At 45.2% G+C, this 218,478-nt stretch overlaps 1 protein-coding gene, 1 non-coding gene and 1 pseudogene across 5 annotated transcripts, besides 10 other annotated features; 1 reads left to right on the top strand and 2 right to left on the bottom strand.

The window, feature by feature from the left end:
* Positions 3,057 to 3,351: a silencer, noted in NCBI's record as "tiled region #1041; K562 Repressive non-DNase unmatched - State 23:Low". NCBI's record gives its function as "represses a minimal TATA promoter and a strong SV40 promoter by Sharpr-MPRA in K562 cells {active_cell/tissue: K562}" and the evidence as "EXISTENCE:reporter gene assay evidence [ECO:0000049][PMID:27701403]".
* SMOC1 (SPARC related modular calcium binding 1) lies at positions 3,497 to 156,447 on the bottom strand. 4 transcript variants are annotated; one of them, NM_001425244.1, is made up of 12 exons: positions 156,086 to 156,447; positions 83,560 to 83,725; positions 82,331 to 82,443; positions 60,049 to 60,148; positions 57,898 to 57,945; positions 43,390 to 43,479; positions 41,383 to 41,463; positions 24,917 to 25,109; positions 24,296 to 24,378; positions 22,372 to 22,477; positions 12,416 to 12,660; positions 3,497 to 5,621 (listed from the first exon to the last, which is right to left on the bottom strand). In NM_001425244.1, exons 1-12 carry the CDS (start codon positions 156,182 to 156,184, stop codon positions 5,605 to 5,607), a joined length of 1,341 nt encoding a protein of 446 aa, NP_001412173.1. In that variant the 5' UTR covers positions 156,185 to 156,447; the 3' UTR covers positions 3,497 to 5,604. The 4 variants fall into 4 exon arrangements, with proteins under 4 accessions (NP_001412173.1, NP_001412174.1, NP_001030024.1 ...); NM_001425245.1 differs by having other exon boundaries at positions 3,497 to 5,618; NM_001034852.3 differs by having other exon boundaries at positions 43,390 to 43,446.
* Positions 14,757 to 15,051: an enhancer, noted in NCBI's record as "tiled region #14883; HepG2 Activating non-DNase unmatched - State 15:Elon, and K562 Activating non-DNase unmatched - State 24:Quies". NCBI's record gives its function as "activates a minimal TATA promoter and a strong SV40 promoter by Sharpr-MPRA in HepG2 cells, with weaker activity in K562 cells {active_cell/tissue: HepG2 | K562}" and the evidence as "EXISTENCE:reporter gene assay evidence [ECO:0000049][PMID:27701403]".
* Positions 24,051 to 25,250: an enhancer, noted in NCBI's record as "MED14-independent group 3 enhancer chr14:70477330-70478529 (GRCh37/hg19 assembly coordinates)". NCBI's record gives its function as "activates an origin of replication core promoter dependent on BRD2, BRD4, P300/CBP and CDK7 cofactors, and independent of MED14, by STARR-seq in HCT116 cells {active_cell/tissue: HCT116}" and the evidence as "EXISTENCE:reporter gene assay evidence [ECO:0000049][PMID:35650434]".
* Positions 26,618 to 26,697: an enhancer, noted in NCBI's record as "active region_8650". NCBI's record gives its function as "activates an Ori minimal core promoter by ATAC-STARR-seq in GM12878 lymphoblastoid cells {active_cell/tissue: GM12878}" and the evidence as "EXISTENCE:reporter gene assay evidence [ECO:0000049][PMID:35858748]".
* Positions 48,002 to 48,503: an enhancer, noted in NCBI's record as "NANOG-H3K4me1 hESC enhancer chr14:70454077-70454578 (GRCh37/hg19 assembly coordinates)". NCBI's record gives its function as "activates a minimal SCP1, AML or CMV promoter by ChIP-STARR-seq in naive H9 embryonic stem cells {active_cell/tissue: H9 hESC(naive)}" and the evidence as "EXISTENCE:reporter gene assay evidence [ECO:0000049][PMID:30033119]".
* Positions 56,294 to 56,793: an enhancer, noted in NCBI's record as "H3K27ac hESC enhancer chr14:70445787-70446286 (GRCh37/hg19 assembly coordinates)". NCBI's record gives its function as "activates a minimal SCP1, AML or CMV promoter by ChIP-STARR-seq in primed H9 embryonic stem cells {active_cell/tissue: H9 hESC(primed)}" and the evidence as "EXISTENCE:reporter gene assay evidence [ECO:0000049][PMID:30033119]".
* Positions 57,667 to 57,730, bottom strand: SNORD169 (small nucleolar RNA, C/D box 169). The gene has a single exon (NR_145786.1). It is a non-coding gene; the product is annotated as a small nucleolar RNA, C/D box 169 (small nucleolar RNA).
* Positions 82,282 to 82,783: an enhancer, noted in NCBI's record as "H3K4me1 hESC enhancer chr14:70419797-70420298 (GRCh37/hg19 assembly coordinates)". NCBI's record gives its function as "activates a minimal SCP1, AML or CMV promoter by ChIP-STARR-seq in primed H9 embryonic stem cells {active_cell/tissue: H9 hESC(primed)}" and the evidence as "EXISTENCE:reporter gene assay evidence [ECO:0000049][PMID:30033119]".
* On the top strand, positions 149,701 to 150,581 carry RPL7AP6 (ribosomal protein L7a pseudogene 6; annotated as a pseudogene).
* Positions 156,260 to 156,349: a silencer, noted in NCBI's record as "silent region_5883". NCBI's record gives its function as "represses an Ori minimal core promoter by ATAC-STARR-seq in GM12878 lymphoblastoid cells {active_cell/tissue: GM12878}" and the evidence as "EXISTENCE:reporter gene assay evidence [ECO:0000049][PMID:35858748]".
* Positions 192,277 to 192,849: an enhancer, noted in NCBI's record as "H3K4me1 hESC enhancer chr14:70309731-70310303 (GRCh37/hg19 assembly coordinates)". NCBI's record gives its function as "activates a minimal SCP1, AML or CMV promoter by ChIP-STARR-seq in primed H9 embryonic stem cells {active_cell/tissue: H9 hESC(primed)}" and the evidence as "EXISTENCE:reporter gene assay evidence [ECO:0000049][PMID:30033119]".
* Positions 192,850 to 193,424: an enhancer, noted in NCBI's record as "H3K4me1 hESC enhancer chr14:70309156-70309730 (GRCh37/hg19 assembly coordinates)". NCBI's record gives its function as "activates a minimal SCP1, AML or CMV promoter by ChIP-STARR-seq in primed H9 embryonic stem cells {active_cell/tissue: H9 hESC(primed)}" and the evidence as "EXISTENCE:reporter gene assay evidence [ECO:0000049][PMID:30033119]".

Genomic DNA, 218,478 nt, shown 5'->3' with positions numbered 1-218,478 from the left:
ATAAAAGTTAGTCCCCCAGGCAGAGCACGCAGCAGGTGAAGAAGGGGGAAGAATGGCTCCAGATGGGGTAGGCAGGAGATTTCTGCACACCATATAGAGTTGTTGCAATTATTTCATGAGATAACAGGCTTAGCAAAATGTCTGACATACAGTGAGAACTCCTGGGCAAAAACACCAAGGAGGCCCAGAGAGGTGAAGCCAATGGCTCAAGGTCACACAGCTAGTTCATAGCAAAACCAGGCTGAAGACTCCTGTAGTAGGTTCTCTGTCCACTGGCCCTGACTTTCCTGCCAGACCATGTGATTTTGCTGCTGATATTAATCTGTTCCTCCATTTTTAGCTTTCCTCCAGAAGTTACAACTCCATCATACAGCCCGCATCATAATGCTTTTTGCAATGGCATGTGCATCCCATCACTCTATCTCTACCTCATTTCACTGCCTTGTCAGGTATATTTCACTATACCTTTCCCTAAACAACTCATTTTTTAGAATCTGATACAGTGAACTACTCAACATCTCAGTAGACACACTTCTTTCCATCATTTAATGGAATTTTCCATCTATATATGCTGTATGCCTCTTTAAATGTATAGCAAAGTAATTGCTATTAAGAATGCTAAATTAGGAGTTGACAGAAGTGAATTCTAATTCTGGCTGTGTCACAAGCTAAAAGTATTTGACCTGGAGATGGCCACTCCGCCTATCTATTGAGATTTTAGATTTTTCACGTATAACCATTAGAATAGGTGATTTTTCAGGCTCCTCCCAGTGCCAACGCTCACTGATGATACAAATAAGGAGGAAGAGGAGGATGACTGACAGATACTGAGCTCCAGTTTTGTACCAGGCACTGTGCTGAGTACATTACTCTTGTTATCTCACTGCTGTGTCGCAGCAGTGAGAAAAACACCTTTCTGTTTTGAGCCAGAGAGGTTGGGAAGGGTGTACTTACTGAAGCTTATCCTGGTCTCTCCTGACTGAGTCTTATGAGCAGTTGAGCAACGTGTCCATCACTGTGTGGAGAGACCACATCCAAGTATGCAGTGCATGTGACCATCAAGTGTGTGAATTCTCAGGGTTGCCCTGGACTTGTAGACAGGCCTGGTCTGGGGTACTACATACAGGACCACCGACCAGTAGCTAGAGTTAGCGCTCTGGCTAGGAGGATACAGGCAAGACAGCTTTCACAGAGTGCATCCTGACAGAGGAAAAAGGGGCAGTGCAGAGCAGGAGAGGGAGCAGGGGCTGCTTGGGTGAGGTGTTGGTTGGGGGTGGCGTAGAGGAATAGAAGGAATTGGCCAGAGTGCCCCACCAAGACTTGACGAGAAATGACAAGAGAGACTTGTGCCCCATACATAGCACAGACACTTGCAGGAGTAGGCAGGCATGGAACCAAGGTCATGGCCCTTTTCCTTATCAACTCATGAAAGGCACACAAAGGGGAATGTTGATCCAGGCCCTAGGGTTGAGAGCTTGATTCGGCAGTGCTGCATGAAAAGATCAAGCTTCACCTATTTCCACCTGTGTAGTAGAAAAAGGCCTAACACCACAGACCAGAAGGTCATGGTGCCTGGGAAGGTCTTCAGCCTCCTTGGTGGGCACAACTGTGGCCTTGCAGGTCTTTCAGGAACTTGGGAGTAAATAGCCAGATGAACAGCCTGGTGATCCAGGGCTTTTTGGTTTTGGTTTGGTTTTTTAGTTTTTGGTTTTTGTTTTGTTTTGTTGTTGTTGTTTTGCTTTTTTTTATTTGTTGGTGTTTTGTTGTTGTTGTTAATCTACAAGTGGGTTGGTGCTGCCAGCTTCCCATCCCACTTGGATCCTTTTGGGGACCAGGAGTAAGGATGGGCCTGGGGCCCCTTCTTTGTTGGCATCACAGCAGCCCTGAAAAGATGCCTGGCCCCAGCAGGAATTACTTCTCAGCATCCTGACTAAAAATGTCCCCAGTCTTCCCTGCCCCACAGAGGCTGAGCATAGCTCAGGAATCTCCAGGTGGAGGAAGAAATGGGATAGATCTATCTTGCACTTTTCCTTGACTCTTGGTCCTACTGTCCTTGGTGAATGCAGGGGAAGGCAGAAGAGGCCTGCAGCTTGCCCTGCAGTCAAGCGTAAGCTCAGACCTGCCCCTTCCACGCCAGGCTGGGTATCTCTGCTGGAGCCAAGGTCAACCCCAAACCTCCCAGTGAGGGACAAGTCCCTCCCTGAAGGGACAAGTGCCTGCCTTATTTCTCTTCCCCAAACCCCCAAGGCCTGTACAGGCCTCAGCAAAGTGGTGGCTTTTAATAAGACCCTTAACTGCTCTGGGGAAAAAATGCACTCACTGCTGGATGGAACTCCCACCAGGACCCAAGCTGGACAGGAAGGAGACAGTTGCAGTTCTAACCCTTCAAGGAAGGCAGCTGAGGAGTAGGCAGAGCTCCAGGCCTGGAGTCAGAAAATCTAAGTATGATTCCTGCTCTGCCTTTCCAGCTGGGTGACCCCAGCAAGACACTGAACTCTTGAGTCTGAGTCCACACTTGAGAAATAGGAACAATGACGCCTGTGTCACTGGGTTGTGGTACTACATACATACGACAGGGCCTGTATACATAGCACGCAGTGTCTGGCACTCGGTAAGTGTGCCGTGAACCACCTGTCCTCTCTTCTGAGCTGCAAGGAAGGACAAGCCCTGGACAAGGAGTGGCCTGCGTGATCAAATTCCGGGGCTTAGACCCTGTCGCAAGAAAGCCTAGCTGGAGCAAAGGCTGGAGGAGAGGTTTACAAGGGGAATTATCTTCTGTTCACCTGCAAAGACAAGGGGGCAGAGTGTGGCACAAGGAATCTGGAGAAGGTTCCCAAGGGGATGGCTGAGGCGGTCATTTCCAGGGACAGCTGTGTGTGCACACAGGGAAAAAGGCAAAGAGGCCGGTCACGCTGGAGAAAACCTAGAATCTCCACCCCTGCTGCCAATCCTCGTCTGGGAGTTCTCCAGCTCTGCAAACCAGACCTGCAGCCTCAGCCAGAATAGATACCCCACAAAACTGGGGTACAGGCTGAAAAACTCCACTGGGGGTCTGCTCCCCACCTATGGCTACATTTCAGCCTGGCGTCTTGTCATCTGGATGATGGCAATGTACCCACTTTCAACAGCCTGAAGCCATGGAATAGGCTCTTCCCCAAGCCCTGCCCCCAAAGCTCTGCCAGCAACATTCCCTACATTCCAGTGAGAGGAAGGGAATGGCAGTCAGGGAGGGGCATCCCGTGGGGCAGACATGTGGGTGGAGGTAAGAGGAAGAATTACAGAGAGTGCACAAACACCTTTAGCAAGGGAGTCCCCTCTCTAGGTGCAGTACCACACTGGCCACTTCCGGGTCCCCTGCTAGGTTCATCATTGGCAGCACCTCAGATGTCCTTGGATGGAAGTGGAGAGCACCCAGGCCAGGGAAACGAACTAAGCTTTCTAGGAAATAAAGCCTTTTCATTAAAGGAAGCCACCCAAAGAAAGAGGCAACAGCCGCCAAGATTTACCCATTTTTTATTTTTTATAAAACAAGCTACAAATAGTTTCCCTCTCTCCTTCACAAAGGAAAACCACACAACACCACCTACACACACGATCCTGTGGGAGACAAGATGCCTGGGGAGATCTCGAAGATCCAAACATCTACAGGCAGGCGCCGTCTCCATGTGTGCATGCTTCCTCCAGGCCTGAAAGTGGGGCCAGTGTCTCGTGCAAGGCCCACTCAGCTCCGGCACGTTGAGTTCTCTCATTGGGGCTAATGGGAGAAGGCTTCCTTCCCACCTTTCCACGTTGGGGCAGGGCCACCAGTCATTCCTGAGATAACCTCTAGGACTTTCTCCAGGACAGCAGGGACCTCCTTTAGCCCAAGACCCCATCAGATCCTGTCCCGAGAAGGTTGTGCTCCTCCCACAGGGACAGTGCTTGTGGTGCCAACGCCTTCCAGACCCGGAACGGGTGGAGGTACTTTTAGGGATGTCGGGTTGGAATACAAGATGAGGCCAGATTTGCAAGGGTGATCTGAGGAGGGGACCAGTCCAGGGCTACCCAACCTCCCTCACTGCCACCACAGCTGCTTATGGGAAGGGGCGCTAAGGGCCACTTGCTGCTCTGCCTGAAGGCCACTTGAATAGGCACAGCACCTGGGCAGAGGGAGCTGCGCCTCAGACCAGAAGGCTGGGCAGCCCACCCTAGAATCCGCGGAAGATGCCTGTGATGCCTGTGGAAAGCTGGGCCGGGATTTCCCTGTAGCTGGGTTATCACCCCTGCCCTTCTAGGGGAGGCAGAATAGGAAACCCAAGATCAGTTTTACTTCTGGAATTAGCTTAAAGCCTGGAAGCCCATAAGAAAACTTGAGGGAACAGGAAGAACCTCAGTATTGGGTTTTTAAAAAACCAACAAAACAACTTTAGTGTTACCAACAAGGTGACTGACACCTCCCCCAACCCACCCACCCAGGCCTGTGATAGCCACTAGGACAACAGCAGGAGATGGAGGAGTGGAGAGGTCACACCCAATCTGCCCCTGGCACTGAGACAGCTGCGTCTCTGGGAGCCTCACTGGTAGGTTTGCAGGGAGGTGAAGAGTTTCCCTGTTGGCACCGCACCCCTCAGTGCAGGCTTTCTGTCCTGTCCCCTCCCCTGCTTAGATATTAAATATCTACTTTTTTAAAGGCCCTTCTGTGTGTCTTTTTCTTCTTTGCCTCCCCTCTCATGCGTTATACAGAGTAGATGCTAAGCATGGATGAAAACGTTTCGAGTGACGTAATGCAAATCCTTTGTGGATAATTTGCTCCGAGGGTCACTAAGATACTGGTGCACCCACCAATGCTGGGCCCTTTGGGGGTCCGGAGAGCAGGAATGCACGGACCCTCTGAGAGCCGGTACCTGTGTGGGCTATTCATGGGATCTGGACTCCCTTCCTCTCCCAGGGCAGTTTCCATCTCTCCTTAGCCCAACCTCCCTGGACAAGGCCGAGAGCCAAGTGACTTATCAATTTTGACAACTAATGGCATGGGGCAATATAGTCCTCCCACCAGAAAAGAACTCGTGGAGTCCGCAGTACAATTGCAGGACTCCCGTCTTTATACACAAGGGTCAGTCTCCAAACAGAAGTTTAGTAGGCCCAGGATAGAGTCCTGGATTTTAGAAAGCTGGACTATGTGTCCAGAGTGCCCACCACCCACAGCAGGCAGAGGGAGAGAAATAAACAAACAGCAATGCCAATGCCTGTACAAAAGAACTATACAATTTACATATATATTTATATACAGCATATAAATCTCTTTCTTCTCAGCCCCAACAACACCCTCCCCCACCCCCCCAAAACCCTCTAAAAGTTGTCAGTAGCAGATCCAAAAACTTACAATAAGAGAGAGAATAAAGTCTTTCTTCCCTTTCCTTTTCCCACTGTGGTATTAGATATTGGTGTTTTAAAATGAAACCAAAAACAAAACACGCAAGTAAGAGTTATTAAAAGTGCAAACATGGTGGGCACCACTTATGTTACACGGGATGTGGCAGGGCCATGGGCAACGCTGAAGGTTAGGTGTCTGGTGATCCATCCTGCCTCCCTGGACTCTCCACCTGCCCTTGGGTTTTCTGCTCCTTAGACGAGGCGTCCTACTGAGAGAAGGAAGGAGAATGCAAAAAAAAAAAAAAAAAGGTCGGGGGCAGATATAAGCAAGAAGTTAGAGTTGGGCTTGTGAGAAATCCAGCTATGTCCATCAATTTCCCCACAAGTGCAGCCTTTTCCACCTGCTGTCCTCTATGAGGCTAGGTGGGGCACAGGTTGCCTGGACTTGCAGATGAGCATGTTTTACCAGCCTGTCCTTTGCCACTATGAGGCACCACCACTGCAACTGAAATAAGTCTGGCATTGGAGAGAACGAGGCTTGGCCTAGGGAAGTGTGGGTTGCAGGGTGTGCACTCTGTTCAGATCACACTACTCTCACATGCCAGCTTTTCAACCTGGGGCTGGGGTGGAAACGACAGGGGTTTGTTTACAGGTGGGGATGGCAGAATCCCATTGGCACTGACCCAATAGTTCTCTCGTGTCCTCAGCAAACAACCTGAAAATGGGAGCTTAAGTCACCTGGCCAATCCCTTCACCCCTGAGGAGCCCAGAAAGGGGCAACTTACTGAATGGGTTTGTGCCTGCTCATTTTGCCTGGGGGAAACTGCCAAGGCTACCACCTGCAACAAACCAGGAACATGTGACATTGAGTGGCCTTGACCAGAGAACTGGCACCTTCTTCCGTATGCTGGGTCTCTGTCCTCTCTGACCCTCAGAATAAAGAGCAGACTTGGGAAAGAGCAAAAAGTTGTTTGGCCCTACTTTTTGCTCTGTGAGTGTCTATGGCTCAGGTGAACTTATTACTGGCCAACGCCTTCACACAAAGTCCCTTTTCCATAAGGCCTGGCTCCTGCTGGGCACCTCTTTGCAATCCCTCAGCTATCCACTAAGAAGGGCTCTGGTGCTGATGTACCTGGACAGAACTGTCCCAGGTCTTGGTTCCCCGAGTCACAGAATGTCAGAGGTAGAAGGAATCCAGCAGCAGCTCAGAGCAGAGGGGCGACTTACACAAAGTCCCAGCCTCATTCTGCTGACACCCACATCTCCCCACAGGGTGCTGAGCCATTGTGGAAACTGCCACGCCTGCTCCAGCAGGTCCTGGCCTCTTGAAGAGGAGCGAGGAGCTGGGGGCAAGCACATCAAGAGCTGCCCCCCGCCACCACTCCGAGATGCTTAGGGCCACGTGACTCTGTGCATGCCCCTGAACCTCTCTGGGTCAGTCTACAGCCTGGGAGCTAGAACCACAGCTGTACGGCTTCTGCTCTGCCTCCCTCTCAGAATTGCCTTGAGGATCCACTGAATTCATGGAGGAGGAGAAAGGGCTTTGAGGAGTGTACAGCGCTGCAGAACCCAAGCCCACCCGCTGGTCATGTGAGCCACAGCTCCATGTCCCCTGGGTTATGCCAATATTCCTTACAACTGAAGAAAGGAGAGCGGACATGGGGTGGAGTGGGCGTGGGGTGGATATCGGTTTATCCAATTTTACAGAGGAGGACATGAACTCTAAAAGAAGGTGACAGCCCCAAGGCAGGCAGGTGGGAAGCGGCAGAGTCAGGCTGCTGACTTCAAATCCCACCTTTCCTCCACTCCCTCCAGCAGCTGCTTCTCTCCTTGCTGAGTAGAAAGGTCAGCACATCTAAAAAGGAGGTGCACAGCAGTCCTGCCCACCAGGCTGAGATGTGTGAAGCAAAATGGACAGCTAGCCGTAACCAGCTCTTTTTCATGGAGGCTTATGTGCTAATCCTGTTACCTAAGTCCTATCAGTTAATCCTCAGAGCGACTTTATTTGAGAGTGATAAAATTATCTCCATCTTAGGATGATGAAACTGAAGCTTGGAGATATCAAGTAACCCACCCAGGATGGCACAGCTTCCATGCGGCAAAGCAAATTCCGACCTAGCTAGCTGCCTCCAGAATCATGCTCTGAGCCATCAGGGAGGATGGAAGAGAAGAAGGCTGAGCCCCAGGCAGTTGGCATCCTCAGACAAGGCAAAAGAAGAGCGGATAGTTCTGAGAAAAGGAGGCACTAGACCCCACCCCGCCTGCCTCACAGGACAGTGACAATGATCCCAGTGAAGGTGCTTTATAAATTGGGAAAGTGAAGAAAGAGGCATGTTATGCAGAGAATTCAGCTCTCCAGGGAGGAGTCTGGTTGGTAAAATATCTGTGATCCAGTGGAATTTCCAAAAATTCAGTCCCTTGGACCCAAAACTCTACTGGTCCCCAAGCTCGGCATCCTTCCCCCAGCCAGCTTCTGTCCCCACCTAGCATGCAAGCCCCTCGCAGCCCACCAGGGGGCACCGCACGACACGGGATGGATGACCGACGCATAGGCTCTGCTCCCGGAGCCCCTGCACACCATTGACCACAGGGGCTTTTTTCTGCCGCCCTGCAGAGCAGAGGGATGGAGGGGGCAGTTCTGAAACTCATACCTTCTTTCCCGGACATGTTCCTCTACCGCTACCAATTTCTTTTGTGCCTTCGCTATGTACCAGGTACCGTGCTAAGTTCTTCACACACATTATCTGATTACATCCTCACCAAATCGTTGAGGTAGGTACTATAATCTCCACTTTGCAAATGGGGAAACGGAGGCTTAGAGAGTTTAGGTAACTTGCCAAGGATTAAAGATCCGGTAATTGTCAGAGCTGGGATTAAAATCAAGCCAGGCCCATCTGACTTCAGGGCCTCTGCACTTACTCCAGCCCCTACTTGTGCCTGATCATGGTATACCCACACTGCTCCTGGGCCTCTCAATAGTGGTCCGTCATCCCATAGGCACTGCCTGCCTGGAAACTGTGGGCTTCCCCACTCAGGTTGCTGGTGGCACCCTCACCCCCTGCAACACCTCTACTCCTGCCCACGCTGCCCCCAGGCTGGTCTGCTCCCCCTCTTCCCCAGACTCCCCCACTGGCCACTCCCTTGGCTTCACCAGGCAACCAAGACTGGCCTGCTCACACAAGGCGACATCTTCAAACACACTGGGGTCCTTCTCCTGGAGGGGACAGCAGTCTGGCCCAGGAATCCTGAGGCTGGGCCAAGCGCCAGCAGTGGTGGTACCTCACATGTACCCTTGAGCAAATCGCTACTCCTCTCTGGGCTAGCCTTGACTCCTAGACTGCAAAATGGACTAGAGGACCCACAGAGCCTTCTAGCTCTGGGCTGCTTGGGTCCAGAGCAGTGTGTCCTGTGGTGTGTGTTGAAATGGAGAGTGGGGACACAGGAATCCTTTCTGCCTCTGCATAGGCTTTAAGTCTACTCAGCCTCCACTTCACCCCACCCCATTGATTAATCCTACATACCCTCTTCCTCTTATCTCAATGTTCTACTCTCCCTCACTCCATCACACTCATACACACACATATGCAGACACATGCACAGACATACACAGACATATGCACAATGCATGCACACATGTGTATAGACATGCACACATAGCCATACTTAAAGACATAAGTGTAGACCATGTACAAACAGACACAGACATGAACACAGACAGGTGCACACTCAGGCCTACCCACAGAGACATGCACAAACAGACATGTGTATATACATTCAGAGACATGTCACAGACACGGGCTTTCTGGCCAGACTTTCCATAGTCCTACCTTTGAGGTGAGAGGTTCAAGAGGGTGTATTGGGCCAAGAAGAATGACAGTTGCACTCCAAAGCACCCTAGGGGCCTCTGTGGGCAAAGCTATGAGGATAACTGAAACTAACACTTGTCTGCAGCTGAGCCTGGATTGAGGAGGAACATCCAGATGACCAGGGATCCCTAAATCTACATTCTACTTCAGTTTTCTCTGGATGCTTCTGTCAGGTCCTGTATGTCAGCTGGGACTGGCAGACACCTGGTGCCTGGAAAGGCTTCAGAGGAAGGCTAGGAGGAGTCCCTGAGCTCGGTGGATCTGAGCTCACCACACTCAGCCATTGCTTGGCTTCCGTGTGCTGTGCAGACCAGAACTACTAGCACGGGAAGGGGGCCGAAGGCAGGGGCAGTACAGAGCATCATCGCTTAGCCCAGGAGTGCCCCTGGTATGCCTGGGGTCTACATTGACACTGGATGGTCTCTTCCCGACATTGGCCATCTGACTGTGCTCTGCGAAAGGACCACAAATTCCAAGCGTGTCAGAGCATAATGTCACCGGAAGGGGCAACCCCCCCATCCATTCATTCCTTCACTTATTCATTCATCTAACAAGGACTTAATGAATTACCAGGTGCCATGTACGGTGCTAGAGGTTAGGAATTGAGAGAGAGAATCCTTTTGGCTTCAAGGGGTAATCGGAAGAGTAAACTGCAACACAGTGTAAGTTCATCTTACAAAGAAGAATAGTAGTATTGAACTTCTATTGAGTTATTTCAATTTCTCAGGAACTTTGGGAATGCTTTAACTCACTGTCCCATTTAATCAGCACAACAGTCCTATGAGATAGACTCTAGCATTTTTCCCATTAAGCAGGTGAAGAAACTGAAATGCAGAATGGTTCAGTAATTTGTACTGAATTGAAATCCAAAATGCTTCAAAATCCAAAACCTTTTAAGTGCTGACATGATGCTCAAAGGAAATGCTCACTGGAGCATATCGGATTTCAGATTTTGTGGATTTGGGATGCTCAACCAGTAAGTGTAATGCAAATATTACAAAATCTGAAAAAGTTCCAAACACTTCTGGTCCCAAGCATTTCAGATAAGGGACACTCAAGCCGCATGTAGTGAAAGAGCGAGGCCGGGACAGAGGCAGGGTTTGAACCATTGACTCATTGCTGAGTCCTGGAGACTCAGAGTACTATGGGAACAGAGAAGCATCCGCGTCAGACAGGCATGCCCAGAGTAATGAAGTCAGTCACACACCAGTAAGCCCCAGAACCAAGGCCAGAAACCAGCCATGGCGGGGCGGGCGGTGGGAAGTGGATCCCAAGCCCAGGTTCCTATGGGAACCCATCCATTTCCCATGCTATTCTTTGGGTTTACTCTGACAACTGAGGAACAAGGAAAAGGCCTTTTTATCTTCTTCTGCTAAACTCTCTCCTTAGGAAATCTCAGCTTTTCCAAAGCTTCCATTTCAAATAAGTCGGCATCACCCAAATCTGCATCTTCAGACCCTTCACCTGCATTACAGAGCCACTCATCCTTCATGTGCATCCAACTCAACGTGTCCAAACCATACTTGGGCACCCTCTACATCCCTCTATACTTAACCTGCTCTTCCTTCCATGTTGCCCATCTCAGTGAGCAGCCATGCCTCCAGCTGAACAAACCTACCTTTGTCCCATACCTAACTTGATCTCCAATCACCCACTTCTCTCCATTCCCCTTACCCTGCTGTGTTTTCATAACTTGGCCCTCCATCACTCTAGCCTGGACTGTGCCATGCCTCCTATTGGATGACCCTGCCTTGCTCATTTCCAATCCATGTCCCACCCTGAAACCAGAATACTTTTTAAAGAAAAACTGATACTATCAATTCTCTGAACGCCTTCAACAGCTTTCCACTACCCTTATAAAGTCTAAAGTCTTTCACCTGAATTTAAAAACTCTCCAACTTCACCTTGCCTCTTGTCACCACCCCTGCTCTTCCTACCACTGTTAAAATATTCATTTCAGTCACACAAACATCCTTCAGCTCATTGAAAACTGTTTCCTTGCCTCCAGAGCTTCACTCCTCATTTGCCTTGGCTTAGAACACTCTTCCCTCTCCTGACCTCTCTGCTTGGCCATCTCCTACTCATGTTTCCAGTAATGGGTTAGACCATGGGTTGGCAAATTTATCTGCAAGAGACTAAATAGTAAATATTTTAGGCTTTGTGGGCCATATACGGTCCCTCTTATATATTCTTCTTTCAAAAAAAACTTACAGCTCTTTACAAATGCAAAAATCATTCTTAGTTCACAGGCTGTACAAAAACAGGCCACAGACTAGATTGAGCATTCAGGCCATTGTTTGCTGAGCCCTGGTTTAGGCATCGCTTCCTTCAAAAGTTTTTCAAGGCTGTCTGTCCCTTAGAGTCTTGGGTGCCCCTATATATGTTGCTACAATGCTCTGCACTTGCCCTGCTGTGACAGAGCTTACTAGGTGTTCACCAGAATTCATGCTGCTCTCTTCTTGGGTTCCCTTCCCCTAGTGACTGAGTTCCAGCCAATGAATTATGACCAGGAATGTGTGTCATTTCCAGGGCTGGCCCATAAAACCCAGCCTTCCTAGTGACCGAGCTCTGGTCAGTGAAATACCAGCAGGAATGAGTGTCATTTCCAGGACTGGCCCATGAAACTCCCTCACATGCACTGCTTCATGTCTACTCCATCTGGTTGACTGAGGATGGAGATGACCCCCAGAGTAACCTTGGAAGCCACATGATGAAGATGGCAGAGTCACTCTCAGCCTGGATCCCAGAGTGACTGCATAGAGCAATCCCTGCCCCTACTCCTACCCCTACACACACACACACACACACACACACATACACACACTCACACACACACACACCCTACAACCTGCGACCATGCTGAACTATTATATGGGAAAGAAAAATTTTCCACTGTGTCAAGCCATGATGTATGGGTCTACTTGTGACTGTAGCCTGGCCCACCCTAGCACACTCTCACAGCATGTATCACAGCTCATGTGAGTGCTTATTTAAGCTCTGTCTTCTGTGCAAGGATAGGGACCTTATCAGTCAATTCCACCACTGTCTCAAACATCTAGCATGAAGCATAGCACACTTCCAGCAAATAATTGATGAATAGATGAGTATCTGGAATCTCATTTATCAGAGAGCCCTTGGTCCCATGCCTGGGTGGGGGCAAGTATTGAAAGGCCAGGAGCACAGGGGAGAGCACTCACCTTCTTTGCTAACACCCAGGCAGCCCTTCAGCTCAGGCAGTGAAATGACCTTGTCTTTGTTCAGGTCACAGTAGTCGGTGAAACGCCGGGCACATTTCTTGGGCTTGGCTTTCTTCTTCACGTAGCGCTTGAAGGGCTTCATCTCCCGCTTGTTAATGTCGTTGCTGCTATTGCTGTCCAGCTGGCTGAAATACCAGTGCACTACCCGCTCCTCCAGGGTGTGGCTGGGGTCTGGCTCTGAGAACCTGGGCCATGGACAAACACCCCCACCGCAGAGAACACCAATCAGGATCTTGCAGGAACCATCAGCCCTGGTATGACTGCCCCCAGAAAGTCAGGTAGAAACGGCTCCTCCAAGCCAAAGTCCACCCACAGCGGCTCAGCCTGTGGCAACGTTAAGCCATCCTCTCCGACTCAAATCCTAAGATTGGACCATTCTTTTCTCAGGACTCCCCAGGTGGGTAATCCTTATTACACAAACATGACTCACCCTCTACCAAAGCCAGAAATGTTCTTGTACATGATGGGTGCTCAAGACAAATTGGCTTGATCTAATTTGCTGAATAAACCAGAGCTGGAATCCAAATTGTCCCTCCCCTGGCCTAGCACTCACTGCGGACAAGCTGCTCATTACACGTAAACATGTGCCCTGTGGTGGACTGACTGTGGGGAAGGTGCTCTGAGCATCCACTGTACGCCCAGTGCCAGTCTGGGCCCTGGAGGGTGCACCCCTGGCCTCAAGTGGCTCACTGTCTCTATGAGACAGAGCCAAAAAGGTGAAAATAGTCATGACAACTGAATGTGGGGTGTGAGGTTCCCACGGTCCATCACTGCTGGACATCCAGTGCAGTGGGAATTGAGAGAAGAAAGCAACTGGGTCAGACACCAACAGAAGTTCCAAAACTGGAAAAGCCGGGACCTACTGGGGATGAGTCTCTCCAGCCTGAGGTTTTAGTCAGGGGATCTGGGGTGGACCCAGGAAACCATGTATTCACCAGCACTGCCAGGTGATTCTGCTGAGAAATGCTGGACTAGAGTCACCAAGAACACTTCCTGGCATCCAGAGGCAGAGTCACAAGCACATCTAACACAGCCCCTCATCAAGTTACAAGGCCAACATCTACGTCTACATGTGTAACTGTATGTAATGGCCTACTCATCTATGTTATTTACTTAACTGTCTCCTATTTTCTCCCAAAACGGAGTCAGGGTGATAACTACTATTTACAATTTTTAAAGCCAATAATGGGTCTATTACAGAGGGGCTGCCTGGGTTCACTAACGAGGAGAATGGAACCCCATGAGCCCCATGGCTCCTGTTCCCAGGGCTTGGCACTGAGTGACTGTGATCTAGGCCCTTGTGCAACTTCCCCTGGGGAAGGAGAAAAAGATTGATGTTGGGAGTCCCACACATTCACATCCTCAGTGTGCAGGGCGCTGGGACAGAGCACATGACTACCAGAGGTCAGAAGTGGGGCAGAGGGCTCACTGTTCCAGAGGGATCCTAGATCAGGGTCGAAGGCCTGTCTGCACATTCTGAAGCTGTTCCTGGTGGGGAAACTATTCAAGGCACTTGTCATGCCACCCTGACTTCTCTGGGGTTTGCTGAGTTTTCCAGAAGGGAGATAATCTCTGACCCCTCCCCTGTGAACAAGCCAGCAAACTCCCTCCTCTTCCACCCCACCAAGTAACGTCCAAGTTCAGGGAAAAAGAAGTTCCATTATGCGGGGGGAAAAAAAGCCAGTCATCCATCCCTGTTAGATGCCTATTCCTAATTAGCTGAATTTCAGTCTTGAGCAGGTAATCCGGGCATCCTGGACTGATTCCAGGAGGATGCAATTAGTGGATCTGCCAAGGGGACCTCATCGTGACAGGTTTAACTCAAAGAGTACCTGGCGGAAGGTGTGAGGGAGCCGTGGAGAGCTGCCAGCTGCCTCTAACTTTTAGGAAATCTGCTTAGTCTGTCATGGAAACCAGGCTCAGGAGGTCTTTGAAACAGGCATGAAGTTATTCACTGAAGAACTCAGATTTTGTCTCTGCCAGCATACACAGTATTCTGGTGTTTTCCATCTTTCCCTATTTTACCTGCAATATTCACTGTTAAGACGGCCCCTGCAGTGCATACCAGCTGCAAAGGCAGAAAATTTTGTTGGAATTCTATTGGTGCAGGTAGGGGAGTGACCTGCCTGTCCCTGCCTTTCCCCAAACAGCAGGGAGGACACAGGCTGTGGAGCAGAGACAGAAGGCCCCCAAGGAAGGAACTCAGTTCTCTCAAGCAATGAGGGAGGCAGTCAGGGACCTTCCTGCTCAGCCCCTCCTGCCAGGGAGCCATGAGAGTTCCAAGGCAAAGGCAGCTCTTCCTTTAACCTTTAGGCTCAGTATAGCGTAATGTCTACCTAGAGGCTGGAATAATAAAGCCTCAGTCACTGAGACGGGAAGGGATGAGGTCATCCCACCCAGAGGCCCTGCCAGGGGAGGCGCACTCCCTCCAACACGTGTTTCTGGGGCTCCCGCCTGTCCAGCTTTCAGCCACTCCATTGATAGAGCTCTGCCACCCTCCTTTGGGCTATTTTGCAGCAAGAAGCAGTTCTTCTTCTGACTTTACAACCTCCAAGAGTTTCCTTCCATGCCTGAGAGTGACCATCATCTGACTCCTGCCCCTTTCCCTGCCTTTCTTCTGATTTTCCCTTCCTGACATCTCCTTGCCAGAAGAACAACATTTTGACTCTCTTCACTCCCATCAAGGCCTCCCAGTGCAGGGCAGCCACGACTTCTGATTGCTGCCCCCCACCCTGCCTGGCTCCCAGCTGAGCCACTGGGCTGAGATGTGCAGCATTCACTTCCTCAGGAGAGATCCTCTGAGCCCCTCCAGGTAGTGCCTCTGGGCTCCCTCTAACACTGGCATGACTCACAGCCTGCCCTGTGAGGCCCGAGGGTCCTGTTGCCTTCCTTCCTCCTTCCCAGCTAGCATGATATTCTCTGCTTCTGAACTCCTTCGGCTGCCAAAACAACCCTCAAATCCCTAAATAAGAGAGCCCTACCTCTACCTGTAAGCTGGGTAGCCCTAGGGTCATCTTTGGAATCCAACACTTTGGCCAGGCCAAACTCCAAGTACATTAATAGCAGAAAATTTCAGCTTTGAGTCCATGAGGGATTGTGAACCCTCTGAGAGCCTACACAAAGATGTGAGCTCTCTCTCTAGAGAAATGGACATACACAGAGAAGTCTGCAGATTTCAGATTAATGGACTCCCTAAATCCATTCAAAGTCCATGGACTCAGGTTAAAAAAAAAAAAGACAAAAACAAAACAAAACAAAACCCTTGATCTAGAGGAATGGAGGCTCTAGCCATGGCCCAAGAAGAATATTTAAGCATGATGCTTAAAGAAGAAGATGGAGTCAGACAAAAGACAGTAGCTGGAAGGGTTTGGGGATAGTTTCCCTACTTCCAACAAAACTATTGAAGGCAATGGATTTAAAAACTCTGTAAATCAAGTTTCTGGCCTGGCAACAGCCTTAAGTCACAGATGAAGTTGACAGCAGGTACCCACTATGCTTTGTACAAGCTCTTGGCTAAGACTTAGATCCAGCAGGAGTCCTAGCATAGCAGTAAGTCTGTGCAAAAGAAGACCCAAGAGGCCTCTGTTAACTGAACAAAATCTGAGATTTTTCCTGGGGGAGTGCTGGATAGGCATGGAGCAGGGAGGCCTCCCCCAGAGCTTCAGGAATCTCTCAAGCAGTCTTTGCTGGAGACTTTCCATCACAGTTAGACCCCCTCAACCACAAAGCCATAGCCCAAGAAAGCCCAAAGCCTTGCCCCTTCCCCTCCCAGCTCCAGGATTACACTGGCCTCAGGCTCCCAACCTGTCTCACACAAGCACACATATATTCCACTGGAGGTCAGGACTGCCGAATTCAAAGCTGGTCATCAGGCAAAGGCTGGGGACCTAAGTTAGAGGGAGCAAGAGCTCCTTAGGATCAGTGTAACAGCACTCGCTTGTCCACACTGCAGACTTCTCCATGGGTAAAGTACTACTTCTACTAAAAGGGCTCACTGGGTAGGTACAATATCCAAGTTTCCTTGGATATGGTATGAAAAGACACACCCAAATGATACCAGATTCCAGATTTTAGAAGACTATGGTTCAGACAACATAAGCCAAATAACGTTGGTGTCTGCCCTACCTCTGGGCTGTTTTTGTGACTGTCCTGTTGACTTCTGCCTCCAGGGATGAGGAAACCCACTAGAGCCAAGTTCCTCCCCAAACTGGCCCCAAGGAGCCTTCTCCCAGTTTCAGAGGTGGCATAGGCTACACTTCTCCCACAGCACTTTCAGTTTTGCTTCTGCAGCCTCAGCCCCACCAGGCCTTGGCTGCAATGCACAGCTGGAGAGCCAGCTCCGTTTACCACAAGGAAACCTGCTTTGGCCAAGATCTCGGGCCCAGTTCTGCTGTCCTAAGCAGTTTTAGAGAAGGTAAGGCGGGACGGCCTGGAGGCACTAGCCAAGCCAAGCAGACCAACTGAGCCCCGTCTGGAGTTGGGTCCAGGCCCCGCCAGCTGTGCGGGTGCGGCTGGGAAATGCCAAGTCAGCCACATTCCAGCCTCTTCCTTGCAAAGCCATCAACAGGCAACCACACTGGGCAGGAAGGAGGAAGCCACAGTACAGTCTCCCCTCAGGGGACCACGTGAAGGGCCAAGAGGCTCACACAGCCCTTCCCACCTCCCCTCAAAGTTGACTTTCCCTGGGGGAGGGTGAAGCCAGGAGAGGGTTCCCCTGCTCTAGAAGACTCTGCCGGCTGAGATCTCAGAAATCTTCCTTTGGGACTGATAAATGCTAATGGGTGCTGTGGGAAGGCTGTTCTAAGGGGGAACACTGCCTCCTGGAGCCCTGGCCAGAGGGGCCAAAGGGATAACTCACTCACACAGAAAACATTCACCAAGAGGGACTATCATCCATTGATATTTGCAATGCACACCCTCCCACGCACCTGCCATAGAGTTTTCACAGACACCCCATTCTACTCTGCCTATTTTTAGATCTTTGTAGCACTGTTTTTTGCTAATAAATCAGGCCAGAAAAGGGAGTAGATGCCTCCCACTCTTCTACTCCCTGCATGTAGCAAGTCTTGAAATCCTATTGATTTCTTTACAAAAGCTTCAGCAAATCATCCCTTTCCCACGGTCCATGCCCTCATCACCCTTCATGCTGACACTTGCTATCGTCTTCCTGCCTGCCTTGCTCCCCTCCAATCCTGCTTCCATAGTGCCATCAGGATGACTCTGCAAAAATGCCCACCTAACCCTGCAGCTCCCTTCTGCCCTGCATCTTGACTCCCAGGGCCTGGCACCAGCTGGGCTCTGCTCAACTCTGCAGCCTCATCTCCTACCTGTCCCCAGCCTGACTCCCAAACATAAACCATACTACTTCTTACAATTCCTTCCACACTTCCTACCCTGTTCACACCTCACTACCCACATGGTCCCCTCTGCTGGAAGGCCCTTACCCCTGGTCCATCTAGGTCAGGCATTTTCCCACTCATAAGGGAAGATGGGGCTCCACTGTTGCTCCCATGGAAGGCCTTCCCTCACATGCTCTGGCTCCCCAGGGTCCCTGCAACACTTTCTCAGCCTCTATTATCCTACCGACTTTATACTGCAGTCATATGGTTGTTCTGTATCTCCCTTCCAGACCAGAAATGATCCCCTTTTCTTCAGATGCCCCAGAACCTAGCATGGAGCTCATACCAGGGGCGGGTTGAAACGTGAGAGCTGATGCAAAGCCAACATCTCCATGCCTGACAGGAAGTAGACTGGGAGGAAGGCACCTTTTTTCTGCACTGTCCAAACATCTTCTATCCCTTTTTCCCACTGTCCCCAAGTGAGACTGTTTCCCTGGCCCCAGCTGATGTCCAGCTTTAACTACTAGAGTCTGAGAGGATAAAGGAGGGATCAGATGCGGCTTCCTTAACCTCATGCCTGTAGCCCCAACTCTGCCTGAATTCCACAGCCAAGGCCAAAACTCAGAATGCCTGGATTTCCTAATTGTCTTCGTCAGTCCTGTTCCAGACATGCTACCTGACCTCCAGCTGCCTCATACCTCTGCTCCTCCATCAAACAAGAGGGACAACTGGCCAGGGTCTGTCTGCATGGCGCTCCAAGTCCCTGGGTCCTGGCCAGGGTACCCTCGGGCCCTGGTTACAAAATAGCACCACAGTAAACTTGACAGCTGGCTCCAGCCTTATACTTGGTCTTGTGGTGGTTGGTTGACCCTCTGATGTGTGCCAGAAAGAGGTCTTATCGAGACAGGGATCCATCCATCTATCCCCCGTCCCTCTAGCTATTTATTCATTTATCATATTTTACTGGGCACCTACTATGTTCCAGACACTAGTCTAAGCTCTGGGAATACAGGAGGGAAGAAGACAGAAAATGTTTCTTCTCTCATAGAACTTAAATTCTCCTTGGGTTTAGGGAGACAGATAATATATCAACAAGCCAGCAAAATATCAGACCGTGATATATGCTAGGCTGAGTTAAAAAGGGGTGCTGAGGTACAGGGTGAACAGGCAGCTCCTACAGATTGAGTGGTACTTGAGAAGGTGACATTTAAATAGATAAGCAGGGGCCAGTCATTGGAAGATGGGGAACTGAATTCTAGGAGCAACTGACATAGAGGTCCTGGAACAGGCAAGAGCTTGACTTGTTTGAGGAACCAGAACTGAGGAGAACCAGTACCTGGAACATAATGGTGGGAAGGAAAGGAATATGTGAGGAGAGGTGGGGCCGGCAAAGTTGTCCTGAAGGGCCAGCCCAGGTCAGAGTTAGGGCTTATGCTGAATACAGTGGGAAGATCTGGAACAGCCTTAAACCCTGTTACTACACTGGTAATCCTGACAGCTACCTTCCTGGATAGCAGTTTCTCTCTTTCTTCTCCCTTTCCCCACCCACTTCCTTGATTTCTAAACTATTTCTTGAAGCATCTTGTCTGTCTTTTGATTAAAGTCCATCCTCTAGGTAACATAACTACCAAAGGCAGTTCAAGTCTTCATTCCCATCAAAACCAAGTATGGTCAAGCTAATATGAGCTTAAAATGAAAAACATGTTTTGAAAACAATTTTTTTGAAAAACCTCTTCCAACTCTAAATGACGCTTAAAATAGAATGGAAAAAAGATCCTCTTCCCTAAGGACACACTGATATTAAAAAGTTATAAATTTCTCAGCTTTCATTGCCTGTAAAAATCCCTTCTGTCTGTCATTTGAGGATAAGGCACAAATCCTACCTTCCCCTGGCAGCAGGGCCCATCTGCGTCCCCCACCTGCGGCAGAGCCCACGCAGTGCTCTTGGGAAAGCAACCAAGAGGAGCTTGAAGTCCTGCCTCCTTAGGACTCAGGCAGAAGTGCAGGTGGGACCCCTGAGCTGGGGGGCAGTGCCAGGAGCCTGCAGGAAGGTGTAAGTGGGAAGACCCCAGACCAGAAACTTTTAAGCCCACGGACCTCCTTTTTTTTCCTTTTTCCCTTTTTCTCTCTCTTCTAAACATAAATATAAACATAAAACATAAATCTTTCATGCCTGTTTTTGCATGAAACAACAGGTATTTTTTTCATATTCTAAACACAAGTAACATCAAGGCCAACAATACTGCCTTTTCAAAATTCACCTTCTCCCCTCTTCTTGGAGATCTGGATGTGCTGTCCTCTCTATCTCGGAGACTGAGCAGCTGAGTGCCACAGGCCGCCTCCAGCAGCTCCCGTCTGTGGGCCTGTTGAACCCTGTCTTCATCTTTCTCAGACTTAGTGCTGTGCTCCTCCTGGAGGAGGCCTGGCCCCCACCCACAGGGGCGGCAGAAACAGAGCCACAGCCAGAAACCAGCCTCAGAGCTCACGGGACCATGGGGGGCTCCGGGCAAGCACCCCAACAAGCAGTTTCCAAGACGGGCAACCACTGCACTCACTTTTTTCTTTTTTCTTCTTTCGTTTTTTTTTTGTTGTTGTTGTTAATTTTATTGTGGTAAGAACATTAAACAGGAGATCTAGCCTGTTAACAAACATCTAAGTGTATAGCACCGTGCTGTTAACTATAAGGACAATGTTGGACAGCAGATCTCTGGGACTCATTCATCTTGCTTTGCTGAAACTTGACACCCATTGGTTAGCAACTCCCCAAACCCCTGGCAACCACCATTCTGCTCTCTGCTTCTACATGTCTAACTGTTTCAGGTACCTCATGTACGTGGAATCATGCAGCATTTGTGCTTGTGACTGGCTCATTTCACATAGCATAATGCCCCCAATATAACAGGATTTCTCTCTCTTTTAAGACTGAATATTACTCCACTGTATACAAATACCGCATGTTCTTTATCTAGTCATCCATTGATGGGCATTGAGGTTGTTTCCATATCTTGGCTATTGTGTGCACTCACTTTGATTTGATATAAAATTGGGTTTTCAAAATGGCTGCCTTCTTCTGCCTCAGGATGCAGAAACGTCGACAGCTCCACTTGGAGCCCTAAACTCCTACCCTAAACACATACCACATGGTCCTGCCAATCACCACTGAGGGAGCTATGCTGGGGTCCTTCCAAGGCCTAGGCTTGTTCTCTTTGTGGCATTCCTTGCCTTATGGATAACAGCTCTGCCTCTGGGCAGATGCCGGGGGACTAACGCTCCCTCCTCAGTGAGCCATATAAGTTCAGAGCAGGCTGCCCATCCCTGCCAAGCCTAGAGTACCTCCCCTCCTGCTGTAAGGAGCCTAGACACTACCACACTTGTCTCCAACAGTCTCTGCTGTGCTTCCCCTTCTGGCTTCATGAGCATGAGCAGAAGTCTTACTCAGCATGTCTCACAGGACTTTCGGGATCTGAGTCCTGCCCACCTCTTCCATCTCACGATTACCACTCTTACCTCCTCTGCTTCCTCCTCCTCCGCCTATCCACCCCAGCCCAAGCTAACTGAACCACAGACATGCACTTTCTTGGAGCCACAGTATCCTTTCCTTCTCTCTGGAATGGCTTTCTCTTTTCTTTATCTACCTATCTTTTCTTTGATAGGTAGATAAGTCCTACCCATTCTTTAAAACTCAGCTCAGATATCACCTTCTCCAGGAAGCCTGCTCTGACTCCTCCAGACTGAGTGAGACAACCATTCTCCATTCTTCCACCTCTGTCCTAGCACTCACCACAGATTTTGTAAGTATCTATCTATGGTCTAGTATCCCCGCTAAGCTGCATCCTTTGAAGGTGGGACATGCCTCTATCCCCAGATACCTCATCCTTAGCCCAGTGTTTGCTGTGTTTTCCATGTTCAAAAGGTGGTAAGCGGATGGATGAATGCGTGCATGCATCTCCAACCGACTGGCCTAATGGGCCCAAACTCATGAGTGCCAGCAATGCTGGTTACTGGGGAGCATGTGCATTTCAGCCTCACATCAGGACTGCCTCAGCTACCACCTCAATTCCTGACCTGAGCTGTATTTGGCTATATGAGTGTCCAGTTCCATTGCCAAGAGCTCCTTGGAATTCTCAGGATGCCAAAAAGGCATTTGGTTCCTGCCTTCTAGGAGAGAAGAAAATTGCAAAGTGCTTTGTGCTCCCTCTCTGCCTCCCTGTTCCCATGATATAACCATCACCCTTCCTGCCATTCAGAACTCTCACTCCAACCCATCACCTTCTGAGATTAAACAGCTGGAAGTCCCAGACAGCCCTGGACTTTCCTATAAATCAGGTAACTAAAAGCTAGGGACAAGCAGCTCCCAAAGAATAGGGAAGGTAGAGGGGCAGGAAGATTTTTGACAGAAGGCGGGTCAAAGCTATGGGTACATGGTTTCAGGAAAAAGATCAACTTCCAGCCCTTGCCCTCCTCAAACCCTGCCCACTCTCTCACCCTCCCTCAGCATTTGAAAAGTCAGGGGCCCCACATTTTTCTCCTGGGCCTGATTCCTGCTCACAATCTCACCTCCCACCTCCAGTGGGCGCTGCTGAGTTAATGGCCTGAACCATGTCAGTGGTGAGAGCATCCAGTAGGCTGGTGATAAACTCCATTTTCTTCCCTTCTGGACAGCCTAAAAGATAAAATGAGATTTGAAGGTAGATGCCAGATAATAATCAAGTCAACAGCTTTCTCAACTACCATCCTTTCCTAAACTTCTCAAAGCCCTTCTTGTCCAGCCAAATCCACTTTAGTGATTTGTTTACTGATCAGATGAGTCTCATAAACTTCCATAGTTCCTTTACCCATACCCCACAAAGGACCATCAGACCAAATAATGCTTTCAATTTTCTTCCATTCCACACATTTTTGCTAGACATCAACTCAGGCACCATGTTAAACGCTAGAGATACAGAGTTAACAATACAGAAGGTCCTTATCCTTGTAAAGTTCACATCTACAGGGGAACTCAAGCTAATAGCCAAGCAGTCGTCCTAAAGTGAGAAAAATACTGTGCTAGGGGTAAGAACTAGGGGCTGTGGGAGCACAAAGGAGGGAGAGAACCCCCAGTGGTCAAAGTTGACTTAAGTACACCTACCACCAGATCCATCCAAGAGCCTCCTCCTTTTTTCACTTCCCTCCTCAACCATCTTACATTATAACTACAGCATCTCTCTTGTAAATACTCCCAAGTCCTTGTTCCTTTTTTCCTCCTTGTATTATTCCAGGAAAACACAGTAAAGCACAGAAGAACCTTCTATAGATGTGCCTTTTCCATGTCTACACCACGTAGCTGGGGAAAACACCACCACACAACTGGATAAATGGGTGTCCTATAAAGTCACGATCACCAGCACCAAATGGGCCCTCTACACTACTCCCAGTGCTCCTCTCCAAAGCAACTCCACATAGAAATTAGCAACTAGCTCATTCTCTTCTGTCCCCAAATCCTCCAGGTCTCAGGTTCAACACTTGCTTCTCAGAGAAGCTGTGGAATCTAAAGCAGGTTCTCCCTGCCATTCTCACAGCATGTTCCGCTTTTCCCTCAGAGTACCCACCACAACTATCTATAAATGCCTGTATTCATTTATTCATATCCAATCTGTCTCCTCCACTCTGTAAGTCTCATGTCAACTTTGACCACTAGATTATACCCAGTGCCTGGCACATAGTAGAATCTCAATTCACATTTGTTGAGGGGTTAGCTAAAAGGGGTACCCTGGCCACCATGACTCCATTCTTGTGATGGGGTGATTTCTACAAACCTCGTGTGGAAAATCCCTGACTCTTAGAACTCTCTGCTTTCAGTTCTCACTTGGAGTCCTGATAGGTCATGGGAAGGTGGCCCATTTCCCACCAGCACTAATCTGACTTTGTGCTGTGTAAAGACAATAAGATTCCAAGCCACCAATATTTAGTAATGTTACTGTAACTTGCAGGCAGAGATTGCTATAAATAAGGGGAAACCCGCACATCAGCCATTTGGAGGTACCAGGGCCCTGCCTATGTGTCTTGTGTCACACTCCATGGTCGTCCTGTGTCACCAGGGGTCATCTGCCTCTTCAGAGCAAGCAACAGACACTGTCCACATCGCTCAGGACAGCCCCTCCCTATAAGCTATCTTATCCTCACAGCTCTGGAAAAAATAACTCACAGTGCTCAAAACATTGTCCTCATGGACCTCAGATGGACAACGCATTGTGGAACTGCAGACGGGATTTTAACCCGATGACTGCATTATAAAGACGAAGAGGCACAAGGAAGAGAAGCAATGTGCACAAGAGCAGAGCTAATTAGGGATAAATCCCAGACCAGGATGTAGATCCCACGGCTCCTGGCTCCATCTTACACATGGGGAAACAGACAAAGAGGAGACAGCTTCTTCTGCATAATGAGAGGGTGGAGGAACAGAAGGAGGTGATGGCGCCGGCAGGGCAGCATCGTCTCCCACCTGGTAGCTCCCTGTCCTTGAAGGGGTCATCCGCCTCTGTAGTCTTGGCCCTGGCGTCGCTCTCACAACTGGGCATCACGTAGCTGGGAAAAGAGAGATATGGGGGGGGTTGGGAGGGGCTGGCAACTGAGCCTACTTCAGTCACTACTGCCCAGCAATGATCTATGTTGTCACCAAGCCTAAAGCACTGAGGGTGGGCAGAACGATATCTCTTGCGCTGCCCGGCAGCTACAAGGCAATCTTAGCATCAATGTTCCCACTGAGACATGTTCAGGCATGTCATTTCAACCACTCAAGCATAATAACAATGATACTTGAGCTGCACGCAGTATCTTTTTTGATCCATGGAAGCTAGTGGCTTAGAAAGGGCAATAATCTCATCAGGAAACTGACGTTCAGAGAGGTTAAGTACTGTTCCAAGGTCTTAAGTTAGAAAGAGACAGGCCTGTGACCAGAATCCAGGTCCCAGGGTCTTTCTACCTGAAACTCTTCTACTCATTGAAAACATGGCTCTCCCAGGCACTCATCTCCCACCAGACCAGGGCAGGAACACTGGGAGATGCCAGCATGGATAACAGCCAGCAGGTGCGTTTTTCCCAGGACCCAGTCTGGGGGGCTTACCGTGTGGAGGTCCCAGGCAGCGGGCGCCCTGTGTCCACCAGCACACACCAGCAGTAGCCAGTGGACTGGTGGCATTGCACTGGCTTATAGAGTCCCCCAGGGGCACATTCAGGGATGACAATACCCTCACGGGGATTCTGCTGGGCCTCTTCCAGGGCACTCTGCCTCTCCTGGTCACACGAATAGACTTTCTCTGCAAGAGAAGACACAGCCTGTGGTGACTATCACTCCTGTGATTTAACACTCCTGTCTTCTGTGCCCAGCATCCAAAGTAAGTAGCAAGGACCAGGCCTGGACCCAGGAACTGATGAGCTGCCCCATTGATGAATTACCACAGAGAGCTGTCTCCCATGCCAGCGCATGCTGAGGGGCCTGGAGGTTCAGAACCTCCCTGTGGCCATCTCTGCTGCCAGCATTCATTAGCATTCCCACCAAATAGGTTCAACTGCAGCAACAAGCCAGCCAGGGACTCCAGGGATGCCCCTTCTCAGAGTGGCAGCTTGTCCCAAGGGTGGAATATCTCAATGTTTTCAGAGTGGCTCCTGCTGATGTTCTGTCTGTGGACTGCAGGAGAGGTGGGTGCAGGAGCCTGGCTATGCTGCAGGCTGATGCAGGAATGCTTGTGCATGTAGACCCTTCCACGCCCAGACACAGCATGATGGAGCCGTGGCCATCAGCCTCATGTGGAGTGATGCTCGGCACCCAGGAGGAGCAGAAACAAGGTCCAGCCTTGGCTTCTCCCCACCCTCCAAGGCTGCTGGACAAAGTAGGCCGAGTGAATTTCAGTGAATTACACAATGCTGCTTCCATCCAATTGGAGAGAAAACAGGCCCAGCCGGATGGTGTCTGCACTCAGCAGCCTCAGTAACACATGAGCATGTCTGAACAGCCCAACCTGGTTTCCCCCGAGCCAGTCCCCGGCTGAGACAGAGCGTGGTGCCCTGTGTCCAGCATGGCCAGCTCCAGGGCATCTCACATCTGCACAGCCACTTACCTGAAAATTCTTCCCAATCAACCACTTAGCCTGCCTGGCTTTGCTCTTTGTCTTTTTTTTTCTGGTTTTGTTTTTGTTCTAATTATTAAAAATAAATAGTGTTGGGTTTCTTATTATAAAGAAGTTTTAAAAAAGAAAGTGGAAAAACCTATAATCCTGCCAAAGTTAAACACTGTACCTTCCCTAGATTTTATGTACATACATACATGGAAATACACGTGCACACATCTACTTTTTTGATAACAAAAGAATCACATCATAAACCTGTACTATTACTTTATTTTTCATTTACTTGTTTATTTACCTACTATATTTTTTTCATACCACTATTCTACAACTCTTCTCTTGAAGAAATTGACAGGAATGTAGTCTTGGGCACCCACTGAATGTTTACAGATTGTTACAAAAATACCCTTCTTAAGAGCAAGGAACTTGGTATCAGCAACCTGGAGAACCATGTTGTGCACTGAACAACAGCACTCAACTCCACTTTAAAGAAGCCAACTTCCTTGAAATAATGGCTCTGTTAATGACACACATATAGGTAAAGCACGCATGTTTAAACAAACCATAGGAGTACACAGAGACACAAAGTAGCTCAATGCAGTTTTACAGATAAGTCAGATGATAGAAAAACAATGCTATGTCTCACTGCTAGGAAAATGCTCGAAAACAATAGCCTGGTGATTCTCATTGCAGGGTAAAAATATTTCCTTAGGGGCATAAAAATATCTGAGGGCCAGGAGGCAGGCACATATAGCATATTCACTATTAAAATAGAAAATGTTGTTTTGAATTTGGGAAGTGAAAAAAAACTACTGTTTTCATAATGCAAATATAGAAAAGCTAAACAGAGTCTCCTTGGCTAGAGGAAGAGGAGTTTAAAACAGCTGACAGACATCAGACTTGGGTTTTGCCTCCAACTGTGACTACCACCAGAACAGCATCTAGAGACAGGAAAGAGACAGAAACTGAGCAGGGAGAGGGGCCTTGGGAAACCTGCTTTAAAGATCCAGCATTTTGACTTCAGCCCCTGGCTGGGAAGGTGCCATGGCAACTTCAAGGGGATTATGCAAGAATTTTTCAATAGCTCCCCCAACCCCAATTTGGTAGCCTTATTTTCCTACCTCGTATTTCATGCCATGAAAGAGGCAATAGAGGAGCAAAACCAAAGGAAAACAGCTTTTTACTGACACCACGTTCATGTAACAACCTCTGACAGAGGATTTAAATTAAGACTCTCCAGGCCAACCTTCTAAAGCCATAAATCAGACCGAAAGCAAGAGGCAAAGAGAGAAGGGGGGCGCTTCCCCAGGGGCAGAGCAAATAATGAACCTGACTTCACACCACTGGGGGTCCCGAGACCCTCAGAAATGTGGACAGAAGCCATCTAAGAAGAGGCACAGACTCGTGGCTTGGGCCCTGTTGATGGATTTCTGGAAGTCCTTGAAGGCTGTTCTGAGCTGTTTATAGTCAGTGTCTATGAAGTTCCATGGAGAATAAAATCATTAAAATGCCAGGCTCAGTGGCTCATGCCTATAATCCCAGCATTTGGAAAGGCTGAGGCAGGCAGATTGCTTACCCCAGGAGTTTGAGACCAGCCTGGGTAACATAGCAAGACTATGTCTTTACAAAAATAAATAAATAAATACAAAAAGTAGCCAGTGTGATAGCACATGCCTGTAGTCCCAGTTACCCAGGAGGCTGAGGTGAGAGGGCCACCTGAGTCCAGGAGGTTGAGGCTGCAGTGAGCCATGATCACGCCACTGCACTACAGCCTGGCCCACAGAGTAAGAACCTGTCTCAATAAAATAAAATAAAATAAAATAAAATAATAAAAATGATAAAGCTCACTAATTTGGAAAAATGGGGGATAGCAAAAGAATTTTTTAAAAGCCTGACTGCAAGGTTTATTACTTTTTTATTTTATTATTTTTATTATTGATTTACTACTTCATTACAGTATCTGCAAGTCCAGGTGCCTCTAAGAAAGAGACAGGAGTGATTTATCATAATAGCACTAACCCTCTGTGAAGAGTACACAGAGAGTTTGTCTTACAGCAAAGAGAAAATCTCCCTTAAAATCATCTTTACAACTAATAACAAGAAAAACAAACATTCATTGAGTGATATGTGCCAGGCAATAGACTAAGGGCTTTACCTAATGAATCCCTTTGCCCATGTGAGGTAGGCACTATTATTACGCCCATTTTGTAGACAAGGAAGCTGAACGTTGGAGAGATTAATGGATTTTCCCAAGTTCACTCAGCCAGGAGAGAGAAAGGCTGGGGATCCTGACAGTCAGGCTTGACTTGCTAACCTCTAGACAGTGTTGCCTCTAACCATTTGCTCTAGGAGACAAATAAATTTATTTTTACAGTGAGCTCTTCTATGTCAGTGTCTTTGCAGACTATCCCAAATCTGCTGCATTCAAAATCAAATGTGCTGGACACAGCACAGCTCCTTCTGACCAATGATGTCTTCTCGACCTAAGCACGCTACAAATCTTGTACCTGGATATTTTTCTCTCTTTGCCTCAGAAGCGGAAAACTTAAAACCAAATTTAACTCATCCACCATTGCAGAACTCTAAAATGAATAACAATAGCTAACATCTATTTGAGTATTTACCATGGGCCAGACTTGGAATTAGGTGCACTATGTGTATTAACTCACTTCAAACTCATTACAAGCCTTTAAGGGCAGTGTTGTTATCCTCATTGAACAGAAAAGGATGCAGAAACACAGACTGGTTGAGAAATTGGATGATCATAGAACTAGGAAGTGGCAGAGCTGACATTTCAGCACTGGCTGGGTGCTTCACCTCTGCAAGATCATCTTCTTGCCACAGGCTAATCTGATTTTTATCCTAACCTATATTTTTCTTTTACTCACTATAGGTCATCTCATTACAAAACAGTCCCCAATGAACTGTGCCTCCCCGTGATCATGGCCTTGTGTGGACCCCTCCACGTGGACTCTGGTTTGCTTTGGCCAATAGAATGTTAGAGGCAATGCTGATGTTTTGTGTCAGGCCGAGGCCTCAAGAGGACTTGCAGCTCTCGCTTTCACTTTTGTGGAAGCTGCCCTAAGATCATCACAAGGAAGCTGGTCTCGCCTACTGGAGAACAAGAGGCCACAGTGAGGAAAGGGGAGCAGCTCAGGTCACAGCGAGTACCAACTGCAGATGTGAGAGGGAGGTCACCTTGTACATTCCAGCCCAGCTGATCCTCCCCTACCTGGATGAGTCCAGGATTAAATTCAGGCAAAACAAGTATCCGGCCAACCCACAGACACATTAGAAAGAATTAATTATTTTTATGGTAAGCCAGTACATTTCGGAGCAGTCTGTTACACAGCAGCAGATAACTGAAACATCTAGACCTCCTTAACTATTCATCAATTTACCCTGTACGTATTTTTGTAGCCCTGTAAGCCCTTCAGTCAACCAATCAATTATTCTTGAAGGGCTTCTCTAGAGGTTATGGGTCATGCATATGCTAATCAGTAAGTACCACAGGGCATAAGCTTATTCCATATCTGAGGACCCAAATTTGTAACTCATCCACCATTGCAGAACTCTAAAATGAATAACAATAGCTAACATTTATTTGAGTATTTACCATGTGCCAGACTTGGTACTGGGCAGTTTGCTTGTATTAACTCACTTCAAACTCAAACAAGCCTCTAAAATAGTGTTCTTCTTATCCTCACTGAATAGAAGAAGGTGCAGAAACACAGACTGGCAGAGTCATTGGATCAAGATCACAGAACTAGGAAGTGGCGGACCCAAAAAGCCAGACCACCCATGGGGCCACTATCATCCTCTTTCCTTCTCAGTTACCTAAATCCCAAATGGGTCTTAAAATTCACATCTATCAGTTTTCTTAGGTACCAAGAAGTCCCCTTCCAGAATGCAAGACAGGGGGCCTATTTTGTGGGTCTCTTCATGATCATGGGTTCAGAGAGGGAGCTCCCCAGAAGTGAACACACACTATTCTAAAATAATCTGTGCTCAGGAACACTCAGGGAAAGATGACAAGATTAGAAGGTCTGGCCAGGTATCTATGAGAATGGGCCAGGACCATCTGTAAACACCTGGAAGCCATAAACGGAAGGGGAGAGGGAACAATCAGGGCTGTCCAGGGGGGCATGGAAATGCATGGCCACACATACACACTCACACGCCCGCCCCTATAATCCTGTCCCTCAGATGGTGCAGAGAAGAAGTGAGAGTCAGGTCATTCCGCACTTGGCAATGAGTGGTTAAAGTTTCACTGACAAACCTCTGACTGCCTAAGAGAAGAAACACAATAGAAAAAACATCCAAGCAAACTGTCCAGTACCTAGTCTGGCACATGGTAAATACTCAGATAGAAGTGAAACCATGTCCACCCCTTGTCACCAGAAGGCACACAACCCTGTCCACCACTAATTGCACATAGCAAAGAAGGACCAAAGTCCAGCAGGAGTGGGCAGGGCAGGAGACAGGAGAGGAAAAAAGAGGTTGGACCAGACAAACATGAACCCTGTCTCCAGGCCCAGGGCACGGGTTCTTTCACATCCCACCAAGAGAGGATAAGCCTGGAGCACAGCTCTGTCGGCTAGGACTAGCCCAGGCCTCTGTGCCTCTCAATTACTCATGGTGATTAGGAACAAAGGAAAGCATGGATAACCTAAATCCTCAGCTAATCCCCAGACTTGATTTTAGCCCAGAGTTTAGTCTTTTATCCCAGAAACCTTTTCTTCTTCATCATCTTTTTCCTTTCTCTTCTTTTTTTGTTTAAAGCAAAAATGGCCAAAAAACATAAACATTACAAGATTTGAGTTTCAGATCTTTGGGCTGGCCTTTCTTTCTAGACACTGCCTTCCAGAGGAGGAACTGCTGAAGAAAGGAGCAGACAGAAAAGCTGAGATCCTGGGTAACCCAACACCAAAGCACCTTCTGCACATGCAGTCAGCAGTTATTGGTAGACCAGCTATGCTGTAAGCTTTTTGGAGAAAGAACATGGGAACCTCATGGTGATGGAGGAAGTGGAGGTCAAAGGGGGAGACGGGTGGAGAGAGCAGACAGTAGACAGAGAAGGTCTGTGTCACTCAGGGTTCTGCAGAGAAAGAGAACCAACAGAAGACAGAGACAGGCGTATATGTATGTGTGTATGTATCTTTATATCTATTTGTTTTGGAAGGGCTAGCACAGGGACAAGTGCTAGATATCTACAGATTATAGATACACACACATATACATAAAGAGAGAGAGAGAGAGTGATATTTTAAGGAATTGGCTATGTAATTATAGGGGCTGGCAAATCTAAAATATGTTGGGCAGGCCAATAGGCTAGAAATTCAGGTAAGAGTGATGGGGCAGTCTTGAGTCCAATATCAATAGGTCAGGTCAGCAGACTGGAAACTCAAGAAGGATTTCCATGTTACAGTCTGGAGAGGGAATTCCTTCTTTTTGGGGAAACCTCAGTCTTTGCTCTTAAGCCCTTCCACTGATTGGATGGGACCCACCCACATTATGAAGGGCAACCTGTTTTATCTGAAGTCAATTGACTGTAAATGTTGACCACATCCACAAAATACCTTCACACCAATATCTAGATGAGTGTTTGGCCAAACAACTGGGCAGGATGGCCTAGCCAAATTGACCTATAATATGAAGCATCGTAAAGTCCATCTGAAAAATAAGTGCAAGAAAAAAGGCTAATCTTACAGAGAACCATACGCGGAAGAACTGAAGAAGAGCCACAAGCCATGAAAACATGGACTGGGAAGATGCCTTGATGAATGATGCAGTCTTCCTGGAGAAAGAATCAGAAGCTCTCCCAGTGGAGGCTCGTTTGGTAACCAAGGTGCCTACTCTGGCCATCCAGACAGGGAGTTCCTTACACTACAGAAAAAGTAAGCTGACATGGTCCTGAGAGAGGAGGACCTAAAGCAGGATCCTGAGTAGAAAATGAGATTAGGGCCCAGGAAGAGGACACAAAAAAGGACTGGGACCTTGTAGACCCAGGTTATCACCCAGGATATTACTGGTTGTATATGTACTGGGTGCTGGCATCATGTCAGGTGCTGGAGAGGCCAGAAAAATCCTCTAAGATGTAGCAAGCAGAAAGAATAAACCATGAGATCTTTGCCTACCCTCATTCTAGGCCATCCTCCATCCCTGAAGCTTTCCCTGAGGCCCTGCCTGGAACAAGGCTAGAAGCAGTGGAGGATCTGCCCTCGTGGGCCCCTTGTCCTCGGTACCCTGACTTCACTGGATGCAAGTTCCTGGAAACTAGGGCTCTGCACATCCTTCCTGAGCCTTCACCACACCCGTCTCTGGTGGCCATAGGAGAGCCATGGAATCTCTGGTGTAAAAGATTCATAAAGGGTACTTGGTCCAAGAACCCTTCTATTGCTTGAGTCCCCATTATGTCACCCCTCTCACAGAATTCTAGTCTGACACTTCAGAGATGGGGCTGCCCACTGTTGAATAAACCGTAGGGATGAGACCACAGAGGCTGCAAAAAGAATATCTATCCCTTTGACACATCCTGGGAAATGCTACACTCAACCCTCAGACCATCAAGCACTGGATTTTCTTGGGGGAAAAATCAATTAAAATGTTACCCAGACTGAAAAATGAGAGGCACTTACTTGGGTTTCATTGCAAAAGGAGTTGTCCCACTGAGCCAAGAATATTAAAGAAAAAATTAGCATTGTATCACCTACAGTGACCCTGAAACCCCATCAAATACTTCACACCCACCTAGTCTCTTATCAAAAATGAATGAAATGCTGAAAGATAACCCAAAATATCAAACTGTGTGTTGAAAACAACCTTTCTAAATTACAACATGAAATTCCAGAGGCATAAGAAACCACATGGCTCCAGCCTCAGGATTCTCTAGGTCAGCGTGCGAGCATGTGAGAGTGTGGTGTCGGGAGTGTTCCAGAACTGTAGGGTGGCTGAGAATTTGGCAGAGGAAGGCACTGCAGGAGTAAAAGAGAGAAAGATAGGACCAGGTTGTAAGGAACTGACTTTGCTGTTTCAGAAGGATTAGCACAGGGACTAGATGTGGTGCCCCAGGGAAGGGTTGCTGCACTCCATGATTTATGGGACATCACTGAGCAGGCCCTTGCTGTTTATTTAGCCACAGGGGGTTTTAGCACCTATGGTTTCAAGCCAACTATGTGAACAGGTTATTTTTCTTACTTGTGGACTTTGCACTTTTTCACAGGAGGGGCTAAGTGGCCCCCAGAGGATCATTTTTCCAAGCACCATTTGCTGGGCCGACTCTGCCCTGCTACCATGGCTTTCCATCACGCACACCACTCAGTGCCACTTGGCCATCGCCAATTCCCAATTCCCAATTTCTCAACATCTATGTGACTCAGAGTTATGCAGGGGCTCTGGGAGCCCCTGATGAGGGGGAGAGCCCACAGAACCATTGCTCAGGGCTCCTTTCCAAATAGAGGGTAGACAACTGGCCCAGAAAAGGAAAGGCTCTACCAGGGCAAGGAAAAAGCAAACATCGCTGGCAAACAGAACAAAGTCAGCCACCGAAATTGTGCTCAGGTTTGTATCAGGTAGAGGGAGGGTATGGGGAGAATAGAAACAGAATTTGCACGAATTAAAGTCACACTTCTGTTGGCATGGGTTTTTCCATCCCCTTTAAGCTAAAAAGCCCTTTCCCCCACAGAATAGGCAGCAAAAGAAAGCAAAAATCTAACATCATCCCTCAATTGTAACCTACAAAGGGACCCGGGAGGACCCCCTGGAGGGAGCACCTTTCTAATTAACTCACTGGCCAAGAGAAGAACTGTCTCCAGCTCCAGCCCAGATGGAGATGTGAGGATGGTCTAAAAGCTCAACTGCCAGAGAGAACTCAGGGCGGTCAGAGGGAACTAGAGGTAGGGGATGAGGGAATACTAGGGCTTCCTTGGCAAGGCTAAAAGCAGTAGTAAGTGCCTATCACTCCTCCTGCATACTCCTATCGAAGGGTCTGGCATGTTAGGAGGTTCTGAAGTCAGCAACAGTTGGAATAGAGGCAATATAGGCAGTCAAGAGCATGGGCTTTGTGGTCAATGATTCAGGCTCTACCCCTTGTTTTCTCTGTGACCTTGGCCAGTTCAGGTTCCTTACGTGTAAAAGTAAGGTAACTCTTGCACATGCCTCACAGGGTCATTGTGAAGATTAAATGCAATCGTGTGTGAAAAACATTAAACCTGGTGGCACAGTAAGTTGCTAAATGGTAGCTACTATTCCTATTAGCTTGTCTAAGGTAGCATTGTGGAGCAAACATGGTCTTCCTGCCCTATCCCTGTGAATGACCCGTCTCCTCAACAGGACTCCAGTAGCTGACCAAGGGCAGGGGAATGGAGCAGTATGCTCCAGAGGCAGGCAATAAAGGGGTATTAGGTCTGTAGGTAAACTAAAAAAAATATGCACATATAGCTAAGAGTCTATCTGCTTTTTATAATCACTATGCCAGCAATTCAAAACAATGTCAGTGATAAAATACTCCTCCCCACTGGTATGGACCACACCATCACCCCCCATCCCTTTGGTGCACCACTGCCCAGTGGTCAGCTCCTGCCTTAAATGTTCCTTGTATTTCATCCTTTGACCCCTCAGTGGCAAACAGAGGCCTTAGCACATGATAGTTCTTGATGGATCTATGACCTTGGACAAGGCCCTTAGCAAGTCTGGGCTCCTGTTTTCTCATTTAAAACTAAGCGGCAATGCTAGATGACTCTCAGGCCCTTCTCACTCTAACGGCCCACAGTCTTACAATTAAACAAAATCAGGTGCACTTCCCAGTGACTCAGGGGCCAGATCCAAACTTAGCTTCCCAAGTCCCAGTGGAACAGAGCACCAGGAAGGGGCTGGGTTAAGGGGAAGGCTGCTCGGTGCTCTCAGGTTCTCCCTCGTACCTCATACCTCTTTCCACAGCCCTGCTATGTGGCCTGTGAGCCACACCTAACCTGCTATGTCTCGGAGATCCCATCTTCAGCACAAAAGTAACACCGTCCACCCCATATCCCTGACGTTGGCCGAGGCCACCTCCTCACAGGGATGTTTACAGTTGGCACTGTAAGTAGGGCATGCTGCTGGGATGAAGTGTCATGGGTGAGGAGGTGTAAGGGAAAATTACAAACCAACCAGCCTGTCTAAATAGTTTCTCTCTGTGTAACCCAAAATGGTCATGCATGGCTCACCATGGTCTGAAGTGGTGACCGCTTCCTTCCCACGCAGAGACTGAGTTCCTACAGGGCAGGGAAGAACAAGATCGAAATTCTACAGAGGATATTTCTTCCAGGATGGATTGTCCCAATATAGCATGGAGGCATTTTTCTTTTTAACTTTTCCCCCAAGGCATCACTGACTCGCACCCGCTCAAATTTTAGAAAAGTTCCCATCTCTATTGACTCATGGCATTAAGTGAGCAGATATGACCCTTCCACCAAAAAGAATATGAAATACTTCACAGTATCTTTGCAATGACAAGTACTGAGAAATAGCAAGCTGCCTTTTTTCTAGTTTTTCTCAGTAACTTCATTGGCTTTAACCTGACAGTCTCTGTACTTTCATTGGCCTTAAACTGACAGTCTCCGTACTTTTAAGAGCAAGTTCTAGCAAATAAAAATTTAGACAGAAAGGGAGGAGAAGGCACAGACAAAGGTGGAAGATGGAAAAGCTATTTAAATTTATCAAAATAAAGTATCACAACTTCACTCTTTACTCCCCAAAACATGAGTGTTGCCTGTGTGAGTGTGTTTATGAGATGTAGACCCCGTCTACTTCCAAAGCCACTTTACAAATAAACACAGAACAAGGATGCTCAGATCTAAGCAGAGACTGTAGTTGACTTCCAGAAAATTGGAATGAGCCAATGACAATACCTGGGCAAGATCTTCAATTTCAGTGTCTTAGCAGCAGAGGCCAAAAGGAAAATACCAGGGCACGTAGTTTTGCTATCTAACATTAAAAAGCAGACACACTCACCTCCAGAAACAGAAACAGAACCCTTGCTGGTGCAGCACGTCATCCCAGTGCTGTGTCCTGCAGCACATCCCTCCACCCTCCCACACCTTTGTGTTCCAAGCAGACAACATGGGGCAAAGGAGCAAGGCGACCAGGAAAGCTAATTTTAAAACAAGGTAAAAATGGACTGTGCGGCTAGGCTTCATGGGGCCTCCAAGTGTGTTTATTGCTTCTCTCCGCAAAGGGAAATTTTAAGAAAGAAAAAGGCCTTTGTTGCCATGGAGAAAGCCATAGGGATGACCACCCATCCCCCATCCCCAGCTCAATTCTACTGGCCATGATTGACCAAGGCACCTGCATCAGAGAGATGGGCAGACATCCAGAAGGCCAGTTATGGAAATAAATATCCAGGGTGTATTTTTATATAGATATTTTAAATGCACACAAGCCCAGACCCATCCTCGGCTGCTAACGTTAGTGGATTACTCATTCTTCCTCCCAATCACGTCATGTGCGAGATTCCAGGTGGCCATGGGGTATTTGCTTACGACGGCTACCGCTGGTTTCCCTGCGAGCTGTTTATTTTTCCAGGCCTCAAGTCATTACATCAGCCGGTGGTTTCTAGGCGGGCCAAGAGTGCTGGCTTGGGGGGTGGGGAATCCAGCCAGGAGGTGCAGTTGCCTCAGTGACCCCAAGTCCCAGTCATAGCAGCTATCCCAGCAGGAACTTCCTGGGTGAGGAAGAAGCAATCCAAGACGTGGCCAAATGGCCTGAAGCAGGCCTAGAAGAGCAGCACTCTGATACTGTGAACAGCTTACCTGTGACAGGTAAGGTGACATGAGAAAACACAGTCACAGTCATGCACGAGGAGGCCAGGGTGTCACTTTCATGGTAAAACTTAAAAGAAATGCATTTCCACCTTATGTCTGTGCTGATGGCTGTATCTCCAGGGAGCAGAGTCACCATGAGCTGCTCCATTCAATGATGTAGAGAAGGGAGCGCTGTGGGTCTAAGAGGCAAGGGAGGAAAGGCATGGCCCTTTCAGATTTAACTCACAGGGCCAGGGTCTAGGGCCTCCTTGAGGCCCTTGATCAGATCATGGAAGAAGTTAACTGGAAAAAAACAGGGACAAAGGAAAGAAAGAGATGACAAAACAAAGAGGGAAGTCACACCTCTCTACTCCACTTGAGGCCACAGAGTCAAGCCCCCAGGGCAGAAGGAAATGAGTGGTGGGCCTTGGGAGCATTACTTTGCTGCACAGAGAAGTGCATGAAGATATTTCCTGAGAGATTATACTTGCCCAGAAGAGAAAGGGTGGAAGTTCGTCATATAGAAACAAAGATGTAAATCAGAGCCATAGGAAAGTGCCTGCACATAGTCAAATTAGAAACATGAGAAGATGAGGTGAAGAATTAGATGAAACCTAATTCTTGTCACTTATTTCATATCTTTATCTTCTGTAACATATAGATGGTTAAAAAATATTTTAAACACTAGGTATATTAAGAAATGCCTTGGTAGCCAACCCCTGATTTAAAAAAAAAAAAAACTTAGCAAGAGTTCATATTTCCTTATAAAAGCAGAACAGAGGCTCCATCCAACACTCATCTATGGGAAGATGCTGTTCTCAAGTTCTAGCGTATTAGCTGGCCAGGTACATTGTCTTCCTGAATGCAAAAGGAATTCCTGGTGCACTGGAGATGCAATGGAGGAGAGGTTCAATGGAGGCGAGAACTGAAGAGAAGAGCAAAGAAGCAAATCTGTCAATGCTGAACCTGCCAATTACTCAAAAGGCGACACTGACTATAGTGAACACATGACAAAGCCTTAAAAACAAGGGCCAAAACTTCCAGGAGCAGAGAGGGAGACTAGGAGAGTCTGTAGGCATATGTGTCATGTTATTGCAAAACTTCAGCTGCCCAGTGGAACCTTTCCAACATCAACAATCCCCAGGCCAGAAAACAAACCTGGCGTCACAGGGTCTGAGTGTGAAAAAAGGATGTGTGGGGTGTAAAAGAAACTGGGATAGCCTTTTTGCCTCTGAGAGACAGCTGAGAAGAAGAGCTCTCACCCCGATGGGCTTCACGGAGTCCCATGGCAACCTCCCCGGGGATGCAGGCTGAAGCACACCTGAACCCAGGATCATCCATCAAACTCTAATGAAAAACTGTCTCAGGTGTTTGGCCAAAAGGCTCCAGTCCCTACCAGAGCCAAATATCCAGACATAAGTTATCATTAAGGTATATCTGACTTCTCATTAAACCAAATATGATAACATGTGACAAGTGGCTAGCAAAAGACATAAAGATATTCCACCAAGAGTCACCAGTGTTTTGTTGGGTTTAAAAAATCATTTATGGTATACCTACTATGTGCCAGGCATTACACAGATGCTCTTGAGTCCTCACAAAGAAATCCTGCAAGGCACTAAAACTTTGTTTTACATATAAGGAAATCAAGACTCAGGGAAGTTAATTAACTTTCCCAAGCTCACCAAACCTCTCAGTAGGAAGCTAGCATTGGAAACCAGGTTATAGGTTTGTCTGACACCAAAGCCCATGCTTTTGCCATTACATGGTTTATCTCCGCTACATGCAAAAGACTCCCTATCCACTACCTAAGAAAGCCAAACATCAAGATGCTTTTTTGGCAACCCGTTTGTGGGAGCATGCACCAGAACCGGACATTAAAGCTTGGAAAAGGTATGTGTGAGATGGTGAAGAGCCTTGTGAGCTGCCTCAGAGCTCCTGTGCTGATGCAGGCTTACCTGGGCATGTCAGGGAGCATCCTCCTGCCTGGACTATGAGAGGGGCCAGAAAACTTAAGTAAGACATCCCCATACACACACTCCCATCCAAATGCTTCTATTTCAATCATATATGCCAGAAGCCAGAAAGCTTTTCTGTAAAGGGTCAGATAATAAATATTTTAGGCTTTGCAGGCCATACAGGGTCTGTCACAACTATTCCACTCTACTATTTAGATGAAAATGGTCACAGACACTACACAAATATATGGCTGTGGCTGTGATCCAACCCAACTTTATTTTCAAAAGAAGGCAAGAGACCATTTGACAACCCCTGTTACAGGCCTTTGTGGCACCATATATTTTATACATAATTATATCAAAGAGATTGATAGGCATTCAGTCAATATTACCAGTTGATCAAGATGGAAAAAGTCTCAGTTGAGTAGGAGATTCCTAAGTTATCAATCTCTAACAGTTAGCCCTGGTCTCAGTTTCTCCCAGAGAACTGTTAGGTCTCTCCCAACTATCCTGTCATATACACGAACCTTACAGATATAACTGGGGTCAGCCAGAGAAAAATAAACGTGGCCAGGCCACCCCAACAAAAGGAAAGTGGATGGACCTGCCCAGAATCCATTTCTCAACATGACCCTATTCTCATCTAATTGGAGAGTAGGAATGAAAGCAGAAGAACTTCAGCGGAAGCAAAGATTATCAACTGACTTTGACCTCACCACTTTACTACATGCAGAGAATACAGCCCAAGAAGACAGGCATTCTATTCCCAAGGATAACTAGTTTTCTCCAGCCCAACCACTCCCTAGCTATGACTCAGGACAAGTTACTTCCTCTGTCTCAGCCTCTGACTCTTCATCTGCAAGATGGAGACAAGAACAATAGCTATCTCATAGGGTTATGGGGAAGCTCAAGTGAGATGACACAAATGTAAAGTTCCACAGGACCTGATAACAAAGTAGCTATTATGACAGTGCTATTCTAATTTTGATGATGATGATGATGATCTTTTCTCCTCCATCGTTCCCCAAAGCAATCAAATGCATGGGTAAGTGAAAAAGAAATTCAAGGAAACAATTGTTAAGGGCCAAGTGAGTGTTTCAGCCAAAAAAGTGCTGTATGTTATAATTCAGAGCTCACCTTCGTATCTTCCACTTGGTCACAGAATGAGAATTAACTCATGGGGGTCTTGCAGACCTTCCAGGGCCTCAGGGACTAGGAGACCAGTTGCAAATGTTACTTCCGGCACCAGGTACTACAGGCACCAAAACCACTTCTATTTGATTTATATTTGCCTAACAGGGAAAGGGGAATAGAGGGGGTCCTAAGAAGAAGCCTAATAGATGCCTTTGCTTAAGGTGACAATCATAAATTCTTTCTGATTGAAGAATTTTCAAAATAAGCACCATCATTACTATTCCCGTTATTCATACCAATAATAATGATAATAATAAATATATGTACTTACAATTTATCAGTTAGCCAGGCATCAGTTGAGTGCCATATAGACATTATCTTAGTTAACTTTTAACCATAGTCCTTTGAGGGAGAGATTGTGATTCCCATTTTGTGAATGAGAATTGAGGCTCAAAGGAATTATGTGACTTGACTGGGGTCACTAAGTGTTGGAGCTACAATGTGAACCCAGGTTTCACTAATTCCAAAGCCTGTGCTTTAACCACTGCACTATTCTGTCAAAGACTGACCCAAGGGGGTTCACAGTCTCCTTTCACTCCACCATCCCATATCTCCAACTTTTATCAGTGAACAGACACATGAAAAGGCAATGACCAGCCCAAGTCACAGAGGAACTCAACTGATGGCGTGTGAATTCACCTCCTGGTCTATATAATTCCTTGCATTCTAATGCCACATCGCCACCATTAGGACAGAGCTGGTGAACAGGTCAACTTAAAGGGGACCAATGACAGGACACTCATTAATTGATTGTCATGTAAAATTCTGCCTGCTGGTTCAAAGTCATATATCTTTTGTTCATAGTCTTGCCACCTATAAGGAAAAGAAGATAGGGCTAAATTCAACAACCAGGCATAAATTATGCAGAGTGGTATTTCGCATAATGAAGTCTTCGGTTGAAAAGATGATCCTCCTTGATAGAGATACAGATTTCGCTTGTGAACACATTTTCCTGTTGATGAACATTCAGTCTTTATTGATAGTAAATAGACTTTACTGACTCTGGTCTTTATTGTTATTAAATAGAGTCTACAAAAAAATCCTACAAATATGATCACCCCTCAAAAATTATCACTTTCTACAGAGGGTTCAGCCAGTGCTCAAACTTGACCACTCACAAGACCCCCTACCAAAAGATCAGACCAGAGAAGACATGACTGTAAGCACCTATTTAGAGCCTTCAAAACACACAGAATCGACTCCCTCCAGGCTTGAAGTCCAACTTCTTTATGTCCAGTCATTCTTTCAAATTCTTCTGCATGGCATATGGAAAGTTAACCAAAATATTATAATATACAGTCAAAGAAATTTGTTAAGAGGATCAACGACCTAAGAAAGATGATCTCTGAGATGATAATTGAAGAAAATTAAAGTTGGAAGGGATTAACTTATCCAATCTCTTTATTTTATAGCTATAGAAATTGACAACCAGACAGATTAAATGATTTTTCCAAACCCACACAATAAGTAGTCACAGAACCACGGGGCAAGGAAGGATGGACTGGGTACATATATAATCCAAGGAAGGTTATTTACCTGAATTTCTTATGTTGGTGTTGTTCAGTTTGGAGTCCTTGATCACCAAGTGTTTAATCCATAGAGTTGGGGCTGTGATTTCTAGGGGTGAGGAAAAGGAGAGAGAAAAAGTCTGGGCAAAGAGACTATGTGAGTGGAAGTGTAACCTCAGACTTCTTAATAGTCATTTTTCAAAGTCTGAGGCATTGAGGCTTCAGCTCTCTCCCACATCCACTCCTCCCAGTTCCCCTCCCTTCCTCACAACGGAAGCTTCTCTCCCCAACAGCTCATAAGAGCCGATCAGGGCATCCTGTGCTGGGAAGCAGAGTGGTCAGAATGCAGAGGCACTGAGCACTCCATCCAGGAATAAAAATATTATCCCAGGAGGTAAGGAACATGGGCCAAGCCAAGTCCCTCTCAGCTGCTTCCCTGGGAGAAGATTTAAAGGGGATAAATCAACAAACGAACGCCAAACAAACCACAGAGACCATTCTAGGGGAAACGGCTGAGCCGAGATTGCTCCAGGTGGGAAAGAAAGGAGTGCGTCTCATGTGTGCTTCAATCCCCTTTCTAATGGCTTCTCATGCGCAGAGGCTGAATTCCTCCATCAAGAGAGTGCCAGGGTGCCTCCAGCCTCTCCAGGATTTGGTCACCCAGTGGACAGATGGGAATCCTAAGTGACCTGAGCATACTGTGGAGTGACCTTCAATGAGGGTATTGGGGAGGTCTCCCAAGATGAGACAGTCTCCATCCCTCACCTGACCCCCCAGGGTCCCAGACTTGTCAATGATCCAGGACCTTTGTGGATCACAGAGACATCTACATCTAAACTTTTAGACATGAACATACAAAACTTCCCATAAGTGAGCTGATTGCAAAGGATATTGCACATTTCAATCCTCCTCAGAGCTAAGCTTGTGCTAGGGACATCCATAGCCACAGTGTTAACCCGTGGCATGATTTCTTTTTATTCTTCTGTCACTCTGCCCAGTCTCATGATCCAGGGCTGGATACGCTTAGCTAGGAGCTGCTCAAAGTTTGCTACATATTGCACTAAAATCCCAACCTTATTGTCATACTTTAGAGACTTCACTCTGCCAAACTTCCAGTTCCTCATCAAGGGAATATGGAGTACTCAGTACAGTAAACTTTAGAGTACAGGCCCTGAGCACCTCCAACTTGAACCTCCTGCACCCCGCACTCCTATCCTCTCTCTATGCCTCCAGAGACTTCCAGCCTCTCTTTTGCCACCAGCCACAATTTCTCTTGACCTAGAATTTCTCCTCTCCAAAATGTCCTGCCTCAACTCTCAACGTCCCTACAACCTACACAAACCAGTCCCACTGGCCAATCTCCTTCCTGCAACTTTCCTCACTGTATCCCATCCCTACCTCATTCCCCTCTTGTCCATGCCAGCACCCTGCCTGGAACACTCAGACTCCTCCCCACCACTTTCAAGATCCAGCTCAAGTCCTGGCTCTTCACAAAAGCTTTTCCCAGACCATGGTGATCTCTTTCTTCCATAAATGTCTATGACAATAAGAACGGAGACCCCGTAATTTAAAGCACTCTAAGAGTTGCAGCTGTCTTGAGAGCAAAGGTTTACATCTCCAAACCTCCTTTTCATCCCCCAGAGGGGCTCACACAGTGCCAGGCACAGAGTGGACACTTGCAAGTGCCAATTAATTTACTGAAGGGACACTGCCGGCCTGACTATCTTTCTCAGCTGTGATTCCTGGGTCTTGGCAGCTCCAAGGGTCTGTCCAGGCTGTGTTATTGTTGGACACCAGGAGACAGGCAGGAAGCCTGAGAGAACAGAGGGCCCTTCCAGAAGTGGAGAGTGTACCAATTCCTGGGAGGATCTGCATTTTTTAAAAAGGTTAAAACAACCCAGCTTACACTGGGAAAAATTGAAATTAAAAAAGAAAATAATAATAATAAAACTTAAACAAACATCCAACGTTAAGACTTTTCCCAAACCTGAAAATGAGTGGGAGAATGAACATCAGAAGTAATGCAAGATCTTACCATCTCCATCGAACACCGGCTGGGTCTCCATCGTGGGTGTCGGCTTAGACCCGTCATCTGAATTGAGGGTTAAAAAGAATCGAAAGGAGACTACCATTATTGAGGTAAATACTATCTACTCTCCAGCACTGTTGAATGGTTGGGGTTTGTACAAGGCCCGGCCAAGTCCCAGTGAAGAGAACAAAGAAAAAGAAACAAAAGAAGAAAAGGGCAAGAAGGAAAAGAGAACCATAGAGAGACAAAACAACAAAACAAATCCAGGTGTGTGTTCACCATCCCAAGGCATGGACGAAAGGAGTTAAAGCTTCGTGGCTTTGGGGGACCGTTTCTCACAAATCTGAGGATACCAGTATGACTCTGCTGGCCCTTGTTCCCGCAGGAAAACTGGGAGGCAGTATCTCCCCCTCAGCCCTGAGTTATGGCCAGGCATGTTAGCATAAGGTTGGCAATCCTTATGGCATCAAATTATGGTGTCCCCAGCTCCTTTCCTGCCCTAAAGCTACCAGCTCAGTGGCCCTGATTAAAGAGCTCAAGGAAAACAAGAGACCTGTGTGCCATTCCCTTCCAATCTCCTCACTGTTTCTCCACTTTCACCTAAAACAGATAAGAAGGCAGGAAGAACCATTCTCTCTCCAGCACACGGAACTGAAGAGAATCAGGAATCATTAGAATGCTTCTAACTGTGAAATAGCAAACACCCCAATTCCCAATAAGAGGGAGGGCAAGCAAAATGGGAGAGGACATGGGACTTTGCAGAAATCACCCTAGACTTGCTTTGAAATTTCTAACATAGATGATTGGAGCAGGGAGCTCCCAGTAACAAAGTCCTAATGCTTATCATTCTAATAGTGTTGGCAGTCCTCTCTGCACAGCAAGAACCTCTGCAGGTCAGGAGTTAGTGCAGACTTTATTTACCTTCCAGGACTCTGAGTTCTTTCATCAGGGCCCCAAAAACCTTAGCTTATAGCAGTATTTCTCAACCTTTTTTCCATTATCACTCATCTAAGGAGCATTTTTAGGTAATTTTTTCCTAATCATCTCCCTAATAAAATTTTAATAATGCAAAGAAACAGTATATATATTTGTGCTTCATATGTAAAATGAGTGTTTTTCATCCCCTAAGAAATAATTTTACCCCCTTAGAGAAGGCTTGGAGAGGGTATCTTTGTCCCTCTTAAGGTTATATAGTTTAAGAGATTTCTCTCCACGGGGGGAGGGAAGGAGAGCACTGTTGTCTCAGGCGGTTTGATGATTACACCATCCCTCTCTTCTCAAGACCCCTTAGAGGTCTTTTAGGATGGAACACTATATTCTCTGAGCATTAACTATTTATGCAGATTGCAAGTTCTCAGATAGTCTCTGTGACGCCAGTCAGATCATCAATAATAACAACCCTCTACCATTTGGAGCTCTCAGTACCTTTGGCCGACTTTCGTGCATCTTATTGGGGGAGGGAGAGAGAATACAGAGTCCTGATCTCCTTTTTGCATCAACATCTCACCCTTGGGAGCTTAAGATTCAAGAGCTATGGAGACTCTAACCCTTGTTAGAGGCTGAGGCCAGCAGCTGAGCTGACAGTCGGGTGACACCTGACCCTGATATTATTCTCATGTACTGACACCAAGACCCAACTCTTGCAGAAGCCAAAGTGATCCTGAATTATCTGACAATCATCCCAAGAAATGAGATGTAGCAGGAAGAGAAGAGTATCTATGCTGGATATACTATTTGCCTCAAACTGGAGTCCAAAACAGGCATCTTTTGATGCCAAACTGTGTGAGTTTGATCTGGAAGTCTTTGAGGGAGAATAAACACAGAACAGAGCCACACAATGTCATTTTTTTAATAGCATCACTTCCCCTGACTCTATTAACACCTCTTTCCATTGAATTCAATGAGCCACTGAATTGAGTCTTTTGGCAGCTGCAATGCACATTTGGTTGTGCCTGCCAGATACAGAGTTCACAGTCTAAATAGTCCAGCACAGTGTGCTCAGCCCTTCCACACAGGGTGGCTTCATTTTAGGAGTCTTACAGGCTAACAAAGGGAAAGTGAAAAATCAAACATTCCAGGAGGGATGATAATGAGAACTCAAGTGCATATGGCTTATGTAATATTTTAATATTCAATGTAGGTATGAAAATCCTCCCATATTACAAGAACTGTATCTCTTCTCTGGAGCAAGACAACTGAAAACATTCTGTTTATTTCTCCCATCATCCAGATGAAAATCTTGGACTGCCCATCGGGCCCAGCCATCAGCAAAGAAGGTCTGCACTCAAGGAGGGCAAAAAGGTTTTTTGGGGAAGCTTTGCCCTTTTGCAGGTCAAGGACCTCCACAGATTTCCCAGATGTAGTCAGAGAAGCCCATGAGGCATAAAGCCACTTGCAGGGAAGGAATCTTCCTGCAGGGTAGGGTCACTGAGGGTGAAGAGATACAGCTGCTCTGCCACGGGGAGGTCCTAAATGGAAATCTTTATGAAGTGAGAAAAGACAAGATGCCCTGCTGCCAGGAATCACCTGTGACATCCAGCATGCTCAAAGGCTGGGAAGCCAAGCCAAAGCGAACAGCACCCTCTAACCATCATCTCCGGGCACCTGGGCTCCTGGCTTCTGACCCAGCAAATAAGAGCACCTCTTCTACCAAACACAAGTCCAAGGCCTAGGTCCAAGGTCTACATCAGTTCTGCTTCCAGGCAAGCCCTGGAGCAACACCAGGCCCCACACTGGGCACTGGGGAGAGAACAAGGTTTCTATATGTGCTCCTGCCTCCCAGTCTTAAGGGGAGTCACACTCCAAATCCCCCTTCACATGTAATAAGTTTACTCTGGATAAGTTGAGCCCCTCCTTTTACTTCTCTGGATAGCAATATCCTCTTCTAAAATTGAAGGATACCTGCCTACAAAATCTCGGGACACTTTTTTGTGTAGGTGTAAAACACTTTAAAGGCCCACTAAAGGGCATCTATAATTCCATGAGTGCAAACCATCTTATTCAACTGCTTACTTTTAAAATTGGGTTTACAAAATTAAAATCCTATCAAAGTTTTTAAATTGAAAATAAGGTAAACCTTACAACTCAATAACAAGCAACCTTATTTAAATATGGACAACATATTTTGACAGACATTTCACCAAAGAAGAGATACAGATGGCTAATAAATACATGAAAAGATATCCAACATTGTTAATCATTAGGAAGGTACAAATTAAAACCACAACAAGATACTTCTAAACAGCCACTAGAATGGCTAAAATAAAAAGATAGACAATATTAAGTGTTGGTAAGGATGTGGAGGAAATGGAACCCTTGTTCATTGCTGGTGAGAATGTACAACTGGGCATCCACTTTGGAAAGGAGTTTGACAGTCTCTTTAAAAAGCTAAACATCAACTTTTAACCCCAAAATTCCACTCCTAGAATCCATCTAGGAGAATAAAAACATGCCCACACAAAGACATGTATAGAAATATTCACTGCAGCATTATTCATTAAAGCTTCAAACTGAAAACAATCCAAATGTCTGTCCACTGGTGAATAAATTGTGATATATCCATATGATAGCATACTATTCAGCAATTAAAAGGAATGAATTACTAATACATGTGACAATGTAGATGAAGAATCTCAAAGACATTATGCTAAGTATAAAAATCCAGATGTAAATACCACATGTTGTATGATTCCATCTATATGAAATGTCTAGTAAGGCTACATCTATAGACACAGAAAACAGATCTGGGGGTGCCTAGAGCTACAGGTAGGAGTAGAAAATACCTGTGAATGGGTTCAAGGTTGCTTTTTGGGGTGATGGAGATGTTCTCTGGTGACAATTGTACAACACTATGAATTTATTAAATTCATTGGGTTGTATATTTACAATGAGTGAATTTTACGGTATGTAAACTATACTTCAATAAAGCTGTTAAAACAAAAAGGGAGGTGTGCCCAAGTCATCACAAATAAATCATGAGGCAGCAGCAGCTAGATTATTTGAGTGGTCCTTAATTTGGGGGAAGACTCTTCCACTGTTTTAAAGAAAAATGTATGTGAATCTGTATATGCATGTGATGATGTTTGGTGTATATTCTTCGTGATTCTTTTGGACCTCAGAGAGTATTTCTCTTTAATACTATAATAATCTTCCATATTAAAAGGAAGAGGATAAACACTGAAAAAAAAAAAGCCAATTCAAAGATTATCCTTTTTCTTACAGGGAGGGAGAAAAAAGGCAAATTTGGAAACATGAAAACAAACAACAAATAAGGCAAACTGAAAGAATTCTCAAGGAGGATGTCAAGAGCAACGGTAATAATAGTATTACCACACTTTGCAACACTCAGTTCCTGGCAGGTAGCTTTCCTCATCTATTCTCACCACCAGCCAGGGCGGAGGGAGAAACCAGGCAGATAAAAAGAGAATTGAATAACAATGCAAGTAAGTGATTTGATCAAGGTCCCAGAGGCAGCAAGCAGCTTTGGAAACTGCCTGGTCCCAGAGCCCTGGCATTTGGCCTCCGGAGATTCCCCAACCCCCAGTCACGCCTTGTCCTTGCAGGTGCAGCCCCAGAAAGTTGCAGCCCCCGCATGGGCTCTGTGAGCCTATACAGACAGTGGGTTTGTGTGACAGCACAATTCCTTGCCCTGCGAGAAGGCCTGGCCCACGCACAGACAGCTGGAAGTCACTTCGACCCCCGATGACACCGTTCAAAGCCTCCTCTGTTTGGCTTTTTGATTCCTGATTGACATTCGCTGGCGAGGAGAGATAAATGCCAGGCTGAGGACAATGTTGATCCGCTCAGACTATTCTCAGGGAAAGACTTTTCAGAATAACAAACAAAACAAAACAAAAACCCAAAAACATTGGTGTGCTTAAGGGACTGAATAGAGCCCAAGAGGTCCAGGGACGCAGGGCCAGGCCTTTCAAGGGGCTGGCAAGTCCATTGAGGAGTTAATTGTTTGGGTGTACAATGAGTTTATTCTGGCCACATACAAAGAGCTTTCTCTTCCAGGTCCTTCAAAAGCAAATGTCTCAAAGGAGCCAGAGGAGGAATCTGTATTAATGGCATCTCTTGGGGTCTCTGAGACTGAGAAGCCTTGGAGAATGAGGAAAAAAGAAACCACTTCCCCCATTCTGAGATGTGGAAGGTCTGTCAACAATCCCAAGTCCCCTTCAATTCTTGGGCTCTCCCCAAACCATGTCCATCACTGGTGACCCTCCCTCATATTCTTTCAGGCTGCCATTGTCCATCTTTGAAAAAGACATGGAGATAAACTTCAGCCTGGTAGAAGTGCTCGAAGGTTCTTGCTTTGAAGGGACCACATTTATGCCAGAGCCACCATCCCCCTCCACATGTGATTCTGAGGCTCAATGTGGAAGTGGAGACAACTCATTCTGGGCATCGTAAGGAGACAACAGTGTCTGTTTGCAAAAGTCCCTTAAGAGCCTGCCCTGAATCAGACCCAGAGGAGGATGGAATGCTAGGCCACCTCAACATTTCCTGAGATGCATGCGCCATGACCAGCGAGGCTCAGAAATGGATGGTGAACTGTCCTGATTCTGATCTGTAGGAGCAGAAGTGGTCGGGCATGTCAGGTTCTTTCCAAAGCAGGAGGTCAGTGTTTTATATTCCGTATACCTACCTGCATGTTCCCTCCCAAAAGAAGTGAAAACAAGCTGAAAGCTGCCTTTTTGCAGGCAGTTCTCACATCCTTGAGCTGAAGAAGAGCAAAAACAGAAGGCTGGGGAAAAGGCAAACTGGGGACAGAAGAGGAAGAGGAAGCACCGGCAGCAGAGGAGCCTGGTCAGGGCTGGGTTCACACAGAAGACTCGGCTAATGTTTTTTTAACTTTTTATTTTGAAATGATTATCGATTCACAGGAAGTTGCAAAGATAATACAGAGAGGTCCTGTGTACCCCTCACCCAGTTTCCCCCAATGGTAACGGCTTTATAGTTAGCATAATGATATGGGTAAGCTCTTTAATTATCTGGGTGGCATAATTAGTACAAAATCAAAATCGGGACACTGATATTCATATAATCCATGGACCTTATTCAGATTCTACCAGTTTTAAATGCACTCATTTGTGTGTATCGTTCTCTGCAATTTTATCCACGTGTAGACTCAGGTAACCACCACCACCATCAGCCTAGAACTATTCCATCAGCACAAAGATCTCCCTTGTGCCACTTTTACTGTCACACTTTCCCTCCTCCACCCCATTCCTCACACCTGGCAACCACTAATCTGTTCTCCATCTCTATAATGCTGTCATTTCTAGACTGTTATATAAATGGAATCATGCAATATACAACCTTTTGAAATGGGCTCTTTTCATGTTGCATAATGCCCTTGAGATCCACTCAAGTTGTGGTTGCATATATCAACAATTCATTCCTTTTTATTGCTGAGTATTTTTCCAGGGTATAGATGGATAGGGGATCCCACCTTACTCACAGCAGATACCTTCCAAGACCCCCAGTGGATGCCTTCAACCGCGGATAGAACCGAACCCTATACATCCTGTTTTTTCCCCATACATACCTATGATAAAGGTTTATTTATAAATTAGGCACGGTATAGATGAACAATAATAACTAATAATAAAATAGAATAATTATAACAATGTACTTTTATAAAAGTTATATGAATATTGTCTATCTCTCAGAATATCTGATTGTACTGTATTCATCCTTCTTCATTTTGCAATCTATCCACTTGATAACAGAGCTGGCCCCAAGTCACAGGGAGGGTACACAGCATGGGTATGCTGGACAAAGTCATGATTCACATCCCAGATGGGAGGGAGCAGGACAGTGTGAGATTGCATCACACTACTCAGAATGGCTCACAACTTAAAACTTACAAATTGTTTATTTCTGAAATTTTCCATTGAATATTTTCAGACCATGGTTGGCCGTGGGTAGGGCAGTACTACTGTGCCACAGTTTGTTTCATCCACTGAAGGACATTTGGGGTTTTTTTTCTACTTTCAGCTATTACAGATAAAGCTGCTTCTTGTTCGTGTACAGGTTTTTTGTGTGTGTGGCCATAAATTTTCATTTCTCTGGAATAAATGCTCAGGAGTGCAACTGCTGGATTATATGGTATATGTATGTTTAGTTGTTTTTCAGAAACTTCCAAAGTATTTTTCCAGTGTGTCTGTACCATGTTATTCTTGCCAGCGATGTATGAGAGGTCCAGTTTCTCGGCAGCCTCACTATCATTTGGTGTTGACACTACTTTTTCTTTTAGCTCTCCTAATAGATATGTAGTGACATCCTGCCATGGACTTATTTTGCATTTCCTGTGGCTAATGATGCTGAGCCTCTTCTTGTGTGCATATTTGCCCTCTGTTTGTCTGCCTTGGTGAAATTGGTGAAATGTCTATTTGTGCATTTGGCCAATTTCTTTCTTTTCTTTTTTTTTTTTCTTTTTTTGAGACAGGGTCTCACTCCATCACCAAGGCTGGAGTGATGATCTCGCTTGCTGCAACCTCCACCTCCTGGGTTCAAGTAATTCTTCTGCCTCAGCCTTCCGAGTAGCTGGGATTACAGGTGCACATCACCATGCCTGGCTAATTTTTTGTTTTTGTTTGTTTGTTTGTTTGTTTGTTTGAGATGGAGTCTCGCTCTGTCATCCAGGCTGGAGTGCAGTGGCGCGATCTCGGCTCACTGCAACCTCCACCTCCTGGGTTCAAGTGATTCTCCTGCCTCGCGGCCTCCTGAGTAGCTGGGATTACAGGCACGTGCCACCATGCCTGGCTAATTTTTGTATTTTTTTTTTTTTTTTTAGTAGAGATAGGGTTTCACCATGTTGGGTAGGCTGGTCTTGAACCCCTGGCCTCAAGTGGTTCATCCACCTTAGCCTCCCGAAGTGATGGGATTACAGGTGTGAGCCACCATGCCAGGCCACCATTTTCTAATTAAACTGTTTTTTAGCTGCTAAGCTTTAAGAGTTGTTTATATTCTCTAGATATGAGTCCTATGTTGGATAGACGGTTTGCAAATATTTTTTCTCAGGCTGTAGTTTTTTCTTAATTCTCTAACAGCACTTTTTGCAGAGCAAATTTTAAAGTTCAACTTATATATATTATCTTCTAGATTATGTTTTTGGTGGTGAAGATTTTCTCTTGTTTTCTTCTAAAAGTTTTAATAGCTTCACATTTTACATTTAAGTCTACGATCCATTTTGAATTCATTTTCATATCAGGTCTGAGGTTTAGGTTGAGGCTTTGGGGTCGATTTGTTAATTTTATTTGTTTGGTCTGTGGATGTCCAATTGCTAGAGCACCATTTGTTTGTGGATCTGTTTCTGGGTCCTCTATTCTGTTCCATTGATTCATGCATCTGTTACTCCACAAATACCACACTATCTCTAGAACTCTAGCTTTATTCATCTTAAAATCAGATAAAATGGTTCCTCCCACTTTAGTTTTCTTTTTCAAAATTGTTTCAGCTATTCTAGTTCCATTGCCTTTCCGAAGAAACTTGAGAATAATCAGCCCTTGAATCTCACATCTTTCTTTCTGCAAGCACAGGATCACTGCAATGGAACCTGAGAGTGACAGTTCCTCGGCCTTTACCACACGAGTTCTGTGGCCCTCTGAGCTGGAGACCAGGGGTCAGAAGCAGGCCCAAGGCCTGTCCACCTATGTGCCCATATCCCTACCTCTCTGCAAGCTGCTGTGCCACACTGGAACTTAGGCCGGGAGCAGGGAGCAAATGAACATACTCTCATTGGCCTGACAAGCTCTGAGCCCTCTCACCTGGACTTCAGTGGCCCCACAAAGGCACTAGTCAGAGGGCTCAGGAACCTGGCAGAGGGCTTTGCTCAGCTCAGGCCACCCGCTCCAAGGGGCTTTCCTTAGAGGCTCTGGCTACAGGAGCTACCACACAGGGTTGTTTGGAGGGGCCACCTGCCTTCCCTCCCCTGCAGAGGTGGCAACTTCCCAGAGCTTACAGAAGCCTGCTGCTCCGCTGGAGGTTTTCCTCCACCTGAAGATGAATAACCTCCATCATAAAAGGCTAAGAACAATTAGAATGTGAGCTCCAGGAGGTGAGGCCTGGACTCGTACTGTTATACTCATCCCTGGGTCCTTAGTGACGATAACAAGCCTGACATTTAGTAAGTTCTCCATAAATATTTGCTGAGTAAAAGCACCAAGCGTAAAATATCAATGGTTACTAATAACACCAGGGATTCAAATGAATTTATGTCTAAGAGGCTTTTTCCAGATCCCTAAATCTTATTCTCTCTCCAATCCTTGGAGATGAGGATATGGCAGGAAATCAAACTCTCAGTCTAGTGCTGTTCATGCATAAACTTTTCTTCAGAGACCCTGGAATACGGGCCAAAATGGAGGCGGTTGAGTAGCTGGAGCCAAGCTGGCGGAGCAGTTAGCTATGGGAAGGAGGGAGACATGGTACATGTGTGAGCATGCAAGCACACCCCTTCTGAAACTGACCTCTGCGAAGCTGGTATATGAACATTCCAGGCTTGGTGGAGGCGGCTCGGAGAACCAGAAAGCAAACGAGCTGCCTCTCTCAGGCTTGGAGCTGCTCAGGCACAGTTCTGTTTCAGCAGGCACAGAATCAGAGAGAATCCTTCTCCAAGAAAAGCCATGTGAGCAGAAGCCAACAGCATGGAGGTCGTCAGCTGCCCATCTCCATTCAAACCCAGCCCAGCCCACCTGATGGCAATGCTAAGAGATCAGCTACAGATTCAGCCTCCCATACCCCCGTGGTTGCTAGGGGAAGAGAAAAAAGAGGTAGTCGGGAAGAGATTTAAGTCATGTGAGCAGGAGTGACATTTCACATGTGGAATGTCCCTCGACAGCCAGCCCAACACGGCTCTGCCAGGCTCAGGGCAATGAAGCACCCCTCCTTCAGGTGTGTTAACACCTTATGAGGGCTGAGGCTGGGGGGCCACCCAGTCCCCTTCGTCTGGGATGTTTGCCAGCCATTGCCTCTGTCCTAAGCCTGCCCCTCAGAGCTGCTCCATCCATTGCTTGAGTGACAAGGTCTCCAAGTTGGCAACAACCTGTAGACCCAGCTCTAAAAATAGAGATACAGACAGGGACCTTGGAGAAATAAATATGACTCACTCTTTACTTGGAGCACATACTATGGAACAGCCAGTGGGAGATCTTCTTTTTAAACTCTGAAAATTAAAGCTGGGTTGGATTTTTGAAGTTCTGCCCCTCTCCAAGACTAGCTTGACAAATACAGAAGCCCATGCAGAAAAGTTTAGCAGAGTATATTAGTATTTTTATTTTTCTCTTGCTTTCCTTAAACAACTAACTCCCAGACTTCTTATGGGAAAAATGCAAACCGCAGAAAATTCCTGGTGACCCTAAACTTTCACTTGCCATTTATCACAGCATCACCCCATGGCCTCTGATGCTCTGGGCACTCAGAAGTCAAAAGCTCACAGAGAACTGCCAGAAATCATTTCACAAGTGCTTTTCCATATCCTTTCATTTAATCACTCTTCACCACTGCCCCCCTTCACCCCACCAGAGGCTAAGAACTTCCTTCCCTCCTTGCACTTCACAAGCAATGAAGGGCAGGGCCAGCCCCTGAACCTGTGTTCAGTTATCCTGGAAGCTCCTCAAATCACCTATGGTAATTAGCATTGAGACCCCAAAAAGAGTCACATCAGAAAAATCCATAGGCCTTGGTACAGCCAGGTAAAGCTGCTGCAGGATAACTTCTTGATCTCTGAAACCATTCTGCTTCCAATCTACTTTCCTTTGGATGACTCCAGTGAAAACCAAAACTTTACCTCTATCTCTACTTCTTCAGCCTTCAACTGTTTTAGCAGTGCATTTTCAGAGCTAAAGGGGCTGTTTGGGGCCCTCTTCCTCTCTTCTGATATTCCTCTGTAGCATCCATAAAACACATGTGAATGCACATGTGCACCGTCCCCCTCTCCCACACACACAACACACACACGTCTCTCTTTAAGGGCCAGGACCAAAGGAGAAGAAGGGGAGGGGGCAGCCAGGATGGGATTGCCCCAGATCAATGGATATTTGAAACTCAAACACATGGTCCAGGACCTACACTGCATTTGTTAATTACCACACATGTGCCCATAAAGGAGTTCGTTAAACACAAGGGGCCCAAAGAACAGAGTGAGGAAAGGACATTCCAAGGGATTAAGTAAATAGTCTGAAGTTTTGACCCTCCTCCCCTCCTGGAGCACGTGCATCTGGGTAAGATAACAGTGTCTCCCCCTCCTTCCCCCACTTCTTCCCTGGGGCCCCACACCTGTGGATCCAGGAGCCACAGCCACTCAGGCCTCCTGTCTTAGACCAAACGGCTGTGACCACCCAGCCTCTCTCTCTCCTCCCTTCCTCCTGCCATCTCTCTGGGCCTCCTCCCCCAGCCTCCTTCTGCTCTGCCTTTCTCCTCCTCTCCTTCAGAGAACTAATTCCTGGCTGGCGACCAGACTCTCCGTGGTCACACAATACATCTTTTCATTCCTTCCAGCCTGGGAGGGACAGCCGATCCCTCCCAGCCCGGTCAGTGGAGGATATTCAAAAAGGCAAGAGGCTAGGGAAAGAGAAGGCTGGGTCCCGGGTCCCGTCCTTGCCCTGCCATCCCCCACCACTCACACCTCCAGACCTCTGGCCCCACCTCTTTTCTGGCCATATCCATCACCCTGCACAAGGGTGCAGACCCAGCACCTCTTTGCAGCAGGCCTCAGGGTAATAGATGCCTCCTATGAGAAGCCATGTGCGGGCACAAGCTCAGACAAGGGGCCTTTGTGTCTTCCCACCTGCTGCCTTCCAGAGCACATTCCATTCTTAAGTGGCAGCTGAAAGAGGAACCTTGGCTAGTCGACACAGGATATTACTAATGCCCTCTCGCACCCTGTCCCCATTCAAACCCCAGCTTCCTGGACAGGTGTGGCTTCAGGTGTGGCGTCCTACAGGTGGCCCGAACCTGCTCTTCACTGCGCTGCCCATAGCAGACAAAGAGAAGAGGATCCAACACCTAATCAGATCCTTCAAAGTACAGGGAAAGAGAGGCCACTAAATAGGATTTAAGACTCCAGGGGAGAATGAGTCCTAGCATTCCCCACCAGAGCCTTGTCCTGACCTTTGCACCAAAGAGGAAGCCTCTGCAGAGCCATCTTGGAGGAAGGGACCCATCGAGGGCAAGGGAGTAAAGAGCTGGGAACTGAGAGCAGCTTATCCCTCTGAGATGAAGGCTTCAGTTTCTATCCCCCATTTCCTGCATCGCCCCTGGAGGAACCAGGCTCCTCTACCCTCTTTTGGCTCTGGAAGCTGACCCTAGAGCTAAAAAGGAACAAATGGTACTCACTGCTTGACTGTAAAAGGGAACAAAGGGTGCTCACTGTTGACTGTAAACTGACATCCCCAGCCACCCTCACCCCCCCACTTCCAGCTGGACCAGTGAGAGCCTGGGATGACCATGGGTCTGTCTGTCATTGTTGTCCACAGGGTGCAAAGCCACATCCCCCTGGAAAGCACTTCTTGTCCAGTTTAAGAACCAGAATCCCATGGCTGGCAGTTGTTTAGTGTGTGTGCACTTTATTCAGCATCATACAATCAGCTCCCTTTGGAGGAGGGGAATCTGGGTGGTCAGTTTTGCATGATTGACAATTTTTCTTTCCTACTACCAGGACCTCATGCCCAGGAATAAAGGTGATGTTCCTGAAGATTTCCATTGCAACAGGCAAAACTAAAAGCAGTGCATGCCTGTAGTCCCAGCTACCTGGGAGGCTGAGGTGGGAGAATTGCTTGAGCCCAGGAGTTTGAGGCAAGCCTAGGCAACATAGTGAGATCTTGTCTCTAAAAGATAAAAATTAAAAATGCTCTGCTAGAAAAAAAACAACACACACACACACACGCAATAGAAAACTTGAAGGCATCTTCCTTTTCCAATCCCAGTAAACACACACTACTCACAGCATTGGTGATTTCAGGTCTTTGTAGATTCTCTCCCCACTTTCCCACCTAGGAGGGAACCACCCACACTTATGGTAGTCTCCTCATGCCCTGGGAAGGACCTGAAGAAGCACTTACTTCCCTTTCCAACCACTTTCTCATTTTTGCCCAGGGAAAGAGCAGTAGCCCATCTGGCCCATTGGTCCCTGTTTTCTGGTGGGTGGTGGTATCACCTGTTCCACTTCCACATCTTCTTGGAGCACCTGCATTTGGGGGCAGCAGGTTCTCCAGATCCTTATCTCCTGCATTCAGAGTGGGTGACTTCGCCTCTTCTTCCCATCCCATGGCATAAGCACTGGAGGCAGGGCCCAGGGCTTTACCTTGGTCTCCCTGCAACTGTGTGTGCAGGACAAGCCTGTGAACTTCACAATGACCCTCAGCAAGCCCAAGGCTCCACGTGGGCCCTGATGAGCATGTAGTTTCCAAGGCCTAGATGCAGGTGGGAAGCCCCAAACTCAGCCTGAGATGGGAGTCCTGGAGAGGCTGCACACGAGATGAAATGCACACTTGCTTTCCATTCAACTACCAGCTCTGCACATATGCTGTCCTGGAGGTCAGTGGCAGTGAATCTTAAGCCTCCAACTGTCTTCCATGCTAAAAACTATGGTCAGCATATTCCAGGGACCTATGGCTCATGTTGGCTTGTCCAATAAACAGCCCTCAGACAGATGCCAGCTACGTCACTTGTGGGGCCCAGTGTAAAGTAAAAATGCAGGGCCTTTCATTCAAAAAGCAGGGAAAAGTGCCATTAAAGGCACTAAAATACAAAACTTTGTCCTTTATTCCATAGTCTCTCTCTCTTACCTTGTCACGGTGTTATTTTAATTTGCTACTTAGTATTGTCCTAGATAAAGAAAAATTAAAATTTTAAGCATGCTATGGAAGCCACATAGTACACCTCACAAAAGCTTTGTGCTAATGAGGTGACAAGGTTCAGCAGACACTCATATGACGTGTCTCTCCTCCACTCACTCGCATCTTCACTGTCCCATCAGACTCAAAGACAGAATTATTCAGAATTTCAGGATAGCAACTGCACAGGTCGCATGCCCACAAAGCCAGCCTCGCCTTAGTGAAGAGAATCTGGATGTGCTGGGACAATTATGAAGGAGCATCAGCGAGGGGGGAAAAATGCCCAAATGTGCTTACACAACAAGAGAGCCAAGGGCAGACTTGGGCACCCTACCTTCCTCATCCTCTCTGGTTTAATGCTGGCTACACTGGTAGTTGATTGACCGAGCTCCCCAGGGAACCAATATTCCTAGGGCTCACATTCTAAAGGTGCTTCCCAGCTCTGGGCTCTATACTCAGTCACCTCCCTTGGGAAATCTGGGAGCTTGGTGTCCATCACTGTATGAGCCTTACTTACCTCGGGTGCTTCAGAGAGGAAACATGGAATAAGAATGGAGAAGATGTTCTGCGGGACACCTTAGGCTTTCACCCCAGGCTCCTTCTATCTCATCTAAGAAATCCTGCTTGGACCACCTTTGGAAGCAAACATTTAGATAAAGCATAAAACTCCACTCACCTTTCCTTCCTGAGTTACCCTGGCTCAAGGGCTTGTCGGTGACTGAACCTTGGGTGAGAAGGGAAACAAAAACATAGCCACTCAGAATGCATTGTGGTTGGTTTCTTTCTAAGAGTTGGCAAAACCTGATGTTATGAGCATATGGTCATGTATATATGTATTGTATACACATCTAAGGATATTATATACAATGTTAGTACATATACACATGTTGAGTGGGGTTTGTTTAACATCAATGTCACTGATAACCCAGCACTGTTAAGATGAACTATGATTTCTAGGTTCCCTGGAAACAGTCTTGACCACATTTTTACAAAATTCCACACTCATATAACTCCCTAGTTGAATATTCCAATATCTGCCCCTCACCTTTACACCCCCATCTCCCCAACTTCTCACCAGTTCCATGTTTGGAGCCATATTCAGTCAGCAAGGCCAACTGAAAAGAAACTCCCTTTTACTGCAAAGGCAATGATTGACATCCCTTGCTGGTTAGGACAGGAAATCAGCGATTCTCCATCTGCATTAAGTAGAAAATTGTTGGCCCAATTGTACTGAATGGGCCAAAATAGTCTAAGGCATGGAAACAATTTTCTAAGCACAGCCTGTTCCTCCAGGAGCGGGTAGCAGGTATGTTTGCCCAAGCATTTGCCCTGCATATACTAGGGTGCTCTGTGCATCCCCTCCTCCAGTCCTGACCCTGTGGCACCTGTCTTCTGCTGAGGTCCAGCCTCACACAGGCAGGGTACAACCAGCCCATGCACAGAAGGGCATCTGTGGAGTCCCGCCAAAAGAAAAGAATCTCTATTTCCCTAATCCATGTCATACTCCTTCTCCATATACCAGTTGTGTGAGAACTCAAACATATTATCCTGCATGGCTTGTTTCTAGTCGTTTGTTTGCTTTAAATGAAACTTTCCAGGTCATTTGAAAGGAGGGCTAATTCCTGTACCTCCCTACCCCAACCCCAATTAAGGTTTCTAGTTTCCATGTAAACCACAAATAAAGTAAACTTCCCTTTTTGACCTGTAAATTTGGGTTTCCTGATGTAGATTCTTATAGCCCTTTCCACTTTCTTTTTCCTTCATGTAACAGAGCAAGTAGAAAAAGCTATGATAGCAAGACTGTCAGCCTTTGGAATTTCCCATCGGTTTTAGCATAATGTTTTATACTTTGCACTTAAAATGAAAAATATGTAAATCAATAAAACCCTATGCACACAGATATGAAGAAATATGAATCAGCTGATGGGTGAGACAGGCTTTTTTGAGAGAGCTGAGCCACATAGTGAATTAAGGGAGCGACTCAGAGTCTTTTACCATCTGAATGGAGGTGGACACTGTGGGGCTTGTAAAAATCCCTAATCCACAATCCCATGAAATGGACCTAAAAAGCACAATTTCTCTATGTTTATTAAGTTGGGAATAGAAAGGACTTAATTTTTGCTATGGCCTAACCCAATGGATCACTATAAAGCAATAGTTTGCTAACTTGTCTAATCATCAGAATCACCTGAGAGACTTCATAAAAACAAAGACCTCAGGTCTCCCTCCAGGCCTCCTGGATCAGAATATACAAGAGGAAGCCTCGATATCTGGGTTCTCTTTAATTTCCCAGACATTGCTGTTGATCAGTCAGATTTAAGGGCCACTGTTACGAAAATTTTCCATTTCTCTACATTACATTCTTCAGGGGTGGTGAGTATATGACACAGAAGCCACCATTCTTCTCTCCTGATCCCATGATAGACATCACTAATAGATAACTACAGCCTTGGATGCTGAGCTCCCAGGTGGTCTCAAAATCCAACTCAATAAAGCACTTCAAGAGCCACTAGCAATCAGAATCAGCACAAAAGCTAGTAACTCATATGCCACCACAGCTCTATGAGATTACAGCCAGTGCTTAGAAGGAGAGCATTGAACCAAAAATCTAAACTCAAAATCCATAAATACACACACATGGCATACACTGTCATGCCTTATCATTTGCTGACTTCCGAGCAAGCATGTTAGAGTAGAATCCTCCCTGATCTAGAAAAAGGTTCATCACCACCATCAACCTTCTAAAGGTTCTCCCACAAGATGCAGGAGACCAACCAACGGGTCTCTCTCCAACCCTTTTCATTCTTCCCGCCCCTCCCTACGGTACCTGAACATACAGGAGTTTTATTCTGCACAGAAGAGCCACTGATGGGCTTCCCATCCGGGGTGACACACCAGCAGTACCCAGTGTAAGTATGGCACTGCACCTGTTCAGGGAAGTGAAAAGGGAAGAAAACCATAAGTCTCGGTCACAATATCAAGACTCATCTCCAACCCCTTTCAAAGCATCACCCATACGGTGAAAGAGCATCTTCCACCTCTCATCCCCACATCTGTCTCCAGAGTGTCTCTCATGGGTGGTCCAGTCAGTGAACAGCACTGGGTACATGGTTGCTGTGGGACTCCCACGCAAACCACAGCATTTTACCTGCTTCTCTCTTATTCCTCTTCACACTTAATACCTGTATTATACTGTGTTTTTCCTGAGATGGTTCTCACCAATACCTGTACATTTGTTTTCTCTAGCACTGGCATACGCTCCCATCCAACTGTAAAAAATTCTAACCCACCCTATTTTTGAGACACAGTTTCACTCTGTCACCCAGGCTGGAGTGCAGTGGCATGATCTCAGCTCACTGCACCCTCTGCCTCCTGGGTTCAAGCGATTCTCCTGCCTCAGCCTCCCAAGTAGCTAGGATTACAAGCATGCACCACCACACCAGGCTGATTTTTGTATTTTTAGTAGAAATGGGTTTCGCCATGTTAGCCAGGGTAGTCTTGAAGTCCTCACCTCAAGTGATTCACCTGCCTCGGCCTCCCAAAGTACTGGGATTACAGGCGTGAGCCACCGCACCCAGTCAAAAATTCTAATCCTTGAACTAATTTGGCAAGTACAAGTTGGAATGACACCACTGCAGATTGAAATGACATTTCTTTAACAAGCAGAGACAAGTGGTAAGCTTTTCTTCTTTGTCTAGCTTCTCCTAGCATCCATTCATAGATCAGCTTGCCTATTGATCTTGTGACTGTCTTGAGATGAGGGCACACATGACGGGATTAAGGCAAGGGTAAAACCTGCAGGTTTTATTTCTAGATGCCCTGCTGCACCACTGTGTGATCTTCCTCAAGCCTCCAAGATCAGGTCTGCCTGCCTGGGAATAGCAAAAAGGAATGAGGCTTTTTTCATCCTTCAGGGTAGCTCTTCTTTCTCTTCCAGTAGCTGTCACCCTACCCACCACCTCCCGCCCCACCCCACTATCCTGCTTTCAATCTGGAGTTCCTAAACACACATTAAGGCCTACTTCCCTGCTTAGAATCCTTCAGTGATTCGCGTTGGGATCTAGGATAGAGATGAAACTCATTGGTATGCACAAGGTCCTCTGTGATCTGCCTCCATCTATTTCCGTAGCCTCATTTCATGCCCATGTCCCAGCACACACCCTCCACTCTGGCCACAGAACCCTCTGATGCTCCCAAACACATTTTAGTTTCTCCTGATTCTGAGCCTTTGTTTGCTCCAACCATTCCATTTGTCTGGAATGCCCTTCCCCAACCCATCTCCCATCCACTCCTAATCCCTCGTATTCCCCTCCTCCTTTGTGATACACCTCCTCAAAGCAGTCCCAGCCTCCCCTGCCTCCTTCCTCTGATCCTCCCACACACCCTGGGGCCCCCAAAATCACAGCCCTTATCACTGTGAGCTCTAGCTGTTGATTCATCCAGTCCACTCCCCCCTCTCAAGATCGTGACCTCAGGGACTGCATGCTAGTTATTTCTACATTCCCAGAATCTAACATAATGCCTGACATTCATTGTAGGTGATTGATGGGTTGAATAAAGGCATCCATTATCCTATTTTCTCAATTCTTGGTCTCCATCAATTATAAAAATGCAATGTCAATTTAAACAACCCCACTACATTAAATGTAGATCTCAATTACAAGACATGTGCCAACTGCAAAGATATTAAGGTGTGAAGAAAATGTGCTTCTTGAAATCAAGGACATATTGAAATCAAGGCTAGACAGTAATAGCACACAAATTGAGTGGTAAGGGATGGAAGGGAGCAGTGAGAGGAGACATCTGACAGCCTTGGTGAAATCCAAAAGTTATCACAAAGGCAGAAAAGCTGTAGAAAGGCTTCTGCTCTCGTGTGGACACCAAACACCGTCATTTTCCCCAAGACAAGTTGTTTCGCTATGGACCTATCGACAGAAATCAAGGATAAGACAAGATAGGGGGAACCTTGTTCCTACCACGAAGGTGCATGCTGTCTAAATGAGGCATTTCCCGCAGCTCCTGCATCTGAGACCCTGCTCGGGTCTTCTGGTCAATGCCTTTACCCCAGTACCATGTCCCACACCCACTTCATCTCATGGCCATGGTTGCTACCCCAAATGTTCATCCAAGAGCAATATCTTGGGGTCACGTCAACACTACTTTCTGAGGAGCCTTAATGGTGGAATGGAAAAAAATCCAGATAGACGTGGATTTGAATCCTGGTCCAGCCAGTTATGAACTAGATACATCGCTCAGCTCTTTGAGCCCATCTATAAAATGGGGATAACAACGTGAAACCTGAAGGTAAGGAAGTCCATTGTCTGGCACCCAGCGAAGGCTGGATATGGAGTGGCGGTGGTGAGAATTGTTCTCAGCGATGCCAGAAATGCCTGGCAAGCTGGCCTTTTCCAGGGCCAGATCTCCTCTAGTAACCTCCACAGACTTGGGTGGGAAATGCTGCTGGAAATGTGGAGTTGATCCCTTCAGACTCCATCCACCCTAGAGGGGATATTTCCTAAAGACAGTTCCTTGCCAGTGGCAGCAATTTAATGGAGCCTGGCAGGCTGCTCTCTCCTCCTTGGTCAATAATCACCTCTGGGGAAACATGTCCCAGGAGCTGAATGGCCACGCTGACTCACTCCCAGGGCCCTTGACTCCCATGGCCAAGGTAGGCCTCTGTCTCCATGAGGACTGTGCCCTCAAGTCCATCGCCCGAGGCTGTGTCTCTGGCCCAGTGCTGTGCTGCGGGAGCCAGGCACTGCAGTTAAGCAGGCTGCAGAGAACGGGCTGGTTCAAAAGCTGCCTCCTCTCAAGCATGCACAGAGTGCCAGCAAAGGCTAGTGGGGACAGAAGCAAATTCATGAGTAAGAGGCTAAGCCCAAAGCTTTGTTTCTGGGGATATAATCTGACCTGTGGGCTCAGAGGGTCCCAAGGGCCACATTCTCACTGAGTGTGCCCATTGTATCCCAGTGGGCACATGAACACTGTCTCCCAGCTCCCGGCTGGCCCAGAGGCCCAAACACAGCTCCTTTCTCCCCAGAGCCCTCAGCATTTTTCTCAGTCCAGGCTCCAAAGTAGAGAGCCCAGATTACAAAATCCCAGGCTGGGAGCTCCTTCCAAGTCCTATAAAACTGAAATCAAATGAGGAATTGTTGCCATGTGCCTGTGAGGGCGGGGGTATACAATAATGGCACACCTACCCCAGGTGTGCCGCAGGTGTGGGGACAGCCATGGGCAAAGGGTGGCACAGAAGACCCGAGCAAGGTCTCAGATCCAGGAGCTGAGGGAAGTGGCCGAGCACAAGCTCTTAGCTGAAGGAGCCCCGAGTGAATCAGCCCATGATTCCACAATGAGAGGTTGTTTCTAAGTTGTCTAGGGAGTTTTCAAGGTGACTTCTTGCAGAAAAAGAAGTTACATGGAGACAGTCTGCAGCCGGCCTTCCAGCACCTCCCAGCTCCGCCACTTAACTCCTTCTGCAGCCTTGAAAAGCTTTTCAATCACACTAAGCCTCGGTCTGTCTGTATCTTTTTAAAAAGGGAAGATAATCATGACAATAATACTTATCTTAGTTGTTAAGAGAATTCAATTTGATAATGTAAATAAAACACTTAGCTCACAGGGTAAGTGCCCAGTTAACTTTCAGCTATTTATTTTTATTATCATTGTGTTATATTTTAGCAAACTATCTGTACACTCAAAAATGCCAGAGCCAGATTATCTGATGAGGACAAAAGAACATCCTATTCTGAGCAGCCTGAGGGGAAGTGGCAGTCTAAAGTCAGCAAAACGTTTGCAAAGGTTTGGGTGGAAGAAGGAGATGTTTGTTTTCACATAGAAATAGTTCTATTGCCAGCAGAGGAGAGAAACGTTTCTTGCAGAAAAGCGATCAGGGTGTAAATTCTTTGAATTGATGGTTTCTATATACATGATCAAGATGTAAACTCTACCTGGCTTAGCTTCCTCCCTTGCAGATTTATCCTTTTAAATTAATAAGTAATACCCTTCCTTTTTCCCTAAGAGCCTCAAGTTGGTCAACTTTTAGACTTAATCTCAGAAAACCCAGGGCCAAGAGGATCCATGAGGCAATTGGCTATTTCAAATATCTCCCTGTGCAGTTCTCAAAACTCATGGTTGTTCTGGCCCAAAAGGTACAGATACAAACAGTGAAATCTGCTCCTATCCCACTCCGAAGCATCCTAGGAAGGCTGAAGTGTCAACAGATGGCTCCTCCTTAAGGGACAAAAAGTGTTTACTCATCAACCTAAGTGAGGTTACCTTCTGCTTATATTGCAACTGTACTGTAGAATGTAACCAGGGGGAGCGGGGCCAGGTGCGGTGGCTCATGCCTGTAATTCCAGCACTTTGGGAGGCCGAGGCAGGCAGATCACTGGAGATCAGGAGTTCGAGACCAGCCTGGCCAACATGGTGAAACCCCGTCTCTACTAAAAATACAAAAATTAGTAGGCGTGGTGGCAGATGCCTGTAATCCCAGCTACTCGGGAGGCCGAAGCAGGATAATTGCTTGAAGCCACGAGTTGGAGGTTCCAGTGAGCCAAGATCACACCCCTGCACTCTAGCCTGGGCAATAAAGTGAGATTCCGTCTCCAAAAAAAAGAATGTAACTAGGGGTCTCAAAGGTCCTTTAAGGCAGTGTGTTCCTAGATAAGTAAGTTTCATCTCTGCCTCATACACTTTAATATTTTTGGCAAGAAGCCCTTTACATAAACAGCCTAGTGGTATATTTCAGGCCAACCCCCATCCAGATAAAGACAGATCTGAATTATTTTAATCCTGCTAATCTTCAACATTAGCCCAAATTCTGAACACCTGGAAGGATGTGGCAGGCTACCACTCCCAACAAGGCAGGTGAGCAACCGATGAGCAGAGAAACCTCAGCTCCTGGGGGTAAAGCAAGTCAGGGAGCAAAGGGGAAGAAAGCAAAGAGAGAAATGGGGCCGACAGATGAACAACACATATAGACAACTATCACCCGCAGGTGCCATGTCCAACGCAAAAAATACCACCTTCCACTTTCATGATGGCTTCTCAGTCACCATCAAAGGTCTATGCATTATCTCACTTGGGCCTCAAAGCCACCCTGTGTGCAAATCTTTTATAGGAGAGGTACAGAGAGCAGAAGTTATTTGTTCAAAGCTAGTTAATAACAGCACAGGACATTGGAATCCCAATATCCAAGCAATCATAAAATTTCAGAACTGATGGACTGGAAAAAGCCTTAGAGGTCACCAATCTAACCCAAACACTTCAAAAATGAGGAAACTGAGGCCCAGAGACAGAGTAGTAGTTGGCTCCCAGTACCTTGTCCCGGCAGATGGAAAGCTCTCAGACCTCAAGGAAGGAGGAAGAGACAGGAAGCGACTGAGTCTCTTTGAGCCTTGTAATTTTCTGGAAAATAGAACTCTTTGGGGTCATGTAAATATGCCCACCAGGGAAGCAGCTGGAAGAGAGTCTTCTGCTCCCGTTTCAATGAGAGGCCTTTTCTGGAGTAGCATTGGCGCCTCCACCTGCTGCGGGCTGCCCTGCTTCCCCTGGGATGTTCTCTGGTGGTTTCTATGGCAGGGGTGAGGCCTCACCTCCCAGACTCGCTTCTTTGTTGCTTCTTCTTTCACTCTCCTACCAATCACCCTTGCTTTCCTAGGAAACCAGAGAGGAAACCAGTCTCTCTGCAGGTGCCCACTTTCTTCTCTTTTCTCCAGAAATGTGAGGCTGCTGTTCTCTCCAATTTGATACACTGATGAATGAATGCAGCTTGTGTTCTGTGAGGTGTGAATAGAAATAATGAGGGATAAAGGTGTCCTCTGGCCAAATAACTTTGGAAATATTGGGTTAAACAAAGTTAAAAGATTTCTTTACTGCAGAACTTCTCCTAGCTTTACATCAATTAATGATTTATCCCTAAGAGGAAGATACCATTTGCAGCAATTCCTAAACTTATTAAACTAGGGGACTGATACAGTTTGGATGCATGTCCCCATCCAAATCTCATGTTGAAATGTAATCCCCAGCGTGGGAGGTGGGGCCTGTTGGGAGGTGACTGGACCATCGGGCTGGGTTTCTCATGAATGTTTAGCACCATCTCCTTGGTTTTCACGACAGCGGGTGAGTTCTTGTGAGATCTGGTCGTTTAAAAGTGTGTGGCACCTCCCCTCCCTCTCTCCTGTTCCTGCTCCTGCTCCTGCTCTGGCCATGTGATTTGCCTGCTTCCCCTTCCCCTTCCGCCATGATTGTAAGTTTCCTGAGGCCTTTCCAGAAGCGGAGTAGATGCCAGCATCATGCTTCCTGTACAGCCTGCAGAACTGTGAGCCAATTAAACCCCTTTTCTTTATAAATTACCCAGTCTCCAGTATTTCTTTATAGCAACGCAAGAATGGACAAATGCAGGGACCCTCCCCTAACTTTTACACAGGGAGCATTGGACAGGACAAGTGTTCTCTGAAATGTGCTTGGGGTCAAGGGAAAAAGCAGTATAATGAATTACAAGGCCTTGCTGTATTTTTTCACTTTGTCCCATCCTACTTTTTTGCAGTCTAGATATCAGGCTCTCAGTTCACTATGCTTGAAATAATTTCCTTCCGATGACAACCCCTCCTCTCTTTTTGTAATGCTTTGTCAAGCTATGTATTTGCTAAGAAATCCATCCTGAATTGCCTCAGAACTTCAAGGACAACTGGGATCCCATGGAAGGCACAGTGCCTTCTCACCCTGTGGCTTCATTTCTCCCCATCTGTCTCTTTGTGCTTCTTTTGCAAAATAGAAATCATGAACCATATGCAATGGGACAGGCTTGATTCAGCATGCCTGGTAGCAGCTACAAAACATGTAATGAAAGGACTGCTGTCATGTATATGAACATTTCCTAGTGGAAAAAGGTTAAACTACAAGTAAAAAGAATGTGAGTATTTTTCTAACTCTCTTTTGGCAGTGAGAGTATGAGACTGTTTTTTCTTTTTAACCTGCCCATTACTCCAAATCGGATAGCAGGGTTTTTGGATTAAGCTAATGCACAGTGAAATTTAAACATCTTGCTGTTGGTCCTACTGATGGCTTCATGTCAGAGCAGTATTTTCAGCTGCTCTGTTTTCCTTTTGGCTGCATTCCCTGTAGGATGTCTGAGCAGTTGTGGTTTTCCATGGGTGCCATGGGCTCTGGCTGGAAGACTGATCACCTGAGATGGCCACTTATGTCCCCACCCCCAAGAACATCTCTCTCCATCAGAATCTGAGGGAGAAGATTGTTTATTGGGTATGGATGAGAGTCATCTGGAGGGCTTATGAAAACATTGCTGGGCCTCACCCACAGAGCTTCTGCATTCATTGAGTCTGGAGTCATCTGGAGCATTTGCATTTCTAACAGGTTCTCTGGCAATGCTCTTGCCGCTGGGTCCAGGGACCACACTTCATGAGCCACTGTGTCAAAGGAGCATCCCACCCTCTTTCTGGCATTTATCATGAAATACTCAAGAAACAAGTAGTTTTCTACGTGAGAGTTTGGGAACAAGGGGCCTTGTGACCCTATTTGTTTCCAAAGCTTTTATATTCCCAATGTTTTAATGACATGGTATTTTAATGCATGAATCTAGTGACTGCAGTATTAAATCTTCTGGGTGATTTCACACATGGACAAGAGTTTGACTGCAGTGAGAAGTGGTTAAGGGGGAGAGAAGGAAGGGATGGTGTAATTCTTTTGGTCTGTCTAGCATGAGCTGTCCTTTCCTCAGTTTGGAATAGGTTATCGCACACATCTTCTCCTCATCTTTAGTCAGGTTTGGCTGAGAAGCAACAGGAGTAGAAGGGAAAACATGGTTTTGGAGACAAAAAGACCTCAGTGTAAATACCATCTCCACTACTAGCTGTGTGACTTCAGCAAAGTCACTTAACCTCTCTGAGCCTATCTATGAAACAGGATTCATGGTACCACCTTGAAGATTATTAAGAAGACAAAATGAAACAAGATATATAAAGCATCTAAAACAGTGTAGATATAGGATATGTGCTTAGCACATGCTGATTTTATCCTTTTCCCCTACCTTTTGCAGAGGATCTAGGCCAGGGGTGTCCAATCTTTTGGCTTCCCTGGGCCACACTGGAAGAAGAACTGTCTTGGGGTACATATAAAATACACTAACACTAACAATAGCTGATGAGCTTAAAAAAAATCTCATAATGTTTTAAGAAGGTTTACGAATTTGTGTTGGGCCTCATTCAAAGCGATCCTGGGCAGCATGTGGCCTGCGGGCCATGGGATGGGCAAGCTTAATCTAGGCCATAGCCTGAAAGCACTGCTATTCTTATTGACTGTAGACATTGTCTCCCACTTTATGCCAAGTCTAGGGAGGATTGCCTGTTGGGGAATGAAGAATTTTTCCTTTAAGAGTATTTACCTCATCTGCCAGAATTTAAGAGGAGATGCAGGAAAGGAAGCTAATCCTTCAATTTCAAATCCTCCTAAATATGGGAGTCTTTGTCAACTGCATTTTTTATGAGTTGATGGTGTGATATGGCTGCCAACATGGCATTAGTTAGGAGTGGTGTGTTTAGAACAAGAGATGGCCTTGTTCTTCCCCAGCCTGCTCATGACCACATCTGAAATCTTGTGTCCAATGTGAGGAAGGATGCTATAAGGAAGGCCCTATAAGAAGGGCCTTGGCAAATTAGACTCAGAAGAAGGAGGCCAGATGGAAAGATATATAAATCCCTATGGTATGGGAATGAGTGCTAGAACTAAGGATTTCTGCCAGGGGAAATAAATTGTTGGCTGAAAGAGAAGATTTCACAAGGATATAATGGTGCTCATCTTCAAGTCTTTCTGTGGATTCTATAATTCCCATAGCTAGAACTGAAGTCATCTCTTGGAAGTTATAGGAAGACAGCTCTCAAGTCAAGGTAAAGAGGACTTTCCAAAAAAATTGTCCCAAAATTCACTATGGATTTTTTCATTGTGAGAATAAGCTTCCTGTCTCTGAGAGCAATTAAGCAGAAGGTGGAAGACTACTTGGGTAGAGACTGTAAGTGGAGCGTGAGCCCTGGATTGGAGTGGGGTAGGTAGAGGAAGAAGATAAACCAGATGTCTCTGAGGTCCTCTTTAATCCAGAAGGTCCATAATTCCACAACCCTGCTGTAAGGTGAACTTTTGCTCCTGAAGAGTAGGGAGGAGATTTATAAACTAGTACCTAATTGTCAGTGTTAAGACCACCAATCCAATTATATGGTGAAGAATATTTTTTGTATTTTCCAAAAAGTTTGAACAGCATCCCCCACAAAGGACATATAAAGACATTTGGAACACCCGAGTGTTAGGGCTCCGGGGACCCAAGAAACTTCACTGTCTTCACTCCTGTTCCTCTGTCTGGTGCCTAGAATGGTCCAGGTTTTGTAAACAGCAAATATGATACCTCTTGTTCCTTTAATTTTATTTCTATCTTGGGGGTTAAGTATCAAATATATTTTTATGTTTAAAAAGTACATAATAAGAAAGTCCCTCATAAATAGGAGCATTTACTCAGATGAGAACTGTGAGAACGCTGGCTGGTGGGGAAGACAAAAGTGGCCTGCAGGAGTGGAGCCTTTCCTTGTTCTCCTGTCTGACTTCACTTTTAATAAAACTTTTCTGTCTTCACACCTCCCACCTGAGTTCCTATTATTCTTCCCTATTTTGACATGAAAAAAAATTCTGATCCCTTCAATTTTGCAGAAGAGTTTAGTTGACTGACCTGCCGGGTCACCTCCCAGCATGTTACGTGCACTCACAGAGCAGTGGCAAAAGCCCTAAACGTGTGTCTTAATGGCTCTGCCTGAAAGTTTCCTGAGTAAATGTCTGTTGTGGGCCTACTGTGTGCCTAGCCACCTGATTGGACATTAGCTCTTGTTTCATAAAATCCTAAAAAGTGGTGTTTTCCTCCTCAGAGATCAATTGAACCCCCTTCCCAATGTAGGAACACTCCCTCCCATCCCCATGGCACAGCTGATGGATATCCACTTGGTCTCTGATTGCCCACTTTCCAGGATGGGAAGTTAAGTCCTCTTTGAGTCAGACATTCTGTCTGTGAGCTACTCTACTTGTCAAAAGTTCTTCCCTATTTCGAGTCAGAATCCTACTCTTTATATACTGTACTCAGTGATCCTGGGTCAGCTCTGTGGGACTACACTTAAAAGACTTATTATCATTCACAGACAAAGGTTTGGATCTGGCTCTCAGGTATCCCTTTGGTCATCTTTTTATTATTATTATTATTATTATTATTATTTGAGAGTCTTGCTCTGTCACCCAGGCTGGAGTGCAGTGGCGCCAACTCGGCTCACTGCAATCTCCACCTCCCGGGTTCAAGCGATTCTCCTGCCTGAGCCTCCCAAGTAGCTGGGACTACAGGCATGTACCACCACACCTGGCTAATTTTTTGTGTGTTTTTAGTGGAGATGGGGTTTCACCATGTTAGCCAGGCTGGTCTTGATCTCCTGACCTCAGGTGATTCACCCACCTCGGCCTCCCAAAGTGCTGGGATTACAGGCGTGCGCTACTGCACCCGGCCTAGTCATCTTTTTATCCATCCTTTGGTTGTTATCTCTGGCTCCATTGGATATTCCTCACATGACATCATTTCCCAACTTTACTCACCTGAGTCACCCTCCTGAATATGCCCTAGTCTGGCAACATCACTTTAAAAGATGGCAATGTCTCTTAGAGGGGCAGTGTGGAATCATGGTTAGGATCAAGAACTCTGGAGCCAGGGTACTTGGGTTTGAATACTGACTCTGCCACTTGCACACTGTGAGACCCTGGGCAAGCTACACAGCTTCTCTGTGGTTCAGTTTCCACATCAATAAAATGGGAATGTAACAGTGCTTATAGTGAGGACTGAATAACTTAACATGTGTCAGGCAAATATAAAACAGCCTGGCACCTTGTGTATAGGTTAAGAAAGTGGTGGTGTTGTTGATGATGATGATTATCTAAAAAAGAAGAGCAGTTCCTTTAATTCCACCACTTTGGGAGGCCAAGGCGGGCAGATCTCGAGGTCAGCAAATCGAGACCATCTTGGCTAACACAGTGAAACCCCGTCTCTACTAAAAATACAAAAAATTAGCCGGGCGTGGTGGTGGGCACCTGTAGTCCCAGCTACTTGGGAGGCTGAGGCAGGAGAATGGCGTGAACCCAGGAGGTGGAGCTTGCAGTGAGCCAAGATCGCGCCACTACACTCCAGCCTGGGCGACAGAGTGAGACTCTGTCTCAAAAAAAAAAAAAAAGAATACCAGAGAGAGTGACTGAAGCCTCCCATTACTGAGCCTCTCCTCTCCCACAGACAGCAGGAAAGCCAGAGCAGGAGGCTTCCATCTTTCCCTCCCTCCCTCCCAAGCACACTGCATTGCAGAAGAGCAGCTGCAGATACCGCCCAGAGCTCACTCCTTTCATTTCCACAATAGACAAATTGTAGGGACAGAATCACTAAGGGCTACAGGGAGCTCGGATGCCCAGCTGGGAGCACCCAAACCTTGCATGCTTACTCCAAAGCAAATGATGCCAGCCAATCTGAAGAGGACTCACAGTGGCCATTCAGCTAGAAAACAGCCATTGAAGAGCAGGACAGAGCAGAGAGTGGGATAGGCGAGTCCCCAGAGAGCACAATGGAGACAGTGTTCTGAGCACAAAGCGTGCTCCATCCACCCTCATCTTATCACACATCCTTGCACCTGATGGGTGATGGGGGCATGGGGACCAGTTCTTCCATTGAAAACATGATAGTAGAGGCTCCCAACACATGCAAGAGATTAGACCGGTCACTTCCTAGACAAGTCCTTCCTGCACATGAATGGGTCAGACCCTGCTCTTGCCATCACTGACAAAGTTAAAAATTAAATTTCGTAACTGCATAACTGAGATTGTTCACTCACTGCAAATGATATGCCACCTTGACCTCCCACAGGAAGGCAAAAGTAGGGTGCCCTTGGGAAGCTGGCTACTGGCTGCTGCTCACTGGGGCTCCAGCTTCTACCTCTCCCAGATCTTGATGTGCTGAGAACCTTAATGCCCACAGAGGATACGCCATTGGGGGAGGGGCGGGAGGGACCAGCACAAGCACACCGCTCTACTCCGACAGGCAGTAGCATTTCTCCTCTACAGTTTCAAGGCTCCCTGTAACCCAGAGTTTCTAATTTGAAAAGGAATTCCCTTTCCTGCTTGTAGATTCAAAGAAGTATTGGCCTGTCAGAGACTGAAAGCTCTTAGAGATATACAATGCTCATCTTTGGTGATTCTAAAAAGTTTCCTACCCCCATTTGGTACCGTTCTCTCCCAACCTTTCCCTTTTCTTACAAATATCATGCCAAGGGTACTGACATTGTCTCCAAACCTAGGACCACAGCACAGGCTACAGGTTCCTGTGCATTCCCCCTACTAGATGCTCTGCCTCGGTGAGTGGAGCCAGCATTAACCCCATACATGGGTGCAGAACAACCCTCATCTCACTGTCCAATTACAAAGAAAAAATAAGATTTCAAAACTTACTACAAGGTTATAGTAATCAGTAGAGTGTGGCACTGGCATAGGACTAGACATATAGATTAAGGAATAGAATTGAGATTCCAGAAATAAGCTTATTTTTGATGAGAGGACCAAGACAATTCAAGATGGAAAAACAGTCTTTTCAACAAGTAGTCCTGAGACAACCGAATATACACATGAAAAGGAATGAAGTTATAAGAAATAAAAGAGAAAAAAAAGATAAATTGAACTTCAAAACTAAAGCTTTTTGGCCAGGCGCAGTGGCTCACGCCTGTAATCCCAGCACTTTCGGAGGCCAAGACAGGCAGATTGCTTGAGCTCAGGAGTTCAAGACCAGCCTGGGCAACATGACAAAACATCGTCTCTACAAAAAACACAAAAATTATCCCTGCATAGTGGCATGCACCTGTAGTCCCACCTACTCAAGAGGCTGAGGTGGGAGGATCGCTTGAGCCCAAGAGGCCGAGGTTGCAGTGAGCCAAGATGGTACCACCACACTCCAGCCTAGGTGACAGAGTGAGACCTTCTCTCAAAAAAAAAGAAAAGAAAAGAAAAAAGAAAAAAAGAAGCTTTTGTGCTTCAAAGGAAATTATTGAGAACGTAAAAAGAACCCACAGGATGGGAGAAAATATTTGTGAATCATATATCTGATGAGTCTGGTACCTAATGCCCAGTGGCTCACGCCTGTAATCCCAGCACTGTGGGAGGCTAAGGCAGGCAGATTACTGAGGTCAGGAGTTTAAGACCAGCCTGGCCGACATGGTGAAACCCCATCTCTAATATAAAAATACAAAAATTAGCCAGGCTTGGTGGCACGCGCTTATAATCCCAGCAATTCCAGAGGCTGAGTCAGGAGAATCACCTTAATGCAGGAGGCAGAGGTTGCAGTGAGCCAAGATGGTGCCACTGCACTCCAGCCTGGGTGACAGAGTGAGTCAGATCCATCTCAAATAAAAAAAAAAGAGAGAGAGTCTTGTATCTAGAATATATAAAGAGCTCTTGTAACTCAATAATGAAAAGATAAGTAACTGAATTAAGAAATGGGAAAAGGATCTGAGTAGACATTTCTCCAAAGATATAGAAATGGCCAAAAAGCACATGAAAAGATGCTTGACATCATTAGTCATCAGAGAAATGCAAATCCAAACACCATGAGATACCACTTCACACCCACTAGAAAAGATACTAATAAGAAAGATGGAAAATAACAAGTGTTGACAAGGATGTGGAGAAACTGGAACCTTCATACATTGCCGGTGGGAATGTAAAATGGTTCAGCTACCTTGGAAAACAGTCTGTCAGTTCCTCAAAAGCATAAACATAGTTACCATATGACCTAGCAATTCTACTCCTAGGTATATGCCAAGAGAATTGAAAACAGATAAACACAAAAAAATGTACACAAATCTTCACAATAGTACTATTTATAACAGCCAAAAAAATGGAAACAGGCCAGGCGTGGTGGCCCACACCTGTAATCCTTTGGGAGGCTGAGGTGGGCATATCATTTGAGCTCAGGAGTTCAAGAACAGCTTTGGCAACATGGCAAAACCCCATCTCTACCAAAAATACAAAAATTTAGCCAAGTGCAATGGTGCACACCTGTGGTCCCAGCTACTCAGGAGGCTGAGGTAGGAGGATCAATTGAGACCAGGAGGTGGAGGTTGTAGTGAGTCCAGATCATGCCACTGCACTCCAGCCTGGGCAACAGAGCGAGACCCCATCTCAAAAAATAATAAAAACTAAAAATAAAAAATAGAAACAACCCAAATGTCCATCAGCTGATGAATGAATAAATAAAACAGGATATATATATATATATATATATATATATATATATATATATATATATACACAATAGAATATTGCTTGACAATAAAAAGGAATGAAGTACTGATTCATGCTACAACAAGGCTGAGCCTTGAAAACATTATGCTGATTAAACTAAGCCAGGCAGAAGGACCACATATTATTATTCCATTTGTATGAAATGTCCAGAATAAGCAAATCATAGAAATAGAAAGTAGATTAGTGGTTGCCAAGGACTGAGGAGAGAGGTAATGGGAAGTGAATGCTAATGCGTACAAGATTTCTTCTCGGGTGACAAAAATGTTCTGGTATTAGATAATGATGATGGTTGCATAACTGTGAATTTACTAATAACCACTCAATAGCATATTTTAAAATGGTAACTTTTATGATGCACAAATTATATGTCAATACAGTTATTATTTTAAAGAATAAATAAAAACAGGTGGCCGGTCCACAGACCACAGTTTGCCAACCTCTGAACGAGTTCAACTCTTCCCAGTTGAGCAAACCAAGAACCTAAAGATGAAGAAAACTAACATCTGCTAAGCAACAATTATGTGCTAAATAGAAGACATTTTGTATAAATTATCACTGTACATTAACTGGTTGTTTGGAACAAAAGCAATTCACTGAAAAACACATGTAAAACAAGTAGTGAGATGCTCTGGACACAGTAGATGTTCACACTGTAATAATAATATGTTTTTTGAGCATATAACAAAAAAGGAAAAAGAAAAGCAATAAGTGCCCAACAGTGGGGACCATTTACCATTTATACCATCTGTACATAAAGGATGGGCTTGAATTTTTGGCAGTATGACTGCTTTAAAAAAAAAAGCTGGCATTGTCCACAGACCAAAAGGCAGGAGGTCTTTATAAAGCAGGGCACCATCCACTAAACACACACAGAGCCCACTTTTTCTGCAGCATCCAAAGGGGCCAACTGTGGCTGAAGAAGCTTGGAAACATTCCAGCTCACAGATGCACCCCAGGTCTCAGTACTTCACCTAGAGGGTCCTCTACACTGTCTGAGAGAGCCAAACTGTTGCTCTAGGCAAGATATATCCACATGAAGACAAAAAGGCCCTTGGCCCCTGAACTCCTATTAGACTCCCAGGCTCATCAAAGATAGGACAAACCCCTTCCACCCTATGAGGATGTTCAGCCTGCCAATGTTTCATCAGTCCAGGCCAACAAAGTTTCACAGTTCATGTCAAGCATCCAGACCTTCAGTACTTGCTGGGAATGTGAAAGAAGAAAAACCAGACGGTAAACCAAGGTGTTCCCAGGGCAAGCTAGTCACACAACTCGAGTCTACAGGGGTGACGTCAGGAAGATGCGTTTCTATACTGTGGGGCTGGGGAGCTAAAAAGGAACAATAAGATCTGCTTCATAGCTCAACCCCAGGCACTTAGGAAACAAGTGTGTATTTCCCTAGGTTTTAGGAAATACAATAGTAAGAACTATGGAAATGACAATAGAGCCCAATGCCTTTGTCAAAAAGCCACAGAACATTTTTTAAGCTTCCAACTTCAGAACAAAGCATCATCAAGAAGAAGTTACATCTCCCCAGATCCCTATATGCAAGAGATCCATGCATATAGATCCCTATATGCAAGGGATCCATGCATATAGATCCCTATATGCAATGACCTCAGGAAATAAAAAAATCAGGTACATGTGTGCACTGTTGGAGGGGAGCAGTGGTTAGAATTAGAAAATGGGAGAAGTGGTAGTGCCCATACAACTATATCAAGAAAGATTGTTCCTGGACCACGGAGCTCAAAGACAGGAAACATAACACATTTTTTTCCACACAGAAGTAACATAATGAATAGAGTTTTATATTCTATATTATTAGAACTATAATCTGTCTACATAAAAAATTAAAATATCTTGGGAATGAGTCTGATAACAACCAATAATCAACCACATGGTTGCTCAACATTTATGGAAAGCGACGTGGTAGTATGCATCAAATGCCTTAAAAAGTGCATGGCCTTTTGACACAATAGAGAGCTGCTGGAAAGTTAATCTCCAAATTTTTAGGATTCGTGATACATTCATACAATGAAATACAATGCAGACATTTTTTAAATGAGACAGTGTTGCATGTAACTTACTGGGAAATAAGCCCATAATATACTTAGCTAAGAAAATATTGTAAAACAATATATAACATTACACCATTCTTGTCCTAAATAATGACAATAAGTACACACAAGGAAAAAAATCTAGAGGGTTAGACTTAACTGTTGCTATTTCAGGGTCATGAAATCACTGGCTTAATCTTTCTACCTTATATACTTCCATATTGTCAGAATTTTTTTAACAGAATGTGTATAGCTTTTCTATTTAGAAAAAAATGAAAATATTTATCATCTTAATTATCTGGTTAATTAAATCCCTAGTACACAGACCTACACAAATATATTACATAAGCCTCTACAACACATGCGTTTGGAGGTTGCATAGTGTGGCTATGTCATTTGTTTAAGCAATTTTCTAGTATTGGATATTTAGGTTGTTTCCAATTTTTTGCCACTACAAACAAAACTTGGATTGTAATCCTTGTGGCTAAATAGTTTCACATATTTTTAGTTACTTCCTTAGAATAAATTCCTAGAAGTGGAATTGCAGGCCCAAAATGTGGACACGATTGAAGACTTTTGACCCATATTACAAGACTATCCCACTAAAAAGTCAGTGCCAATTTACTTTCCAAACTGCAATAGAAGGGCACCCTTTTCCCTTTATCTGACCCTGAATATCATCATCTTTTCCCAGTTTTTGCTAATTTAGTAAGCAAGAGCATTCATCATCATTTTTATTTGTATTTCTAAAATGACAAAAGAAGATAACATCATTCAGATTCACTTATTGACTATTATTATCATATGGCTGGTTTTTTGCTATCTCTTGCCCACATTTTCACTAGGATCTTTTTCTTTCTGAATTGTAAGAGTTCTTTACATAAGATTAGCTCTTTGTTGTTAAGGCTAATGTGTGTTGTTTGCTTTTAGTTTAGTTTTTCTCTTTTTAGAAACAGGGTCTCACTATGTTATCCAGGCTGGAGTGGAGTGGCTATTCACAGGTGCAATCATAGAGCAATATAGCCTTGAACTCCTGGACTCAAGCAATCCTCCTGCCTCAGCCTCCCAATTAGCTGGGACTACAGGCTTGTGCCACCATGCTCAGTTTTGCTTTTAGTTTTGTTTAAGGTATTTGTGTCCAAAAATTTAAAATTTGTATATATTTTCTTAACAATAAAAGGCATTCAGGATTCCAAATAACTGACTTATAAATGAGCTTTCGAAATATTATTGTTTGTATATTGTCTTTTATATAGTTACTTTATCATATGTCTTAATCTCTTTTCTGCGTGTAAACTCCTTGAAGGCAGAGGTCATGACATTTTTTTGAATCCTCCCTAGCAACCAGCACACAGCCCACAATATAGCAGAGCTCAAAAATATCTGGGATGAAAAGATACTGTGCGTGGGGATTTGCTTTGAAGCAATCCAGTTTGGGGGCAGGAGATGGAAATGAGGTAAAGATGAAACAGAACTGGCCATTTCTTAATCATTGTTGAAGCTGGGTGATGGGTATATGTTCATTATACTATTATGTCTACTTTTTTGTATCTTTTTTTAATTTCCATAATCTAAAGATTGTGTTTTTTAAAATGTTTGTTTCATTGATTGGTCAACAGCATTAGAAAGAGAACTTCTGCAACAACAATGGTGATAGAAATGGAATACATATGTATCAAGGCCACTTCTGTAGCCCAAAAAAGTTAAGAGCACAGCCTTGGATATTAGGCAGGCTTGAGTACAACTTGTCTTAGGCTCTCAATATTAGGCAGGCTTGAGTACAAATTGTCTTAAGCTTAGGGACCTCAAGTCAGCTATTCAACCCCACTGAAACTCAATTTTTCTTTATACATAAGCGTATTAATAACTCTCAAAAGGTTGTAGTAAAGATTAATGGGTGTAAAACACAGGGCCTAGCACCTGATAGCACTCAATAAAAAGTGGGCATCATTGTCATTCAGTGATGCACACACTTGCCAAGCTCCAGCCAACACAGCCTGATGGTGACAGCCCAACACCCTTCCACTGCAGCTGAGATTTCAGTTAATCAGCTTGGGCACCAGACAACTGCTTGGCAGAGGACTTGATAGAACAGATGTCAGGAGTTGTGTTCCAGATACCCAGAACAGAAAACAGATAAGACCATAGCAAAGGACAAAGCCTATAGCTCCTGAGCTTATTCAACATGTCACCAAAGAGGCTAAATTCCACGTCTCAAGGATGCAATCGAGAAACAGAGTGATGAAGTCCATACAAAAGTGGTTTGAAACTTTGATCAAACATTGGCATCGCCTGGGGAGCTCGAAAAAACACAATGTCTGTGTCCCATTCCCAGATATTGATTTAATGGTCTGGGATATGGCCTAGGTTTCAAGACCTTTAAAAGTCTAACATGGTCTAATGTACAGCTTTAGTGTCGCTGCTGTAGAAGAAAGCTGAACCACTCCTGTGTGTGAGTTGGGGTTGGAGGTAGGGAGGGAAGAGGACAAGGGAAAACAAAGGGAAAGAACAGAGGCCAGCGAGTCCCACATGAAGCCCATTAAAGCCAAGTCAGTCATGTGGTCTCAAGCTGTGTCCCATGCCAGACAAATCCAATCCCATTAGAGTGCCATCACTCCCCCCATAAACTTCAAGAGAGGGTTACTGTGTAATAATTCCCAGGGCTAAAATATGTTAATACCGGGATGCGTGCATATCAATATTCTAAAGAATATTAAAGCAATGTAGTTTATCTCTGGGTTTTGGTCTTAGGAGAAAAAAAAAAAAAAAAAAGCCCAGCTAAGTGATGGAGGTTGGAGAAAGGAGAAAGCATTCATCTCCCGGCATTTTGGCAGCCAGTCAATGTGACTGAAGCATACTCAAAGAGGCAGCCTTATTTTGTGAAGTTATTGCAGTGTCTTTGATCAGCGGGAAAAGCACATCCATTTCAATCACTGTAGCTGGGATGGGCCCGCTGTCTGGCCGTCTGGCTGCCCACCAGAGTGAGCTAGCCTTCAGCCTACAGACACATGGCAGTGCTTAGCATGTCAAACAAATGAGGGGGTTCTTGACTATCTACATAACTCTTGCTGAACTTCAGGGACTCTCTCGTTTAGCAATTTAGCCTGGACTAATCTGGAAGTTCCTTTCCCTCAGTAAACACCACCTGGTCTGGCCTGGCCTCACCAAAACAAAAGCTGGCCAGTGGGCTGTCTGTCACGAGGTAGCCAACACTTCAGAATCAGGAGGGCAGGGGTCAGCCATTCCTATAACCAACACACCCAGGATCACACAAGCCTGGAGAAAGAAAAAGCCGATGGCCACAAACTCCACTCTCCTCCTTTACCTTCACCCTGTCTCAGCCCCAAACTAATCTGAGAGAAGTCTGATTCCTCCCCACAGACATGAATTCTTTGCAATGCAGTTTTAAATATATACAAAGATCACCCACATTCTTTTTACCAGAATAAACAGTTTTTAAAAAATTGATGGAAGAGTTCATCCATTTTCCAACTTGGGGATTTTCAACAAAAGGTTTGGTGGGTTTTTTTTTCTTAAGCGGTATAGTGGTATCGACATGATAGAAAGATTTCAGTAGTAGAACTACAGTAGAGATGGGAATAATCATGATGATAATGACAAAAATTTATATATTATTTATGAGTTCCAAGTGTTTCATGTGTGTTAACTGATTTTATCTTCATCACAACCTAATGAGGGAAGCTATAATAATGATCATTAACAATACTAATTATAGGAATATATAATATATAACAATTATTATTACATACAATAATAGTGAATAACAACAGATAAGCAATCATAATAATCAATCTCCACTTTTCAGATAAGGAAATTCTGACCCCAGAGAAGCTCGGGGACTTACCTGAGGGGTGGGGGCTGAGCTTCGTGCCCAGGTGTCCGGCTCCAGGAGCAGCACTCTAACCAGACCACCAGACTGCCTCCTTCCAGAACACACCTCAGAGCCTCCTTTAAAGCTGCCAGCTCAGAGAGCCAACAGAGTATGGAGGGCTTCTGAGGGCTCTGGACTTAGGGATTTGTGAGTCTGAACCCCAGCTCTGCCACTCCACATCCCACACCTGTTGCATCATCTATAAATGGGGATAATGACACCTACCTCACAGGCTTGTGGTGAGGCTTAAATGACAAAATGAATTAAAAGCACCTCTCCCAGGGTCGGCAACAAACGTCAGTTTAACCCAGTGACTATCAAGCCTGGCTGCCCATTTGAATCAACCAGAAAACTTTTAAAATGCTGATATCCAATCCTCAACCTCCTCATCCCTCTACATTTCTACCTCAACAGAAAGTTAGTCTCAAATCAGTAATCCACTGTGTCCCACCTGGAAATGATACCTGAAGCCCCTCAGACCAAAGACCAGCCTATATACCCTTTGCCACATTGATCGAGAATTACAGGGGAACTTTTAAACCCCTGAAGCCTCTGCCCCGGCTCTAAGACAACAGGATTCCCCCAAATGTTGTTTGATTGGACAAAGAAATTGCAGGTGCCAGGACCATTCCCAACCACTTGGCTAAGCTCATCCTTGTCCAGTGACCTTCCACACTTTCATCAGGACAGCACCTTCACTCAGCTGGCATCATATCTGACTCTCACAGAAGCTGCCCACCGCCCAGGCTGCCTCCCACCTCAGCCACAAGCCCCTGCATAGGAGGAAGCAGCCCAGAAGCTTTCCTGAGAAGCACCTTTCTGTCCCACCATTGCCTGTGTTTTAGAAATAGTCTGTGCCAAGGCCAGGTGTGATGGTTCACACTATAATCCTAGCACTTTTGGAGGCTGAGGTGGGAGGATCACTTGAGGCCAGGACTTTGAGACCAGTCTGGGCAACATAGCAAGATCCTGTCTCTAAAAAATAAGCTGGGTGTGGTGGCATGTGCCTACAGTCCCAGCTATTCAGGAGGTGTGGGTGGAAGGATTGCTTGATCCCAGGAGTTCAAGGCTGCAATGAGCTATGATTGTGCCACTGCTCTCCAGCCTGGAGTGAGACCCAGTCTGCAACAGATTGAGACCCTGTCTCCAAAAAAAGAGAAGAAAAAAGAAATAGTCTGTGCCAAGATCAACACAGTCAGCATTACTTTGACAATGCACTAACCAGAAGATCATGCAAGATGAGAGGTAGGACTGCCTGACTTAGGTTTTAAAATCTGAGTATATGCATACCTGTATGTGTATACACACACACACACTCACACACTCCAAGAACCATAGTACACTTTGTGCTCAAAGAGGGCTCTGCTTCGTTCAAGGACTGGGGATAGAAAGCAGGGAGGGCAGGGGGTAGCAAAAAACAGGGAAGGGAATACCAGGGTTGCCCATGGAAACTGGCAGGAATAAGAAAAATAATCAGCTCACATTTAACAGAAGAGAAAAGCACAGGTCTGGCCCTCCAAGGAGACAGACGGCAGGGAGGATGGGGACCAAGCAATGCCAGTTTCCTGGCTTGGGCTTCCATGCGTCTTTTCAGGACCTACTGCCAGTTGGCAAGAGGTGGCATGGAGGGACGGGGAGGGCCAGAGAGGGGGAAGGCAGCACAGAGGGGAGTTGAAGAGCCACTCACTCAACTGTTTCCCAGAAAGTGAAGGCGCCAAGCAGCCCTCGCGCTCTCGGGACACCTCCCCTCTGCCTCGGTCCAGGAAAGAGCCCAAGAGGATTGTCCGAGGCCTCACCTGGGTAAAGGAGCCATCCTCGCCACACTCTGGGACAAACACAGCTTCCTGAGGCTTCTTGGCTTGCTCCAGGGCTTGAGCCCGCTCCAGGCGACACTTGCTCTGGCCAGCATCTGAAAGAGGAGAGGAGCAGATTTCATATTTCACTTGGATTCGACACTGGGGCCGAGGGACAAAATGGCTGAGAAAACCACTCCACCTGTGCGGGAGCCCACACACAACTAACTGGCTTGTCCAACCCTAAAAGGGCCGTGGCTAGTAACTGCTGCACAGCCCCCCTTCCCCGTATGTCATTCATAGAAAAGCAGAGGATTCGTGTTTATCCCAAGTTCTGCCTGTCTTTTCTCCCAAGTACCTCTACCCTGGCCCCATAGAAAAAAAAATGTTTTAGTTCCATGATTTTTCACTGGGTTTATTCTAAAAGTGGTAAGCCTAACAGGGGCTCAACCATGTCTTATGGTTCAAGAATTGCAACCATTTTCTTTAGAAAATCAGAGGCTCTAGCGCAGCCTGCTTAGCCACCTACAATTCCTGTGATGGCTCTAAGCAGTCCGGGGTCACAAATTCAAATACGTACAGGACTCAGGAAAAAGATATAAATTAGAGAAACCAGCCGGATATGAGAGGAATGACATTCAGTTCTGAGAGACTATAGGGAGTGCTGTAAGACTGTGGCAAACTGGACAACAGGCTCCCCTTTAAAGCGGTAGCTGTTATGCAGGTCTAGCCATGTGTTGCTTTGTAGGAACACAGACCTAATGTTACCAGACCTTCCAATTTTGGAAAAGAAGGACAAAAAGCCAGATTTTTTTTCTTTGAATCTCCCAATTTTTAAATGTTATCCCAAATGTTTTTTGCTGTTTTTAAACAGGCAAACAGACCAAACAAAACACATCTGTTGGCCAACAATTTGGAATCACTATTCAGGAGCCAGCAATAATGTCTTGCGGTTTTAAGCATCTCCATAAAAAGAAAAAGGAAAGCGCTGGCCAGATAGCAGCACATCTCTTTAAGCCCTAGCCTGGGGGCAGTGTTTGAAAGATAGAAAAATGCTCATTCCTTCAGGTAGACCAGGCTTTCTTCCCTTGGCCCTGGTGGAAGGGGTGGAGAGATAGGAAAGCAAAGTGAGTGGACAGACTTACTCCAAGCTTCCCTGTTGCAAATGCATAGTGAGGGAGCTGGGGTGCCCAGGAACCTCTCCTTGGCTGGGCAGGGGTGCACACACTCACCTTTGCATCTACCTCGATGCACCACGCCCAGGGTCGGGTCTCGGCACTTGGCTCGCTGGTACTCACACATGGACTCGTAGGACCTGCCATCAGAGGCACAGATGGGTTTGGGTTGAGTCCTGGAGCAGTGGAGGTTGCACTGTGGGTCACGGTCACTTATTAGAAACTAGGTTGGAAAAAAGTGAAAGGGTACAGAGGTTACTTTTGCAAGAAAAGTAGGGGCGAGTCCATGACTTACAGTACTTGTTTGCCTTTAGAAAGTAAGTCCCTAATAAACCCAAATAAAACCCTAAAGGTGAAGGGAACGGAGCAGCCACAAAGTCTAACCAAGGAAGGCATCCTCTATGCATCATAAGAACAATAATGTCTAACAATTACTGACCATTAACAGGCATTGTGCCAAGTAATTCACATCCAGGATCTCAGTCCTCACAACAACCCTATGAAATAGAAACTCTATTCTGTAGACAAGGAAACTGAAGCCCAGAGACGTAACTTGCCCAGTGTCACATAGCTATAAGCAGTGGAGGCTGAATTAGAACCTAAATCTGTCAGAAGTAAAATCAAAGCTTTATCCTCTAGGATGTCCAGCCTCTTCATCCATGCAGATGGCCATGCAGCCTCTATTTGGGTGTATCCTCAAATCAGGAATATACCATAAATCTCCAAATTCCATCTCGGGAAAGTTTTATTTATTAGATCGTAGTGAGCTCCAAATCTATCATCCCTCCAATTTTTGCCCACCTCTCTCTGGCAGAATACAGAAGTTAAATAATTTTCTGTGAGAAACAGATTTCCTGATTTTTAAAATAACAACAATAATCAGCTTGGAAAATGCTGAGTTAAGCAGATTTTCTTGGTGAAGGGCTTCTCAGATGACTCTGATACATTCTTATGCATTGTGAACCTCCAAGACGCATAGTAAATTAAAGACAGCTACAAATTATTTGCTACTCCTCTCATTGAGCTATGGAGTCTAATTTCCTCTCCCTTGAATCTGGACTGGCCTCAGAAACTTGCTTGACCAAGAAAATACTATGGGAGTGGTGTCTGGGGACTTCAAAGTTAGGTTACACGAAGCCTTGCAGCTCCTTCCTGGGCCTCTTGTAATAATCACTCTTGAGGAAACCAGCTGCTGTGTAAGAAGCCTAACAACCCTGAGACCACCATATTATGAGGAAGCCCAAGTTTACCCATGTCAAAACCATGCAGACAGAGAAATGCCCAACCAACCCAGGCACAGAGACATGCTGAGTGAAGAAGCCTTCAGGTGAGTCTAGTCCCAGCTGTCATCTAATTGCAACTCAGAGAGATGAAAATAAATAATTGCATGAGAGACCCCAAAGTCAGAACCACCCAGCTGAGCCCAGTTAACCCACAGAACTGAGAAAGATTATAATAATAAATTGTTTTAAGCCGTTAAGTTTTGTGGTAGTTTGTTACACAACAATCGACCAGATCAAGGGGCATATACAATGAAGCATCTTCCAGTTACTTAACCATGAACCCCTATATCAGGGAACCCCCTGTTAACAACAACAGAATACAGTTGGAGAACAATAATTGGGCTATTACAATCCATGAGCTTCTGCTCCATAACCCATGATTAGATTGTACAGGCCTTGAGACCTGGGTCCACCCTTATCTACTCCCATATAGCAGAGTCCTGAGCACACAGAATGAGGCTCTTCATCAGATTGGGTTGAGGGAATGAATGTCCCACAATAATGAATGGCAATGTCATGAGCACAAATCAGGCCATCGGTAATCATAGAGTTGACTATGTAATCAAACCAAGCTCATAGAGGTTTTGGGAAGGTGTGAACACAAGCTCTGTCTCTAATGTATTTGTGGGCCCTTTGTGTGAAGCAAATAGATGAGAACTTGTTGACCCTTTTCTAGAACAGCAGAGAAAGTTTCAGAGGTAGTACCACACCCTTCAAGGGAGTACTGGAAATACACACCCCACACTGGCCAAACTCAAAGAGGGCCCGAACCTGTCCATAAATACACAGACCACATCCCAGCTATAAAACCAGTCCCTCCTTGGGACTGGACCTCATGCCTGGGTGCTGGCTGCCCAGCACAGGGATGGAGCAGCTGAGGGCTGAAACCACTGCACAGGCCTTGTCCAAATGGACAGTGAAATTGCGCTTTCTCTTCAGACACCTTGGGCTCCCACGCACTCACAGGTCACACCTGAATCTTGCCCAGGGCCCAAAGGGAAATATCCAGATAGTGTCTCATGAGCACAGCATTTGATAGAGTCCAGTGCTCAGGGGCAAAAATAAATAACTCAGATCATCATCTCCAGAGAAGCCCACTGCCTCCAGGGCTGCCCCACAGAAGAGGGGTGAGCTGACGGGGAGAAATGGGAGAGGACAGCATTGTTCAGTCAAGCCCTGCACACGATCCCCAGCCTCAACCCCCCTCGAGTTGCCCCTGCTTTAAACCCATGAGCTCGGGGACCCTTACATCGTCTCCCCGGCCTGGTGAGAATCAGACCCGGGGGCCCCTCTCTGGCCCTTTGCTCTCTCTTCCCTGCTCCCCCTTGCTCCCTGCTGGTGGGGCACACGGGCCTGCTTCCCATTTATCAAATGAGCTACCTCTGCTGCTACTTCCAGGCCTTCAGGCACGCTGTTCCTTCTCCATTCCCTCCCACCCTGCTTCGGATTTTGGCTCAGGCGGTCTCTTCCAGGAGGTTCTCCCTGACTCTCCCAGGTGAGGACAATCTCCTGTAATACTCTCTCACACTTCATTTTTCCTTCATGGCTCTTCACACAGTTTGTAATGAAGAATTCATTTGCATGATTTGGTTACCAGTGGAATCCCCAGCTCTGAGCTCCATGAAGATGAGAACGATGTCTGCTTTGCCTGTGAACACCTCCCCCGAGCATCTAGCACAATCCTGGGGCCCTCCGTCATGTGTGGGAGGAGTGCAGCCCTGTAGCAGCATCTCATGCCTGCCATTCCCTCAACACCTGCCAGTGGGACATCACAGGCCTGGCTTTCCGGGCTCCTGCCACCCCCAGGGATCGCTGGGGCCACTCCTCATGCCCCTGTGCTTACAGCCTTGCCGTCCTCAGCCATGTTCTCCCATCCCACTTCTGCATTGCACGTGGGCAGAGGTGGCCCAGAGCCTGCCATCTTTACTCCACCTCAGAACAAGAACTCTCATCAGGAGTGTCTTGAGCTGGGCCTGACCTCCCTGGAGGGCAGGGCTGTCTCACCTGGATGTTCAGCATCTGGTGTCTGGCACACAGAGTAGGTGCTTGGTCAACAGTTTTTGACTTTGTGAAGTCCTTTTTGCAGGTGGGCCGGTGTTTCTGTTTGTTATAATGAAAGGCAGTGGGACCTAGTGATTAGAAGCTTGGCTCTGGAGCCCAGCCATGGGTGTCAGTACCAGCAACAGCACCCACATGCTGTTTAACCTTGGAAACGTTGCCTAGCTTCTCTGGGCTTTTAGTTTTCTCATCCGTAAAATGAGAGTAGTAACAAGCCTTGCCTCATAGGGTGGTGTGAAGATTCAATTATTAACATATCCTAAGTCACGTATAAGTTCTTGTTCATCTTCTTTCTTTGGAATTTAATTGAAGGGGGGCGTGGTTTAAGAGAACACACAGAAAAAAGAGGGAGAGGAAGACAAAGTTTCTTTTCAAACCCACTGAGGTTGCCTAGTTGCCTATGCTGCAGCTCACAGGACAGGAGAGCTGCCAGCATCCCCGTGAAGTTGAACTACAGGCCAAAAAATCGGTTTGAAAATGGATTGCTCTACACTGAGAGAGAGGCCACAGCAGCTGTGCCAGAGACCAGCTTCCTAACAAGGGGAACACTCTGTCTGCAAACAGACAGGTTAAAGAACTTCAGAGGCCCCACCCATCCCAACACACAGAGATCATTCTCAGCTTCAGAAGAGCACCCAAAATATTCCTGTCTAGAAATTACTGGTCCCTAAGGCCAAATAAAAAGTTCAGAGATAGCATGGGGTCATTGACAATCTTCAATCAATTATGGTGTCACATTTTCATCTGTTTTAGGAACTGTGTGTATTTGTGATTGTTTTCACACACACAAAAAGTGAGCTCTATAAAATGAAGCTTTAACCAGATGACTATGCCCTAATAAGATCACCCAAAGCTCCAGGGCCCCAAAGGGATTACTCTGTGTCCACAAACCCTCCAGTTCATTCCTTCATCTGTTCAACTGCTCTGTACTCAATAAGTGATCACCAACAGTGAACCCAACACCGTACCAGCATAGGAAGCAACATGTAACCAACATGGTACCCACCCTCAGTGAGATTACCATTTAGGGTGGAGACAAGGAGCATGTTAACAGGACACCATGGAGCTATTAAGATAAAGGCAATAAGAGGAAGACTTAATCCTAGAGACTCTGGAACGCTCCGAAGCCACACAGTTCAAAAGAACTTCTCACCATGATGGACATGTTCTATATCTGTGCTGTCCAGTACAGCAGCCACAAACTACATGTGGCTATTAAGCACTGCAATGTAGCTAGTGCAACTGGGAAATCAAATATTTAGTTACGTTTAATTTTAGTTAATTTAAGTTTAAACGACCACATGTGGCTAGAGGCTACCGTATGCAACAGCCCAGTTATAAAGTAAAAAAACCAAGAGGAGAAGAGAGAGGAGGGAGCGTAGTCTTCAATCGAATTTTTCTCAGTTGAGCCAGGTGAAGACTGATTGAGAGAAAAACAAAAAAGAGAAAAAAGAAAAAGAAAAAAGAAGCTGATCTGGAGAATAATTTCTGCATTTTGAAATTAGACAGTATGTTAGGCCATTCTTGCATTGCTATGAAGAAATACCTGAGGCCAGGCATGGGGGTTCACACCTGTAATCCCAGCACTTTGGGAGGTCAAGAAGGTGGGATTGCTTGAGCCCAGGAGTTCAAGACCAGCCTGGGCAACAGAGAGAGACACTGTCTCTACAAAAAATTTTAAAATTAGCCAGGCATAGTAATGCATGCCCATGGCCCTAGTTACTTGGGAGGCTGAGATGAGAGGATCACTTGAGCTAAGAGGTGAAGGCTGCAGTGAGCCATGATGGTACCACTGTACTCCAGCCTGGGTGACAGAATAAGAATGAAAGGAAAGAAAGGAGCAAAGAAAAGAAAAGAAAGAGGGAGTGAAGGAAGAAGGAAGGGAGGGAGGGAAGGAAGGAAGGAAGGAAGGAAGGAAGGAAGGAAGGAAGGCCGGCCTGAGACTGGGTAATTTATAAAGAAAAGAGATTTAATTGCTCATGGTTCTGTAGGCTGTACAGGAAGCATAACACTGGCATTTGCTCTGCTTCTGGGGAGGCCTCAGGGAGCTTTTACTCAGGGCAGAAGGTGAAGCAGGAGCTTGCATGTCACATGGCAAAAGCAGAAGCAAGAGGGATGGGGGGTGGATCAAACACTTAACCAGATATCACAAGTACTCACTATTGCAAGGACAGCACCAAGCCATGAGGGATGCACCCCAAGGACCAAAGCACCTCCCACCAGGGCCCACCTCCAACATTGGGGATTACATTTCAACATGAGATTTGGGTGGGGACAAATTTCCAAACTATGTCAGATAGAAAATCAGTTCACTATTTATGGGTCAAAACCAGGATATTCCAGGAGTTTGGAGTCGCTCAGGAGCAATCACGGTTGGTGGAAATTTGGGGGATTGGGCAGGAGCAAGCCATCTCTCCAACAAGCCAAACACTGAGACATTTCCTCCTAGAGGGAAATAGCAGTTTTACAGAAATCTTCACTTATATTCCTTTCCTTCTTCCTAACCAAAAGACATTAAAAATAAAATAATAATGTTAAATATGATTGCATAATACAGAAACCAAACAAAAGGAGCTGGGATAATTGTATATCTGCAGTCGTCTCTCCTACCCATTCTCCTTGCAGAGTGGATGACTCCAAACACTCTGTGTTTTGTTCACATTTGTAAAGTAGGATGGATACTTGATATATACATAAACAAGTCATTTTTCCTATTGGAAAAGTAAGCTACTGACTGGGGGCTGCCTTTGCCATGGAGGAGATCAGGGTAGATGAAATCAATTTTAGACTAGTCATCCCCTCCATCTGAAATGCACACATGCTGATTCTTCCCCTTCAGTCTCCAGCATAGTAGAATGGAAGCCCTGCCACACAGCTTTTGCTCAGGGAGACCATCCCAATACCACAAGCTGTGTTAGTTTTGACTGACTGCCAAGTTTCCATGACAATATAGGGAATAAAAGAGCCAGCCTAAGGTTCCATCTGGGAGGAGATGTTTAATTCTTTATAATATAGACCTGTTCTCACCCTCTTAACTTCCACCTGTTAGTATAATGCTGACTTAACCAATATCTAAAATCTAAACAGGTATTTTTCTGGTAATATGCATACTCGTATATTTTTCCTGGGTGTAGAGAAGGAGACGATAGCCATGCTAAACAACCATGTCAGTGGTCTATCCACTGGATTTGGGAGAGTGAAGTCCACAATTTGGAGCAGCAAGTGACATTTCTCTCTGTGATACCATACTCAAAAATCACAGGCCAAACTCAAATTAATTTTAGGTTTTTCTTTAATAAATTCATATGTAACACAGCTTCAAGTACTCACTTTCAACCTTTTTGCTTCACTTATCTATTGGAGCAAAACAAATCACCCCTAAACTTAGCAGCTTCAAACCACAATTTATCATTTTTCATAATTATGTGGGTTGGCTGGGCTCAGCTAGGAGGTTCTTCTGCTCCACATGGTACCACCTGAGGTAACAGATTTGACTTCACTCAGTTGGGAGCTTGGCTGGGGCTCTGTCTCCAACAGGCTTTCCTGTCTTATCCATGATGACTTCATTTAGTCCTTTATCTCTTGCCTGGGCGTTTGATTCTTTGGCACCAAACTTCTGCCCCCATCCCTACCCCTAATCCAAGTTCAAATTCCACATTGCCACTGAGGTTATCATCCTAAAAAGCAAATACTTTCATATTTTAAACACCACCATTAGCTTCCTTGGCACTCCTGCTGCACTGTGTTTATACTTCTATCAAAACCCTCGATATACTGCATTATCATTTATCTATTTACACGTCTATAAAAGATTGTGTCTTATTCCTCTTTATATACATAGGGCGTAACACAGCACCTTACCAAAAAAGTTTGTTCAGTATATGTTTGAGGAATGAATGAATGAATATCAAACCTTACCTAAAATATATCATGAAGAAGTAGCTCTTTTTTCTGTCACTTACTGTGAAAAGAAATATTCTTTGTCCAACTACCAACAATACCTTAAAGCTCTCAAATGTATAGTGATTAAAGGTATTTGTTCCTTTCTTTTCTTTAAAGGAACATCTATCTCTTAGATAATAAAAGTCACATCTTAAACATGGTATTTTTTCCTTGGAATAATGGAAATGAAAAAAATCTCTAAGAGGATATACCAGTATGGCTGAGATAGTACCCATATATCACTAAATCATCATGGAATTCATTCCCAATGAACCTGGCCTTAGCCTCCAGGAAGCCTTTCCACCATCCCAGAGATGTCATCTCACCCATAACTCGGGCAGTATCTGAGACTCTAGATTGATGAGCCTGAAATTAATATATGTCAAGGTGGAAAACTCTGACAATTTAACGGCCAATGTGATTAGCACTCTAGTTTTTCGGGCAGCTACCATACGCATGCACTTGAGTAAGAACAATAGCCAGATGGAAAAAAAAATCAGTTATAAGTCAATTTTTTGACACCCTAAATTCATTTTTCTATAGCCTCAACATCGTAAATAATGGTGAGTTTTCTCCACCTGCAAATGTCCAATCTGCAAATGCCTATTTGGAAGGAAAGGGAAGGAGAACAATCCATACATGTATGCCTGCTGGGTGGTAACAGGCAGGGCAGAAACCACAGCCCAGCTCTGCAGCTCCTTCCTACCTCTGGACTGTGCACACGCCGGCCCCTTTCCCTGGAATGTGCTTCCACCTGATGAACTCCAATTCCGGGGTAAATGCTGCTGCCTTCCAAAACAGGTCGGGATCCCTGTAATGAGCCCCCAGAACACCCACTATGGTCCACTGTGGCCTGTGCCATAATTGTGATTAAAATGGCCCATCATTTAATTTTACATTGCTTGTCCATGCCCCTCCACCGGACTGTAAGCTCCCTGAGGGCAGAAACCAAGATCTGGGTGTGACACTGCTGCATCCCCAGTGCCCAGATGAGGCATTTAATCAATATGTATGGCTTGAATGAATGAGGAGAAAACCGAGGCTGGGCAAGGTTAAGTCAGTAAGTGGTAGAGCACTCCTCTCAGTCTGATCCTCACAGACCAGATTCTTTCTTCCACACCACACTGCCTTCCTCAATGTAGGGATATCAGACACTATGCCCCAGATGCCACTGAGGGGCAGAAAGGGCTTTGCTGTCAGCTCTGGCAACAGTGGTTTGGGTCTATAGTAGTTGCCCCCAGGAGAACAGAAGAGGAGAAGGGCACCAGAAGCAAAAAGAGCTCTCCCAAGAGAGGGGATGTTTTTCTGTCTTGTTTGTAAATCATGGTCCAGCTCAAGTTTTTAGAACTCAAGTACTAAAAAGCATTTCTGGGAGGTAAACCTGCTATTGAAAGGGGGGGGAAAGCCACTCTTGGAGCCAATGCCTGGAACAAAAAGCAGAGAATCACATTCCAGACGTCTAGCTGCGGCTCAGCCGCTTGCTCTCCAACCTGGGACTGTTCGCCTCTCACCACGTCCTTCACCATCTGCAAAACTGGACTTTGGCCTTCTTCTCTGGGGCCTGCATCCTTGGGAATGGAGAGTAGTTTCCCATTAAAACATCACTCACCCACCCACTATCAAATTCGTCATCTGCATTAAAAATCCACATCCCTATATCTGCCAGCTCGCTCTCACCCTTCCCTGACCCCATGACCACTGAATTTACACAGGTGCAAAGAAGGGCCTCGACCTGCTGGCTTCAGAGGGGGGCTCCGTGAAGATGGAAGAGGGAAGATAAGGGAGGTCAAAGGGAAAGAGAGGCCTGCCAGCAACAGCAGCATCTGCTCTTCCTCCACACACCTCTGCGACAGAGCCTGACAGCAGCATGCCCGATTAAAGGGCTTTTCACGCTGCTGAGGGAAAGCAGACACCCCCTCCAGCTGTTGGGCAGCTGGAGCCACTTCTGTTGTTTTAGCCAGGAGAGGCCTGACCTTCATCACCCCACCACCACCCCCTCCCCAAGGGAGGAATTTAGCAGTCACTTCACCCCACCCACCCGACTTCCCTCCTCCACTGTGCCCCCCACCACCAGCAGCCACAGGGATGATGGGCCAGGGCCCAGGGGAGAAGGCTCTCTTACACCAGGTGCCACTGTGTAGGAAGGCAGGAGAGAGGAGAACCCATGGGTTTGACAAAGCAGCTGAGACCCTGGATCTAAAGAGACCCTAATAAGAACGCAAACGGGGCCAAGTTAACCTACATGCTCCCAATCCACACAGAGTCTGTCTGCAGCCCCAAACCCATGCTCCTTCTCAATCTTTCAGAAAAGCAGGTGCACATAAAGTGAGGGTTAAGGCCCAAGTCATCAAATTTCCAAAAAAATAAAAATAAAGCATTATTCCAAATGAAAGAAGCCAGACTCAAAAAGTTATATACTATATAATTCCATTATGTGACATCCTGGAAAAGGCCAAACCAAAGTGACAGAAATTGGATTAATGATTACCAGGGACTGGAGATAAGGAGAGAAGCAGGAGAACATGTTTGTGGGCGATGGAAATATTCTAGATCTTGATTATGGTAGTGGTTACACAACTATATAAATTTGTTAAAATTCATAAAAGTGTACACCTAAAAGGGGTCAATTGTACTCCACGCAAATTACAACTCAGCAAACAAACAAGATAAAAACAATAAACACAAAACTAAAGAAAAAATTCCAAAGAATGTTTGCTTTGAAGGGCACATCAGACACCCCCATAGGCACTCAGAGAAGTTTCTGGCGATTTCTCTGCCCACCCCCTTTAATACAAGCCACCATGCTAGGTACATTGAGGATTATGAAAATAAACAAGAACACAGGCCCTGCCCCTACAAGCTGATCTAGTTGCAAAGACTGACATGTGGACATATCTCCACTGGGGCTGCATTTTTGAAACCAGGAAGCAAAGCCTAAGTCACAAACAAACAGATAGGATATGGGAAAATGGGATGCCAGACAATCCAAGATGTGAGATGGTCACAGCAAACTCGTAGAAAGGAAAAGAGAGGATAGGAGAGGCAGGGAGGAAGGAAAAAGAACCATCCATTTGGCAAAGACTCACTGAGCACCTATTATGCTTCAGGGCTCTGCTGAGTGCTGGACAGAGCAGCTGACACTGTGTTCTGTAGGGCTAGAAGGAGAGGTAAATTCAGACTGAAAGGATCCAGGAGAATTTCTCAGGGAAGGAGCCATAAACTGGGTCTTAAAAGATTTTCACAAGTAGGAAGGGATGTTGAAAGGACAAGCTAAGAGAATCACAACAGGTACACCTAAGTACACAAGCAAAGTAATTTCAAGATAGAGTTTAGAAATGACCCTTCATAGAAGAAATCAGCCCCTAGGGCCAGGTTGGGGAGAGATCATAGAGGATCCTAAAAATTCCCAGCTGTCTTTGGTGTTTTGTTTTGTTAAAAAACTGAAAGCCAATGAAGGAAGTAAAACACAAACTCAGATCCGAGCTTTGGAAATCTTTGGCAAGGGTATGAGAGACAACAGAGAAGACACTTAGGAGGTTACTAAGCTTGAATAAGGCAGCAGTGGGGATGGAAAAGAAGGGGCACATTTGGGCCAACGAAGGGGCTGGGTGTCCTGGGTAATAAGTGTGGCCACACTGTAGATGATGAGCTTAGCAAACCCATCAGCAGCCCCCAAGAACTACAGCCTAGTCAAAGGCAATGAGTTTCTGAGTGCTACACTAGGCATCTACATGCACGCTGCCTCCTCCTGAGAGGTGGTTACCCCAGGCTGAAAAGCAAATGCGCCAGGTGGAATCTGGACCAACTGGATGAAATAAAAGCACCAAGAACCAAATCCTATCACTGTCTTATGGAACAGGGTTGCTGCCCATGGAGAATATCAGTGGGCTTTGTCGCTGCCCTACAGGACTTCCACGAGGCTAGGTAGGGCAGGGCGGGATGCCAGAAGCATGCATCCTCGTGAGAAAGAAGGAGAAAGGAGGACAAGTGGAGATCAAAATACTTCTTTGCATGAGTGGAGTCCTACAACTTAAATGCCCTTTAGGTTTTAGTCCTCCTTGATCACCGACAGGGCATCAAACCTTTTACTCAGAGACGGAAGGCATTTATTTTTATTTTCTGCTTGTGCACACACACCCCTGCCCTGTCACTAAATACTAGGGAAGCAGAGGCTGGAGAAAGTCACATGCCCATTCCCTCTCCTCATCCCTCAAAGTCTGCCACCAGCACAAAAACTCCTCTCACTACAAATCAAATAAACAGAGAGCTCTCCAGGACCCAGGGATCCAGATATTTTTAATCCTCTCAGCCCACTAGCATTGAGGGAAAAAAAATAGAGATTAAGCTGATGGTATTAACAAGGAGCCACAAAATGGTCTTACACTTGGGGTGCATCCAAGAGATCATGGATTATAAGAGAGGACTTAGACTTGTGGGGGTGCAAAGGCAAAGAGGACAAAGAAGGAGTTTCTTCATGCCTGTTTGGTTCTAAGCGTCCTGCCCTTCCTCCCAATGACACACACATCTGATAGGAAGGGTTTGTTAAATTAGCACCATCGCTCCACCTGGCAGGAGCAATTTATTCAGCCAAGGGTAGTAACTCCTTATAAAGTTATCCTGAACACTCCTATGAGATCTGACCAGCAATATGCTCTAAGTTTTCATTGAGCATTACTAAGAACACAAATATCTAGCATGGCACTGAGCCTGCTGGCTTGTGGCAGTGAGCGCTGGATACTCCTGTGCCACCGGACCCTGGGCCACCATCCTCAGCTCATCATCACTGGTAGCTCTTTGCACCCAGTGATATGTGAGATGTGTTTTACCACTAGGGGACTGAGGGAGAAGTTCAGTGGGGAGTGGGGAAGATGGCTGGGGTTGGTCTCAATACAACTGGGTGCTGGGCAGTGACTGAACCCCTCTGGTTGGAAAGACAAGATCCCAAAACAGACAGAATTGTTTTCGCAAGAGACTTGTAGAGATTCTGGACAAAGTGGGAGATGCAGAAGCTGAAAGTGGCATCCAAAAGATTCAAGTTCCCCTTGAGAGATTCTGGGCACTCACAGAGCTAGATGGCAAAGAGAAACAGAAATGAGGTGGGTCCTTCTTCCCACCTCTGCATGAAGCCCATCCCTGCTCTGGCACCTGAATCGACAGCTTTGGCAGCAGTGGGAGATAGTCCCACTCACCTGGACCTGGCTTTCACCATGGGCACAGCCAGCACTAAGCATCCTTTGGGCAAAGAGGAAATTATAACTTATTTGTGCAAGTATCCAAGGCACACCAAAGTGGGGACTAAGGGGAGTTACTGTTTGAGCAGATGAGGGTCTTAGAGTCATTGTAATTTAGGAGTAAATGTGAATGTGGCACTATTGTATAATCACAGACAGAAGAGAAATGGAAATACCAGTTATCAAAAAGTTATCAGAATAGAAGCTAAGGGGAGACTGGGTCCCTTTAGCAGACTGTGGGATTCCAACAGGCAGCCCCAAACTTAGAGAGAACTTGCAAAAGCCAGTAAGATCCAGAGATTGGTTTTCCATAAAGATGACACTGGAACTGGCTGTGAGACAAAATGTCTTAGTGACATGGTTTGGCTATTTCCCCACCCAAATCTCATCTTGACTTGTAGCTCCCATAATCCCCACATGTGGTAGGAGGGACCCGATGGGAAGTAATTGAATCATGGGGGTGGTTTTTTCCCATGCTGTTCTCATGATAGTGAATAAATCTCACAAGATATGATGGTTTTATAAAGGGCAGTTCCCTGCACACGCTCTCTTGCCTGCTGCCATGTAAGATATGCCTTTGTTCTTCCTTTGCCTTCCACCATGATTATGAGGCTTCCCCAGCCCTGCTGAATGTGAGTCTATTAAACCTCTTTCCTTTATAAATGACCCAGTCTTGGGTATGTCTTTATTAGCAGCGTGAGAACAGACTAATACACTCAGTAACTCACAATGTGGCTGAAATGAAGCTAACCTGGCCCAGAGTCCGACGGAGAGTTTGAAAGGGGTGGGAGTTGGATAGTGCTTTAAATAAAAGGGCTGATCAGCTGAACCTGTTCATGAGCTGAGGCATGTGTGCTTCCATCAGATGAACACAGCGACATGCGTGCACACACCCTCACACTGAGAAGAGCCCTTAGGAAGTCATCGTTTGGAGGGCACAATCACTGGCTCTTGTTCAAGAGTCTAGGACCAAGAATGTGGAAGAAGAAAGCTGCCAGCTAAGTTACTTGCAAAAACAATAGCACTGGAAGTCTTTGTTTTCCTCCCCTCTGGATCTGCTCTGCATCACCAGACATAAGACCTCCGATATCACAGTATGTTCCCCAAAGGAGGTGAATGGAGACCTTATCAGTGTCCTATAAGAGACCCTCACGCCACCGACAGAAGTCATGGACACTGCTTGTCCCTCCTTCAATGAGCCAAATGGGCCAGGTGAGCCCCACCCAGTGTGCTTCCTGCTCCATCCCCAATACAGCAGCAGCCCAACAACATCTTAAGGGGTAAGAAGCCCAAAAGCCACTCTCCAGGCCTGAGCCACTGAACCTGCAAGACAGACTCTCCTCTTGCTGGGTCTCCTTTCTCATCCTGCTGCAGAGCTGCCGTTAGCCCTCACGACGCCACTACACGGGATTCTTGGTGTTGCTGCTATTCGTTTTCTAACCTTAGAAAATATTTATCCACTCGCATATTGTGCTTTTACCACCGACTGTTCCCCTTATCAATACAAAAGGGCCCAAAACAGCCTCAACATAGCCCACCCACGATAAAAGACTGCCACACAAATTCTAAACATAGCAGGAAGAAGAGGCAGAGTACTATACTCTCCCAGCCCCTGGAGAGTATGTCATGGCTCTGTAATAACAAAATGGAGAACTGGTATATTTCAGTGTCATAGGATTATCATGAAGGAAAATGTCATTTAAGTGCCTGTTTAATTTGGGTGAAATCCTATGGCATACACACAGGCTCATCTTCATTTCCACTTACACAGTGGAGAGATTTACACTGACAAGGGAGATAACAGAGGAAGAAATGCTTTATCCACAGCACTTGAGGAAATCCACTCCCTTACAGCACTAAGCCCTGGGAATGAAGCTGAGCAAGTGCAGGCTAAAACAAACAGAAGAGGAAATCCCAGTCTTGCTATATCATCGAATTCTGTTGGGGCTGTGTGTGTTTAACTCGTGTGCTTCCTTTCATTGCTATTTCCACTGTCATTTGAGATCCTGCTGTACTGATTGATGCCTGGCTTCAGATCACCAAACACAAAAGCACATACATGCACACATGTGAGCATGCATGTGTGCATACCCTCAAACACACACACAAAATGCTTTCGAAGTCACAGGCAAAAGGGGAGAAGAAATAGCTTGGCCCGTGTGGGACTGGCGGTGGCGCTGGTGCTGTCAGACCATCTCAAGCTGAAAATCCCCACTGCGTCGCTCAGACAAGGATTGATGACCGCTGCCCAGGCCCCAGGCTCACGTCTGACTTCGCACAACTGTGAGGCTGTTCTGAGCAGGAGAGAAATCCTGTTGACCCAAACTGGGCCAAGGAAAAGTAAATAAAACCATGTCAAATTCTACAGGCAGGAACGGGAGATCAGTGGAAAACCAAAGCAAACCCACTCCTGAGGGAGAGAAAGAATGGTTCTTCCATGTACTAACCCTTTCAGTTCCAGGGCAGAGCAAAGATCTTTCTTTTAAGGATAAAAACCTGTATTTGACTACGAGGATCTTTTTCTATTAGTCCAGACATTTATAACCCTTAAGGTCAGATTTCCCTCAAACATGGGATTAGGCAAACTGATTGAGAGACCCTTGCTTTTGCACTTAGCAGATCCCATCTGTTAAGCAGTCCTGTAGAAACAAGATAGCAAGGGGTGGGTGGATCTACTCCCAGAGAGAATGCAGGGCACACCAAGCAAAGCCTGCACACTCTCAAAGAACGGGAACTCCACAGGCTTTTCTGATGCGAAGGATAACACCCAAAAGACTCGGTACTAAAGACTTTTCACCCAGCCTTCAATGCAGTTCTCAAGACTTTTTATTGACCGGGGAAATGCTCACAATATAAAATTAACTAAAACCAAAGCAGAATATCAAACATGTATATAAATATACATACATATAATACATACTTATGTGTGTATATATGTAAGTAATCTTCCTCCCACTCCAGACAGAAAAAGAGAAAGACAAAAGATAGGAAATATACCAAAATGTTAATAGTGACTGTCTCTGAATGGTAGGAACACAGATGGGTTATAGATGGGTTTGGCTTTTTTCTTGGCACTTTTCTTTAGTTCTAAGTTTCCTAAAAAACACCTGTTTTAAAGGGATGAGAGTGAGGCACACACAGAATCCAAACAGATTGACCCAGACCTGCCTTTAGCCAAGTTGCACCCAAAGTTCTACACCAAATTCTGCTGTCACCTCAAAAGCATCCAACGCTGGCCGGCAATGGCCCACACAAGGCCAGGGACTGAGCGAAGCTTGCCCAGACTCGCAGTGGGAGGGGAAGGAGGAAGGATGCCTTCTCGGCTTCTTGATCTCTGGAAGTCGGATGGGGTTACTTGTTCCTCTGTGTCACACCTACGGTTCTCAGTTCAGCACAGAACAACTCAGTGTCCTTTCTCAACAGTGTCATTAGCATTACAGGCCCAGATGCCCTCTCGGGCAGCGTCTACCCAGGCAACTGCATCCTCACCACGTAGTCTCCCTCTTCAGCTCAGATGACACAGACAGGCAGTCTTCAGCCTTCCCTATGATGCAGCTCTGAATCTCACCAGTTGGGATGAACTCTAATGTCCCAAGCCAAAGTGGTGCTGTGATAGGGGCTGCCAGCGGCACTCAGCAGCCTCTCTAGGGCACACATGTAACCTGTATGGGCCCTTAGACTAGAAGGTGACAAACGGTGGTGATATGTCGTCAACTGGGAGAATGGGGGAGAAATGAAAATCACAGGGCCAAAAATAAGACCTTGCAAGACATGCAGCTCTAGCTTCAGGTAGGGGAGGGATGTGGAGGGACATTGGCTCTCCCATCATTGCTGAAAGATGCCCTTAGGACAAAACTCCCCTGGCATTCGTTTCCTTGCAAAACAATTCAAAACCTGAAGGTAGTTTCATACACTAGCTCCACAACTTGCCACATTCATTCATTCCATAAAATTTACTAACCCCCTTCTAAGGTCAGCCACTGTGCTAGGCACAGGATCTGCAGGGAGGGGCACACTGCCATAGTTCCTGCCCCTCATGGTCCTGTGGACGCAATCCTCACTGTTCCTATTTCACATCCTTCTAGGGCCTTAGTACCCTTGAGCTGCGGAGTCAGGTCCCAGGCACAGACTTCAGAGTGGGGATACACCAAAGCACAACCACCCCCGTGCTGCCACCCACATGTAGCAAGCTCCTTGGAGGAGGTTCTTCTTGGTCTGGGTCACAACACAGGTGTCTCTTTAAAAGGCAATTCCGTTCCTGACCTGATCCAGAAAAACACATCAACTCTAAAGAGACCCCAGCAAACTAGCTGGAAGAGGGGCTCGGGAGGCCACAGGCCAACTTCTGAAGTTGCTCAAGCTAATCAGAGTACTTAGGCTAGGTTAAAATACAGGGCTGACTGCCTTCTGATCGGCCTCCAAAAAGATAGGGCTAAGGATGACTTGTGCTGGAGTGTTTGGTCTTGTATAAGAAACTATTTCTTCTAGGGAAAGCAGAAAAAGACAATTTTCAATTTTCTCCTTTTTACCTCGATAAGGTATATCTCCCCAACTTTTGGTGCATTTAAAAGCATCTCTGAAGGAGACACTTAAAATAGAGGTTGCTTTACCTTAAACAGATTCCCCATGCCAGATCTAAATCTATTTGGGGTCCCTGTCTCCACCAGAAAACTGCCTTAAAAATTATATTTTAGTACAGAAGTTCCAAGAAAGAAGACTACATTTATCTAAAACCTAGACTATAAAGCACCCAATTGCACTGCTGAAATTTTACAGCATTCTAAGAGGGAATTAGAGAGGAAGAAGTCATAGTAGAATAGAAATAAGTTTCCAGGGGATTCTCATTTATTGTATGCCTTCTATGTGCCAGGGGCAGGGCTAAGAATTTTAAATAAATTATTTTAATTGATCCTGACAACCACCCAAGAGGTAATCTTCTGCATCCCACTTTGCAGATGGAAAAACTGAGACTCAGAAAAGTTGAGCAATTGATCAAGGCCATATAATCAGAATTCAAACCCAGACCTATGGCTCCATTATATGTCAGCCAACAAGGACCAAGGAACTGTGTGAAGATCCAAAGGAGCTAAACCCTCAATCCAGCCTTGGACTACGTAAAGGCTCAGCAAATGATGTTTTTGCATAATTTAGTAAAGAAGATGTAGGTTTCTAAGATCCTACCACCACATTCTTACCTCCTCCCATCTATTCCCTTAAAAAGGAGAGGAGTAGGACTAAACAAAGATGCTGAGTCCTTCAAAGGCCATAACACCTGGACCTCAGCAGCAATTTTTCTAGGACCCAACACTTCTCCCCTGTGGTTCAGTCCCACCCCATCCTTCCTGCCCCATCTGGCTAGATTGGAGATTGCTCTGTCTCTCTCCTGGGGAGCTGCTCTCTAACATAGCAGGACGAAAATATGAGGGACAAAATTCAGAATCAATGCCATTCTATTTCTGATGTGGGGGAAGGGGCTGTCCTCATGTATGCCTCGGTGGATGGAGATGGATGCCAGACTAACTCAGTGTCAAAGCCCTGGGCCAATGACAATACCCCAGTCGTCAATCAGGTGTGATGCTTCTAACAGAAACGAGATGTGAGCCTTCAACGGGACACAGCAAAGAAAGGGGTGCTGCTTGGGAAGGTCCTCTGTACTGGGCAGAAAATGCAAGGCAGGCGGTAAAAACATGGACTTTCAGTGAGACACACCTGGGATCCAGTCCTTGGTCCTTGGACCTTGATCAAGATACATACCTCTATGAGCCTCAGTTTCCTCATCTGTTAAGGCAGGGAAATATGGCAGTTACAGTATCGAAGATGTTCTGAGAATAAAGGAGTGGGTTGGCACATAAAAACTGTTTGAAAAATCTTAGATGTTACTACATTAATACTTCTATTATTGACTAAATCAGTTTTTTAAACTGCATCCCATGGTTTCAACATACTTTCACTGAAGTTAGCAAGGATTCTAGATATTGGTTTGCAAACAAAGTCAAAGTTCGTATATTTTGTGAAATAGCCAATTTTCTGGCCAGGCGCGATGGCTCATGCCTGTAATTCCAGCACTATGGGAGGCTGAGACAGGCAGATCACTTGAGGTCAGGAGTTCAAGACCAACCTGGCCAACATGGGGACACCCTGTCTCTACTAAAAATACAAAAATAAGCCAGGCGTGGTGGTGTGCACCTGTAGTCCCAGCTGAGACATGAGAATCGCTTGAACCCAGGAGGCGCAGGTTGCAGTGAGCCGAGATCACACCATTGTACCCCAGCCTGGGCAACAGAGAAGGAATCTGTCTAAAAAAAACAAAAACAAAAAAATGTCTTTTACATTTGTGTGAGCTCATTTCTTTCTAATTTTGTATTACAGTGATTTTTAACACACAGCTGTATAAAGAACCATGACAAAAAGAGGTGGAAGATATTTCGAGTTTTAAATTCAGAAACAGTACATGTGTTAACTAACCGTAGTGAAAAAAAAAGTCTTTCATTTTTCAGAAACAGCCATAATGAATTTTTAAAAATAATGAACATTTTAAATGGGAGAACGATGTTATTACAAGCCTACAACTGCCATCCTGTTTCTGAAAATAAATAAAATACTAGTACACTAAACATCTACTTTTTGTTTAGACCTTTCCCAGAAGGGCCACTGGGTTGAAGTAAAAGAGTAAGATAAAAACTATATCGTAAAGATGTATTTTGTAAGAAAACTTTACCCTTTTTCACCTGCGCTTGCTATGGGTGAAACGGATCAGAGAATCGATCCGTTTAAACTTTTGCTCTGCACCCCATAATGTATGTCACCCTAAGTATACTCATCATTAAAACTCTCTCAGTGGTCTGGCCTCTGAGGATGCAGTCTGATTTGGTGTAAGAAGAGTTCCATGTCTTCAAGAAATTTTAAAACTACTGCCCTAGGTTGGTGTAGTCTTGCACAGCTTCCGTCAGAATTGCTCAGAATGTCTCATCGGCTTACAGAAGGTGACAGAAGAACTGCTGCCAGCGTCCCCAAAATACTTCCAGCCCTGCCAGAGCTGCCTTTGCTCTGCACCCCCCGCCCACTCCATCACAGCTCCTGTAAGTGGTCACCAGGAAAAAGCCGCACTGCCCTGCCAGTGTCTCTCCATCTTCCGGCACAGGGGCTCCCAAAGCACAGGGGTCGGTCCCCAGGACCACAAAGCCGCCTTTGAATGAATAGAGCAGAGGCCGGCTGTGATATCAGAACAAAGACTGAATGTGCCTAATCCGGCCTTTGAGAGCCGGAGGAGAGGGCTGCACCTGTATGAACAATGCTGCATCTGAAGCCCAAATGGCACCGAAAGGTTCCTCCAGCTCCCACTGCCCCCATTCCTCCTGATGCCTTTGTGGCGGCTTTGTTCCTCACTTCTACCACTCCTTTCACTCAGCACACCCCCAGCCCCAGGGACAGGAGGAGGCATGTGGGGCTGAGGGTGGCGTGGTAGTAAAGTCCCGGAAGGCCCCAGCGCAGCAGAGGAAGCTCATCACCTGTAACATAGTCGTGCATTCTACAGCAAAACAGCAAGTTTACTATAAAGCCACTGACCCCCTCCTGAGCCCTTCAGGAAGCTGTTCCTGTTCAGGGGCTGTGCCTGTGGCTTCACACATCTGCAGGCAAAACAAAGCACCCCGCTGGTGGACTCGTGTTTTGCGAAACACAGAGGGTAGTGGTGAAGAAGGGTGTTCCCGTTCCCTTGAGCATGCCTTCACCATACAACCCACCACGCACCTGTTGGAGGGTTGAGGAACAGCTCGGGTTCTGAGGAACGGGATGGCAAAGCCACTCTTTGGACTGCCAGAACAGGCGGATGCTCCATGGCTTTGGCCCTGGTGAGGTCAGTGCCCCGCTCCCTGCGCGACACCTGCTCCACTTCTCATCCCACGCCTTGAGGTATAGCTTGACTCAAGCTGCGTCACAGGAGGGAAAAGTGAAGAAAGCCCTCAGCTAATGACAAGAATCAGAAGTAGAAAGGCAGATTCCAGCCAAAAGTCTGTAGTCCTTTAACTGGACACTAAAGCGTGGCCATTTCTTTCTCTCCTTCCCCACCTTTCTCCATGTAAACCTTGACAGCTGCCACCGCCACATCCCCTGATTTTCAGGAGAATCTTCTCTTATTTTTCATAATTGTGGTAAGACCTGGTACTGCCATAGTCTCCCTCAGCCATCCTTTCTAAACATCTAATGGCTCTCTAGAAATCCTTCCTTAAATCCAACCTAAATCCCTTGTGCTGCAATCTAAGCTTATTTCCTGTTGATCAATTCAACAATTATTTCTTAAGTGCTCATTAGAGGCTTGACCCAGCGCCTGCTGTCAGCTCCCAAAGAACATGATCTGGCTCCTTCCTCCAAAAGCCAATGCTCTGGGTCAAGAGAAAAGACCAACAAACAAGGAAGAGCTATACACTGCCCGCCTGTCATGGAATTGTCCAGAGGACGACAGCGAGTGGAGCTGAAGGTCTTGGAGAAGGAGGAGTTGGGGCAGCTGGGAAGACTGCCCGGAGGGAGCGGGACTCAGGCTGCCCCTTGAAGGATAAATAACATTTGGCCTCATGGCTGAGACGAGGAAAGGCATGTCAGGCAGAGGAGAGCACCCTGAATAAAACGGCCATGCGTGCGCAGGAGACAGAGGAGACGCCCATGTGGCTGCTGCCAGATGTCTGTGTGAAGGTGGGATGGCTCCCTCAAGACAGCCGAGCCTCAGTTCTGTGGCCCAGAAAGAACCCGTGGAAGCTTGGGTAGGAAAGTCACTCCATAAAACTGATGTTTTCAGCTGCTTGTTCTGGCCACAGAGGGCAGAACAGAGTGAAGGGGAAAGAGAATAAATGCAAAATGGACAGTTAAGAGGCACTGGCACAAATGCAAGCATGAGGTGTTGACAGCAGCCCGGGCTACACTGTGGCAGTGGAGATGGAAAAGAAGAATCAACACAGGAGATGGTTTAGAGGAAGATTCTGGAAGCAGCTGTCGCCATCTCTGGTTCCAGCCTACTTCAGCAAATGCAATGGAATCAGGTCACCCCCTGCATTCCCAGCTCCAGGCCAAGAGCTGCATCAGGCACTGGGGTGCGAGTGTCCTTGCCTGGGAAGCCGGCTTCAGAAGCCACTAGCTGGCCAGGCTCTCAAGGTCCTCCCTTGACAGAGCTTTTCTGAGGCCTAAGCCCTGAGGCCCAGGAACTCCCATTTCCTGACCCTTTCTCTTGCATACCCAGGGGCCCTTCCTCAGACCTCCTACTCCTAAAACCCCAGCCCAGTGACCTGGCTGCCATCACTTACCCAGAAAAAGTGGCTGGAACTGACTCGGTGTTGTTCCTCTGCACCCAGTCAGCTGCTAAGGGGAAAAACAGCCCTGCCCCAAAGCCACAGTTTGGTTCAAGCAATTTAAACATAATGTTGCACAAAAGAGGACTCGGTTTCTGCTCACCCTCATGCCAAGAGCACATCCATCCAACCTGAGCAATGTTTTTGGCACATCGCAAGTGCCCCTACAGACCTCTCAAGTGAGGTGATCCGGCAGCTGACGGCCTTCTGGGACGGGCAGTGTGGTGGGATGGGCAGTGAGGTCCCTCGGTAACTGGCTGGAGAGGTGCAGAGGTGGGAAGGGTGCTGTCAGGGGGGTGAGAAGGGTGCTGTCAGGGGAGTGGGAAGGGTGCTGTCAGGGGTACAGTCACTGGGGATGAAAGGGGTGAGGGCAGAGGTGGGAACAGAATCAGGAATGATCCAGAAGCCAAGCAGCAGAAGCACATGTGGATTCCACAGCCCATCTCTGAAGTGGATACAGGGGTTGGGGCTGCTCCCCCAGCCACGTCTCTGCCTCCCTAGGGGAGGGTCACCACAGATGTGGGGCCGAACTCTCAAGTCCTGTACCAGACCCTACTTGCATCTCCAGAAAAGAGACTGATCCTAGCTTGGCCCAGACACCAGGAAGAGGTTTCTGAGTAAGAAGGCCTCTCTTTTCCTTCGTCAGCCTAACGCCTCTGGGGCTGCCTCCTTCCCTGTCCGACCAAGAAACAAGCCCCACAATCTGGCCAAACTCCCAATTACCAGTAAGAAGCAGTTCCACCTGTGTTTAATCCAGAACCAAGAAGCTCTTTATTGAGTTGTACTTTTCCCCCGGGAGATCATATCCCTCCCTTCTTCTCCAGGGGCTTGGATTCCCAAAGAAGCCTCCAAGATTCAATACTCTGGCTTCCCTGAGCCCCAGGCTTCCCTCTCACACAGCTTCCAGGACATGTCTCTAAAACACCCCAATGTCTTAGAAAGCACTCGGTTTCTCAGGCATCTCTGTGGCCAACGTAGCACAGTAGTTAAGAGTATGGCGTTTAGAATCAGACAGACCAGGATTTCAAATCCCAGCTCTATGACTTACTTGCCGCATGACCTTAGGCAAGTCACTTAACCTCTCTGAGCCTCAGCTTCTTCATCTGTAAAATAAGAATGCTCATTCCATGGATTGGTCATGAGGAATAGTGAGATGATGCATGTAAAGCTTGTAGCCTGGCACACTGTAAATACTCAATAAATGGTAGCTATGTTTATTAGGACTCTTCCACAGCCCTCAGACTGAAATTGTTTGGGGGAGGCAGATGGAGTAGGGAATGGAAGGGAAAGGCTTCAGCAAATGGGGTGCCTCCTCCCTCTTCCTTCCATAATGGGCGAGCATAGAGCCTCCAGGGATCTCTGATGTGGCAGATGCTGGACAGTCACTATAAAGACATGAGATGCCACCTCAAGAAGGTCTCTTCCTATGCAGCTTGCAAGCTTGCAACCCCGGGGAGACTCCCAGCTCCTGGAAGAGACCTTCCTGAGGGATCAGGACCCTCCAGAGAGTTTCACTCCAGTGTACAGAGACTTCCAGATGGTCATTCCTTCTCCAGAAAGGTATCTTTCCCTGTCCAATATCCCAGCATCAACACCACCTAAGAGTTGGGGGCTTGACCCCAACTGTTAAATTTATGACAAGTGTAGAAAATAAGAACATACATAAGCAGAGGAAGCATTATATTTAATATACGCATGCTTTAACTATTCAGGCTTTGAAGATATATAATATTAATAACTCTACTCAGATGGGTACATTAATTAGGCAAAATGGAGTTCAAAGAATTCTCCATTAATCTAGACTTTCCTCCCAAATTGATATGTGAAGCAGGCTCTTGTTTCACTTGTACTCTGAAATAAAGTCCTGGGAAGCAGAAAAGGGACCCCCCCCCCAATGAGCACCTCTAAAGTAGTGCACATAGAAACCCCAAGGCACCCAGCCACACCACACCAAGGATCAGGAAGATCCAGAGCTGGAACCTCGCTGGAGTTTGCAAATCCAGCTATAAAGCTGTCTGGGCTGGGTCGGACCCTCACCCCTGGCTGGCTCTGGCTCTAGCCTCAAACACACTGAGCCTGGATAAACAAACAGGGGATTACGCTGACCCAGACTACGAGGAGACTGCATTTTTGCCTTCTGAAAAAGTCGCAATTTGCCAAGAAAAACCATCTCTGATTCAGACAAGGAAAATCTCGAAATAAATCAGAGCTGCACACAGACCCGGCATAGCTGAGGAAGTCTGCCTGCTTCCTGGAGGAGGAGGGCTGACTCAAGGTAAGCCCAACCTCCTGCTTTCCAGCCTGGCAAGCCAGTGACCAGCATCAGCCATCTGGGTGCCAGCCTGAAGATTCAGATACACAGATCCTCCTCCAGGCCTGGCCTTGGGCAAGTCCCTTCTCCTCACTGGGCCTCAGATGTGAAGCTTCCTGGACTTCATTCAAAGCACCTTTTCTCTTTGGCAGGAATCGCACTGCATCGTGCCCAGCATCCCTCCTTTCCCTACTTGCCCAGTTCCCCACTGCCTTCTCTTCCCTGCACTGACCCCTTCACCCCTCTGTTTATTCTTCCTCAAGGGGTCCCTCTTAGCTTCAAGTTACAGGACACAAAGGAACTCGGATCCATTACCCCTGGAGGAGGTGACCTGAAAGTCCCTGCGGAATGCTCAGTCCTGCCAAGTACTTGGTTCAGAAGTGAGCAGTCAAGTACTAGCACCAGGCCCTGCTAGCCTCCCTTCAGAAAACCAGAGCAATGGCTGGAGAAGTGTCTCCACCCCCAAGCAATCCTGCCCCTCCTCGGAAGTTTCCCTCCTACCACCTTTTTGTTGTGGTGGTTGAGATGGAATCTGACTCTGTCGTCCAAGCTGGAGTGCAGTGGCGCAATCTTGGCTCACTGCAACCTCTGCCTCTGGGGCTCAGGCAATCCTCCCACCTCAGCCTCCCAAGTAGCAGGGACCACAGGCACTCACCACCACACCCAGCTAATTTTTTGTATTAGCCAGAGACAGGTTTTCATGTGCCCAGGCTGGTCTCAAACTCCTGAGCTCAAGCAATCTGCCCGCCTTGGCCCCTCAAAGTGCTGGGATTACAGGTGTGAGCCACCACGCCCGGCTCCTCCTACCATCTTATTTAGCCCTACTCCCTATCCTCCATCCCCTCACATTCTCAAGCAATTATAAAGCCTTTCCTGTCCAGCACTTGTAGGCCCCAGCACAGACACACAGCCAATGCTCAGAAGTTGATGACCTGCAAAACCAAACCCAAAGCCCAGACTTTTTGAAGCCTCCTTGCATGCTGCAACAACTGGAAGTCAGTCAGCACGACATGAAGCATGTTCTACACATGTTACCTCAATAAATCCTTAGCTCTAGTTTTTGCCCTTGGGCATGTTGTTTAGCTTCTCTGTGCCTCAGTTCCCACATCTGTAAAATGGCATGATAACGGAACCACCACATAAGGATGTTCTAAGCAAAGTGAAGTGCGAGTGAAGACACATGAAGAATTTAGAATTGGGCCTGGCACGGGTTGAGTACTCAGTTAATGTGAGCCACTGTTGTCATCATCATCATCATCACCACATCCAGGTTTTCACAGCAACCTATAAGCAATCCTGGGCAAATTAACTGAGGTTCAGAGAGGTCAAGTGACTTCCTCAAGGTCACCATGTAAAGAAGTGCTAAAACATGGCTTTCAATGAGGTCTGCTGACTCCAACATACTTTTCACCATTCCACACCCAATTATGGCTCTTTGGAGCCTATGTGCCATTTGGCTACAACAGGGAGCCAGCAAGCTTCATCCCTGATGGGGCCCCAGTGAGGAGCAGAGAGTGTGAGGGAAGGAACGTGGTTTCGCAGCAATTTGACAGGATTGGTCAGAGGAGCTGGCCACAGGACAGAAACTGGGGTTCTGCTGCCACTGAACAAAAGACCACTTGATCCTCTGCAGAGCCCCTAGGACCTGAGGCCACAAGAGAGAAGCGCTTTAGCAGGAGAAGGAATCCAAACCTCTCCTGCATCTGCCGCCTGGCCCTTTAAACACTAATTTTTCCACTTTTCCTTCCCCAGCTCTGAAAGTTTACGGGACTGGCAGTCTGTCCCGCCCCATGGCCTAACCCAAAGCTTGAACCCAGAGAGGCTTACTCCTCCCTGGTCCCTTGGTACCAAATTAAATGCAAAAATCCAATCCAGCTGGTGGCAGCTGATTGATTGGCCCTGGTATTGAGCCTTCTCCTTGCAAAACTTGCCAAAATCGGAACACAATTCAGAGATCTGAGTGGCTTAACTTCATCACTGCCCTCAGAATCTCCAATCAGGAAAATCCTGCTTCTTGTTCTTCAAACAAAGTCATCATCCAGGAGAGGACATAATTTGTGTCTGTTCCCTGGACATGCAACTCGCAGACTTTGTCAGGATTTTGGTAATACCAAGTCAGGAGCCAATTCAGGAGACTGAAAAAAAAAAAATGGCTTCTGATATTAACCAGCTCCTTGGGCCTCGGTGACAGAGAGTTCCTGAGGGGAGCTGAGTAAGTCTCTGCGGGAGAGTGGGGGGCAGGAAGAGCTAAGACTCCTCTCCAGGGTGTGCGCAGTCTTCTCCAGATGTGTCTGTCTTTCGTGGTGGTCTGAGATATAAGCAAGAAACAGGGTTTGATTTCCTGCTCTGCCCATTCTGATAAGAAAATTGGAAAAAGAACAACCTCTAACCTACAATGAACTTGCTGGATGGAGACTACCTGGTCTACAGTGAACCCCTCCAGGTTCCAGAGAGCCAGCAGCCCTGATTCACATCTCTTTGTTTGCTTCCTCCAGTGTTCAGTCTTTCAGCCAACAAATATTTGAACCTACTATGTGCCCAGCACTGTTCTTAGTGCCGGAGACGGAGACACAGGGAGTAAGACACACAAGCCCCGGCCCCGTGGGCTCTACATTTAAGGGGATCGGGACAAGCACACACATAAATGGATAAAACAATGTCGGGTGGTAATCTGTGCTCTGAAGAAAATAAAATGGGGTGACAGCACAGCAAGGGACTGGATCCTGTGATTGCAAAGAGACTCTAGGGGAGGAGGTGACATTTGAGCACACACTTGAATGTCAACCTTGGGTGCTGCCCACACAAAATCTAGGGACAATCATGGTTCCTCCCCTCAAGAGCCCTCCAATCTACTAAAGGAAAAAAGATGGACACACATGTGAGAGTCACATCTTACCTCCCCTACCTCCCCTAGCTCCCCTACCTCTTTTCCTCCCCTACCTCCCCTCCTCCCCTGCTTCCCCTCCTCCCTTAGCATCCCTCCTCCTCTAGCTCCCCTCCCACCCAGCTCCCCTACCTCCCCTACCTCTCCTAGCTCCCCTACTCTCACTCCTCCCCTACCTCCCCTCCTTCTCTAGCTCCTCTCCCCCCAGCTCCCCTACCTCCCCTACCTCTCCTAGCTCCCCTACTCTCACTCCTCCCCTACCTCCCCTCCTTCTCTAGCTCCTCTCCCCCCAGCTCCCCTACCTCCCCTACCTCCCCTACCTCCCCTACCTCTCCTCCTCCTCTACCTCCCCTAGCTCCCCTACCTCCCCTACCTCCCTTACCTCCCCTACTTCCCCTACCTCTCCTCCTCCCCTACCTCTCCTACCTCCCCTAGCTCCCCTAGCTCCCCTGCCTCCCCTAGCTCCCCTACCTCCCCTACCTCTCCTCCTCCTTTACCTCCCCTAGCTCCCCTACCTCCCCTACCTCCCTTACCTCCCCTACCTCCCCTACCTCCCTTACCTCCCCTACTTCCCCTACCTCTCCTCCTCCCCTACCTCTCCTACCTCCCCTAGCTCCCTTACCTCCCCTCTCCCTTACCTTCCCTAGCTCCCCTACCTCCCCTACCTCCCTAACTCCTCTACCTCCCCTGTACAAGACAGGCAGAAGAATGTGGGGGAGGGGAGAGAGGCAGAGGTCAGATCATGTAGGATTCCACCCAGGCCATGGTGAGGAGTCTGAATTTTATTCCCGGGTGCCATAAGAGGGCACTGGAGGGTTTCCCATTACGGAATGTGGGATTCGATATCCACTTCTAAAGAGGTTCAACCCAGCTGCTGTGTGAAGAAGGATCACAAAAGGAATGGGAAGTATAGACCAGTGATTTCCAGGGCTGAGTAGATTGTAAATGTTCTCACCACAAAAAATGACAAGTATATGAGGTCACGCATATGTTAATTAGCTTTCTGGAGAGACAGCAGTGCAGACAGTGTGCATGCAGCCAATGCATTTGGGAGGTGAGGTCAACAGGATCTGCCGATGGACCAGATGCAGGAGCTGAGGGAAGGAAGGACCAAGAGTGATCTCTAGGCTGGGGCCTGAGTGCATGGGTGATGCGGAGTTGCCATTTGCTGAGACAGGAAAGTCTGTGGGAGGACTCAGTTTGTGAGGGAAGAGCAACCAGAGGCATATTAAATTCTAGAGGCTTCTTGGATATCTGTAGCGGATGCTGTTGACGTTCCACTGAGATCCCCTTTTTCTGGTTGGTGCAGTTCAGTTGCTGAAAGTACTGTGAATCTTCTCTCTAGAGAACTGCCTTGGTGAAGGCAGCCCGACCAGGGGACCCTAGGGAGGTTACACTGCCAACTGCCCACCCCACCAGTGGCTCAGGCCAAGGCAGGACATTGCCAGGCACCACATCTTTACTTAGCCTCTTCTCCTGCCCTATTCTGCCTCCCTCCTACGTAGGATTGATTGAGGGCGTGCTCTCAGGAGAAAGGGCAGGATAGGTATATCCCTGCCTTGGGTACTGTCTGCAGCTAGAAAACCCAACTGAGACCACAGCTAAATGAAGATGTCAAATCGAGAGCAGGTCATAGGAGTCTAGAGTAAGGGCTAGAGATACAGTAAGAGTCACCAGGGTATGGATCTAAAGCCAAGGGACTCGATGAAATTATCTGGGGAAAGAGCACAGCTGGCAACAGAGGATCCAGGATGAAGGCATGGGGTTGTCCCGCACTGAGAGAGAACAGAGCAGGACAAGGCAGTAGAGGAGATTGAGAAGAAAAATCCAGTGAGATAAAGGGAACGAAACAGGTCTCTCTTTCCTTCTGGTCCATGCTATTACCCCCTGTGCTCCCACCACCCCAATTCCTATGTGTGCCTGGGTTTCAGAATCAATGAAAGGGAACTCACATTTACGTAGAAATAATTAAATAATTTAAAAAATTTTGCTGCATTTACTCAAATATGTATTCAGTCCTGAGAGCCAGGGAGGGAGCTTGTATGGAGGGTGCACAGTAAAGAGGGCTGAGCCGGGTGCAGTGGCTCATGCCTGTAATCCCAGCACTTTGGGAGGCCAAGGCAGGTGGATCATGAGGTCAGGAGATCGAGACCATCCTGGCTAACACTGTGAAACCCCGTCTCTACTAAAAAATACAAAAAATTAGCCGGGTGTAGTGGTGGGTGCCTGTAGTCCCAGCTACTCGGGAGGCTGAGGCAGGAGAATGGCGTGAACCTGGGAGGCGGAGCTTGCAGTGAGCCGAGATCATGCCACTGCACTCCAGCCTGGACGACAAAGCGAGACTCCATCTAAAAAACAAAAAACAAAAAAAACAAAAAAAAGAGGGCTGAGACCCTGCTCTAGGACCACCCCTGGGAGAAGAGAAGTCAACAGGTGATAAGAGTTGATGTGACAACAGATGGGATGCACAAAGTCACAGGTTAACTTCTGTTGGTTTTCAGTTATCTCATTTGTTCATCCTTCCCCTCCTTTTCCCTACACACACACCACACACACACACCATACACACCCAACACTAGGGCTCTGTCCCCATAAGCTGATACAATGTCGAGGCACTTCTCAAAGTTTGGGTGCATATGATCACCTAGAGATCTTGGCAGCATACAGGTTATCATTCACTAGGTCTGGAGGGGGCCCAGGGTGCTGCATGTCTAAGAAGGATGCTGGAGGCTGCATTTCTAAGTGATGCCAACGATGCTGGCCAGTGGCCCACATTTTGAGCACCCAAGGCAAAGAGGACACATTACACCGGACAGCAATAGTCAAGGTCAACCTGATCCACGACTTTCCCCAGGAAAGCCAGTTCTTGTAGCAGAAAGAGTTCAGCTAGCCTTGGGCCACACTCCAACACTTCAAGCAGCAGCACGTACTGTGCCCAAGCATTTAATAATGCACAAGACCTTTACGCCTGAAGCATGATGAAGAGAGGCAAAAAAAGCAGATAACAACATCACCACTGTTTATTGGGCTCGCTGACTTTATGCCAGGCACTGTGCTAAGAACATTAAGTGCATTTTTCAGTGTATCCTCCCAGCCTGCAGTATTTGCACTTTTATTTTACCAATGAGAAAGCTCCAGAGGTTGCATTACTAGCCCAGCATGGCACAGCCAAAACCCAGGCAGTCCTACTTTGAAGCCCGAGCTCTGTATCATGACCGCTGAGCTGCCTCTTCAGTGAGCTAATGGAGTCTGAAGCCCACTCACTCTGACCTGGGGCACTGCCTGATTCTCAACAGATGGCTGGATCCCGGAAAGGGAGGAGGTTGGGCAGGCAGGAGCAGTTCACCCAGGTGAGGCACCCCAAAATCACAGCCAGCCCAATTCATCCAGAGCACTTCAGGGGTCCAGGGGTGGAAAGGGGGCCCCTTCCCTCGGGTACCTTTCTCCATCTTGATTCCTAACCTGCTGTTTCTGGTTCCCATTGCAAAACACCAGTTACTTCCAGACCCTCTGAGCCATTTTATAAAAGGAAAGGAACACATAAGAAGCATTGGTTTGTTCTCCAGCTGAACGATGCAGTGAAACCACCCAAGTTAGGGCCCAGCCCAGGCCCTGGGAATGCTCTTATGTTAAAAAATGGAAGACTCATAAGATTCTCCTAAGGTTTATGTCAGCCCTCACCCTCCCCAGAATACAAAACCCCACACAGACCAGGCATTTCTTTCACGCCTCTTGCAGACTAGTCTACTCACCTGTGAGGCCCCAGGACCCAGAGCCCCAGGACTCAGCATGTGACACATCAGGGATGTACAACAACTGTTTGTTGAATGAATTGATGTCCCCTTCTGCCCTGCTGAAAAACTTGGCCCAGAATAGGGAAGAACTCAACATTCAATTTTATAGTGAGTCAGTGGAAATGAAAACCAGTGCAGTCTGTGAGCCTCATGTCCTAACAGCCTCCCCTGGGAAGGTCCAGGCCTACTGCGTGAGACATAAGGGGTTGGTCAGGCCCTCCCCAGGCACTCTGTCTCTCCACCAGCCTGCAAGATCTTGCCCATGATGTAATGACCAAGGCAGAAGTCTGCGGCGCTGGGGGCTGTGGAGTCTAGCTCACTCTGACCATGGCCTCCCTGGGCTGTGAGTCACAGCCGAGGCGATGCTCAGGAGGCATCTGGCCAGCCCTGCAGCGGGAAGTCTGTGCGAGAGAAGGTTCGCGGCCCAGGTGCTCTGAGAAGCTCTCAGGACACCCAGGAGGACCATGGGCTTTGGGCGACCAACTATGGGTCCTCACCCACAAGGAATGGAGTGAGGGACCAGGCAGTTTTTGCACCCTAAGAAATCCAGGACTAAGGAGCACAGAGCAGGGTTCCCCATCTTACAGTTACTGTGAACTAGTTTAAACAATGAGAAGAATTTCACCTCCAGCCACCAGGCCTTTCACTGTGCTGTGCCCTCTGCCTAGAACGCCTCCCTCCCTCTTCACTGGGCAAGTCCTCTTCCTCCAGACCATACCTCAGGCATGGAATCCTCAAGCCAGCCCTCTCTGACCTTCCAGACAAAGCCCCAGGCAAAGCAGATCTCCTTTGTAGCTCTTATCCCACGTAAAGTTTTATTTTATTTGCATGATTATTTTATTGCCTCCCCCCCACCAGACTGTAAACTCCATGATGGCAGCAACTGTTTTTGCAGTTGTCGTTGTATCCTTACCTGGCGCTGTGTCTGGCACAGAACAGAAGCTCAAAATAAGTGTGCTGAAGGAATGTTTGCATTGGGATGGGAGGACAGAACCATGACAATTGGGGAGGACAGAGCCATTTGAATATGACAGGAACCTGTTGAGATGTATGAGCACATAAATTATGATTCTACGTCCTAGTTCTAGCAATAGCCCCTTAATAATAATATGAGGGCTGTCTGCTGCCAGGAAGAGCCCCACATCTCATCTGCACTGCCTAATTTACATGTCCATAAAACCTACAGAGGTAAACGGCAGTAATACATCCAGCACTGGCTCTAATCATATCTAGGATCACATTTTGGGGTTCACTCATTCTTACAAGGTCAGCCATAGCAAAGACCTAGAGATCACAGAAGGAGTTTTCTACTGCCAAATAGAAGGGGCTCTAAGCTTTTGGGCTTCATTGGCTTTTGTCCCGAGTGCAGGGGCACATGCTGTCCTTCTGTCTGAAGATCCAGTTCCTGATAGAGGCTCTGGGCCTTGCTCTGAAGACATCCCTTTACTAAATCCAGTCCATAGCAACAGCCTAGGCAACTGCCAAGGAGAGAGAGCATGCATCCATGCCTCCCAGGAGACTAATGGATGATGGCAGGCACTTACCTCCATGTTAAGATGCAATGTATGTGCCTTTTATCCCTACTCCAGGGGAGAAAGGGGGGGGGGGGTATTTGTGTTCATAGGATGATTTAGTCCAGATGGTTGTATTAATTTCATATTGGATAATCTTTACCCAATATAAGTTATCCAAAATTATGTTGGCTAATTGTAGAGTTAAAATACATTTTTTGAAAAGTCTACCTCTGGAAGGTTTCCACTGATTTCATCACAGCCAGGAGAGTGAATGAGGCAGGATTCCCTGTAGATCTTAGGCCCACCCAACTCCCATTGCAGCTTTGATGATTGTGAGTTGACAGCATGAGATCTGAGTCCCACTGGGCCAAGCTTGAGGCCCAGCTTCACATTCACAAGGCTACCAATTATGGGTTTTGTCAAGTTTAATACCTCCATTTCTTCTGCAGGTCCATAACTTGTAAAATCATCACAGATGTGTTACGATATTACATGTGCCTGCTACATTCTAGGTCTTGGTAAATATTAGTAGTGATAATTGAAGTGGTTAAATTATAACTATTATTTTTTAAGTACAGAAGTGAAAAGGTTCAGGGTGTATGTGGGAAATAGAGTAACTTCCCCCTTGGCTGCAACACAGGCTGAACAAGACACAGGGCTGGAAAGGTAGAGTCTAAATCGAGGGAAAGGGGCTGTGAGAGCGGCCCAGGGCTTTATTTTTCATCTCCATGGGGGAATACCTGAGTTTCTGAGCATGCTCTCTGTCCCAGAATATGAGAGGGTTGCTTGATGTAGCTCTTTTATGGGCTTGACCTGGCTATATAAGGCAGCAACAGGAATTCCCAATGTGAAATACCAACCACATGGGAAAGAAGACTCTACCCTCTTCTGCAAAAAGTAACCCTAAGTCAGAACTTCTCAACAAACCCACCTCAAGTGTGTGCATTCTCAGAGACAGCAGCAAAGAATACACACAGCTAAAACTCCGGAGAAGCAGGAATCAAAAACAAACAAACAAACAAACAAAAAAACCCACGATCACCACTTCTCCATTACCCACATAAATAGAAAGAGGCTATTTCCTTCTGCCTGCACCATTTGCCTGGGTTGTATGTGATCTTGTGAGGACTACCTGAAGCACTTCAGGACACTACAAGTCAGAAGGGACAGAGAAGCTTTGTTCTTGGCTCAATATTCTGTGGCAGCTGGGCAGCTATGAAAAGTGTTACCTCTCAGAATAATAACAATAATAATAATGGCAAGTTTTTTGCCAGGTTCTAGGTGTCTAACATGTTAATCCATTTAAACCTTAAAACAGTCCTGTGAAATAAGTGCCTTCTACAGATTTCAAAGATGAAGAAACCAAGGCACACGGAAGTTCTGTTACTTAGCCATGGTCACCAGCTGGTAAGTGATGGATCCAGGAGTTGAATCCAGCCAATCTGACCCTAGGGTTCATGGTCAAAATAGACAGGATCAGCCGAGCGTGGTGGCTCACACCTGTAATCCTAGCACTTGGGGAGGCCAAGGTGGGCAGATTGCTTGAATTCAGGAGTTCAAGACCAGCCTGGGCAACATGGTGAAACCCTGTCTCTACAAAAAATAGAAAAACCAACCAAGCATGGTGGTGCACACCTATAGTCCCAGCTGCTCAGAGGTGGAGGCAGGAGGATCACCTGAGCCCAGAAGGTCAAGGGTGCAGTAAGCCGTGATTGCACCACTGCACTCCAGCCTGGGCAACAGAGTGAGACCCTGTCTCAAAAAAAAAATATATATATATATATAGGGTAAGTTCTGGGAACCTATTACACAGCACAGCAACTCTAGTTAATTATAATGTCTTGTATACTTGAAAGTTACTAAGAGAGTAGATGTTAAGTATTCTCACCATAAAAAGATGATAGCATGTGAGATGATAGATATGTTAATTAGCTTGATTTAAGCATTTCACGATGTGTATATAGATCACTGCATATATACATTTTTGTTAATTAGACCTTAATAAGGCCAGGGATGGAGAGCTGGGGACCACATTACTAGAGGCAGGAAGGGAGGTGAAGCAGGTTGTATTTTTTTTCAAAGAGGACACTGTGTGTTGCCTCCCATTCTGCCTGCTGCTGTGTTCACTCAGCATCCAACATTCATTAATGGTGTGTCCACTATGTGACTAGAAACTGTCTTTGGAATCATCCCTAAAGGCCCTTTGGAAAGACACCAAAGATCACTGGCCTGCTGCAAGCCCCTCAGCAGATTTTGTTCATATAGAAACCTGAAAAACAATGTTTGCCATTTTTGAAAAGAAGGTGAAGAAAGAGGAAAAGAACAGCATGACTATTTTTAAAACTATTGTTAAATGAACAACCGATGTGTTACCATCCGAAGTGTAACCCGCTGAAGACCGCCAGCACACACACTGTCTTGTGTTCTCAAGGTATTTACACAACACTTACTAACAAAGCTTCTCCCAGGCCATCACACTGTATGTTTATTTAAATGTTTTCTAAATGTGTCATTCATTGATTAAGAAGCTGTACCTCTACGTGTTTTGTTTTGTTTTCTTTTAATGCAAGCTACACATGTCTGTCCACGTGAAATTCTAGAAGCAAGTAAAGTTCACCACAATGGCCCATGTGCACTATAGGCAAACGCTGGGCAGGGCTCAGGCACACAGGCTCCGTGAGCATTGTCAGCGAGGTGTTTGGGCCAACTGTCTAAGAACCCCTGAATGTTCCACTTTGAAATAAAATTATCTTACTACCCTTCCTTCAAAGTTCCAGCCCTGTTTAACTGAAGAACATTCTGCTATTGCAAAGTGAGCTGTTACCATTTGCAATGTAAATCAGGATTTTCTCACACTTTGCAAAAACACAACAAAAACAAGATGAAATGAGATACATTCAAGCTGATCAAATATCATTATCTGTCCTACAAATTGAGGCTCCTTCTGAATTTGTTTGGAAAAAGAGTTGTCCTGCTGTTTAAAAGTATGAAAACCACCACCGTATTATAATGCATGGTCAGTCTGAGAAATGAGAATTCATCCACTCAGCATGCTTCCAGCATGTTCTAAATCTCAGGCACTGTTCTAGGCACTGGGCTTCTGGCTCTCATGAAGTTTTCATTCCAGCAGGAGGACAGAACCAACTGACAAGTACGTGATAATCTAGCAGGTGGTGGTATGCCTTGCTGAGAAAAATAAGGCAAGACAAAGGGAATGTAAAGGGTGTAAGGAGGGTGAAGATGGCAGTTCTTACCCATAGGCTGGCCAGGAAAGAGTCTCTGAGAAGGTGACATTTGACCAAAAGCTGAAGGAAGTAAACAAGTGAGCCATGCAGTTTTCTAGGGAGAGAACATTCCACACAGAGGGAACAGCAAGGGCAAAGGCCCTAAGGAGGAAATGGACCCAAGTGCTCAGGGAACAGCAAAGAGGTGGAGCAGCTGGGGCAAAGAGGGCAGCTTCAGGTCAGATCAGAGAGGCAGCCAAGGAGAAAATTACATGGGGCCTGGAAGCCGCTGTAAAATGGGCAGCAGAGGAGTGAATGATCTGATCTACATTTGAGAAAGCTCCCTCTGCTGCCATGCTGCTTACAGAGGGTAGAGCCCAAAGGCTGAAAAGAGAAGACCAGTGTGGCAACTACTGCAGTTATCCTGAGGAGAGAGCCTAACGGCTTGGACCAGGCTATAGCAGCAGAGGTGGCAAGAAGCGGGTAGATTCTGGACACATTTTTAGAGTAGAATCACTAGGATGTGCTGATGGATATGATTTGGGATATGAGAGAAAGAGGAGGGTCAAGGATGACTCTGAAGGTTTCGTCGCACCTCTAAAGATGGAGCTGTCATTTATTGAGTTGAGGAATGGGTAAATGGGTTTGGTAAGGTTGGTAGGGAAAATCTGGGCTTTTGGTTTCATGTTGGTTTCAGATGCCTATCAGACGCCCACATAGAGATGTTGAGCAAGAAGGCAGATATGTAGGTATGGCTATATCCAGACTAGAGACATAGATTTGAGATATGTCTGCATAGAGATGCTATTTAAACCATAAAATTAGAAAAGATAAGCAAAGGAATGAGAATAGGGAGTGTTCCTAGGGCTGAGCCCTGAGGAACTATACCATTTATGGGTGAGAGAGATGAGGGGGAGCCAGGAGATAAGACTAAGTGGGAGCATCTAGGCAAGTAGGAAGAGAACCAAGTAATGTCCCAGAAACTGAGGAAAGTGTCCCATGATGGAGGCAGTGATTAACTGTGTCAAGAGCTGCTAAAAACCCAGTACAATGAGGTCTGAACATTGCCTGTATCTGCACATTAGCCAGCTTGGAGGTCATTGGTGACACTGACAAGTTGTTTCAGGGACGTAATGGAGACACAAGCCTGAGAGGTGTAAGTTCAAGAGAAGACAGAGACAAGGGATCAGGGAAAGCATGTATAGACCATTATAGGGAGTTTTGCTGCCAAGGACAGCAGAGAAATGGGATGCTAATAAAAAGGTGACAAGGTAGAAATTATAATAGGTTTGACAACAAGGAAATGATCTAGTGGGAGGTGGTGGATAGTAACACAGAAGACAGGAGACAGTGGCTACAGTAATGTCCTTGAGTAAGTACGAGATACGACCTAGCACAAAAGTGGAGGGGTTTGCCCCGTACAGATGCAACAGCAGTTCATCCACAGTGACAGGAGGTTCAGGGCACAGACATGGGTAGATTCAGAGATACAGTAATGGTAACCTGAAGAAACTATCTTCCATTGCCTGGATTTCTCAGTGAAAGAGGAAGCAAGGCTGAGATTGAAGAAGGAGGACCAATGTGTTGGAAGTTTGAGGACAGAATGTGTAAACTGGCCGGGCGCGGTGGCTCAAGCCTGCAATCCCAGCACTTTGGGAGGCTGAAGCGGGTGGATCACCTGAGGTCAGGAGTTGGAGACCAGCCTGGCCAACATGGTGAAACCCCATCTTTACTAAAAATACAAAAAATTAGCCGGGCGTGGTGGTGGGCGGCTATAATTCCAGCTACCTGGGAGGCTGAAGCAGGAGAATCACTTGAACCCAGGAGGCGGAGGTTGCAGCGAGCCAAGATCATGCAATTGCACTCCAGCCTGGGCAACAGAATGAATGAATGAATGAATGAATGAATGAATGAATAAAATAAATTAGAAAAAAGAATACGTAAACTAGTCTTCCAGCACACCAGAAGCATGAATGGACTAGAGGAAGAGAACAGAACTGTCAGGCAGCACTTGGGATAAGTAAGAACAAATTTCTAGTGAGAACAGTCAGAAAGGTCTCATTAATAAGCATTACAGTTGGAAACCAGGTAAGACTTAGAGAGGGACAGATATCTCTGGTCACTGGGCATCTTCTCGCATGATAATGGCTACTTCACCAGACCTAGGCAGCTTTGTGTTTGTTTGTTTGTTTGTTTGTTTGTTTCCTTCCTACTGGTGTCTCCCACTTCTGATCGTGTGGGTGTTAAGGAGCATTTTGAATGTATCACTAAATAGACGAGGCAAGTAACAAGCAAGTCTGACTACTCTGAAGATGCCTTTTAGTTTTTTCAGGGGTCTGCAAACTACTGTGGGGAAATGGGTGCACAAATCTGGCCCAGCTCCCCATTTTTGTAAATATAAGGCTTTATTTACTTTATAACTTAGCTATGCCCATTCTTTTCTTTTACATATTAACTGTGGCTGCTTTTGCACTATAGTGGCAGAGTTTAGTATTTGCAACAGAGACCCTATACCCCACAAAGCCTAAAATATTTACCATCTGCTCCAGAAAAAGTTTACAGACCCCTAATTTATAGCAGTGGTTCTCAAACTTTAGGAGCATCAGAATCACGCCCAGGGCTTGTTAATGACAGCCTGCTGGGCCCCACGCCTAGACTTACTGATTCAAGGGGTCTTTGCTGGGGATCAAATCTGCACATCTTCAAAGTTCCTTGGTGATAATGATGCTGCTGGTCTAGTGACCATACTTTGAGAACCACTGGTTTAGGAAGCTCATTATACCCACATGATCAGGATCTTATTCATGACTCTGTAGTGAACTTGAGCATTTCCACTCTAACTCTAGGTTCCAATGTATAAACAGACAGAAGACATATACTCTAAAAAGCTTCTCTAAACAGGCAAGGAATGAGCCAAGGAGATAAGGAAACATAAACCTCATGTCATTCCTAGGACTCTTAAAACTCTAGCCAGGGTTTTTCTCAGGGCTGCTGTATTGAGCTAGCTTATTAGCAGCCATGAAAAGAAATTGATTTCCTCTTGCTTCAGAAGAGCATCAGAAGTCCCACACTCAAGAGCAAAATCGGATCAACAAATATTTCCACCACTGTGCCCAGGCTGTTTCATTTAAATCAATTCTACCCCACCAACTGCAGGGCCTTCTCCTGACACTCATGTATTCCAAGTAGGTTGGTCAGATTTACCAAATAAAAATACACAATGACTAGTTACTCTGAATTTTAGAAAAGCAAGGAATATATTGTTTAGTATAAGTGTGTCCCATGTACTGTTTGGAACACACACACACGCACACACACACACACACGCCAATTCATTGTTTATCTGAAATTCGAATTTAACTAGGTGCCCTGTATTTTATCTGGCAGCCCTAATGCTAAGGTTCCCTGAAACATCCAATCATATTTTGCTTATTTTGTCTTCCTAGGAAGCTGGTAAGGAGTACATAATTCACATGTATAAGAGTACATAGAACACTGGATATCAGTGGAAAATGTACCATGTTCCCACCCACAGGAGAAGACACACAGTCTAGCAGAGCGGAAAGAGATAGAGGAATGATTTTGTTACCCAGCAAGACAACCCTACAGATAGAACCACACAATCAAGGTGCCAAAGGCTTTGAAGCCATGCAGAGCTGTTTGCCCCCACACTCACTGGCCTTAAGCTATAATCTGGGTTTTTTCTACCCTTCTTCGTTGTCAAACTGTGCATGATCTGTGTCTCCACATGCCAGCCATTAGCCATCGTTCCTCCCACTTTCTAATTTGAAGCTTCCAGTTTTCAAAGGAACTGAAAGTAATAGGCTTATTCAAATTGTGTTTAAAGTGAAAAATAAACAGGCCTGGATATTTCCTAGTGAAATAAGGGAAAGCCTGACAATTTCTCCTAAGCAGAAAGTAGCCACACAAACTGAAGGTTAAAGACAAACTGCAGCCCGAGGAGGGACGCAACCAGGAGGGTGAAAGAATGCAAGGCTCTTCTACCATGGGGAAAAAAAAACTGAGGGCCTTTTCCTTTTCCCTCTCTCCTGCCTGGAAAGCAAGTGTTATGGCTGGAGCTCCAGCAACCATCTTGTGACCTTGAGAAAGCAAGCCACAACTGAAGGATGATGACACAGAAAGTGGGAACCTGGGTCCCTGGCCACCTATCACCTCTGAATAGTCTACAGCTGGAATTCCTTTATGTGAATGATGTATAATTATGCCTTGGCTGGGTACAGTGACTCATGCCTGTAATCTCAGCACTTTAGGAGGCTGAACACGGGAGGACTGCATGAGGCCAGTAGTTAGAGACCGGCTCAGGCAACACAGCAAAACACCGGCTCTACAAAAAAAATTTTTTTAATTAGCCAGGTGTAGTGGTGCATGCCTTTAGTCCCAGCTACCCAGGAGGCTGAGACAGGAGGATTGCTTGAAGCCGGGAGTTCAAGGTTGCAGTGAGCTATGATCATGCAACTACACTCCAGCCTGAGTGACAGAGCAAGACCATGCCTAAAATTTAAAGGAAAAGGAAATTGTGCCTCATCTATGGTTGAGCATCTGTTAACAGCAGTCAAAAATACAATTCAATATACTTGTGCTATTTACTTCTTTCAATCCTGACAATAGTGACTATACACATGACTTCATTTGGAAACAACATCCAAAACATTTAAATAGAAATGCAAATTAAAATCATAATGAGATACCACATACTATTAGAATGCTAAAAATAAATATAAATACATAAAAAATATCAACAATACCAAGTGCTGGCTAGAATGCAGAGCAACTAGACCCCTCATACATGGATGGTGGGGATGCGAAATGGTACAGTCACTCTGGAAAACAGTGTGGCAGTTTCTCATAAAGTTAGCCATACATTTACCATATGACCCAGCAATCCCACTCAAAGTATCTACTCAACAGAAGTGAACACTTATGTTCATACAAAAACCTATACTTTAATGTTTCTAACAGCTTTATTCATAATTGCCAAAAACTGGAAACAACCCAAATGTCCTTCATCTGGTGAATGCATGAACAAACCATGATACATTCACATCATGGAATACTACTCAGCCAATAAAAAGGAACTACCAATATATGCAAGAACATGGATGAATGGCAAATGCATTATAGTACATGAAAGCAGCCAGACTCAAAATACTACATAATTCCACTTATGTAACATCCTTTTAGAAAAGGTGAAACTCTAGAGAAAGAAAACAGACCACTGGTTGTCAGGGGTTAAGGTAGAGGGAGTCAATGAAAAGGAGCAAACAAGAGATTTGGGGTGCGGAGCAAGGATGGAACTGCTCTGTGTCTTGATTGTGGTGGTTACACAACTGTATGCATTGTCAAAATTCATGTAACTGTTCACCAAAAACTGTGTTGCATTTACTGTATATTAATTTTGAAATAAACTTTGAAAGTTTAAATATGTGATCTCTGGGCCACATGGCTCTCCTGGGCCTTCTACCTTGGGCCCAGTCTCAGTATCTGCCCTAACCTATTCCATCTCCAGCCTTTACCCCCAGGCACAGTCTGGATATCCCTCCAAAATCTAACACAGTGGTAGACAGAGAGGATTCTCCATCCAAATCCTGGACACATTTTAACACCAGCCACTAACTGGCACTCCTGAAACACAGAACAATAGCTATATTGTATGCTGCGCCATACAGGCCACTGCATAAACATTAGCAACAAGTTCCATGATGACTCCCTGCTACTGGCCTTTGCAGCTGCCCAACTCCCAGGACTTGAGGATCTGCCCAGGGTAACATGGAGTCTGGATACAGTTCAATGTGTCAGTCTTAAATCTATAGCTTATAACAGTCTCCGTCCTTGGAAACTCCCTGGTAATAACACAGACAACAGACCCGCTCCCACTAAAGTCCCCAGTCTCAGGCTTCCAAACAGCTATCCTTGATGGCCTCCCAGAGGACAGCGTACCCTCAAGTCCTGAATATCCAGGGTTAATCCCTACAAGTCAGGCCATGGAAAATCCGTCTGCTCAGGAGGGATCCTGACCAGAGGTGCATTTGACTTGACACCTCCTCGGCATACACACAGTCTGTCTCTCTTGACCCTATGCAGCTGCTGAGCCCAGTTTATTAAAAATTGAGTATCCAAGGCTTATTGCAATAGAGGCATTTTTGTCAACCAAAAAAAAAAAAATCCTTCAAACATAAATCATTTAAGCCACTCTCCACATTCTCTGGCATGAAATAAACAGAGGCTGTCTTATAGGCAGAAGGTGCCAAAGTGGCTTTGCCAGCTTCATGCCTCCTGCCTGGCCATCGTATACTCTACCCTAGATGTTCAAAATATAATAAAAACCTGTCCAGAAAGGTTTCTTCCCAACCGTTTCTTTCCACCCACCTGTGTGGGTGACCTGAATCTTGCTGTGCTGTGCTATTAAGGCAGCATGGTACATTGGAAAGCACAGGACTTTGCAACTAGACAGACTCAGATTCAAATCCAGACTCTTCCCAGGGGCCTAAGTACTTTTCTTGAATTCTCTGCACCTCGGTTTGCTCAATCGTAAGTGGGAATGAAAATCGGTTCCTTTTGCAGAACCAGTTGACAGAAATAAATGAGAGTCTATGTAAAACACCTAACATAGGACTTGATCCATAAAACATGTTCATCATATTAAATCTTTTTTCCCCTAAGTAATTTCCTCTATCTAGAATTGTTCCACATAAACCTGAAAACATAAGCTAACACAGAAAGCAGAGGCAGATGATCTGTCGCCAGGAGGAAACCATCTGCTCCAGGTTAGGAAACATGGTTCAAAGGAGTGAATGACATGTGAGCAAAGAAAAAGAAATTTGGTCTCCAATCACGTCCTCTTGACTAATAATCAATGGAGTCCTGTCCTGGGGAGTGCTAGACCCAAAAACCTCTGCTGTCTCACTCCCCAGTCCTCATTCTCACCCAGTTAGAATTATCTTTGGCCGAAGAATCAATGATAAACAAATTAAATGGCCAATATCCATGAGAATACAGATTTTTTAAGTGTTTTCATTGCTTCTACCTCCTAGGGTACCTTTGGAAAATACCCTGACATTTTCTGGAAGCTTTTTACACAGCATAACATAAAATCTAAGGTTGTTCTCCAATGGAAAATAGCTCTTTACAAAAACAAGAAACTGAGTATTCATTTAAGATACAGTCACAATTTTGAAAAGCTTTTACATAAATCCTTGCCAGAAATCATCCTTTCCCAATGCTACCCTCTGAGCTTAAAGCTGTTTCCTGGCCATGCCAAACTTTCCACCACCTAGACACTGCAGTGGGAACTTCGGAGGTCAGCATTGGATGTACCTGCCTGTAAACTCAAAGTGAAGTCCATCAGAGGAAATGTATTTGCTTAGAGAAGTCTACCACAAAAAATAAGGAAGAGCTCAGCCAATTCCTGCTATCAGACACAGTGTATTACATGTTCAGATCATAAGGCGATATTTCACACGCTGAAGTAAAATAACAAAGCATATAGAGTGAATATGCACCATGATTCAGGGACACCAAAAACTCACATATTTATGATGATATGCTGCTTGGTGCCATCACCAATAGATAATTTTTCAGCACTTGATAAAGTGCTGAGCCCTAGGAGTATGGAGATTTAAGACAGTCCCTGTCTTCTGAGTTCTTTCGGTATAGTTGGAAATATGGAGTCCCTGACCTGAAGGAGTCCACCCATAGTCTAGTGGAGCAAAGAGATAAATCTACAGTGAACGAGCCAATCCATCACCATAGAGGACTTTAGAAGAGGTGAGTATAAAGTGCTGGGAGGCAGAGAAGAAGAAGAGAGGGACATTTCAAAGAAACAATTGGGAGAATACAGTTCTTCCAAATAGACTTGTCTCACACACACACACCCCCACACCCCAGAACCTAAGATTAAAAGAAAAGAGGCAAGGAAAGAGAAACAAAACTGAAAAACAACTCCCCTACACTGTTTTGAGCCCAGCCTGCCCCAAGTCCTAATTGTACCTAAGGAGGTTACCACAATAAACCAGAATGATCTCCTCATCCAGCCTCCAACACTAATAGGAAGACCTGTCAGAGAGCACTGGAAGGCCAGCACGGCACCCACAGATCCCAAGGCACTGTCAAAAGGCCAGATGAGGAAAGCAAAGAGGATGCTGAGGCCCAGGCCCTCCCAGACCTGGCTAGCAGATTCCCAGGGGTCTACTGTGTTCTTTCCTATTCTTCGTCTAAACACAGGCTGTCCTGCGGCCAGAGTCTGTCCGTGTTCCCACTACCCTCCAGCACAGCAGCCACCAAGAAGATGCAAGACCTCATCCAAGGGTGTGAAACATCAGGAAAGGGCCACCCACAGGCTCACTTACCTGCATACAGGTAACTGTGCAATATTATAGTCAGCTTTCACATTTGAAGTGAGCACACACGCAGATTCAGTGGTTGCTTTGGTTTTACTAATTCTATTTATACACACAAGAAATACATGTTCCTTTTACACAAGGGAAATGAAAGTCTCCATAATACTGCCACCCAGAGAAAACACCCAGATCAACGTTTTGGTGTGTACTCTTTTTTCTGTGCATATTGGTCCTTTACAAAATGGGTCTCTACAATATGATGTTTTACAACCTACTTTTTTCCCCACACTGAATCCATTGTGAACTTATACATGTCAAAAACACAACACCATTTTTATAGATTTTTGTGCCATAGATCTGTGCCACAGTTGATTCACCTATTGCTGTGGTCTGAAAGTGTATGTCCCTCCAAAACTCATATGATGAAATCCCCACCCCCAATAGTATTAGGAGGCCTTTGGGAGGTGATTAGGTCATAGGGGAAGACCTCATGAATGGCATTAGAGCCTTTATAAAGGAGGCCAGAGTGAGACCCCTCACCCCTTCTGCCATGTAAGATTAGAGTGAGAAGATGGTTATCTATAAAGAAGCTCTCTATAAGGAACCTTATAGATAAGGAAACTCACCAGACACTTGTTGGCACCTTGATCTTGGACTTCCAGCCTCCAGAACTGTGAGAAATAAATTTCTGCTGTTTATAAGCTTACCCAGTCTATGGTATTTTGCTAGAGCAGCTCAAATGGACTAAGACACCTACTCTACTTGGGTTCATTCTTAATACTTCTCTTGTTTTCTGTCTTACCGAATGTCGGCTAATGAGAGGCACATTACCCTTAGAGCTAAAATAGTAGTTACCCTAAATTCTGGGCCCACACCTTTGTTGTCTCTACCCTTGGTTCATTACAAGATAAAGTGGGATCTGAAATTCTTCTCTTTTGTGTAACTACAAAGGGAGAACTAGGATCAATGGGTAGAAGACTCAGAAAGGTAAAATTATATTTAATAGACAAAGAAATCACCATATATTTAAGCAAGAAAATAGATAATCAGTAAGCATGTTACAGAAAGAATTTCTCAGAGTAGAGGCAAAAAGATGATATCTAAGATTCCATGTAGTAGGTTTTACCTTTTATAAATAGACAGTGAAGTTAACTAATTTTTGCTATCAAAATAATAATTCCTCCATGATAAGACATTAAATGCCACAGTGCTGCTTCCTGTGGTTGTTAATCCCTAGACTAGTTTTAAGTTCTGGCAGCCCAGAACTTAAAATAGTCATGGCCCCTAGCCTCAGAAATTGTCTCCTCCACCACCCATTAAACCTCCTTCCCTCTACACCAGAGGTTGTTCAAGAACATTTTCTCAGAAATATGACTGTTTCCACCTAACTCCTCCTATTTCCCTCAAGACATTCCTCTAGTAATTTTTTCCTGCTGCATCTCCAACCTTTTTCTCTTCTCAAATCTCTCTCTAACATCTTTTAAAGAAAAATTTTGACTTTGCATCTCCATCTAATTTCCACTGTTTCTGTCCCTTGTTTCATGGCCAAGCTTATTGAAAAAGTGGCCCACACTCCATTTCCATTCCTCTCTTTCATGGCAATCTTTGGCCTTCATGATGCACTGAAGATGTTCCTATTGAAGTCACTAATGGCTTCCTAGTGGGCAAATTCAGTGGATGTCTCTTAGGTGTTCACTGTCCTGACCACTTCAAGCCTTCCCTCTCTCTCAGTTGGCTTCCAACTTCTCTTGACTCCTCCTTTTTGTCCTTGTTCTGGTTATCTATTTGTATAGCAAATTTTCCCAAAACTTAGCAACTTAAAGTAACAATTTTATAATGCTCACAGATTCTACAGGTCAGGAATTCAGAAAGCACAGAGAAGGCATGATTTGTCTCTGCTCCACAGAGGACTCAAAGGCTAGGGTTGAATTTACGGCTGGGGGCAGGAATCATCTGCTGATATCTTCACTCACACCTGGCAGTTGATGCTGGCTGTCAGTGGGACATCAGCTGAGGCTGTTGGCCAGACGACCTACACGTGGCTTCTCCCTGTAACCTGAGTCCTTCAAATCATGGCAGCCTCTGATTCTTACATAGTGGCTCAGGGCTCCAAAGGTGAATGTCCTAGGAAAACCAGCAAAAGCTGTATCTTCTTTTATTACCTAGCCTTGGAAGTCTCCTAGCAGCACCTCCAGTGGAGTCAAAGTTTCCCAGATTGTGGGAAAGGAACACAGCCCTTGTCTCTCTGGGAGGAGTGTCAAAATCCCAAGGTAAGAAGGGCATGTGGGGTAGGGGAGATTGTTCCAGCCATCTTTGGAAAATGCAATCTGCTACAATCCTCTTCCATGATTTTTCTTCCTATGCCCAACTTAATGGTAGCATCATCTGGAGTTTGATCACTGACTGATATCACACTTTTCCCTGGTCAATTTTATCCACACCGACTCCCATCTACACATTGGTGATTGCTTGGTCTACATCTGATTTAGAATATGCACAAATATCTTCACTTAGATTTCTTAAGGTGTCTCAAATTCAACACATCCAAAACAATCCTTCTTGGCCCCTCATCAAGTCTGCTTCTCTTTCTGTACTACCCAATGTGATTCATGACACCACCTAATTTCTGAAGTCATCTAAGTAAGAAAACAAGTAGGCATCTTTGATTTCTCCCTTTCACCTTCACCCTTCCACATCCAACTGGCTGCCATCTTTCAACAATACTGCCTGCTTGATATTTTCAGTCCTTCTTTTCTTCAACCCCACTATCAACTCATTGACCTTAACTCAGATGCGCATGGTCTCTAGGTGGGTTTTTGTAATTAATTCATAAGTGGTCTCCCAGCCTGGAGTCTTGCACCCCCTCCAAACTACTCACTGCTTGATCTTTCTAAAACATTATTCATGTTACTCTCCTGCTTAAAATTCTGTAATGATGCCCACTGCCTACAGCACCAAGTTGACGTTCCTTTGTGTGTAGGTGCCTTGTCCCTCATGATGGGTCACCACCTCCCTTTGCAGCTACCCTCCTTCTATTCCCTCACAATCAACCTACATCACAGCATCCTGAACTTCTTGCAGTCTCTAGAACATACTTTCTCATACTTCTATGCCTTTGCACATGCGTTCCCTCTGCTTGGACGTTCCTCTCCAACTCCTGCCTTAGAAATTCCTGCTAGGTGTCAAATACCTACATCAGGCGGGACTGCTTTGACTCTGCCTTCAGAAGACTCTCAGCCCCTATGTCCTATGTGTTGCCATAGCACCTCTTCCCATCATCATATTGTTCTTACACATAACATTTTCACATGATGTTATCATTTGTTTGTATTATCATCACCATTCTGACCACCATCACGATATGAGTCTGTATTTGAAAGGAATGCTATCAGAAAACACCCCCTTCATTACAGGCAACCCGTTACAAACTTGATAACACATCAAACAAGACATGATTCTGTCTAGTGTTAAGAATGAAATAAACATGATGGGCAGTGGTGGGATGGTGTTCTGTGATATCCTGCCACCTTCAAGAGGAACAATGTTGAAGGATCGCTGCTAAATCTGGGCTACCAACACTGCATGGGAGGCATCTCCTCATGTTTTGGTCACCACAACCCCATGAAGGAAGTATGATTACCTCCCATTTCACCTATGAGACCGAGTTTCAGACAGGCTCCATGATGAGCACAAGGCACTCAGCAGCAGGTGGCAGAGCCAGCCTTTGAGCCCACGAAGGTCTGACTCCAGGGCCCATGCTATTGCACTGCCTCTACTACTTTTCTTAGTCTCAAGTAGCTGATGCTTCACCTCTCCTGGGCATTTTCAGGACAGATCAGTAACCCCAGAAGTCACATGTGTGAGAGCCTATGAAGAGGAGCTACAACAAGGCTGAGGAATGCCAAGTGCTAAACCCCATAAGTGACCAGTAGAGAAGGATCTGTTGAAAGGTCTTCCCTTAAGGGCATGTGCTGGAGAAATCCACCCCTTCGGAGACAGTGGCACCATTGTTCAGATAAGTTACACAAACATGAGCAAGAACTAGATCCCACCAGCAAGAGAATTCACACATGCATGCATGCTTGGCAAGTGAAGCTCCAGATCAAGGCAGCTGGTTTCACTCATAGGTGGGAAGAAGTTCCACAGAGGTACATTTCTGATAAGGTTTAGTTCATTACAGAAGTGTATCAGTCCTGACTCTCTGTTGTGAATGACAGAAAATAAAATCAAATGGACTCAAGCAAATAAAAAATTTATCAGCGAATTTATTAATGTATAATGAGCCACCCCCAAGACCTTGTGGCTTAAAATAACAACTCTGATTCTGTGGGCTGATGGGGCCATCCACCTGCTGGTTTCACCTGGGCCCCCCAGTGCAGCTGCATTCAGCTGGAAGGTCAGCAAGGCTGAGGTCCGAGACGACCTCACTGACATGTGGGGCAGCTAGGGGACTTCGGTTCTGCTCCACGTGACCTCTCCTCCTCCAGTAGGTTAGATGGTTTTCTTTCTTTTTTTTTTTTTTTTAATTGATCATTCTTGGGTGTTTCTTGCAGAGGGGGATTTGGCAGGGTCATAGGACAATAGTGGAGGGAAGGTAAGCAGATAAACAAGTGAACAAAGGTCTCTGGTTTTCCTAGGCAGAGGACCCTGGGGCCTTCCGCAGTGTTTGTGTCCCTGGGTACTTGAGGTTAGGGAGTGGTGATGACTATTAACGAGCATGCTGCCTTCAAGCATCTGTTTAACAAAGCACATCTTGCACCGCCCTTAATCCATTTAACCCTGACTGGACACAGCACATGTTTCAGAGAGCACCGGGTTGGGGGTAAGGTCGTAGATCAACAGCATCCCAAGGCAGAGGAATTTTTCTTAGTACAGAACAAAATGGAGTCTCCTATGTCTACTTCTTTCTACACAGACACAGCAACAATCTGATTTCTCTATCTTTTCCCCACATTTCCCCCTTTTCTATTCGACAAAACCGCCATCGTCATCATGGCCCGTTCTCAATGAGCTGTTGGGTACACCTCCCAGACGGGGTGGCGGCCGGGCCGAGGGGCTCCTCACTTCTCAGACGGAGCGGCTGCCGGGCGGAGGGGCTCCTCAGTTCTCAGACGGGGCAGCCGGGCAGAGACGCTTCTCACCTCCCAGAGGGGGTCGCGGCTGGGCAGAGGCGCTCCTCACATCCCAGACGGGGCGGCGGGGCAGAGGGGCTCCCCACATCTCAGACGATGGGTGGCCGGGCAGAGACGCTCCTGACTTCCTAGACGGGATGGCGGCCAGGAAGAGGCGGTCCTCACTTCCCAGACTGGGCAGCCGGGCAGAGGGGCTCCTCACATCCCAGATGATGGGCGGCCAGGCAGAGACGCTCCTCACTTCCCAGACGGGGTGGCGGCTGGGCAGAGGCTGCAATCTAGGCACTTTGGGAGGCCAAGGCAGGCGGCTGGGAGGTGGAGGTTGCAGCGAGCCGAGATCACGCCACTGCACTCCAGCCTAGGCAACACTGAGCACTGAGTGAACGAGACTCCGTCTGCAATCCCGGCACCTTGGGAGGCCGAGGCTGGCAGATCACTCGCAGTTAGGAGCTGGAGACCAGCCCGGCCAACACAGCGAAACCCCGTCTCCACCAAAAAAAATACGAAAACCAGTCAGGCGTGGCGGCGCGCGCCTGCAATCGCAGGCACTCGGCAGGCTGAGGCAGGAGAATCAGGCAGGGAGGTTGCAGTGAGCAGAGATGGCGGCAGTACAGTCCAGCTTCGGCTCGGCATCAGAGGGAGACCGTGGAAAGAGAGGGAGAGGGAGACCGTGGGGAGAGGGAGAGGGAGAGGGCTAGATGGTTTTCTTAAAGGGTGGTCTCAGGGCAGAGGTCCCACAGGGTGAAGGCAGAAGCTGCAAGGACCCCAAGGCCTAGTCTCCACAACTCACACAGTGTCACTCCCACCACCTTCAAGAGTCCAGGCAAGTCACAAGGCCAGCCCAGATTCAAAAGGTGTGGAAATAGACCCCATCTCTTAATGAAAGGAGCCACAAAGAAACTGTGGCTATATTTAATCTACCGTAGGAAGCTACTGGCTCATACAAACAAGAGATTTAAGGAAGCTTTTAGCAGAGTGGGATCCAGGTGTTCACAATATATTATAAGAAACCTGTCTCTTTCCTCTCTCAGCTTTCTTTTGCTCTGTGTTGGATTTATTTTGAAGCAAGCTTTTCCTTCATAGTGACCAAATAACTACCAATGACTACAGGCCTACATCTTTAGAGCATACAAACCCCAGGGCTTGTCTTTCTCCAGAGTTTCAATAAAAAGTCTCCAAATTGAATCCACTGGTCCAGCATAAGTCACATGACCATTCCTAAACCAGAGGAGGGCATACACTGATCAGGCCTGGGTCATGCATTCACCCTAGAACTGGGAGGTGGGATCAGTCCACTCAAGTTATGAAGAGTAGAGTGAGGGACGGTGTTCCCCAAAGGAAAGTAGAGATTCTATTGCCAGAAAAGACAGAGTAGAGGCTGGGCAGACCAAAACAACAGATGTTTCCTACAATAGGCATCTCAAGATGGTGACAAGGCAAAGAGCCACCAAAGAATGCACTGAATTTCCCTCTCCCAATGCATCATGGAATTTTGCCAGCTGACAAGTCCCTGTTTCCCAGCGGGGTGGTGTGTGCACCACTGAACAGCTTCTTGTGCATTTGAAAAACAAAGACATAGGACAAAGCCTTTTGCAATATGCACTTGCACAATTCTTCAATCTGGCAAAAGATATTCTTTCTCAGACATTTGTCAAATTCCTCCCTAAGATGTCCTACCCTAATAGGAATCAGAATACTTTTAACTCAGAGTTTTTTTCTGGAACAGATGCAAACACAACATCCCCCTTACTTTCCACAGCCCCATTATAGGCCAACTCATAAAATCTTAGAAGCAACTGGGCCAGAACTACATGAAGGCTGAGGGACAATGTGAAGATGTGTGCCATCAGTAAATTAATAATTCCCAGACCACCTCAGATAGTTCCATCCCCAAGAATATTTACAGTTTAAACTGCAGAAATTAGGATATCCACAACAAGTGAATGAATGAGTCAAAGGCTGAACAAAGGAGTGAGGAAATGAGTCAAAATGCACCTCCTGGTTAGAGCTGTGCTTCAGGCCCTGAACAAAGATGGTCAGAGGGCAAATGTACCTTAACAATTCAAGCAGCCCTTCTCTTTGGACCCTCATGGACTATTACTAATTTATGCTATAGCACTTCTCTTCATCTTCCTGGACATCTCCTGAGTATGGGAGAAGGAGCTGAGAAAAGATATCTCTCATTTTAAATTTCATCACATGGTATAGCAGTTGCATGTGACCCTTAAGACTTGGTCTTCCATGGAATTGGACATCATCTTTTTAGAACTGCAGCTGCCCAGTTGAGATTCCCAATTTCATGTCAGTAAAGGAGCAGCTCCAACCCAAAAACAAGAAGAGGGTAAGAAAAATCTGTCCTCGAAGAAGAGGATAAGATTTTGCTAATAATGGCCAGTTACAGGCTGGCATGACTAAAGGTCATGCTAGACCAGGCCATTGTGGCATGTGGCCATGAGTTTAATCAGCTGTGGCAAGCACAATGATGGAGAAGTGCAATTCACCTTGTTTTAGCAATAGGGAATGCCTGGTTATCAGGTTTCTCATAATTAACACAACAGGAGAGCCTTTGGGTGTTGGGGATAGGCAAGAACATGTTTGTTTTCTTGACACCTTCCAGCACATTATTAAGCTGTGAGTAAACACCCTGCTGCCTGAAGTAAGCATCTCAGGTCAATGAATCTCTGTGTGTCTCAGTTTTCTCCTCTGTAAAATGGGATGATAATAATGTCTTTGTCATCAGAATAAGATGGATTAGTATGTGCAAAGGGGCTTAGAAAAGTACCCGGCACATAAGAAGAGCCAGATAAGTGTTATAAGTGCTGTCCATTATGTACTGCTCCATAAACGAGGGACTATCTCGTTCCCTGTTGTATTTTGTTTCCCAGTGCCTAGAACACTAGCTGGCACATAGCAGTAGCTCAATAAATTTTTGTAGAACGTGTTGATTTGAATAGCAGAAAACACTAGCGCTGTGCCGGGTTCTTTGCTAGGAGTTTCAACATGAAATAAATGGCACACACACTCCCTACCCTCAGCCACATCCCATAAGGACTAGGTAGTTGGGTGGCTGCTTCCCACATGGCTGGCTCTAGGAGGCACAGGTGGGCCTTCCTCCTCTCTTCCTAGGCCTCCCTCTGCATTGACAACTTTAGCAAAGCACAGCCACATGAGCAGGAACTGTGAAAAAGTTTCCATAATCCACCACTGAGCACACTCTGTTTGTGTGTGTCTGGAGTGAATAGAAATGGGTATGGCGAGTATGTAAGAAGCTTGGTAGCCTCCAGTCCATCCTAACAACAAGTAAAAAGCTGAACAAACTGAAAATCAACAATTCTCATTTCACATGGCAAACCACTGCCCCCAAAATTGGACAGACAGGCAGATACAGAGAATCACAGCTTACCAGGGCAGAAATCTCCACAGGAACCAGTATGGTAAGAAAACCTAAACCGGTATCTAAACCTCAACAGTTTAGGTAGGAAAGCCTAAACTGTAACTGACAACCTGCCAGAGGCTCAGGAGGAATAAGTCTGAGGGTCAAAAACTGCAAGGGCACCTAGACTTAGGGGGACTTCCACATTTTAGTGAGTTTTACCTCCAGGAGCCCTACCTGGTTCTCACAGTGAATATCAAAGAAAAATCTCCTTGCCATTTGTATTAGTCCGTTCTCACATTGCTATAAGGAAATGCCTGGGGATTGGACAATTCATGAAGAAAAATGTTTAGTTGGCTCATAGTTCTACAGGAAGTATAGTGGTGTCTACTTCTGGGGAGGCCTCAGAAAACTTACAATCATAGCGGAAGGCATAAGGGAAGCAGGAACATCTTACAAAGTTGGAACAGAAGGAAGAGAGCCAGAGGGGGAAGGTGCCACACACTTTTAAACAACCAGATCTCATGAGAACTCTGTCACGAGAATAGTACCAAAAGGATGATGCTAAATCATTCATGAAGGATCCAACCCTATGATCCAATCACCTCCCACCAGGCCCCACCTCCAACACTGGGGATTACAATTGAACATGAAACTCGGGTAGAGACACAGATCCCAACCCTTCCGGCAGAAGAGGGAGAAGGCAGCCATTTTGAACCACAGCAAAGCATTCTGTTCCCGTAACAAGGCCTTTGCCATCAGGAGAAACTATTTTACCAGAGCCTAATCTGTTGGGATTTTATCAGAGACTAACCTACCTGGGAGAAGGGAAATAAACTCCAGCCCACCCTAGCCATCATGCTCCACCTAAGGTAGGGGGAAACACTGAGAAGCACTTACGAAGTTCACAGCCCAAGGGCACAGGCTCACCAAAAAACTGAGACCTAATCATAGGACTATAGAATGCTTCTCCTCCCCCCACATCTTACCACCACATCACTAAAGGCCTATTTACCACAAGTCCTTTTGCCCAATACGTCATGGCTGGCTTTCAACAAAAAATTACAAGGCATACTAGAAGGCAAACAAACAAACAAAACACACAGTTTGAAGAGATAGAGCAAGCATGAGTAGCAGACAAACATGGCTGAGATGTTGGAATTATTAGATCAGGAATTTTTTTAAAACTATGATTAATATGCTAAGGGCTCTAATGGAAAACGTAAACAACATACAAGAACAGATAGGTAATATAAACAGAGAAATGGAAATTCTGAGAAATAATCAAAAAGAAACGCAAGAGATCAAAAACACTATAAAAGAAATGAAGAATTCCTTTGATGGGCTCATTAGTAGACTGGACATGGCAGAGGAAAGAATCTCTGAGCTTGAGGATATGGCAATAGAAACTTCCAAAACTGAAAAGCAAAGAGAAAAAAGACTGGAAAAAAAAAACAGAATTGAATATACAAGAACTTTGGGAAAACCATGAAAGGTATAACATGTATAATGGGAATACTAAAAGGAGAAGAAAGGAAGAAACAGAAGAATTATTTGAAGCAATAGTGACTGAGAATTTCCCCAAAATTCATGCCAGACACCAGACCACAGATCCAGAAAGCTCAGAGAGAACACTAAGCCAGGTAATTGCAAAAAACAAAAACCCTAGTCATATCATATTCAAACTGCAAAAAAAATCAAAGATAAAGAAAAAAATCTTGAAAGAAGCCAAAGGAAAATACACCTTATGTATAGAAGAGCAAAGATAAGAATTATATCCAACTTATCCTCAGAAACCATGCAAGGAAGAATAGAGTGTGGTGAAATACTTAAAATGTTGAGGGGAAAAGTCATCAACCTAGAATTCCGTATTTTGCAAAATTATCCTTTAAAAGTGATAGAGAAACAGACTCTGAGGCAAATAAAAACTGAGGAAACTTGTTGCCAGTAGACCTGCCTTGTAAGAAATGTTAAAAGAAGTTATTCAGAGAGAAGGAAAAAAAACATAGCTCAGAAACTCAGATCTACATAAAGAAAGAGCATTAGAGAAAGAACAAGTGGAGGCAAAATTAAAACTTGTATTTATTATATTCTCAATTAATTTAACAGATAATAGTTTTTTCAAAATAATAATATTAGCAACAATGTAGTCCATGAGTATAGCTTACATATAAGTTAAATAAATGACAGCATGATACAAGAGATGGGAGAGAGGAATTAGGAATACTTTATTATAAGATATTTGCACTACCCATGAAGTAGTACAGTGTTACTTGAAAGAGGACTTGGATTAGCTGTAAATGTTTATTGCAAACTCTGGGGCAACCACTTCGAAAAGTTTTTTTTTTTTTAAGTATAATTGCTACACTAAGAAAAGAGAAAATGAAATCATTAAAAATGCTCAATTAAAAACACAACTGGCAGAAAAATGAGTTGAAGAGAAAAATAGGCAGAAAGAACAAGAGCAATAAGTAGAAAACAGTAGCAAATATAGTAGATATTAATTCAACTACATCAATTATCACTTTAAATATAAATGGTTCAAATATACAAATTAAAAGTACTTAGAAGAAAAAAAAGTAGGTGTGGCTGGCCCAAGCCACCTTATCTGGAAATATCCCTCCAGGAAGTCATGCTAACAGCAAGGAGTTATTGTTTCTGAACTGCAGTTCTGAAAGAGACCTGGCGGGATGGTGTGTGGTTACACAACAGGCTCTGCCTTTATTGGCTTTCCAACCCCCAGACAAGGGGAAGGCTCATGTGGGTTGAGAGGAGGGGGGGCCAGAAAAGCCAGGCACTGCCCCTCCAGTTCCATGGAATGTTCCTGGATCACATCTGGGAACATATCGAACAGTCACTAGCCTGACCCCTGATCCCAGAAATCATGAGGAGGGCACATCAATCAGCAGGACCTTCCACTTACCTCCTAATGGCAAAACTGTTTCTCACAGTCTCACAGACTTCCTATGATTCCTCACCGTCTTAGAGAAATATGGAGAAGGTGATCAGGACTACTCAAGCTTCCTTTAGATGCTGAAGTCAGGAAAACAGCCTACCATGCCAGGAAAAGGGAAAAACGAAAAGAGACTTCAAGAAAGACAGAGCGTCCAGTTGCCTGGAAGAGAAGCCATAGCCACACGGCACATGGAGGAAGACCATGCCAAGGAACATCCTCCCTCCACTGACTTCCATTTAAAAGGATCCTCCTGACCTATATCAGATTGGGAAAGTGAAGGAATTTGATTTATTGCACACAAAAAATGAGCTTTATTTATAAACAAAAGGGAATAAAACCACAGATTATAAATTTTCAATGTATTGATGGTATTCTTTTAGCTTTAGTTCCAAGGGGGAAATCTAATTTTGGGTTCTTACAGGGATCTCTCATATTTTCTTGTTACAGCTATTATTTTTATGAATAGTTAACATTTATTGAGCTTCCTACCATTACTTCATTTAAGCTCAATTACCCAGTGAGTTAAATAATATCTTTCTTTTCTTGAAGAGGAAGCTGAAGCATGGAGCTTAGTTCATTTGCCCGAGAACACACAGCTAGAAAGTGGCAGAGCTAGAAAGTGGCTTTTCTGAGAAAGATACCTAATCTCAGGTCTCTTTGACCCCAAGCCACTATGCTACACTGCCCTCTAGGTAGGCAAGAAAGCAGGCAGCTAGTCAAATGGTATTAGCTCAGACTTCTATCCTCCAGCATTGAGATGGGAGGTGAATTTCATTCACAAAGTAGATGCGGCTTTAAGAAAAGAAAGGTACACACTGGGGACCAAGTACACTGGATCACACCTGTAATTCCAGCCCTTTGGGAGGGTGAAGTAGGAAGACTGCTTGAGCCCAAGAGTTCAAGATCAGCCTAGACAATATAGCAAGACTGTGTCTCTTCAAAAATTTAAAAATTAGCCAGGTGTGGAGGCACATCTTAGTTCAAGCTACTCAGGAGGCTAAGGCATTAGGATCATATGAGCCCCAAGAGTTCAGTTGCACCCCTGCACTCTAGCCTAGGTGACAGAACAAGACCCTGTCTCAAAAAAAAAAAAAAAGAAAAAAAGAGAAGGAAGGAAAAAAAAAGGTACAAACTGGGAATCAGCAATATTGGGACCAAGGCTGTGAGCCCAGTCTTTTCCTAAGGCTCTACCTTGATGGGGGGAAAGAAAGTACAATGCCATACCACCAGGAAAAGTTACATGGTCCTCAAAGCCAGGGAGAAGACAAGAAGTATGGAATGATGCATCCTGATCTCTGTTCATTTCAGCTGTCAATCTTCCCGAAGGTTTTCCGAAGTCACTGGCAGAGATGCAGGGAGAAAGTATCCAAAGAAGGAGGACCCTGGTCACTTTCAGACCCTCCTCAACAAAAACAAAGGGTTTCTACTTCTACTCTCAAGATGGGTATTGATTTTAAAACCCACCTAGGAAACTATCATGTCGACCTTCAGATCAAACATGCTCTCACTGCTGCAGAGCATTTGCCATTCAGTTGGGTGGATGTTTACATTGATCTCATTGCTATTAACCAGCATCAAGAGTCCTACACCAAGATCTACCTTTACTTCTTCAAACAGAATCGCTGGCTACTTGTTCTATCAGCTCTACTTCACATTTCCTAACTGAAACCTTCGACACTGGCGGAAACCAGAAACTCACCCCTTTTCAGGAAATGAGAATGCTATGAAATGCATGCATAGTCAGGTGGCAAGGACGGGGAAGATTCCACATGTTCTGAGGTTTTGGTCACCTTTCCCAACCACTGGAAATTGGTGAATTGGCCAAAGCCAACTTAGAAACACAATCCTCTACAAAAATTCAAGCTATTTCCTCCCCATAGCTGGAATTGTGCCACTTTTCCAAGTGTTCCAGGGCATCTTTGAAAGGAAAAGGCATGCACAGAGCAATAAAGGGACATATCTAGAAGCTGGCTCTGGCTCTGCCACTAGCTGGCCAAGTGCACTGGGGATAGTCCTTAAACATCTGTAAAATGTAGGTATCTATGGGAATCTTTCAACTGCGGGCCTATTATCCTTATTTTGGGCTTTCTGGAATCATCTTCACATGGCCTATCTATTCTATTCTGAAATTTTCCAAACTCTTTCTATATTTCCTTTTTCCTGTCAGCTCCAACTCTTGGAACATCTGCACTGGGAGGACCCTGGAAAATCATTTAATCCCCTTAATAGATGAAGCAACTGGTCATGCAGTAAGAGGGAAGCCCCCTCTCCGGGCTCTGACCATCCACGTCCATCACCCTTCTCACCACACAGCCCACCCCACCATTCCACTTGTCTCCAAATGTCACAGATCCCAACACAAATCCTGTGGTTGTTGCTCCAGCATCCCTTCCACTCTCTTACCTTGTCCAGTAGCCATGTGGTCAGGAGAAGCTAACAGGATTAACCTGACCCCTTGTCCCAGAAATGGGTAACCCTATCTCCCACCGCTGCCACAGTGATTGGTCTAAGAAACCTGGGCCCAAGTCGAGCATGGCATTCTCCTGGCCAAAGGGATTGGTTAAAAGAATGGCTAAGTTTCCTGAGACCATCTAGGAATGAAGACTCTCCACCTTCTGAGAGAGCTACTGAAAGCTAATTCTCTTTTCCCTCTTCTAGAAAGGATGATGTTTAGATAGGAAGGATGGAACCATTACAGCCATTTGCCCCCATGACAAAAGCTGGACTTGGGATAAAACATGCACCACACAAGGCAGAGGGAAGCTACATAAAGACACTGTATATTTGATGATGCTACTGAGCCACTGAATCAAACCACCTCTAAAAGTCACTGTATTAGTTTGCTAGGGCTGCCATAACAAAATACCACAGACTGAGTAGCTTAAATCACAGAAATTTATTTTCTCACAATTCTGAAGCTGGAAGTTCAAGATCAAGATGCTGGCAGGGTTGGTCTCCTCTCTGGCTTCTCTCCTTAGCTTGAAGATGGCTACCCTCTTGCTGCCTTATCACATGGCAATCATGTCCCTAGTTTTTCTCTGTGTTCTAATCTCTTCTTCTTATTCGGGCACCAGTCAGACTGGATTAAGGGCCCACCGTAACAGACTCATTTTAACTTAATTGTTTCATCAAGGCCCTATCTCCAAATACAATCACATTCTGGGTCCTAGGGGTTGAGACTTCACATGAATTTGAAGGAGATAGAATTCAGCCCATGGCACCTGTCTTACCTCTGTACTTTCTGCTACTTGAGCCAATGAATCTCCTTCACTGTATAAGCCAGTTCAAAATGCATTATCTGTTTCTTGTAACATAAATATCCAACTGATATAAATATACCAAAGATCACACAAAAAGCAAATCTATAGTTACATCCAAAAAACCTCCCAATTAGCAGTAAAAAGTAAAACCAGCTCCTTTATGCTCTTACCACTTCAACCAGAAACCAAGGTGGTTCCCCTCCCAAGGCCACCAACCAAGAACTCAGGGCATAGTTTCCCCCTCAGAGCTTTGCAATCGCATGCAGCCTCCCCACTGACAGAGCCTTGAGAAGGGAACTTTAGCACTAAACCCCCTTCTCTATCCCTCCATGGCAACACCAGAGACAAGGAAAATAATGGCAATGCCTCCCGAAAGTTAGAATCTCTTTTCAGTAGAGCCTGTTACTTGTTTAAAAATCAGTGAATTAACAGGTCTAGCAATGATCATCAATGGGTGCTAACATCACAGATGTTGTATGTCTCCTGAAAGAAGCACACACCAACTCCCATGAAATATACTTAAAAATATATATATCAAACCTACACCTGATCAAACCTATTGATTTAACTATCATTTTACGAGAAATATAAAGGATAGAGAAACATGTTACAAAATGCAAAAGAAATGCAGGCAGCAAAATCTAGTGCGGAAACTCCAGAAGACCTGTTTACTCAACAAATAAATTACAAAGTGAAAAAGAGGTAGAGGAGAAACTCATAGATTAAAAGAGACTTAGGAGACAAATCAACCAATTGCAATATGTGGACCTTATTTGGACCTTGATTCGAAGAAACAGAATAGCATATTTAAGGGATCATCAAGGAAATTTGAATGTTGATTATTTGATTGTATTATATTACAGAATTATTGCTAATATTTTTTGGTTGTGGTATGGTATCATGGTTAGGATTTTTAATGAATCCTAAACTTTTACAGATATATATGAAAATGTACAGATGATAAGACACAATATCAGATTTGCTTCAGAATAATCTGAGCAGGGGAATAGGGAGATGTTTGCTTCAAAATAATCTGAGCAAGGGAATAGGGAGACTGGTAGAAGAAACAAGATTGGCCATGAGTGGTTCATGGTCGAATGTGGGTAAGGGGTCCATGGCAATCCATTGTACTAGTCTCTCCTTTTGTGTATATTTGGAAGTTTTCATAACAACAAAAAAAAATTTAATGACTAGATAGGACCCAAAGATGGACAGTCTAAGTCCTTTGCCAAGTTCTAGTGTCATTTCCGATACAGCTTGCTTACCAACACGTTTTAAATAAATTTCCCCAATTACCTTCACAGAATCTTCCAGTTGGCATATCTTCTTTCCAAATGTTACTGGAATTTCTGAAGCATGGAACAAGTATGCTCTCCAAAGGATTACATTTAGAAGTTCCATTCAGAACATACTAGAGAAACTTACAGCAAACATTAATCGGTGACCAGTGTGTCATGCATTTGTTGCTGCTTGTGCAACCCAAGTCTCTAGAAATTTATTCACCCTAATTTCTATAATCTTAGTAGAAGGCCTTTCTCAGCCTGACACCAAAGACAGAAACCATAACAATAGATTAGCCACATAAACATGTAAAAGTTCAGTGGATTGAAACCCTCGTCCTTTCATATAACATACTGAGACAGGCATTTGCCAGACTTGACAGAAAAACAGATTAATATCTTCAGTATTTTTTTTAAAAACTTACCATCCCTATTTTTTAAATTAGCCAAAACCCTGGGCAGGTAATTTACAAAAGAAAGGAACTAATTTAGGATTGGCAGATACAATAAAAGATACTCAGTTCAATTTCAATTTCAGATAAACAATGAATAATTTTTATGCGGGTCATACTTATGCTAAAACATAATTTGTCGTTTATCTGAAATTCCAATTTACCTGGGCATTCTGTATTTTTATTTTCCGACTTTGGAAATCTTAAACCGACGGTGAATAACTTGGAGAAGATGAAGAAGAACCTCATTCATGATCATCCAGGGAGGGCAAGGATGACAGGCAAGCAGAGGCCTGGGGAGGGCAGAGACGAGCACTAACGCTGGCAGGCACAGGCCGGGAGAAGGCAGCAGCAGCCCCTCCTGGCCCTGAGGAGGGTAGGAGGGAGACGCCAGCAGATGCAGTTCAGGGGGTAGGGAGGGAAGAGGGATTGCAACTTCGGTTAAACACCCCTGAGCCTGTCCTTCAGATGAAAGGAAAGTCATGCTCAGCTTCATGCAGCTGAGAACCCCTTCCAGAAGCATCACTTTTAATATTTGTTCTTAAACCCTGTTTGTGCTCTATGTAAATGTATTTTAATATCTTATGAAAAATGTATAATGTATTCCTTAATATATACAAAAAGGAATTTAAGAATATATGTATTCACCACCCAATTTAAAGACAAACAATATTACCATTCAATCCAAGCCTTCTATGTGTCCCCTGACATATTCCAGTTTGCCCTACTTAACAATTAACCTGAGCTCCACACAGCATTCATCACTGCTCTTAATTTTATTTTACATTTTTTACATCTAAACAATATAGCTTTTGCATGCTTTCAACCTTTATGTAAAAAATAGCATTATGTATTATTCTGCAATTTGCCTTTTTCATGCAACATTGGTGAAATTCATCTGCAATAATGAGTACAGCTTTAGATTAGTCATTTTCAGTACTGTGTAATAGTTCATTATTTGTATATACTTTAATTTATTTTTCTATTCTTCTGTTGGTGGTCATTTGGCTAATTTCCCATGTTTTACCACCACCAGAAAATGCTGCTATGAACAGTCTCGAACTTATCTCTCCATATACATTAGAATTTCTCCAGGGTATGTACCAGAGCAGAATTACAAGGTCAAAGAGTGTGTACAACTTCAACTGTAATTGTACAAAGTTATACTAATTTATATTCCCACCAGCAGCAATAAATATATTTTTTACAGTTATGTCCTGCTGAGGTTAATTGAAAACTCTCCTTTAAAGCAGTCTGAGCTCAAAGTATGCTGAAAATGAGCAGTCCTGGCACTAATAGTTACTAGCCCTAAAAGTTAGCCCAACGTGAATACAGGCCAATTGTGTCAGATGTAGACTGAATGCCAGGGTGACTCAGGAATCAGGATGGGCTGAGGCAGGTTTAGGGGGCATTTTTCAATCATGCATGTTTTAATCTTTATTATTTTGCTCTAAGATTAAAAGATGCTCATTGTAAACGAAATTGTGTTAATAGTTACCAAAATGCATCTCTTGGAAATTGAACATCCCCATGATCACCACCACCAACAGCATGACATACAATCTACCTAATTTTTTAACACATAAACCATCTTTCTTTTTTGCCTAAATGGGATCATCTATTCCCTTTTTTGCATATTACTTTTTACTATCCAATATATCTTTATAAGGAAAGACATATCTACCTTTATTGAAAATTCTATTATTCAATAAACATTTATTAAGCACCTGCTTTCGGGCAGGATGGAGTCTATAAAGAAAATTAAGCGACTTCATCATTAAGAGGCTCCTACCCTAAAGGAAAGAAACTAACAGATGCTGGTCATAATGATGGCTTCAATTGTAAAGCACTTTCTATGAGCCAGGCACTGTACCAGGCCCTTAATGAATGTGGTAGGCAGAATCACGCTCCCCACAAAGATGTCCATGTGCTAATCCTAATAATGCTATGTTACAGGGCAAGGAGGTTTGTTCTAATCAGCTAAACTTAAAATAAGGAGATTAGTTTGAATTATCTGGGTGGGCCCAGTGTAATCACAAGAGTCCTTAAACTGCAAAGAGGGACACAGAAAATTCAGAACCAGAGAGACCCTGGCAGCATGAGGAAAGATTTGGCCAATGATTGCTAGCTTTAAAGGTGGAAGGGGCCACAAGCCGAGGAATGCAGGCAGATTCTAGAGGCTGGAAAAGGCAAGAAAATAGATTCTCTCCTAGAGCTCCAGAAAGGAACTCAGTCCTGCTGATTTTTTTAGCCCATTAAGAGCCATGTCAGACTTCTGATCTGTAGAAATTTGTGTTGTTTAAGTCACTAAGTTTGTGTTCATTTGTCATGGCAGCAATAGAAAGCTAATACAAGGCACATCATCCATTTTCCCCACCACCCTGGAAAAGAGGTGCTGTGACCTCCATTGGACAAATCAGGGAACAGAGGACCTAAGAGGCCAGATTACTAGCCCGGGTGCCCAACAGCAGAGCCAGACTCACACTTAAGTCTGTCTGCCTCTGAGCCTATGCTGAGGCTGCTCCTGGTTGGCTGGGATACAGGGAAGATGGTGACACATGCCATCATAGGGGTAAGCAAATGATTCTTTGCTTAAAGGAAGCTGAGAGAATTCTTCCTGGGACCAATCTAGAAGGACTGCGTGGAGGTAACATCTGAACCTTTTGAATGATGGGCAGGATTCTGACAGACAGAAATGGGGAAGGAAGGAGAGATCAGGAAGTACAGTGGTTCAGCCCTGCTGAGGTCTAGGGCACATGGGGGTATCCAGCAGAAGGTAAGGTTGGACACACTGGTCAGAGTCCAGCACTGTCCAATATGATAGCCACCAACCACATGTGGCTATTAACATTCATATTTACATTAATTTAATTTAATTTAAAATTCAGGTCCTCAGTGTACTAACCACATTTCAAATATTCAATAGCCACATGTGGCTAATATTGGACAGTGCAGTTATAAAACATGTCCATCCTTGTGGAAAGTTCTGTGGATGAAGAGAAGTCACTGGCATCATCGTTTTTAAGCAGGTCACTGGCACTTTGGAAGGAGGAAGTGAAGGAGTAATACACGTCCTTTTATAACACTCCCTATCTCACTCTTTTATTTGTTATCTACAATGTGTCCTCTCCCCAGGGGTTTGGCAGAAGTTTCAAGAATAAATGCATAATGAACATCCATAAAAATTATTTAAAACTCCCAGCACTGCCTTAGAATGCATATCTAGTTCTAAAAATAAACCACTCTGGGAAGCAGGTCCAATTTTTCTCCACTGTCAATACTTTAAAAGAAAAAAAAAAGGCTTTCAGCCCTTATCTTATAGAATCCAATCAACACCGTAGTGTAAAATAGATTTTAAGGAGGCGAGGCGTAGTTGTTCAAACCTCTAGATAATTTGTCAGGTTTCAAAACACATTATGCCTGACCTCATGGAACTTTGCTCAGTCCCAGTGCTCCCTGGTGGTGGGAAAGGCTCTACTGAGATGAGAGCTACCTTTCCTGTCTTAGAGAGGCTGCCCCATTCTGACTCAAAAAAAGGATGCTGAAATCAACCAAGGTGACGTCCAGGAAGTATGCAGAGCTCCATACCTAACAAGCTTAGATGTGGCCAAAGGTAAGATTATTTTGTGATCTAGCAACTGAATTCCGAATGATGTTGGATGCAAAAGAAAACCCTATAGTCACCTATGTTGCTTTGGGGTCTTCATGGGGACAGTTGGAAGTGATTCATGGCAATCCAATCTCTGAACCTCTCAGTGACTCATGACCCATGCAGAGCACATACTGTACAAATCTAACCCTGTTTGGCGGCCTCACAAGCAGCTCCGATTTATTTCTCATCCGCAACTCAACCTTTGTCCTCCCCAAACATGGAAGGAGGGGGCCCTCCACACTGACATCCTCTACCACTAGCAGCAATACCAGGACTTGGCTGCCTAAACAATAAATCTCTATGTGGCCCAGAGAGAAAGGGTGCCCTGTACCTGCTAAGCAGGACCATGCATCCCACCCCCAGCTCCTGCAAAAGGCGGTGAGGGGAGGTTGGAATAAAGACAGGCATCAAACTAGAAACAGGCCTTCCCCTAGTCCAGACACTACCTCCACCCACAGGCCCCACTGGCAAATAAAGTTTCTGACCCATGCATCAGCTCATGAACACTTCCACTCTGCAGGGTGAATCACCCTGAGCAAGGAAAAGGGAAGACTGCCCACTGCCAGCTTAGCTTTACAAATGAGCCCTTAGGCCACCTGATGCAGACGTTTATGCCAGGGCCTGGGTCTGCTCTGGGTCTAGAAGCCAAAATCACTCCCCAGTGGGGTTATTTTAGATAGAGCCACATGCACATCTTGAAAGGTGGGGAGGAAGCAGAAGGTGGCAAGAAAGGAGTCCCTTACTCTGGGACTTTTTGTTTGACCTCACATGCAAAGAATTGAATTAATTTTAATCTTTGGCTCATGATACACTCAGCATTGGTTTATGCAGGGCTCACTTTTTTATCAGCTATTAGATCTTGAATAATGGACAAATGCCTTTAGCCCATCCTCCCTCTCCCCCAAAAAGGTAGAGTATCAACACCAACCCACACCAACCATATGGTTTTACCCATCCTATCCCCCTGCCTCACCCTAACTTCACCCTGAATCTGTATCCATCATTACTTTACTATGCTTTTCATAGCATTTTGTTGTAGCTGTATGTAGTCCTAAAAACTTTTTTTTAATTTTAGTTATTTATAAGTTACTGTATCTTTTGGTAATTTTCTTTCACTTAATATCATATTGCCAAGATTTATCCATATTTTTGCATGTCACTGTTGTTCACTTGTTTTGGCTGAGTATAATTTTACACTGTGAATTCATCACAGTTTACTCATCTGCCCTCCCACTGATGAGCATCTGGGCTCTTTCCAGGCATGTGATATTATAAACATAGTTGCACAGGACATGAGTTTCTCCTGGGCACATAGAGCCGGAGTGGAATTGCTGGGCCATAAGAAATGTGAATACTCAACTTCAGAAGATAATTAGATCATATCAATTCTTTTCTATTTTGATTGCATTTCCTAGAGATTCTAAGATGATTGTTTCCTCTTCCTGTCCTTTTGTTTCTATAAATTTCACATGTCAGCTCTACCAAAATGTTTAAATCTGGTCCTTGGCCTAACACTTCAGTAGCACTTCAGCTAAATCCCCCCATATGGAAAAGAAGGATTCTTGTCAGGGGCACAGATAATAGGAAAAGCATCTAAGCAGACACAAGGACCCACCCTGGACCAGATGCTGGGATGGGCTAGTCAAATGGAAGGAAACAGTTTAGAAGCTGTTTCACTCTTGGCAAATGCAAGATACAAAAAAGGACTGGGGAGGAGCTATAAAGCCAGTTTCCCTATTCAAATTCGCATGTTGAGTCTCTCTTCCCCCAGCCTTCCTGTAACTACCAAACACACTTATTTTTAAACAAAGAACAAAAACTCAAAAATGGAAAAGCCAGTTTGTAAGTAACCAATTTCAGATTTAAACAACAGCAGGGGTTCAGGTTGGACATCATTATGCAGTCCACTTCATTTCAATATATATTTACAGAATGCTTTACAATGTGACAAGCACCCTGATGAATGAGGTCTCTATTCTGTCCTCAAGGGGCTTGCAGATTTGTTCATTTAACAAAACAGATCATGCATGAAATGCTAAAGGGCCAACTTGGTGCAAAGAAGAGGAAGATGCTGGCCTGATATTAAGATGCTCACTGCAGGAGGATTAATACAAGTTAGAATACAAGTGGACCAGATATAGAAGTTGTTCAAAGGAGCTCTCTCCTCCCGCTGCCCAAGATGCCGAAAGGAAAGAAGGCCAAGGGAAAGAAGGTGGCTCCGGCCCCAGCTGTCGTGAAGAAGCAGGAGGCTAAGAAAGTGGTGAATCCCCTGTTTGAGAAAAGGCCTAAGAATTTTGGCATTGGACAGGACATCCAGCCCAAAAGAGACCTCACCCGCTTTGTGAAATGGCCCCGCTATATCAGGTTGCAGCGGCAGAGAGCCATCCTCTATAAGCGGCTGAAAGTGCCTCCTGCGATTAACCAGTTCACCCAGGCCCTGGACCGCCAAACAGCTACTCAGCTGCTTAAGCTGGCCCACAAGTACAGGCCAGAGACAAAGCAAGAGAAGAAGCAGAGACTGTTGGCCCGGGCCGAGAAGAAAGCTGCTGGCAAAGGGGACGTCCCGAAGAAGAGACCACCTGTCCTTCGAGCAGGAGTTAACACTGTCACCACCTTGGTGGAGAACAAGAAAGCTCAGCTGGTGGTGATTTCACACGACATGGATCCCATCGAGCTGGTTGTCTTCTTGCCTGCCCTATGTCGTAAAATGGGGGTCCCTTACTGCATTATCAAGGGGAAGGCAAGACTGGGACGTCTAGTCCACAGGAAGACCTGCACCACTGTCGCCTTCACACAGGTGAACTCAGAAGACAAAGGCGCTTTGGCTAAGCTGGTGGAAGCTATCAGGACCAATTACAATGACAGATACGATGAGATCCGCCGTCACTGGGGTGGCAATGTCCTGGGTCCTAAGTCTGTGGCTCGTATCGCCAAGCGCAAAAAGGCAAAGGCTAAAGAACTTGCCACTAAACTGGGTTAAATGTACACTGTTGAGTTTTCTGTACATAAAAATAATTAAAATAATACAAATTTTCCTTAAAAAAAAAAAAAAAGAAGTTGTTCGAAGGAGAGAGTAATCGTTCCTAAGCAAAAAGAATGCTCTGTAGAAAAGTTCCTAGAGAGTAATGTTGGAACTGGGTTTTGAAGGATGAATCAAGTGATCAAGAGGTGAGAGAAGAAATAACAAATATCTAAAACATTTAAGAAATAAGTTTCAGGTTGAAGAATACACAAATGAATGGAAAGAGATGTCACGTTCATGAATTGGAAGAGCAAATGTTGTGAAAATGTCTATACTTCCCAAAGCAATCTACAGATTCAGTGCAATCCCTATAAAAATACTAAGATGTTCTTCATAGAAATAGAAAAAAAAACCCTAAAATTTTTGTAGAACCACAAAAGACCCTGAATAGCCAAAGCAAAGTAAAAAGTAACAAGAACAAAGCCAGAGGCATCACACTATATGACTTCAAAATAAACTACAAAGCTATAGAACCAAGACAGCATGGTAATGGCATAAAAACAGACACATAGACCAATGGAACAGAAGACAGAGCCCAAAAATAAATCCACGCATTTACAGACAACTGATTTCAACAAAGGTACCAAGAACACACAATGGGGAAAGGAAAATCTTCAATAAATGGTGTTAGGAAAACTGGATATCCACATGCAGAAGAATGAAATTAGACCCTCATCTCTCACCATATACAAAAATTGACTCAAATGAATTAAAGACTTAAATGTAAGATCCAAAACTATGACACTATTAAAAGAAAACATAGGGGGAAAGCTCCATGACTTTGGTTTGGGGACCTCAAAAGCACAAGCAACAAAAGCAAAAATAGACAAATGAAATTATACCAAACTAAAAAGCTTCTACACACCAAGGAAAACAATTAACCAAGTAAAGAGATAACCTAGAGAATGGGAGAACATATTCACAAACTGTATATCTGATAAGGAGTTAATATGCAAAGTACACAGAGAACTCAAATCACTTAATAGCAAAAAAAACAAAAAACAATGCAATGAAAAAATGGGCAAAAGATCTGAATAGGTATTTCTCAAAAGAAGACATAGAAATGGGCAATAGGTATATTTAAAAATGCTCGGCCGGGCGCGGTGGCTCACGCCTGTAGTCCCAACACTTTGGGAGGCCGAGGCGGGTGGATCATGAGGTCGGGAGATCGAGACCATCCTGGCTAACAAGGTGAAACCCCGTCTCTACTAAAAATACAAAAAATTAGCCGGGCGCGGTGGCGGGCGCCTGTAGTCCCAGCTACTCGGGAGGCTGAGGCAGGAGAATGGCGTGAACCCGGGAAGCGGAGCTTGCAGTGAGCCAAGATTGCGCCACTGCAGTCCGCAGTCCGGCCTGGGCGACAGAGCGAGACTCCGTCTCAAAAAAAAAAAAAAAAAAAAAAAAAAAATGCTCAACATCACTAATCATCAGGGAAATGCATTCAAACCACAATGAGATACCACCTCACTCCAGTTAGAATGGCTATTATCAAAAAGACAAAAAACAACAAGTGCTGGTAAGGATATGGAGAAAAGGGAGTTCTCACATACTGTTGGTGGGAACATAAATTAGTACAGCCATCATGAGAAACAGTAAAAACATTCCTCAAAAAATTTAAAGCAGAACTAGCATATGATCCAGCAATCTCACTGCTGGACATTTATCCAAAGGAAATGAAATCAGTATGTTGAAGAAATACCTGTTCTCCCATGTTTATTGCAGCATTGTTCACAATAGCCAGGATATGAAATCAACCTAATTGTCTATCAGTGGATGAATGGATAGAGAAAATATGGTATATATACACAAGGAATACTATTCAGCCACAGAAAAGAATGAAGTCCTGTCATTTGCAACAATGTAGATGAACCTGGAGGACGTTAAGAAAAGTAAGCCAGCCACAGAAGGACAGATACTGCATAATCTCACTCATATGTGGAATCTAAAAAAATTGGTCTCATAGAAGTAGAAAGTAGAACAGTGGTTACCAGAGGCTGAGGAAGGAAGAGGGGAGAGGGAAAGGAGAGAGGTTGGTCAAAGGGTACATAATTATAGTTAGAGAGGAGTAATAAATTCAAGAGATCTATTCAAAGTGACTATAGTTAATGACAAGTTATTGTATCCTTGAAAAATGCAAAGAGTGGATGTTAAGTGCTCTCACCACAAAAATAATAATTATGCGAGGTAATGCTATCATTAATTAGCTAGATTTAACTATTTCATAATGTATATATACTTCAAAACATCATATTGTGCACAATAAATACATACAATGCTATCTGTCAAATTTAAAAAATAAAAATCCATTTCTGACTCAGACCTCTTGATCTTCGCATCATCTCCTATTTCTCACACTTCTTAAATCTAGTTCCTGCCTCCAGTCAAAGTGGAACCTGTAATCACTCTCAAACACACATTATCTGCATTTATTTGTTCATTCCATCAGTACCAACAAAGTAAATCTTGACAGGTGTCTGGCCCCTTGCTGAGCTCTGGAGATAAATCCCTGGACAAGACAGAAACAGTTCCTGCCTTCACCCAGCTTTCCATCTTCAAGGGAGACACAGAATTTAACAAAGACAGGCAGTTGGCTTGACCATCGGCCAGACACCATCAGCCAGGGAGAGCCCCTCCCCCATCCCATCCTCCCCTGAAACATTTTCAGTAAATTGTGCAGGATTAAAGAAACGGCTGCCTCCTCAGTGATTAAAAGAATCCTGACCAACGTCCCAGCTAGCCAAGCAACCACTCACAGTTGAGAGACCCCAAAATCAGGTGCTTCCTACATAATAGCCTCCAATCTGATACTCGATAGCCGCTGGTTTCCAGAGTCAAACAAATGTCAAGAATTTTATGAAGGAAGGCAGGAAGCAAATAAGGGGGCGAGGACTGGGGTCTAGGCCTCGGGGGAGCTCAATTAGTGAGCCAGATAAAGTTAAACTGAAAGGGCATGCTCTTGGTTTCCTAGAAAGCCAGCTGGAAAAGATGCCAATCCTTAAGCCTCTGTCACTCAAAAGATTAACAGAAGAGACTTAGGAGCGCCCACAGGGAATAATGCAACAAGCCAGATGTTTCTGCTCCTCGGATGACGCCGCTCTCAACAACCAGAGCTACACTTTTGAGGCCCCCAATAAGCCATAGAAAAGAACTGGAGTCTTTGGGGATAGGTTGAAATTCAGTCATTTGCCTTAAGTGATACAGACACCAAAAAAATATTAACAATTTCTCTGCAGACTCCCCTGATGTATCCGGGTTCTGTATTTCTCATCGAGCCATCTCTTTCTTTAACAGAAACAGCATCACTCGGATGAACACTCACTATAGCTGCCTGGTGGTGGGGAGAGCACACAACTTTTCAATCCATATAAACTGGAAGCTCAGGCAAGTCGATTGGCCACCCTGAGTCTCACTTTGTCATCTGTAAAATGGCTTTTAAAAGACCCAACTTCTTGTTCTCGTTCGAGTAAGAGATCATGTAAAGTGCCCAGCCCAGATGTTCATAAGTGGTAGCTCTTATTGTTATCTATAAACACAACCAGGTAACCACATGCTCGAGACAGCACCTTCTCCTTGGTACTTTCTAAACACACCAAGATGTGTGTGCACATGTGTGTGTGTGTTTGTGCATGTATGTATTTGAGTGAGAGAGAGAAAGAGGGAAAAAAAGAAAGAAGGAGAGAGAGAGTGTGAAGCAGCTTGGACATACACCAGCCTATTTACAATTCCTGCTTACGTTCCATCACTTCTATCAAATTAATAAACTAGAGGAGCTGGAAGGAACCTAACCACGGTGCCTGATTTCCCCTCAAGTCCCTAGCTTTCCCCTAAAGGTTGCTTCCTCTGATTCCAGGAGGCCAGGAAGGAGAGCCATATGGCTTGAGACTCTAGACAAGCCCAGCAGCAAACAAACGAGCCCCCCACCATTTGTCTCAGGGCCTCTCTCCTTTCGACCCTCCTGTGGGCGGCCATCCAGATTTCAGTCGGGGTGCTCTGGTCTGCATCTCTGTCTTGACTGTTCCTAATTATTGGAGGGAACGCATGGCTCGCCTGACCTCAGAGTTTAAGAGCTCTGAGTCCTAATATCAAACCAAGCAGCTTCATTTAAAAGGCATCCTCATCTGCATCCATAAAAGTCACTCCTGGAGCCCTTACTTGCCCCAGCTTTGGGAATGCCTGCTGTCGAGGATTTATGACACGCCCTGGATCTAATCTGCCACACTTTAACTGCTGCTGTTGCACATCTGGTCATAAAAGCAAGGGCTGGCCCAACACGGGGACAAACACTTTTCTTTCCTAAATGGCTGCAAATCTGATCTCACAGTGATACCTGGGCTTGGATGTAATCAACCCAGCATCTGGGCAGTCATTAAGACTTGTCAAGCATTGCAAGACTTTTTCTCCACACGACAGCTATAAAGATGATTCTCATATAGTAAAAGCTATGAATAAACAACCTGCAATCTGAACAGGTGGTAAAGGGCCAGGCCCAAGGATGTTCAAGAAAGAAAGCACGAGTTGGTTGAGCCAACCTTGTTTTCACAAAGATCCTAGCTACTTTCACATGGACTCTCAGGCTGCCAGTTAAGAGTCAATTGCCCTGACATAAACTGATGCTTGGCCAGAGATTGCCTGGATTAAGTTTGGTCAAAAGAACCACTAGGTCGTTTAATAGTACATGTTTCAAGGCAGTGAAATTCTTTATTAGACCAATTGGTGGGGGGTGTTGCGGGGATAATCTAGACCAGAAATGAACACAATACTGTCGGTTCCAGGAGATTTTACAATGCCCTGGACAATCTGTCCTGTGCACAGAATTGGCAGGTTTCATGTCGTTCAGAAACTCCAATCAGACCAAGGTTCAACGAGTAATTCAACCTCCCAGCACTGAACCCAGGGGGAGAGACCCCTGAACATTGCGCAACTCTCCCCTCCCACCTCTTTACAGTACCCCACCTCTGACCCTCTTCCAGTGCCTGCCCGGCAGGAGGTGACATTAAAATTATCTGCTGTGGGTTTTACGAGCAGTGATCGCTTTTTAAAACAACAACACAAGGTCCTTGTGTGGCTCGCGGGTAACCTAAAACTCTCCAGGCAGAGCTGCACCCGCCCCCGTCCCAACCCCCGCCGCCTGCCAACAACTCCAGCGCGCTGGACCGGGCGCCAGCGTGAGACCACAGGGAAGCCCTGCATGAGCGGAGAGCGAGCTTCTCTCCGACGCAGGAGGCACCTCTGAGGGTCTTGAGCAAAATGCAGGAGAGAAGAGATTGGGAAAGAAAACCCACCAGTGACAGTTCGGGGACAGGGGAGGGATGGTGGGTCAAGAAAGGGAGAGTGGTGGTGGCTCCAATGGGAGAAAAAAAATATTTCAGCAACTTCACCAAGCCCGCAGGGGACCTGGTAGTAGACAGAGGACAACAGGTCTCTGACATCTCTCTTCCCCCTCCTCCTTCCCTCAGGGATGAGGGGGGAAGCAACCTCCCCTCCCTCCGCAGGTGGGCGCAAAGCTGGGGGCGCACTTACCCTGGGGCCTGTGGTGCGGTGGCCGCGAGCAGGGGACAGCTGCACCAACACCAGCAGCAAGTGGGGCGTGAGCAGGCGGGCGCAGCGCGCGGGCAGCATGGTGCCAGCCAGGCTGGGCAGCCGGCAGCGAGCGGGGTTCGCGGGCTCCGCGGGGCGCACAGCGCGCCTCCCTTCCTTCCTTCGCTCGGGGCCCTCGCGGCGGCGGGGAGCGGGCCGTGGTCCTGCGGCGGGGGCTCGCAGAGGCTGCGGTCAGGGGACACAGTCATGAACCGCGCAGGAGGGGAGCTGGAGCGCGAGCGTGTGCTCTGCGCGCGGCGCTAGCTCCGCTCGGCGGGGCCCAGGCGGCAGCAGGTTGGACGCCTGAGCCCGGGCCATGGGAATTCCCGTTATAAACCCCCGGGAGGGGCGGGGCGGAGCACGGCGGGCCTGATTGACGGGCCAAGAGGCCTGTTGAAGCCGACCCTCTGGCAGGTGAAAGCCAATGGGAGAGGGGCAAGAGGAGCCACTCGTGGTCAACCCCCCGCCGAGGAGCTCCGCGGGAGTAGGCCCCGGGAGAGAGTGGGATAAAGAGTAACTTTCTCCCGGCACTCCTGCCCGAGGAAGCCTGAGAGAGCCCCAGCAGCCGGCACCCACCAGAAGGCTCACCTGGCTAATAATAATGCCTTAAGCATGTATATTTCTTAGCTCAAGCTCGTGATTGTCCCAACATCCTGGTGAAGTAGGCAGGGAAAATACTCCTAGCCCCATTTATCAGATGAGAATGCTGTGACACGAAGGCGCCGAGAGATCTGCCTCCCTGCTGCATCTGGGAAGAGTAACTGGGAAGTCGCTGGATGACCCGCACAGGGTGGGCTGTGGCGTTGGAGTGGGGAATGGGAGCATCCACTTCTTTCAAAGACTCTCCCTGGGAGGTGACATCCTGAGTCTCACAGCGGCTGCCCCGGGAGAAGTCGCAAGGGACAAGGTGAAGCGTGTGCTGGGCATTGGCCGCTGGGGAGGGCCTCTTGGGTACGGTAACCCCCTACACACACACACACACACACACACACACACACACACACACACACACACACACACATCTCCCAGCCCTATGGTCCGTATGATCCAGGATTGGAACTCAGGCATCCTAGCTTCCCCCTCTGAACTGGAGGGCAAGGGGCAGCCTCTCTATAGCCCAGCAGCTCTGGAAGAGGCGGGCAGAGAGGCCCTGGTCCCCTGATGGGAGACAAGGAGGAAAAGTATAGATGAGGAGGCGGCAGTCTGAGGATGCAGAGATCCCAGAGATGGGGTAGAACAAGGAGAGGAGATCTCTCCCGGGTGCCCGACCCTCTTGGAGAGGACAGCTCAGCGGAGCTTCAGTCAGATGTTGGGGGGCTCTGCCCAGGGCCATCCCCGGAAGGCCATCTTGGGAATGGTCACAGCTGCATCACACCGGCTCCTCAACAGAGCAAGGTGCTCAGCTGCCTTCAGTGAGACTGACATCTCCAGGAAATCACAGGGAAGGGGGCGGGGGGGCGCAAAATGAAACCCAGAGCGATCTCCTTATGTGGAGAACAACCTTTAGTGCTTACTTCCATCAGTATGGGCTACTTCGCAGGGAGGGATTCTTTTCTATAATTTGATTGTAAGCATCAGTGCCACACTCCCCCTCCCTATCTGGTCTGAGAGGTCCTAAGATTAGCTCTGCTCCCTCAGGGCTTCTCTCCTGGATTCCATGAAACAGCTTCGCACCTGACTCCTGAATTCAGTTTTGCCCTCTCTCCACACTGGCCCCATCCAACCTCCACACGGCAGCCAGTGTGTCTATTCGCTATTTAGAAGCCAGTGATCCTTTTAAGCAGCAAACCGGAACTCACCATTCCCTGCTTAAACGACTTCCCCTCTCCCCATTGCCCTCTGACAAGAAAGCTCAGACTGGATGCTGGAACAATAACAAAGTACTTGTGGTTCTCCAAACAAAAATGAAGCGCACTTCTAAAAGAATGGTCTATCTTTTCCTCCACTGGGAATGAGTGCTTTGGTCAGACAGACTCTGGAGCTGTACAGCAGGGTTCAAATCCTGAGTCTGCCACCTAGTGGTATAAGCTTGAAGAAGTCACTTGACTCATCCAGGGTCCCGTTTTTCTCTCTGTAAAATGGGGATAAAAATAGTATCCCCTGCCATGAGATGTTGTCAAAAGTAAAGGAGATGGAGTCTTTAAAGCCCTTAAAATAATTAAGTGAAAAGTATCACAATATGGCATTTGAAGAGGACAGGACAAATGCCTCATCTCATTTTATCCTCAGAACAATCTTCTGAAATAGGTCAGACATTCCTACTTTACAGGTAGATAAGTGAATACTCCATGAGATTGTGACTTGCCTGGCCTCATTTGGCTGGCAAATGACAGAGCCGAGACGCCGAGACTCAAGGCAAGGTTTTTGGAGTCTAATTCTGCTTCCATCATGTGATGGCTGCAATCTCCAGTCTCAAATCCCATAGGGTTGGACGTTCCTCTGTGCTAATTGGGAATTTCTTCAGTGGCCTACAAGGTGAACTGAGACTGGTGAGCTCCACTGAGCTTCAGAGGAAAAGGATGTAAACATCAGGGGTCAGCCCTTCCTGGAAACAGCCCTTGTGACCTGGCATCCTGGAGTTTGCCCAGCTGGACTTGTGACACTTGTCCAGTACCGTGCCCTGTGCAGCACTGACATCAATATCCATGTGTCCACCTAAGTGTTCACCCTCCAGGGGCTCAACAGGATGGAACTGTTACCATCGGGCTCAGCAGTGTGACAGGCTTTTCCTGACTCTACCACCTGGCTACATTCACCTATCAAGCTGGTCAACTCCTTCCTGTTGCTGGAACTATTGAGAAATCTGCTGGAGTAAGTAAATATGCTTCAGATGGCCCTGAGTATCTGGCAGCACAAAGTGCCCAGGGAAAAAGCATTGCAATAGCCCTTTCCATCCCTAACATCAAATGCTGCTTTCCAGCCAGAAAGCTTATTTCCAAGTGTTCACTGGTCCAAAAATCTACATTATTCTGGATTTCAATCATGTAGTTTAGTTCAAACTATGAGCAACTGCTTTCCAGTTACTCTGCTCAGCAAGTATTTTCTTTCCCTCTGGTTGGCATATGAGGCCTGTTGTAACCATGGCCATCATTCAGATGATGCATTTTCTTCTCCCAACTCCTCCCAAGCCCAGAGAAGGTTAGGAATTCCAGAGAACCACTAGTCCCAAACAGTATCTCTCTGCCAGGCTTAATCTTCTGATCCAAGCAAAAAAAGTAAAATTGACAAGTTTCTTCTTTCCCTGGAGGCCAGACTCATGGTCCAAAAATAATCTGACTATCTTGGCATCTGGTTTGTCCAGTTTCAGTCATACTCCTTGTCTTGTGGGACTTCTATTTGCAATGGGATATTTCAGTAGATGAAAATTAATACTTTATATCACAGATTGAGGTCTGAAGGCCTCAAATATTTAGTACTAACTAGAAATGCCAGTTTCAAATATATCTGTGTTTCTGGCCAGGCGCGGTGGCTCACCCCTGTAATCCCAGCACTTTGACAGTCCGATGTGGGCAGATCACTTGAGGCCAGGAGTTTGAGACCAGACTGGCCAACATGGCAAAACCTCATCTCCACTAAAAATAGAAAAATTAGCCGGGTGCAGTGGTGTATGCCTGTAATCCCAGCTACTCGGGAGGCTGATGCAGGAGAATTGCTTGGGAGATGGAGGTTGCAGTGAGTCAAGATCATACCACTGCCCTCCAGCCTGGGCAACAGAGCGAGACTCCATCTAGAAAAAAAGAAATATATATATATATATCTGTGTTTCTATATAATCCAGAGGATTCTTTCCTCATCTCATCTTCAGAATAGAATCTTTTCATCCATTTTTAGTAAGCACTTTGATGCACCTCCTTCTACGCCTTGCACAATGTTCATTATTATGATGGATCTTTGGATGCACACCCAGCCCTCTGAGAGGTTACCATCTAATTTAAGACACAGACCAGAGAGATACCTGGGGACCACATTTAAGAGTAAAGCTGGCCAGGCACGGTGGTTCATGCCTGTAATCCCAGCACTTTGGGAGGCCGAGGAGGGCAGATCACAAGGTCAGGAGATGGAGACCATCCTGGCGAACACGGTGAAACCCCATCTCTACTAAAAATACAAAAAATTAGCCAGGTGTGGTGGCGGGCGCCTGTAGTCCCAGCTACTGGGGAGGCTGAGGCAGGAGAATGGCGTGAACCTGGGAGGCGGAGCTGGCAGTGAGCCGAGATTGCGCCACTGCACTCCAGCCTGGGCGACAGAGTGAGACTCCGTCTCAAAAAAAAAAGAGTAAAGCCTGCAGTGTGTTGTAGGAACTCAGAGTGAGATGACCCACTGTAGGCCTAATGGGCAGGAAGGTCTCATGATGGAGGTAGATCCTGAATGAGGCTCTGGAGCAGAGTGCTTCTATAACATAAATATATCCTGATTTATATTTGCTTCATTTGTTACAATAGCTACCAATGGAAAGAGGTACACTGTATCTAAGGTCCAAGACTTTTGTCAAAAACACTAGTGAGCTTAGAAGCTTGAGACATTAAGATTCCTAGGTTCTGCTTTTAGATTTATGACTAACTTGCTGTAACCTTAGCATTAGGCTAAGGTAAGTATTATTAGTCCCAGTGTGCAAATGAAGTTTACCCGCAGACATTTAACCTTACCAAAGTCACTCCTTTAGCTTTAAATACACATGACAAAAATAATTCGAGTGACAAACAATTTAGAAATTTAGCTCTCTCTTTGGTACACAACTCCATTGAAAGTTTCGGGCAGCTTCCTCCAAGCCAGGCTCCTTCTATTATTTCTCTGTCATAATAAGCAGCTCTACCTGGTGGTACAAGATGATTGCTTAAGCCCCAGCCATCATATCTATTTTCCAGCCAACAGGAAGGAAAAAGAGGAAAGAAGAGCATGCTCCTCTTTTTAAGGACACCTCCCAGAAGTCACGTTTCATTTTGTCTCATTGGCTAGAACTTGGTCATATGACCACATTCAGCAAAAAAGGGCTTTAAAAAATGTAATCCTAATTGGAGGTGACCACATGTGTACAGCTAAAAGTCAACGTTTATGTTACTAAGAAAGGATACAATTCTGGGACACAATTAGAAGTAGAGGCCATCCTCATGAGTCGTCCTTGAGTTGCCAAACAAAAGGAGGCCACAGCATTCAAGCTGTGGTTTACCTCTAGTTCTGCAGACCCAGCTCCCTGGTACTCGAAAATATTAATGGCTCTTATGGACTAAATATGTCTCCCTGAAATTCATATGTTGAAAGTCTACCAGCTCCATGTGATGGCCTTGGGAGATGAGTCCTTTGGGAGATAATTATGATTAGATGATGATGATATACAGTCAAAAAAAAAAGGATTAGGTGAGGTCATGAGGGTGAAACCCTCATGAATGAGATTAGTGCCCTTATAAGAGTCACAAGAGAGTTTGCTTTCCCTCTCTGCTCTCTGCCATGTGTAGATACAAAGAGAAGTTGGCCATCTGGCCTCACCAGAACCCAACCATGCCAGCACCCTGATCTTGGACTTCCAGCCTCCAGAACTGTGATAAATACATTTCTATTGTTTGTAAGCCACCCAGTCTATGTTAAGGCAGCCTGAGCTGACTAAGACACTGGCCTTACTGCCAGACACCCAGACTCTTCGTGGCCACAAAAATTTCCTTCTGGTATTTCCCTTAGGCACGTTCAAGTGGGAGGAACTGAGAACATACTGGAATGAAGCTCAAGCCATGTGGTGCCAGGCTGGCAAGAAATAAGCCCCTAAAGAGACCAGTGGTCAGTTATAGTCACTGGGAATAATGCACATCTTGTGAAAATATTTTTGGCAATTGTCTATATTCTTCTGTTTCTATTTATTTCCCCTCCCTCTTCCACCTATAAAGGGATCTTTCTCTTCACCGGGTTGTTTTTCTGTAACCTAGTTCAAAATTAATAATAATAGTTGTAGCAACTATGAGGGCTTAGCAAATGCCAAAAATGAAGACCTTAGTATACACTCTTGCATTTACTCTACAAGGTAGGAAGCATTATTTTCTCCATTTCACTAATGAAGACACTGAGACTATGGGAGGTTAAATAACTCACATAGCCAGAAACAAAGAGCAGAATAAGAATCAAACCCCAATCCACCTTGTTATGAGGGTGGAGGGTACTAAAAGCTAACCTTTTGCTAAGCACTTTCCCTACTTTATCTCATATCCTCAGACCCAACTTATGAGGTTGTTACTATTGGTCCCATTGGATAGATGAGGAACTGAGGCTTAACAACAAAGGTCAAATTTACCAAGGGCAGTTCTTAAATTTTGCATTCACATCCAAAAATTTGGCATCCTCTTAACCCACTTATGCCTAGTGTTCCATTGTTGGAATGCTGAGCATGTGAGGGTTATTTATATCCTACTTCTCAAGGTCATCGCCAAGGTCTGATTTTGCAGTTCAAAAAATTGCAATCTCCAGCATAAATGGGTTAAATCTCTCCCCCTAAGAGTCAGAAGCACATACTGTTTTTGTGCATGCTATTTTGTTCATTGCTGAAGGCTGACTTCAATATCCATGGGTATGAATTTTCCCCATTCACCTGCTTTAATAGTCTGTGTTGTTTATACAAGAGTCCAGTTGGAAAAGGGGCATTTCCCTTGTATTCAGGACCAGAACCACCATGTTTAGATGCTCCAGAGAAAGCATTACCGCAACGACTTCATTCAGCCTGTGGTTTAATACTCCATCATAAATCATCATCATGTGGTCCTAATCCATTGGCATAGAGGCAAACCAGTCAATCAAACAAATTTTGCTGCATTCCTACTGAGTGCCAAACACTGCACCAGGGTCTAGGTATGCAGTGTGAACAAAGACAAAAGGCAAATGACATCAAGGAACTTACAGTCTAGTGGGAAGACAGATATTAAGCAACTAATTATCAACAATTAATTCACTAATTACAAGTATCCACGGTACTGCAAGGAGGCACAGGTGTTTGGGGACTTTATTTTAAAAGGTATGTAACCCAGTCTGGAGAGTCAGTAATAATTTTCCTCAGGAAGTGATGTTTTGGGGGGCGTTTTTTGAAATAGGGATCTCACTCTGTTGCCCAGGCTGGACTGCAGTAGCACAATCACGGCTCACTGAAGCCTCAACTTCCTGGGCTCAAGCAATCTTCCCACCTCAGCCCACCAAGTAGTTTGGACCACAGGAGTACGCCACCACACTTGGCTAACTTTTTATTTTGTAGAGACAGAATCTCTAGAGACAGGATCTCCCTATGTTGCCCAGGCTGGTCTCGAACTGCTGGGCTCAAGCAATCCTCCCTCCTCGGCCTCCCAAAGTGCTGGGATTACAGGCACGAGCACTGTGCCCTGCCAAAGTGATGTTTAAGTCAAGACCTGAAGGCTGTCTGATTTAAGCTGGATAAAGCGTGAGGGGAAGGGCATACTAGGCATAGCAAACAGCATATGCAAAGGCATTGAGGTAGGAGAGAATATGAAACTACATTTGTGACTAACTAAATCACTCTTATCCCTTTAACACTTAGCAGCTCAGGAAAAATAGTTATAACTATTTACCATCTGAGTATTTTTTTTAAATTTTGATTACATAATTGTTCTGAAATAACTATCTTTGACTATAAAGATTAGTAACAAAGATAACACCAGTTCAAGGTTAAACAGACAGTTACTGGACAGATGTCCTCACAAAAATATGGCCTTTATACAAGGTCATGCTTTTTATGGTCTTTTATTATAGCTTTTATGATCAGACATACAAATATAAAAACCCACTCCTCATGGCCTTCCTCAGCTCTATTTGTCAGGGTTTTCTTAATATTAGCGATTCCATTTTGATTTTGACAACTTTCACAATACAAAGAGAGGGTGCTTTGAGGTTTCATAGTCTCTTTCTCTTCAAAATGACTTTCTTTATATAGCTGTTCTCTTTTCATTTTCATGGTTGCTCATAGGAAACTATATATAAAGAGAAGAATTAGGGCCTTGTAAAAGATTAAGAGGTAAATTGAATTCACCACTTTGAAAGGAGGTTCTGTCTATAGTCACAATATCCAAGAACAAGCTGAAAATCCATTTATTAAATAGGACCCAGGAGAAAATGGGAAGTAAAATTCCATCTTTCTTGGCATTTTTTTTTCTTTTAGATAAATCACATATGCCCCTGGTGATCTGTGTGAGTAGAAAGTTTCTTACTGAAAACAGTTTTAAAATTCATCTCACCATATGGGTATTTTAAAATCCTTTTACAAATAATTTATAGAAGCAGTAATAAAGGGATAGTATATTAGTTACCTATTACTATATAACAGATTACTCCCAAAACTTAGCAGCTTAAAACAGCAAAAATTTCTCATCTCATGGTATCTGTGGCAGGAATCTTGGAGTGGCTTAGTTTGGTGGTTCTGGCTTGGGGTCTGTCAGGAGATTGCAGTCAGGGCCAGCTTCATGGGCAGGCAAACGGTACAATCACAAAAGGCCCTATACTTGGCTTAATACTCTGCTGTTGCTGTCTTGATTTTTTTTAGTAATTTTTGAAAAAGGAGCCCCCATTTTCATTTTGCACTGGATCACAGTCTAAAATTATGTAGCCAGTCCTGGTTGCACTCAAGCTGTCAGCCAGGATTACAGTCATCTAGGGCTGGAGGATCCTCTTCCAAGCTCACTCACATGGTCATTAGCAGGCCTTGGTTCCGCACCAGCTGTTGGATGGCCACCTCCATTCCTCTCCACATGAGTCTCACAACAGGATAGCTCACTTCCTGCCCAGAGGGGGTGGTGAAAGAGAAAGCCCACCTGTCTTTTATAACCTAATCTCAAGAGTGATGCACCATCATGTCTTAGCCCGTTCTTGCTGCTGTGACAGAATACCTGAGATTGGGTCATGTATAATGAGCAGAAATTTATTGGTTTACAGCTCTAGAGGCTGTGAAGTCCAAGATCAATGGGCCAGCAACTAGTGGGAGACTTCTGGATATGTCATCCCATAGTGGAAGCAGGACGGGCAAGGTTAGAGGGAGACAAACTCACTCTTTCATAACTACACCAATCCCACCCATGAAGGGGGAATCCTAATGGCCTAATCACTTCTTAAAGGTCCCAACTTTTCATAGTGTTTCCATGGTGGTTAAATTTTAACGTGACTCTTGAAGGAGGCAAACATTCAAACCATGGCACATTATTTCTGCCATATTCTGTTGGTCACACTGACCAACCCTGGTACAATGTAGAAGGAGACTGCACAAGGTGTGAATAGCAGGAGGCTAGGATCATTTAGGTCCATCTTGGAGGCTGACTACCACAGACAATGAAAGCCAGCTTTGTTAGAAATGTTAATAAGAATTTAAATATAATAAACCCAAATTGTATTCATTTTCCTACTTTTGAAGATAGTATACCTGAGGCTGGGCATGGTGGCAGCTCACACCTGCAATCCCAGCACTTCGGGAGGCTGAGGCAGGAGGATCACTTGAGGCCAGGGGTTCAAGACTAGCCTGGGCAACATAGTGAGACCCCCATCTCTACAAAAAATAAAATAAAATAATAATAATAAAGAATATAGCATACCTGAAATAGAAAACAAACTTTGATTAAATCATTCATTGATCCAGTGTCATAAACCTGAAACATATTCATCTTATAAATACTGATTCCAGATTTCAAATGTATCTCTAATTGGTTCTAACTTATTCCTTACGGTTCTTCTGTTTGTTATTGAATCATCAAAACACAATACTTTTGAAAGCTTTAGTGGCTCATAACTTTGTTGAAGAGAGAATGCTCATCTTCTTTCCCTAATGATTGCAAAACATTGTCATTTTTTTCTTTCTTAGGTCTACAAACACAATTTTAAATCTTCAATTCAATTAATAGTTTTCTTTCTATACTATTTCCTCCTTATGTACACACCTGCCTACAGCATTTGTCCATTTCAAGTAAATTTTCCACAAAAACCTAAAAAATTAGAGTATTACCATATATCTTTTTAGCAAAATTGGAAGACCCAGGATTTTTCCTAAAATATTGTGTAATTAAGTTCATCATATTGAGTGACAAACTGGATGAAAATACCATATTTCCTTTTTGTCTTTAAAAATATGTTCCTTGGCTTTTATTAAAAAGTCAAAAAATAACAGATATTAGCAGGGCTATGGAGAAAAGGGAATGCTTATACACTGTTGATGAGAATGTAAATTCATTCAGCCACTGTGGAAGGCAGTTTAGAGATTTCTCAAAGAACTACAAAATAGAGCTACCATTCAACCTGGCAATCCCACTACAGGGTATATACTCAAAGGAAAATAAATCCTCCTACCAAAAAGACACATGTACCCATATGTTCATCGCAGCACTATTCACAATAGCAAAAACATAGAATCAACTCAGGTGCCCAGCAGTGGTGGATTGGCTAAAGAAAATATGGCACATATACACCATGGAATACTATTCAGACATAAAAATGAATGAAATCATGTCCTTCGCAGCAACATAGATGCAGCTAGAGGCCATTATCCTAAGCACACCAACGCAGAAACAGAAAAGCAAATACTGCGTGTTCTCACTTATTTATAAGTGGGAGCTAAACCTTGGGTACACATGGACATAAAGACGGGAACAATAGGCACTGGGAAATAAAAAAGTGGGGAGGTTGGGAGGGAGCCAAGGGTCAAAAAACAACCAATTGGGAATTATGCTCACTACCTGGTGATGGGTTCAATTGTCCTCCAAACCTCAGGATCATGCAATACACCTTTGTAACAAACATGCACATGTACCCTCTGAAACTTTTGAAAGAAGTATATATTTTTTAAATTCGTTAACTCTCAAGTTTGAGAAAAATCTTCTAGGCTTTTGTCATCTGAAGACTCATAGGCTAGGTTATGTCTCACATAATCAATTTTGCCAGCATTTGTCTGGACTCTACTGTCTCTTTGAATTCATCTTCTGTTTGTCTAATGATTATGTAACCTCTTCCCCTATCATCTTTCCTCTGTCATAATAGGCAGAAAGTGAAAAATCCGTATTTCTGAACTTCTTAATAAAAACTAAAAGCGGACAACAAAGATAGTATCCCGAGTCTTATATGTTCTTAAAGACAATGTAACATTTTAAGCAATGAAGCAAGAAAACTGAAGGATGACAAAATTCTGATGATTTATTACACTACATTGCATCATCCTTCTAGATGATGCTATCATTCTTCAGTGTTCTTATTTTAGTCTTTTTTCAGCATTTTGGGATTAATTGATAAGTAATGATGAAACGATTCCTAAGATGACAAACTAACTACATAATCACCCATGGGTTCTTCCTGCCCACTCCACAAACAAAACCAGTTCACTGAGACCATGGTGTTGTAGTAAAGAAACAGTGTAATTGACATGAGGCCAGCCACGCAGGAGATAGAGTTATTACCCAAATCAGTCTCCCCAAAGACTTGGAGGCTAGGGTTTGGTGGGCAGGGGACTAGGAAATGGGTGCTGCTGATTGGTTGGGGATGCCATCATAGGGGTGTGGAAAATGGTCCTCATTTGCTGAGTCTGCCTCTTGATGGGGGTCCACAGGACCAGATGAGTCATTGGTCATGAGTACCAATGGGGTCCATCAGTTGCCAGAATGCAAAAGCCCACAAAAACATCAAAAGGCTGATCTTAGGTTCTACAATAGTCATGTTATCTATAGGAGCAACTGGAGAAGTTACAAATCTTCTGACCTCCAGCACAATGGCGGGTTATCATTTAATTATGCTTACATTTTAGCAGAATTCAGGTGCCTCTCATAATCCTAACCCTGTGGCCTTTCATTAGTTTTCCAAAGGTGGTTTAGTTTTGGGAAGGGCCATCATCATCCTTGCTTTAATTTTAAACTATAAACTAAATTCCTCCCAAAGTTAGCTTGGCCTATGCCCAGAGATGACCAAGGACAGCTTTGATGTCAGAAGCAAGATAGAGTCAACCATGTCAGATTTCTCTTACTGTCATAATTTTTCAAAGGTGGTTTCAATTACATGTTTCAAGATACAGGAAAGAATAAGATCACTAAAATCTCATAATGTATCTTACATTTATGAAAGCGTCCAATATCACAATTACAAGTTAAAATGAGTTTTATTCTTTTAAAAAATAAGTAAATTCTACAGTCATACTTTTTGAAAGATATCTAAGAAAGAAAAAAGTCAAAAAATGTTGTGAGAAATGCTCTTAAAAATTAACTAAAATTGGGTCCAAGGGATCGTAATGGTATTAACACAATTAGTCTAAGGATTTGGGAGAAATGATAGCACTGGCATGACCAGAAAGAGACTCAGATCCCTCATACCAAGAGTTCTCTAGTGGCTTCTAACCTCACATACCTCCTTCCTTTTGCCTGACAGCTTCATCTGGCCACTGGCGCATGGTGACCATATGCATGGGCAGGCCAGAAGTGCCTCAAAAGTGATAACCTCAGAAACAACCTCAACCACTGGAGAACCAGAATTCACGGATAAATTCCCCAGCTTCCTCACTCCTCTGCAAGGCACTTCTGAGGTGTGTCTCACACAGTCTCTCAGTGGGTTCCCATCAGGATTGAGCCCCAGTCACCCACAGAGGTAGCCCTCTCATTAATGAACCACTCATCGGCTTTTCTCCCTTCCCTATTACACTTCCGCACTCCCTTACTCTACTTCCTTGGGTCACCTCCAAATAAACTACCTGCACTAAAATTGCTTGTCTCAGAATTTGCTATTGGAAGAACCTAAACCAAGACACACAGGGAAAGCCCACATCATGATAAAGCAGCCACAGCTTCAAACATCATTGGTAGGGCTATCCCTGTTTATCAGGAGACCTCACCATAGACACCATCAACTCAGAGCAGAGCAAAGTAGGCAGATGCAAGCAAACCAAACAGCAAGTAGGGTAGATGGCAATTTAGAAGAAAGAATGCTTTTCATGCTTTTAGAGGTCATTGGAATGAGGAGCTGTCAAAAACCATCAGAAATCCTTTACCCATTTGAAAACAAAAGTTGGAATGGACTTGGTGATGGGGAAATGGACAGTTTGATCTTGTTTAAGAAACAGCCCAAGGCACTGAAATAACCCTGGGCTTGCAGATGGAAGACTTGAATTCCAATCCAGGCCTCTGACGTCAATTGCCACTTCTACAAAAGGGAGATAATAAAGACTTCCCAAAGTTGCGGAGAGTACTAAATGAAATCAATCATGGGTTACAGTAGAGAGCCCTATCAGAGTTTAAACTTGTGTTTTTAATCTTCAGCAAGATAATTTTCCAGCTACCTTAGGGTATAGACAGAAGGAAAAAACAAAACCTCAAAGCAGGTCTTCTTTGTTTTGGAAAAATCCATCAGTTTGTAAGTGAAGGGTCAGTAAGCAGGCCTTTGTGTCCTGGGAGAAGGGTATAACAACGTTTTTGTATAGTAAGCAGCTTTTTAAGACTGTCTGCCTCCTTTAGAAGAATTTGATCCCTGGAGAGGAAGAAGGACCCTGGTTCTGGGCCTGCGCAGTGGCCGAGCTGGGGACATTCTGACTTGCAGTCCTCCTGGAGCTGCTTGCACCCTGGGATTGGCTGCATGATGGAACCAGAGCTTGGAGAGCTGGAATACCAGAACTCAGTTCTAAGGGTCAGCCCCACCACACTGTGCGTGGCTGGGGAAGTAGGTGCCCTCCATGGAGGTGTTACCATACACACAGCAGCAGCAAGATCAGACTCACCAGCACCCAGGCCCTGCCTTCCACCTTAGAGGACTCCTTCACCAGCTCAGCTGGTATGTCCCTTCCCTCTGGCTGCCACAGAGAGGAAGCCGCTGCCTTGTCCACCAGCTGCCTACTTCACCCACAAACAGCACTCTGATGCCTTGCCATCCATGGCCAACAGCATCTGACCTTCCTGATCCCAGGGCAGCATTCTGGGGACTTGACCCATGAGAGCACTAGGGTTACCCTCTTACCAGCGTTGGTCCTGGCCACCCTGGCCGGTTGATCACTGTCAGCCATGGAGAAGCGTAAGAGACAAATATGACTCCTCCCCATGTGAAGGTCACAAGCACCAAGGGATCCCTGGGTGCATAGTGAGAAAGAAGAGGGAGGCCTGATCTGGAGTCTTACATCTATGTCCAGCAGGCTAGGGCTTGTGCATCACAGCCTCAAGCGTGGAAGAGTTAATTTTATGTGTCAACTGGATTAAGCCATGGCATGCCCCAATATTTGATCAAAGGTTGTTCTGAGTGTTTCTATGAAGGTGTTTTGGGACGCAATTAACATTTAAATTGGTAGACCGAGTAAAGCGGCTTGCCCTCCCTGATGTGAGTGGGCTTCATCCAATCTGTTGAAGACCTGAATAGAACATAAAGGCTGACCCTCCCCAGAATAAAGAGACCCTTTCTGCCTCAGGGCATTAGAATGGGGACCTCAGGTTTTGGATTTGAAATGAAACATTGGCTTTGCCTGGGTCTCAAACCTGCTGGCCTGAAGATGACTGAAACTACACCAATAGCTCTCCCGGGTCTCTAGCTCTGGAGAACTCTGACTGATACAGTCTCTACACCCCAAACTGTACTAACACATCTCAGTAACCTGGTGAATCCCCCACACTGTGCCTGGTCACTGTGCCTGGTCAGTTCCATCCATGTGTTAGTTTCCTATTGCTGCTATAACAAATTACCCCAAACCTAGTGGCTTAAAACAACACACATTTATTACATGACAGTTATGGAAGTCAGAAGTTCTAAATCTGTCTGAGTGGGCTAAAATCAAGCTATTGGCAGGGCTGCATTACTTCCATAGGATCTAGGAAAGAGTCTATTTTCTTGCCTTTTTTCTGGAGACCTCCTGCATTCCTTGGCTTGCAGCCTCATCCTCCATCTTCAAAGCCAGCAACATAGCATGGTCCAATCTCTCTGTGACGCTGATCCTCTTGCCTCTCTCTTATAAGGCCCCTTATGATTACATTGGCACACCAGATAACCCAGGATAATCTCCCATCACAAGATTATTAATCTAATCACACATGAAAAGTCCCTTTTGCCATATAAGGTAGCATATTCACAGATTTCAGAGATTAAGATGTGGACATCTTTAGTGGGGATGTTATTAAGCCTGCTGCCTTCCTCCACACCTCATTCCTTTCTAGCTCCCTCCTGATCTTTCTCCTTTCACTGGAGTGTCACCAGCTCCTGGCCTTGCCCATCTCCACCAACATGCAATCCCTTTACCTGGAGGCTGTATTACTGTCACAGCCTCAGTGACTTCTTGTGCTTTGGTGATGCTCAAACTAATGCCTGCAGCCCATGCACCTCCCCAACTCTTCAATCCTATTCGTTTTATGGCCCTCTTTGGTTTCAGCTTGCATATCCAGAGAGTACAGGATCTCCTCACCCCCTCAGAGTCTCACCTCACCCCTATGCCTGGACCATCACCTACAGTGCCTCCAGACTCCTGCTCTTCCAGGCTCAGAAGCGCTCCCACCCCACCTCTTCCAAATCCTACCACTTTTCCTTGGATTTGCAGTTACCATGTTTGTGGTCCCGACTCTGCCACATGGTTTTCCCAAAGTCCAGTGGTTTCCTGGGGGAAAAAAATCATCAGATATTCTCTCCATTGTATCATTTTCCTGTTCAAAGATCTTTAATTATCTATAATTTTTATTTTTTCTAAATGTCCATACATTATATTTGCGATAAAGTGAGAAGTGTCACCTAAAAAATAGGAAGGAATGATCAAATCCAGTCTCCTCTGCCTTCCCACTGCACACTGAGCCTTTAAATTCCATACCCCTCATTCTCATGGCTCCCCATCAGGAAACCCCCATTCCAACTGACATATTGATTTATCCAACAATATGAGTGAGCACCTGCTCTGAGCAAGGCACACACCTTGCAGAATTCAGCATCCATCCTTCCTAGGTCATCTTCTCTCCTGCTCAACAAGGAAACTGACCTCCTTCTGCAGAGGTTAAGCATGATAATATAGCCAAATTGACAAACTGCTCCACAAAGAGGAGAAATAAATACAAATCTAGTAGGTTTTCCTAAGAGTCTTTTTAAAGCTACTACTAAACAGAAAGAGTAGCTCTTTAGTAGTAGCTTGAAAAAACTCGTAGGAAAATGAGTTTTTAACAGCTACTACTTATTGAGCACTTACTACATGCTAAACACTTTATAAATGTCTCCTTCCATCCTCATGACAACCATATTATCTCCTATATTATTGCCATACTTCAAATGAGGAAACTGAAGCTCAGAGAGGCTAAGAAACTTTCCTATGGTCCCACAAGCCCCAGTGGCAGAGTTGTTTTCCAACCTGAACACGTCTGACAGCAAGTCCACATTCTTTGCTGCCACCCTCTGTTAGAACAACTGGACAACCAGATTTTGGAGCTCATCCTGAGAATCAATGTAAAGGCCCAGCTAGCACCAGAGGCTGGAGCCAGGCCATTTCCATGGGATCATAGTTCAAAGTCAATGGTTCAATCTGAGGGCTCTGGCCTTGGGCAAAGTGGCACTCAGAAAGGAGCTGGAGTCTAAGAGGTAGGGCGATACCAACCGCAGCCTCCTTCTCTAGGTTGCACTTCATGGAGTCATGCCAGGCCTTGCACCCAGCCAAAGAGGCAGCATTGCCCTCAGCCAGGAGAACGCTCCACTAGCCACAAATGTACTGCAATTGCTGCTGTCTGCCCCTTGGCCTCAGCCCCTCTGCTCATCCTTCTAGCAACCCAGTGTTTCCTGCGGTCCATGCATCTGTGGCTGGATAATGCCTCTTAGATGGCCACATCTCTCTGGCCACTTAAACCTCAAACATGTTGAGATTAAAGTCCTTATCTTCTATCATCTAGCTTCTCTATCCTCCCACTCTCCAACAAGGTCAAAGTCCATACCCAAACCCACTTGCTAGGCCATTAAAATGACCAGATGATATCGGGGTGAAAGATTACAGAGAGGCCAAATTGAAAAGATTATTTTTCAATAACTAGGATGAAATGCAAATAAGGGGAAATTGTTATTGCTCTTTTCCCATGTGAGAGGTACAGTTTCAATAAGAACATGTAAAAACTCCTTTGACATATTTTGTTTCTAGGTTTGAGCCTTTACCAGATGTCTTGCACAATTAGACATGTGTCCAAAGACAGAAAAATTTCCATTTGGATGCTTGTATCAGAGGCAGGAAATATAACATAATAGTTAAGAGTCCTAGATTGGGAGTTAGACCTCGATTCAAATTCCACCTCTGTGACTTGCTGGCTGACCATAGACATGTGTCTCCACCTCTCTGAACCTCGGTTTTCAGTTTTCTCATTTGTGAAATAGTAATTACAATTAAACCTGCCTTCCTTGTTTACACCCATTGGGATGGCTATTATATTTTTTTAAGTGCTGGCAAGGATGTGGAGAAATTGGAACCCTGTGTGTAGCTGGTTGGAATGTAAAATGATACAGCTGCTATGGAAAACAGTATGGCAGTTCCTCAAAAAATTAAACATAGAATTACCATACGACCCAGCAATTCCACTGCTGGGTATATACTCGAAAGACCTGAAATCAGGGACTCAAGCAGATATTTATACACTAAATCTTCATAGCAGCCTTATTCACAATAGCCAGAAGATGAAAGCAATCCAAGTGTTCATTGATGGATGAATGGATAAACAAAATGTGGTGTCTACATACAAAGAATATGATTCAGCCTTTAAAAGGAAGAAGACTCTGACACATGCTACAACGTGAATGAACCTTGAAGACACAATGCTAGGTGAAATAAGACATATTTTAAAGGATAAATATTGTATAATTCCACTTAAATGAGGCATCTAGGTAGTCAAATTCATCACAGAAAATAGAATAGTGGTTGTCAGGGCCTGGAGGGAAAGGAGAATGGGTTTAATGGGTACAGAGTTTCAGTTTGGGAAGAAGAAAAAGTTCTGGAGACAGATTATGGTGATGGTAGTACAACAATGTGAATATACCAAACGCCAACGAACTATACACCTAAAAATGGTTAAAATGGTAAATTTTATGTTATGTTTATTTCACCACAGTTAAAAAAAAAAAAAAGTCTTCCTTCTAGTTTTGTTGTAAGTGTTAAGTGATTAACATCGGTAAAGCAACCAACAGTGCCTGGCACATGGGAAGCCAGGGAGTGACAAAACTGTAGACAAGGTATCACCACCACTGTTCTTAGTCCTCAGACACAGTGGCTGAATCTTGACCAACCCAGGGCTGACAAGTAAGATTGGACCAGGAGAAAAGGGAGAGCAGATGAGGAGAGCTATCCCAGACTGAGAAATGAAGGGATTATAACAAGACAGAAAGATGGAGTACAGGGCCCCAGGGAGACCTAAGTCCAGAAAGCACCCAGGAAGAAAAGAGGAGGGCCTAACGGAGATGAAGAGGGACCAAGATCTGCATGAAAAAGGGCCGGAGCACACCTGCCGGGTAAAACACAGGATACCTTGTTAAATCTGAATGTCAGATAAACAACAAAATGTTTAGTGCAAGTACACCCCAAATATTGCATAACTCTGCCTTATTGCATGGGTTATGCTAAGAATGTATTTATTGTTTATCTGAAATTCAAATTCAGCTAGGCATCCTGTATGTTTATTTGCTAAATCTGGTGATCCTAGGCCAGAGGCAGGGCTCATCCTTTGGGACTTTATACTAAGTCACTTTAGGATGATGCAGACTCTAGAATAACCTGGTATCTAAAAATCTGGTCAGGGCAGTGGCTGGGAGCAGGAATAGGACAGGATTCTTCACTTTGCAAATTTATTCTTTCACAGTTGGGGTCCCATACATAGCAAGTTCCCCTAACCATAATGTAGAAATTCATTTTTAAAACTCAAATTCGCAGTCTCCTCTTTGAAGGAGCCCACCTATCAAAGCTCAAGGCAGGACGGACCACATTCCCAAAAGCTATGGTTCTTCCGGCTTCCAAGAGCAGAAGAGGAGACTAATAGATATCATTTCCACTGCAGAGGGGTCTGGCTAATAAAAGCCAAATCCCTACCCTGCGCCAAGTGGGTCCAGTCTGTTCCCCAGGCCCTGCTGAACAGCCCAGCATCTCCAGCCCAGGGTTCTGCAGCCGTTTCAGAAAGGGCAGTCACAGATTCCTCGGAAAGCAGAGACCTAAAAAGGGCTTTGTCTATGTCAAACCAAACACAATTCTCCCGCCCCTGCCCTACACTGATTAAAAGCTGGAGTTGTTCGTTTTGTTTTGAGAAGTGCCAGGGTTTTATGCTCGACGTCCCCCTTCCCGCCTCACTATTTCCAGCTGTTGAGGCACATGAGTGAGAAGGACCACACACCAGCAGCCCAGCGGTGCACAGGCCTGGCGGAGATTAAACCCCAGGCGGCAAGGGAGGGCCCCCTTCTTGGGAATGGAGGGCCCAGGGAAACCCCGGTGCAGAAGAGTAGCTGAGCACGGAGAGGGGAGTTCAAGGAGAGAGCCACCCTGCGCCCCTGATCCCCATCCACCCAGAGGCCAGCATCTTGTCCATCCTACAGTCAGCCCAGCAAGCAGGTCAAAAACCAGGCTGCAGGGGGGAAGCAGCACACAATCTTGAATGCTGTGAAATGTGCCTTCCCCTTCTACTTTTTTAAAATCTAAACCAATGTATTGGCCACATAACAAATTTAATTTGCAGGGGAATTCTGAGGGGTAGTGGGGGTGACAGAAAGGAGGCATACATTGGGTTTTCCTCCCAGGCCTACCAGCTAAACCGGCGACCTTAGCCGATTTTGCTGAGCCTCTGCTGGGCCATCTGCCTTGCTTTCCAATCAGAGAGGCCACAGACCAAGATGGAAAAGGCAGAGACATGTGTGATTGGGTTCTTTCCCTTGTCCTACTTAGAACAATCTGCAGGGAGCACGTTTCTTTGCTGACTTTTCATTGCCTGTCTCACCCACACCAGAACGTCAGACTGGATACCCAGCAGCTGGCACAGAACCAGGCGTCGGCTCAGGGAGCCCTGAATACTGTCGATGAATGAGTTGAGCGTGGACCATGCGCGGGAGGGAGGGAGGAAGCGCTGCCTGGAACGAGGCTGTCCCTCCCACCGGAGCACACCTTTTCTGTCCCTGGAGACCCGTTTTCTCGGGGTCGGAAGGGGATACTTTTTAGTGCTTGGGGATCCTCAGTTTTTCTCTTACACCAAGTTTTGAAGCAAACTTGGGGGTTAATTGCATGGCATCGGGCCCCAGCTTCTTACTCTTCTCCTTTGCCTTTGGATCCACTGTCCTCATGCTGAGGGGAGCCTGGGGACTGCGGGAGTGTGGTTTCTGAGGCCACAGAAGGGGGCCTTCAAGGCACCCTCTTTCTGACCTCACCTGCCAAGCACCAAAGAATGGGGTTGTCAGGAGGTACAGATAATAAAAATAAGTCAGAAGGTGCATGAGGAGGAAGCCCGAGCTTCTGGTCATCCGGGCCCCAGCAGAGCGGGCCTAGGCCCAGCAGCATCACATCTGCACCTCTGTTCTGGGGAAGACTGGGAGGCTTTTCCACCCCCACCTCATGACTCCCCGTGCCTCCCCGCTCCTCTCTTCCTCCTCCACCCCGACCCCCACCTCCACCCCGGTGCTGTAATGAAAAGTTCATGTTCAAAGCTTTACATGAGATCTGATTTTCAACACTTTAATTGGATTAATAGAAGCAGGGAGCGGAGAGCACCACAGCCCTTCATCCTGGGATGCCCCTCCTCCCACCTGCCCCCTTCACCTCGGAGCTCAGCTCTCTCCTCTCCGCACTCCCTCGCTCAGCCTCTCCTCTTCGCACTCCCTGCTATTCTCCAGTCCATCTCTCCCCTCTCACCCTCCTGCCAGCAGCCTCCTCTCTGTTCCCAGCACTTTCTGAGCACTAGTAAAATCCTCTGTCTTCCCTAACTGAAGGAAGAGCAGGCTAACTACTGAAAATCCGGATGAATGGAATAGTTCTAAAGAAATTCTATTTTCGGCTGGGTGCGGTGGCTCATGCCTATAATCCCAGCACTTTGGGAGAACAAGGTGGGTGGATCACTTGAGATCAGGAGTTTGAGACCAGCCTAGCCAACATGGTAAAACCCCATCTCTATTAAAAATACAAAAATTACCTGAGTGTGGTGCTGCACACCTGTAGTCCCAGCTACTTAGGAGGCTGAGGCAGGAGAATCACTTGAACCGGGGAGGCAGAAGTTGCAGTGAGCCGAGATCGTGCCACTGCACTCCAGCCTGGTGACAGAGTGAGACTCCATCTCAAAAAAAAAAAAAAAAAAAGCAATTCTATTTTCTTAGGCCCTGGAAATACATACTACCTACTAAGAGAGGTAATGGATAACAGCACTGAAAGTCTTTAAAAGGTACAAATCAAGTATAATTTATATATTGGTTATTAGTGTGCAAGTGCTACCATTAAAGGCCTTCATTCTTGAGGTGACTAACATTTCTCAGACATAATCCTGGCCTTGACACTCCCGCTCCATTTTTTTTTACAGATATAGCTAAAATACACAGCTGGGGAATGACACCCTCAGAGCTGTTCCCATGATCCAAAGTCAATGCTTTGGGGCAGGGAGATGCTGTATCCTTAATAACAACAACAAAATCCCATATCACTAAAAGCTCTGGACAGGCAGTCACCTGAGTCCTGGTGCCTGCTCTGTGCCCCAAGGCTAATTCACATTGAGATCCTGGACACATGGCTTATTTCTCTATCCTCACTTACTTCATCTATACAATTAGAAGGTTACTCTTAATCAGTGGGCTCCAACTTTTTTTATTGTATGCCTCTAGCAGAAGAAGGTTTTGAGCATTCACCCCTACTGTATGTATAACTAGTTACAGTGAGCTACCTGGGTGCATATAATATACACAATGTCTAGAAAATTTAAAGGCTAAACTAAACACTGGCTGGGTGCAGTGGCTCACACCTGTAATCCTAGTACTTTGGGAGGCCAAGGTGGAAGGATCATTAGAGCCTAGGAGTTCCAGACCAGCCTGGGCTGTAACATAGCAAGATCCCATCTCAACAAATAATTTTTAAAATTAGCCAGATGCAGTGGTGCTTGCCTGTAGTCCCAAACACTCAGGAGGCTGAGGTGGGAAAATTGCTTGAGCCCTGGCAGGTGAGGCTGCAGTGAGCCGTGATCACGCCATTGCACTCCAGCCTGGGTGACAGAGCCAGAACTCATCTCAACAAATAAATAAATAAAAACAAAATAAACATGAAATAAATGATATTTTATGCTATTAATCATGGCAGTTTGAATTTATCACTCACTGATATTTAAAGGCAAAATATTTATGTAAAGCAAGACATCATTAATGATTGTTGCTGTAAATCCATATATCAGGCCAGGCACGGTAGCTCATGCCTGTAATCCCAGCACCTTGGGAGGCCAAGGTGGGCAGATCATTTGAGGTCAGGAGTTTGAGACCAGCCTGGCCAACATGGTGAAACCTGGTCTCTACTAAAAATACAAAAATTAGCTAGGTGTGGTGGTGCATGCCTTGTAGTCCCAGCTACTTGGTAGGCTGAGACAGGAGAATCGCTTGAATCCAGGAGGTGGAGGTTGCAGTAAGCTGAGATCGCACCATTGCACTCCAGCCTGGGCAACAGAGTGAGACTCCACCTCAAAAAATAAATAAATAAATAAATCCGTATGTCTAGATTTCAAAATCACTTCAACTTGCTTTAGTCGCTGATTTCTTGCCAGATCATTGTTGTACCTCACAATGCGGGAAAAAGAGAGTTCATATAAGAAATTGGAGGTGGTAACTCAGCCATCATCGTTGTTTTAATATTTTGCAGTTTTAATACTGTCTACAAAACAATTTTTTTGCTTTTAAAAGGAAATTTTTAGGCTGTCTATTTTGTGAGGCTAGGCATTCAACTAAACAATATACTAACAGGCACAAATATACTGTTGTAATACATCACAACACGCTCAAAGCGCAGGACAGAATGAGGGCAACCCGCCCCCACCCTTGATCCAGGGACTCCCACTCCTACATCTGCTGTGGTGCGTGCTGTCTGATGAATGGACTAAGTTGGAGAAGAAGAGCCACTCTGTGAGTAGATATTAATGAGCACTTTTGTTTCTTGTTTTTAGTAGATTACAAATAGAAATGGATTCTAACCATTCTTTTGCCACCATCCAGAGGATTGCCCTGAGGCCGCCCTTTAGTGACCAACGCTCTAGGATCCCTCATCAGTCATTCTTTGATTCTCCAATGTCTCTGTAGCTGGAATCTTTCTGGGCTCTTCACTTCACCTGCTGCTGGTCAGCACTGCCGACTTGTGAACTAAGCAAAGCCAATATAAGCAATGCCTTGCACTGAGGTATACAAACTGTGATGGGCTGTGCATCTGGGGTGAGCAGCACTTAGTGCCCTTGGACATAGATGGGCCCCAGACTCCAGCCTCACACAGTGGGCCAGAGCGTATAGAGATCTCTTTCTCCACTTCTCTCTCACTGCACAACCACTCTCCATCCTTAATTGGTCCCTCCCTTCTCCAAAGCATGTGTCCCCTTCCCTTTCCCTACCAGGAACCCTGTCTTTGCCCAGCCAACCCTTATTCTCCTGCCTGGAGAAAGAAGAAGAAAGTCTCCTATTGGTGTGCATAGGGGTGTTGACATAGCAGGGACCACATTGGACTTGGTCACAAAGCAACTACAGGACAAAGCCAGAATTTAAAGCTAAGGTCTAGATGATTCCAAATCTCATACTGTTTCCAACTTTCCAAAGGCAGGGAATAAGTATGGTTTGTATGTGTATCATGTGTTTGCATATGTGCACATAAACATACATATGGGCAGTCATACAACATCATTGAATACAGGTCACTGGAGTAGATAAACAACTGCAATAGGGTAAGGCTGACGGCCCCAGAAAAGTCCTAGGTCCAAACACGGGCAGACAAATTGAGAGCCCCTGGAGTGGGTAGTCGCCCTGCCAACACCTAACGCCGACTCTTGGTGGCTGGAAAGAGAATGAGGGTGTGCCCACTCACAACATCCTAGCGACACTGAAAAAAAGACTCGGATTTGTCTGCTTGTGACTCATCTGTTTGGTCTCTTTGAAGGGATGATATTTACTCTGGTCTTAGACAGAAACCTATTCTGGTTTGAAAAGAAATCAGATTCCTTGTCAAGGTGATAATGACCCAAATACCATTTGGGGACCTTCTGCACCAGCTGTCCAAGCTCGAGGAAATAAACTCAGTGAGGAATTTGTGGTCCTTCTTATCTACAAGACTATGTGATGAGCAACCAAGTGCAAGTTTCAAAAACAAGACAGCAGAGGAATAAAAGCAGTAAAACAAGGCTTAGCTCTCCCCTCCCTAAGTATGATTAGTTGGTGGGGGTTATTTCAAAATAAAAGTCTACACTTGCCTCATGGCATTGCCTGTCCTTAGATCAGCCCCACTCTCAGTTAAGGGTGGGGGGGTGGTCGCAGCCTCAAGATCATGAGGATGACGATGACCACAACAGCAATGTCATCCACTTTTTGATGTACACATACTTTGTGCCAAAAATCCCCATAAACACTTTTCAAACATTATCTTAATTCACACAGGAGTCCTATGAGGTAACAATCATTGTTACCTTCAGATAAGGAAACTGCAGTTCAGAGGTGCTCAGCAATTATCCCCAGTTCCCCTCTCCGTGGGAGGGTACAGCCAAGACTATCTGGCTCCAAAGCCATGACCTTAACTCCTACTCTAGGAACCGCAGGTTGGAAATGAGAGAAGGGCCACTCTTTTCAACGTGTTTATTATGGAGTAACTTGACCCAACAAATATTTGGGAGCAGGTATTCTCTTCCTGTTAGGTGATGAGAAGGTGTTGCCATCCCCGAACCCATTCATTCAATAAATACTAATTGAGCATCTGCTATGTGTCAGGCACTGTTCTAAGTGCTGTGGATACAACAATGAACAAAACAAGTTCCTGTTCTCATAAACTCAGAATGTAATAAGGAAGAGAGATAACAAACAAATCAACTCATATATAATATGTTGGGGGATGACATGTACCATAAGGAAAAATAAAGCAGGTGAGGGAGATAGAGATGGGGAGGGGAGGTTGCTATTTTGGATAGGGTGCTCAAGGAAGCCCACTCTGATGAAGTGATATTTGAGCAGAGGCTTAAAGGAGTGAGGGACATGCAACAACCGGGAGAAGAACGTTCCAGGCAGAGGGAACAGCAAATACAAGGTGGTAAGCATGAGACCCAGCCTGGAACCCGGTCTCGCTCAAGCTTTTAGGTTCTCAAGCCTGCTTCTCGCTTTGCTAATTTGCAGGATTGTGTTGTCCTTATTTTGCCGTGAGGAAATCAGCTTATATTCTGAAAGTTATTCTTCTCACTGGTTTCACAGAGAAAGGAAAAGAAAGTAACTTTTCTTGTGTTTACTTACATAAGTGCATTTATCCTTATGACGCTCTGAAAAGTCGGTATGTTAAAGTTACAGTCTGTGGGCCTCAAAGTCTATGCTCTTTCCACCACACCACGTGGAAGGGAACCATCTGATTTCATATTGAAGTAATTCCTTCCTTTTTTAAGAGCTCAGAGCACCTGGACACCAGAACCTGAGGTCCTCAGCCATCCCCCCGATCAGACATTAGCTGGGAGCCTCCCGTGTGCCAGGCTCATGTTGGGTACTGTGAGGGAACAGTGATAGCAAAGCAGGCATGGCTCCTCCTCCCAAGGGTGGCTCTGCCCACTCAGCAGGGCCAGTGGGGGGGCAGCTTCCAAGGCATGCTCCATGCGCTGTCATTCCCCCTCCAGCCCTAGGCCAGGACCCAGAGGAATTCCTTTAGGCTCAGCTCTGAGGGAAAATGAATTCTGAGTCCCAGGTCGTCAGCCTACTTTCAGCTGTCAGCTGGGGCTCAGAGTCTGCCACACGCCCCCGTCACCTTCCACTCTGCAAAGTCCTCCAGCCAATGGGCTGGTTTTCAAGCTGAACGCTCCAGGTCTTGCCCATTGACTGAGGTAGAGTGAATGAGGTAACTAAGATCCCGTAGCTTCCCAAGGAATGGAATTCAAGATACTCTCCAAGGTATCTTGGCCAAGCTTCTGGAAGAACCCAGGATGGGTTTGGGGATTCAGGCAAAAGTCTAGCCAGTTCTCCTTTGATCCAAACAATAAGCCTGAAAAGAAGCCCACCCCACACCCTGCCTCCAGAGGAAATCAGACTTCATGGAGTGTTGCCAGGAACCCATCTCAAGTTCTCCCACAGTGGGACATAACTTCTAAACCCAGTGGATTAACAGATCCAGGGACAGCAAACAGAAGAAACATAAGTCTGACTGAAAGCCGTCAAAGATTATTCTGAAAACAGCCTATCAGCCCACCACTTCCCTCCATTCCAGAAAACTAAGCAAGGTGGTTGGAAGTCAGACAGGGAGAGATGGCAAAGGGAAAGAGTGGAAAATTACAGCTGAAACCCACCTCCCCCTCCCCCAACCTTAAAGGCTTCCCTTTCAGTGTCAACAAATATGCAACCAATTAATGTAATTGCAGAGTTATTTATGGTGCCCAGCAAAGTGCAGCTGGATCCTAAAAGACAAAGTTGGAAGCAAGAGAAAAACTTTGTCTCCGCTTTTGGTGTGTGGTTTTGCTGGTCGGGCTCTTGAGGGGGAGGGGAGGGGCTCCTTTTCTTTCAGATGTTTCAGTCAACTTGTGGTATCCATGTGTCTGGTGGTCATGGCCCCTTCCAGGCAGTTTGCAGGTGTTCCTGCCTGGGGCAGGGGGAAAAAAATAAGGGGGCAGCTAGAGGAAAAAAGCTAAAGGTCTTCTGATTTCAAACTGTGATCTGACGTCGAAGACTTTTTCAAGGTTCCCCACTCTGACTGCACCCCTGTCTTAATCCTCCTGCATTGACCCTTTCCATAACAACCACCACCAAAAATTGCACAGAGAGACCTTTTTTCTCATAGCTGTTATGTGATTGTCTGGGATGACAGCTGTGTTGCCACTCAGCGCCTCGCACAAGACAGGTTTTAATTAGAGTTATTGAGGGGTTTGAATTGGCACAATTAGGGCCAGCATTAATGGGGTCTCCATGTGTTCTTTTGAAGAGTTTGGCCCTGTTTTTTGTCCCAGGGCAGGAGGGAGTTGCAGCTAATGAAGTTGGAGAGTGCAAATTATCTCAGCAAAAGGACAGCAAATGTAAACCACCCAGGGGAGGGGGAGACACTCAAAGGAAAGAAACGAAAAGAAAGCAGTTACATGTGGTGGAGGCACAAACACATTCACACACATGCTTACTTTCATATCTTCCTTTTCTTAAATGGTCCTTTTAGAAGGAACTTTTGTCCACCAAATATATATCATTGGCTAAGAGGGAAAGCAGGAAAAATGTGTATGCTATACCAAACTAAACTGAGGATGTGTGCATGCACATGTCTGCTTCTATGCTAACCCCTCAAAAGCTTATGAGCATATTAAAGGAAAAGAGAGATGAGACAAACTTCAGTTATCAAAAATCCTAATCCCTCATCCTCTGAGATGCTGGTTGCTTTTTACTGTCCCAGTTTCCTATTTCCTTTCTTTCCAGATGTCTGTTCCTCTCTTTGAGCTCCTCAAGCCCTTATCCTCTATGTTCCCTAGAACGGGCTCAATTTAAAAAGATAAGGCCTATCCCCAAGTCTCTGAGCCCCCCACCCATGAGCACGTCCAATAAAGTGCAGCCCAGGACGGTGCTGGGGACAGGCCTGAAGTCCAGTAGGCCCTGATGCCTCTAACTTCCCTATGGACCTGACACTCTTCCAAGAGGTACCTTTGGTAAAAGTCATTTCCAGTAGAAAGTCAATCTGGGGAGTAAGAAGGCCAGAATTGGAAAAACAAATATGATGGAGCCCAGTTATAAATCAACTCTGTCTATGTGAGAAGAAGGCAGTTGAACTGAAACAGGCCTCCGTTCAGTGTGTCCCCAGAGCCTGGGGCTGGATTTGGGTGGCCTCTGAACTTTGGGGACTGGGGAGTGGAACCATTTCATAAGCCAAAGCAGCAAAAGGCCACAGTATGCTGCAAAGGCAGAGGCAGGATCATGCACAAGTTGCAGCCAAAAATGAAATCAGGTGAAGCCACCTCCCCAGCACTGTGGGCCAGTGGTGGGGCCAGCTGCCTGCAACAAAGTCCTCTCCCTACTCATTTCAAGATGAGGCTCCTGCTCCATTTTTGCATAGGTGACATCTCCTTCCTTCACCAGGTGTTTTCCCTGATGTATTAGCAATTCCAGTGGCCAAGGCTAGTCTTGCTACCTGGCATAATGAAATGGCGGGGGGGAATGGGGCAGCGTGTTGGCTCACCCTCTGTGGGACAGTCTTGGCAGAGAGGAATGGGAAGCATAGTTGAAGGAACTAGAACCACTCCCAACCCAATGAGGCCCAAGAAATGTAGACAGACAGATACCCAGTTTAAAATGCCTCAAGTACTCCACAGATACTCAGGTGCTGGTACACAGAGGTTGACCTTGTCTGATGCAGCCAACTCTTCTCCTGCCTCACCCACATGAACCATGTGGGGCCGAACTTTAAGAAAAGAATCCCACATGGCCAATTGGTTTTCCCAAAAGATTAAATTCCTGAGCCCAGCAAAGATGAGTATGCCAGCACATGTAGCATGACAGGGATGCTTTAAAACAGTGGTTCCAACAGGGGGCAAATTTGCTCCCCAGGGAACATTTGGCAATGTCTGGCCACATTTTTGGTGATCCTATCTGGATGATAGCGCCAGGGATGCTACAAACATCCCACAAGGCACAGGACAGGCCCCACAACAAAGAATTATCCAGGCTAAAATGTCAATAGTGCCAAGGTTGAAAAACCCTGCTTTAAAGTTAAACAGACCTGGGCTCAAATTCCAGCTCTACCACTTCCTAGCTGTGCGATTTTAGAGGGCCAGTAATCTAAGTCCTGGTTTCCACATCTGTAAACCAGGGATGGTAAACACCTAGCTCACAGTTAAAGCAACTCACTGGAGAGGTTCAAGAAATAGTAATCTTCCTTTTTTTTTTTTTTAACTTAAAAGAATGTTCTAGGCTATCTTTACTAGAATCACTAAAAGAATGTGGCATTTGGGTAATCACTGATGAAGTCTTCCAGCCCTGAAATTGCCCTTTGCTCTTGCTGCTGCCACCTGTCTCCTCAAACAGAAACTAGAAGCCTGCGCACGGAGCCTTTTTGGGAGAAGCCTTCAGGACACCTTCTATTCTGAGTCACAGCAGCCTCCGCGCCACCTGCGGCCAGCTGCACTGTGGTCCCTGGCTGCGCCCCCAGAGACCCAGCCATGGCGGGGCGGCAGGGGAGGGGCCGCCTGGTTTCCGGTGGAAGTGGACTTGAGTTCGGCCTTTTCTTTTGAACCACGCAGCGGCCAAACGTCAATTAGCAGAGCCCGGAAAAATGAGTGCGCTCTGCGCTCTCCGGGAGGAGGGCAGGGCGCCCCCGGCCCGGCCTGGGGTTGCTGCCCTGTTCCCCCTATTGTGCCTCCAACAAGGGCGTTTTATTGAAAAGAGCTGAGTGCATCTAATGCAGTTATCCGTGTCCGCCTCATCGGGCTGTGGGCTGGGGGGCGAGGCACGCAGCTGCCGCCGCCTCACACGCTCGCAACAAAGGAGCGCGCCGTGGAGAATTTGCTCCTCTTTGAACGGCTCATCTGGTTTCCATTTTTGAAAGGTTCCCCAACCCTTCCCTTCCACCCAGCCCCCACCCCACCTTCACCCCCTCCTTTCTCTGCTTTGCTCTAGCTGTGCCCCTTGGGGGAGGGCGCCCCACGACCCCCATACAGTCACCCCCTTATGCGTGTTGGAGGCATGGGTGTCCCCCCTACACCCGGCAGGGCCACACGTCCGAGCTGGACAAACACACGCGGCTTCATGGCCAGCCTGAACCGCGTTCCCTGGCCTGGGCCTCAGTTTCCCCACCTTCAAAACGCCATGATTGCATGCCAGCTGATTAATGGTCTGTGAGTCAACGAACTGATTTGTAAAGCATGTGGCAAGTACATGATAGGATAATTCAGAAAATTTTAATTGCCTTTAATTTTGCTGGAGATAACCACCATCAACTTTCTATTTTCTTCTAGTCGTTTTCTCTGTATAAGAAGTCATATACAAAATTACCTTTCGATTGGGATCAGGTTGTTATGCAGTTTTATATCCTGCTTTTAGTTATATCTGGAGGCATTATCCCATGCTAAGAGTCTCTGAAAATGTGAGATTCTTAACTGCCAAATATGCCATCATGGGTTTGTACCATAATTGATTTAACTGGTTCCCCCACTGTTGGACATTCAGGTTGTTTTCCTGTTTGCTTGGGTGGTGGTGGTGGTTTTTACCCCACTATTATAATTACAAGGCCATTTTTAAAAATAGAATCCTCACGTGGCTTCCCAAGTTGACAGCTGGATCTAAACCCCTGCTCCACTATAAATCAAAGGCATACGGCAGGCACTTCCACCTCTTCTGAGGGCTGGCACGAGGGGAAAGGTCATCACTGGCCTCCTCCTCCCCTGCCTGACACCTCCAGGCACCTGCAAGTTGGAAATTCACATTTGAATCATGGCCCCTGTAAATTATGGCCTTGGGCAAATTGTATAACCCTCAGTGCCCTCAGCTACACAATGAAGATAGAATCACGCTGACCTCAGAAGGCTCTTGTGAGAACTAAATGAAACAAGATACACAATGTGCTGAGCATGTGACTAGGACACAGCTGCCAGGCTGTCCCACTTACTCACTGTGCGACCTTGGGCAGGTTTCCTAGTCCCTCTGCGCCTCAATTTCCCCACCTATAAAATGGGGAGTTGTGAGGATTAAATGAAGTAATACATTAAAATTACAAAAAACTATGCCTGGCACATACTAAGAACTCAGTAAATTTAGCTATCATTATTGTGCACCTGCCTGCCCTGCTTGTGAAGAGTAAGGTCAGCTCCCCCACCCCAACTAGTTTTCTCTTTAATCTCCCACAACTAGCCCATTCCAAACCCTATCAGTACAGGTTCTCCTTCCAACCTCAGGCCCAGCTCCACTGGAGGAATCCTAAGCCCTCAGAAAACAGGATCCCAGATGAGATACTGAGCTTGAGCAAAAAGCCCAGGCCCCAGAGAGATCCTCACAGAGCACCCCAAACCCCCTCCACACCCCTAGCCTCTGCTTCTGGCATTAGCAGTCTCCCCGGCTCAGAGAAGGGGACTGGGTGGGAGTGAGGGGGCTGCCTTGTCATGGCTTTCGATCTCCTCTCTCAGGACATTCTGTTCATTTGTCCAAATAAGAGTAACATCAATAGCAGTGGCCACCATTGACTGAGTCCCAGGTGTCAGACCCTGCAAAGTGTTGTGATGGCGTCTGTGAATTATCAACCCATTGTACAACAGAGGATGGAGACTGACCTCAGAATGATCAAACAAGTTTCCCAGAGCCATGGAGCAGAGATTTGACCTCATGAGACTCTGACCACAAAGTCCTGTTCTTCCCAGGACACTACATGGCTCAGGTTCCTTTATCACTGAAATTGAAGTGGCAGAGTCACCTTTTCTGGAGTGTATGCCCTGAGAAACCTAAAAATGAGAGGCCATTTGGGGTAACATTGCCAGGTTTAGTAAATAAAAATACGGGACACCCAGTTAACTTTGAATTCCAGATAAACAACAAATAATTTTTTAGTGTAAGTATATCCCCATGTAATATTTGAGACATACTTATAATAAAATTTTTCATTAGTTATCTGAAATTCAAAGTTAACTGGGTGTCCTATATTTTATCTGGCAACCGTAATTTGGAGGCTTCATTAAACTCACCTGCAACTGGTTCAGCAGATCAGAGGTACAGTCTTGGTGTCTGGGTCACATCACAATGACGTGGTGTCACCTAATCCCCTCCCATCTCTGTACCCCTTTTATAGCTCAGAGGTTAAGTGACTTGCCTAAGATCATAAGACTAGCCCTTGAATCGCACCCAGGCCCACGATCCCAAGTCCCCGGATACAGTGCCCAGCAAAGTGACCACTGCAGCCCCAGGGAGGATCTGTGCTTTCCAGGGTAAAATTTTCATTCAACTGCATTGACACAAGAAAAATGTGGACAACATCTGAAAGTTTCAACAGATAATGCAACCTAAAGACTCTCGAGATTTGTTGATAATCTTTTGGTTACACGTGACAAAACCTTTGAACTAAACTGACTTAGACTAGAAAGAAATTGATAGCTCATGTCTACCGAAACATCCAAATGACCACACTGATGGGGGTTTGTCAAAGGGACACAGGAGCCAAATGAAAGATCTCCCAATGCTCAAAGATGGAACAAATTGAGCAACAAAATAAAGTAGTATTGGATAATAACCCGAAGTATAAAATAAATAGCCAGGAATCCGTACTTACATAAATAAATAATTGAATAAATAAATGTGAGAGGAAGAGACAAATCTTCCATGCAGAGGAATTCCAAACAATTTATATACATATTGCACCCTCAAGGGGAGGGAACATAACTCCCACTCCTTAAGCGTGGGCTCCACATAGTGACTTCCTTCCAGAAAGTACAGCATGGAAGCTGGGCACGGTGGCTCATGCCTGTAATCCCAGCACTTTGGGAGGCTGAGGCAGGCAGATCACTTGGGGTCAGGAGTTTGAGACCAGCCTGGCCAACACAGTGAAACCCCTGTCTACTAAAAATACAAAAAATAAAAAATAAAAATAAATAAAAATAAAATAAACCGCAGCATGGAAAGGATGAAAAGAGCCATAAAAAGAATGCATTCATGATGCTGAAACCTGACAAGCCCTGCCTTCGCCAGGTGATCAAGGTCAACATCGACAGTGATAAGTCATGTGGACAAGAGGGACCCTCGATACGTCATGAGAGTGGCACTTTGTGGCCTTCCTCCAAAAACATATAACCCAGTCTAATTGTGAGAAAAACATCAGAAAATCCCAGTTGAGGAGCATTCTACAAAATACCTGACCAGGACTCCTCAAAACTGTCAAGGTCACCAAAAACAAGAAAAGTCTGAGAAACCATCACAGCCAAGAGAAGCCTATGGAGACATAAGGATTAAATGTAACATGGTGTCCTAGATGGGATCCTGAGTCAGAAAAGGGCATTAGGGGAAAACTAAGAAAGCCTGAATGAAATATGGACTTCATTTCATTATAATGTACCAATATCAGCTCATTAATTGTGATGAATGTGCCATGCTGATATAAGATATTAATAATAGGGCTGAGCACAGTGGCTCATGCATATAATCCCAGCACTTTGGGAGGCTGAGGCAGGCAGGCTGCTTGAGCTCAGGAGTTCGAGACCAGCCTGGGCAACGTGGCGAAACCCGGTCTCTACAAAATATACAAAATTTAGCCAGGCATGGTAGCACACACCATTAGTCCCAGCTACTCAGGAAGCTGAGGTGGGAGGATCGCTTGAGCCCGGGAGGTGGAGGTTGCAGTGAGCTGAGATCACACCACTGTACTCCATTCTGAGTGACAGAGCAAGACTCTGTCTCAAAAAAAAAAAAAAAAAAAAAAAATATATATATATATATATATATATATATTAGGAGAAAGTGGGTATGGAGTCTGGGAACTCTAATATTTTCACAATTTCTTGTAAATCTAAAACTATTATAAAACAAAAAGTTTCTTTAAAAAAAAAAAGCCAGGGGCTTCAAGGGTGGTTGGACTTCGAGTTCAGATGACCTCATTGTTTGACTCTGCCTGCCTCCGTGCTGCCTCAGGCTCCATGTGACAGCAGCCCGGCAGCAGCACCTTCACCACTACATCCTCTCTGGTTAGAGTTCAGCAGGAGGGAGCCGCCGTGTCTTTCCCAGAATTTCTGCCAGACTCTGTGTGCCTCACTGCTTCTGGCTGAGCCACATACTCAATTACTGGAGCCAGAGGAATGAGAAGCCCTGACTGGCTTCCACCTGCCACCTGCTTCAGCTCTAAGTTGGGGCCTGATTGTGAGGGAGCAATGGATGCACCAAAAAATTGGGGGCTGTCACCTGAAGCAGGTGAATGGATGTCGGGTGGCAAAAAATAATCGACGTCCAATACCCGCTTCAACACTTATAGTACTAGTATGTCCATATATGAAATGCTGATGATGACTCTTTAATATCCTTACTTGCCAAACTTGTTAGCTACTCTATATCCATCAATTTTTAAATCTGATTCAAGAAATGGCAGCATAGAGGAACCACTGTTCAAGTCTGGCTCTGGAGCTAAAGCATGGCAGGTGAAAGAGCAGGAAGAGTGAATTGCAAAACTATCAAGACCTCTCTTTAGGGCTTCGTCATGAGAACCCAAGAAACTGATCTGACAGCCTAGACAAGGACCAATAGAGCAGAAAACCCAGAGGGCTCCCCCAAAGAGCTCCACGACTGAAGCAGGAAGGGTTAGGGAAACCCCTGTTGTAGTAATATATGGTCATGCTGGCTATGAGCCAGACACTCTCCAAAGCAAGTGCATGCATGAACCCATCTGATCCCCACCACAGTGCCATGTTCTAGGTATTATTATCCCCATTTCACAGGTGAGGAGAATGAGGCAGAGAGGGCTTAAGTAAATGTTCCCAAAGTCACACAACTGGCAAATGATTGAGCTGGAATCTGATCCCAGGCTGTGGATCCAGAACTATACTAGAAACCATTATTAAGAACTAAAATAGGAAAATGACCCCAAAATACAGATAGTACTTAATACCCAGCTTCTCACCCCAGTTTTTTGTTGTTGTTTTTGTTGTTGTTGTTGTTTTGTTTTGTTTTCGAGACAGAGTCTCGCTCTGTCGCCCAGGCTAGAGTGCAGTGGCGCAATCTCAGCTCACTGCAACCTCTGTCTCCCAGGTTCAAGTGATTCTTCTGCCACAGCCTCCCTAGTAACTGGAACTACAGGTGTGCACCACAACATCTGGCTAATTTTTTTGTATTTTTAGTAGAGACAAGGTTTCACCATGTTGGCCAGGCTGGTCTCAAACTCCTGGCCTCAAGTAATCTGCCTGCCTCAGCCTCCCAATGTGCTGAGATTACAGGAGTGAGCCACTAGGCCTGGTCTCACCCCACTTTTTAAATCCAGGTTACCATTAACCTTCCTTTGATGGGAAAGTCACTTAAGCTTTTAACTTTACTTCAAGTGCCTAAACACTGCAGGGAAAAAAGAAATAATCTCTCCCTCTAAACAGAAAATAAAAACAAGCCAGCAGGAGAGACTGAACTGGGATCTGAAGAAAACACAGATTCAAGGTAGTGGGTTCAGTTTGCATCTGGATGTTATTTTTTCTTGGCTTATGCATGAGATTTTCTAGTGCCAACTTGACTTTTTCCTCTTCTGAGCCAGTTCACACTGCCTGCTCCCAGGGCTGAGCCCCCATGGGTGTTCAGGATGAGCTTGGCATTGCCAGGTGGGAGCACTCCCTGCAGGGACACGCAGCCTGGCCCAGGGCTCTTGGCCGACAGTAGATGTGGGGACCCAGTATCCTGACCCTCTTTCAGGAAATCTCCATAGGACTTTTTTTTTTTTTTGGCTCTCAGTTCTTCAGCATTACAGCCTTGAGTCCACAGTAATCATCAGAAAGAAAGCCATTCCAAATCCAACCCATTATCCTCTACTATGAAACTACTCCTCCATCTGTGTTCCCCACTGGGCACACAGACATTGCTGCCACCATCAAGTAGGTTGCTCAGACCAGAACCTTGTGCCTGCATACCCCAGAGCCAACCAGTCCTGAAGTCCTGCAAATTCATCTCCTTGATGGTTCTCAAATGTGCCTTCTCTTCCCCAGCTCCACTGCTGGTCACAGGTCAGACTCTCCTCACCTGGTTTGTTGCAACTCCTTCAAACCCCTCTACCTCCCAGGCCTTGCTCCATACCTCAGCCATCACCCTGTGGCCGGTATTATCCTTCTGAAACCCTATGATGATCACCTACCTAAAACAGTCCATGGGCTCCCACTGCCTGCAGGATAAAGCCTGAACTCCTAGGACTCCCGAGGGCCCAGCTCATTCTAGGGATCGTGGGAAAGGGAAGAGAAAAGGGGGGCATTGCCCTTGTCCTCAGAAAGTCACAACAGGAGTGAAAAGACAAGAGAAATATAGGAAACAGCTTTGGAAAGCCGCTTTGAGATTCTCAGATGAAAGATCTTCAGATATCTAGGCTTTTCTGGACTTGTCTCAGCACTCTTCCAATTCCTCACCACCCCCATCACCCTGCCCTGACACCTCTCCCACTCAGATCTGGCTGGGGACCCCAGGCTGGTTCAACATTGCCTGGCCTTCCCCAGGCACATCTTGGGGCTCTGTTGGGAGAGAGAAGACAAGGGCTCTGGAGCATCTCTCAGTTTCCCTATGACCTGGCTTTGCCCAGGTGGATGGCAAGCCCAAGCGCAGTCCCGAGCTGCACAGGTCTGACCGCCTTCATTGTTATTAAAAATCCAGCCTTCCTTTCCAGAGAGTCTGTGGCTTGGCTAGGGGCTAGGCCGCAGGCAGGCAGTCCGCAACACCCACACACACCCTACAGTTCATCTCCCAGGCCTCTGCCCTTCCAGTCCCTGCCCCTCTTCCACTCTGCTCTCGGCCACTTGCTCTATGCCAAGCTCCAACACCCTCAACGGTTTCCCAACTGTTTCCACTAATCCTGTTCTGGGGAGCAGGTCAGCAGTGGAGGAGCTGCAGCTCGTGTGAAAACAGCCCAGGCTGGCCCCAGCACTCACACCTGCACACTCCATTCATCCCCACTGTTTACACATTGTCATCCGCAATTAATGCTTTCCCAGGAACTGCAGCAGGCTGATTGCCCCACCGCCGCACAGGGACCCCATTCTGAGCCCTTGTGTCTGTTAAATTGAGCATGGGGCCCTGTGATTAAATTAAGGTTTGTGGCTCTGGCACTCTGCTTACACTCCATCCCACTCTGCCTTGCTTGTACCGCCACTGCCACCTCCTCCACCTCCTCCTCCTCCTCCTCCTCCTCCTCCTCCTCCTCCTTCTCCTTCTCCTCCCCACCTTCCGCTTTCCCCTCCCATTCATCACTGGGCCTCTTTGCAGCTTGATGGGGGGAGGTGGGCAAGGGGGAAATGGCCTGGCCTCTGGACAGGGAGGAAGAGTAGCTGTCTTCCATTTAAAACAAGGATGAAAGGGGATGCATGACCCCTTGGTGAGAGGGGCTCTGGAGGGAGGGGACAGTGCTGGAACTAGAACAAAGAGGGTGGTGTGGGGCCTTTGCTAAATTCATTAATCAGCCCCTAGAACCAGCACAGCAGAGTGGTTAAGGGTACAGGCTCTGAGGTAAGGCAGCCCTACGTTTGATTCCTGGCTCTGCCACTTTCTGACTCTGGGATCTTACTCAAGAATAACCACCCTGAGTCTTGGTTTCTCTGAGCCGGACAGAGGGATCAGAACAAGCAAGGAAACAGAGGCAGCAAAGGGAGAGGCATTTTTAGACGAAGGGAAGCAGATCAGAAGGGCTAGACATTAATCTTTCTCGGGTGATACTTGGGTTTGATAGTCTGGTGACCATGGAGATCCATGAAGGTCACATTGTCTGGAGACAGAGTAGAGGTAGGGGTAGAAAGGATTTAGGTACCAGCTACAGGGCTTGGAGCCAGGGTTTGCAAACATCACTATACATCAGGACCTACTAGGGAGCACATTCAAAAATACAGACTCCCATTTTCTGTTTTCTGATTTCACAGGTCTTGGGTTACCCCTGGAATCTGCAGTTTAACAAGCATCACAAGTGATTCTCATGCACAGGGCTAAAGAAGCCACGTGGAGAAGCGTAGCCAGGTGTTGAAAGACCATTCTAGGATTTTCACAGTGGAAGATTATTAGATTTGCCTTCTAGAAAGAAAATTAGGGACAGTTGAATTAGGGAGTGGGAGAAACCGGAGGCAAACAGAACAATTAGGAATCTAATGCTACAGTTCAGATGCCAGATGGCAAGGACCCAAACTAAAGCAGTGGCAGGGAGGCTGGGAAGGAAGAGCAACATCTCAGCGTCAGCAGGGCACAGTCACCAATGGATTTGAGAGTGGGGGAAAAGCCAAACGTGAGCCTTCTATTTAGCCTGAGTGGGCAGATGGAAATAGCCTTAGAAAGGGGAAGAGAGAAGAGTGAGGCTTGCAGCAAAGCAGAGGGACAGGGGAAACATGAGTTCTACTTCGGCCCTGTTGATCTGGAGTTTGTGTGTGTGGCCTTCCAGTAAGCAGATGGAAATATGCATGTGGGGCTCAGTGGAGGGACAAAAGTGGAGAGATCCCCTGGGGAATCATTAACACGGAAATTAAAGGTCTCCATCCTGACTGCTCACCAGAGCCTCTGTGGAGCTTTGATCAACAGAGACACCCAGGCTGCATATTTAGGGAATCTGATTTAATGAGTTAAGGGAGGGGCCTGGAAGTCAATACTTTTTGGAAGCCCCCCAGGTGATTCTAATGCACAGCCATGGAAGAGAACCACGGATGGGCAGGTGCTACATCTTGAAGGTTGACAGTATCCCCCAGGTAGGAAGTGGAGGGTGAAGGGCAGGGAGAAAGAGGAGCCAGTGAAAGGAGCCAAGACGGAGCAGGGAGGGAGGAAGATAGACAGCCAGGATAGAAGAACATCCCTCCCTGAAGCCAGAGGTACAGGAAAGGCCAAGAGGGAAAGAGAGAACCAAAGGGGAAATGCTGTCCTAAGATGGGTCATATGGAACAGTGAAGAAGAGACCACTGGATACGGTGATTCTTTCAGAGAAGAGTTCCAGGAAAGTGGCAGATAAGGCAGAAACAAGTTTGTGGGCACAAAGGAGGAAGGGCAGCCACCAATACAGTTATCAGAGATGTCTTTCTCTGGAAGTGCAATGGAGAAAGGGAAGAGGAGAGAAGTAGCAAAACAGTGAAGGGGAGCGGTCATGTAAAAAGGGGGGTGTGTGTTTTTAGGATGAGGGACATTTACACATGTTCAGAGGCAGAGAGAAGAAAGCAGTGTTGAAGGGGCATTTCAGGACACACAAAATTAGATCACCGATGGAGCAAAATTCTAGAGAAGATTAGAGGAAAGAGAAACCTCCTCCTGGTGATCTGAGCTAATGGAAAGACTGGCCTGGAAGGAAGGCAGGAAAAACACACATTCTCTGAGACGACAGAAGGAAGACAGAAAGGAAGGGAAAAACAAAAGGTGAGCAGGTGGGTATAAGACTCAGCTAAGTTTGGAATTGTAGGGAGGGAAATTTAGGGTCTGAACCCCTATTGGTCTCCATTTTCGTGGTGAAGTAGGAGGCTATGGCCCTTGCTACCCAGGCAGTAGGTAGGACGGAGCACAGGGCAGGGGCGGGGAACAGCCATCTTAGAGAGTGGTAAGTTTTCCAAGCGACACAGAGAGCTCCGCAGACCTCCCAGCACCTCACAACCTCAGGGCAAGACCAAAGTCCAGGTCCAAGATTGTGAATTGGGAGGACAAGTACACTGCATGGACAAGGGATGGTAGGGTCGAGGGCAGCTCAGCCGTAGAATCCAGAAGGCAGCGAAGCAGGAAAGAAGTAGGCCCTGAGGGAATGGGGAGGCCCAGAAATAGAGGTCACCAGTATGGGTAAAAAGAGAGGGAAAGCATCCCTAGCACCCAGCTTTTAATTTCTAATACCGTACTCCAAAGGAACCAGGGCTCCTTGGAAAAAATGGTTGGTTCAGGACTTGGGAAATGATGAGCCTGGAGCATCTTGTAGTGCCAGAAAGTAAGGAAGTGCTCACACACACACGGACACACACACAGACACACACACAGAAACGCACATACAGACACATATATACTCACAGAGATGCACACACAGACACACACACAGAAACGCACATACAGACACATACACATACACACAGAGAGACACACATACACAGACACATACACACTGAGACACACACACATACACAGACACATACACACACAGACACATACACACACAGACACACAGAGAGACACATACACAGGTACAAACAGACACACAAACACACAGACACACACACAGACACAGACACACACACACATGCACACACATACACACAGAGACACACACACAGACACACATACAGACATACACACACAAAGATGCATGCACACACACAGACACATACACATACACACAGAGACACATACAGACACACACAGACACAGACACATACACAGACACACATACACACACAGACACATACATACACATGCACACAGAGACATACATAGACACACACACAGACACATATATACACACACACACAGAGACACACAGACACATAGACACACACACACACACACATAGACACAATAATGGGGGTATATCAAAGGGACACAGGAACCAGCTGAAAGAGCTCCAATGCCCCAAGCTGAAACAGTTTAAGCAACAAAATAAATAAAGCAGTATTGGATTAAAACCCAAAGTATAATAAATATTCAGGTTCCATTCTGACATTAATAAATGATGAAATAAATCATATAAATGGTATAGAGGAGACACATCTCCCATGCAGAATTTTCATAATGTACGTAGAACCTCTACCCTCCAGGAGGTGGAGCATAACTAACCCCTCACTCTCCAAGTGTGGGCTATACACAGTGACTTCCCTCCTAGGTGGACAGAATGGAAAGGGAAGAAATAGTAACTTCACAGTGGAGAAACCTGACAGATGATCAAGGTCAACAGCAACTGCGATAAGTCATGCTGACAGGATGCACCCTTGATATAAGGAGAGGAGAGTGGCACTTTACCTCTGTGGTCTTCCTCCCCAACTCCCACAGTTCCAGTCTCTTCATGAGAAAAACATCAAATTTCAATTAAGGGATCTTAATTGAAATACCTGACCAGTACTAATCAAACTGTCAAAGTCACCAGAAACAAGGGAAGTCTGAGACACTGTCGCAGCCAAGAGGAAGCTAAGGAAACATAATGACTAAATATAACATAGGCTAGCCACGGTGCCTCACACCTGTAATCCCAGAACTTTGGGAGGCCAAAGTGGGTGGATCACTTGAGCCTAGGAGTTTGAGACCAGCCTGGGCAACATGGTGAAACCCCATCTCTACAAAAGAATACAAAACTTAGCTGGGCACTGGTGGCGTGTGCCTGTAGTCCTATCTACTCAGGAGGCTGAGGTGGGAGGATCACTTGAGCCCAGGAGGTTGAGGCTGCAGTGAGCTGAGATCACATGACTGCACTCCAGCCTAGGTGACAGAGTGAGACTCTGTCTCAGAAATAAATAAATAAATAAATATAGTATCCTCAATGAGATCTTACAACAGAAAAAGGACAGTAGGTAAAAACTAAGGAATATGAATAAAATGTGAACTTTAGTTCATAATAGTGTATCAATATCATTTGTTAATTATACTGAATGTAGCATGCTAACGTAAAATTTTAATAATAGAGAAACCTAGGTGCACAATGTATAGGACCTCTATACTATCCTTGCAATTTTTCCATAAGTTTAAAACTGTCTTTAAAAATAAAATTTGTTGGCCGGGCACAGTGGCTCAGGCCTGTAATTCCAGCAATTTGGGAGACCAAGACAAGAGGATCACTTGAGCCCGGAGTTCGAGACCATCTTGGGCAACATGGTGAGACCTCGTCTCTACGAAAAATTTTAAAAATTGGCCAGGAGAGGTGGTGCATGCCTGTAGTCCCAACTACTCAGGAGGAAGAGGTGGGAAGATCACTTGAGCCCAGGAGGTTGAGGCTGCAGTGAGCCATGATCGCACCACTGCACTCCAGCCTGGGTGACAGAGTGAGACCCTGTCTCAAAAAATAAATACAAATAAATAAATAAATAATAAAGTTTATTAAAAAGTGGAGGTAAGCAAGTGGATTCTGTAAAGATGATCGTGACAGCATAGTTTTTTAATCTCCCCTAAAAACAGAGAGAGCAACCAAGATAGCAAAATCAAAGACCCACAGACAATATCTACAATATTAAGTGACAGAGTCTCTCTACAAACCACTAAGTACATGTTCATGGGAACAAGCCTTCAAAAGCATGAGACTTGCATGTTATTGGAATCTGCTGTTTGAGCAGGAGCAGAAGAAAGGTTCTGAGAACAGAAAAACCCCAAATTCACCGGAAAATATGGTGAGTCAATCTAAGAAGAATAGCTGAAGTAGAATGGCGCTTCTGTGAGATCCAATCTGTGGGTCAGGGCAGGAGGACCACCATGCAATAACGACTTATGGTGCTGGAGAGTAGCCTGGGCCCTGTAAACTCTCAGGACTGACAAGCATAAGCTCATTTCCGGGAAAAAAAAAAAAAGCCCCACATTGAAGAGAAAATACTACAAATAGTACCCACATGGAGCTGGATTAGACAATAGGAGTAAAGGATGAAAAATGTAAAATAAGGCCGGGTGCTCGTGCCTGTAATCCCAACACTTTGGGAGGCCAAGGTGGAGTCTTGACTCCTGAGGTCAGGAGTTCGAGACCAGCCTGGCCAACATTGCAAAACCCTGTCTCTACTAAAAATACAAAAATTAGGCAGGTGTGGTGGTGCTGGTGTGTACCTATAGTCCCAGCTACTCGGGAGGCTGAGGCAGGAGAATCGCTTGAACCTGGGAGGCAGAGGTTGCAGTGAGCTGAGATTGCACCACTGCACTCCAGTCTGGACGAAAGAGTGAGTGAGACTCCATCTCAAAAAAAGGAAATGTGAAATAAAAATAAGAGAGTAGAACAGATGAAACAGATCTCAGAAAACACCAGACCATATTTTTATCATTTTGCAAAAACAGAAGAGGAGGCTCTAGAGCCAAGAAGCTAGAAAAGCTCCCCTGACTCAACCCTCTTCTCCAAAAATACCCAATTCACTTAAAAAAATTAGTAACAGAAAAGGATCATTTGAATATCCAAGATCAAAGACCAAATCACTTATAAGAGGAAAAAACGAGATTCTCATCAGACTTTTCTACAGCAATGCTTTATGCCAAAACACATGGAATAACATATTTAAGATACTCAAGAAAAAAAATATGAGCTGTGGATTTTATATTAAGCCAAAGAGATCTCTAAGCACAAAGGCCACAGGCAAACTTTTTATTTTTTTAATAGAGATGGTGGTTAGGGATAGGGTGTCTCGCCATGTTGCCCAGGCTGGTCTTGAACTCCTGGGCTCAAGCAATCCGCACGCCTCAGTCTCCCAAAGTGCTGGGATTACAGGCATGAACCACAGCACCTGGCCCACAGACAAACTTTTAATAACATGCAAGAATTCAAGAATATGTTTGCCATAATCCCTTCCTGAGGAATGAACTAGAAAATTAGTTTCAGGAAACAAAAAATGACTGCAAGGTTACCTGTGTAAGTACTGATGATAGACATTAAGTATGCACTTGCCTATACAAATAAGACCAAATAGCAATTAAAAGTGAGACAGGATAGCATGTGATGGTTATGTCCTCTGACAATGTAAACACAACTCTCACAAAATGGGGAAGAATGGAGAGTGTGTATGAAAACTAGAATGAGCTTACCGATTGCCTTATATGTAACATCTAGGAGAAAGAGAATATTACTTCAAATATTGGTGTGAAAGGAGGGGACAGGGAGAAGAGGTTACTATGTAAATTTGATATTGTTCATATTATGGCACCAAAGACCATAGTCCACCTCCATAAAAAAAAAAAAAAAAAAAAAAAAAGACAAAACACTAGAGGAAGTATAAAGTCCCAGCACTTTGGGAGGCTGAGGAGGGCGGATCATGAGATCATGAGATCGAGACCATCCTGGCCAACAATGGTGAAACCCCATCTCTACTAAAAATACAAAAATTAGCTGGGCATGGTGGTGCACGCCTGTAGTCCCAGCTACTCAGGAGGCTGAGGCAGGAGAATCACTTGAACCCGGGAGGCAGAGGTTGCAGTGAGCCGAGATCGCACCATTGCACTCCAGCCTGGTGACAGAGCAAGACTCCATCTCAAAAAAAAAAGAAAAAAAAGATAACCATTAGAAAAAATTAAAACTTTCCTCAATACCAAAAGATATATTGAGAGAGGAAGAGAATGAAAAAAATCCACAAAGTGAAAGACAAATAAGATATTTATGATAAAAGAGACATATGACGTATATCATGATAATACGACAGAACTGAGCCAAACACACTGATCATATCAATAGTGTAAATATGTTTAACTCACTCATTAAAAGGAAAAGATTTTTAGGTTGCCAACAAAGCAAAATGAAAATCTGTGTTATACGTAAGAGACACACCTAAAACAAAGAGATTAAGGTAGGTTAACAATGTTTAAATGCACAAAGATATACCAACTATATGTAAATCTAAAAAAACACCAACAATAGGAGTCACAATCTTGCTATCTGATAAGACAGAACTTAGATCCAAAAAAAACATAGTGAAAGAGACAAAGGCGTTTTATAATGATAAAACCTATCATTCACCATGAAGATATATAGTTATTAGCATATAGCAATCACTTTCATAAAGAAGAAACTATAGTATTTGCAAGGAAAAATAAAACTAATAGGAGACTTTAACATATTTATCTTAATTCAGGACACATTAAGACCTTACGATAGTAAGGTAGGTCTTATTAGTATGTATCCAATTCTGATCCCTAATAACAGAATACAGCTTCTTTATTTTCTTTTTATCTTCCTTTAAAACTTTACTTTAAATTAACAAATAATAATTGTATATATTTATGGGACACAATGTGATGTTTTGATATATATGTATACTGTATATTATGGAATGATTAGATCAAGCTAATTAACATACCCCTCATCTCACACTTATCTTTGTGTGTGTATGTCATGCACACATTTAAATTTTGAAGTGTACATCATTATTAACTATAGTCACCATTCTGTGCAACAGATCTCAAAAATGTATTCCTCCTCATTGAAACTACAGTTTCTTTTTAAGTGCACTTGAAACAGTCACCAGATTGACCATATCTTTGGTCGCACACAAAAAAACTCAATTAAGTCCCAAAGAACACAAATAAAAACACAAACATTATCTCTCTACAATTCTACAAAACTAGAAATTAATAATAAAATTTTAAAACCAGAAGATTTTTCTACCTAGGAACTAAAAATCACATTATTAAACAATCCTTGAATCAAATGAAGAAATACCAGATGAAGTTACAGAATTTCATGAAAGTAATTATGAAGAAACCATGACATATCATAATCTGCGGTATACAATAGATACAACAAAAGCAGTTAGTGGGAAATTTATAGTATTAAATATCTATATCTATGTGAATCAAAATAAGGGAATAAACACCAACTCAAAAAGCTAGAAAAAAAAGCAACGAGGTAAACAAAAAAAATCAGAAAATAAACAAAGATTAAAACAGAAATCAATGAGTTAGAAAATAAAAAACAATAAATAAATTTTAAAACCTGCTTCTTTTTTAAAAAAGAAATCAAAAACAAAATAAACACAAAATGTAGGTAATGTAATCAAGAAAAAAAATGAGAATGGAAGGAAATACAAATGTTCAAAATTAGAAACAAAGAAAAATAACTAAGAAAACAAAAATGTTTCCCCAAAAAGAGATTACCTTGCATGACAATAGGCAAATAACCTTCAAACCTATAAAAATGGATATTTTTAAGAAAAATATAATTTGCCAAAATAGACAGTAATAGAAGTTTTTCTAAGAAAAGTTAAGCAGATCAATTGTCATAGAAGAAATAGAGAAAATACTTAGAGACCTCCTCCATAAACAAAAAAAAGGAATCTTACCAAACTTTTAAAGATCAGATAATCCTTATGCAATTTAAACTATTACAGAGTATAGAAAAAGAAGGAAAACTTCTAATTTTGTTTTATGAAGTGAGTATAATACTGATAGCAAATTTGGCAAAGATTACACACAAAAAAATCAGTCTTGCTTATGAATACTGTTACAAAAATCTTTAACAAAATAACAAACAGAATCCAACAGAACACATATAAAATAATACATTATGACCAAATGGAGTTGGTCCATAAATACAAAGGCAACTTAATAATAGGAAATCCACTAATAGGGTGGGCGCAATGGTTCATGCTTGTAATCCCAGCACTTTGGGAGGCTGAGGCAGGTGGATCACATGAGGTCAGCAGTTTGAGACCAGCCTGACCAACATGGTGAAACTCTGTCTCTACTAAAAATACACAAATTAGCCAGGTGTGGTGGTGGGTACCTGTAATCCCAGCTACTCAGGAAGCTGAGGCAGGAGAATCACTTGAACCCAGGAGGTGGAGGGTGCAGTGAGCCAAGATTGTGCCACTGCACTCCAGCCTGAGTGATAGAGTGACATTCTGTCTCAAAAAATAAGAAAAAAGAGAAATCCACTAATAAAATCCATTCTATTAATAAAGCTAAAGGAAAAATCATATGATCACTTCCATATTTACAAAAAATATAATTTTTTTTCTAATATTCAATGTCCATTCATTTTAAAAACACTCAGTAGAATAGAAGCCAATGGATACTTTCTTGATATAACTATACAGAGAAAGAGATATACTGCATAGTCATATAGGGGAAAAAATGGAACTAATGCTTATATTGTAAATCAGGAAAAATTCCAAAAATATCAGAGATTTCAATGTTTTAAAAAAGACACTACAAAACTCGAAGAAAATATGGATAAATTCTTCTGTCATGTTGGAGTAGGAAAAACTTTCCTATGACTCAAAATCAGAACAAGAGGAAGTTTAACATAATTACATAAAACATAAAAAGTACTGCATGGCAAAAAGAACTATACACAAAGTAAAATGACAAATAATAAACTGAAAAAAAGATTTCGAATTTATACCACAAAAGGGTTAAAATCTCTAAAATGTAAAAATCTTCTAAAAATAGGGAAGAAAATGGCCAAAAACTCTATAGAAAAATAAGCTAGAGGACAGGCATGGTGGCTGATTCCTGTGGCCTCAGCTACTTAGAGCGCTGAGGCAGGAAGACTGCTTGAACCCAAGAGTTTGAGACTTTAGTGCACTGTGATTGCACCTGTACTTCAGACTGAACAACATAGTGAGATCCTATCCTTAAAAATAATAATAAAATTATATACACACATACACACACACACACACACACACACACAGAGTATGCTACCACGTTTTCAAAGAAGAGTAGACTATGAATATATATATTTGTATTTTTTATGGAAGGATCAACCATAACACTTTTTAAAATAATTACCTATGAGGGATGGAGGAAATGGGGTTGAGAATACAGGGATTTAAGACAAACTCCTTTGAATACAACTTCATTTAAAATATTTGACTGTGGAATTATGCAATTTATTTATAAATTATACAACAAAAATACACTTACAGAGTAATACCTAGAAATCAAAAGTAAAATGTAACAGGTGACTCCAACTATATATTCAATTTGTAGCATTAACCATTCCAAATAACAGTACAAAAATGTGTACATCCCTAATGAAATATACCCTAGAACCAAAAACCCTACAAAAACCACAACCTCTTGAGTGGTTTTCGGTATTCCTCATGTTGGTATGTGTATTGGTATTCATATTCTAAAATTGCTGTGTGTGACATGTGAAATAAACCAAATAATCAATTTGATGGTGACACTGAAAACCAGAATGTGAGGTGTGGTCAAAGGTGCTATTGATGGGAGGCTGGGGCAGGAGAATAACTTGAACCCAGGAGGCGGAGGTTGCAGTGAGCCAAGATTGTGCCACTGTGCTCCAGCCTGGGCGACAGATGAGACTCCATCTTAAAAAAAAATCTACAATCTTGAATTTGAACTAGAAATATCAATATGAACTCATGATTAATTTTATCCTAAATATCTACATATGTACACTCATCTTTTCTAGTTCTGTCCACACAAAAGGCCCAGCTATACTAATGAACTAAATAGTAATGAGCACTCAAGCACATAGATTATGGTCTCTAAATATCATTCCCATTAAAAGGAGTTGGAAGTCTTGACAAATGGACAATTCTGAGGCAGGAAATGTACAAGATAAATCTGAAATATCTTATGGTATCAGATAGCAAGGAAACTGTCAAAGACTACTAAGATTGTGTCAAAAAGACTCAGGAATCAAACCAAGTAAATCCTCACTGGCTAAAGATAGGACAATTTTACCATTGATAAAGATAATAACTGTAGGATTGAAACACATCAAGTATATCTAATTCATTAGCTCATATCAATACTAAAAAAATCATTGGTAACCTTTGGAAGATGCTAGAGAACCAACTTACTACCTTCAAAACTGGTAAATAAGTAAAAAGAAAGAATAAAGGTTTCATCCTACTTTTTCTATAATATTTGTTATAACAAATTAATTATTTTTATTAATTAATTAAATATAGAAATTAATTACTATAATAAACTAGTTACTTGATAAGACCAATTCTCTTTATAAGATTAGCTAAACAACACAGAAATATTGGCAGAATATAATCATTTTTCCAACCTATAATGAGTCAATCTATTAAGCAATGATCATCAATGACTGGCAATATGATTTTATTTATTTATTTGTTTGTTTGTTTGTTTTTGAGACGAAGTTTCCCTCTTGTTGTCCAGGCTGGAGTGCAATGGCGCGATCTCAGCTCACCGCAACCTCCGCCTCCTGGGTTCAAGCGATTCTCCTGCCTCAGCCTCCCAAGTAGCTGGGATTACAGGCATGGGCCACCATGCCTGGCTAATTTTGTATTTTTTTTTAGTAGAGACAGGGTTTCTCCATGTTGGTCAGTCTGGTCTCAAACTCCCTACCTCAGGTGCTCCGCCTGCCTCAGCCTCCCAAAGTGCTGGGATTATAGCAAATCCAAGTTCTTGTATTATATCATCCGTAAACATTTGGTTATGTGTCACTAAAATTTAAAGACTCTTAAAAAAACATAACCCAATACCACTTTCATATATATATATATATTTTTAAGAACTTGGATTTGCTTGAAAATAAGGGAGTAGGGAGAGTGAATGAGGTATACATGAAATAAAGTTGGTCACTAATGTTTGTTGAAGTTGCATAATGGGTACAGCAAGTGATATGGGTTGGTTGTGTCCGCATCCAAATCTCACCTTGAATTGTAATAATCCCCAAGTATCAAGGGTGGGGCCAGGTGGAAATAATTGAATCACGGGGGCGGTTTCCGCCATACTATTCGCGTGGTAGTGAATAAGTCTCACGAGATCTGATGGTTTTATAAAGGGGAGTTCCGCTGCACACACTATCTTCCCTGCCACCGTACAAGACGTGATTTTGCTCCTCTTTTGCCTTCTGCCATGATTGTGAGGCCTCCCCAGCCATGGGGAACTGTGAGTCAATTAAACCTCTTTCCTTTATAAATTACCCAGTCTCGGGTATGTCTTTATTAGCAGCTGGAGAGCAGACTAATACAGCAAGTTTAATGAACAATTGTTTTACTTTTGTGTATGTTTAAAGTAAAAAATGTAAAACGAAAGAAAGAGTAGGGTAGGGGGAGAATGTTGATCTGCCAAGATCTCTGACACTCACACTTCTATGAAATGAGGTAATTATTCATCTATTCCACTTAAAATCAGTCAAAGGTTCTCCCAGAATTTCTCTGTTGGCTTACATGTAGGTAGAGCTCTAGATAGAACACAGGAAAATGAGGCATCGGGGGTAACTGAGGTCTCATCACCTGGGCCCTGGGCTCCATTCCTCGCTTCTGTGGATCATTTTGCCTGTATGGCAGCTTACTGCTGAGATCTCATCACCTGGGCCCTGGGCTCCATTCCTCGCTTCTGTGGATCATTTTGCCTGTATGGCAGCTTACTGTTGCTTGATTCAACTTTAAATCTTGATTTGACTCTATTTTCTATGACCAGACGTCTTGCTGTTCATATTTACTTCCACAATACAGTACCAACTATGGCAAATTGTTGAATCTTAGTTTAATTAACACGTTAATTCTTTCAGAAATTTCTATTTAAATGATCAATAAAGAAAATATATAATTGAAAAAGAGAATAGGTCAAAGGACAGGAGAGGTAAGGTAGGAACTGTGAGGCCAGCAGGCTGGAGGGGTCCTTAGTGTGGATTCTGAGGTTGCTCCCGGAGTGCAACAAAGAGGAAACCCAAACCAACCGATTCAGGCATCATCTCCAGTGTCGCCCAGGATCAGCCTCCCACCCTACCCGAGCGGGGCCCAGATCCAAGTGCATGGTACACTTGGGACGCCAACATTAGATACTCAGGGGAGCTGAGTACAAAAGCCCAAGGCAGGGGCTCGGAGCGTGCAGGGTTACCACCCACAAGGAGTCACAACTGTCCTGGCACAGTGACCCACTGAGAGCTGACGCTGTGAGCCTACTTGGCCCCACACCTGGTCTCTGCTACATACAACTAATCCACAGCCTCAGCGCTGGCTGCATGTGAAGAAAGAGAAGCAAGAAGCCACGGGGTACAGAGGTGGAGAGCCATGGCGTAGAGTCAAGAAAGTTGATGGGAGCTCATTGAAGGCCGGGCCTAGGTTATTACTGTCTTTATGTCTTCAGTGCCTAGCACAGGACATGGCACCCAGATCAATACACACACACACACACACACATACACACACATATATATACACATACACACATACACACACATACACACACACATACACACACATATACACACTCATACATACACATATACATATACACATACATACACGCACACACATACACGCACACATATACATACACATATACATACACACATACACACAACACACATACACGCACATATACACACATGCATACACACATACACACACATACACACATACACACACATATACACACATACACACACATACACATATACACACATACATACATATATACATACACATATACACACGAATATACATACACACACATATACACACATATACATACACACACACAGACACACACACACACACACACACAGCAACCCTAGCAATAGACAAACAGAATATGAGATTAAAAGGCAGAGTTCTGATAACAGTAAGAAAAAAAGGGGGGGGTCATGTATTATTTTAAACGTAAAATTTTTTAAAGAATGTTGGAAATTTAAGGATGAGTTTCAGTTTATAAAAATAATATGCAGATCGTATGCAAATGTAGGTCCCTAGGTGTTGACCATGACAAACCAGACTGGCTTTCCAGGCTTGTTTGCCCACACTCCCACTCCTCGACCCATTCCAAGCACCCAGGGCTTCTTGGCCAGCCCTGGCAGCACATAGCTCAGCTCCAGCCTTGCGGAAGCACCAATTATCCTTGGCAGCAAGGCCCAGGCTTGTGACCAGCCAGAGGAGGTCTAGGGTCATTTCACTGTGAATTTCTTGAACTATTTATTTCCTAGCAGGCTGAGAATGAGGGTAGGGATATGTCTAAGATTTGGGGAAAACATACACCTGTTTCATTTCCCTACCTGGCAATGCTACATGGCTCAATGGTACCCATGGAGTCCACAGATCTGGTTTCCAAAAAATCAATTCAGAAAAGTAAGATGGTTCATGGGGTAGAACAGCTTAATGGGCACAGGGTTCTATTTTGGGGTGACTAAATGTTTTGGAACTAGACAGAGATGGTGGGTGCACAACATCGTGAATGTACTAAATTCACACTGAATTTTTCACTTTAAAATGGTTAAATTTCTGTCATAAGAATTTCACCAAAATAAAAAAATAAGGTGGTTCAATACAGTGGCTGAGTAGAAAATTTTCACCCAAGAATCAAATATCATGACATAAAAAGGAAAATCCAGTTAGAAAAGAAAACTGAGGGGAGGGGTTCCACTTTGAAGCAGTAAACAAAGCTAAAGCTGTGAAATACCAAAGATTAAATTTAACAAGAAATAGGTGAGATGCATGCACTTAAAAGTATTTAAAACTGGGCCAGGCATGGTGGCTCACACCTGTAATCCCAACACTTTGTGAGGCTGAGTCAGTTCGAGATCAGCCTGGCCAAGAAGGTGAAACCCCGTATGTGATGATTAATACTGAGTGTCAACTTGATTGGATTGAAGGATGCAAAGTATTAATCCTGGGCATGTCTGTGAGGGTGTTGCCAAAGGAGATTAACATTTGAGTCATGGGCTGGGGAAGGCAGACCCACCCTTGATCTGGTGAGTACTATCTAATCAGCTTCCATCGAATATACAGCAGGCAGAAGAATGTGAATAGGTGAGACTGGTCTAGGCTCCCAGCCTACATATTTCTCTCATGCTGGATGCTTCCTGTCCTCGAACATCAGACTCCAAGTTCTTCAGTTTTGGGACTCACATGGGCTCTCCTTGCCCCTCAGATTGCAGACAGCCTATTGTGGAACCTTGTGATCATGTAATAAACTCCTATATATATACATATACCTATACATATATATACACACACATATATGTATATGTATATTCTATTACATATATATATATATATATATATATATATATATATATATATTCTATTAGTTCTGTCCCTCTAGAGAACCCTGACTAATACAGATTTTGGCACCAGGAGTGCTTCTAGAGGAACAGAATATTAAGAATGGAGTTCTTTTGTTGGTTTGGGGGTTTCTGGAGTTGGCTGCTTAATATGATTAGACTCAAAAATGCTAAGGACTCTACTTCTAATAGTATGGAGAGCACTGATAGTCCTTGGTGTAAACCATTTAAAGAGTTATGCAAAATAAATGCACTGGACTCTCCTGATTCACCGCTCACGAGAGGCAAGAAGTTTAGTGACCCTATACATAATAACTTTGACCATATGTGGAGAACAAAGGAACATAATGAAGCTAGTTGGTTGCTTCTAAGTTCAGTGGACAAAGTGATTAAAGAAAATGATGAACTCAGAGATTCTGTCTCCCAGCTTCAGAAGCAGATACCACGTCTAAAATCTGCTAAGATTACCCTGAGTGAGAGTCTTATCTGCTGTAGAGAAAGAAGTGAAATTGTGGAAAAACAGAGACAAGCTCTTATCACGCAAATGGCTGACCTGCAATGAAAGTTGCATACACAGCCTTGTCAGCTGTCTACTGTTAAAGTGAGGGCACCAATTAGAAAAGAATGAGACCCTGCAACTTGGAATGGGGATGTGTGGGAGGATCTTGGTGAAGCTGGGGACACCGAGTTTGTGAACTCTGAGGAAACTTTTTTGCCAGAAGCAACAGCTTCCCCATCCCCAGTAGTGGCAACATCCCCACCCGGACCCATGCTGCCATCAGCCTTTCCACCTTTGTCTGAGGAGATAAACCCTGCCCTTCCGGAGGCAACAGTGATGGCCTCCCCTGAGGCAGTTGCCAGGAAAAATAATGTTGATTCTCCTCAGGAGCCACCCCCAACACCCCTGTTTGCTTCTAGACCTGTAACTAAAGTCCCGGCGGACCCCTAGAGGTGAGGTTGAGAGTGTGACCCATGAGGGGGTGCGCTACACTCAGAAAGAACTGTTTGAGTTTTCTAATTTATATAAACAGAAATCTGGAGAATAGGCATGGGAATGGATATTAAGGGCATAGGATAATGGTGGAAGGAACACAGAGTCGGATCAGGCTGAATGTATTGATTTGGGCCCAATAAGTAGGGACTCACTTTTAATGTTGCAGCTCAGGGAGTTTAAAAAAAAAAGGTTCTAATAGTTTATTTGCTTGGTTAGCTGAAATATAGATTAAAAGATGGCCCACTGTGAGTGAGCTGGAAATGCCTGATCTTCCTTGGCTTAATGTACAGGAAGGAATCCAAAGGCTTAGGGAGATTGGGATGGTGGACTGGATTAGTCCCTTTAGACCTACTCATCCCAGTTGGGAGGATCCAGAAGATATACCCTTAACTAATGCCTTGTGAAATAGACTTGTGAGGGCAGCACCTGCATCTTTGAAGAGCCCTGTAATTGCTCTTCTCTGCATGTCAAATGTAACAGTGGGAACTGCAGTCACTCAACTATGAAATTTAAATACAATGGGAATAATTGGATCCCGAGGTAGCAGGGGCCAAGTGGCAGCACTCAACCATCAAAGGCTAGGTGGGCATAGCTACCGTAATGGAGAGCAGAGACAAAGCAGCAATCAAAATAGTCTGACTCGTGTAGAGCTCTGTCATTGGCTGATTAATCACTGTGTTCGTAGAAGTGAAATTGACAGGAAGCCTACTGAATTCCTACTTAATTTATATAATGAGAAAACTAGATTGAATGGACAAAAGACTAATTTGAATTATAAAAACAGAGAATCACAACCCCTCAATCAATTTCCAGACTTGAGCCAGTTTACATACCCAGAAACACTTGAATGAAAGGGAGACTGGGTTCCCTGGAAGAAGGACCCCACTACATTACCAACAATTTATGCAGTGAATCTTTCTCCCATCCTTCCCCAAGGAGACCTCCAAATCCAGCCTTTTACCAGGGTAACTGTGCATTGGAGAAAGGGAAATGATCAGACATTTCGGGGACTACTGGACACTAGCTCTGAGCTGACATTGATTCCAGGGGACCCAAAACATCATTGTGGTCCTCCAGTTAAAGTAGGGGCTTATGGAGGTCAGGTAATTAATGGTGTTTTAGCTCAGGTCCAACTTACAGTGGGTCCAGTGGGTCCCCAGACTCATCCTATGGTCATTTCCCCAGTGCCAGAATGCGTAATTGGCACAGACATACTTAGCAGCTGGCAGAACCCCCACATTGGCTCCCTGACTGGTAGGGTGAGAGCTATTATGGTGGGAAAGGCCAAATGGAAGCCATTAGAGCTGTCTCTACCTAGAAAAATAGTAAATCAAAAACAATATCACATTCCTGGAGGAACTGCAGAGATTAGTGCCACCACCAACGACTTGAAAGATGCAGAGGTGGTGATTCCCGCCACATCCCCATTCAACTCTTCCATTTGGCCTGTGCAGAAGACAGATGGATCTTGGAGAATGACAGTGGATTATCATAAGCTAAGCCAAGTGGTGACTCCAGTTGCAGCTGCTGTATCAGATGTGGTTTCATTGCTTGAGCAAATTAATACGTCTCCTGGTACCTAGTATGCAGCCATGGACTTGGCAAATGCCTTTTTCTCCATTTCTGTCCATAAGGCCCACCAGAAGCAATTTGCCTTCAGCTGGCAAGACCAGCAATATACCTTTACTGTCCTACCTCAGGGGTATATCAACTCTTTGGCTTTGTGTCATAATCTTATTTGGAGAGAACTTGATTACTTTTTGCTTCTGCAAGATATCACACTGGTCCATTACATTAATGACATTATGCTGATTGGCTCCAGTGAGCAAGAAGTAGCAAACACACTGGACTTATTGGTGAGACATTTGCGTGCCAGAGAATGGGAAATAAATCTGACTAAAATTCAGGGACCTTCTACCTCAGTAAAATTTCTAGAGGTCAAGTGGTGTGGAGCCTGTCGAGATATTCCTTCTAAGGGGAAAGATAAGTTGCTGTATTTGGCTCCTCCTACAACCAAGAAAGAGGAACAATGCCTAGTGGGACTATTTGGATTTTGGAAGCAAGACATTCTCATTCGGGTGTGTTACTCTGGCCCATTTATCGAGTGACCCGAAAGGCTGCCAGTTTTGAGCGAGAACCAGAACAGGACAAGGCGCTGCAACAGGCCCAGTCTGCTGTGCAAGCTGCTCTGCCACTTGGGCTATATGACCCAGCAGATCCAATGGTGCTTGAGGTGTCAGTGGCAGATAATGATGCTGGCCCCCATAGGTGAATCACAGTGGAGGCTTCTAGGATTTGGGAGCAAGGCCCTGCCATCTTCTGCAGATAACTACTTTCCTTTTGAGAGACAGCTCTTGGCCTGTTACTGGGCTTTGGTGGAAACCGAACGTTTGACTATGGGTCAAGTCACCATGCGACCTGAACTGCCTATCATGAACTGGGTGCTTTCTGACCCATCTAGACATAAAGTGGGTCGTGCACAGCAGCATCCCATCATCCAATGGAAGTCGTATATACTTGATCAGGCTCAAACAGGTCCTGAAGGCACAAGTAAGTTACATGAGGAAGTGACTCAAAAACCCATGGACTCCACTCCTGCCACCCTGCCTTCTCTCCCCCAGCCTGCATTCATGGCCTAATGGAGAGTTCCCTATGATCAGTTGACAGAGAAACAGAAGACTAGGGCCTGGTTCACAGATGGTTCTGTACGACATGCAGGCGCCACCCAAAAGTGGACAGCTGCAGCACTACAGCCCCTTTCTAGGACATCCCTGAAGGACAGAGGTGAAAGCAAATATTCTCAGTGGGCAGAACTTCGAGCAGTGCACCTGGTTGTGCACTTTGCATGGAAGGAGAAATGGCCAGATGTGCAATTATATACTGATTCATGGGCTGCAGCCAATGGTTTTGCTAGATGGTCAGGGACTTGGAAGAAGCACGATTGGAAAATTAGTGACTAAGAAATTTGGGAAAGAGGTATGTGGACGGACCTGAGTGGTCAAAAACTGTGAAGATATTTGTATCCCATGTTGGTGAGCACTTGCTCACCAACGGGTGACCTCAACAGAGGAGGATTTTAATAATCAAGTGAATAGGATGACCCGTTCTGTGGACACCACTCAGCCTCTTTCCCCAGCCAGCCCTGTCATTGCCCAAAGGTCCCATGAACAAAGTGGCCATGGTGGCAGGGATGGAGGTTACACATGGGCTCAGCAACATGGACTTCCACTCACCAAGGCTGACATGGCTACGGCCACTGCTGAGTGCCTAATTTGCCAGCAGCAGAGACCAACACTGAACCCTCAATAACCATTCCTCGGGGTGATCAGCCAGCTACCTGGTGGCAAGTTAACTATATTGGACCTCTTCCATCATAGAAAGGGCAGAAATTTGTCCTCACCAGGTGGCTGGGCTGATTGACCTGGACTATCAAGATGAAATTAGTCTACTAATCCATAACAGAGGTAAGAAAGGGTAGGCATGGAATACAGAAGATCCATTAGAGCGTCTCTTAGTATTACCATGCCCTGTGATTCAGGTCAATGGGAAACTACAACAGCCCAATCCCGGCAGGACTACAAATGACCTAGACCCTTCAGGAATGAACGTTTGGGTCACTCCACCAGGGAAAAAAACCACGACCTGCTGAGGCGCTTGCTGAAGGCAAAGGGAGCACAGAATGGGTAGTAGAGGAAGGTAGTCATCAATACCAGCTACGACCATGTGATCAGCTATAGAAACGAGGACTGTAATTGTCATGAGTATTTCCTCCTTCTTTTGTTAAAAACATGTTGGTGCATGTGTACACCTGCACTAAGAAAATATCTTCATTTTATTTCTCTTTTCCTTTATCATGTGACATAAGATTTATTGACTTCACATCAGCATTTAAGTAGTAAACTTTATGTAATAGTATTTGGGTTGCGGATTGGTGCGTTTCCAGTTGTGTGAAAGATAGTTGTATTATGTTAGGCATAATTATGACCTTACTCTTGTCTTTATTTGAAGATTATGTATGATCTCAGGAGATGTGTATGGGTTCATGTTGACAAGGGGTGAACTTGTGGTGTTAATACTGAGTATCAACTTGATTGGATTGAAGTATGCAAAGTAGTAATCCTGGGCATGTCTGTGAAGGTGTTGCCAAAGGAGATTAACATTTGAGTCAGTGGGCTAGGGAAGGCAGACTCACCCTTAATCTGGTGGGCACAATCTAATCAGCTGTCAGTGAATATAAGCAGGCAGAAGAGTGTGAAAAGCCGACACTGGCCTAGCCTCCCAGCCTACATCTTTCTCCTATGCTGGATGCTTCCTGCCCTCAAACATCAGACTCCAAGTTCTTCAGTTTTGAGACTCGGACTGGCTCTCCTTTCTCCTCAGCTTGCAGACAGCCTATTGTGGGACCTTGTGATTGTATAAGTTAATACTTAATAAACTCCCATATATATATACAAAATAAGTTCCATTCCTCTAGAGAAGAACTCTGACTAATACAAATACTGTGACAAAGAAAGGAAAATCCAGTTAGAAAACTGAGGGGAGGGGTTCCACTTTGAAGCAGCAAACAAAGCTAAAGCTATGAAATAGCAAGGATTAAATTTAGCAAGAAATAGGTGAGATGTATGCACTTATAAGTATTTAAAACCATGCCAGGCACAGTGGCTCACACCTGTAATCCCAGCACTTTGGGAGGCAGAGGTGGGCAGATCACTTGAGGTCAAGAGTTCAAGACCAGCCTGGCCAACATGGTGAAACCCTGTCTCTACTAAAAATACAAAAATTAGCCAGGTATGGTGGTGCATGCCTGTAATCCCAGCTACTCGGGAGGCTGAGGCAGGCGAATCGATTGAACGTGGGAAGCAGAGGTTGCAGTGAGCTGAGGTGGTGCCACTCACTCCAGCCTGGGTGACACAGCAAGACTCCATCTCAGAAGAAAAAAAAAAAGAAAAGAAAAAAAAAAACCTACCTCATAGATGTGAAGATTAAATAAAATTATCATACATGCATGCTTAGCCTAATATTTGGTGTGCAGTGAATCTTAGCATTTAGTAAATGGTTACTGTTACCTCTGTATAAATATATGATAGCATATATGTGATTGTATTATGTATGCTGTGATCTCGCTTTTTAAACTTAATGTTCTATGATGGATATCTTTGCAAGTCAAAGCATGTTTTTATTATCCAGGGTTTTACTCAGCACTAACACATACCATAGGCTCAGAATATACTTGTCATGTGAATAAATTACTCTTGGCTCATCTTTTTTTCTCATTTTTGTTTTTTTGAGTCAGGGTCTTGCTATGTTGCCCAGGCTGGACTTGAACTCCTGGGCTCAAGGATTCTCCACCTCAGCCTCTCTAGTACCTGATACACAGACGTGCATCACCACACCCAGTGTGCCTCATCTTTTTAAGTTTGCTGCTGGCTGTAATGGTTGCCTTGGGTTCCAGCATGCGGATGTGCTATAAATTTATAACCAGTCCTCTGTTGACAGATATGTATTATTTATTGTGTTTAAATGATTGAAAGCAACATTATAAATACCCATTAATGGGTGCAGCACACCAACATGGCACATGTATACATATGTAACAAACCTGCACGTTGTGCACATGTACCCTAAAACAAGTATAATAATAATAAAATTAAAAATAAATAAATACCCATTAATGAGAATTCTGAGTAAATTTTGTACTTCAAGTATTTGCAAATGAGTTAAAACATTTCCACACCTCTATTACTTGTAGTCAAGTATGCCTGTAAGTCATTTCAATGATTTCCTCTAATAAAAATAAAGCTATTTCCATTGCGGGGGCTACAAGCCATGATTTCGACTGCTTCTCCACTGGAAGGCTGTCATGAGTGAGGGTTCCTCAGTGGGTAAGAGAGCCTGGCTGAGCCCCTCTTCTCCATATGCCTTTGTTAGTTTGACTCCTGTCTGCTTTTCCAGGAGAAAAAGAGTGACTTTTGTAGGTAGGAAATGACCACCAAGTGAGCAGTAAACATGGTGAAAACTTCCCTAAAGAAACATAATTCAGGAGACAGCCTGGAGCCCTAACAGCCTTTCTGTGTCGGCAGACACGGTGATTCTGAGGTCTTCAAACTGGGGTGTCACAAATGTATCACCTACAAGCACATCTCCCCCAACTACCCCAGCCGCAGGGGTCTGAAGCAGGCCCACCCTGAACTAGTCAAGATACAAATGGAGACCCTGGCCCACAGCCCATCACCCTTCTCTTCCCACCTCTAACAGCATCCTCCAGCAGAGGGGCCTTGCATGCACTTCTGTATCCAGATAACCTAGTTCCCATGTCCAGCTCTGCCTACCGCCCTCCCCACTGGCTAGACACACTGGGCACACTCCAGGGGTAGAGGTGCACACTCCAGCAGCCAGGAGAACCAGCAACAAGCCCAGGGAGGCCCTGGAAAATAGAATATGGTGCAGAAAAGTGGAAGTGCAGCAGGTAGGTACTGTGGATGCCTCATTCTAAGAGAGCAGCAACTGGAAGACAGCTGGAGCGGGACACTTGGAAGGCCAGCGCCTGGACAGAGCCCTGGCTTCCTGCTGTAAGGCAACACTGGTCTGCTGCATCCGGAAGCCCAGCCAAGGCTTTTCCACATCAGCGGTTCTCCCCGATGACGGTTTGCTACCCAGGGGCCTTGTGGCAATGTCTAGAGACATTTTTGGTTGTTGCAACTAGGGGAAAGAGTGCTACTGATATCAAGGGGGTAGAAGCCGATAGCGCTGCTAAACATCCTGCAATACACAGCCCACAGTCCTTGCCCCCAAAAAAGAACTATCCAGCCCAAAGCGGCAATAGGGCTGAGGTGGAGAAAAACTGGGATACATGCATGAGTGGGCAGGCCAGCAGATTTGGGTTCACATCCTCACTCTGCCACTGGCTTGTTCTGGGACCAATGATTTTATCTCTCTGTGCCTCCGTTTTCCCATTTGTAAAATGGGGTTAATGGTAACTGTTTCACAGGGTTGTTTTGATAAATAAAAAGGACTTGATATGTAAAGTGCCTGGCACATAGCAGGCCTTCAGAAGGCACTATAGGTGTTCCTTTATTAAATGGGGAAGGAAGTGGACTTCGTATTCTTAAATGTTGCTTTATGAACCAATTAGAAGTCTTGGAATTGGGAAGAGAAGATCTGAACCACATAAGCAAGAGAAGTGTATATTATTTCAGAACTACTGTGGTTGAAAGATCAAGGGGAAATTTGGATGTATAGAAAAATCAATACGAAAGTTGTGTTTATACACAGTGCTTTAAGAAGCTGTGAATCAGGTCAAGCTGAGTTATCCCTCTGGCAGGTTTTTCCGGCTTCCACAAAGGATTATCCATATGAAAACATCTTCCTTATCCCTTCCTTCCCCCGCATCTGCACTCCGCACCCCCCTCCCCGCCTCCCCAAACACCGCTGACGGGATTGCCCTGCACCTAAGGGACAGCAGGGCAATCCCATCAGTGATGACTTACTGCCCTCTGGTGGTAGAATTTATAAGTGCAGCTGAAATTTTGTCCGTTAGTTTGATTCCGGTGAACACAGCAAGTGCCCTACCACGTGTAAAGCATCACTTATTTAACAGCGTTCTAAGAGTTACAGGAAATGTAAAGACTGACCAACCCACACTCCTTTATAGAATCAGATGGAGACATGAGGGCTTCTGGGCAGCGGATGATAACTTGGGGCCCCTTCAAATCTCTTTAACATTTGTTTGGCTGGAGAAGGGATTCTCTAATAAAACAAAAATCATGTAATCCCTTATGCTTAAATAAGGAATTTCCTACATGTACCCATGTAAAGCTTTAATCATTCACACTTAACCAAAGAAGCTCATTTACAAGCATGTAGATATAAAGCAATGTCCAAAAGGTCTCAAAAATTTTTTGTCAGCAAAATGTTTCCAACTTTCTTGTAATTTTTCTTTTCTCTTCTGTTCTCTTTTGCAATTTTTTAAATTGGGCGATTTTTTGAGAGGCAAATTTAAGAATTTTAAATGTGGATAACAAGTCACCACTTATTGATAACACTGCCAAAACTAGTCCGAAACCTGAAAGCTGTCGTGCAACTGGGTGCCCAGAGAGTTGCCCTGCCGATCCACCCACTCACGTCTCTGCTCCTGTCTTCCAGAAGCTTATCCTCCGGTGGGGAAGCCATGGCAGGGAAACAAGGAACAGAAGGGCCTATGGAAGGTGTCCTGAGGGTTTCCAGATGTTTACCAAGCACCTTCATGGAGCACACACAAATGTGGCAAACCTTTAAGGAGGAAGAGAACACTCTCCTCCAAGGAGAGGTGGGCCCCCCCAGGACAGGAAGGATTCTGATCGGGGTCAGATCAGGGAAGCCCTTGGACGTCTTGCTAAAGAATTTGGATTTTAGGCCGGGCGCGGTAGCTCACGCCTGTAATCCCAGCACTTTGGGAGGCCGAGACGGGCGGAGATCGAGACCATCCTGGCTAACATGTAAAAATACAAAAAATTAGCCGGGCATGTTGGCGGGAGCCCATAATCCCAGCTACTCGGGAGGCTGAGGCAGGAGAATGGCGTGAACCCAGGAGGCAGAGGTTGCAGTGAGCCGAGATCACGCCACTGCACTCCAGCCTGGGGGACAGAGCGAGACTCCGTCTCAAAAAAAAGAACTTGGATTTTAATCCATTTCACACTGACGGCTGCTAAATGGGGTGTGTGTGAGTGTGCGTGTGTGTGTGTGTGTAAGTAAGAGAGAGAGACAGAGAGAGAGACAAGGAGGCAGAGAGACAGAGAAGGGCAGAGCTGGGCTTTGAGAGATTCCATGTCCCATTCTGTGTGGTAGAATAGACTGGAGAGAGTAAGATTCAAGTGCAGGAGAATTATCGGTTATGAGGGTTGAACCAATTCAGCCACTCTGGATTCTTGGAAGAGAAAGGCGAAGGCAGCAGGCATGTGGGGGCCATCTCCATGCCCCTGGCTTCTGTGGAACTCTCCAGGCCCAGGTCCCTCC

The sequence above is a fragment of the Homo sapiens genome, chromosome 14, assembly GCF_000001405.40.
Source record: "Homo sapiens chromosome 14, GRCh38.p14 Primary Assembly".
Classification (NCBI taxonomy): Eukaryota; Metazoa; Chordata; class Mammalia; order Primates; family Hominidae; genus Homo; species Homo sapiens.
Note: the sequence above shows the minus strand (reverse complement) of the source record. Positions and strands in the feature narration are given on the sequence as shown.

What these genes read in the sequence shown, in the direction of transcription:
- SMOC1 (NM_001425244.1), bottom strand. Translation starts at nt 156,184, where the DNA reads ATGCTGCCCGCGCGCTGCGCCCGCCTGCTCACGCCCCACTTGCTGCTG. An exon ending in GGGTAACTCAGGAAGGAAAG is followed by an intron (nt 43,480 to 57,897) that starts GTGAGTGGAGTT and finishes CAATAATGGTAG; the next exon opens with TCTCCTTTCGATTCTTTTTA. An exon ending in CTGCCTGGGACCTCCACACG is followed by an intron (nt 24,379 to 24,916) that starts GTAAGCCCCCCA and finishes CTCTTTTCCCAG; the next exon opens with CTACGTGATGCCCAGTTGTG.